The following is a 209608-nucleotide window of genomic DNA, read 5'->3' as shown; positions in this document are numbered from 1 at the left end:
GTTGGATCTGGCCTCTGGGCCAGAGGTTGCTAACGCTGGTCTCAGCTGAAATTATTTCATGGATTATTGTAGAGCCTCCTGTATAACAGAAACCATAATGCATTACAAAGTAATTTCTACATTGAGCCTATGATCTCCAGATGAGTTGCAACATTATTTTAGGAAGAGATCTAGTCTTGATTGAAGGGAAATTTATCACGCTTCTGGAAAAATTGCTGCAACAAGTCTTTAACTTTGATATTAAAAATTGAGCCTGTTTCTAATTTGAATTTGTCAAGATTTCATTTCCCATCACTCTTGCTGCACCTTTTTCCCTAGATTCAAGTTGTTTACTAATGCAAATGTCTTCCCTATTCACATATGTTTAGACCATAATTGAGTCACCTTTTAACTTTCTTTTAGACAAGCTAAATGGCCAAGGCAGAGTTTCCATGCCTCTAATCGTTCTTGTGTCTTTTTTAAAAACTTTTTCTAATTTTTCACTATCCTTTTTGAAGTGTGAATGCCAGAACTGGATCTGGTGTTCCATAGTTGTTTCACTAATGCTATATACAGGGATAGTGACATTTTTGTACTCATACTTGATATTTATCTGCGTTCTTGTCCAAGGATCGTGTTAGCTTTCTTAGCTACTATATCGCACTGAGAGTTCTGGTTATTTACCATTGCCCCTAAGTTACTTAGAAGAGCGCCACTGCATTTTGGGATACTATCTCTAGTCCTGCAAACAAGACATATTCTCCACTCCTGGATATATAATCTTGCATTTGATAGTATTGTTGCTTAAACGAGCCTGCCCCATCAAGTGACCAAGGTCAGCCTGAGCAACTGACTTGCCCTGTCATTTGTCGGACCACCAATTCTTGTTTCACTTGCAAATGTTACCAGTAATGCATATGTCATTTCCTCAGTGTTACTAATTAAAATGTTGCAGAGCACTGGATCAAGAACAGATCCCCACAGGACCCTACTAGTAACACCCGCATCACAGTTACAGTTTGCAATCTGACGCTTCACCAGTTCTTATCAATTTCATATCAGCTTTAATTGACCCCCCTCCCCCCAGTATTGGTACAGCATTTGTGTTTTTCCCCTGTCTTTTGGATGTTCCCTAGTGTTCCAAGATCTGTTTTAAAAAATCATCTTGAATAGTTCTGAGTTCCTTTGCCAATCCTTTTAATATTATTATGTGTACATTTTCTGGTCCTGCAGATTTAAAATGTTTAAATTTTAATAGTTGCTAATGCAATAGCTCCCAAGTTACTAATGGAATAGAAAGTATTTCCTCATCACTTAAGGATATGAATACAGCATCCTGCTTCTTGCCAAATAGAGACCAGGAAGTTATTGAATATTTCTGCCTTTTTTGCAGCATGATCAACATTTTTCTACTTTTATCTATAATTGGACTCTTGTATTACTAATTTTTCATTTTATCCCTCATGCATTTAAAGCAGAGCTGTCCAACTTCTGAGTGGCTGTGGGGGGCAGGCTTCCTGGCCCCACACACTGTAGACCACACACCCTCTATATTGCATGCTGTGCCACGTTGTACACGCCCACCTCCCACACTGGGCACCCCCCTGTGGCCCCATACATGCTATGCCATGTCACATGGGTCCCCCTGTGTCACACTGCCTCACAGACACTCCAATGTACCATGCTGGCACCCTGTGCAGCCCCACATGGGCTCTGGGTCCCCCCAGGCCACCCGGCCACAGGTCCTCTAGGGGTGGGATCAGGCAGCAGAAGCTGGAGAATGGAAGGGGAGCCTGGAGAGTCTGGTGGCAGCAGTTGCTGGAGCAGTGGAGAGAGCAACTCTTGGATCAGGAGCCAGGGGCTGCAAGTTATCCCTTTGGGGGTGCCTGTGGGCTGCTAGTTAGACAGGCCTGTTTGAAAGCATTTAAAGAATTCCATTTTTATTATTCTCATCTCTTTGCTACAGATTTTTCACGACTCCCATTTATTTAAATTTGTTGTGTTCTTAATTGCTACTTTCACTTCTCGTCTTGACCAGGAACATTGATAACCAAAGACGCCACCTGATGTGATTGCACAATTATGTGGGGTTAGTATCTAATAAAGCGTTCTTAAACAGTTCCCAACTGCTGCTCGCATTATGTTAAAACACTTCACACTTGGTTTGGTCCTGGGTTACTTTCAATTTGGTGTGTGAGAGAGAGAGATGCATAAAAATAACAAATTGGAATTGTTGTGTGAAACGTATAGTCATGATCACTTGCACTTAGGCAACCATCAATTTTTAGTTCAGTAATCAGTTCATCCTTTTCTGTCAGAATGAGATCCAACATAGTATTACTCTGCATTGGCTGCAGTACCTGCATGTTGTTTCTCAGCAATTTCACACATGTTTTACTCAGGGCATCCCTACTCCCGCATGGAACAATTCCAGTTGGAACGTTTATTTGTAACATTTGTCAATGCATTAAATTGCACTAACATTTGTTAGTAGCTATTTGGAGCCTCTAAATAATGTGCAAAAACTTTGATCGCTAATTAGTAGCAGGAGATAATTTGGCAGTTATAAAAACCAATTAAAATGTACTCTTTTTGGATTTTATTTTATTATTACTATGCTTTATATCATGACCTGAGATTTGTACAATTAAAGTCCCATTAACCTGACTTCTAAATTGTATGATGACCCTCTCTCCAGCATTCACAGCATTAGGACAGTACTTCATACGTTGGGTGAAAGGCCTTATCCAGCTGGGATGTAAGTACTTAGTACAATGGTGTTAGCATGACCTGCCCTTGAGCAGAATGCCACAAGATCATGTGTGCCTGCAATCTTTCACAGCTTGTCTAAAAAGTTAGCACACTAACCAGTCCTGTGCCATTTTGGAGCATCGATTCATAATTGTAAGGAGCTGGAAGGGACTTTGCAAGATCATTGGGCCCAGCTCCCTGCACCAGGCAGGAAAGACAGCTGGGGTCAGGTCCCCCCAGCAAGGTGACCATCCAGTCTCTGAAGATTTCCAGGGTAGGTGATTGCACCACCTCTGGCAGGAGCCTATTCCACAGTCTGGGCAGCCTGACTGTGAAGAAGTTTTTCCTAGTGTTAAGCTTAAAATGGTCTTCCAGGAGTTTGTGGCCATTACTCCTGATTTTCCCCAAGGGTGCCCTGGTGAACAGTTGTTCACCGAGCCCTTGATGTACTCCCCTGATATAGCAGTAAGCTGCTACCAAGTCTTCTCTCAGCCTTCTCTTTTTTAGGCTGAAGAGACCCAGGTCCCTCAGCCTTTCCTCATATGGCTTGCCTTGCAAGTCTCTGATCATACGGGTGGCTCTTCTCTGGACTATCTCAAGCTTTTCCAGGTCCTTGTTGAAGTGCAGTGTCCAGAACTGGACGCAGTACTCCAGCTGCGGTCTCACCAGAGCTGAGTAAAGTGAAAGAATCACTTTTCTGGTTTTGCTTGAGATGCATCGGTTGATGCATGCCAGAGTATTGTTTGCCCTGCTGGCTACAGCATCGCACCGACAGCTAATGTTCATACTGTGGTTTTTTATTACCCCTAGGTCCCCTTCAGTCGTGCTAGTCAGTTTGGCGCCACCAAGTAAGTAAGTATGTTGTTCATCCCCAGATAGAGCACTTTACACTTCTCAATGTTGAACTTCATCTGGTTCAGTACTGACTCAGAAGGGTTGACATCTACTAACTTGCCAACATCACTTTCTGCTGTGTCAAGGTTATTTGTGGATGGCCTCTTACGTGATATAGGCAGTTCCTGTGCTTTTGTGGTTCTTTAGGGGCATAGTCTGAGAGAGCATGGTTTGTTTCTGCCCTGTGGCAAGGTTGGCTATATGAATGTACCAGTGGAGCCTCAGCTGCCTGGTCTCATTTCCTTTTTTTCCATTAAAAAGGAAAAGGTTCAGTAGCGTGAACCATGTTAAAACGCTTCTGTGAACTCATGGTTTTGACAGGTCTGTTTACTTTAAATTGTATGCGTATAGTTTGCTGCTGGTAACATGTCTAATATCCTTCCCTCCCTTCCTTTCCCCTTTCATATCCCCTTCTGCCAAGCCCTGGTGCAAAAAATATCTTTCATGGCACGGAAGCAAAAAATCAATCAAGTAATTGCAGGGCTGATTCTCTGTAACATTAGGTAATGCGATGGGGTGGAAGTGTCATGCAGCTAGTGAGTCGGTAATGATTCTGCATCAGCTGGTATTATTGCCAAGTTAGTTGTGCAGTTTACTGACTGACGATTGTTTCCTTAGCCTGTATGTAGCCATTTTAATTGACTGGCATTATTTCTCAGGTTGAGTACTTGTACAGCTGCAATCTAAGCATAACTGGGGACTGACCTAGGGATTTTTCCCTTGAAATTCTTTTCCATACATGTGGGAATTGCAAACGGCACCTAAAAGGGAAGCTGACCCTTGGCAGTTTCCAAATTATTCCTTTGGGCATTGTAGATTTGCCTGGGTGGGATATTTAGTTTGTGAGGTTTTAATGCTTTTAAGTCAGACTTTGTAACAAAGATCTTTCCTCTGCAGATTTCCTTTCCTTGCCATTTAACTCTGACTTCCAAACCTCATGGTTGTATCTGATTCTTACAAATCTGTTTACAAATTTGGAAACCGTGTCCCCTGTTCTTACCCCTGTGCCTCACTGGCACGATTTATAAATGCCGTTTCAGCAGATCTATTCAGCTTTAAACAAGTCATTATGAATAATCTCCCTTATTAGTATCTTATGGAAAAATTATTCCTCATAATATACAATGGAAGTTTTTTGATCACATCCTTACTATTTTACTAAGAGAGTTTTAGAAGATACTAATGAGGAGATGCTGACTTAAGTACTATTTCAAACCTAGAGAATGGTGATAATAAATAAGGGTTGTTACCATTTGATGCCTACCCCTGGGTTGTTATAAAATAAAATGGTCTTATATGGATTACATTTGCCTTACTAACAGCATTGACAGAAAAACTAGTAATAGGGAAAGGTGGTCTGGTAGGGAATGCAACTGAGATTTGTTCTGGTTTATTGATTCACTTCTAACAAATGTATGGAGTCTTGCATCTCCTAGGAATATGTGTTTTTATCCTCATTACCACTCTTAACAAAGGGAGTGGGCAGATCTTTGTTTTTTTACAATTTGCATCAGGATAGGAGATGGGACTACAGTGCTAAAGATACATCTGGTCACCTATACACAAAGAGACCAATAGTGTGTGGTAACTTAGTTTCTTTAAAGTTAGCTGTTTCAGTTCCCCACAAATAAACTGTACTAGGTGAAGATTATTTATCATGGTGAGTTTTGTTTTTTTTTTTTTAATTTAGACAGATGATATAGTAGAAAGATGCTGCCACTCTGTGTGCTTGAACAAATTCCTGTCCTGTAAATATGAGTAGACTATTCTGGGTTGGTGACCTGCTCTTCTCCTTCAGTGCAGCAGCTCTTTCATTCTGCCAAGTGCAGGCTCTCCTTGGAGTAAGGGTAGTAAATCTCTAGTCCTTTTTGTTTAGTATTGTTAAGGTTTTCTTCGCAAATAAAACAAATGTGGGGATCCCTTCCTCCATGTGCTGAACCTGAAACCTGAGCTTGTCAGAGCAGTTGCCCCCATACCCTCAGTGAGCGACAGTGTAGGTGCCCGGTGGTAGTTTATGTATTTTGCCAGCAGTGCAGTCATTTAGGACAGGATCTTAATAAAGCTATTGTGAATGGCATCTAATTTTGGTGTCTTGAGTATGGATGATGTTTGAGAAGGATCCCCGCCTATCCGCTGCCAACGGAGCCAAAAACACCGAGGAAAGAGCCCTACTAAGAGGCTGCCAATCCCCTCACCACTGGCCGCTTTAATACTGAAACCAGCCAGTCCTGGTCCTGGGAGAGCAGTGTGGGATAAGGTCTGCTCCACAGGGTGTGGGACCAGGCAACCCATGTGGTTATAGGCTCTGGAGGCTTTCCACAGCCTGAGGCAGACGTGGTGACATTAATTAGACTCTGTTCTCATTTTCAGGCTTTTCTTTGCAATCAGTGGGGCTAGAATTTGTAAAAATGCAAATCCCAAGTTTCTGCTGCTCTCAGAAAGCTGCTCAGGGGCTTCTTCGATGTTTTCCTGAAGTGTAGGGAGGGCCTGTACCTGGTCTGCCCCAGCATGGTCTGAACTCTGCCAAGAGGGAGCCTAGGCTGAGGACCCGAGCGATCAAATGCTGAGCTCCTGCATGTTCTGGAGAGTGTCTTGTTTTCGTATCTCAGGTCCTGGACTTTGACTTGTGGGTAGATCACAGGAAAGTAACGGCTCTTCTTTCCACTTGAGCCCTGGCTCTAAGTGCATTAATTAGGTAAGTGATTTACCAACCCATTTGCACTCAAAGGATGTGTGTTCAGTTGCCCAATTTTAAAAAAGATGTGCATTTTCCTGACAGTGTGTTTTATTCAAATCCATTCTATGGCACTAACAGCCTGGTGCCAGTGCCCTTCATACATATGAATTTATAGGGAAACTAATTACATAATATCCCACAGTGGCAGAAGGAAATTGTGCTTAGAAACAAATTATCATTTGAATTTTTCAAGTAACGATTGAATCTAGTCATGTTCTTAAAATTCAGGATGTCAGAAGGATGTGGGAAGTAGCTGGCATCTAGTGTCTAACGTGCTGGGGCCTCTGCGGAAGCTGTGGGCTGTGAGTGTGATAGGCAAAAGGGAACTGCTCTCACACTGCTGCATTTCAGATAGTTAGGGGCCTTCTGGGTACACAAATGCTGATCCAACTGGAAGAGAAGGTTTTAGCAGTTTTACACATTGGCTGCCTTGTGACTCTTACAGTTGTTCAAAATGGGGAAGGTTATTTATTCTCCCTTCCATTCTGTCCCCCTCCTGTCCTAAGTATTGCATGAAGGCTATGACTTTTTAAAACGCCCAGAGCCTTCAATAACCTAAAAGCCCCAAACTTAATTTTCAAAGTAAGTTGACAGCACATCTTTTTTGGTGAAAAATGCTGCACGTTCAGCTTTTTTGAAGGAGCCAAATGTGATTGAGTTTTCTTCTCCTCTTTTGTTGAAGGAGACTGCATCTTGGGGATTTATATGGCTTATTGCCATCATACCTGAGCACCTCACAGTCTTATCCTCTCAAGACCCCTCAAAGGCAGGAAGCTGCTATTGCCTTATTTTATGAATGGGCAATGGAGCACAGAGAAGTTGTTTCCTCCAGCATCACACAGGAAATTGGTGGTGGACCTAGGCTGTGAACCAGGTTCTAGACTTGTTGCTTAATTGTTGAACCATCCTTCCATTCTAGATACTAATAAGTGCCGTTAAGTGACATTTACTTGATTCACTGAACAGCATCTCAAGCCTGTTTTGTGTGGGGTTAGCCTAGGCACAATAACAGGTTGACTAAATGGGATGTATTTAGAAAGGGACTTGGCAGAAAATATTAGCATAAAGGCAGGTGGTGATTTGAGAACTGGCAGACATTGTTTATAGCCATACTGGGGAGGAGTGCATATGGCTGCATACTACTCCTTTTGCCAGCATAAGTACAAAGACCCACAATTATTGAGGTTGATTACAATTTATTTTACAAGGCAGTAATGCTAATTGTACCTACTAGAGTTCTCTTCCTCCTGGGATGCTGAATGTATTGCCTAGAGCAGTGGTTCTCAGCTTTTTTTTTGGTACCAGGACCACCTATATGTAAACACTGAAGGCAAGTCCCAACCCAGTAAATAGATTAAGTAGAAAACAGCCCCCTGACCCTTCCGGTTCCCTTCACTCCCAACCCACAGCCCTCCTTGCAACTTGGTGCTCCCAGCCCCCCAGTGTGTGGGGGGCACATTCCCCCCCCCTGGTTTGTGTACCCACAGCAGGCACAGGGCTGCCACCTGGCTGGACTGGCATGGTCAGGAGCCTCCTCAGCAGCCCAGTAGGCGGGACAGCACTGGACAGCCAAGAGGGGCAGTGAGACTCATTGCTGCCACTGTCACCAGAACCCCTCACCAGCCACTGCCAGTAGCATGAGGAGTAACAGATGGAGGGGTTTGTGGGGGGACCACGCTGCTCTCATCTTTTCCCACCACCGGCTGCTTATGCACTGGGCTGTGGCTCTACCCCACCACCATGGCCTGGCTGCCACCACCACCACTCCCGTCTGGCCATAGCTCTACCCCAGAGAGGAGGTGGGGTGGCAAGCAGTGTCACCTGTGCCCCCCACCCCCTCTGCTCCATAGACTTACCTGAAAAAGCTGCTCTCCACACTGCCTGGCTGCTATGTGCATACACATGGCACCCCCTGCCTGATCACCTTCCTCCCCCTCCTGCCAGCCCCAAGTAGCCCCTTGCAGGCTAGACCTCTGCCAGCCTGCAAGGGGAAACCTCTGGTGTCCCACATTTTTCTCTTTTTAAAGAAGAATCCATTTTTTAAAGTTTGTTTGTGACCCTTTCATATATTCTTGCAACCCACTTTTGGGCCACAGCCCATGGGTTGAGAAATATTGACCTAGAGACAGTTGGATTGGGTCCAGCTGGATGTCTGAGCTTCTGACATTTAGCCAGCTCGCTCTTATCTGCCTTGTCACCACTGGCCAGGAAGGGGAGACACCTCTATCTACCAGGGCCAGGGGTGTGAGGTGTCTCTGCTCATTTGTAATGAGGGGTTCTGTTTAATACAGCATGAAGCTCTGCATAAAAGGGAAAGGTCTCAAGAGAAACATCAGACTTCCTGCTGTGCTCCTTAGCCTCCTGGGATGCCCTTGTCCCAGGTTCTCAGTCCTGAGGCAGTGCCATAGCTAGCTGTGCACAACCATCTCCCGGCAGCATCAGAAACATCAAGATCTCCCCTTGGTCCTGTGCAGCAGCATGAAGCTCACCTGAAGCTGTGCTTGCACCACTTAGTGAGTAACAAGAACAGAACCACAGGGCATTTTAAATGGGAGGTCTGCTTCTGGTCACCAGAAAAAGTAATTGGTAAAGGGAATGTTGCGTTGTGGAATTGCTGCTAGAGGTGAGCTTATATCAGCCTACAGTTGTGTTTGTACGTGTGTATGTATGTACTGCACTGGCACTGCCAGGAGAATTACAGTGAGGTCCAGTATGGCTGAGGGAAGATTTGTGACTTTCTCAGCAAAAGTGGAGTGATTTTTATCTGGGAGACTCATTTAAACATAGATTTGTGTCTGGCTGTGCCTTTTGAGTTTTCCTGGTAAAAAATGTCTTGTGTAAGTAAAAATGGAGCTGATGTAGGGCATCTCCTCTAAGTTGTCTTCATGCAAGATTGCACTGCCTAGGCCAAATCATTGTATGTTATGGCTGGAATACTTCTAACCATCATGTTCATTATCCCATCCATGGAACCTCGCTAAACCTTCCCTCTTACAACAAAGATAGACAAGGATTCCTGTGAGCCTACATGGGATCCTTGCTCTTGGTCACTTTTTGTTCTCATCCCTTTTACTCCCTCATATATTATAATAAGATATAAAAGTTATAATATATGAGGAAAAATACCTACAGTGAGTTGAGTAGAGCACTTTCCTTAAACACAAGTGGAAAAAGTTTTGCTGAACATCCCTTAGGATCCCACAGATTCAGACACCATAACAGATGTAGTACACTTTAATTTTTAATAACAGTAAAATGAAAGTAGATGAGACAACCTCTTGCATTATAAAGAACAAGATAGGTTGAGTGCACTAGTCTCGTAAAACTCCAAACAGCCCATGTGTGGTCTAAATACAACAGTCAATTCAATGATGTGGCCTTAGGATTGAACCTTTGTTTCTTTCATGGTAACAGCCATAAAGGTTGTGACCGGTGTCCAGAGGGAACCAATTCCACATTTCAGTGTGTTATGCTTAATATTAATTTTGATTCTTACTGTCGTCATACATGGGTGGGAGACGAAAGTGAGGTCATGCCTTGGGAGACTAAATTATAAGGTAAAAGTAATCCCTTTCTATTCTCTCCTGAACAGAACAGCTCCTGCAAAGCAGAAATAAACACTAGTAGTTGCTCCTTAACAGAACACCTGCAAACATGACAGACAAGACCTGCTACTGGATCACTACCGTTGAGCAACAGTGACAGAGACAAATTCATGCATAATTATTTAAGTGCCATTTGCGTGCTCAGTGCTGTGCAATACATAGAAGATGACAGTATCCCTGCTTCATGGAGTTTCCAATCTAATCATCCTGAAGGAGACTGTCCACAATTTTCATATAAAAATGAAAGATGGGAGGGAGGGGGGGCAGCCACCTGCATGCTTGATGTTACAGTCAAACTTGTTTGTGATTAATATAATGGCAATATTTTTTGGCAATAGCTCTCTTGTAAAAATCTAAGCTCACTTGATGCCACGGATGGGAGAGAGCACCATGAAAATGAAATCACTTTTAACTCAAACAGCCAATATCCTAAGGATGAGAAACAAGGAAGGGAATGCATTAAGCATGCATTTTGTGGGGAGTCGGTTTCATGCCTTTTTCTGCTTCTATTTACGTCCTGGCCAGCTTGCTTTCTCCTACTGGTAAGCAAGTTAAAAATCTTCACTGAAGCTTGCAAGGGAGAAAACCAGCTTCATTGACTTGAAATAAGCTGCTTAGCACCAATTTTATTAATAAATAAAATGATATTATCTTCTCTTTGATTATTTAATTGCAGAATGGGCAACCACAGAAGAGGTTGAGAGAGCAAAATTTAGGAATGATGTTCCTGTAAAATATACGGCCATCTTGAATCATGCGTGTCTATCAAATACCATTTAGTCTGGGTCAAATTATCTTTCCATATCTGATTTTAACAGCTGCCAACCACATTCAGTTATAATTTGTTCACAGAAAGTTATAAATCATTGCAAAAGTACATGAAAATTTATACTTGCAATCGACTGAAGTACATGATACTCTGAGCATAGACTTTATCTCTTAAGCTTCAAATATTTCTTCCAGAAATGTGTGAATCATACCCAGAGCAGAGGATAACAGTAACTGCTCTGATCCTATGATTCAGTAGCCTAGTCCCTGGGAGTGTCCCATGTCTGATGACCTGATGGTGATGCTGTACTCCTACTGGAGAAAGGATGTTCAGGTCTGTCAGACAACATCAACACGATCATGCCGTGTTTGTCAGTGTAATGCTGCATCTTAGAAAAGTGCCAGTGCAGTAAAAGCAATGATGCACTGAGGTCTGCATCCTGAATGTCTCTGTGGTGAATATCTCCTCTGCAGGGGAAGTCATTCACCTTTTTAAACACATTTTGTAAATGCCAGAGAGCACTGGGCTGATGGAGGCTAACTTTGTTGTGTGCCCTTGCAAAACTCCTTTGGCTACATACAAGCTGCACTGCTCTAAGCTGGAAGTTAGTCAAAAGGAGGCAAGGGCAGGTTGAAGCCATCCACATTTAATCCCTTCTGGCCTAGATGCAACTGCCCCTTGGGAAGGAAGACAAGGATGGAGGATGGGAGAAAGGCAAAGATGCTATTGTTACCAGGGCAGCCAAACAAAAATGAAATGGAAGCCTCAAATGGAGGGGAGGGAGCAGGAAAGGGCCAGGTATTTTTGTTGAGTCCATTTCCCATTTTCTTTTCCAGCAAGTGCAGGTCCACTGAAGAGATGCCCCATCCTGGGAAGCCTGGAGTCTGAGAAGAGATGGCTCGGGATGCAAACAGCATGGCTGAATGCTCCCCTTGGACTTCCCAGGCAACAGGGGAAGTGTCTCTCGGCCTGTGCACCCAGCTCCCTCTGCCAGGGATTCAGCTCTTAGTTGTGACACAGGGGCAGTCAGGCTCCCAGGTACAAGAGGCTCCCTCATCTCCTGCCCCAGCACCATGGCTGCTGAGGGCAGCCCTTGCACCAGTGCCTGCTGCAGGGTTTGGAGGCATGCGTCTGGGCTCCCTCCCTGTCACCTGCTAGAATGACTTCTCCCCCATGTAGCTGGCTTCCCCCAGACTTCGCAGCCTGCACTGACCCATCAGCCTGTCCTACTTCAAGCAGTGCATAATTTGGGTGGGAATGGGGGGCCCCTTTCTCTTGTGAGGAATTTTCCAGTCCCCAGCCCTTCCCACCATGATCCAGTTCATGGTGCCTGCAGCCCCAGCCTGGTATGGTCCTGTTTGCTTGGCAACCCTGGCTCAGGATGGCAGAGCTCACTTCTCAGCTCTCTCTTCAATCCCCTGATCTCCGAACAGCTCTCAGACTTTTCCTGCTTCTTAGGAGGTAGGAGGTTGTCGCCTAACCTCTGGAGGGTTTGCTTCCTTTCAGGGGTTCACACTTTTGAGAATGATTGGGAGGAGGGCACCAGGATACCATCTTCCTCTGCAGGCTGAGGCCTAACTCAAGCTAAGGCCCCAGGTTTCAGGAATCCCATATTTAAAGCAGTTTTGTCCTCCTGGTGCAATGCTTCTGGGAAATGAGAACTCTGGTAGAGTTGGGTTTGTCAGGCTTCATACAGACCCTGGCAATACTCTGTTGTCTGTCATTCTCCCGCCCTCTGCCTATGATGCAGAAGTGCCCAAAGAGCTTCTCTAAACACAGGTGGACCGACAGCGGTGAGGCTGACCCTCTTGCTGTGGGAAGGCTGCTGCATTTCATAAACATGTACCAAAATCTTAGCTAATCTCGAGATCAGAAAACATCTGTGTTGGTGCCCTGGCTTTCCTTCCCATCCCCCTCCCCTGAAAAAGTCCACATCATTTCCATGTGATTGCATCTAGAGATTGATTCTGGAGCCTAAGAGGCATCCCACCTGCCTTGGATCCACCTGCCCTCAACCAGAGGATCTTCATATCCTACATTCACATGGAGATTCCCCAAAGTGTTTTCTATTCTGTTTACTTGTGGGACTTTCTTTTCTCAGTGGGCTTCAGGAACCCCATGCCTCTTCCTTGACATAGCTAGAGGTCCTTGTTGGTAGTTGGGCAATCTGATACAGTGAGATTTATTCTAGAATTTGAGACATCTTTTGTGCTTGTTGCTCCATGAAACATTTTTCTTTCCCATGGCTCTGTCAACATAATGTGCAATTTATTTTTATCAGTGGCAGCAAGTGTTTTTAGCTACATTGGTTGCAGTGCAGACCTCTGGTTTCTTCAGCTTTTGCAGTGCACTGGATTTCTACCCTATATAGATTTCTGATACCCTTTTTCCTAAAAGTTGCATTAAACAACTGTTGTACTGTAAGGGAGCTACCTTTTTTCATTCAAATCCTGAGGCTCCCTTTGCACTTTTTGGATATGCAGTGCTATAATGAGTAACTCTCAGGTTCACCCTGATAGTCACTATTGTCTCAAATTATCATTTTGAAGGGCTGAACTGTTGGCTACAAATGTCCAACTTGGGATCCTTAAAATTCTGGTTTATTAGGTGGATTGAAACACTGTAATGAAGTTAAATCATAAACCTTGGGGCAGGTCCACACACACACACACACACACACACACACACACACACACACACACACACACACACACACACACACACACACACACACACAGCAAGCTACAAGAGTCAGGTATACCTATCCTACAAGTGCTGGAGTCTGCCGTTGATGGCCAGTCGAGGCTTCTTTCAGCGTGGTGTTATCCTCCAGAAGGGGGTCGTCGGCTGGTCCTTCTGGCTGGACAGGTCGGGTGCTGGTCGAGTTGGAGATCAAGAGGGTGCCACTGAGGGTCACTTTTCACTGCTTTTTATCTATCCTTGACAGACTTTGGTGACTCCCCAGTTTTCAGGTTTGCCCAATCCAGGGGTCATTGATCCTCATGGGACTTCTCTCTCAGTGGCTACTGGATGGCATCTGTCAGCCCCAGGGGTCATCTGCATGTACATGCAGGTTTGGGAGTCTGCTGATGAATTTTGAATAGGGCTCTGGGAGCGGTTGATCTGGAGATATTCAGCCCAAAAGTTGGTCCCTGGCATTGATTAATTCAGGCCAGGGCTTCTAGCCCTTGATCAGTGATGTTTAGAGATGTCCCAGTTGCTACATTGTCTTCTATTGATTTCTTCCTTTGGTTGATCTGCAGTGTCCCAGGTGTTAATTACTACCTGCTACTGTGTTACACATTCAATCACTGATTCACTCACTCTTTCAGGGGCCAGCCTGATACAGGGAAGCAGCAGTTTGACTCCTGCCCTTGTTAACATTGTTACAATGTATAACTTACTTATGAAACTAAACACGTTTAGTTGAAAGTTGAAAGGTGAGGAGTATAAAACATAAGCTACAAAAGTAATGCCATGGCACACAAATAGATAAAAATACCAAAATACAAAGGGGGATACAAAATGCACACACAAATTTTAAAACACAATTCCTTATCTTAAAGTGAAAGAAAGAGGAAGGAAGAAAAGGTAGAAGAGTAAAAACATATCCAAGGAGGGGAGAGCAACTGCAGGCAAGAGGAAAAGGGGGCTTTCTGCTACAGAACTACTTTCAGGAAAGGTGTTATAGTCTAGGTGCAAAGAAAACATTCAAGTTGTATTTGGACACAGCGCTAGATCCTGGTAAAAGAGGTAGGTGCCTGTAAGGGAAGTGCTGCCACATCAAGCTCAGGAGTGTTTAGCCTCCAGAGTGGAATCCAAAACCCAGAATAAGGCACCTAGGCTTTGTGCACAGTGCATGGGAGGAGCGAGGTGCATTAGAAGGATGATCCAGAAGACCCACATGCTATGCCAAGTGGGGTAATGCCTACTTTGGACACAGGAGTCCTACTCCTGGAACTATCTCTAGTTTTTAGCTAATGTCTAATTTGAAATACTGGAACAGTCTTGGAACCAGAGACAAGGACCCAGGACACTCTCTTCCTGGGCAAATGCCTTAACTGCTAAGTAAGAGTCATGCTCCTTGCTAACTCTCTTTTCTGGCTCCATGAATCTTGCCTTTCTTTCTGCACTGTGGTGCAACTGCAAGAGAAGGGGTGCAGGGCACCCTCACTTAGCCTTGGCCATAATCCTGCTGGCTAGGGCACTCTTGGGAGGTGGCATCTGGGCACCTCAAGTGTCCACCTAAGACTTATTTTAGGTGTCTTAATCCTTTCTTTAATGTGACTCTGTGTCTTTCAGAAAACATTGAGAAACTTTGTTTTCATGGTTCAATGAAATAACTGTCAGCCTTAAAAGCCAATTTAGCAGTTGGCTGAAAGTTGGTATAGAAAGCTGACTTAGCAGGCAGGAAACAGCCCCAGGACTTATTGCAAAATGATACCCCAAAAGGGGGTTTCTCCACTCGTTGGCATGGACTTGACTTTGCACCTTCATTAAACCAGTAGAAGATGCAACTTCACTCCTTTGCAGAGATGAGAACTGGGACATAAAAATATTTGGAGCTGCATCTCGAACAAGCCTGCCCCCACACTGTGGATGATACGCGCGCTGGCCATCATCTGGTCTGTACACATGCAGGCAGGGAAAAAGGAGGCACTAATCCAGTCTCCATTACCGGTGAGTAACTTTCCCTTAAGAAAAGATTCAGAACTCCTTGTGTTATAACTTGCTCGCTCCCTTTCCTTCCTAGCTGTACCTGCCTACGTTGTTAGCTGAGTGGGGTTCTCTCTGCATGCATCAGGAAGCTCTGAAGCACAGCAACCAACTTTGAATTCTGTTTAAGATACTCCTTACTCATGCAGTGTTCTTCTCAAACCAACCTATTAAGCTACTACCCTCTCTTCCTTCAGACACCTTTGTAAGACTCACTTCTTCCAAAACATCTAGAGGAAACCAACCAACCTGTGGTGATCACACTGAAGAACTGTTAAAGGAAAATGGACTAGGTTCTAACTGCATTTAAGTTGACTGATTCTCCATTGTAAAAATGTCCTATGCCATTACTTCTCATGTCTCCAGGGGAGAGTTTTGAAAACCTCCAAAGGGATTTAGAAGTACAAATCCCATGGAAATTTACTGGGATTTTTGCTGCTAAAACCTGTATGTGGTTTGGGAAATCTCCTCCAGGGTTTGCAGCAGGATTTTATTTTCCTGCCACGTTTCACTCTGGGTGTCCACTTCATGCCTTTTGCTAATCATAAAATCCATTAGTTTAGGCCAAGTTATAAACAACTGGAAACTGCCATTTCCTGGCCATGTTTTTTCCCTTACAGCTGGTTCCTAGTTTGCTACCAAAAATCCCTCAGCATTTCCCCAGGGCTGTGCATACCCCTCGCTGTTGCAGGAGCGCTAACAGTAATAGCACAAGACCCAAATACTCTTTTTGGTATAGGGGAAAGTACACAAGACCAGGTCTTCCGGGCCTGGCACTTCTACTGGCTGGTGTTCATAAAGCCTCACCTTTCCAAACCCCTTATCACTGACTGCATCTCAGATCTCCTTCAGCTGTTTTATAAACTGGGACTAGAACCCAGATCTCATCCACTTATTCCTCCTGCCTCCAAGCAAATCGCTGAGTTACCAGCACTGCTCAGTACTGGCTGAAATATGGTACTCCTGCATGCATGCCCTTTGATTGCAGTGTTTTCTACCTCTGGACTTGTAACACAGAGGATAATAGACCTTTACAGCTTCCAGTTAAAGGGATGTGTCCTTTAGCTTGAGCAGTAGACGTTCTATTTCTACTCTATGTGACGTCCCTCCCTACCAGCGGAGCAGGGGATTTACTCAGTGGAAAGGGTCATGAAGAGCACAGAATTATTGCCAGCATTTGAAGAAGTAAATCTAGCATTCACTGTCTTCTGGTTCCCAGGTCCCTTCCCGATATGCACCCCAGTGAAGCCTGTGCAGAAGAAACTAATTTTTTAGAGCCCAAGGTCTAGTAGTTGCATCAGAGTAAGATTTAAACTTTTCCCTTTCTTGCCTTAAAGAGCTCATAATTTAGACTTATGTCTGGGCTGGGGAGCTATAGGATGCCTCCTAACAAGTTTTAAAATGTGTCTATTTTATTCTCTCGATCTCCCTCCAAATAAGTCAGAGTAAGGGAATAGGGCCTTATGCGTGGCTGAAGACAGCGTAGATGAAGGAGTGGCATCAGAGTCAGGAACTACAGTACAGAATGAAACTGGGGAAGAGACAAAGGAGGTTTGGATCAGAATTTATATACAAAGGAGTTTATTCCCTTTGTAATGTGAAAATAAGTTTCAGTCCATGATTTAGTTAGTGACTATCTGATACCTTGGGGTAAAATGTTAATAACTTCACTCTCCTTCCCCTCATTCCCTACGGTTACTTAAAGACTAATTTGCCAAATCTGTCATTGTGATAGTGAGCTAAAATTTATGTTTATGCACTATTTCTAATGCCCTCTAACAACTAGATAGCCCCAATCATGAAAGACAAGTCCTGAGAACACCACACTGATTCCACACCTCAGCATTCGATGATTAAAAAGGAGCTCTCCTGAGACTGTTTTAACCTACTTACAATCTTCACAGCAAATAACGTCTGCCATAGTTATCCCAGTGGCCCTGGAGAAGGCACCAGTCTTTTTCTCCTCTTGCTGTACATCTGTGGTCATTCAAGACAAAAAGCTGGTGGAGCCTAATTTATATATATTTTCCTACATACCCTGTATAAAATTATGATTCCCTTCCCTTCTCCCACCCCATCTACAGAGGAGGCTCAAAGTCCCCTCATTTTGTCTCCAGTTCCTGTAGTTAAGGGAAGTTCTCTAGTTACTAGAGACGAAGCAAAGATGTCTGAAGTTCTTGCTCTCAGTTCTGCACCTTTGGTCTATTTACCAGTAATAAGTTAGAAAGGAAATGAAAATTAATTTCCAAGCTCATGTAACTGCTGCTTCTAGCTGCAAAAATAATCTTAGCCTTTGAAAAATATATAAATTCATATATATATATTTTTTTTCTAAAGTGTGATACATTTATACTTCCTCACAAAATACCTCACATCCTTTGCAGGTGGGTTAGTGATTATTTAAGCAAATCCACAAAGAAATGGACCGAGGAATAATAAAAGCGGCAAGGACCAAAAAAATGCTTGGCAAGTGAAGTCTAGTCGAGCTCAAGGGGAGAGGGAGGGAGTAGTGGACAGACCACATTGTTTACCAAAGTCTAAAATGAAAGTTCCTTGTTGGCACCAAGACGGAGAAGCAAAGTCAATTGTTCATAAGTTCTTCCGATTCAGAACCACTCCCTGAGGTTTCGTTTTCTGTTGATTCAAAAATATTCTGGAAGTATGAGGTCGTCTTAGTTAAACTGGCTTTGGATTTATGTTTGTGATATCATCTTGTAGTTCTTCGTGTGGCTGGTCTTTGGATGAGTGAATGGCTGTCACCACTTCCAATCACCTCTGACTTCCATTTTCTGGAAAGTGGTGCTATCACCCAGCCCTGAGGACATTTCCCCAGCTAGAAATTCATCAGCGTGTTTTGTAGCTGGAGCCAAACACAAGTGCCTTCATGCTCTGAAGCGGCCTTTGCTTTGATAAAGCTGCACTACTGCCCCTTTCCTTGGCCTCTCTGGCATGTTACATGGGCATAGGCTACCTTTTTTTTAATCCTTCACAACGGGGATCTCACAGCTCATTTGCCTTTGGCTCCCAGGACCAGTGCTGACTCTTCACACTCCCCAGCTGCTTAAACACACCCTTTCCTAGAGTGCCAGCGTTGCAGGACATAATTTACGCCTTTGGGGGCACAGAACAGTTGATGCAAATAGACGCACAGATTTTTGGAAGGGTTCCAAAAAAGCACCTGTTCTCTGCTCTCAAGAGACATCAAGATGTAGTCGAGAATAAATGCCTAGGCAGATTTTCCTGTCTCATTTCCCTTTCCATAGTTGATTGTTCTTTGGGAATGGGTGACAGTCTAGTAAGGCATCCTGTCAGTCTTGCATTTGATCTCTTCTCTGGAGCACGAGTGTTTCTTTTTCACAGATCTCTGCAGTTATGCTCTTCCTCTGTCTTTTCCATGAACTTTCTATTAAGTTCATTTTGACATTTTCTCAACAATTAAAGGGCCTCCGAAGTCCTAAATTAGAGATGTCACCCCCAGAATCTCTGCCCTGTTGTTCCTGGCCTCAGCAACAACATGTAATGAGCCATAACCTCACAGTGTCTCCTTGCATATTTATGATATAATGGGAACACACAAAAAGCTGCAAATAAAACATAAATAAATAAAGAATGAAAGGAAACGAGGGAGGTGCATACACAAAAGTAGTTTCCTTTCTCATTTCAGCCTTTTCAATGAATGCTGTTTTACAAGATGGCATTGCTTAAAGACCTTATACCTATGCCCTAAATCTTTCACCAGAAATGAAAGGAGGGCTAGCTTGAAACTCAAAACCCTCTTTCCAAGAACAGCTGTTGGAGGCTTGGGCAGCTGCCCTTAATTGTCAGTTCAGCCTGAAGTAATGCTTATGCTATAGCGGGGGAAAAAACCCTCTTCACACCTCTGTATGGATGTCTTGGTCTTTTTCTGACAAGATTGATTAGAAACTCTAAATTATTTTGCAATAGACACATACTTTTGCTTTAGAAACATGGTAAGACATCCTTGTCTACAGTGCTGGAATAAATGTACAGAAAATAAGGATAGAATATATGTTCTCAAGAGAGGAAAACATGTCTTTTGCAATGCATGTGATAGATACTTTATCCACTAGTATGCACAGGAAGCATATGCTGAATTTCAAGCATATTATTTGGGCTACTAAAAGGCTCCTATATTTTTCTGTTAATAAAACGAACATAAGGGGGTTGGACTTGATGAGCTCCTGAGGTCCCTTCCGACCCTAACTTTCTGTGATTCTATAAGCAAGATTTGCCTAGCAATTGGGGATCTCTCCAATCTTTCCACATGTGTTGAGACCCGTTTTGCTACCTCTTAGTTAAAGGCCAGTCCTGTTGCACAGTCCATTTGAAATACCAGAAAATGACGCTGCAGGTTTAAGAATGTCTTGCTTCAGCAGAGCTACCTACTGTTATCTCATGCTTGACAATTACACATTGAAAAAAATGTAGGCATGTACTTGAAACTGATTTAAAAAAAAAAAAAAGATTATTTTCTAGTGAAAGAAATGCCCTACTAGAGATTTTAGAATTACTGCTTTTTCAAGCATCTTATCCACAAGATTTTGTACAAACCAAAATAATTTATAGCTGCAAATTAGCTAGTTGGCTTCTGTTGTTTCATGCCAGAAACAATGGATAGGCAGGGAGTGGGCCTGTTGCTGGAGAACACTTTGCCTCCTTTACTATGTGTCATGAGGCTGAGTGGGATGCTGTGTAAGCCTCACTGTCTGGCCTCACTTATGAGTCCATAATATAAAAGTATAAGGATTCAGAGAGAAGATTCTGCTGGGTTTGATGTTGGTTGAACACATCCATGCATGAAAGGTATGCATCAAGTCTTAGACAGCTTTTGGGTCTGTGACACAGAAAACAAGAGACATCTCTGCAGACCTGCTTACTATAGTGATAGTTTCACTTACAGTCAATAAGGATCCATAAGAACAAAGGCCTGATTGCATGCATCGCTTTGCAGGACTAGACCTTTAGATAGCCAGTTCTTTGGGCAAGTGAATGTTTCTACAGAGTATAGGATAACCTCGATCTGCCTCCAAAAAGCTTATACAGTGTTGTAGACAGGTTTGTTTTCTCTTGTCTGTTGTTAGGGTTAAATTAAAGAAAACATATTCACAGCCTAAGACATTCTCCTCAAGAGGCAAAAGCAGTTGCACTGAAATTGCCCTTCCGCCCAGTGAGATATGAAAATCCCAGTGTCTGTCTAACTTCTGCCAAGGTTGCAGAGCTTTTCCCGTGGGGAGCTAGACCTGAGGCTCTCCAGAAAACACTCACAGTATTACCTTGATATTCCATTTGTGACATGAATATGTAAACCTCAATGACATTTTTCACAGGCAGAGCCTCGCACATTAGTACAGTAGCCATCAACTTGATCATATTGAAATGAATACTTTCTTTGCTATGGTCCCAGAAATGGTCCCATCTAAACAGCTGGTTCCAAGAACTTCCTTAGCCTTGATTTTAAAATAGCCACCAGATCTGCTGCTGATATATTAAGAAAATGGAGATTATAAAAATTCTCCACAAATTCCATTCCTGTTAGGGCTCTTCTTTAATCACACCAAAGAAAAACAAATATTGCACCTGGTTGTAACATCTGCTGGGTGGTAAAATGTTTTTTGCCACCTACTCTTGTACTTGGTGCAAGAAATCCTCTGCTATTATAGTTGCTGAAAGCACTATATAAGTGTAAGTGCATCATGGCCAGAAATTTAGTCAAACAAAATATCAGATCCGGTAAAAACTGTTACAAGAGAATCCAGGCAGTACATTTCCTACCCCCAGGCATAGTCTGATCTTAATAGTGTCTACTCTAAACCCTAGTTCATTTAAGAAACAGCTAGAGTCCAAAGCTTGATAATAGTAACTGGGCCTGGGTTAAACTGCAATTTTTAATTTTTCACGAAAATCATTGGTGATTTTCATGAAAAATGCAATTTTCAATGAAATACCACAATATAGCTGCTAGCTGGGGAGTTCCCCAGCAAGTGGCCATATCATAGCATGTTGTTGCAACAAGATGGCTGCTGCAGGCTGGGGAAAGCAGCAAAAGCCTGGCAGCCCAGGGGAGCGGGGAAAGGATTGCAAAAGGGACAGGGGGAGGAGAGAGCTTAGAGATGGGTAGGAGAGGGGCTGTTTGCTCCTTTGGGCAGGAAAACTGGGGACGGGGGTGCCTGGGCAATGGACAGGGAGGGGCTGTTTGCTCCTCCAGGCAGGAAAACTGGGGCGCCAAGGATTGGGGGAGAGAACATACACGTGAAGGAACAAACGGCCCCTCCCATACCCAATGCCAGGGTCATCTGCCATGGCAGTGCCCAGGCACCCCCTACCCCCCGTGCCCCAGTTTTCCCACCCGGAGGAGCAAACAGCCCCTCCCCTACCCATCCCCAAGCTCTCTCCTTTCTGTCCCTTTTGCAACCCCTTGAGTGAGGACAGGGGGAAGGGGAGCTGTAGGTTTTTCACCAATGATCAGAGACCCTGGGAGCAAGGCCTCTGGCACTGCTAAACTTGGCCCTAAACCTGCCCCCTCAGCCAATTGGGGGTTGTGGGGAAGGAGGTGCCACAATCTGGGCATGAAAATGGAAGCCTCCACCATGATCAGACCATGATATTAGTGCAGGGGCAGGCAAAATACAACCCACGAGTCACATGTAGCCCACTAGGCACTTTCATCTGGCCTGCGGGGCCCACCAATGAACTGTACCCTGCCCAGCTCTTCCGGCCAGAGGGTGGGAGTGAGGTGCCTGCACCTGCCCCCAGCGTACCCTTGTTATGCCTTCCTTCCACCCTTGTGGGCAGAAGGGCCTGGTCCCATCATCGCAAGGTGGCGCTGCTGCAGGCTTCCCACATCCTGCTTCCTCCTGGCAGCAGGTAGGGAAGCGGGGGTGGGAGCAGCAGCAGGTGGGTGGCAGCACGAAGCTCAGCTGGGCAGCGCATGGGTGTGAGGGAGGGTGTGGGGACCCCTCCACACTTTCCCCATGGTGTGCAGCCCTGGTAGGCAGTGGGGGCGGCAGCAGCGGTGGCAGGCAGAGGTGCTCATGCTCAGCGCTGGTGCCTGGATCTGGCCAGGGCTGCACATCCCAGTGAGGGTTGTGCTCACTGGGAAGTGATACACTAGCTCCCACTAGGCTGGCTGTATCACCAGCACTCCCTGCACTCGCGTGGCACAGGAGAGAAGCCCCAGGTGCTGGAGCTGGCTGGGGTGGGGAAGGCAGCTGGCTCTAGTGCCAGGGAGCACTGGCAATAGGGACTGCCCAGCAGGAGCTGCGCTCCTCGCTGCGATGTGCAGGGCTTTCTGGCGCCAGTGCCCCAAGTGCCCCCACCTGCTGCTGCACCATGGGTGAGTGTGGGGGGGTCCTTGCACCACTTCCATCCTCCTTCACACCCCACAAATGCCATACACCCACACTGCAGTGTTGTCTGCGTTGACTGCAGAGCCACATCCCCACACCCCACAACCACCACACAATCCCCAACATACCCTGTGCTCCCCCACACCCTACCACACACACACACCTCACCCTACACACGCACCCCAACCACACAATGTAAAAGACTAAGAATTTATTTCTGAGTTCTTATGCAATCACCTCTATATACAGTATATAAACCATGACACAAATATTTTTTGTAATAAAATGTGTTATAGTAGGTGTTTGACTTTTAGTGTACAATTTGTTTTTGTCTGGTTCTAAAATGGCGGCCCCAAAAGGGAGTATTTCTAGGGGGAGGGGACAAGGGGAGGGACTTCTGGTGGCAAAGGTTAGGGGTTAGAGCAGGATTTCAGATCCCAAGATGGTGACCAGGGGGTAGGGCAACTGTCAAGGGGCAGGGCTACCCATGGGGCCCTTGAAAGCTCACCAAACCTCATTAAGCAGCCCTCCACCCAAAATAATTGCTTGCCCTTGTATTAGTGTAACCCTTCTGCTGGGCACCGTGTTCAAAAATTTGGGGTACTAAATATATTTTGCCTTGGCTTGAGCCCTCGCCCAGAAATCTGGGAGCACTAAATTAATTACTAGGGTGTCCTGCATAAACAAAAAAACTCCCCTCGCAAGCAGTGTAACCAAAACAATAAGTTTAATACAAAAAACAGAAGAAAACAACAAATGCAATGTGAAACACTAGTAACCATATGATGTAGTCTATAGGTTGCACTGCCCCAGGGGAAGCTGCTGGAGAGCACAGGTCCTTTGGCGGTGCAAGGGACCCCTTGGTGCTCTCAGAGAGAGAGTGGTGTGACCATCTTTGCTGCCACGGAGGAGCTGCATGTGTATGGGAGGGAGTGACTGCAGCTCCAGACAGCATGCACGCACCCCACACTTCTGGGCTGGATTATATGGCCTGCTGAAATGAAAACTGCAGAAAAACTCCAGAGGAAACAGGTTGATTAATGGCTACAGCTGGCCCACCCACAGAGCTGACTAAAGCAAATGACTATCAAAAGGAGCAAGGGGAAAGACCAGGCCTACCCTCTAGGCCTGGACTGCAGGTGATTTGAGTCTGGGCTCCACTGGGAGCAGAAAGTGGCAAGCCTCAGCCCTGGCCCCAAACTCACAGGGTTAGAAACTCCCAGGTTCCAGCCCTATTTAAGCTGCCAGGCCTAAATCCTGGCCGGCAAACCCAAGGAACCAATACTTTTTCTCCCAGGATTTATCCCTTAAAACTTCAAAAAAGAAATAGGGGAAGAAAAGGAGCAGACAGGAGTTCCTCGACACTGAGACAATTTTCTCTCTTTCTCTCTATCTGAGCTTCCCTGTTTACTATCTGCAACTCCTTTTCCCTTGGAGGAGACTTGACTCTTCAGTGGCCCCTGGCAGCTTCTCTCCCCCAGCCAGTCTAGCTCCCCTTATATCCCTTTGCATGACATCACCCTGGCCTTGTCCAGGCAGGGAGTGCCGCACTCCAGTTCTCCCAACCAATCGGCCTGAGGAATCCTCTGCTTCCCCTAGCCGGTGAGGCCACAGGGTTTTACATATTTTACCGATATAGACTCCAGCTTGCTATGTGCTGAGCACACGGCCAAAACACAGGGGTCATCTTGCCTACAAAAAAAAAAGAACACACACAAACACCACAATATATAACCCCTCTGTTATATTAGTGAGACTGACCCATGATTTAAACCAGGCCCTTGGAGCAAGGTATTCCGTATAACAGCATGTCTCACTGAATTCATAGGGGTTATCTGGTTCATATGCACTTGTCTACTGTTGCTCTGACACAGTATTTTAAGTTAATAGGCACGTTGTGATGCCATGGTTTGTGCTGTTTCTTTTTCATAACAAATGCAGTTATAATTAGGTGCCTAGTTAAAGTCCAAGACTTTGTCAGGTGGAGAGGCCTAATGGTAGCATCAGACAATGAAATGCAGCTGATGTAGGTTGGCTTCCTGGGCCAGTAGAAATCCTGGTCCCTGGCCAGGGGGAATTCTTTGAATATTGAAGAACCACACTGGTGAGTAAGGAGTCCAGTCCTACTTGAAGTGGTTTCAAGGACTGGAGGAGGTGCAGTTTAAATGGAGAGATCCTTTAAGCAGAGAATTCCTCTTGGTTGACAAAATATAGGGTTATGTTTAAGGAAAAAGTGGTCTGACAAAAACTTGACGCAGATTTAAAATTTTTCTAGACTGGAGGGATGAGATATAGAAGGGGAGAAAAGTCTGTTTCATCTGCAACCCAAGAAACATAGCTGGAAACTGTTTAAAACAATCTATTTAACTTTAGCAGGCATTTGCCTGGCTAAGTCTCCCATTCCAAGGTATGGGGTGTAGGTGTGCAACAGGTGTACGTTTGATGTCATGGCTGTGATAGGTGTGTGAGCAAGGAAGGACAGAGGGAGTTAGCTACATTCTGAGGCAAGAAAGAGTCTCTCGTATCTTGACCACCAGTCAGCTTCTCCCCCTTCTCTCAAATTTATATTCAAAACATTTCTGCAAGCCATTCCTATATTTATGCTATCAGTTATTTTTGCATCACATCCCTCATTGCTTAGCTAGATGATTGTCCCCGATTTTGCTTTGAAAGTGTCTGACCACAAGCTCTTCATGGCAGGGAATGTGATCCTCCCATGTTTTAAAACATGCTGAATACTTTTACATCATTTCCCAAATTCTTGATAGCCATATATATATTTCATTAGGCCAGGGGTGACCAAGATATGGCTTGTGGAGCTACAGTTTCCATCTCAAGGCTCCAGAAATTTGGAAGTGTGGCAAACCATGGAAGTGTTAATTATCATGCCTGCCAGAGCCCCATGGCCAGATCCAGAGCATGGAGCTGCATCACTTGGTCTGTGAGGTTCCTCCAAAGGCTGGAAATTTGGTGATGAGAGGAGCAGCAGCAGCTGCTGCAGCTTGGGATTGACAGCAATTAATGCTGTTGCCATCAAATTCCAGCCCTGTGGGCCAGATAATGCAGCTTTACACTCCAGCTCCAAGGCTGCAGACTGGTTGTGTGCTCCAGATCCAGATTGTGGACCAACCCGTGCCATTTACGTGGCCTGCGGAAACAGGTGTGTTGGACACCACTGCACAAGGCTTGGATAGAAAGTGGGGGCTTATCATCCCACTGCACAATAAAAGTAATTCTAAAAGCAGTGCAGTATTCATGATGTGGCACTTGACAGCTTGGTGTGGCATTCTCTATAACTGTGACCAGTTTCTTCCTCTTGCTCCTAATTGCAGATATTTGCATACTTGCATGCATTTCATTCAGGATCCATATAGAGATTCATTCTAGGATCCACTTGTAAATTTTCCTCCTTGTTCTTATGCTAACCGTGGCCTATTTAGCCAACACTGTCTCTTTCCAGCCCCACACTATCTAACACCAGCCTTCCTCTCTCTCATCTTGCAGGCTTTATTATTAGTGTTGATGTGAGAGCCTGCTACTTCCTGGAGCTCCTGCTACCATCTTCTGCTTCATCAGGGCCATTTCTTGGTTCAAATCCCAGAAAACATTTCTTCTTCCCTTGTCAGTATTGTTGTTGTGAGTGCTTAAAGAGCTGGCAGTCATGATTTTTTCTAACCTTAATTCATGATAACACAGCATTAGTGTGGTGGCTGAGGAGCATTGATAGACTGACTCTCTATACTGGGTGATGAGAAGATGGGAAGTGAGGCAGAAACAGCTCTGTTCCAGCACAAAGGAGAGGGGAGGAAGCACTAGCTCCAGCTGGTGAGGGGCCAGGTTATTTTTCTGCACGTGAGAAGGTTGCTGTTCACTCAGAGACAGGGAATGGAGACACAGCAGTCAATGAAGTGGGAATTTCCCTGTAGATCACGGAGTTTCCTTGTGGAGTTAGAGCAGGGTAGAGAGAACTATGTTACACAAGGAAAATTAGACACTTGGCAAGTGTGCTGTGTGCTTGGCACTGGACAAGACCTCATCGCTTCTCTCTATTTTTATCATGTAATTGGTGCTTTGCTCTGTAAAGCATTCTGTGACATAGTGCTACATGTAATCTGTTTATATATATATATATATATATATATATAACTACTATGCAAAATAAAGTTGCGTTCTACTGCATTGGATAAATATGTGATAAACACACAAAAAGAATGGCTTTAAACTAGATATCTAGTCATTGCACCTCAGGCACTAGCTTACTCTGATAGTCCAACTGGCCATTATTTCCTGCATCTTTGTGAACTCTTGCGGGCAAAAAGCTTTCCTGCACAGTACCTCAGGCATTCGGGAGTTATCAATAAGATTCTTCTGGGTGAGAGAAACAATGAAGACTATAACCATACATCTGTTATCATTCAGAGACTGTCTCCGTTGCCTCTCATCTCTCTTTGGTATAATAATAGTGATTTGCTTCTCTATAGCTCCTTTCAGCCAAGGGTTCCAAGTGAACACCATTTAAGCAAGCTTCATTTCTGAGCGGTTGGCAGAGTTTCTATTCCTATCACTCCACATGCAAGAGAAACACGGTCCCTTCTGGGAGGGACTGTGGCCATAGTGTAACAGCACACAGCTGCAGTGCACAGCATCCATGGGGAGGAAAGGCAGAAGTAGCACATTGAGCTAAATTAGAGGTGGTCTCTGGGCAAACTAATTACACACGCTGGAGCAAGTCCAGGATACTAAGGCAAATGCCTCAAGACCAAGATCTTCCGTGGCAGAGAGAGCCTCAGCAGCATGTGCCCCTTGCCACCTGATGCTCTGTGCTTCCCAGCAGAGCACTGAAGGTGCAGCCCAGCTGGAGAAGGGAGCCATCAATTGCTCTGGCATGAATCAGAGCAGCTCTGGGGCTTCTCTGACTTCAGGCAGCCTGGCCTAGACTGCTGCTTTTCAGCTCCCCAGTGCGCCCAGCGAATCTCCCCCATTCTTCCCAGGAACCCCCTGATACTGGGAGCTGCATGCCTCGGACCAACTCTTCACCTCTCCTGCGGGAATCTCCCCCTGCAGTGGCTCTTCCCCAGTTATACCATGAAGTTAGTATGATGGGGCCGTAGTGGGGGGTGGGGGGGGCATTCATTCATTAGACACAAAAATAGGAGTGCGCTCAGTGACTCACCCGCACCACTTCCTGCAGCACTTACGTGTTCCTTGGAGCTCTCCCAAGCAAGCCCAGCCCTGCTCAGTTTGTGAGAACTAGCAGGATCGCAGCACCACACTGTATGGCTTCAGGCTGTTCCCATTATTATAAAATTCAAACGAATCTAAATTAAATCATATTGCACACGTTATTAACCTGTAACCCTGCTGCTTTGCCTTGTCCACGCCCAGTCCAACCTCCCATCTCATCCATTCCTCTCTAGGGGCTGCTTGGCTTCTCTTTCAAGCTTGTTTTTCTCCTTTCACCTCATGTGGATGGAAGAGACCTCGCTGGCTGTCTTAGACCTTGCCACCACATGTCGGTGAGGAGGTGCGTGCACTTCCCCCGCTAATTTTTTTCTGAGGAGGTTGATCTTCAGCCTACGTTGGAAAATAAAGTGTTGTTCAGCAGTCGAACTGTCAGTTGGCTTTGATCAGTCCTCAGCAGCCAGCAGCAATAGCGCTGGGTGCCAGAACGATGCTGGTAGCAGGACTAGCAACTGGAAGCTCTGCGAGAGCCTAGCTCTGGTAGTAATAGCTGTGATGGAGAAAATGTGGTCAAAGCATAGGAGTTGCCTGATTGTCTGTAATCTCCTAACACCGCCTTATGCATGTTTTATACAAATAGGTCAACATTTGAATTCCATCGATAGGAACACAACACAGCTTCCTGAAAGACAGGGTGTCGTATCAAACCTCCTCTGATAGGACTTCCCACGCCTGTGCGAGAATCTCCGCTCGCTCCAGCAGGATCTACACCTGTCACAATCGTCCGGAGCTGAGTTAGCCTTTCACTGCTCTACAATGAAGAACTGAAGGGTTTGTAGTCAGGGGGATTATTAGATGAAAACAGGAAAAATTACAGAATTGCTCAAATCGGACGTCCAGGCAGGCCTGAAGCATATTATTCTCCCAGCCCAATGCATGTAACAGTGAAGTGGAGAATGACCTGTGACATAATGAAGAGCAGCGAGGGAAAGAGAAATTGTCTACCAATACTGCTCTTCTGGAAAAACCTGGCAGGCTTCTCAACTACACAACCTGCCAGGCCCCCAGCTGTGAACTTCCGCCCTGAAAGGTGCTTGCACAGGGCCGGTGCTTGGAGCGCGGTGTACTGTCCCAAGCTGATAGTGTGTACGTGTACTAATGCCTCCTGTCAGACTCTGTGTGATAGGACTCCCGTGGCTAACAGCAGCTTTCCAGTCGCTGTGCTTTTGGAGCAGGACAGAGCTAATAATATTACCTCCACTATTGTTGTGATATGCCAAGTACCCACGGCGTGCAGCATGGCAGTAACTGTCAAGTGCCAGGTTGTCCGCAAACTTTTTACTAGTGACTGGGAATTTGAACTCCTAGAAAGAAATCCTTACCGCTCCAAAGTGAACATTGGCACCTGACATGGAAATGGGAACCAAAATGTTCTTTTCTCCACTGTATCTAGCTTTACTTCTAAATATAATGAGGCCCCAATCTCTGGTAGATTTATGGCTAGCATGGGCTATAGGAAATTAAATGGTGTCAGCTAAGTAGATAAGCATCTAGGATATGATCTAGTTCCCATTTGGAGCCAATGGCAATGTTCCCAATGACTTGAGTGGGAGGAACAGGCCCCTAATCTCCGGGGATGAACAAGAGCCAAAACTGGCTAGGTCTGGACAAAGTTGCACTTTTCTTTTGTTTCTCTGCAAATTGTTCCAGGGAAGAACACATTTATAAAAGGTCTTTGTACCTTACAAAGGATTGTTCCACTTTAAACTAATGCCAATGAGATCAACAAGTGCCCTTGCACTGTCCCACAGTGCTATGAACAGAGTCTGGCAAACTTCTCTGGAAAGAAAGGTGCTCTCTATTCAGATACAGCAGTAACATCAGGAAGGCTGGCAACTGTTTTAAGTACTATTCATCAATATATTTTTCATAATGTTTTAAATTATTTTTCCTTTATGTTGTGTCTAAGAGGTGTTTTGAAATCTGAAGATCAGATGCACATCTTTATTAATAGATGCCTGCCCCCTTCTGCCAGTATTTACACACTGGTTCATTGTTGTAGGGACTACTCAGAAATATTGGACCTTAGGGGTTGATTTTCATTTTAAACAGATTTTTTACGATAATGTGTTCATTCTGAAATGAAGCCCAAGCTAACTTTGCAAACAGACATTATGGAAAGATAGCAAATGGGTCAACGCTTGGAACTACCTACCCCACCTTGTGAAAGTGCTTCTAGGAGAAGCAGTATTAAAAAAAAAAAAAGGCTTATTTTTAAAGGGACTGTCAAGGCCACACATCCACAGTACTGCTGAAGTTATGCTGGGAACAGCTGTGTTTAAACCCAGTTGTTCTAGCATGATATCCCTGAGCAGTCTAGAGAGCGATTCTTTTTCTCAAAAAATGTACTTTTCACCTATGCTTTTGAAGCCTTTGCTTGTCATAGGGGTATCAAAGCAATGTTGTACAGCCTCAAGAGTGGGAATAAAAAAAAAAAATCCATGATTTTTGAGGATGGTAGGCTTCTTGGTCTCAGGAGATGCCAGTCCTGATGCACTCACTTTCTTCCTGCATTTCTAACCTTCCTGTTGTCCTGGATCCAGCAGTGGGCAGGTTGGGTATGTCGGATTAGATGATCAGGCCTGGGATGAGGAAGATGTGGTACTGGAGGAGAGTGCAGAGAGGTGGACAGAAAAACAGGTGGACAGAAAAATGAGGTGACATATAATGGTCTCTAACATCATGGAGTCCTGGACTAACACTTAGGCTCCTAGATACTATAAAAATACAAATAATGAGGCCATTGGCTTGCTAGCAGGGAATGTATTCCAGTACTTACCAAGGGCGCGTTCCTGCAAATATTTATACCTGTGTTTAACTTGACTGCCATGAGCGATATGGGTGTGTTAAAAAAATAAGCATGTATAAGTGTTTGCAGGCTCACGGCCTGCAAACCTAATCCCAAGCCCACTGGTGTCAGAAAGTATCTGTACCCTGACTTCAGCCAGTAGGGCAGTAGGAAGGTCATAGTCCTGCTGCGACAGGCATATGAGTTGCTTATCTCCCATCTCAGTGAGGATCCCTAAGAAGCACCCATTCAGCTCTAGTGCTGCATGGATAAAATTGTTCCATTCATTTCTGTTCCCTGCCCCCCTTCACCTCTGTTTGCATACTCTGTGATCTTAGACAGTGTAGGGACACTAAACCATTTAAACAAACATTGGCAAACGCTCAGAACGTCTTAGCAGAGGAGAGGCCAGTCCCAGCTACCCAAATTCCAGCGCCCTGTGACTTCGCTTCTGAACAAATGGCAGATCTTGCCTGTCCTCAGTTAGTGTGCTTCAGACCAGGCCGTGAATGTGTGATATATTTATGGTCACAAATAGAACATATGCCTTAATATATTCTCAGTGAGAGTCTGTGCATCTGCTTTAAATCTCTCTAAATTATAGTGGAGGGGTCAGTCCCAGCTGAATAGGATCAGAGGTGAGAGCAAAGAAGTGATGCTTAAAATTCAAAGCAGCCCAACCTGCCCCGTGGTGACTTAATCATATGACTGACTTGCTGGCAACAAGCCAGCAGCCTAATTCCAAGGAGAGATGCATTTAAACAGCTTCAGCTGGTAATTTAAATGATAGGCATATGGGGGGAAAGCAAGCAGTGTTTAGCTGAACTGCTGTGTATGTATATATATTTTTAAGGTAAACAAGATAGATTGGAAGAATATTTATTTCTGCCCCCATTGCTGTAAAGCAAACTTTCCCACACAGCTTGACAGAGATAATCTGCTTTTTAACCAGCCTGGCGAATTTGTAGTGACAAGTTTTCATTTTGAATGTTTAGAAATTTCCTGATTGGTTCTCATGCAATTATTTTGATTAACAATGAGGTTTTCAGAACAAGATGAAAGGCTCTTGGAGGTACTAACTGGGCACAACAGGTTTGTGTTACTCTTCTCTCCGCTGGGTTTATGTCCACAGCATTTTCAGCATTTGGACCAAGTTCTTGGGAGGCTATAAAAGTGCACATTAGGGAGAGAAATATTTCACATCTCCGTTCCCTTGGAGCCTGATTCCCAGAACTATTGGAGGTAACAAGGATTAGAAATGTTTATTCTAATGTAGAAAACAAAAAAATCAGATCACAGATTTGTCCTGGTGTCCAGTAAGAATATACAAAGCTTTTTAATTTTTTTTTTAAATAATAAAAGTAGAACTTTTAATGAGAACAACACTTTGGATAGTCCTTTTGGTTAACTGTAAAACATTGAAAATGCGGGCTGAGAAATATTCTATTCATTTCTAGGAACAAAAAGTAATGAAATATGACCTCAAATTGAGATCATTCTAAAAGTAGGAGATATCTCAGATTTAACCAGGAAAATGATCAGTTATTTGATCACAGCTTATTTTGCTGTTGTTTGTTCCACAGTTTTACTTCATTGTATTATTAATATTTGGGGTGCCTCTTTTTAAAAATTGGAGCAATCTCACCATGCTTACCTAGTCATGTACAGCATCTCTGCTCCTGTGCTCCAATAGCATATGATGCCTTCCTACCAGAATGGAACATGGGTTTACCTTACAACACAAAGAATTGTTCTCAAGATCACCCACCTCTTTCTGCAATGGGATGCCTGCTAGTTGGAGCTAGTGGCACCTGAAAGTTTGGTAAGGAGAAAGTGACCTATAAAGTGGTTCCTGGAGCCATTTCATGCTGGATCATGAGCTGCCCAAAAAGGTCAGGGCCTGTTGTCCCTTGAGAGCCTCTACTGCATCCTCCATATCTCTACAGGCCATGCTAATCTGGATCTTTACATCAGAAAATCAGGGTGCCTATAAACGTGCTTCAATGTGCTCTAATTAGAATGCTCAAGCATTGCTGCAGTAGCATGTGTATAAGCCCCTGTGTGTTTAAAAATGGCTGCTGGGGCACTTTAACTAAAGCTTGTTGAATGAATGAATACTGCCCTATTCACACAGGCCCAGTTATTATATGGATTGTAACATGTGGTCTCATAGCACTCGCAGCTGGGAGTGCATGGCACATTAACCTGCTTGCAAGAGCGTGCTGGTCTCCGGCATTCTGTCTTGCACTTGCAACTTGTTATCCTAAGGTATTCTGCTGATAATAGTTCGAGTGTGTTTATGATAGGGATATAATCATTTTCAGCTTGTTAACCACACTGGTCAGGTGATAACAATAGTGAATTAGATTCAAGTGCACTTTGCCAAACGAGACTTTGATAATTGGCTCTATGTACATGATACACAAGGGAGTCATGTGTAAGCAGAAGTTTGTCCAGAGCTTTTCCTGCTAGAATAATTTCCTGATGGATCCTTGATGGAATAATTTCTCTCTAACATCCAGAAAGGTCATCAACGATGTTGATGGCTGATATAGCAACACAACAAACTTTTTTACACAACTGCACACATCCTTATCAACATCAGGCCCACTTCCTAGACCTGCCAGCAGATGTGGATATTGAATTAACGCTTTCCAAGTAGTGTGACCACTGAACTGGCTGTTGGTGTCACAATCAATGACACTGGAAACCAATCAGAGATGCACAGACTGCCTCAGGCAATTTTGATACAGCATCATGAACTGGAATGAAACTTGCTTGGTTGCTTCTCTATCGAAAGGCAGAAGATAATGTCGTAGAAGAACTAATACATCTGTGTTACTGCAGGAGAATACTAGACCAATTGAACGTTTGCCATGTAAAAGCATTCTTGTGTCTACCTCTTCTTGCTGTGAATGCAGTTGCAAAACTCACATGAGCCAGAGTGCTCTGTTTTTCCATCAGTGAAACCACTGACAATGAGCACTCATTCACCTCGGAAACATCGGCACAACTCCTTGAGAAGCGCCTCACTTACAAAATTTATTAGGTATTCTTTGTTTGCTGGTAAGGATACAAAACTACTCCATGATGCTGATAATGGAAGAGATCTGCTGCTAATGATTCTACAGATCTGCCTAGTAGTTTGAGTCCTTAATATTCTTGTGCCTGCTTTTGTGGATGGTAATATATATCAATCAAAGACAGTGTTGACTCTATCTCACGTGTTGGAATAGTTGGCAAACACTTGTTGCACAAAGGAATCAGCCACACCTCCAAATGTCTGTGCCGTTTTTGGCTTTCCTATCCTCGGTGTAAGAGCCATGCCATTGATAATAACAGCTTATTTCTTGGAAGTAGCATCTAGCAGAACAGTTACTGCTTTATCTACAATCAAGATCTGTAAGAAGGCTGCTTTGTCAGCCACGTTGAGTGATTTGTCGAGTTTAAAAAGCAAGGGAAGGTATCCAGACAGCTCGTGCTGTAGGAGAGAGTGCACATCAAACTTTTTACATGCCGCAACTGCTACACGTAGCCTTTGCTGGATCTCTTTGCATATTGCATCTGTTTCATTTTGCTGCGCTATCCCATAGTTGAATTTACATCCTTGAGGGTTTTCAGTTTTGATTTGGGTAAGTTTGCATAGAAGCTCTCCATAGCATCTGCTATAAGAAGTTTCTGGATAATGGTGTTCATGATTTCTCTTCCTTTGTCACATACATTCAGAATGATGTTCTGCCACAACATCTCCCACGGACATACATAGCAGCTCATCGTTGGAAACCTTAAACAAATGGAACCTTTCAAACTGTTCTTGTAGTAACTTGACATCATTGTGATCTTGTTTGAGTCATGTCCTTTGTCTTGCATTAGGACTGAAAGATATTGTTGAATTGATCCCAAACATTTGATTTACCATTTCAGTTAGGTAACCCCTTTATTGTAGTTCAGCTCCCATCATTCTCTAGTCGATTTATTGCGTGTGCCACCGGCAAGTTTCCTAACCTTGTTAACATGCTCTATTGCCCAGTCAGCTGAAATGTTTACAAATGGCAGATTGGTTGCTTTGAACCTGAATCATCCACAAACTCAACATATACTATAGGAGCAAAATGTGCTAAATTCTTCATATGTTCAAGATATACTGGGCCCCATCTCATGTAATTGGTGTGATCATGCACAGCTATCAGCAGAAGCATTTCTTTAAAGGCATGTAAATACTCATGCCAGTTTCTTTCACATTCAGTCCTGATGAAAGCACAAGAAAGTATTGACTGCTTCCACATAGTTCATCCAGTACTCAAATGTACCTTGCTGGGAGTGTTCTTCCACAAATTCTTGAAGCAGAATGACAGTCACTGGCAGATGCACTGATAGTTCTCTCACCACATTCCTTCCTGCTTTGCAGTCACGTTTTCTGAATGCAAAGCTGTGCTACTGGAAAGTTGGTCAATAACATCATCATTTAATCCTTTACTTGAACTGGACAACCACATCATGAATTAATTTATCAAAATATGCCATATTGCTTTGAACATTATCTTGCATGCTCTGATAGCATAGTTGTACAATTTTCCTTTCATTATGTTGGTGGTGTTGTCTGAAAATAATCTGCTTTCTGTCCAACAATCTTCATGTCCTGACACAGCAGAATGCTGACCAATTGCTGTTAGGTAAACCGTGATAATATGGAAGCTTCCCAGTCGAATGATTACTCCTTCAGTTCCTTCTGGCTGAGGCCACGCAAGTTCATTCGCTTTGCAATAGAATGCCTGATCACATGCTATGACTACGTGCTTTTGCCCAGGTGTCCTACAATTGTTTTACGTTGCATGATGAGTCCAAATGGTGTTGTACTCAGATGCTGGTACAAGCAGTATAGGACAAAAATCCAACAATCTGGTGGTGAAGTGTCATCAGAAAGAAGCTGGTTAAATGCTGCCCACTCTGGTATGGCAATGTTTTCCTGATTGTCGGCTGGTAGTCTACCCAGTATGCATGACATCTGTTGAACAGCTGTGTTGTTGAGCTTTTCATTCATGTTACTAGGCATACTATGGATGGGTGATTTGAATGACTTTTTATGGTTCACGATCGCCGGAATTACTTTGTTAAATTCAGGAGGTACATCTTTCATTGCTCTTTTCCTCCCTAGTATGTTGGTGCTTTCTTCAATATCAACTGGTTTTGACGGTTCTTTTTGAAATGCTACAATTTGCATTGCCTGAAATGCTTGGTTTCCTTCCATTATCTCCTCTAAGACCTTATCTGATGAAAACTAAACAAAACAACTGGGAATGAGATTCCTTGGGATAACAACTCCATTTATAAATTCCTTAAAATTTTTCTCAGCAATGGGAGTCTTGATGTGACAAACTGTCATATAGTATGCTGCAGTGGCAACGTGTAGCAGGTACACAGGGATGCACGTACACCCCCTGAGAGTGCTGGTGCACCCCCGACAGCCAGTGTTCCTGGGCCGGGGGGGTAGGTGAGAGCGCTGCCCCCCCTGCCCCCCCGAGAGTGCTGGCCGGGGAGTGGGGGCGCCAGGAGAAGCAGTCCACACCATGGCCAATTGCGCTCACCCAGAAGTGGCACACCGCTGCCACTTGTGGGTCAGCGGGATCTTCTCCCCCCTGCCCCACCCTGGTCAGCAGGATTAAAACATAAAAAGTCATTCAACTTCTTAGATCTAGTTGTGTGATGTATCAGCAAGCTTAACCCAACATGTTTTGGCGTTAGTTTTTTGCCCCCTGACTGCAGGTAAGCCAAATCCTGACATAGATTCTGTACCCCTCTATATTCTTATCTTGTGCACAACTTTCAACATTTAAGTCATCATTGTCATCTTCCAAAATCAAACGCATCAATGTATAAAGGCTATCTGTAGGAACCTACCAAATTCATGACAGGAGTGGGCTGTGCAGGAACTCCTTTAATTTTGAAGGCTCCCCTGTGTGCCTCCCTACCATTGATTGGTGGAGGGGCCCTGCTGCTTGCCACTTGCTCCTGATGGGTGGGAAGGCAAAAACCACAGTTTTAAATATGGTGCCATTTTTGCTGCTCACTGCTGATTGGCTGAGGGGCCCTGGCAGCCATGCTGTTGCTGACCAGCCAAGAGGCAAAAACAGCACTATATTTAAAACTGTGGTTTTCACCTCCCCGCTGATCAGGAGTGAGCAGCAAGCGGTGGCAGGGGGCACACGGGGAAATCTGCAAAATTGGTGGGAATGGGGTGCGCAGTGGCTGCTTTGATTTTGCAGGTTCCTCCACATGTATGCCACCTCCCCCCGCGCTGCTCGCCGCTCACTCCTGATCAGCGGGGAGGCAAAAACCACGGATTAAATATAGTGCTGTTTTTGCTTCCTGGCTGGTCAGCAACATACAGCAGGGCTGCCAGGGCCCCTCGGCCAGTCAGTGGTGAGTGGCAAAAATAGTGCCATATTTAAAACTTTGCCTCCCCACCCATCAGGAGCAAGCAGTGGGGCCCTGCCACCAGTTAATGGTGGGGCTACACAGGGGAACCTTCAAAATTAAAAGGCGCCACTGCATAGTCTACTCCCACTGTGAATTTGTTAGGTCCCTAGCTATCAGGAACACATTTTTGGGCTTGCTCTTCATTCAAGTTGCTTTATCTTCTTGTGCAATCTCCACATATGAATGAGAATGAAAGCCTTGGTGCTTCTGTTGATCCTCCCACTTTCATTCAAGATGGTAACGTGCCTTAGCAGCTATTAGATCTTCAACATCAATTCAGCAACGCAATACGTCATTCCTCTCGCCAGCTTGTGTATTGCATTGGCCGATTCAAATGACAACACTTGACTCAGTCTCTTCTTCTTAGAATGTTTCTGGCAGAATATGCACATCCTCCAATGAACTGCTGGATCAGCTTGATGTTCTAGTGTGTTCATCATCTGATGTTGTTGGTAGGGTTTCCCTTTCACCTCCTACTTAGCACGACTTTCTTAACAGTCTTTCAATATATCCTTTGTGTGTAAAAGAACCGTAGCAAGAACGGTGCCAACTGAGGCTTTTGGAATGTTGTCGCACAGGATCAACTTGAAGTGATAGCCTGTCAAGAATACTGCCATAACAAGTGTTGAATTCAGCAACTGTCCTACATTTAATGAGTGCCTTCTTTATTCATGCAATTCCAGCAGGTGTTCTTTGGCTAATCGTTGACTGCAAACCTACCTCAAGACATATGATGCATTTTGTAGATTCTGAGTTGTATCTCCTGCACTTTGCTGGACTCAGTGATGCTATCAGCTCCATTGTAACATTTGCTTAAGAGTGGTAAGGGTGAGTCTCTTGTTGACAATCTCCATTAGAGGTTTTCATGTCAAGATCTTCTGAAACAGAACAGAGTTGATGTAGCAATTTTGCAAGCCTTTTGGGTATCTAATAATGAACAAAACTGTAAATTCATAGCAGCCATTTTCCATGATGGAAATGTTATGATTGATCTCCTTGGTTCATACAATGTTGGTTTCATCACTGGAATTAATTTTCTACCCCAGAGTGGGCTGAAATATGGACCAAAACATGAATTCATGGCAGCCATCTTGGATTCCAATATGTCACTTACAAACACTACTTGCCTTATTGGCGACATGACTTTTCTGAGACAGGTAGGTCACCTGTACCTGAAACACACTGTTCTTGCTTGTGTCAATGAATTGCCTACAGGGCGACACCTTTACCCTTTTTTTTTTTTACATTTCTAACACTAAGGCCTTTGTTGGGCCACATTTATATATGATGTTGGTGTTGGAACTAGCATTTATTTATTTTAAACCCTTCCCCCACCTTTTTCAAGCTATAAGAATTAGTCATGTTTGGGGACCACTGTGCAGTCTTAATGGGGAACACCTTGTCTTATAATAACCCATTGTGTCTTTGGGTAGATTCATTTCTCCAACTCCAGCTGCTCAAATTAGGCTTTAAAGTCATGCATCTTCCTGGCTGGCATGCAAAAGACCCTATGAAGATTGTCACAGGGTGGGGTACCTAGGGGTGGCCATGTTACCCCCAGGTCCTTAACCGTGCCAGTCTTGCCCTACACGCACCCTCATTCTCTCCTGCCATGTCTTGTTGGTATGATGAATATAGGGAGGCTGCCCTTGAGCTTTAGTTTTGGACACGGTCGAGCTAGATCCTATTAACCCTGTTGTTCCTAACCCCTTTGATGTCCCGCTTCACTGTGGATGGTTCCTGAGTCTCTCAGTCTTATGGGCCGTATGCATGGCTCCAACCACCCCTTTACCATGCTCCAAGCCTTGCAGATGATACTGGTGTTGTCTTGCCTAGGCCTCATATTAATTCAGCCCCTTGTCCCCACCAGGCTCTCCGCAGCCCTGTCTCTGTGCCCTCTCTGGCACTGGGCTCTGTTCCCCCCAGATGCTGCACCCTCTCTGGCTCTGGTGTCCCCATGCTGCAGTGGGCCCCAATGTGGCCTCCTCCTTCCCCAAATAGTCTCACCCAAACCACTGATGTTATCAGACAGCAAACCAACCACAGCCAACCACCATGAGTCCCTGAGCTGTAACATAATGCAGAACTCACATCATGCTCTGCCCCTTTAAAAGAGTAAAACTCCCTCTCTGAGGCTCGGTGCCTAGTAGGTAAGAATACCTTATGGGCTCCTGGTGTCCCCTTTGTTCTAAGGGTAGTGTATCTGCTGGCTAACACATCTCTGGGTCCTTCCTTCCTGGAGGCTCCTTCCCCTTCAGCTGCTGATAGGGAACTAACTCCCTGATCCCAGCCCTGGGGCATATATGGGCCTAGGCCCTGCCTCCTCCTGCCAGCTGACCAGGTGCAGGTGTGGCCAATACCCTCATTAACCGGTTGTTATGGCAACCTGCACCTGGGTTCTTATTTCTGCTCTAAGAGGAGCAGGGACCTTAGTGCCCTGCGACACAGATCCTAGTGTCACTTCTGAAAAGAGCATCATCTCCTGGACATGCTGAGTACCTGTTTGAGTCTATATACCACATGATAAAATGGTGAGGTGATTGTCTCTGGGTTGTTGCATCCCACCCTTTCTTCTTCAGTGACCAGAGGTGGAGACCATATTAATGTTTTGCAAAATTTAAAAGGTCAAAATTACAAGGCTTCATGCCTCAAGGAAATTTCTAGTGTAGAAATGTGGAAGGAATAGTTAGGCCCTTGAAATATCACAGAAAACAGTGTCTCGAGAACTTGAAATGATGTGAAATGAGTTGGCAAAGGTACTGTGCAAATTCTTGCCAAAAATTATCAATTTTTGCTACTGCTAGCACTCATTACAGAACAAGAGAATTGTTTAAATAATTGTAGGACTATATAAAAAAGATATCTAGTTGATATTGTCAACTGGAAACAATCCACAGTATGCAATATAACATTTCTGAAAGCTGGTACTTAAAAGACTTGCCAAGTCCTTGGATACCACATTGGTTAGACTACGGGTGGGCAAAATATGGCCTGTGGGCTGGATTTGGCCTGCCAGGCTATTCTATCCAACCCAAGCAGCCCCTGAAAAATTTAGAAAATTAATTATTATCTGCCTGTGGCTTCCTGTCAAAGATGACAAGGCACCAGTGGCAGCAGGACCCAGGAGGAGGGGGTGGCAGGGCCCAGTGACCGAGCAGCAAGGCCTGCCTGGCCCAACCCCAACCCCAACCGGAAGCCTCTGTAGCTTCTGGCCTGGTGACCCTTTGGCTGTTCCTCACTCTCTCTCTGTCCAAGTGAAAAGTCAGATAAGATCAGTCAGAGGGAGGAGGGGAAACCACTATGATCAGCCCATGCTGCAGGACCTGGGCCACACTGGATCCATGCCATGCATGGAGTCAGCAGCCGGCCAAGAGGGAGGGGGGGAGCAGAAACCACAGTGATACACCCATGCTGCAGGTCCCACACCAGGCTAGGTTGGTTCCGTGCCACACAGTGGGGCCCTGGTCATGCAGCTGGGAACTGCGTGGTGCTGGCTAGAGTGGGCTGGAGCCAGAGCGGTGGTGGGGAGGGTAGGAAGCAGCAGCACATGGGGGGAGCAGGATGGTGGTGGGAAGTGGCGGCAGGCAGGGGGAGCTGTGGGCCAGGGGGTGGTGGGAAGTGGTGGGCGGGCAGGTGGGTAGCAGGAAATGGTGGGGGGGGCAGTGGGAAGCCATGGCAGATGGGGGGAATGGCAGCAGCAGCTGGAAAGCAGCGGCAGCAATGGAGGATAGGCATGCAGAAAGGAAAGTAGGAAAGCATCAGGGAACTGGTGGAGGTGGGCAGGAATACAGAACCTGTACTGGTGCACCGGGGACAGCAGGGACCCAAGGTGGGGTGGCAGGATCACAGAGCCTGGGTGCAGGGTCTGCCTGGCTGCATTGTGTCAGGCTCACATGCAGTCTGCAAAAGCCTCATGCAATGGAGCCAGCAGCCCAGCCCCATCTCTCTCTCTCTCTCACCACACTCACCATAACCCCATACCCACACAGCCCCCATCCCAACCACATACCCCACACCCATCCACATCCACCCACCATACCCACACCCTCCCACACCCCACCACACACACAGACCCACTGGCCAACCACATCCCTCCCCACATACACCCCCTTATCACCCACACATGCTATACAAGAGTAGGACTGTATTTTGAGCTATTATGCAGTTGCCTCTAGATACACTCTGTAAGTACATGTAAATCAGGACAAAAATATTTTTAAATAAAATTAAAATACATTATAGTAGATGCTTTATTTTTTAGTATATGATTTGAGGGTTTTTTTTGGTTTCAAGATAGCAGCACCCTCCCTCCCGAAAGGCATACTTCTGAGGCAGAGGTGGGACTTCTGATCCCAAGATGGTGACCAGGGGCGGGGCTCCCATCAAGGGACGGGGCTAATCTTGTGGCCCTAGACAGCTCACCAAAACTCATTAAGCAGCCCTCTAGCTGGAATAATTGCCCACCCCTGGGTTAGACTAATTTGTTGTCACATAATATTTATATAAGTGTCCATTAACCACTAAAATGAAGGCATTTTATGAAAACATCCTCATTATCGTATAATGCTGAAAACTTGGGTTTGCTAAAGAAAACACTAATTTTAACAGAATTGTCTGAGTGTATAACAAATGTGCCATTAAAGCCTTCACATTTAGCCAGCTAAAGAGTATTTTTTACACCCTGCATATGACAAAAATATAAGTTGTGTTTCACATGCTCTCAGTACACCTGAGTTTGAAAAACTGGCGTAATTTTTTAAAACATCATTACTTTTTACCTATAGACTGTTAAAAGTATGTTACTGTTGCTTAGATTGTGTGCATATATTTTAAAAGTAATTTCCCAAAATACTAATAAAGCATTCTAATGGAGTTTTGTTCTTTAAGCAGTTTTAACCCCTGTCTTGCCTATTGAATAGCATTTGTGCCCCTAAGGCAATACATTTAAAAAAATGCTGGCTAAGTAACACCAGACTCAGGAAAGACTGCTGGCCACCAGGGAGTTCCCAAATGAGAAGCCCTTTCAGACTGAAATACAAATATGTTTTGTAATGAAAGCAGAAACCTCCTTTTATTTTAGCACACAAGCAAGACCTATGAAATGCAGAGAGGTTTTGAATACGAGAAGTGAGGGGATTCTTGCATTCCCCCTCTAGCAAGAGTCACAATCATCTTTAATTACTTTTTTTTCATATTTGAAAGAAAAAGCCCAGTAGCCATCCTGCCAGAACAAGGTTGGAAAAATTATATTAACTATTGGCATTTAAGTCAAGTCAAATGAGCGCAGCTGATCTGGAGTATCAGATCAAAAGCTGATCTAGCCTTCAGAAATGTATCTGCTGTGGGATTTTGCTTCAAAATGTTGCTATTCTTTCAGTGGTCAAATCAGGGGAAATGCCAGATGTCATCTAGAATTAATGATCTGGGGCTGGATCCTCTTGCACTCTGCTACACACATGGTCTGGAACATGGAGGCATGAAATGGACTCTTTCCTCTCTCTCTCACGTCTTTCATAGATGCTCCCAATAGCAAGGGCAAATTTTTGCCTTAAATGTAACCTACCAGGCCTATATATTGCAAGGAGGTGAAAGACAATATAATCTGTATGCCACAAAGCTTAGTCTGACAGTGTCTGCTTGTAGCCCTACAGTTCTATAACTACTACCTATTTTCAATTTCAGAATATGAAGTGCCCTTGTTTGTATTTATTGGGGAAGGATTTTTTTGCTATGATTATTCAATGTATATAAGGGCCTTAAGTGGCTGGAGGGGAGAAGGACCATGGTGGGTGCCTGGTGGGGGGGCACTGAGCATTTTGATTAGCAGACCAATGGGCTGGTGCAAGACTACTGGTCAGGGGATTACTGTGAGAGAGTCCATGAAAGACTAGGAGGCAGGTAGTGCTGACAGGGGTCCCAGTGCATTGAAGTAGGGCTGACAGGGGGACTGAAAGGCTGTGTTGAGGGCAAGTAAGGGTGGCCAAAATCTGGAATGGGCTTCCAAAGGGCGGCGGTGCTCTCTTCTACCTTGGGGGTCTTTAAGAGAAGGCTGGATAGGCATCTGGCTGGAGTCATCTGACCCCAGCACTCTTTCCTGCCCAGGGCAGAGGCTTGGGCTCAATGATCTGTTGAAGTCCCTTCCGACCCTAACATCTGTCAATCTAAGCCTAGTAGATGGAGCCGAGGAGCAAGCAAACTCTATGGACTGAGCAGAGCTAGCAACAGGGCCAGAATAACGGCTGTCTGATAAAAGGGCTACACACAAGGCCCCAGGGAGACTGGGTCCGTGGTACTGATTGCAGACCCAGAGGGAACCAGTTGGGGCAGCAGAGAAAGAGCAGACCCTAAAAGGAAGGGCAAGCCCCCAGAACAGAGACACATAGGGTGAGGTGGAGTGAGGCCAAGGACACAGAGAAATGCCTTGCACCCGGAGCCGAATGCATCAGAACAGACCAAGGCAGCGCAGTGAACCGCAGGGCAGAGTGAAGCACCTGAGGCCGACTCTGCTATTCTGAGGGCAGCCTCCCAAATTAACTTCAGTTTCTACACCAAGGCATTGGCAGGCGAGGTGACAGGGCAGAGCCCTGGGGAAGCTCGAGTGTGAGAACAGCTCTTGTGCAGCCACCCGGGGGACGCCACAGCCTTCCTCAGGCCTGTCCTGTTGCACTGCCTACACGTTAAGGGCTTCCATATTTGACATGCCCTTCTGGTATTGGGGAAAGCAGCAAATGTGCATCCCCTCTGAAAAAATCAGGCTCTAACACCTTCATCCAGCATGAAGGCATCCCAGGGAATGGAACAGGCTGCAGAGAGAGCCCGAAGGATTCCCAGTGTACTGCTGTGTCCCAGGCTAAAGGGTGGCCTGTTTTGGCCGTCTTTTCCCCCCGTCTCCATCCGGTGGAACATGCTGTTCTCTCAGGACAAGCTGCTGTGGTTTCCTAACCTCCTCTGTGGGTTTTTCAGCAGGGGACAAGGGAGGGATAGGCCAGCCCCAAGCAACTGCCGTAAGCTGTGTTTGGCTGGTCGCCTTCAGAGGGTGATATTGTGTCAACAGCAGATAGCAAATATTCTCACATTAAAATCGAGCTCCCTTGGCTATTAATAACATCAAACTGTCTGCAAGCTCAGGCCTCCTGCAGCGACTTTATCTTATATGCATGAGCCAAAAATATTTCCTTTTCTCAGCTCCAGGCTGGCTGCATGGGAGACATTTGATACCTTCAGTACAAATGGAGAGGGGGAAACTTCCATCAGGGAAAAGGCGCCCAGCAGAATGACTGCCCCTGGCAGGAGGAGGCACTTAGAGGGATGAGAATTTGTCAGGGAAAGCAAAACCCTTCCCATGTCTGGCCCCTGGCAAAGGGGAAGGCATGGCAGTCACAGCTACAACACCGCTTTGCATTTCTGTGAAACACTGAGCTCCCCTAGGACGTACCTCGGTCCCCTCCATGCTTCACGACCAGCGCAGTCAGATTCTAGAGACCCGTGAAGCCCAGATGGGCTGTCCTCGGTTTACGGATGGGGAAATGAAAGCACAGAGCTTGTGGGTTATGTTGTGAGTGGCAGGAGGTCAAGGACACAACAAACAACTTTTTTTTCATTATGCCAAGAATAAGCAGCTGACTTCCTGGTGCCCAGCTCTTTGCTTGTCCTACAAAACTACCTGCTCTTAGAATCACAGTAGTTTTTCTACCACGGACAGGCCAATAAGAAGACTAAGTCCCCGATGTGACAAGCTCACAGACTAACAAACTGCCCTCTCACTGCTTGAGCCATATCCTGGAGACCCTTTTGCTCAGCTTTCATTCAAGCAAACTTCCACTGAGCTGTACCATGATGCCTTAATCGGTATGCAGACAGCCCTGTCCTGGATTAAGGTGTACTGGGGCCCTGGGCAAGCACGAAATTGGAGGCCCCCTCCCTCCATGAGAGCTGGGCTGTAGGGGGGAGAGGGGCCCCTTCCCTTCCTAGTGCTGACAGGGGAGGCTGGGTGGACCCTGCCAGGCTGGGGGGCACATGCCCGCCTCTTCTCCCTGCTCCCCGCCCCTGCTATGGCCGAGTGTACACACCTATTCACACACACAGGCGCACAGACACAGGTGTGCGCACTCTACTCTCACTCTCTGTACATGGACATAGACAGACAGACAGATACACACACATATCCTCGATCACACGGAGAAAGCTCTCCGCATCCTGCTCCCCCATGTGAGCCTCCTGCGGCTCAGTCTCACTCCCTACCCGGCCCCTGTTACACTTACCTGCAGGGAGCTGCTGCCCGGCTGTCCCGTGCAGCCACACCAATACAGAAGGCCAGGCTGGGCTGGGCTGAGCTAGGACGCTGCACTGTGTCTCTGTAGGTGGCTGGCAGCACTGGGAGGGGTGGCCGTGGGGGGGCTAAGATGAATTTTGGGGGGCTATAGCCCCCAAGTCCTTCCCAGCACTGCCACCTGCAAAGGTGCAGCGTGGCGTGGCACTCCTGGCCCGGCTGGTCCGGCCCTAACCACCCCCCTGCCAGGTGCGGTACAGCTCTCCCAGCCCGGCTCAGCCCCCTCCTTCCCAGACGCAACACCACCCAACCTGTCCCCCTCCACCCAGCTATCCCTGCCTGACCCCAGCCCTGCCCACTCTTCCCCCCAGCCCCATTGGTGGAGGGGCCCTGCTTTCAGCTCCCAGGGAAGCAAATGTGAAAGCCGTAGTTTTAAACTTGGCACCAAAAAAGGGCGCCGAGTTTAAAACTGTGGCTTTCACTTCCCTGCTGTTAAGGATCTCAGGGCCCCGAATGGGTAGAGCCCCTTGGGCTCATGCCCAGCTTGCCCGTTCATTAATTTGCCTATGTCTGCAGCCCCATTTCTATGGATGCCGCTCTGACGTGAGCATAACAATCTAGAAAGCCAAGAGCATGAAGTGGTGTCATCATGGCACACAGCCTTGGCTACAGTGGAGACACAAGCCTTCAGTGTCAATCCCTCATTAGCTTCAGCACGTACACAAATCCTTGGGTTTGCTCCTGGGAGTGAATCCCACCCTTCCCAGAACCTCTGTTCCCCAAGGGAAGGAAATTCTGGAAGGGAAACAGAGAAGAATTGCCCTCTCCAGGGCCTCTTCCTCAGCCTTTTTCCAGAGAAGGTCACAATATACCCACTGCCTTCAATGGGGATTTGTTTGTGAAAGGATTGTGTGGAATAGCACAACGCTTTGAGGATTTGGCTCCCTAGTAAAATTGCCCATAGCAAAGTATATGCCTATTGGCTTTGGTGTGGTTCATCCAGCTTTACACCCAAGTAATTGCAGAATTGCGCCCCAAGTCTAAAAATAATGTCCCGGCTTTCACCAGGTGAGCTGTTTCTGTTCTTCTAAACTTTACTGCTGTAAAAAATGCAAGACCTACCCCTCCCTTCTAACATAAGGGGTGGGGCACAGATTTAACTCAAACCAGGTATTCTCAGAGGTTGGGCTTCAGAGAGATTTGGAAGACATGAAAGAGTTAATTTTCTTCCTTTTTTTCAGCTGGAAAATGAATTGAAGATCAAACCAGCAGTCTGGTGACCTCCTGCTGCTCAGACAACAGTAATTCAGCAGCTAAACATCAGCACTTTCATCAGATCCCTTTCCAGGAACGCACGAGACCGGACAGTACAAAGGAATCTGTAACGCGGCAACTGAGCTTGGAGGAGTAGGACAGTCAGAGCTGAGACTGCCTTGGGATTCAGCAGGGGCTCTGGGCTGTTTCTCTTTATTTCTCAGCCAGGTAAGTGGAAGGGGGAAGTATTCTAACTGGGGCTTTGCACATAAGCTTACTCTTCTGCTAGGAACTCCCAATTCTTTCCCTCCCATATAGTTTTCTGTGCTCACCTTCAGAAAGCAGAATGTGGGGTGTGGTAGTCCGACGCTCAGAGCAGCTCAGCTTTAGTAGATCTACAATGTGCTTAGAGAGAGCTCACAATTTGGGGGGGCAAAGTAAAACCTTGTTAAGAGTTTCCCTTGGTGGGTAAGAAAGTCTGAAGATGAATCTGGAGATTAACACAAACTGCACAATGCATGGCTTTTTTGGCGAGTGCAGTCTGTTATGAGGTCTCGAGAAAAGCGTTGTTTAGGGCAACAATTCCTGGTATGCAACAACTGGAGGATGCTGCGTTTTTACAAAGTCACGTCAGGCATAATCCATTCTATCAAGTCTGTGTTGCCTGTCCTGCTATCTGGGTTTGTTAAGAAAAAGCAAATATATTTTTAAATGTAAGGCATTCATGTATCCCAGTGAAATGAGACACATTGTTTCAAGTAGCATGGAATGCCAGCATATGATTGCACAAGATAATAATTTTAGCATTGATTCACTTTATTTGATTATCATTTGTGATGTTACCGAAATCATAGGAAGATAATACCTTCTTTTGGTAATCAAGACTAAATTGATCAGAGAAGAATTTAATACATATCCTTATTTAAATAGTCACATCTCTTAATTCAATCTAGAACACCATCTAATTAAGCTTCAGTCTGGGTAATACGTATCTCCACAACAATGTACTGGATTCGTTGCTTTTCTTTCATTACCCAATTCAAATGAGGAAGCCTATTCAGGCTATTTCAGTCTCTCCATACCTTTGCGATGTACTGGATTTTGTATAATTTTTTACTGACGTAATCTAGTAATGATATCTGAAAATGAAGATAGTCAGCCCAGGTTAAGGGTAAGATGGTAAGCTCTGACAAATGTGACTGGAACTGCAAACATGGTTCAGACTTTTGTCAGAATAAACTTAAAGTTGCTGTTTTATTGACCTCTCTGCTGCTAGAATTGGATTCAAAGAACCTGCTTACTGACTACAGCTGGATCTCTTAATTAGAGAAAGGTAGGATCTCCAGGCAGCATGTGTTTGCTTTATTTTGGTGTGTTACCAGAAAAATGCTCATCACTGTTTTTGTGAAGTGTGAACACTTGCAGTTTGGAAGGGTGGGAAGAGAAAAGCCTGAGATCGTTAATCTCCTCTTTATATTAACCCATGAAAATGTGCTTCACAATAGAAGCAGCCCATAAGTTTTTGCTGACTTAAGTCAAATGGCTTTTTGTAGTTGGTTATGCTGCCTTGGGGCTTAAGAAATGGAAAATAGACAAGGAAAGAGAAATAAACAGGGTAACTGTCTATGGAACAAAAAAGCGCACTGCTGGATACATACATTAAAAAGGAGCTAAAGTAGAGCTGAAATGCAGTGAAGTATTGGATTCCCACCAGTGCCTCAGGGACAGTCCTAGGGTCTCTGTGCAAAAGTCAGATGTGCAGGACTCCAGGGAAACATTGATACATTCCACAGGAAATGAGTCTGCAGGGTTCCCAGCCTCCTAAACATCAGCAGGGCTTGCCAAAGATGATAGGGAAGCAGTTTATTATTATTTATTTGGAGCCATAGTCTTGGACCAGGACATCATCGTGCTGGGCTGCATACAAATGAAACAACAGCCCTTGCCCAAAGAGCCTCCTGCCAAAGTGCCCCCTGCTCATTCTGCCATGTTGAGGTGGCTCGATCAGTCTGTGATGATGGGCTTGGTTGAAAGGTGCCCTCCAGATTTTCTCCCATTTTTCTCTTTTGGTTCCTTTCCCATCTTCTAATTCTCCTTTTTGAAGAGGTTTTGCTGTCTTGCTTCAGGGAGGGATTGGACCCCTCACTGCTTCTGCCTTCAGCAGGTGCCCGATAAAGGCAGAAGTGGTGAGGGCCCTGATCCCTATTTTTTTTTTTTTTTTGGTGGAGCCTGCCTGCCTCTCCCACAACTGGGGGTGAGCCGCTTGGCCCCTGAGCTGTGGAGGGCCCCGGTCCTTCCCTCCATGGTGGTGGCACCACGCAGAGCTGCCTGGGTGGGCTGCTGGTGGGCCGGGTGCTGCCCCTGCTCGGGGTCAGGGAACAGTTGGATGGGGCTAGGTGCTGCCTCCAAGCTGGGGCAGCATCCGGCCTGCTAGTAGCCTGCCTGGGCGTCCCTCGGGGAGCACCGCCACTGTGGAGGGAAGGACCAGGGCCCCCCACAGCTCATGGGGTGCTTGGCCCACTGGCAGCTCGCCCCCTGGCCACAGGAGAGGCAGGTAGGCTCCACCAAAGAGAAGGATTGTGCCCCTCACTGCTTCTGCTTTCAGCAGAAGCCTGAAGGTAGAGGGGCCGATCTTTTTTTTTTCAGTGGAGCCTGCCCATGGCTGTGGGGGGGCACGCTGCCGGCATGAGCTGTGGGGGGCCCTGGGCCTTCCCTCTGTAGTGGCGGTGCCCCCTGGGGTTGCTTGGGCAGGCTGCTAACGGGCTGGGTGCTGTCCCAGCTTGGAGGCAGCACCCAGCTCGATCCAACTCTTCCCTGAGCCCGCTCACTGGGAGCCTGCCCGCTGGAAGCCCGCCGGGCGCTGCTCCCTGGGGGGCTCAGGGAAGAGTTGGATTGGGCTGGGTGCTGCCTCTGAGCTGGGGCAGCACCTGGCCCACTAGCAGCCCATCTGGATGGGCCCAGGGGGCACCACTGCTGTAGTGGGAAGGACCAAGGCCTCCTGCAGTTCAGGGGCTGCTTGGCTCTGGCTCTGACACCACCAAAAAAAACAACCCAAAAAAGGATCGGGCCCCTCACTGTAACATGATGGAAAAATTGAAATGGTTTACAGATTCACAGAAGTTTAAGGCTGAAAGGGACCTTGTGAGATCATCAGATCCAGCCCCCCGGGCAGGAAAGACTGCTGGGGTCAAATAACCCCAGCAACGTACACGTCTAGTCTCCTTTTGAAGATCTCCAGGGTAGCTGCCTGCACCATCCCCACTGGGAGTCCACTCCAGTCTGGTCACATGAACCATGAAGAAGTTTTTCCTTATATCCAGTCTGAAACCTTTTCTAGGAGGGTTGCTCCTGTGTTTTCCCCTGGGGCGCTTTGGTGAATAGTTGTTCACCTAGCCCCTGATGCTCTTCCCTGATATATTTGTAAGCTGCCACCAAATCCCCCTGAAATCTTCTCTTTTCTAGGCTGAACAGCCCCATATCTGTAAGCCTTTTCTTGAATGGCTTTCTCTTCAGGACTTTAATCATATGACTGTTTTGACATAGTCCACAGGGTTTTATTCTATGCTCCACCATTTCAATTTAGGGGCATAGAATAAAGGCTTGGGGATTAGACCCCTGTCACAGGTACAAGTGCCCTAAGATTTTACCCAGTAGATTTGTAAATGCTATATTTGCTATAAACTGAAATGCCTCCATCTCTGGGGTGCAAATGGACACATTTGCAAATGCTTCACAGCACACAGCAGCCCCAGGTACCAGATTAGTACTGAAAATAACCAATTTTGTCTCTAATTGATTTTATAGAGAGATTGTTACATAGGCGGATTATAATTAGTTAAATCCCACCTGAACTCAGATAAGGCAATGAGTCTTACTCATAAAGGAGTTAATTTTGCCACCATTCAAATCAATGGGAAAACTCCCATTGATGGTCTTTTAGTACATGCTACTACTTTTCCTGAAGTTTAGGTTTAAAACGTGTATACTCATTGTGTGTGCGGCACTATAGTGCAAAGGATTTTGCTATTTCCTGTTTTTGCAAAGAGCTTTTCCTCTTAGAAGTAGTAGTGAAAACAAACATGACGGGAAAACAATGGGGAAAATTCTGTCTGCTTCCCTCAAGAATATATATGCTTTATCTACAGTAAAGAGAAGCCTTTTTTTTTAAAGAGCAGGTTACCACAAAGGAATACTTAATAAACTTATTAGGAAAATAAATGAAAAGTGAATATGAAATTGCATACACAAAGGCCATTTGCCTTCCTGATTCAGCTGTTTGTTTTTTGCAGTTGAAAGTCTATTCATTTAATGAAGCCTGAAAACACAGCATTGATAAAAGAGCCAACGCCTAAAGTCATAAATCTGTTATCAGTAATGAAAGAAGGGCCAGCTTTGCACTGCAAAAAAACCAAATGCAAGCTGTCCTGGGAATTGTTCAACCCTCCTTAGTCATCATTTCAGCCTGAAACAAATTTTATACTGGAGGGGGAAAAATATCCTTCCTTTAGCACTAAAGGTTTCTCTCTATTTAGCTATTTTACCTCTAAAATAGTTTGCAAGAAATATAGATAGGAGGAAATAATTCCTTTAATTGCCGCAGTGGAAAAAGTAGATACGATAATCTAATTTTTATTCCTAACAGGAGTAATATGTTACAAGTCTTGTAATATGTAGGGCAGGTATATCGTGCACTAGAATTGATCAATTATGTCAGCAAAGGGGGGAACCTCGTGATCATCTAGCCTGACCTCCTGCATAACTTCAGCCATAGGGCTTCCCCAAATTCATTCCTGTCTGAAGTAGAATAGATCTTTTAAAAAAACATCTAGTTAGTGATGGACCACAACCTAGGAATGGGTTCCAATGCAGGAGGACCCTGACGTTAAAAATTGCATTTCATTCTAGATTCTAAGTTTGACTAACCGCAGCTGCCAGCCACCAGGTAGTGCCGTACGTTGCCTAGACAGAGAATTGTCTCCATTGACTGTTCATTGTATGGCTACATATAGACTGTGACCAATTCCCCCTTAACCTTCTCTTTCACTAAAAGGAGCTTGAGACTTTCTCTTTAAGACATGGTTTCCCTCCTTCAGTCATTCTTGTGCTTTCTCCAGCTTTTTCAACACCCTTTTATATTGTGGACCACAGTGTTGCTTACTGGATTCCAGCAGTGGTTGTACCAGCAACAGGTCTTTGACCATCACGTTTACATGAAGAGATATTTTTTTTGCCTCTAAAAGCCTTCTGTGCATATTTTCTAATATGAGGAACTTAATATAGAACCTGCACAAAATTCATCCATACTATGTAACCTCTTTTCTTGAGACCACTTCCAAGTTTTCTCAAATATAAGAGCACAGCTTTGCTTCCATTCCATTAGAGGCCTTCTTTGGTAAGCAGCTGAACCATGTTTTTCTGTTCATGGGTTACCACTTAAAAATTAATGCATGTTCCTCTATTTATGTGTCTACAAAGCACACTTTAGGTTCTAAGCTGAACTTTTGTGACTAATGAGAGACTAATGATTAATGAAACATCATTAATAAGAAGAATGAGTCAGAGAAACATTGATGAAACCAGATTCCATTTAAATATTAAAATCTGTTGAAATCAAAATGCCTCCTGAAACTAGAATGGCTACATTTTTTTGCAGGGGGAAAGGGAATCCTAGAAAAACATGTTGATAATGTTGAAATGTTTTGCCCAGCATTTGTTAAACATTGTGATTTTTGTTCTGAAACAGCTTTTAATTACAACATTTGGGTTTTTTTCAATGTATTACCAAATATAATAGCTCTCTTAGTAAGAAAGATTAATATTGACTATGTATCCATCAAACAAAGTACATTGTCTAGTTTCAACTTAGTTGATGATACTTAGCTACTTAGTCTAACGAGTGTTATTGTTTCCAGGTGACTTGCAAGACTTATGTGTTCATTCTGTATAGGACCTGAACCGGCACAGAAAGATACATATCAAATAAGAAAGAGACATGCAAGTTTACAAAGATAGATGGACTATGTCTGTTCAGGTGTTTGTTCCCCTTGTAGGGCTTAGAAAGCAAAGTAGTTTCCCTAGATCAAGTTGTGAGGTGTGGGAAATTCTCTTGGATGCTGGGGTGCTGCATGACACCTTCACCCCTCGTGTAGCTACTTGGGTTGAGAGAAGGCAAACCCCACCCTGCCAGTGAGGCAGCTGTTGTTATCCCATGGGGAGGTTTACCAAGGTTGCCCTGCAACTTCTGGCAAAATTCAGACAAAGCTTCAGGGAGAGGCAAAACTGAAAGACCAGCAAAAGAGCGGAGAACCTGATAATCTGGTATTAAACATAAAGGGCAAATAAAATACTGGAAAACGTGTGCCAGAACCTCTGGGCTTCAAAGCAGTAGCTGCCCTCCCCCTCAGCCAGGCATGCAATGGTTTGAAACAGGGTTGATGTTTGTTCAGTAGGGCTGGGATTTCATTTGTGCAAAGTATGTGATCCCCTATTATCTGGTCCTGGACTGCTGCATCCTGACCCATCCTTGCCACCCACTCATCGCCTAGGTTTGTGTATGACTGAGGAGGGAGCACTCATGGGCTGGGACACTCCCTGTCTGAGACAGAGCTAATCTGATGACTATCATCCTCCCCGAGAAGGGGGTTTCTCTGTCTCGCTGGCAACAACGCAGACGTTCCATTAACTCTGCTGGAGGGAGCAAGGTCACGGGGAGAGGAGGATGGGCTGCTATTACTCAGGCAAAAGGGTGGGGGTAGGGGCGGGTGACTGCACGTAGGGTGTGCAAAGGGTCCCAAATTGCCCTCATCCAACCCTGCCTAAGCATGCTGCAGTAGCAGTCTGCATGTGGATCACAAATATTGTAGGGGAGGCCACAGGAAGATGGACAGAGACAGGGGCCACAGGATCCATGCCAATATGGCTTGAGTTATTGAGGTATAACGTGTCCCACAGGCTGGAACAGTAGCTCTGGGGGAGCTGCCTTGTAGCCCCAAGCCCGTGCACTGCTTGGGAAGGTGGATCCTGACCATCGATCATGATGAGTTCCCTGATGGACTCCCATTAGTCAGGCGTGGGAGGGTGTCAGTCTCAGCCTCGGTGAGCACAACAGTTCATGCAGCTTGGCTGTAAGATTTTGTGCTTGGGGGGGTGTGTGTGTTTTCATTCTCCCTCCTCTCACCGAGGAATTTTTCTACATGTAATTTATCAGCATTCCCAATTCCCACGACTGCCACAAATCCCAGTATAGCTGGGAGTGGGAGCCCTGGCCCTGTAGAGAGACATCAAACGTCTCACTCCCAAAAGAAAGAGGGTTGGCTGTCTGCTTTTATTCCTAGTTCCCTGCTAGCAGCCAGCATCCCAGCCCAAATCAGGGAGACTGCTGTTGCTCTAACAGCAGCAAGGAGTGATGAAGAAAGTAGCAGCAGTTGCTAGTTATAAAAAAAGGCAAGAGAGTTACAGCTATAGAGCAGAAACAGCAAACTCACCAGCCCCATCCAACCCTTGAGATCTGAGGAACCAGCTTCCACAGTCACAGCAAGTCCCAGAGCCATAACTGGTTCTCAGAGATGCCCCAGGAACATTTTTTTTTCACCTGGGATCCATGATGGACACCACTGATTTTCTGTGAAATGCTAGAAGCACTCAGCAAATTCAGCCACCCCCAGAGGCATGATCAAGGTGTTGAGGAAAGGGTGCGCAGCACTCAACCATGCATAATGCTAGACATGGAGAAGGTTAGTCACAGCAACAAGTTTAAACAAAGAAGTCAGCCTGCCGCTTCCTCCCAGCACACAAATCCATTCCTGCTGAAGCATATCCTGTTTTTTGCCTGAATAAAAGAATCCACTTCCTCTGATGATCTGAAGATAAACGTCTGGTCTGCATAATCAACCAGTAAATAAGCCAGGTATGAGAGCACTGGCGAAAGCCTCATTTCCCAAAGCCTTTTACAAGTGGGAAAATGTTTTTCTTCTTCACAGGCAAGGTTATTTTATTGGGGTAAAGCAAACTTAGGTTCCCAGTCACTCTCACTGCCTTGAGCTTAAAGGTCTAGCCATTGCAATTTCCATACCCTAGATACAGAAATTGCAATGGCTGGGCCTTTAAGCTCCATGCTCAAGGCAGTGAAAGTGACTCTGAAGCTAGGTTTGCTTTAAAGAGTAAAGCAAACTCCTTTATGGGAGAAAAGGGATCCCAAGAGACTGGCAGAGGGAGGACAACAGCACCTTACGTCAGAGAAGGGGAGCTCTAGATTTCGGATGAAGGCTCCGGGAGCCCCCCCTGCATGCTCTCCTGCCGGCTCCCTTCTGCATGGCTGTAGAGACAAGCACCATGGAGCAGAGCTTTCCCATAAGGGGTGAGGTGCCTTTGGCTATAATTATTTTGCAAAATGCTGCTTTTCCCTGTATGAAGCATTGAAGTATATTCCAGAACCATGAGCTGATACTAGATCTGAACCTACAGATGCTGACTTCTGATTCCCAAATGATGCCAATAGTGATCAATCCTTTCTCCATCCACAATCTATCTTTTTTACAACACATTTTAACATTACTATTCCTAAAAATAAATACCACAGTGCACCCATCCCAGTGTATATAACAATAGTTACATATGCTACGGGGCTTCCTAATACTTTTATAAATGCCTTAAGAGTAAAGGACTTGCTCTCTTAAAATGTGATTTCCCTCTGACTACATCTTAACAGTAAAAACTACTGATAACTTTGAGATCCAGTGAGAGCAAATGCTTTACCCAGCAAGGAGTCAGTAGCATGTCCTCAGCTGGAGATACTGAACTGTAATGGGAAGGCAGGAGATGACAGCTGCCACAGGAGAGGGGGCCAGTTGACTATTAGGCTTAGCACAGCAGTGGTTAGGATAATATTTTTTTGATTACAAGTAGACATCTGCAGTGGCCTCTCATGTTTGGCTCCTAGCCCCACCCAATGATTGTATAAAAAAACTCAATTCAATTGCAATCCAGAATTCATTAGCCAAAAGCCAAATGGCGATGGTATCACATTCTCTTTTCATTTCTGTGTGGGCGCTATGCCCTTGTTCTAACATGCCTGGCCACAGCTGATTCTGATTGCAGCATGTTTTATTGTTTACTTATGACTTGCTATAGGGTTTAGTTTGTCTTATTTATGAGCCACCATGAAGATATGAGATTTCATACACTGAGTGATGACTCATTCATTGGGTTGGACTTTTTAAGCCCTAATGCATGACATATTTTGGACTAGCTGATGAAAAGCGTTTATTTAAAAAAGCTCTAAATGAAACGAGGTGCATGGAATTAGTTAGCTATGTGTTTTGAAAATCATGATCCTAGTTGGGTTTTTCTGGCTTGACAGTGATTGATTTTTCTGTTTCCTTCCAGTGACATGCCTGTGTGCAGCATTTCCAGTTGCACACAATAGGTGCGGAGCTGATGAGCAACGTTTATAGTGTCTTATGTCTAAACATGTCAGGTGTAACTAGTCTCAGTTCTTCCTTTTGAAGAGCACATTTGGTATTCAGGAACTTTCAGTGCTTTATATGAACTCATAACAAATATAAGATTTGTTCTCTGAGATAGGAAATCACCATTTTAAAAACAAAGCATTTCAATCACATATGAACAGTACTTAATTCTCTTCCTGTGATGATAAAGTTCCTTTGTTAGAAATAAAAATAATAGCGTGAAGTGCCAGCTTTTGACAGATCACATCAAAACATAGTGTGGTCGGTTGGCAGGGACAGAGTGCAGGTGGTACCCTATCCAGTGAAGTCCTTGCATTCGTGTGACAGATCACAGCGATTAGAGAGCTTTTCTAAATTTTACCCTAAAGCCAATAACAGGTCTTACCAAGGGAGCAGGTATCTGTACCCTTCATTCCAGGTCATGAGAAATGTAACTTCAGCCTCAATAGCCTATTGTTATGCTGTGTAGATTTTCCCATTTATGAGTCCTATCAGCAAAACTTTATGCCTTAACTTCAGCTGTAACAATACGTCCCTCTATTTATGGAGAACATTGTTGTGCTTTCTCATTTCAGAATGGCTATGAGGCAATTGCAGGGTGTGTGGGTTACTTAGCATGACATAATTGCATTCCTGTAGCATTAGAAGATATTCCCCAATCTGCAGCAGCAGAAGCACATCCCCTTTCCTGCCTTAGATTAAAGTAGATTATGTCTATCATCACATTTTTTTCAATTTCTACCAAGGGGAGGAAGCAAGCTCTTTACCTTGTATTGGTTTCAAGTGATGTATTTTCTGAAATCAATCTTAGCAAGAGGGAGCGTGCATCCAACTCGCAGGGTAGCTGGCTTTGCGGTGGACTAGCTCCATTGTCTTCTGTGGAGTGGCTCCCAACTGACACGAAGGTAGGCACAATCAGAATTGTGTGCTTGGGTAATTAGGAGTTGACTGTCTTGAAACTAGAAAGATGGTGAGTTTACGAAGTCTGCATTCCCTCTTGTTAAGCTCTGTGCTGTAATTCTGTCAAAATGTTGTACTTGTGTATAACAGTGTTGTAAGGGTGTGGTTCCCCATTGTTTTGCACTCTGGACAGTCAGTCTGATCTGTGCAAAGTAACTGTAAAAGCAAACGAATGGTAGAATTTTGTAACTATTCTGTATGGATGCAAATAACTACATAGGCACAAAGCAGTGGAGCATCAAGACAGGACCTGACACTCCAGGAGTCTATAGCCTACTCTGAAGAATGCCCTTGTTGGTCTTACCTATTGGCAGTAGGTGGCAGCATTGTAAAATACTTCCCTCTTAAATTTAGTTGAGAACCTTAGGTGAGAACCTTAGGTAAATATGGGTGGCTGCTTGCAGAAGTGGACGTTAGTTGTGGTGTGCAATTGTAACCTTCCATTGAGGAAGTTGTGGAGGTCTCATTGACTTGAGTGGAAGCTGAGGTAGGTCCTGAGGCAGACAGTTCTTTTTCCTGTTTACCCAAGCATGAGTAGGTTGGTATTTTTGCCTCTTGGGCTAAGTACAGACAGTCAAAAAGCCTGAGGCTGAATCAATTCAATCTTCTCAGGCTAGTCTAAGCTGTGTAGAACAAACTGATAAACAAGTGAACAGACATTCACTTTTCTTTCTGGACATGCAGCCACATGCCTGCAGTGGCTCTGCCCAGAAACTGGTGGGCACTAAGGCATGCCTCCCTGGTGGGCTGGAGCAAAGAGTTTGGGCCAAAGATAGCCCATCCATGCTGGGGGGCTTGTGGGGGAGGTGCAAAGCGTCCTGGGATGCTGGAGGACTGTGAGTTAATTTGAATCTGGAGGGGATCTGGGACAGAAGTTCAATAAACCAATGTAACTTTAAATTGATTAAGTCTATATCCATCCAGGTGTATCTTAAACTGATTTTGGCCATTTTGAAAGCAGTTTATGTGCACTGAACTTCTTCTGTGTTACAGATTTGAACCAGTTTTTGAGCATTTATACTGGTTTATGTGTAACTTCTGTCCCTAGCCCTGGAGTTTGGAGTGGGGAGGCTTGACTTTTTCTTCACAGCTGTCTGTCTTGCTGGGGGAATGCCTCCGCTGTCCTAACCAAGCAAGACTAATGACTTGTTGCAACTTAGAGAGAAAAGGTTCTTTGGGTAAATCCAATATTTTTTATTAGACCAACTCAAATAGATGGAAAAATTCTTCTTAGCAAGCTTTTGGGCACAAACACCCTTTGTCAGGCTGAAGAAACATCTGCAGATGGTCTGTGCTCTTCCTGGATGAAGTGGTAAAGCAGGCAGAGGCCAGTATGTATGCAAGAATGCCAGTCAATGAAATTGTAAATTGAGGTGGTCAGTAGGTGAGAGACAGGTTGTTGCAACTTATGGTTTTTACATAAGTTCATGCACTGGCTATGCATGGGACACACAGTTACTCATTCAGAAAACATCAAGCTTTATTTTTGTCCCACAGACATTTGGAGGTCATTGCTTTTGTCCTTCTGAAGTGGCAGATGATGTCCTATATAAATGGCAGAGGTAGCAAACAGTGTGCACTGACTAAAAATATCAGGAGGGGTGATTTTCTTAAATGGATGCCTTTGTTCTTTAACGTATGTGCAGACATTACACTTAGATCAATCTAACTAGGGTTAAGCCAATGTAAGTGCGAATCTATTTGGGGAGGTTAGATCTGTCAAAAATGGTCGGCGTGATCTAAACTAATTCACCTGAGGAGAGGAACTAAGCTTGATCAGGAACAGGTTAGGCCAATCCACTGAACATCTACACACATTCAGAGTGCAACCCCCGGCTGGGAAAGGCCAGCTGCTCACCCCAGCCCCAGGGCTATGCGCACACCCTGACTAGGCTACCTTTGGCCTTCTTCCCCCTCTCCCCAAGACAGACAGCCTCTGCCAATGTTTATTCCCCATCTAGTGTTTCGGGCCTGGAAGAGGATAAGAGGCTTCCTTGGAATGTAGCCAGCCCATTAAATGCAGTGTCACCCTCCAGGAGCACCAATGACAACGCCACTCAATGTATTTTGCGGTTGCATTTTATCAGTTTGCAAACACTCATGCATCATATTCTCCTGCTGAACTTGCCACAGTCTAGTGGCACATACCAGCCCATTGATATTAGCCTAACCTCACTAGTACAGGTAGCAACAGCAGATGCACACACTATCAGTCAGGTACATACTAGAGTCCCTGAAGGATTTATACTCAGCTACCACACATGAAAGCTTGTGCCACTGTCTTCACTGCTACTGTTAGGCATGGTAGCTTAATTATGTTAGCGCAGGTGTGCTGGTACATCTGACAGTCGCACCTTCATTTGCTTCCAGACTGTAAGGCACAGTCATCTCAGTAGTCACAGTGGGGACAAAAGAGGAAGCAGCTCCAAGAAAATATTTTTTGCTTCAAAAAGCAAGAGAATAAATAAGCTTGTGCCACAGCTGGAGAACAACTCAGGGAGACCTTCATAGTCACTCCCCGTCAAACAGACTTCCCTTTCCGAAAGGAATCCCTCATTCCCCCAATCCACCCTCATCTCTTAATCCTTTAAACCCAGCTTCCCTTAGGGATATATATGTCTGTGGTCAAAACAGCTGCCTCTGAGGCTTGCCTGTTCCCTTTTCGTCTTGTTCCCTCTTGGCGATTGATGACATCTGGAGGGCCTTGTCTGTAGGCTGACACTTGTGGCAGGTGTTGTGCACCGGGAGTGTTTTCTGTTCCTGTCAGGGGACAGGTTATTACCTCTTTCCTTCTCTGGTTCAATGTATGGTTTGTTCAGCTTAGACATGTCTGCACAAGGTGGCATGTCACTGTAGTGACAAGCTATGGTGACGTAGTGTTGGCAAGCATGAACTGTGAGGCCGACACTACTGCGCAGTAGGGTCGGAAATGACCCGTGTGCCACTGGGACTATGCAGTAATGGTGGTTACTGTGCAGTTGCTTAGTGCTTGCTAAAGCAAGTACTAAATGACTGTGCAGTAACAACCACGCAGATGGGTGCATGTGTAGACGAACTCACTCTCACATCTGGGTCATAGGACAAAGACAGTGTAATCTAGAGCTGAATGTACTCCTTTCTGTATGTTCCTGCCCCTTACTAAGCATCATCAAATTGGTTTCAACATCCTGGTGTTTGCTGGGCAACTGCACAAAACATTACATGGCCTGAACTTGGCAATCTTGTGGCTGTCACACCACACACATCCTGGTAGACTGAGAGGAATATCTCATGCCATCTGTGAGTCTAGAGAGGTAAGATAAAGAGGATGTAGCAGGGAAAGAAGTGAGTGTCTAATTTTCATGCCTACATGCATGCCAATCTCCCATAACCCTGGAGATGCTCTGCAAATAAAAGGTGTAACTTATTTCAGCTTCAAAGGAGAGGTGGAGGGGGACTAGTACAGACATGTGGGAGAGAGCCGTATGAGAGACAGATGGAGAGCCAGCAGGGTCCAGTCAAAAAGACCGCTTAGTGTGAGATTGTCGCTGTCTCCCTGACAGAACAGGAGCAGTCTCTCTTGTTCATGAGGGTGAATGCTGGAGAGGAGCCCTAAACCTGAGGCTGCATGTGGCATCAGGGCATATTCTTATGCTTTGCAAGGCCTCTGTCTATGGCTGACACTTGGAAGAGTTGGTGGCCTGTTTTCTAGTGCAAGTGCAGTCGTTCTCAACCTTTTTTGTACCACAACCCATTTGTAAACATTGATGGCCAGTCTTGACCTGTTGCCTCTCACTCTCAACCCATTGCTCCCTGCCCCCAGGCCCTAGCCCCTCCACCATGTGGGGCAGGGGGTACGTGTAGGGCATGGGGCCCTAAGCAGCCCCTTGCGGGCTGGAATTCTGACAGCCTGCAAGGGCAAAGCCATAGTTTCTGATGCTTTTCTTCTTTAAAGGAGAATCCATTTTTAAAGTTTGTTCACGACCCTTTCATATATTCTTGTGACACACTTTTGGGTCACAACCCATAGGTTGAGAAACACTGCTCTTGCAGCATCTGCACACACCCAACTTGCAGCTGCCCTGCAGAGCCCTGAATCTCCGTGGAGTCCTCTATCTGGAACTTGGCAGAAGACACTGCTGGTTCACCTAATGCAGACTATCTATTCACTGCTAGTTCAGGAGTGGGTCCCAACCTCCTCGGGTAATTGTAGCAATACATTAGCACATCAGACCCAAGGGGGTCCACAACTTCCGCTCCATTGTGTACAGCAGTGGTTCCCAATCTGTGGTACAGGTACCACCAGTGGTATGCAGACAACCTGGTAGTGGTACGCATTAACAGATTTATTATAATTACTTTATATAACACAAATTTGCTGGCGGTACTTAAAGTTGTGTTGTTTTAAATTGGTGGTGCACAACCTGTCAGAGTTTGGGAACCACTGGTGTGTACAGCATGCTAACCATCCAGGGAGCTTGAGCAGCTCCAAACTGCTGTCCTGACTGCACTGTTGAGTATGAGGTGGGAAGCACTGGGTAGGACTTGATGTTGAAACTTAGAATCATAGAAAGTTAGGGTTGGCAAGGACCTCAGAGGGTCACATCTAATCCAACCCCCTGCTCAAAGCAGGATCATCCCCAACTAGATCATCCTAGCTGAAGCTTTGTTGAGCCAGGTTTTGAAAACCTCCAAGGATGGAGCTTTCACCACCTCTCTGGGTAACTTGTTCCAGTGCTTTACTAACTTACGAGTAAGAAAATTCTTCCTAATATCTAAAACTTACTAGAACATGGAGAGGAATCCCAGTGCAAAGCAAAGCACTGTGTGTCTCAGCACCAGCCATGAGAGAACCACTTGTATAATGAGATCAAAGCATCTATATATCTTAACAGCTGTAGTATTTTAGTAAACACACAGCCCCCCACCACGCTAGTTAATGAACAAACACATAAAATATAGTCCCTGCGATGAAGAGCTTATAATCTAAAGAGAAAAGGCACCCAAAGTATGAGTATTAGCCCTGTCCCTTCTCAGGACCTCACTGACTGTAGTTCCATGGGCCTCAGCCCTTTACTTTTATGGGGCTGAAATTCTGTTGTTGAGGCCTTAGACCAGGGCCTGGCTTACAGCCCCAGATACCAACCACAACTTCTTTAGCAGGTCCAGCTCATGTTGGGACCCCATGGGAGTTTCCCTTTCAGAGCCTGTGATCACTTATGTTTGCAATGACACAGAACCAGCATCTTCAGAGCAAAGTGTTATTTATTTTCCTTACGATTACACAGCATTTAGAGAATAAAACCAGCAAGGGGCTTATATTGTATAAAAGAATGTTATTTTTACCTTGGCCCTTGGCCCATCTAATTCCATCTCTTGCAGGGAGAAGCAGCCTGTTTTGCTCACTTCCTCCTATGTCTGTGCAGCAGTCAGACTGGCAGGTTTTCATTAACACCTTCAACAGCTTCTGGTAGTTCACCTCAGCTAGTCCCTTTTTTAGGGTCTTTGTGGTTTTGCTCCCAAGCTTGAAAGGAACCATTCAAGGAGCTTCTCCACACCCCTGAACCCCTTAATGGTTCAGATCTTGTTAGAATTGCTGTTTGAAGGCACAGTCCTCCTGTATCATCCCTCTCCCACTCAGCTTTTTACCAGACCTGTTATTGCCTCCTTTGAAGCAATTCTGTGTGCTCCAGCCAGCAGCAGTATAAAAATAACCAGGGAAATGGAGTCATCCATAATACCTGTAATGACAATGCAGACGGCTCCCGCATCACAGAGGATTCTCCATTGCGGGGGAGGGGAATCGTTCCATTTGAGAATCTGAACAAGCGTGCAAGCTCAGGATCAGGCCCAGTCTGTTTGGTTTGATGTGCCAAGAGCATCACCTTGGAAGGGGCAACCATGGATACACACCTCTGAGCCACCCCGAGGCTGGCAATGTGATTACCATTGTGTGCCTTCGCTTTGTTCCTCTTGGTATTCCAGGCTTTGCTTTCAGAGTGAAACTAATCCTTGCTTGAAGGGCTTGCTGAAAACGTAAGCCTTTCTGAAGCTTTCTAAATATGATCTCAGGTAGGGCATAGGCCTTCTGTTGAGGCTGTACTTTGCTTCTAGTGACCCTAGATTATAAGGGCTGTGAGTTTTTGGGGCTAGTTTTCTTCTTGTCACAGCACAGCCCCTGTGCCATTACTTTTTACCACCAGGCAAATATAATGTATATGATTTATTAAGACAGCATTGCTAGCTGGGAGCACTGTACCAGATGTCAAGCGTGCAATTCCATGCCAGTTAAGCCAGGCTTGCTGAGCTGATTCAGTTTGAATTGGAACATTTCTAGACTGAAAAGGAATTATTTTTAATTTTTTGGCCAATGTGAATCAGGCAGCATGTGACAGGGTGACAGGGCTTTTTCTCTGTTATATCTAGCCAGGTTCAGCTTTCTTGAGGGATGTACACAGAACCAGACAAACCTAGTATCTGCCTTTCAGCTAACCTCACCAGTAATGTCTTTGCTAGCTCCCTCCTTGTGTCAGCATGCTGCATACTGTCTCTTCTGCTTGTAGATTTTGGAGCTCTTCACAAAGGTAGGTAGGTAAGCATTATTGCTCTCTCCTATTTCATTGATGGGGAAGAAGCAGCTCAAGGAAGTTAAGTCATTTTCCTGGCATCACTGTGAGACGGAGACAGTGACAGTGGAAGGACTAGAACAGAGGTCTCCTGACTTCCAGCTCACTAGCTCAGTGTTACCCCTTCTTCACTCATGGGGGCTCCTCTCGCTTGTCAACAGATTAATCTCTGAAGATTAATCTCTTCAGGGCCTTACTCTGCTGTCTGTATACAACCAGATCTCCCACTTACTACATATAGACTGTAGTGCTGGGCTCTCAATACTTGATCCTGTAAGATACTGAATGTTTTAGCCCCAGTCAAACAAAACACAAGCAGATGTTTAGCTTGAAGCGTGTAAGTAGTCCCATTGATTTACAGGGAGACTAGAGGTTTCTGTAGGTTGATGATCACATTGCACATCTCAATACATCCCTCTGTCCCACTCCTCCCCACCCCACCAGCTCCCTGTGTGCCATCCTCCCATCCTCTTTTGCTTCAAGGACTTTCCAGAACCATCCTCACCTGCTTCCTTTGGCCAGGGCCTCTATGTGCAACCCTATTCCCTTATGCTTCCCATTCCCTCCCTCTGACCCAGTCCTATTCTCTTTTCTTTCTTTTTCAGTTAACACTTTTAAATTGTATTGGGAGAATGGGCAGGGCTAAGCCAAGGTGCACTGTTATGCTGGCATGCATTAATGGCTCAGCAGTTACAGAGATGTGGATGGCTCAGCTAAGTAGGTCCAAGAGGCACCAATACCTCCATGGCATCCTCCTGGTGTTGGTCAGATATTCACTGAAAATCAGCAGGGGACTGCCCGCTGATGCCTAACACGTTCTCCAACATGTTTGGGACTGATTAGGTGTGGCATTATAAAGTTTATAGTGTTACATGCAAGCAGAGAAAAGACATCCCATTGAATACAAGCCCTACATGCAATTTAACTCAGATGCTCAGTTGTGTACAATTAATTGCTCAGCTGGAGCAAGACAAGAGTGCCCAGCACCTTTCAGGAGGCAGCACTGGGACAGTATTTGAGAACTGTGTTTTTGATGGTGCAGTGAAGGCTTCTTAGCCATTCCAGAGGGCCAGAAAAGAGCTTTAAAAATCAGCTATTGGACTTACAATTCTCAGGCACATTTTCAGTCTGGTAGTAATATGTTTTGTGAGAACTTAAAAAAATTAAAGGGAGATCTGGGCCTTTTAGAGTTACAAAGGGCAACAGCATTTGGGTGGTTGTTTTTTTTTCATAATTTTTTTATTCATCATGAGAAGAACAGAATGGAAGTGATAGTTATGAATAGTCAGCTGTGTTCTGCCATTCTTACTAAATACCATGAATACTCATGCATTCAGCCATTCCCTCCATCTGCATTCCCATCATAACTGACCCTGCCTCCTAAAGCATGAACTGCCAAGATAACCTAATAAGCTAGTAACCTTTCCCTTTGGTTACAGATAGGTCAGCAATGTTGTTTATTTCACATAAAAGCAGCCTTCTGACTTGTTTAAAAATATATAAACTGTTCCTGTGGAAGACATTCCTTTGTATGGTTCATCCAGCTGTCCAGACGAGGAGCTTGGCCAGTCGTCTGTGCTCAAGCATGTCAGTTTTGTCCTAGAGTAAAAACGAAAAAAACCATCAACAGCAGTAAATAGGGAAGGGCTTTCAGCCAGATTTCTTGAGATCTGCACAGCTTGAAAGAAGCAGTGCATTTTGTTTTGGAGATGTTTAAACCCAGACAGATGCTTCTGAGGGACTGAATTTTGCTACCTAGAGAAGCCCAAGGACATAGGCAACAATGTGTGCCCAACTGTATTCTTAATGGATTAGCAGTCATTTATGACTTGGAAGGCATGTGCAAGTGGCCCCTCAAGCTGTCTAATGAACTCGGTGTAGTGTACATATTTTTGGAGATATTGCATGAGCTCTGGCTTGACCCTCAGTCTTTGAAGTGAAACCCTGATCTTTTCACTTAATTTAAAATGTAATTATTGACATTAAATGTCATTTAACTACTCATTGCCATAGTTCTGGAGTGGGCATTTTTGTAATCAGAGTTCTTGGTGGGAGTTTGGATGGGAAAAGATGATGGGACCAATCCAACTATATTCTAGTACAGTGATTTTCAAACTTTTTTCATTTGTGGACCCCTAAACAATTTCAAATGGAGGTGTGAACCCCTTTAAAAATTTTGAATGGAAGTGTAGACCTGTTTGAATTGTAAGTGTGGGTATTGATATACTTTTGATTGATCACAGTTATCTTTTACGGACGCCTTAGACATAGTCTGAGGATCCCCAGGGGTCCACGGACCACAGTTTGAAAACCACTGTTTTAGTACATGGAAATGAGCATGCATTTATTTATTTCTATATCTCAGCCCAAAAGGTGCCTGTCCAATGTTGTGAGCTATCTCCCATCACATAGGAAGCTACACTGCACAATTAAGCAACAGTTATGTTAACCCTATTTCTCCTGAGACTCTATTGAATTTTGTCTATATTTCCTCCTATACTTCCCAAAAGACCCAGGAAAATAGCTGACCCTTACAGAAGGTCCTGAAGAGGAACAAGTCAGGCTATTTTGGACCAAGAAGTAGAGGGAATTCCAAAATCCAGAGGCTGTCCCAGGGAAATCCCTGCCATATGCTCCTCCCATGCCTGTTAAGGTGGTAAGGTAGAATGGCAGAGGGAGTAGGCGTGTCTTAGGTCATTTACAGCTTTGAAGGTCAAAATCAGCACTTTAAATTTGAACTGAAGGACAATCTGCAGACAGCACAGATCCCAAAGCAATGGTAGCATGAAATACTCTCAGCATGAAACTGCTCACTAAATAGGCAGCTTCATTCTTCACTGGTTTCAGCTCCTAGATGTACATAAAATACAGTATCACTCAGTGCGGGAGCATAAGCTCGAAATGGTAAAAGCATACATGGGAAGTGTAAGATCTGTCCATACAAAAGAGAAGGTGGTAACACTTCTGGCCAAGAATTGAAGAAAATATCACCCTAGCTGTTAGCTGCTACTTGATTCTCTAAAGCAATTGCTGGCATAAATAGACTACCAAGTTACAGGCTTAAGAGCAAATGGTCACTATCATCTTCACTATAGACATCTCCACTGGATTGCATTCAACCAGCTTGTTCTCACCAATGTTCCTGTCTGGGTGCAGGGTAAGAATATGGAAGGCAAGGAGAGTTAGAATAACCAGAGTGCCCACAGCTCAAAACAAACTGATCGAATTTTTACAGATGCTATTGTAGAGGCTAGGAACTTTTCCCCTTCCCAGACAGCCACTGAATAAGACTTCCAAAAATATCTTTAGGATGCAACCCATCAAATCAGTGCTAAGCCTTAATGAATTGTCTTCCCTTTTCCTTCTGCTGGCATAGGTCACCTTGAACCAAGGTGGCCTGTGAGGTCAGAGCTGTGGAAAAGGACGCTGAAGGGCTATTTCATTGATAAAATGAGAAAAATGTTAGGCTCCCTTTTAAAGCTGGGAGTGGAATGGCAAGAAGAATATTTCTGCTCTGTACTGGGGAAACTTGGCTGCTTGTATGAGCCACGGAGGTTTAATTCTGTTTAGTTTTCCCTAAATTGAAATGGTGGGTTTTTTAAAACACTGCTTCAATTTAGGGAGAAGTAAACTGAACTAAACCCCCTTGGTGTGTACACAAGGATGGGGGCCCAATCATTAACTGCATCTTTGGTGGTGGGGCGGGTGGGTGCGAATGGCCAGCAGGCCAAGCGGTCCCTGAGTTGCACAGGGGGCCCCCCAGGTGGCACCTGCCTGCTGGCACCTGGCCTGGGCAGTCCTGAGGGGCACTGCAGCCACAGAGAGAAGCATTGCCGCCCCCCGCGGCCACAGAGGGAAGCACCGCCCTTTCCCCCTCTCCCCCCCAGCCACAGGAGGAAGCACCAGGCCCCCACACGGCTCAGGCAGGTAGGCAGGCTCCGGGGAGAGGAAAAAAAAGATCAGGCTTGCTGCTTTTTTTTTTCTTCCCTTCAGTGGATCCTGCCTGCATAGGCTGCCACCGGGTCCCACAGCCCCTGAGCTGCCTGGGGCCCATCAAGCCCTGAGCACGTCGGCTTCCAGTGCCCCGTGCACTGTTGCACTTTGTTAGGTAGCAAACTAAAACACCTCGGAGGTGTTTTATCTTGCTACGTACCAAAGTAATTTAAAGTGGAATATGCTGCGGAGAGTGCGAACAGCAACACCATTAAAGTGGTGCAAAAGGGCATTTAAGCTTCTTTAAAGACCGATTTTGACACTTGAGATGCAGTGCTGGTTAGGAGCACAAAATGGTGACACAGGAACTCCTACTAATCATGTGACTGTACGCAAGTCATTTAGGGAGTGTTTTTTTTCAGAGGTACAAACCATCAGGAGCCCCTGCTGAAATCAAATTAAGTTTGACACCTCCAAAAACAGCCTCTTAATGTCTCAATGTGCCTCAGTTTCCCCATGTTTAACATGATTGGAATAATACTTCTCTTGCATGGGTATTGGGAGGATTAGTTAGCAGTTGTCCAGTGCCTTGAATGTGCTAAGTACTAGGTTTTACTTTGTAGCACTTTTTGTACATGTGCTTTTGTTGAAACAGACAATGCCACACTGTGTTTGCTTAAGACTATTACATGCTGAAGACCTATAAATGTTTTAAATTGACTGCTAACTTTCCAAAAATGTCTGGGTGCTGCAATCCTTGTCCTGGCATCCATTGCCCTGACAACTCCCAAGTCTCAGGAACCCTTATGGGTAGGTTTGACAAAGGGCTTTAGAAAGGATATGGGCATATTACTGTTTTTTCAAAAGGTATTGCTGCTGAGATGGGATGCAGCTATAAAGCAGTGTGTGTCTTTTAGCTATACTGTGGGTACTTCTGTTGAGATCAGTTATTTGCTCATGTATTAGGGCTATAGATATATTTTAAGTGTACTGTTCCCAACTGGAAAAGCGGAGAACAGTAGATGAGGGTATTGCAAAAATAGAGGGAAAAACAGTGCCAGAAACAGAGCAAGTTTTCGTACCTCCAAAATCTAAGTCCAAAATCTTTATTTACTAGGAATTTCTCTCTCTCCAAATGTTGCAGAAGTTAGATTAGCATTCGATATTACTTCTGCTTCTTTTTCCTCTGTAGAACAAGAGAAGTTGTCGCTAAAGAATACAAAAGCTTTTTGATTCTGATATGCCTGGTATCCTAGATGTCTGGGCTCTCTTTCATAAGCAGTAGCTGATCTTGAGTGATCCAAGAGCACATCATCACATGAGACTGTGATAAAGTTGGTTATTATGAAGCAAACCTCAGGCTCCATGAGTCAGCTACTATCATGTGCTGTCAGCTTACTAATTTAGTGAATTCCAGTAATGGCATCTCCCCCACACCCTCCTGTTGTAAGTAAAGTGTTAAAAGACCACCCTTTCCTGAAATAGCAAGAGTTCAGAGCTGCTATTCCCTACTACTATCACTAGTCTTCCAAAAAACTATACACTAACATGATGTCCTTTTGCAGAGGTTTGCCTGGAAAAACATTTCTTGAGAACATACAGCTTTTAATTAGGGGGTAAGATGAGAAGGGTTTGGAGGGCTAAGAAGGACTTCACTTGATCTCCCAGATCGCTCATTTGACTCCAGCTGTGCACAACAGATATGTCCAAGATGTACTTTTACAACCAGAACTCTTCAGGGGCATTTCATGTTGGTATCTAGATGCTTTTGTCATTAGTGACAAACTGGGTTGCAGAAGCGAATACGCCACGCTCATTCTGGGTGTATGCATTATGGTATTTTCAGCCTAACTGATTTGGGAGAGTGATTTTCACAGTTGTCACTTTCCTGTACACCAGACACACCCAAACCACAAGGGAGCATTACAGACAGTACTCAGTTCCTCTCGTTCTAAGAGCCCTCCCCTTCCCCTGAAGCAAAAAAGAGAATTTCCTTCAAATATTAGTAATACAGGGCTTATGACACCCATTTCAGTACTTTTGATTCCATCAGCGAAATGGCAGTGGCATAAGTATTACCTGGTGAAGTGCGATGTGGACACAGAAGGACGTGTCATTCTTGTCACATGGTTTTAGCACCGTGCTGTATGTATAACAATGAAGTTTTTTTCCCAACAAAGGACTTCAAGCAAGAATCCTACTGACTTTAGTAGGACCCCCTGCCAAGGCTGGCACTTTTAACTTATCTTTGTCTCTTTTTCTTATTCTCAGTTGCACTGTAATCAGTGTACTACTGTGTACCTATTCTTTCATAGCAATATTTTCATAGGTTTTTTTTTTTTTTAGTAGAGGAGGATTCTTCAGGTTCAGTTTTCCATTGAACTAGTATGAAAAAACAGTGAGTAACAGCATTTTCAAAATGGTGGGAAAACATCATTCTTTCAGTTGCTGAAGGTGAAATTAATAATGACAATGTTCATCCCTCTACGTACACATTTCATTGAGCGGTAGAGGAGCTGGCGAAGAAAGATGGTTGCCATCTAGAACAAATAAAAGAAACCGGATCTGCTTTTGAATGCAGTGTTGAAAAATCGCTCTCTGTACATACACACATTTACTTGTGCAAATATACATGCAAGGTATTTCTCTCAGGCATACATTAGTACACATGTAATAATATACAGTGCCAGGAAGGTGTTTCAGTAAGTGTGGATGTTTGGGTTAGCTCGTGTTTTTGTTCCACTGTCTCCTGATGAAAGTTCAAAACGTTCATTTTTGTTGAAATGGCTTCAAGTTTAGTTTATAAGTAAATCAATTTTGGGGGCTAAATATGGCCCTGGGCACAGTCCTGGTACCTGGGCACTACACTGGCAAGCTCTTGGCAGCCTTGGAGGGAAAGTGATAGGAAGCAAGTCAGAGTCACAACTACAACCGCAGGGTGACAGCTGTGGCTGAAGTTCCTGCACATTGCACAAGAATCCTACTGATCTATGGTTGGCTTTCAGGTGGCTGCACAGCTCCTATTCCCGTGGAGCTCCTTCCACCATTGCCTTCAGAAGACATCTTTTTGTCCCTGGTCAGGGCAGCTGCTGCTGGAAACCTGCTTCTGCTCCAAGTTGGATCGGTCTCTTGGTGCATCATATCTCATTGGTAGACAGCAAAGACAAGCGAGCTAGATTCAGTTCAGGGCCTGAGCCTCAGACTGCCCATAGCACTTAGGAGTCATCAGGGATCCAAGTTTTCTGTTTCCCATGGAAAAAATGGAAAACCTCACAGATTTCCCTTTTCATGGAGAGAAATGCAGATTTTTTCATTTTAATGGAGATACCCATGGATTTTCCACTTGTGCAAAGAGCTCTGCAGCCTGGCAGAGCTCCACCCAGCCTGCAAGAGGTTGTTGCAGAAAGGGTGGCAAAGCCAAAGCCCTGTCCGGAGGGGGAGGGAAAGGGAAGGGGTGGGGCTGGAGACTCTTGACTCAGCCAGGGCTTGGCTCAGGCTCACTTTCCCTCTTGGAGCCTTTGGGGTAAGTGGGGCATCCAGGGGGCTGGAGGCCAGCTGGAGGCCCCCTCTGGCAGGGGACTGTCAGTCAGGAATGAGGGGTGCCAGAGTGGGGGGGGGCTGTGGGCCAGGTGTGGGTGCAGGTGACTGCCAGGGCTGAGGGTGGGGTTAGGGGCTGCAGAGGGAGTCAGTGGGGTGGGTGGGGGGCAGGGCAGGGGATGTGGGTGGGGGCAGGGGAAGCGGGAAAGTGTCTGCGGGTGCTCTTAGGCCAGCGTGGCACAGCCCAGGTATCATCCCTGCGCCTCGACCGGGATGGGCAGGCAGGCAGGGTTTTTTGCCTGTGTGCCTGGTAGTGGTGGGGAGCCAGGGCACCTGCCCTGCCTCTCGCTCCAACAGGGAGGGGGCCGTGGCCATGGCCACGGCCATGGCACCTTCTCCACCTCCTACACGCTACAACTGCATAGTATTAAGCAAGCTGTGGAAATGGGCATTTGGAACTAGGTGACCTTAAGTGGTTGTAAGAATAAGAGTCCACTAAGAAAGCAGTATTATTTATTTACAGTTGTTTACCTGCCAACCTGTTCTGGACTACAGAACTTAAGCCTTAGCATTTAAAAGTGCTTTAAGCTGTACTTTGTTTTTCTTTCCCCTTTGTCCTATAATAAACCTGGCTTTTGCTGGTATGTTGCAAGGGAGAAGTATGTTCATTCAGGACACCCCAGTTTAAATCTAGTTGTCCCAGGTTTCTGGGTGGGGGCTGGAGCCAAAGCTAAACTTATCTGAGACCACCCAAAACTTGAACCCAGCCCTTATTGCTGCAACAGGTGCAGGGAGCAGAACAGCAAGGGCCAGCACTGCTTAGAGCCACAAAGCAGCACAGGGGACAACTGCAGCTGGACCCGTGTCCTGGTGCAGGGGGAAGCTGCTGCTGGAAGGGAGCAAGTGGGGGATAAGTAGGGGCTGCAGGTCTGGAGTGAGGGGCACTGGCAGGGCTGGGGGGTCTGTGGCTTAGGAGCAAGGGGCAATGGCATGGGCAGGGTCAGGGCACTGGCATGTCAAGGCTTCTCAGCACCATAAAGTAGCAGGGTGTGGCAGGGATAGCTGCAGTTGGACTCGGGTCATGGTGCAGGGGGGCGCTGCTGTCAGGAGGGAGGGAGTGAGGGGTACCAGCAGGGTTGGGGGGGGCACTGTGGCTTGGGAGTGAGGGGCAACATCATATCAGGGGTGCTCAGCACCGCATTGCAGTATGGTGGGGGCAACCACAGCTGGATCCGCATCCTGGTGAGTGAGGGCAGCAGCAGGAACTCTGATTTTCCGTGATGAAAATGCCAAAATCTAATGCTAAAATATATAGGTATTTAGACTTTATTTTATTATAGTGATTGGAGCACTGGTAGGCTTCCAAATTGCTTTATAACTTTAAATATATCAATGAAACATTGTGTGCAGCTGATACCTATATATAGTGGCCTTTCATTTTTATCACAGATTTTGTGATTTTTTTATCAGGGAATTTGCGATTTTTTTATCAGGGAAAACCAGGATTCCCGATGGATAGTCACATGAGGAAAAAGATTCTTGCAAAATTATTTATTTGTGGCTGTGTGCACAATTCTCTCCGGTTCGAACTGGCTTGCGGTGAGGGAAAGAGAGAGCAGTGAGAAGATGAATAAGAAGCAAACTTGCTCTGAGTCTTTTCTGAATTTTCTATATGGGGCTGGTGCCAAAGGTGAACTCCTTTAGAGAGGTTGAGCAGACCTCTTTTTACCATATTTAAATTGTTGGAGAAAGTAAAAAATTAAACATTTCTTAAATATTATTTTTTTTTGGCTCTACTTCCTTGGAACAGGCAACAGCAAAAATGGCTGTGGTCAAAACTTGGCCTTCAGCGTGGGTACTGTTCTTCATAAGGAATGTGTGCTTTGGTGGGTGTGGAGTGGGTGGGAGCTGGAATTAAAAAGTTATAAACAATTGATAGATCTTGATGTTAAAAGGCTGGTACGTGGAATGGGGTTAACCTCCCCCACTGCACACACTAGCCAGAAGGATCTACAAAAATATAAGATGAAGGGTGAGGTGTAGAATAGCATCTGAAACAATCCTACTTTATGGTTTCTGTCCTGGGTGGCACTGAGCTGTACCAACTTGTGCCTAGGGAGAACATGCAGCCTGTTTTATCTTTGGCACCGTTATCTCATTGGCAAGGCCTTTCTCATGTACAGCACTACATCCACGACAGCAGTAGGCTAGGTTCTGATGTCCTTACTTAGCTCTTACTCAGCATTTGATCCAATAATGAAGGACAAAAGGAGATCCCTTAGACCATAAAATGTGGCTCAGTGAGTTTGCTTCAGTGTCATATGTACAGTGCACCAATGGCCTGAACGCTAGTTTTTTCTAAAGCAGGAGATCGTGTTTCTTAGTGGCACAAAGCATTTCACTCTGTCTGCAGTTGAGGCTTGGGTTCAATTCTTGATGTACCTCACTTTCACCTTTGTTTCTGGGGTCTCATCCTATTTCCTAGCAGGGACCTTTATGCCATCACAACCACATTGTTTTGAAAAATGCCTTCTTGCAGTTTACTCTGAGCACAGAATAAAAGCTTTTAAAGGACATAACTGGAATTCAGCATTCTAATTTGGATGTAGAGTGTCCAGATAGCTTTGCAAAATGTACATTTTATTTATAATGATGTAATCAATGTTTCCCTTGATGGACTTTTTAGCATCCTCAGAGTCAGTCACAGAACAGGCAAGGAAATAAGGTGCTGATATATTTGTAAGGCCTATGAACATTGACTCTGATGTAGCAAATGTACATATGTACTTACCTTGTAATCCATGGAAGTACTTCTGTGGGAAAGGTTGAGTAGGTATGTGAGCCTGGGCAGAAATCAGGGCTGCTGTCCAGTACCCTTTACTGATCATATATTTAGCACCAAAATCTCACCAAAGCAGAGAAAATAATATGACCCCACCAAATAAGGCAGTTCTATTAGTTCTTCCCTGCCATGAGTCAGTAGTCAATCACAAAGTTTACTTGTGTTGGTAGGGAGTGGCGTGCCAATAAATGTCAGATATGTAAAAGGTAAGAGTTGACACTTTACTCAATGATTCTGTTTAAAAGAAAGTCTCCTTTTGATTGTTGTTTTAAAAAATGTTTACTGGTAGTAGATCATTAGCACTTAAAAGCAAGTATTGGGGCCCCAGTGTGCTAGATGCTGTACAGACTCCCTGGCTGGTTGCAGATGTCTGAAACCCCCCCCAAAAAGTGTTGCTTTAAACCCGGTGTGCTCCCACACTGAGCCCAGCAGGTGCCCAGAAGAGGCAGTGACTTAGACCCAGCTTGCCCGATGTCTGTATAGATTGGGCACTTTAGTGAGGCTTTTCTGGTGCTTTTATCTAATTGCTGATTAAATCAGTGATTAGATAAAAGTGCCAAAAAAAACCCCACTTAATCACCCAAACTATACAGATGCTGTGGAGCTGGGTCGAATTAATGCACTGCTTCTTCCTGTAAACTTCAGGGGTTTTTTGGTTTTCTTTTTAAACATCTGCAAGCAGCCCGTTTCTATCCTCCACAGCCCTGTGTTGAACCAGCAGATGCCTGTGGAACACAGGCCCTTACGCTTATCCAACCTGTTGTATGTTTGGGATGGTTCTCTCTGCCTACTACCTTTTTAACTTCCAGCACTAAGAAACTGTATCATCAGGCTCCTCTGAAGAGCTGGCAGGCCAAATAGACGAGAGAGCTGAATGCGTTATCTCTATTGTACAACGAGGAAGCAGAGGAAAGAGATGGTAGGGCCCCATCTTGCTTATCTTTAATGACTTGTATGCCTGTTAGCGTGAGCCAGGGCTAGATGAATTGCTCATAGTCCAGCAGGATGTCTGTGGCAGATGAAGGAACTCAGCCTTAAGGCATGGCTATATGGCACAGTGTATTGCTACTCAGCCAAGCTCAGGTGCTAGACGCAGGATAGCTACATTAAAACAGCAATCTTCCTAGGCTAACAGCTTCTCACCAGAGCAAATTAGCTGAGGCGGTGCCCTTTGCTAACTTGGCTATAATACTTGTTGGTATCCAAACTAGATTCTTTAGCTCAGGTACCTGCATATAGCACTAGCATTGTGCCGTGTAGATAGCCCCTTAGTTTCTAAAAGCTGTGCGGTACATTAACCACAAGGCCATTGGTTTTCTCAGTTTCTTTTAATAGGCAATTGAAAGTTTATTGTATTTATGTTTTTTTACGGTTAGATTTGCCTCTGTCCAGTTTGAATGTTTAAATTAAGGTTCCAGGTTTGATTATTACAGCTGCTAAACTTTTACCTTAGTAGGCAGATTTCTGCCTCTAGTGCAGGCTGGGCCCTAGATTTCACTGATGAAGGCTGTAACAAGTCATTTGGGAGTAGACAGAGCACTGCCATCCTTGGGGAAGAACAGGAGGTATTTATGGACTACATTTATTAGAGTAGCCACAAAAGGCTGCAGCTGAGATTGAGACATAGATAAAATGTGTGTGCCCCCCCCCGCCAATTTGAGTTATAAGTCCCATCATTTTAACAACATGATTGCTTGGCATAGAAAATATGCCCCTGCTCTAAGACTTCGGGTGCTTTGGGGATGTGCCCGGATCCCATGCCCTGGTGCATAACCACTAGCACCGCTGGATTGATACGAAATCCTGCTGTAGGCAGCCAAAGCTACTGTTTGGCCCCTATGGAGCTGACCCAGGTGTGGGACAGGAGCAAACTGAGCTGTTGAAAATGAGGGTTTAGAGCCTTTCAACACCAGGGGTTTTATACCGAGGCAGCTGTCTGGGGGAACAGCTGGAATTGAGGTGAATCTCCAGGGCAGGCGAGGTCTGGAGCCCTGATCCCACCAGATCTAAAGCCGGGGATAGGAAGGCAACACCCAGAGGCCTCAAACCTATGATGCCAGCCACCATAGGCAGATCTAGGATGTTGAAGAGGGGAGCGCAGATGGTGAGGTGCATCATCCCATATGAAAACACTTCTTTTTCTCCAGTTAAAAAATAAACCAGAAGCTTTACTAGGACGCTAGGGGCCTAGGGCTGCATTATTCTGTTAAGATCCAAGCAAAAACCAGTGTAAGTTGGCATGAGTTCAAAACAACCTGCAGGGCTGGGAAACAGGAATATCCTTACAGCAAGCAGCTCAGGGGCAGCAGCGCTGCAAAACAAAGGCTTGCTTGAGTAGTGGGACACTGACTGAGCCTTTGAGAAGAGGGGGGTAAACCAAAGGCTCGCTTGACTAGTGGGACACTGAGACATTGAGGAGAAGAGCAGTGTAAACCCCTGGGGCACGAAGAGCTTAGTAGGGATCGGTAGGTGACAGCTCCCCCCTGCCCTGCCCAAGCGCAGCCTTCCCCCAAGCAGGTCCCTCGGGCAGAGAACAGCAACCCCCCCCCGCAACCCAGAGGGAGCGATGAGCAACGCGGGGAAAGGGCCATTCTGCTGCCGGCGAGTCACGACTCTGAGCGCAGGGGCTTTGAGGCCTCGGTGTTTTTGGAGCAAAACCAAACCAAACCAAACGGCCTTGTGCAAGCCGGCCAGGTCAGGCCTGGCGCCCCTGGGCTGGTTTGGGACCGAGCTTCGGTCAGCGGGGTCGTGCTGATGCCAGGAGGGGCAATGGTCTCGAGCTGAAGGAGGGAAACGTAGGGCAGAGAAACCTCCCGGGCAGCGGGATGAGGACTGGGCGGGGCGGGGCGGGGCGGGGGTGCGGTGTGTCCGCGGCGCTCACGCCCTTGTGCTGTCCGTCCCCGCAGCGCACGCGGCAGGCGGCGGCAGAGCGCAGGTGAGCGAGCGAGCGGCCGGCCGGGCGGGCGGAGCGCAGCGGCGGGAGCGGCGCTACATCAGGAGGCGGAGCCATGAGCACGCAGGCGCGCGGCCAGGGCGCGGGCAAGCGGAGGGACGCGACCAGCAGCAGCAGCAGCAGCAGCCGGCGGCCGTCCGAGCCGCAGCCGGATCCCGCCATGCCGGTGACGGAGAAGGACCTGGCGGAGGACGCGCCGTGGAAGCGGATCCAGCAGAACACGTTCACGCGCTGGTGCAACGAGCACCTGCGCTGCGTCAACAAGCGCATCGGCAACCTGCAGCACGACCTGAGCGACGGGCTGCGCCTCATCGCGCTGCTCGAGGTGCTGAGCCAGAAGCGCATGTACCGCAAGTACCACGCGCGGCCCACCTTCCGCCAGATGCAGCTCGAGAACGTCTCCGTGGCCCTCGAGTTCCTCGACCGCGAGAGCATCAAGCTCGTCTCCATCGGTGAGTCCCGGCCCGGACCCCCCTTCCCCTTCCCCTTCCCCTTCCCCATCCCCATCCAGGGTGCCTGGGGGGCCGCCTCCCCGCCGCCTTCCGCCCCCGGCCCGGGACGGGCCCCGCTGGCCTCAGGCACCCGGGAGGGTCTGTGCCCTCCCCAGAAAACTCCTGGTTTTAATCTGCCCCCTTTGCTTTGGATGCTGCTGGGATCTCGGTGTGGTGGGGGGAGCTCTGCCCTATGGGTAGAGGGACTCGCAGGAGCGTAGGGCTGGGAGGGACTCGGGCAGGGAGGACTGCCGGGGTCAACTAACGCCAGCGACGTGTGCATCCAGGGTGGCGGAGATGGTTACCGCTCCCAGCAGCGCTGCCCTTTGCTCTGTTGAATGCTGTCTGACTTTTTTTTTTTGTACTTGGTGACTCTTCATCTGACTGTATTTCCAGAAGACGGGGCGTATAGCCATTCAGTACTGCCACTGGTTCCTGTGCTGCAGTTGCCTTGCAGGCTTGCTAAAATATTACACTACCAGGCGACACTGGGAAATACTTATAAATGTGTTAACCTGAAGAATGCTGCAAAGTTCAATGTAACCTGAAGTCTTGGTCTTGGGCTGTGGGCTAGATGGTGTTAGCCCTGCACCCCACCAGGGCTGACAGGCTAACAACACTGCTGTCCTGCTTCTTGTACCTTTAGAGAGGCAAAAAGAAATGCAAAACTCTAAAACTTTAGAGAGGAGAGGATTTCTGTGGACAGAAATCCTCATTCATCCAGAACTTGCAGGTAAGCATGGTCATATCCCATGGAGTGAAATAGGGCTGCTGGTTATTTGCCTAAAATTAGGCAAATGGCCATATCCCATGGAGTAAAATTAGGCAAGAAAAATCCCCCTCTTTTTTAAGAGGCATTGTGGGAGTTGGTGCAAATCAGAATTCCTCTGGTGTGGAAGTGACTTGGCTTCTGACTAGAAGAATGTATAAATTCTTCTTCTACTTGAGTGGTCTCTCTTATGCTTGTCGAAGTCTGTCCCAAACATGCAGCTGGTCCAAAAAAAGGCAGAAGAAATCCTGCTTCTCGCGTATTGCCTGGACCAGGGCTACAATGTCACTTTTAGTACCGTAGCTAGCTGAAGTATGTGTACAGCACTACATTGTGCAGTATAGACATAGTTCTAGCATTGTGTCATTCTTCTAATTCTACCCAGTAGCATTTGTTAACTGTTAACTCTTAACTACAGGAGTATTTATTGCTGCCTGGGGAAAGTGTCTGTGGAAATCTGAAAAGCCTTAACTTTTTAGTTGCTCTCAGTTCTAACTGGACAAGACACTTGACCACTCCTACTGATCAGTAAGGTCCTAAGTTCACTTAAAAAAAAAAACAACAAAAAACAAGAGACAGAAATGTATAAAAGTCCACCAGAATATGGATCCTTCTCAAAGCCTTGTGAGCTTAGTGTAAGTGGAGGTGTCTGCTTTGTGACAACTGCCTTGAATACAGAGTTGAACAGTAAAAGGAAAGGGACCTAAAAGCATTGCTGTTTGCTAGAAATTGAACCCTAAAATGAACGGCCAGGAAATGTTCTTAAGAAATGTTGGTGAAACCTACTGGTCATGCTGCCCTAATCCTAGAGTTTAATTAAGGAGATGCTTGGTAACTTTGGCTGGGATAAAATCTATATGTTTCAGTCCTGGACCACCACTACCTTAATTATGTTATAAGGTCAAACACAGGGGTCCTAGCTAAAGTGTGCCTTGCAGCTGTAGGTTCAGCCAGCAACATTTAAAAGGTGTTATGGTATAAGAACTGAGGTGTGTTAACTAGGGGAAACATGTTAATGTGAGCTAAAATTCTAGTAAGGCCTGTGCTGTTTGTACCTAGAACTTCTGACTTGTGTTAGTTAAGCTGCTTTAAATCTCTTCCCTCTTGAACATAAGGCCTCAGTGTCTGAGCACTCTCGGGTTCATTATGCACTTGAAAAGTAATCAGACCAGAAATCTAAAGTCTGATACCATTACCAATGTCAACTGGAACCCATGAACTTGATTCAACTTTTGGAGCTTAGTGACTGTCATCAATTGAATTAGTATGGGATAATTCTCTTTATCTTAAGAGGCTCAGGAAAATTGGAAGACTTGCAGAACATAAGGCAAGCAGATGATTCCAAAAGTTCAGAATAAGAGTGATTCACAAGGTGGTAAATAGAATGAGACTGGTTACATAGAAGTGAGCATATGTGCATCTGTGTCAGAGTAAACTAATACAGCTTTTGATATTCACGCTTGAGTCAGTATATTATAAAGAGCCAGTTTATTGTCTAATCACTAAATAACTGCCAGTCTGTTTAGGGTGCTGCAACTTGTTGTTTAGCTCATATCACAAGTAATGCTTCAGGCAAGTTTTGCCTGTTCCTGAAGAGCAACTTCTGGATGTGGAAAATGGCTTGGCCATAACGCAAGTCTGAAAAGCAGCAACTTGAAGTGACTAAGGGGATTGCTCTGACAGAGCATTACTATGTGTTGTTCCCTTCTTTCCCCCCTCCCTCACCAAGAAAGTTACTTTTTACAATATTAAGCAAGGGTCAGTGTGGGTGTGGGGGCATCTAAACTACTCAGTGACCTTGCATTAGCGAGTTCTGGATGAAGTATGGTAAGTATGCCCATATCTCCGATGAGTAAAATTAGGCATCTGGACCAAGAAGAAAAATCCCCTTTAGAGGCATTGTGAGAATCAGAATTCCTCAGGTATGGAAATTCCTGAGTAGAAGAGCATGTGCTAATTCTCAGGAAGCTCCTCTTGCACTTTAAGTAGTGTCTGGGTGCAGTTTTGTTGAGCTATTTGCTCCTTGGAGATGGGAAGCAGCCCATAAACCTACAAAATGTTTGACAAAGTTAGAGGCAGTTTCCAATCCAAATGGCTGAATAGTGTTGCTTTACAGAGAAATATTGGTCATGTGCTTAACTGGAAACATAAGTGATTATAGCTTTTTAGTACCATAGTTCTCATATGCTACGGGGATGCATTTCCCATACCCAGGTGGCTGTGATCCAAGAATTCATTTTTTTTCTCCCCCTCTCTTAACTGTGGGTAACTGCAAATATCAGTTGTTAGATATAATTGGTTCACTATACTTTCTAGTGACTGAGGATTAAACATGTTTTACTGTGAAGGCTGACTTGCATAGCTGGCAACCTTTAAAATGAAGCAAGTTGCTACCCTTCTGTTCTGCACTTAGTCTCTGCCCTGACAAGGTGGCACAAAGCATAAGTAGACTAGCAGTGATGTCTCAACGGAAGCTCCTGGTACAAAAACCGCAGCATTGGTGCTAAATGCCTCTACTTCTGAAGGAAGCACAGTGTGGTGCAGCAACACAGTCCAAACTATAAGAGTCTTATGTTGAGACCTAACTGCAGGATGCAGAGAGACCTTGAAGTCCTGAGGGCTGTCGAGCTGTTTTACAGATGACTGTTCAGTAGTATACATGTTGTAGCCAACGTAAAGACGCACACATGCAGTTCCTGAGAATGGACGACAGTTGTGGAAGTGGCTTTTAATGCCTTTTACCTGAGCTATATAGCAGACTCTGAAGTTGTGTGTTCATAGCCAAGATCTTGCTGTGCTCCTGGAACAGGAGCCAAGCAGTAGCATAGAAATTTGCAGTGCGTCTTCAAGAGCTTTTGTGTGTTTAAATAAAACCCAAAACCAGGTTGGGGGCACGGGAGAAAAATCTTTGCTTGCCCTTTCAAGAAAAATGGTCAGTCAGTGAGCTTTGCAAAATTTATTCAAACTGAGCTGCCCAAAAACACATGGTAGGTAACATGCCTATTTCTGCCCAAGTCCATTCAACTTGTTTGTTGGACTTGTTTTACACCTTCCATAAATTTAAAAAAACCCAACACTTTCTACCTTCCCTCTAATTGTATTTAGGCTGAAATTAGACCATTACAATGATAGCTGCTGGTTCCAAATTGAAGTTCGTTTCTACCTTTTAAAGTCTATTAACCTAAGGAAAATCTAGCAGGAGTGCTCTATCTTGGTTTGTAGGACCTTGAAACAGGGATTTTGAGACTGAGGCAAACATTGGTCCCCATCATAGGTGGTCTTTGCTGGGAATGCTTCCTTTGACCTGGTTTCAGTTTTTTGCTAGGTTCTGCAACTAGTGTGGTTCTCTATTGTTTCAGCAGTAATTGTACCATACTAAAAGGTTCCAGTAGTTGTCTAGGGGTGTCTGTAGATGGCATGGGGGTTTAAATTGAAGCGGTGTTTTTCTTAAAACTCGCTAAAGTTTTAGTGAGTGTCATCAGTTGACCTGCTGCAGGGTAGTGGTCTTTATTCACCTGAGAGAGAAGGCAGTTCTTCTCATGTTCCTTTGTTTTCCCAGTGCAGAATCCCAGCTAGCAAGACATTGGGAAACAAATGGTTAACCTTCCTATAAGAAGTACAAGGAGCATGTTTTGGAAGTGGGTATGCTACCCTACTCAAATTCTGGCTGTTGAAAGCACCCCTCTTCAGCAGCGAAGCCCAAACCGCAGTGAACCTAGGCCATAGGCTAAACAATGCAGTCTTTGAGTACTTCAGCTACTAGTGGCCATGCCTGTCCTATAAGATTTTGCAGCAGAGGTTTCCCACCTCTTTCTGGCATGCCTGCTAATGCTGCATAGCTTCATATTTCTTTGAGCAGAAAAAATGACTGGACTAAAGGCGTTTACTATAAGAAAAAGTGCTGAGGCCACAACTTACCTTGCTTAGGCTGCCACAGCCGTATTGGACACCTAAACAGATTTTGAGCTTGAGAAGTGAGATATCTTGCAAGCTCTCTTCTTGGTTTCTTTTTTGTACTTGTCCAGTCTAATTCTTGGAACTAATTGCTTAAAAAAATAACAAAAAAAGCCATTTCAGCAAGTATAAATCTTGGTGCTCTCTACTTCTCACCTTAGGTGCTATTAACACATCATAAGAAGGCAGTCAAAATACATTTGCTTTCTGTCTGCTACTAACCTGTAATTTCCTGGAGGGCTGCTCACAGGGAAAATATCCAATAAACCTTAAAAGCAAGTTACTACTCCTTAGAAAGGTGATGTGTAGTTCTTTTCCTCTCTAGAATTATTCTTGAAGACCTGAAAATGGGTCTCCCTATGGTGGATTGAGGGTGTCCCCATTTTAGTGGAGCAGGTAGTTTTATTGGAACTTGGACAGCATCGACTGAAGTGCAAAAGGGAAAAATGGCTCTGCAGGCAGCCTCTAGAAGAAGGGGACAAACTGACACTGGAGCAAGCTCCAAACATTGCAAGGGTGGGAACATCCTACTGGTAAGCTGGAGTGCTTAGTCAAAGTTTTCAGTTGGACTACAGCAAAAACAAAACTAGCTCCTTAATACTAAGTGGGTTGTTTTTTTTTTAACTACTTACTTTTGACTAGAATTGTCTTGGTATAAGCTCATGTAGAATTTCAAAATATGAAACACAATGTGAGATTAACAATAGTTATGATGGCAAGCCTTTGAAAACAGGCGACTGTTCTGTAAACCTCCTCAAATAACAGGCAGTGAAATCTAACCAGCCCATGCTCTAATGTTGCTTTTGGACTGGCTTCTTAGACTTCTTCTGTGCTTGACTGAATCACAGGTACGATAGCGCTTGTCTTGCCAGAAACTCGTGCACCTAGTGATAATCAAATGGTATGATCAGGTTAACAACTCGGTGTGCAACCTGTTTTCAGTGGCTTGCAAGATTTGTCTACTTATTGCTGTTAGTTGACAAAGTTTTCTTTTTAAAAATCCTTCCAGCTTCCAGGGAAGCTATAGCAGCATGCTACACGTGATTTCATTCTGCTTTGGAAAGAACTCCACTATGCTAGGATACAGGGAGGGAGGAATTTTAATTCCAATAATAGCATAAGAACTTTGTAACTACCTACCCCCACAAATGCATGAAGCAGACCCTAGCTATGAAGAGAAGTAGCAGAAGAACTTACTAGTTATGGGTACATTTTATTTCAGTGAAGCCCAATGAAATGTCTTCTGGCACAACCACTAGCCTTACTTACTGTCCACATGAAGCATACACAATAAACATGTAAAGTCTTTTTGCCTCCTGTTTATCTTTGTAGATTACCTTGCTTTACCCATTGCATTGACAATAGGCCTCTTAAACATAATATCAGTTTAAGATAGTCTTGCCAAGTTCTCTTTGCGCTTGAAGAACAGCAGAAACTAGATGCAAGCCTTGGGCTCTGTTTCTAGAGGATAGTGCTAGTAGGAAAATGTCATAGGGGTGGTGATGGTCAAGTGTCAGTTCCTTGGATTGCTGGTAGTGTAGCACAGATTTGAATAAATGAACTTCCAGACCTCTTTGGGGGGTATGACATGCCAGGTAACCCTTCAGCTTTTCTTCCTGGTGATATGCCATCACGGACCTGAGCGATGGGATACAGAAGGGAAAAATGACGGTTGCTAGCTTGGATGTTAACAGAGTTAGCCAAAGTATGCATGGCCATGCATAAAGATAGGGAGGGAGGCATCCCTCTAAACAAAAGTGCCTCCACCCCCGCAGAAGGGTGTTTGTGCCTGATATCTTGCAAAGAACAATTTTTCCAACTATTTAGTTGGTCTAATAAAAGGTATCACAATCCCAAAGAACCTTGTCCACCCCCATCCCCCCAGTTAATTTCTGTTGATGCTAAATCCAATATCATCCATTTCTATGGCACTTTTAATGGCTCTTATGGAAGAAGCTGTATCCAGGCTCCAAGATAAGAGCAAGGGACTGCTTTTTGTCTTGCAGAACAGGAGGGAAGAGCTCCCTTTTAGTAGCTGCTTGTGATGCTGGAGGACTGGATTCCTTTCTTGGGTGTAGGACCCTCAGGTTGAAAGCTGTGGCAAAGCCTTGATTGCAGGCAAGTTTCAGACCTCCAATCTTAAATGGAGCAATAGTGCTTAAAATGTGAAAACAGAATTGTTTCCCTTTTAAGCTTTGGTTCTGTATTTTCAGTTGGGTTCAGTGGGCCAAGACACAAACTGTTTCCTGGCCACGGTGTGGATTGTTAATGTTTATCACTTTGGTAAAACAAAGTGTAGTAGTTTTTCTTCTCTTGGGTTCAGAGGTTGAATTGCAGATAATTTTCTAGGCTTCTAGTGACTTTGTCAAAAGCAAAACATACATTTTTAGAGGCTTTTGGTCCTGGCTCAATATTTTGAGCCTAGGTGTAGAAACAGGACTTCCCACATAAAATATAAAGCTAGACCTGGTTATTCATTAACCAGCCAAAATTTAGACAGAACCTCTCCTAGCTTGTAAGAAGCTAGGCACATCAAATATAATCTATTTTCTACCAACTTAAGTTTGTTTTCATTTTTTGTTTTGCTTTGTTTTGTTTTAAATGCTTGGCTGTGACTTAAAGGTCTTTACTGTAGTTCATATTAGTGGCTGACTGACTGGTGGGTAGCTTAATGGGTATCCAGACATTAATGCTAGTGAGATGCATCATGACATTACTCCTGAACAACACTTCCCTGCTCTTCCCTCGGTGAACTCCTAGCTTAGAAGACGCGCTGCATTCTACAGAGTAGGGAAAATGGTTCCTACGATCCATCTAGTTGGGTAGGTGTGTACACTAGAAACTGTTAACACGCTTGGAATAGAAGTACCTGGAAGACCAACGCTTTTGTAACTGAGTCAGATGTGTGGACTAGCAGTTATGACCAGCTCAGTGCTAATTGACAGTAGTGTGTGCATGTATGCATGCACGCATGTGCGCGTGTGCGTTAAACCTTAGCTTAGATGGTAATACAAAAGTACTGCAGTTCAGGAAATGTGTGGGGAGGTGGAGGCCCTAAAATGGGTCATGAGGTGAAGGTTGACACCATGTTGCTCTGGAGTCTATTGACTTGTTTTTGGAGCAGAATACTGAGGTTTGAAATATCTGTTAAGATGGGGCTTAGCAAGGTTTTTGTGGGCCTCTAGACAATAAGCTAAGATGCACTCGCAACTAGAACTGTTGTAACCATATGTGCAAGTGGCTCTTTGGCTGTATAACCTAGTTACTAAGCAAATGTTCCTTGGTCTCCAAAAAGTTCTAAAGGAAAAAATTGGATAACTGGTTTAGACTGAATTTTACAAAAGGGTCCAAAATCTCATGATGAGAAGGAACAGATGCCAGTATAGGATATCTGTCTTCAAAGACAGCTGGTGAGTAGAAACAGGATCAGCTAACATTCAGAGCTTGAAGAACCAACCTTGCTTTCCCTCAATGGACTACAAAGCTAAGACAACGCATGCTGTGGAAGCCTGTGGGGTTGGGCTGGCAAACCTTTACAGCAGTCATTCCCAAAGTGATCTTGTGAGGCTGCCGTCTGCCAGGCCCTGCAGCTCTGCAGTGTTTTCAGTTTAGTTTGATTTTGCAAATTCCTGGTGGCCCTTCACAGGGGAGGCAGGACTGAGGGATGATAATCTCGGCCCCAAAAGTTTGGGAAACGCTGCTTTTAAGGAGCTTCTGTGAAATCGTTGAGCTCCTACGATGAGGTGGTGGCGATCTGTAGTAGTAGGTTGGCTCTCGGTGAACTGGAGCAGTGTGTAAAGTAAAAATCCTGTAATAAGGAGCCAGCCTTCCTTCTTGCCTGATAGCTTCTCTTTGGAAAGGGAGCACTAGGGGAGCAAACCTAGCTGGTCCTCAGCACTGGGCTTCTGGGGTCCTTGCCTTGCTCAACCTAGAGCAGCTCCATCATCTTTATGCTGATTGTAGGTGTTGCATTATGAGTGCAATGCAATCTTTCTTCAGTAACAGAGGGAGTAGAAGGGCCTGAGTAAACTCTTTCTGCCATAGAGGAGAGTTAGAAATCTTGGTTTCTGACAAAGGGCTGCTATGCTGCGGTAAAGTAGGTGAGAAGACCTAACCACAACGGGTGATTTACTCTTGAAACCACTTCCTGTTGCACCCGCCCTCAGCGGCTGAGTCAGTCCAAGAATCTACTGATAATGGCGTTGTAGGATACGCCTGCTGTAAGCAAATAGAAGGGATTGGGTTATGCCTGTAAGAAAAGCGGCTACAAAACGTAGCTGAGCGTAACGTGAAACAGTTGTGCTCTGTGGCACGCTGCAGAGAACTGCACGTGCAAGGGTGGGACGTGGTAGTAAACAGCCTTAAGGCCATCTGCAACTTCAGTTCTCATTTTTCAGTTCAATAAACCAAGCTGTGCTGTTAAACGTGGGTGGGGTGGGAACGCTTTCAACACTTGCCTGGCTTCTGGGCTTTTGTATCATTGCTGTAGACAAAAGCGGTACGGGGTAGGAATGAAGCCACCCTCTTTGAATTGTGACAGGTTAACACCCACTCTATATGTAGATAGCAGTTAAAATAACTACTCTTGTGATCAGCCAGATCAGATCGGATCTAACTGCTTATGTCAGTCACTTCTAAGATTATTCTTTTCACTGTAGTTTACTGTAGCTAGACGGGGTAAGGAGTGAGATTAGCAACTTGGAGGCTTGTATTTTAAGGATAAATTTACTGGCAGCCTGTTCTTATACAGAGACATACCATGGTTGGGTTCAGGGGATTAAGTTTGCTACTTGTTCTGCAGCAATCCAAGGCAAACAACTTTTGCATTAAACAGCAGTTCTACACTTGTCTGTTGTCTTGCTTGGCATATAACTGTTGTGGCAAGAAAACATAACCCCTTTTCTTTGATCTCTTCAGCCCATCTTTGCTTTTTAGCAGTTCCCATTCCTTTCCCTGTTCTTCGTATTTAAATTTACTTCTTCCTACTGAAAGTTCGTGCTTCTCTGAATGAGTTAGGGCAGTCTAGCACCTCATAGACTGTCTTTTGCAAAGCTTGTTTTATTTAGGTAGTGTTAAAATGGTGGAGAGCCCTAACTTAAGCTAACAGTACCTAGAGGAAATTAAATCGGACTCTCTTGTTTTGTTTTTATAAGACTTAAATTAATCCCCATCATTGAGGCATCTGGAAATGCAAAGCACCAGCATGCTATTCTTCATCGTCCACTAAAATATTAGTGAAGGAAGCTTACAATTGATCTGTATCGTGCTTATGTACTCTCAGGCGGTGTTTCCCACATTTTGTAAAAATTCAAATAGGTGGTGGCTGGCCAGAGTAATAGACGTCTGAAGCTAGCTTGGCCTTGCCATTCCCAGCGCGAGTCGGGGGTTGTTGAACTGCACACCAGGGTGCTTCTACAGTAGGGTGTGTCTAGACTGCATTGGGAAAGGCAGTTGCTATGAAATGATTGTTGCTATGAAAATGAGCAAGCACCTCACCCACTTGTCCCCATTCTGTGCTGCATGCCAGAAATGTCAGGTATCTGCTGCTGGAACACCTGGAGGTGCACACCAAATGATCTCTACAAGGTAGTTGGTGTGAGAAGAGCCTGTCTTCATGCTGGTGCTAGGGAGCATCATTTGAGATGGGCGAGATTTGCCTGTAGTTCTGTTCTGGACTCTTTAATGTGCTTCTTGAACTAACATTTCCACCAAAATTACAGTGAACAATCGTTAGTGGCATGTAGATGCTGACAAGCCTGTCTGAACAGGGAAGTCATCTAACTTTGTGTTGGGGGGGGGCCTCGGGAGAAGAGGCAGGCCATGTTATAGCCAGATAGATTGTTATAGCAGTCTATAACAAAAGCTATAGATTGCAGGAAGACTTAGACTAGTGTCCAAGTGCTTCAGTTTCGTGCTGCTTGTGGTCAGCAGTGTAGCTAGAAATGAACCAGTCTTCAGAAAGTGCTATTGCTGTTATCTAAACACATTTACTCTATGTAGGAACCTGACGCCTAAAGTTATTTAAAGTATTGCTATTCTGGGAGAGTTACCACATACCCAACTATCAGTTTGTGCAAATGAAGACCTTGGTTCACAATAGTGGTTAACAGGCTGACAAAAACTAGGGTTACTATGCGAGAGTACCATCTGGTGGGGGGAGAAGTGATCATAACGCCTGAAGCACACTATTGCCATTAGAGCCAAGTACAACTAGCCTGATGACAGAATATTTCGATGGCTTGTTCCCATCCATATACATTGTGCACCTTGGTCAGAGTAAGCTGCATCTATGTTAGCTGAATGAATGCCTGTAAAGATATATGGTATATGGCTAATGTGAACCTGGCTTTGCTTGAGCAAAGGAATAAAAATGATCAGTTTTGAACTAGAATAGTGTATGTTATCAATTTCTTCATGGATCAAAATGAAGAGCAACTGCATGGCTCTGAGTGTGGCTTATAAATCAGGTTGCTTCTGTGTAGAAACCTTTCCTTGTTCAAACCCTACTTGAAGCTGTAGGCAACAGTAATACAGTTTCTGATGGTGTGGGGAAGCACTGTGGAAGGACTCCAAAATTTAAAAAGAAAGTTCTTGTAAGAAGGGATTAGTCATGTTAATGGCATGAAGGGTGAGTCCTTGTGGGCTTCAGGAGTGAGATAACTGGTAGAATGCAGTATTATCTCTAGAAATCGGTGAAGTCTTCCCTTTTGGCTGTCAGCATTCCTGACCTTCCAAAGCATATCTTGGGAGATCCTCATGAATGGTTTTACTATTGAAAAAGTAGAAAGCTAATTAGTGATGCATGCCTTGTCTGAGTTTCAAAGCTTATCCAATGGAGGAATCGCAGCTAGTTGGGCTTTAGTGTCATTCGACATAACGAACAGTAGCTAAACCTTCACAGCTTGATGAGCTGTGCCTTACTCCTATGTTTGCTTTAGCCCAACTCTTACGGTTTGCAGATGCTTCAGTTTTGAGACCTGGAATATTTTGCACTTTGCTTAAACCTTTTCCTTTTTAAAGCTCAAGTCCTCTTAGGCCATACAAATGTGGACGTGGTCCACAACTGAGTCAGTGCCTGCTGGGGAAACCGACTCTCAGTGCTTTTTTGTAGCCAGGCCTCCCTACTCAGCATAGGAGAAAGCACTGACTTAAACTCTCATTCTGTTCATTACCAATCTATTCTAAATCTTGGAAGACACAGCCCTGACCTTGGTGCTGTCATAGTTACGTGATTGGTGGCTGGTAAGTGAGCATTACTAAGCAAGCTAATGACTTGCAGACATCTGCAGCTCTACAGATGGGAGCACGTGTGCATATGTAAAGGCCTAGTGATGGAGAGAATTAACTCTGTCACCACCAGATCCTGCCTTTATTGACTCTCTGAAAGGGTGCTCCAGTACCACTAGTGCTGTGGCTGTTGAAGAGAAGATAAATTGAGATTAGGATGAGATTTGGGTTAAGGATGCTTGTACTGTACTAAAAATAGCGTAGTGTCATAGAAGTTGTTTTATTCAATTTAAGTGTTCATCTTTACAGTGATAGGAATAAAATGACCAGCTCTTAGAGGAGGGATTCTGTCCTAAACTGTGGATGGGAGCAGGTCTCTTCTGGAAAGGAGAGTTTGGGAGAACTAGTAGGACTCCTGACCACTCCTGCCTTTTTGAGGGAGAGGTTCAAACCTATCAAAGGCGACTCCATAGACGGTGGAGTCTGGCATGCGCTGCTGCTGCCAGCTTGCTTTTTGGTCTTAAACTGTGGTGCAAATGATTAGTATGTACCAGTAATTTGTAGCTTTGAATTTGCCCTCTGCACAAAGGCGAAATAAAGTATGCCTAATCCAGTAGGCACTATAGATAAGCAAGTTGATTTCTATCAGATGGCATAACTTGTCATATAGTAGCTATTGTGACCGAAGCAACTAGACCAGGGGTGTGCAAAAATACAACCCGTGTGCCAGATCTGGCCTGCCAACTGATTGTATCTGGCCTGCGGGCAGGCAGCCTTGAACTCACAGAATTTGGCCCATGGGCAGCCAGCAGCTTTGGCTCTGGCTGCTGTGTGGCGCTGGACAAGCAGGGCTGTCTCTTCTGCACTGGGTGGGTAAGTGGGACGGTCTCTCCCTAGCACTGCTGTGATGGCATCTGCTGTGGACCTGGGTGGATGCCCTGATCCCTACCCTGCCTGGAAGCTGCCAGCTGCATCCATGGCTGATGGATGCTCACCCAGGGCTGCTTCTGCTGCACTGAATGGGTGCTGGCATAAGCTGTGGACATGGCTGGCAGGTTCTGGGCGGGGTGGGGATTGGGACATGCTGCAGCTCTAGGTGGGGGGAAAGCACCCTGATCCTCACCTGGAACCTGCTGGCCACGTCTGCAGCTGATGCCGGTGCCTGCCCAGGGCTGCTTCTGCCATGCCAAATGGGTTCTGGCTTAAGCTGTGGATGTGGCTGGCGGGTTCCAGGTGGGGATCGGGGTGTGCTGCAGCTCCAGGCTGCATGGGGATTGGGCTGGGGTGTAGGGGGTAGGGATGGCCCTTGAGGATGTCAAAACTTTATTAAGTGGCCCTCCAGCCAAATAATTGTCCACCCCTGAACTAGATGAACCATGCATGGTAGAAAGTGTATAACAACAGCTTTGGGTGACTGTCAGACTTCTCGGTGCTTATTAAATAACATTGATGCTACCTCCTTCAAGCCGACTTGGACCAGGACATGGAGAACAGACACCAGTTGAAAACTGCCTGCAAAAATTAAGTTTTGGATCTACTTGTCATACAAGCGGACTAGTCATCTAATTGGCAGCCTTGTAGACTGACCCCCTGTCTAAACCTGCAGGTCGGATTTTCCACATTTCCAGCTTTTTTTATGCAAAATAATCTTCCCCTCTGGCAATACTTGTTCAATATCGGTTCATGATAACTCACTTGCCATGGATTTTCTTATCCCTTCTGTGGGATAAGCAGCAATTGGAACTCGGCTTGATTTGCTAGTGCTGTGGAACTGGGGAGCAGTTGAAAGAGGAGGCTGGCAGGTGGATCTGCCATGTGAGCCTGAAGTAAGAAGATGCAGTTGTGTCCTCTCTGCGTTTTCAGTCACCATTGAACTTCCCAAATCTGTATGTTCTTGTACACTAACATAACTCTGCTTACAGCTGTAGCAGTACAAAGGGCGGTATAGAATGCTGCATGAGTGAAGCAATTACAAATGTTGTGTGCAGTATAACCGTGCACTTAACATTTGAAATGGAAGGAATAGGCTGTTTTCCAGTATAGAAAGGGTGCACAACTGAGCCTGAAGCACTTGAACTATTTAAAAAGGCTTTAATTGCACAGGGGCAGAAGGGTAAGGAAAGAAACTCCTTAGGGCAGAGGAAGTCTACTTATCTGACTTGTAATTAACCAGTTTATTGTCTAAATACAGGCTTCATAAAAGTGCACTGCAGTTTGTTAATTTTTCTATTTATGCTATATAAAAGCTCCCAAACATAAGATTGGACAATGAAAGTTTTAAAACTGAAACATGCATCCAAGGTTTAAGTAGGACTGTCCAGCCTGCAAGCTAAAGGAGACTTGCATTGCATGTTGGTGAGGCCTCCAGTTAGTTGAAGTCTTTTATATGCAACCAATAGTTGCCAAACACATGGAAATACCTAATCCCCTGGGGCAAGCAGCTTGCCTTGTTAACTTGGGTGGGGGGGAGGAGTCTGTTAAGTACCTTGCAACCACATAATGGTATAGTTGCAGGTTTCTACTGTGCGTGTCCAAAAGATCATCCAGCCTGTGCTGGCTATAGGTAGTCTTGTAGGTTTGTGGACAAAAAGAAATTATGCTGGAATATGTATTTTAACTTTTCAGCAGACTCTCAAATGTTCTAGAGAGCAATATTTCATGCTAACTGCTGCACTGATAGCTGAACTGTTTGGTTGTGTACCAGATACCTGCACATGTGAAAACTTAAATTCTGCTTTGAGATCCAATTTAAGGATACAGACTTTCTCACTGTGTGGGCTACATGGGTGTCAGACCATCTCTTTGCTCATCACAGTTACCGATTGTCTCTAACCTAGCTAGTTCTCTGCAGACTATTTAACTATCTAATCTGCAAACTTCTGTGAAGCAGATGAATATTTTTCAGTTAGTGAATCTACCACGAAGTAGATTGCACATGCTCTCCAAGTGTGTGAATTAGTTCTGCAGCAGGCGTTCCTGTGTGAGATGCTTACTTCCTAAGGTAACAGTTCACAGGAGCCTAGCCTCTAAAAAGTGTTCAAATGGTATGAAATCCTTGTTGGTCTAATAATAATATCAAATTCACCCAAGGAACCTTGCCTGCCTTGTGCTAAATAAAACATATTGGCAGCTTCCAAACTGAACTCATCTGTGTAGGTACCATAGGTGCAGAGTATGTGGGGGCCTGAGGGTCCTGGCCCCCCTTGGGAAGAGGCAGTCCCAAAATGGGTGTATCAAGTTCTGGTCCTGGGCTGCATGGCTCTGGGACAGCATTTGTCTCAGATTCCCAGTATCATACAGGGATCTGGGCTTTCCATCACCATGGGAAATAGAAGGCTTCCCCTTGCAGGTGCCCTGGCAGGGAGCTGGATGCAGGGGGAGGGGTGTGTGTGTGTGTGTGTGTGTGTGTGTGTGTGTGTGTGTGTGTGTGTACATGCATGTGACCACGAATACAGCCCTAGGCAGCAGTGGAGAGCTGCTTTCCCCAGCTGCCTGTAGGTAAGTGGCGGGGGGGGGGGGGCGGAGGCAGATTGAGGCCCCCATAGTGAGGGAGGGAATAGGACTAGGACTGGGCCTGGGGACACTGCCCAGCTACAGTGGTGCCTGGGGCCAGGGTGGGGAGTGGGACAGAGCCACTAATTTGTCCAAGCAGTGGGAGAGCCAGGGCAGCTCCCCGCTGCTGCATGCCTTCCCAGGGAGGGAACTGATGGGGGGACATGCACGTGTCTCCCAATCTTGTGTGCAGGGCAAGGGCGGATGTAGGCTTTCTACTGTGGCCTTGGGGTGAGGACAGCAGGGTGGGGAGCCCTGAGCAGGCATCCCACAGTTGCTCTTGCCCCCCCGCCCCCCCCCGGCTCTGCTCAGCTCTGTTCCTTTATTTTCAAAGTCTTGCCTATATCAAAAAATGAAGTAATTCAACAGAAATGCCCTGAAGACCACTTGCTCTGCATTTGGATATTGCCTGAATTGGTAGCAGAAGTAAGTTAACTATAGCAAAGCTTTTTTCAAAGTAAAGAATGACTGACTGTAGCTGAAATCTAGCATGACAGGTATCTCTGAATTACTGGCTGTGGTAGACTGCAGCTGTGTCTGTTAGTAAATACTTTCACCCTCTTCAAAAAGGAGGAAGGGGACAGGGTAAGTACTGAATATATTAGATGACCTTTAATACTTTTAATCTCCAATTCTGTCTGCTTGAGAAGAGAGCTAAACTTTGTAAAGGTGGATTAAGTTGAAATGGTCACTGTTAAGAGGCTCTTTTATCTCCTTGCCCTAACTTCTGAAGTTGGCCTTTCTAAGTAGCATCCTCTTAGGCACACTTCAGTGTCCTGCAGAGCGTTTGAACTCTCCTACGCTTATCTCAAGAAAATAAAAAAAGTTCCCCAACCAATGTAAAATATAACTGTCCATTAAATGGTACAAGCCACCCCCTGCACTGCAGAAAATGAACCCAGTGGAGCTGAGTGGAAACAAAACTGACAAACTAGCTTGATGCAGCTAAAATTGTCTAGAAAACTGACAAGCCTCAGGGATTTTCTTTTCTTTTTGAAAGGCTTGTTGATGCTCTGATGGAAACTGTTAAAGCTTAGTGGATGATGAATCAGAAGCTCTTCCCTCTGGCTATAGAGAATCCTAAAAGCAATATGAATCTCTCTAGTTTGAATACCAGAGAGTTGTATTCTGTAGCCATTCATCTGCACTGAAGGAGCATTAAACAGCTGTGGCTAATATGTGCTAAAGCTATATTAATCCCATATGGCTCTTGTTGAGGTGCTTTGAGACCACCCATGCAGAATGCGCTTCATGCAGATTCATCGCTGCTATCCTTGTTTGGGAAGCTGTTCTCAAAGGGGGATTGTCTGACAATGGCCACCAAGATGTGTTGTTTGGGCTATAAGCCAACGTTTTGCTATTTACATTAGCAACTTCTAGCTGAAATTACACAAACCCAGCACTGTCCTTTGCAGACTGTTTAAATGTAAAGGTCTTAAATATTCACTTTGTAATGGAGAATGCCAGTATTTAACTTCATGGATAGGTGACGGTACAGCTGTCTCCATGTTCTGGGATATAATGTAAAACGAGAACCTGAGACTTTGGGGAGACTCTTTCCTCCTAGTAACTAGCCTCAGGACACTTGCCTTCTAGGCTTGGACTTCCTTGTCCTTTTGGAAGTGGTGGTCTTGATCCCCGAGGCTTTCACTGGGGTGGGCAGTTACAAAAGAACTGAATTTATGCAGGGACAGAACTCAGGATGTTCAAATAGTCGCAGCAAAAATACACAGCAGAACACTCTTTTGGGGACTTCTTAAAAATCCCTCTTCCATCCTTCCTGTCCTGTCTCTTTGGTCTGTTCTCTGTAGACTTGTGACCTTGTGGGTTTAATTTGCCAAATGTATAAATGATCTGACTTGGATGCAAGTAGGATTCATGTAACAGGCTTCTAGCTAGCCTGCTCTTGCAGTGCAGTGTAATTGTCTTTAATTTCCTTGCTTGAAGAAGAGTTCTGTCAGGAAAAGTGCCTTGCTTTGGGTAAACTTAAGATCTCTTTCTGATTTTGCAGTTCACTGAACAGTGGTGTAGTGGTGACTAGCCTCTAAGGGCACCTACACATTTACATTGAGGCTGCTCCACATTGTAATGGCTTGATTTAATCGTCTGCTGGAGCGTGGTAATTACTGTGCTCCAGCAGACTTCAGTGTCACATGTATTGGCATCCCCACGCTGAAAAATGGCAGCAGGAGCACTTTGACTAAAGCTTGAACAAGCCTTAGTGAAAGCACCCCCACTGTCATTATTCAGCACCAGGGATGCTGATGCACGTGACGCTCTGAGCACTCGAATTAGAGCCGCTCTTAGAGCGGTTCTAATTAAAGCACCTCCCTGCACCCGCAACCTCCCAGAGCATGTATATAAATGCCCTAAGCTCCTAATGTAGCACTGAGTTCAAGGTCACTTGCAGCACCTTTCAAGGACTTTGGAGCACAACCTTATAGGACTACAAACCAGTAATGCCTTTATTGCCAGTAGACTGTTAAGCATTACTGGCTTCAAGCTGCTAGTGGAGTACAAGCCATGGGGCTTGTTTTGCTAACCAAATAAGCATATCTGGAAACTGAATTTTTATCTTTATAGAGTAGATATTGAGATGCAGCTGGCATTAGGCAACTTGCTTTCCTTTTCTCTCTGCACAGGGGAATGATAGTATCAGGGCAGCAGACTGTTGTCAACAGTAATACTGGCATTGGCAGATTGCAAACAACCTCGGGGTAGCTGTGTGGCAAGGCTTTTACTAAACAACTGACAACTTGTTAGCATGATTCCAAAAGACACCTACTGAAGAACTTGTTGCCATGAAATGAGATGATCAGTCTACCAGTCATGCAATACAAGCATGTTTAGAATAAATGCAAATAATTTGAAGTGGAAAAATTGCGCAGCCCTTAAAATGAAGGGAAGGGAGGGGCACAAACTTTTCCCATGCCTTTCTAAAAAGGCTTGGACTGCAAGATGTAGGTACAGCTGTGGTAACTAGCTCTGTAAATTCCCTGATTTTTTTGTTATAAGCTGATGAATGCTAAATTAATGTTGAGCCCTCACCTTGTTTTCCACCATTATAGTATATAGCAAAGCCTGGCTGAACTGTTCAGGGCTGTATGAATGGGGATTTCCTTCTACCAATCCTGTGTTTTAGTGCAGGGACTTTGGATGGTTCCAAATGGAAAAACTGAATCAAAGTGTACATTGTAGCCAAGGATTTCCCCAAACAGTAATCACTTCTGATTATTTCCAAAGTGTTGGTTTTGGCTTCAAAAATTCCATCCACTGTGGCTTTAATGCTTGGCGTCTGCTGCACAGAAGACATTACTGAGCCATATCTGAATAGGCTCATTTATCTCTGCAGTCTTCTACTCACTGCCACTTAACAACTATCTTGACCTACACCCAGTGTGAGTAAACTTGCTCTTTGAGAAATATAGGGGTCAACCTGGTGTCTCCAAACCTTTTTATATTGCTTGTACAGTTTGACTTTAAACTTAGACATCATATACTGCAGCACAAAGTGCTGAGAGGAAACGACTAGCCATCAGTGAGTTACCCTTTTGCTTTCAAGTGGGAAAACAAGAGAACAGGGAATGGCAAATTTACTCTGTACTCGACTTTTCCCCTAAGGCAGTTGTGAAATGACTATTTCCTGTACTGACTCAATGTGCTTGGTAGGGACTAGCCCAAGGGAAGTGCTAAGGATGGATTCCCATCCTAGGCTATTTGTCCGAGTCCTATACTCTGTTACCTGCCCGTATTCTTAGGCTCTTGTTTTTGTCCCATTATAATTGACTTCTGGTTCTAGGAGGAAGGAGAATCCCTGCAATAAGGCCTGTTTAAAAATGGCTGAATTGGGGGATCAACTGCTATCTCTAGTTGATCTTTAAGCCTCTTGTCAGCATCCTCCTATGTGGAGATACAGGGAGAAGATTGAGGAAATTTACTAAATTACTGGCACTTAAGGAACTAGCTCTGCCATCAAGCTAGGGAGTCATCAGTTTAATCAGCAGTGACATTGATCTGAAGCCTGAATTCTGGTGAATCTCAGTATGGGCAGTTCTCTACTTTAGCTTTGGCTACAGATGGACATATTCAGAACAAGCATGTTATAAGCTTAAAAAAACACTGTTATTATTATTATTATTGTTTTTGTATCCAATAAGATTATGATGCGAGTTCTGGACCTCTATTTCTTGTTTGAAGACAGCTGTATATTCCATTGAAGTCTTAATGCTTCTTCTAAAAATAGAACTTGCTTCATGCAGGTGAACTGGATTGAAATGTTGCTGACTTGAGTACATTAAGTTAGTCTTACAGCACTGTAATTCGGCAAGATTTGACTTTGCAGTTACTGACCTGTCATTTCACATTTGCCACAGTCCCAGTATTGTGGGTCAAGACAAGCAGCTTGCTTTTCTCTACCAGGCTGTCCTCTAGTTCTGAAACTTCAGGCCAGGTTCTTGCCAATGACCTTGTAAATCAATGGCACATGGCAAGGACCAGATGGGCTTTCTTTAAAAGCAAGCAGCAAGTTAAATATCCATGAAATTGGAAGTAGACTATGAAAGTTTTCCTACAAGTGCCTTATAGGACTTGAGGCTGCTGCATAGTGTCCTAATGGCCTTGGAATCAGAAAAAAGCTTCTGGTGGATGATGGAAAAAACAAGATCAGCAGACATGCAGTGCCTGGAGCAGATAGTTTAGAGCTGTGCCTGGACCATAAACTTACTGTCTCAGGCAGTGCAGCTGTGAGGGGGCTTCTTCCTGCCTAGGAAGTAGTCGAGCACTGTGAAGGGGCATCTAGGAGTGGGTTAACTTTAAGACTACTTAGGCACAGAGCTAGTTGGCTAGTTCTGTCCTGCTGCCAGTTTGGGAGGCAGCTTATTCAGAGCTGTACAAGGTGCTGGGACATTATTGCTGAGGACAGCAAGCTGTCGCACGGATCTAGTCTGCTGAAGTGAAGAGTCTAGTCAAGCACTAACGCATGTTGGAATCTGTAAGTCAGAGGGAGTTAAGGAAATGGACCTCAGATGTCAAAGGGTGCTTTAAATCTTAGATGCAGGTTTTTTCCCTTTTTATACAAAGCTGTCGAGCTCACCTACTCAACCTGGAGAAATCAGTGGGGTAGTGTTGATGTTTTTGGCTGCCTCTGCTGCAGCACAGACGTACCCAGACAGACTGCTAGTTCATCCCTGCATGTGCCTGAGACCTGGTTATTCGTAGCAGAGTTAAGCAGTGTAGCTTATGAACCCTGGGCTGCTGCAGCAGAGCGTTAACTAGGATCCCAGCCATCAGGCTCGGGCAGTCAATCTGAAAGTCCCCGATTGCTGCAGTGCTACAGTTTCCAGTACCCCAAGCTACATTCAAATGTGTGACCGCAGCGTACCCGCAAGCCCTTGCGCTCTAATTGGAGAATCCTTTTTTCTAACTGTGAGCTAGTGAGGAGTAGTTGCAATGCTAGTAGCTCAGTATTTGGTATTATCTGCTTGTTTCTCTATGGGCCTTTTTTTACACATGTGCAGCATTGGGAACAGGTGCATCAGTAGTACAGTGCATGTCAGTGCTGAGAAAATGGTGGTGGTGTGCTCTGACCTAAAGTACATGGAACACATTTTAGTTCAGAGCACACCACCTCCATTTTCTCAATGCTGACATGCTGATACACATGATGTGGGAGGCTGCCAGCGCGCGTCAATCTGTGTACTCTGGATTTCCAAAGCATTGGAGCAGATTCCCCGCATGTGTGTAAGTGCCCTAGTGCTTTAGCCCATTCAGGTTAAACAAGACACTTGCAACTGAAGTAGAAGCACCATTTCACAAAAGACGTAGAGTCCTTCTTTCTACAGTGAACCATAAAGGAAGTAGGAATCAAATGCATCTCTCCCAGGTAGCTCTTCTTGCTGCAGTCTGGGCACAGCTTCACAATAATAAGTGCTTTAACTCTACAATACAGCTATTAAAGATCTCAGGCAGGCATTGGGTGGTATGGAACAGCACTACAGATGTAGTAGGAATAGATTTTAGGAAAGCTACCTGTGTACTAGCTTATTAGAGATGAGCAAAACTGCCTAGGGAGCCTCCCTAGAATATAAACGAGCCCTACACTGCCTTGTGGCCATAGCGTCTAAAGCAGCATTTCAGTTGGGCCTGTCGCATATAGAAAGCAAGCTGTGATCTCATCAGCCACTTCTGGGGGCTCTAGCACAGGAGCGAGAGGTGACCTCACTAAGGAGGAATGTGCTTTGTTAAGTATAAGAGGGGCCTGTGCTCATGGGGCCTATTGTCAGAGCAGTGTTTGTCAATGATGTCATTTCTGCGAGGCGTGCTGCAGCAGGCCTCAAGGACGCAGGAAGCGGGGTTGAGAGCTAGTTTCTCAATCGGCAATAAATGGGAGCAGAGTTCCACAGGTGGGGTGTGGAGGAATTTATTGGAACAGGAAGTATTACTGTGCCTCCTGTTTCATACCATAACTGCCAGACGAACAGCCAGAGGTTTCCAATACAAAATGTGGTGGTGGCTAACTTAGTAGTGTTGGCAGACTGCCTTGGAGAACTGGCAAGGGACAAGCTAACTGCTAACAAAGCAGCACTTATGAAAGCTTGCTGGTATATAAAGATTGAACATTCAGACTGTCCCTTTTAAAAGGGATCACAGATGCACACAGAAAATACTGTACTTGTGACTTAACTCAATTGGCAGCTGGACACTTTGCCTTCCTGGTAGTACAGCTGCAAGAGGATCCATCTGGCAGTGAACGAATGATTCTTAAATGGTGAACATGAACGGTTGCCCTCATTCAGCTTTTTGTACAGCATTGCCGCTTCCTGGGCATGTTGGTGAAAATGGATTAATGATACCCAGGCAGTATTTAAAACTGCTTAACCTCTCTGAAAGAGAGGCTTGACACAAAGCTACTTTTGGAAACAAAGTGGGCCGAGGAGCCCAAAGCATAATCTTCTTGTGATTAACTCGTCTGTCTTTACCGCAGAACTGCTAAACTCAGACATTCATCCAGCCTTGCCCTCTTCTCGGAAGAAGGCAGGGCTTTGTGTCAAAGATGACTCCCTCAGATGCTTATGATATAGAGTATCATCAGTTTTTGCCTTTGTCTCAGATACCAGAACCTGGCCACATTATGCACATTTAGCATATGGCTCCTCTAGTTTATAAAATGGTACCAAAGAACTCAGTACTGTGCCTATCTAGAAATCTTTTTTTTGGAGAAGTCCTATTTCTTTACTAGTGTGGATAGCCTTTCGTAATGACTTTGCACTTACAGGAGGGAAAAGAGGGGATCCAAGTGCCCAGGTGCCCCTTTTTAGAGCAGCCATTTTTGGCCTTTTTTGGTCTTGCTTTTGCAGGAAAACCTCCTTGACTTCCTTCAAACATGATAAGGCTTCAGTGATATTCTCTGGGGAGGGAGGAGGAAAACTTTAAAATAGTATCTTCCCTCTGCCTATCCAGCACAGTGGATGTGAGAACTTCTGCCATTTGAGGCCTGTAATAGAAACCACTGTCCCTTGGCGCGTGGCTGGGAAGGTGTTGTGAAGAGCCCTGTTGATAAAGCTGCATGCCTCAAAAAGGACAAAAATCACATAAGCGGCAGAAATGAGGTGCGGTTTGAAGGCCCAATAAAAAACGAAAGGCTCCAAGGTTGCAAGATAGTAGTTGACATTTATCACAAGAAATGCCCCAGCCCCCTATCCACTTCCATTGCCCTCCGCTGGACTCTCCAGTTTGTGCACATCATATCTGTAGTGGGGGGCCCCTAACTGGACATTTTGGGTGTTACCATGGGTGAGCTAAATAGTGTGGGGGAGAGCTACCTAGCACTGTCACTTGGTGAAGTGGCAACCTGTTTCCCAAGTAATGAGTAGTTTCTACAGCCCTGAAATCTTTAGGTGGCCCTATAATAAGGGGTTATGGAAGGAAGTGGTGGAAACATGTCCTGAAAGCACAAAGAAACCCATGTGACTGACATTTTTCCCCATGGAGGATGTTGCTAATGGCTTTAACAGACACCATAATTTGTGGAATGAATGCATACAACACACTGCAGCGAACTTCCTTTATCAAATTGCTCACTTCTAAAGTGAATCTCATGTACAAACTTCCATGTGCATGTGCCAAACAGTGGAAAATACTTAAAACAGCAGCTCCATTCATGAAGTGCTTCCTGACTGAACGGAGATATGATACCATCCGAAAAGACTTGGTGTAGGTGGCGCACGTACAATGGTGATTCTAGTATCAATAGAGTCATTGCAAAAAACACAGATATTTCAATGCATCTCTTCCAATAGTGGATGTTGCACTAGCAAGTTGGCCTTCTGATAGGTAACAGTAGTTTCTAATAGCAATACCTTATATGAGTTTTTGATAAAAGTCAAAGTGGCCTCACTGCCTGCTAATTAAGGGCTATACATTCCCAATCATGCTCTATGTAGGGAAGTTTGCCTTTCCTAAAAATTATATTAACACTGCTCTGAAGTACAGGATGATTTTTGCCTCTAATATAGGTGATGTGGTTTCTCTCTCTCTCTCTCTGTCTCAAAAAACCAAAACCAAACTTAACAGAACTGAAAATAACACTATCTAGTAGAGCAGAATTGCAAGTTTTGAGAGTGTTTAACTTTCTCAGATCTTTGCAGTGTTCATAAGACTTTTTTTATGTTTGTTCTTGCAAGCTGCCCAAGAGCCCAAAAAATTGAATCTGCTCAATTTTTAGGTGTTGTTTATGTCTCTTCTTTAAGCTGGTGAACAGAACTTTTATGTATACAGGTTCTGTTGATGAAGGAAACTATGTAATAGTTGCAGTAGCTTATCTTGTTTCCACTTATTGTCTACTAGAAAATGACTTGTAGTTCTCTACAGTCGGGTAAAGTTCAAGGAGCATTGATTAAACTTGCCTAATATTTGTCCTGCTCTCTGTTTAGTCTTTATCTGAAGACATTTTTTAATAGGAGGAAAAGGTAGAAATTATTTGGATGTCTCTAAATTGTGATGCTGGCTTTTGGGGATTACTCCTCCCTCCCCAGATCATCATTTCACTGAATATTTTGCCTCTAGACAAAAATGAGGTTAGTTGTGTATCTTTTTTAAAATATGCAGTAAAGGTTGTGCTATGTACAAAGGGAGTAAATGCAGTGTTTTGCTTCAGCTATCCCAATCTGGGTTTCAGAATGTTGCTATTAAAATGCGGGGTTTTAGTGCCCTCATGTCCCCGTTCCTTTTAAATCCAGTGGCCATAGAAACTTGAGTTTCCAGGCTTAATGGGAGCAGAGAAGCCTTGCAAGTGTGACTTGTGTACACCCTGCAAGCTTAAACCAGAAAACCTGATGCTTGCTTAATCGGGTATTTCATGACTTCTTTGGCCCTAATATGGCTTTTCTGAAGTACTGCCAGCCCTGAGTGTCCAATGTTCCCATGTTGTTTTATGCAGCAGCTGTATGATCCTTAGTTCTGGCATACGTATCAAGAGTGGAGTAGATAAAAACTTGCACTCAAATCTTGAGGAGGGTGGCTTTTAGGTTCCTGGCATTCAACACTGGGCTTGGTAGAAGGTACACATATAAAGTACTGTACCTTGCACAGAGTTGGCAACTTTCCACCTGGCTTGGTGGGATCTGATGTGTATTGCCACAAGTAGTAAACTGGCTTTAAATGTCTTCATGGCGAGGCACTCAAATTAGTCATTAATTTGATCCACAGCGTTGGCTCAGAACTAAAATGTAAGTATATGAAGTTAACTGGCTCTGCCAGGATTGTCTGTGTGGGGTGCTACCTGTCTTGCATTGATGCTGAATCTAAAGAAAAAATTATACATCAGTTTATAGTTTAAGCTTTGGTTACTATGCTCAAGTAGTAGCATATCTTGCATGCCTTGGACTGTATAATTATGTGGGCATGCTGCCACTTAGTTAATGGGATAATAAAAGCATAAGAATTACAATATAGGATCTCTGTGGTGTGATGGGAGATCCAAGACTGATTTTTGGTTTTTCTTCCTGTCTTGCTACCAAATAACTGCTTAAGTGCTGAATATTAATTAATAAAAACAAGTTACTTAAAGTGCTAGCTTATAAACATAGTTACCAAAATGGGCTTTTCCATGTTTGCTAGTGTTGTGTGAGCTCTTGTTGGCAGAGAGAAGGTAATCTGGTAGTGTCTTTGTGGAGTTAGCATGAAGTTGTACTAGAAGGTTGAGTTACTGTGGCAGCCTAACGCTCGGCTTGGCTGCATGCTGGCGGATTAGTGAATCCATTCCTGGTGGTAACTTTTCTGAGCTAACCAAGTTAAAACTACCCCAAGGGGAAGGTTTTAATTTTTTTTGATTTTTTTTTTTCTTTCAATTTGCCTGATTGGTCTTGCTGGTTAATGAAGTAAAGGTACAAACTAAACAATATAATTGGGAAGCCAGGGTTGCTACTAAGGTTTAACATGAACTTTAAATGCTTTCTGCTCATACTGTATTTTGCTTGGGTTGGGCAGTGTCTAGCTATTCCAACTGCATTAGGCCATTGGTTAGTTGATCACTGAATCATAATTGGAACCAGGGCTAGAAGCAATCCAGAGAGGTCATCTGCTCCAACCCTCTGCTCAGGGTAGGATCGCTTCAGTCTAAATCATCCTACACAAGTATGTCCAACGTGCTGTTAAAGGTTCATTTCTCTGTTAGCCTGGACTTGATTGGAAAGAGTCTGCCAGAATTTCTCTCTCTTCTGTTCAATGACCTCTTCTTTACCCTTTCTGGTGTTCCTCCTCTATTCTCGTTGAGGCTCATGCCTTATTTTTGGCATGTGTTATAGGAACAGCATAGAAGTTAAGCTGACAAGGTCTCCACATTTTTCATTGCTAGGCCCTTGCTGTTCAGGGTAACTTAGTCCTTCCTCTTCCCAGTAATAGTCTAAGTAAGGAGGCTGAAGGCTCGAAAAGTACTTTAGCAAGGCTTCCATGTCTTGTGCTTGGCCAGCTGGCTGAGCACAGTGGACTCTTGATTTGGCAGTCTCTAAATGATGGATTAGATGAAGCCTGGTTCTGCTGACATAACATAATACTGCTTTGTGGGTATGCCTAAGAGAATCTCAAACAGCAACCAACCCCTTATCCTCTCTGAAACTTTTAAATCTTCTCTGTGCAGCTTCTCAAGCCTCAGCGCACAACCAGAAGTATGCCACTTGTGCTGGCATATCCAGAGCCAACTGTCAGCAAGCTGAACAAAAAGAATTCTGTTTAATTATCTGCCACTAAAGGGAATACGTGTTAAAGAGCTGCAGTAGAGTTGCATGATTGTATGGAAGCAAAGGCCAGTGTCTGACACTAGGGAACGTAAGGCTTTGTAAAAAGGAATCAGTCAGATGGAGGCATAACATTTGTATACTAATGTCAAGCCATATAGTGATGTGTGAACAGGGCAAATAAAACATATGTTCTTCCTAGGTGATGCCTCCAAATGTTTCAACCTCAGCTTCTTGCTTTTGGAAAGCTGTGGTAGTGTTGTCCACCTCCACATGGGAGAAGTGGGGGTGGGAGGGTGGGGAGTGACTTCAGGCAAGAATCCACTAACAAACCACTTGACTACCTTGATTTATGTAGTCTGATCACTAATTAAGTTGTCCCAGAAACTGATACTTGTGGTGATTGGACTCTCCTTTTCTACCTGCACAGCAGGATTTCATCTGACTGCTCCTCCTATGTACAGTATAGTTACAAGCAGACACTTGCTCATCTTGTTGGTATTTGTGTTGCAAGCAGTAACTGGAGAACTGGTAATCAGATGCATTTTCATAAGGTTTTAAAAATTGATTGAGAAATCAGCACTGCATTCCCTCTTTTTAAGCTTGTTCTGCAAATACACAGAGCTCTTTATCCAACTGTCTTAGAAAATATGCCCACTAAAAATAGAAGTCTCTTTTCAGTTGGTTCCATTTTTAAAATACTGTTGGCATACAAGGTAGGCACAAGCGTAAGATTCAAGCAAAAAAACCCTTTAAACTTGGAGTGTCCAGCACTTTTGAGAGCTTGGTCAGTGAGACTGGCTTTTACTGTATGATGATGTCACCTTGTCCAAGCAGGGATATCCACTTTTGAAGACTCTTTAAATGGAGGCAAGTTAGAAATTTGTCATTCTTTCCAGAAACGTTACTCTTGAATGGCTGCTTGCAGCCATGTGGTAGTTGGCATCCCATCCTTTTTCTGTAAATGACCCAGAAATGGGGCAAATGGTCACCTTTGGAGTAAACCAGAAAATCTTGACTATGGTCTCTTCTCCCTATTTCTCCCCCACCCCAGGTATGGTCAAGTTCAGAAATACTGTATATGGTGGTTTGCTGTAGTTGCCACTTGTTGAACATGCATCCATAACCTCAACTTGCTAATGTAGCTGTTGCACTGAAGAGTAACTCCGTATGGAGTGGCTTTCATGGGTTCAGGGGCTCTTCAAACTGACTTTTTTCCTCTTTTTTTGGAATAAGAAATCACAGCTACAAGGGTATCTGTCTAAATTGTATCTTGTAATTTAAGTGTATCCTTCCCAACCCTTTTCTCCACCCCTATCCACTATCACCAAAAGCTGAGCAATGTTTTGGAACAGACTCCCAATGGGGAGGAGGTGGTGCAGGAGTATACGAGTTTAAGTTAGTTGAGATGAACTTGACAAGAGCCTGAACTGGAAAGGATGATGTAGTTTGCAATAGGAAGATTCTGGACTAGATGATGCACCTGGGAGCAACTCCCAAGTCATGCATTTTTGGAGGGGTTTTCAAGCCCAGGCTAGCTTACTAGCTGGGCAGCAGACTACAGTCTAGGTTTTGATTATGCTTGGGCTGGGAACAGGCTTCTTCATTGAGGAAACGGGCCAAATGAGCATAGCTGCTAGTCCATCATCAAGAATTCATGCTCCTCTCTCTCTGTCCCTCCTTCTCTGCTGGAAGGACAATATCTTCCGCGCTGGTCTGGGGAAGAATCCCAAAATGTCAGGGCATAAAAACCCAGAGTGATACCCCAGACATGTAGACAGTGCAGAAGCTGTGCACTGTTGAGGTCCATGTTCACCCCACTGTAGGTGTAAATAGGGTGCACCCCTTAGTGATGAAATGCTGTTGGGAAAGTCATAGCTACCTTTTTCTAGGGCAGGCTTCCTTGAGCCTTATCTTCCCATTCAGATGGGCTGCAAGCGTACCTGTTGCTGGGTCTGATCTCATTAAAGTAATCCCTGAAACTGGGAACTAATACTGCTACTTCTGCTTTGCTCTTATCAAGGGCTCCTGCTGAGGCACACCTAGCATGGGGCGTGGGGACACGGCGGTGGCGGCATTGCAGCATATGAATCAGACCGCCAAGCCACAGGGTAGATTGATTTTTAAATCGAGCTGCTTTAAATTGGCAAGGCAAAAGCCTGATTTTAAGTAATTTTTTTTTTTGTTTTTTTAAATCAACTTTCCCATTTGTTTTTGTTTTTAATCAACTTTCCCCCCTTTTTTTGTTTTTTAAAGAAAGATGTATTTGCATTGGTTGATTATAATAAAACAAGTTGATTTACAACTAAATACAGTTTTTATAATATATTTGGTACATATGGTTCCTAGGTACCCCAGCTACGTGTGTGTGTGTGTCTCATTATAGCTTTTAAATAAATATAGCTTAACATATTTGGATATAGCATAATAAAATGTAGTATTTGTCTATAAAAATGAAATGCATATTTCTTATTCACTAGATGATTCAGCTTTTTTTTTCTCCTTTTCCTACACTGTCTTCAGCTTAGTGTTAGTCCTTCCTGTTGCATACTCTGCTCCCTCTCCCTCCTCTACACAAACTAACAGACCCTCCCTTCCAACAATCCACGATTTTCTTCTATTATAACTCATTGGCCTGCTGTGCTGCAGTACTTTAATTACCTTCAAGTGCTCTGTTTCTCTTGCTTTGCATCTTTGTACATATGCAAAGGAACCCAAAATGGCCATTTAACTAAAGTATCCACAACTTCCCAGAAGCAGGGATTGGTAATTACTGAACAGATGGTTGTTTTTTATGAGCTGGAAGATAAGCTTCCATAAATATTTGTAGCTTGAGAGGTGAGTGAGTCAGATCCAGTAGGGAGACCAAACTCTGATTTTACCACCATCCAGGTGGGCTCTGGATAATCCTGATCAGCAGACATCATGTGTACTCTTCAGAGTCAGAAGCCGGGTTCCAACACCTGTGATGACTTCAATCTTTTGCATCCAGCAGTCTAGACCCTGCATCCCTTGCAGGGTCAAGCCCCTACTACCTTAACAATATGGCATACAGTTTCAAGTTTGACCTCAAAAGTTAATGGCCAGACTCCTATCGCTCAAAGGCAAAACACCATTCAAAGCCTTAACGTTACAATGCCGTTGTCTGTGGAGCATTATGAAATGCTAAAATGCTATTATGAAATTCTGTAAATATTAACTACCTCTTTTGTGTATTGACTCCAAAAAAAACATTCTTGTACAGGGCTCATCGTCTGCAGTCAGCAGCTTTTTCAACTTGCCCATCTCAGAAAAGGGAGAGCCAAAATTTAAGCCTCATTACGATGGTAACATGTTGTCTTTTATCTAGATAAAATGGATCATAGTAGTGAAAGAGGACATGCCTACCAGATGCTGGGCAAGGAGAAGCAAACCTAAAACACTTCAGTTGTAAAATGTCCTGGGATTATTTTTAAGATGTGTGTGTTCTGAGGGACTGGTCTGCCATTTTAAGGTCATCTAATGAAGATGCTAATAGCAACATGACTGAGGCAAAACTACTTGACTTTTTTAAGCTCCCATATCTGATCGGCTAGTTGGATAGCAGCACAGTGGTCTCTTGAACACTGCCACCTCCCAGCTCAAAATAAGCATCTGCCTCTTATTTCCTTTCCTTTCTACTGTAGACTTTTCTGGATTTTAGGAGTTTTTCCAGTTATGCAGAAGGAGAGCTGTCACTTAGATGGATGCATTCTTTGCACGCTTGTGCCTCATCCAAAAAGCCAGAACATTTATTTGCCAAAGATGCTGTTGCATGGCAGTTGCAGTCACTTAAAGGTAGTCAACTAGGGGACAGACGGATATAACATTTGAAGCGTTTCCAATGTAGCTGTATTTTGAAACTCTTCAGCCGTAGGCTTCTTGCTGCATGTTGGAGCTGAAGCTCCATGTGCCACTCCAGCTGCTGCCACAGGGCAGGGGGAGCGGAGCAGACTCAGTGAGCAGTTTCCAGTGCTCTCCACCTCCTTGTTCTGGGTCTCCTGGCTCTGAGAGTGGAAGCAAAGCCCATAGGGTGCTTGCTCATGGTCTGCCCTGCTCTCTCCTCCTCTCTTCCATGGTTCAAAAATACTACATCTGTCCATGGTCCTCATCTCCCTGACATTCTCTCTAACCAAAGTTTACTGCAAAGGAATTCACTCTATCCAATTGAAGAGGTCACTAGTTTGGGCTGCAGTATGTCACCTTTGTGTTATATCACAGATGTCACCAACTTACTTTCTTAAACTGAATGGCTCCATATGAGTGGTGTCTGGCTCTTGATGCAGTGTAATCCCACAGCATGGCTGATGGGCAAAAGTGAGGATTTATCTTCTGTCATCACGGTTGGAAACACTAGCAATTTTAAAACGGGAATGCCTGGTCCTGCAAGCAAGCCCTGGCTTCAAAAGATGCCTGAGGTTTTTCATTCTTAACTTTCCTATGTGGAAGCAAGCAGGTCTGGGGGAGGGGAAACAAAACTTAAACTGCCTTTCGAAACATAATTGCATAATGTGTGTGTAGTTTGTTTTTTTGTTTGTTTGTTTGTTTGTTTTTGTTTTTCTTCTTCCCCCCCCCCCCCCCCAACCTGCTGCTCTAGTTGATGCTCAATACCTTTCCTTCCCTACCCCCACCATCTTGGCTGAGCCCAATTTCAGATATTGGACCTACTAGTGTTGGCCATCTGTAAGACTTCCCGACTGACCTTGTGAACTCATCTAAACTGTTGCTGTTCTGTCTCAGAAACCCCCCTGTGACTGCTCCGTGCTTGCCGCAGTTGCCGAGAGCCCGACATACTTGCATAGTTGCACTCTGTAGGCCTTGTGGATGCAGGTGACCGCACAGCCTGTCCCTGGCTATACCAAGTACAGCAGAGAGTGCTCCAGGACCCTGCTCTAGTTTTTTCCTGTTTATGGTCTGGGCTTGGAGTAGGGCCTTTGAATTTGGTCCTGGATATAAAACCCAGTGCCAGGTGTTCTCTTGCCTTTTCTGGTCCCTTGTACATAATAGCAGGATAAGTAAGCTGCTTTGCAGTCAGCTTGGTGGGAGGAGGGAAGGGAAGTAAGTACTTTTTGTATGTAGAGTAGCAAACCGTTGCTTTAGGTCCCCTCTGGCACATCTTCCACTTGCTTCTCAGACACTTCCCTTGTGAAATCTGTCATTACGTCTCATTTAAGGCTTGTTTGATAAACACAGATACTTCTTGAAGACAGACGGATGGCAGCTGTGTGCAAAAGATTGCAGTGATAATCATCCTTGCTTTGGGAGTATAACTGACACCTGCCCCATGGGCAGGGAGCAGTCTCCCTTCTGGAGCACTGTTAACAGAAGCGACCCTGCAGGACAGGGTGACCCTTTCCTCCCCTTCCACCAGTGAAGTGCCTGTACATAAATTGTTAATGCACTTAAACAAGGTTACAAGAGACACTAAATGAAGCTGAGGGGCTGCTAGCTTTAAAGTGAGGAAAAACGTTCTGAAGTGTTGCGTAATAGCCCTGTAGTACTCATGAATTGCAGAGTTACCTATTTATGTGAGATCTCTGACTACATCAAAGTGTGTTGTAAGCCTTCTACAAAATGACCCTATAGAGCAGTGTTTCTCAATCCGTGGTATGCGTACCCCCAGGGGCATGCAAGATCTGGGCAGGGGGTATGTGGGTGCCACGTTTTGAGTTTGGCCCACCTCCCTGCTTGGCGGGTTGCAGGTGTCTTTGCCTGTTTTGGGCCAGAAGTTGTGGCTGCTGCCTCTCCCGCTGTGTCCAGTGCACTGGGGCGTTCACTCACTGGCGTCGGTGTGCCAGGGGACAGGGAGGAGGGCCCTGTGCAGGCTGCTTTGCCCCAGGCTGTGGTCTGCGAGGAAGAAGTGGGATTCTGCTCGTGGCGGCAAAACCAGAAATGCTACGGTGGGACTTCTGGTTTTGCTTTTGCTGTGTCTATTCGCAAGTGGTACATAAGGTACCAAAGGCTGTAGAGCGCTTTCTGGAATTTTTTTCTGACTTGCTAGGTCTTAGACCAGGGGTGGGTAAAATATGGCCTGCGGGCCAGATCCAGCCCACATCGGGTCCCTCGGTTGCACCCAGCCCAGGCTGTGGCACGTGTGGCCAGACTTGCTTCCCGGCTGCTGCTGCTGCTGAACCCAGCCCCGCTGCCCAGGTACCCCAGCAAGTCCTCGCCACGCTTGCTGCCATGAGTGAGACCGATGCAGACAGGTGGGACCAAGATCACGGGGCAGTGGCAGTGCAGGGCTGGGGCGGGCCAGAGCCACGATCCATTGCCCACATGGCCCAGTGATGGACACCATGGGCAGGGGTGTGCAGGGAGTGGATCACAGCTCGGTCCCAGCCCCATGCTATCATAGCCCCTCAATCCCAGCCTGGCTGAGTGGGGAGCAGAGCCACTTAAGGAGTTTTGATGAGTTGTTGCACAAGGGGGGGGTGTTGTGGGGGAGGGTGGGGGTTGCAGCTGCTCACCAAAAATTCCTTGTGGTCTGCGGGCCCAAATAATTTCCCACCCATGACTTAGACACTGGATCAGATGAGAAACTGAGTTGCATGAATAGGCCTGAAAGATCCTAGGCCTGGCTTGTAGTATCTGAAGTGGTGCACTACACTTGTCTCCTTAGATGACTGTTTTAGATTGAGGACTGACTAGTTTGCCTCTATCTTGCAGATAGCAAAGCCATTGTGGATGGAAACTTAAAGTTGATCCTTGGCCTAATATGGACCCTCATCCTCCATTATTCCATCTCCATGCCCGTATGGGAAGATGAAGGTGATGATGATGCCAAGAAACAGACCCCTAAACAGCGATTGCTGGGATGGATCCAGAACAAGATTCCATACTTGCCCATCACAAACTTCAATCAAAACTGGCAGGATGGCAAAGCACTGGGTGCCCTTGTTGACAGTTGTGCTCCAGGTAAGGCTTCTGTTTGTCTCCTTGCCCTTCTGTTTCCTAGGGTGGTTTTTGAGGTTTGTCTTTAGCACTGCAAGGTCAGTTGTATCTAAACTTTAGATGAGACTAGTTTATGAAAGGGCAGCGGAGTTCAAGCCAGTAGCTGTAGATCAGGGGTGGGCAAAATGCGGCCTGCGCGCCAGATGTGGCCCGCCAGGCCATTCTATCCGGCTCATGGGGCCCCTAAAGAATTGAGAATGAACATTTATTTGCCCCTGGCTGCCTGTCATGCGACCCTCGATGGCTTGCCAAACCTCAGTAAGTGGCCCTCTGCCCAAAATAACTGCCTGCCCCTGCTGTAGATGGAGGGGAGCTGTAAATGACATGGCAAAAAGTTAATAAATAAATAAATAAATCGGTTTAAAAAACTCAACTGGTAGCACAAGCTGTCCACTAGAGGTGCCATCTCTGCTGGTCTTTTAACTTCTGGTGCTAGTAGGTGGTTGTGTAGTAGGGCTTCTGAGAGGGGCTGCACAGATTGCAATCATAGGTTATATACCCAAACCTCTTCTGCACTAAACATCCAGTGACTCTGCCTGCATCATGCAGAGTAAATTATGTAATGTGATTTCAGGGGCAGAGGCTGGGGTAAAGTTCCCTATTTATGTGCAATATTTGTCTCACTGATGTAACTACTTTGTGCTAACCTAATGAAGTTTTGTGTGGACCTCACTAGTAAAAACGTATGAATGCAGTGGTGAAAGATGGGTTATTGTGACGCTGTTCTATACAGCGTGAAGAGGCGGCTCTTTCCACTCCCTCTTCCTTCCCCTCTTAGTGTAAGTTTTTAAAACATTTCAGTCTGATGCAAATGCTCAAAGCTAAACAAGCTAGTTGTGAATTGGAGTCTTTCCAGATGAACTACTTGGCTCCCAGGATAGCTGAGAAGTCCCTAGAGTCTTCAAAAGGCTTCACCCAGCAGCATACCCACCTCTGGGTGGTTGTCACAAATGAAAACTTCATTTCCCCTACCTTGGGAGGCTGGTGGCTGTGAGGAGCTGGAATGAGTAAGGTTCTTGAGGAAACAGGGTTTCTAATATCAATGTAGAGTGAGCATCCCTGGTAGGCCTTAATGGAAACTCCTTTCCTGACAGCTATTTGCTTTAGACGGTAAAAGCAGCCTTCTATCTATTCAGATCAGGCAGTGTTGGATAGGTGTATCTTTTTTCCTAAAGAAGCTTATTGATGTTTTTGACATAATGGTTTTAACTTTAACTTTTTTAGGTCTCTGCCCTGATTGGGAGGCCTGGGACCCTAAGAAACCAGTTGACAATGCTCGGGAAGCTATGCAGCAAGCGGATGACTGGCTGGGTGTGCCACAAGTAAGAACAATAGCTGTTTTAAAAAAAAAAAAAAAGAAAGAAAGAAAGAAAAGGAGGCATGGAAATGAGGATACCTATTGAATGGGCAGGAGCACTGGCTTTAGAATTGCTGCTCATGTTAAACAAAGTATTTGGCTTGAGAGTTTCGTGGTCCAAAAGAAATGGTTATTCTGAATTTTCTAGTGTGTACAGTTTATTTGCAGTTATCAATTACCTGAATTGTTTCAGAATGCCCAGTGTAGCTTTATATGAGAGGAAAAACAAGTTCAGAAATTAGCAGGGCACCAAATAATGGAGCTTGGGGTGAAATGGATTCTTGAACCAAATTGGAACTTCAAACTAGACGTTGGGCTAGCTGGAAACACTGCAGCAAGGTTTTTTGCTGCACTAACTTTGAATGCAAACTACTTTTTAGTTGTGGTCAATTGCCCAGCTTGTGTCTTGGTAGGAAGAGAAGCAATCCAAATAATTCAAAGAAGTTTTTATTTGGAGGCAGCACCTGGAAACTTAAGTCTTAATAGTAGATGGGACTTGCACATTAATTGTAAGAGCACATGAAAAGAAATATTCCAAAAGAAACTTGGGGCAAGATGGGACAAACCTAGACACCCTCTCTTCCCCCCCACCCCCCCCCCCCACCCCAAAAAAAAAAAAAGAGATGATTGAGAACTGCAGTCTATAGTTCACAGAAATGTTCTCCCTTAAACCAAGCGGCGTGCTTTTGTGAGCAGGGTCCTTAGTGTTAATATTTGTTCTGAATGCTGCATAAAGGTGAAACAGTTGTTTCCTGCAAGGATTGTTCTTTTGAATGAGCAGTGAGAGCCAGGGTACTATCAAACTGCATTGTCTTCCTGCTTATAGTATATTGGGACAGAACTACTTAAAGCTGTGCAGTGGGTGCACTCCTGGAAATTAAGCTGAAATATTAATATCTTTATGGCTGTGACCAGTCTCTGCTGTAACATAGGTGGCACGACACATTACCATGTAGAGATACCCAAGCTAGCATGCTTATAGCATAGTGCAGAGCAGACTGCCAAATGTGGTGATAGCTGGCAGCAAGATCTAAAAACCACACAACTTTACAAGCCTCTTAAGCATTCCAACGTTATGTTCCCAGGAGCTCGGTTGCAATGGTCTTGGCTTGTATTAAATGGTGTTATGTTTTTTTCAGCATCTCATTAAGGGAAACAAAGGTAGCAACATCAGCCTTTTTCCTAAAACTAGATAAGTAGAGGTTATCACTGCACATGCTTCCCACTCTTTGCTACTAAATTAACCAATGATATGGCATTAATTACTGTAGTTGGAAATGTTAATCTTTTGTCTAACACTGCCAAATTTCACTGTTGAAAGGAGGTAGTCCAATATGTAACCTCCTTTTCATGTGCATGTATGTAATATGAATAAGTACTGTATGTTTCAGCAGGCTTCATGTTCATCTAACATGGGGTGGGAAAAACATGGCCCGCGGGCCAGCTCTGGCCCGTGGAGGGACTCTGTCTAGCCCACAGCGGGTACCTTGATCCCACCTGGCCCAGGCAGCATTCATCTCATGGGGCGTCCTGTTTCTTCCTGGGCATGAAGTGAGGTTGGGGTGGCTCCACAGCTGAACTGCCTTTCTAGGCAGCTGTGGTGGCAGTGGCTCCTTCCAGCTGCTGCTGCCACTGACTCCAGCCCCGCAGTACTGTCACGGACCCATGTGCACAGCCCCGAGCCCAGCCCGTTGCGCACCTGCTCTGGACTCGGCCCAGCGGAGAAGACCAGCTCCGGACCAGCCAGAACTAGCACACAGCTCTGACCCGGCAGCAGTGACAGTGGCAGAGAGGAGTGGCGGGGGCAACCTGGGTGTGAGATCTGGGTAGCTGCAGCAAATACGCCTGGCAGCAGTGAGAGAGAGGGGCTGCTTTTCCCCTGCACTGAACTGCAGCTTCTGCCCGGCCACTGCTGCTGCTGAACATGGGTGGGCAGTCTGGAGCAGGGGCAGGCTGGGGTCAGGGCTATGCACTGGTTCCTGCTGGTCCGCTCCACTGGGCCAAGTCCGCAGTGGGCCGGGGTCTGGGCTGTGCATGTGGGTCCCTGCCAGTACTGTGGGGCTGGGGCCAGTGGTGGTGGCAGCCAGAAGGAGCTGCTGCTGCTGCCTAGAAAGGTGGGGTGGCCTGGGGGCTGTGCGCTGTTGGTGGTGGCACATGGGATCTGGGCTATTGCATGAGGAGGGGGATGATGGCAGGGGTGCTGACTGGCCCCTGGCAGCTTGACAGAACTGCCTGTGTGGCCCATGGGCAAAAATAATTGCCTGCCTCTGACCTAACAGGAGATGAATTAAGTATTGTATACTCTAACCTGTATATCTTCCAGGTCATTACCCCTGAAGAAATTATTCACCCAGATGTGGATGAGCACTCTGTAATGACTTACTTATCACAGTTTCCCAAAGCAAAACTCAAACCAGGTGCTCCGCTGAAGCCTAAGCTGAATCCAAAGAAAGCAAGAGCTTATGGGAAAGGTAACAACTAATGTTTGCAAGTAGAGGCACTGTAGGATATTTACTTGACTTATCTTTGTTCTTCAAAGAATTTCTGGACTTTTTGCATGTGTTAAACTTCCAAGTTTCACTTAGTACCTAGTTTCAGAAAAAACATGGATATAGTCCAAAAGACACTCCTCGTTCTTGCAAACTTCCCCAAACCCTCTGAACCTGTTTTTGCAAACTGCCTGTCTGGCAATTGAAATATTGGTTTCTGCAATTCACTGCTGTGGAAAGTTGGATGACACGAGTAAAAAGCACCATTTAATGATGCTTAAAATGCCAGTGCTGCCGCAAGCAATCCTCCAAACAGGGTGCTTGCTACTTTGTATAAAGTGCTTTTTAAAGCGGTAAAATAAAAGCACAGTCAAAGTGGGTATTCTTAAAATTGTAGGAAGTATACTTGGAGGCAGTTTTATCTGGACATACAGTGATAAGTTGACTTTAGAATTGCTTTTTTAATTTTTATTCCAATTCTAATTATGGTAAATGAGCAGGCAAAGATATGGGTTTAATGTGGTGTGTGTGGGTTTTTTTGGTTTTTTGTTCGTTTGTTTCCCTTTTGACAATAAAGGCAACTGAAAGTCCTCAGTTAGAGGAGAGGTGATGCTCCATAGCCTGCCATGAGAACATTAATGATGCCTAGTGAATCAGTGTCAAAGTGTTTTTGTACAAAACTAGCGAGCCTTTTATTATAACTTAGTGACCTGATCAGAGATGAAGCAATGCTGTCTGTCCCAAGGTGACCTAGTCTGGAGGACCAAGCCTGGGATTATTAGTTGGGACACTTGGGCCACACACATCCTCATAAGCATGGGCATTTAGTTCCCCAGGGACAAGTAGCGGTGGTACACCTTGTGCACCTGGGGAATGCCTGTTCCATGTGCCCTTTGCCTACCTGCCCAGTACACTTCAGGTGGGGTAAGAAAGGCTAGGGCCAGGGCTAGGCTGGCCCCAGTAGCCTTACCCAGGGTCCTGGGGGCCTCCTGGTGCCGCAGCAGCACCTACGCTGGTGCTTGGAGCCTGATCGGCAGCCAGAGTGTGGCTCTGTCCAGCCAGGCTCCAGTTTTGAGCAGTGCACACTGTCCCCACTGCACCACTCCACTCCACTTCTTTTTTTTTTTTTTTTTTCTTTGCGCAGGTTGTTTTTGACCCCTGGATATCCAGGGGTCAGTTGTCCGTTCCCCCCGTGTCCCCCTCCCGCCATACTGTGTCGCATACTGCATAGCTGCGCTCATTTAGACACGGCCTCAGGTCTAATATCCATTTTGTTACCCTGCTCCTCTAAGGAAAGTCAGTGTCCACTCCCTGCCTATAAAATGGGGGCAAGGTACTGAGGCTGAGCCTGTAAAATACATAGTAAGTGTTTCAGTCTAGAAATAGCTTTGGTAGTCTGAAAGAATGAATATGCAAACTGTTAATACCTTATCAGTACATTCATTTTTCCTATTGAAAGCCTACATCTTCCTCCCATTGCTCCTATGTTATTGTTTTCTAAAGATAAACAGGTTCAGGAACTCAGTTGCTTACAACCACTTCCTTTTATAATCCATTGGATGTTGCACTTTCCACTAATTGTGCTGTAGTGTAAAGAAAAAGCTTTATTAAAGTTTAGAGCCACTCCAAATAGTAAGTGCTTGGACATGAGAGATGAATGTGTTTGGACTAACCTGGAACTAGCAAGTTTGGGAAGTTTTTTTCCACGCCCTCAGTCTGATAACAGCATGACAGGTGTAATGGCTAAGGGCAAAGCATAAAGAGATGATGAAACTTTTTTAGTTTTTTGTGAACACATGCTGAGACAGGTCCTGTGCTAGGATAGCAAAGAACCATAGGGCCACTCAGTTTGAGTAAAACTTCCCTAATAATATTAAACTGAAATGCTCCAGAGTTTTGCAGTACACTTCAGATCCTGGGTAAAGATCGTCCTTATTTGTGTTGGTGTAACCTTAGCTCTGGCAACATTAAAATCACTTGCATTGGGGAATGTTTGTAGAAGCAGGTAGACAAACCAACACTTCTACTGTCAGCTGTATGATTTGAAAGTAGAATGATACTTTTTAGATGTACTTTCAAACTTGTGTTCTCTGAAATATGGCCTTATGGAGTAACCCAGAACTTCTGTACCACTTCTCCAATTTCTTAAACTTCAGCATAGTTTGTGGCTCAAGCAATTCAACAGAACATTTTATACCTGTTCTATGAAACAAATTGCCCTACCAAAACAGTTCTTTCAAGCAGTAACTGAAGCTTCCCTGTTTTTACCATACCAATGCTCTACACAATATATCTTCTGAATATTTTTCCTGCAGTTTTGAATCATTGCTTCAAAGCCAAATGATAAAAGTTCTGGCTTGTGCTAGAACAGTGAGCTCTGCTATGAGCTTGGTGTTACAGCCTGAAGAGTTATTTTAAAATGTTTTTTGTAGCTGCACTACTTCCTATGAAGCTCATGATTGGTTAAATGGTAAAGTAGGAGGCAGTGGTTATGGGGAAACTAGTGTCAGAGTAGCATTGTCTCAAAAATATCTCTTGCATAATTGTTGTAGCACTAAGTGTACTCTTCTGTTGTGTCCTCAGGAATTGAGCCACATGGAAACATGGTAAAGCAACCCGCCAACTTTACTGTAGACACTATCAGTGCTGGGCAGGGAGATGTGATGGTCTTTGTAGAAGATCCAGAAGGCAACAGGGAAGAGGTGTGTCTGGTAAACCTATTTCATCAAGAAAATTGTTTCTGACTAGAGAAGAAACCACCTTCATTGACCATATATTGTGAGCAGTTGGTCACAGCAGTTGATTATCAAACTGCGTGCAGTACCTTTTTAGAGAAAGGTTCATCTTGCTCAGGTTAGCATGTCTGTTCATGGCCTCTCATTTGAAGCCCCCAAAGGGCCTTGAGTATCGAGACAGTGAGGATAGATATACGTATTTGAAGAAGAGCTTACCAAAAGAAAAAAAAAAAAAGATTTTCATTGAGGGACATCTTTTAAAGCAATTCCTGAAGTGTGTGCACAACCCAGCAGTCCTGTAGTACTCGGCTCTGCCTCCTACCACAGGTGGAAGCGGGGGGGGCCGAGATTGCCACTAAGTGCTCAGCTGTCTTCAGGACCCTCCAGAGGCTGGAGGCTGAGGCATGCAGGGGTTCCTTAGTTTGAGAACAGTGCCACTGCTTGCTTACCTTCACAGCCATTTTGAAGGTTGGAGTGGGGGTGGGTGTGGAGGAGAGGTATGTCTGCACGATCCTGATGCATGCTGACTTTTGAAGCACTCTATGAACTTTAACTCTGTATAGGCGCCTCGCTTGTTCCGTGTGCTTCACAGTATCTACCGAGTAAAAGCCTCTTGTTTACAGGTGGTCTTTTTGATCACAGCTAACTCTTTCAGTTGAAGAGCAGGCAGTGAGCCTTGCATGATTCGTTACATTTAGCATAGTCAAATTGTTAAATATCTCGCAGTGAATACTTGAAGTACATTTGACCAACCAAAGTGTCCAAAAAACCAAACCCAAAATACCATATATTTAAGATAACCAGCATTAATTCATTACTTGCTCATTTATCCTCTTAGGATGCTGGCTAAACCTGCAAAGTATAACACCTGTTGCTAATTACTTGGCACTCATTGGGCACCATGTAAGACCTTTGTGATTGTAGATGCTGATTCTAGTGTTAAGTTCTTTTGCAACATAGAGTTGTTGAATTATAAGAAAATTTGGGATGCCATAACGTTACTTTCATCCACATTTTTAGAAGTCATTGTGGCATTTTTATAAACTAGCTTTGGAGAGTTGAGGTAGCAATATAATTGCTGTCCTGGCAACTTCTGCCACAGATGTAAGTAGCAAAATTTGATGCTGAAAAATGCTCAATCTAAGCTTTAACTTCTGAAATGTTCCCCATTTCTTAGGCAAAGGTAACACCTGACAATGACAAGAACAAAACTTACTCTGTACAGTATGTGCCAAAAGTTACTGGACCTCACAAGGTGAGTGAGCTGGAAGATTTTGGGTGTTCAGGATTAGTATGCAATTTTAAATGTTTATTACACTACACCCTTTAAGAGACCCTATTTACTACTGAGAATAGTTAACCAGTACATCTTTGGTTACATGTAACTTGTATTCCATTTTCTGGCAACATCCACAGTCTGGCACTAATAGAATATTCTGTCTTTCTTCTAAGACTTGAGGGGGTTGGGAGGGAGGTTCTCACTGATCCTTTCTGGATGGGTGGAACATGATTTTGTAGCCAGCAGTGCATTTAACTCCTAGCTGCTGCTGCCTGCCTCCCCTGTCCAGGTAATGTACTTGGTTAGTGCCCCAGGGCTTTACTACTCGGCTGCTGAACTCCTTTGTGGTGCAGGAGGGTTAGGGGCTGGTTCCTGGGCATAAATGGAGTGCTCTGGCTTATAGGCTTATAGCACTGGGATATGGGCATGCAATTTGATCTAGCTCTAATCAGTTGCCATGCCAATACATGTTATCACAGAAAGAAAATGGCAAAAAAGTCTCAAGACAGCTGCATTATTTCAGCTGTTCTCCTAGCATCAGTACTGCAGTGTTTTTTCATTTGTGATCTTCTGTGAGTGAGCTGGATGGAAGTTGGTGGAATGCATGCCACTTTTCCAGTGCCCTTTCATTCGCAGCACCACAGCACTCCAAGCTGGCAGGTGCCAAGTTCTTCCCTCGTTTCTTGACTGGACTCTGAGAGTGTCAACCTCCAGACTGGGGTGCAGTGAGGAAAAGATTGCCCTATGTGAAATTGAACACAGTCTTCATGACCACAGCCAAAAGTCTCTTGAACTTTTTTTTTTTTTAACATTCGATCTCTGTTAGCAAAATCTGTGCTGCATGGCTATGATCTGCTATTTTCCAGGTCTGTGATGTTCAGCTTTTTGGCCTGTGGGTGAGATAAGTGGCGCACAGCCTATCTGAGGGGTAGCATGCCAGATCCAGGGCACAGAGCCCAGGACTCCCCATGGGTCCAGGAATTTTGGTGGTAGGGGAGTGATGCCACAGCTTTCCTACTGCTGAATTTCTGGCCCCATGGTGGGTATCTGGGGTCTGAATGACAGGTCTGTGGGCTGAAAGTTGAGCACCCCGGTCTAGGTCACAATGGGACTGGCAGTGGTTTCAAACAGTAACAGTGAAATGCTGGAATTCTCTTCAGACAATGGGATTTCAACTGAACTGAGCCAGTTTCCCAATCCTTTCTAAAAAGTGGTAAACATCTGAAGTACCTTCAGTGTCAAGGGCCACCATGCAGCTGATGTGAACTTCCTCACTTCCAGTGCATAAAGGTTGCCATAAGACCATTGGGCTTAACTTCTGACCGCAAGAGTTCAAGCACTCAATATTATCACTCAGTAGTGCAGTAAACTTTTTTGCTCTGGTGATAGCCTAGACTTGCCTTAATCATAACTCCCATGGTACTGACTCTGTCCTGTCTGTCTCTAGGTTTCAGTTTTGTTTGCTGGGCAGCATATTTCAAAGAGTCCATTTGAAGTAAATGTGGACAAAGCCCAGGGAGATGCTAGCAAAGTAACAGCAAAAGGGCCAGGCTTGGAGGCAGCAGGGAACATTGCCAACAAACCCACCTACTTTGATCTCTACACAGCAGGTAAGCATGCTTAAATGAGCTATAGAGAGCTTTAAGTTGCACAACAAATGCTTTAGAATAGGGCTCTGAACTTTCCTAAGTTGTCTGGGCTGCAATATTTTTGTAGCTTTTTGTCATCTGGTATGACTTCAAACTGGTAAAAGGAGATAGCACCCACTTGTTTTACAGAAATCTGTGTTATTTGTGAGGCTGAAAAATGAAAGTTAACTTGAATTTCTGCCAGTAGTATTAGGTACTACAGAACTGAAGGAATAGTTGTAACGCTCCTAGTCAGTTGCCACCTATAAAATAGTTGGTGTAATTGGAATGAGGGAAACCAAAGATAAAGATATGCAGCAAACTGAAACTGTCATGAACTTGCTGTAGTGTGCAGAGCAGGATACCGGCTTGTCTCCTCGCCTCCTATTTTAAGTGAGGATGTGATGATACACCTGCTTTTGGTGGTGGTTGGAGACCTATTTCTATGGTTTTCTGTAAATAAGCTCCATAAATGGCTAACCTGGTATGCACTCAGCCTCATTAAAAGAACTCTTGTAGCTTAATGCTTGAAGATGTCTGGCTTGATTGAACCAGTGTGTCTTGCACGCTTTCTGAGAGAAGCCTATGAAGTTGCTAGTTTCCTTCCATAATCCCACTATTTAGCCTGGCTTCTTCCCTGCTATTACGGAATACTGTGCACGAATAAGGCAGTATGAATGCTGAACCACTAACAATAGTTGGAGCAATGTGAAATTTAAAAGAGCAGTTTGAGTATTTAGACGTTTAATATATTAACTGCTTTCTGCCTGAGGCTTTTAAATAAAAAATAAATAAATAACCCCCTAGCCCCTCCCAAAAAGCCCTATTACAGCTGTGTAGTCTAGAAGTGCCACATGACTTCCTCTCCCAATTAAAAACCAAATGGTTTGGCAGAATACTGTGCCCCTTAGACTTGTTTGGACTCACAAGGCATTAATGTTGGAAAAACACCTTAGTGGCTTGTTCATTGATACAGGATGGTAGAATAACAGATGCCTGATGTGAATAACAGGGAAACATTTAATTGGGGGGAAGGCATCATACTTAGGAAAAGGTTGTTGGTTTAACAGCTCTTAAGCCCAACCCCAAAGAAATAAAGGTTCAATGACTATAAAATGGCAGGCTGTAAACACTAAGAGGAAAGATCAGTCCTAGTTGGTCAGACTTTGCTCTGAGGAATGACTGACTTGGAAATGATGTGAACTGCTAATAAAAAGTTTGGGAGAACTGTGGATTATTTTAAACTCTGCATATAAGCCATGGAATGGGTGGAGTTGGGAGTGTGTGTGGTCACATGTACCAGTATGTTTTAAGCATGGGTACCTGTAGACACTCACGTCGCCTTGCATGGTAAAGAATTTTGGTACTATCCTGCTGGAGGAGATAGTGGGGTTTTCTCTAGTTGCTCTTGGTAATTGGATATAGCTACAATTTGTAGCTTAGCAAATGGGATTGTAAAGTGGTGCAAGGGAGTGGGGATGGGACAGGAGAGAGAATGCTGGAATTGTAACTGAAGAGGCAGGTGGGTGCAAGTAGCTGCCCAGGTCAGAAATAAACCTTGTATTAAAACCAGAAACTTCTCTCTCTCCTTCTGACTTCTGTATTTCATTCCCTACTTCACCACATGATGCTTTCTAGACACAGCAGTTTACTTGGCTGCTGTGGCTTGAAACCTTTGTGGCTGACTGCTCTGTGAGAACAGGGATTCCAAGAGGAAGGAAATTGGTCAAGTCAAAACTGAATCTTTTTTTCCAGGAAACTAACAAAGGGACTTTGCATTCAAGGCTAAGCTCACGCTGTTTGTTTACCTGCAGGTGCTGGTGTGGGGGATATTAATGCGGAAGTAGAGGATCCTCAAGGAAAAAATACACTGGAAGTTACAATTGAAGACAAAGGGAACCAAACCTATCGTTGCATCTACAAACCTACTCAAGCTGGTCCTCACTCTGTCAGAGTGACATTTGCTGGAGAGCCTATTCCAAGAAGTCCCTTTGCTGTCTTTGTTGGTGAAGGTATGTCCAGAAGGGCACTCTGATCCTTTTCTAAGTTTTAGATTTAGCTTCTGCCCACAGTCGATTTGATCACAGGATATTCATGAACACTTCTCATGCTACAGGACACTGAAGGATTTAATAATTATGTGCAGGTGAACAAATGATTCATCTTGTTCATTCATGTAGTTCAATTATACACTCTCTCTTTTTTTTTTTTTTTTTTAAGTAATATGGTGTAATGGAGCCAGAGGCTCCTTTTTTACAAAACAAAAGCAGATGCTTGGTAATTGCTGTGGGGCAAGCAAACAAGCAGGTGAGATGAGATGTAGCAGAAAACTGCTCATTAGTTCTTTAATTAGGACTATCACCTGGGAGGCAGGGAGTAATTCCCCACAGGTGATAGTGGGGAGACTTAAGATAAGGGTGTGCTTGGAAGGGGGGGCAGTAGAATGTCAAAACGGTGGTGCACAGCTGTGAGATGGATAGCACCGAGGAACCCCATTTGGGGATTAGATTTGGAGAGCTAGGCATTGAGAAGCCCATGGTTGGGTTGCTTGGATGGTCTTCACTTGCCTTAATAGACTGACAAGTTCTGCTGTTGGCTGAGGACTGCCTGACCCAGGGCTAGATGAGTTGGAAACGGAATACTTTTTTGGCCCTGACGCTGGATGCTTTTTGTTAAGGCAGGAGCCAGACCTTCAGTTTTGTTTTCTAACCTATGGTTTAGGTTTGGGACTCTTGAGGATTGGCAGGGGTCCCAATAGTACCAGAGGGGGCCCAGGACATGGAGTGAGCTTTGGCACTAAAGCAGGGTCATTGCCTAAGAGAGGATGGAGACCAGGTCAGGGGCCTGGGCAGGCGGGGCCAGAGCAGGTTATTTTCCTAGAGCAGGATAAGGATTGGGCCACAAGACCCGAGAAGGGCAAAGACCAGGGTCAGGAGGGGCAGTTGCCCAGAGTGAGGGGCACCCAAATTAGTGGGCCAGGCCTGGAGGCTTGCAGCCTGAGAAAAGGACCAAGGCCCTGACAAGGGAGTAATTGTGATATCTGAGAGGCATGGGCATGGTGTAAGGCAGGGGTGGGTAAAACGCGGGCTGGATGCAGCCTGCCAGGCCATTCTATCCGGCCTGCGGAGACCCTAAAAAATTTAGAAAATTAATATTTATTTGCCCCTGGCTGCCTGTCATGCAGCCCTTGATGGCTTGCCAAAACTCAATAAGTGGCCCTCTGCCCGAAATAATTGCCTGCCCCTGGTGTGAGGGCTGGTTGTAGCCATGTAATAAGCTCTTAAAGCAGTGCGTAGTGAAACCAGAGCTCCAGAGATCTCGCTCGGGGATCCCAAAAGCAGTTTTCTAAATACTTACTTCACGGTGTGGCAGGAAAGGAGAAGGGGAGACCTGCTTAAAAGACTGAAGGCACAATAGGGTCATGGTGGCCATGAAGGGGCGTTCTGGCCACTCATGGGTTCTTACGCTGTTACATGTGTCTTGAGCTGCTAGTCTCCTCCTTTAACTTGAAACTGCCGTCTTATTTATTTATTTTTTTTTTAGAAGAGAGAGTTTATTTTTATTTAATTATTTATTTTTATTCAGCTATTCAGGTGTTTCACTATTCTCCAGCTCTGCCTCTTAATTGACTATTTACTTTGTCTCAATTTCCTCCTTAACTGACACCTAACTCGCTTTCTGTTCCATCCTCACCTGCTCCTATGCTTTTAGATCTCTGCTCATCTCTCCTGAGCTACCCTCCATTTGTGGAATTTTGGACTTCACTGCTAGTCGCCTCATAATTGAGCGAGCTCTGTCGGTAAGAGGTGTGCAGGGTGATTTCTTCCTTCATGTTTGCTGTCTTCAAGCTTCTAGCCTGCAGCTTGTGGGGTTTTTTTGTTTTGTTTTTTTGATCCAACAGTTTCTTTTGCTTCTGTTTTCTTGGAATGAAAGTTGTGAGCAAAATATGAAGTATTGAGTAAAGTCATAACGAGATTCCTGTCTTGCAAGTCAAGTGAAATTTTGCTTAACCACAAACTAACTGCCAAACCCAATTGTGCAAGGGCTATGCGATTTCTGCCTTGACCTTGTTAATACAGATTAAGTTAGGAAGTCTGCTTCTCTGAGATAATACTAATGGATATAACTGTTCAGGGATTAGGGTAGAAATCATCTGTTTGATGTGCAAAAGGTAGGATGAACTGCTTGGTGAGTCCTCTCTGCTCCTGTTATAAGCACAATAGATGTAACAGGAAAGGGGGTGGGGATAAAATCCATGCTTACAGTAGACCACCATGAAGCCATGGTCACACCTCTATCCTTTTTTTTTTAAATCTAGATCTTTTGGAACACTCCTGGCTTGAAGACCTCCTGGTAGTTGGAATGGCATAATGTCATGCCCAAGTTATTCATAATTTTCAACTATCTTTATTTTTTGTAGAGTCTGCTTCCACTTTAACTCTGTCCAGGGCTGGGAAAAATAATTTGCATAAACATAAGGGATTAACATAAACTAAAACTGAAAAAAAACCCTACCATCCTGCTTGTCTTCCCTTATTAGGGACTATTCTCCACATGTGAAGGGTTCTAGTAGCATGGCAAGCCTTCTGTTGTTGATAGGATCCTGCAGTAAAGTAAGAGCTTAAACTTTCGTGTCTTCCAAGGAGCCTAGTGTATGGGGAAGTCACTTGTGCAAATCAGAGTGCAGTTTTTGCCCTTTTCCTCAGCCCATAGGACTTCTTGTAGGGGGTGCTTCTGCGCTGAGCCACCCACGTCACTGCACCTGACCACCTTCCAGGCTCCGAGTGCCTCCCTGGGGGCACCTCATGCCTGGCTGGCCCCCTTCCTGGAGTGCACCCGCAAGCTTGGGGTACTGCTGCCACCACCCAGAGGTGCAGACTGTTTCTAGGCCCTGTGCCCCCTGGGATACATAGGCCTTGTAGCCTTTGAGGGTACTTAACCCACTGCAAGAACTTGGGGTGCTTCCCTTAGTCTGAAGCACAAATAGTGGTCTCCCTTAGTCAGCTGGACCAAGGGGACCCCAAGGCATAATCTAGACCCTCTGCCAATAAGTCTTCCACACTAGGTACAGGGGAGAACTTTTATTGATTACAAGGAGTAGGTTTGGAGTAGGGTACAGGATAGAGCAATATCAGAAAAATACCTTGGAGCAAACAGAGTGTCTGGGTAGCCTTTAATTACACATCTGAATTACTGCAAGCTATACACCTAGTTGGATCTCAAGTTCTTACTCACAAGCATCATCCAGAGGCTGATAGAGCTTTCCTTTGGAGGCAGGCTGTTCGTAGTGTGTCCATGTGGTTTCGAGAGAGAGAGCTGCTGAGGTTCAGCTATTTTGTCTTCATCATGGCTGCCACCCCTTCCTCCTGGGCAGTCTTGGCTTTATATTGACTGTCTGACATCTACCTGATCCAATAAGGACCAGTAGATTTTGGCTGCCAGCCAACCAATTTGAAATGCATCACTGATTACTGGGCAGAGGGACAGTGGCTCTGCCTCCCTTCCCAGTCAGGAGGGCATTCCTAAGAGGATGGGGAACTAAAGCCCCCACCCTGTTACCTGCCTTCCATCACAGCCCAGTTTGATTCGCAGATGAGGAGACAATGGCAAAGAAAGAAAGGGGGGAAAAAAAGCCCTGCTTAAGAGGTTTGAGTGGAGGAGGCCCACAAGGACTCCTCCACACTTCTCACTACAATATACCCCTTCAGTGAAATTTCATATACTGCTTTTTGACCTTCATATAAAATTCAGAAAGAGATGCAAGGGAAACAAAGCTTCAGTTTTATTAATATGGTAACAAATGTTCTAATATTGCTGGAACTTGCATGGCAACAATTTGGTCCCAAACATGTGCAAGCTAGGTATCATTGCTTGGTGGCTCTTTTTTTTGGCTTTCTGTCCTTAAAAATGTGACTTGTGTAACTTGAGCCATTGCCCCAGTGTTCCAAACACTGTGGTTCAAAAGCCTCAAGGACCTATGTAATAGCTAGAACAATTCTGTGTTGGTTCACTCCAGGGGTATAGAATGGCATTAAGACTTCCCATAGTAGGAAACTAATCTTCAGTTGCCCTGAGTCAACTCTTAGTTAAATGCTGTTCCAAGCTGTCTTGGCTACATTTTATTTGTAGAATCAAAGAGTGTATTCATGTCTGAAATTCACTTGCAGCTTGCAATCCAAATGCTTGTCGTACCAGTGGTCGAGGCCTGCAACCTAAAGGAGTACGGATTAGAGAAACTGCAGACTTCAAGGTTGACACTAAAGCAGCTGGGAGTGGAGAGATCAGTGTGACCATAAAAGGACCAAGTAAGTGTGTGAAATCTTGTAGTTGTCTCTCTCTTTTGTTGTTGTTTTTGTTTGGGGTATTGTGGAGAAGAGAAAAGAGCCCAAAATGGAGTGGCACACCCAAATGTGGGTCCATCCCTGTTGTTAGTCGTCTGCATGCCAGAAAGATCTTCATTTCTAGAACATTTATGCATTCATGGGATATGAGTTACAAAACGGGTGACTAGGTGCCTTCATACATCAACATGCTTTATTTTACTTAGGCTTTGTATTGGAGTGACTTTTAGTGCTGCTGCTGCCACTGTGGTGGAAAGTATCTAGTCTTCCACGAAACATCTCTCTTGACACCTCTTAGCAGAGTTGCCACACTTCGTACTGAAGCAGAGGATCGTAGTTGCTGGCTGAGTGATATTAAGCAGATACCTTATCCTTATTTATGGCCTGGTCTCTAATAGCAAGGATTCTAAGGGAGTTTCTGATGCCTGGTGTCTATCATAAGCTCCACTTAAGTGATTGGCCTGGATAAATTTGTTTTGCTGCAGAACCAGCCTGAATGCCTAATAATAGAGACTTAAAATCTTGCTAATTAAGTGCTTGAGAATTTGAAGTCCTCAGTTCTCCAGTCATCTGTTGCAGTGACTCATTAGACATTGGTTCACGTACCATCTTAAATAGTTGATGGCTCAAGCTCACATCATGAGCTCCTGTGACAGGATGGCAGCTGTTCTGCTACCATAGAACTAGATTTTCTGTGACGTCTTTGAGAAGTACTGACACTCTAAATGCTGAGTTGTTGAAGTCCTAGATATTGCAAATGCAGTACACTTTGGATGAAGGGAAACTTTCATCTTAAGGCTCTCACTAAATTCCCCAGGATCATTCTAGTTCCTTGACTCTGTTTCCAGCTGGACCATGCATCATGCCTGGTATCTTTGCAAGCAAGTGGCTTATGGTTTTTTGTGCCTTTTTGATTTGATTTTTGTGCCCCCCATTGCAGACTTTGACTCACTTTGGTCTGTACTTGAAGTTCAACTGCTTAATTTCAGTAAATTTCTGAGCAAATCCCCTAGTTTTGGATTAGATGCATCTGGTATCCCCTTTAATGATGAGGGAAGTGATAGTTTAAGTGACTGCATGGTTTAATGTGGTTGGGGAAAAAGGTAACAGATGTACCAATATAAATTTCAGGATATTAAGCTTTTCTCGCAAGATTCTTCATCTCGAGGAAAACTAAAAGTAGGCATACCCTAAATATTTGTGGTCACAAAAATCTGACAAATGTTGAGCTTTTTTGTTTTAACATATGATATGCATCATGCTGCAGACTAAGAGAAAATAAAACATAGGGGAGCCTATTAAGTTTGGAAACTTAAAACACTTTCTCTCATCTGTTTCTTCTGGAAACATTTGCCATCTCTGCCCTTTTGAGGGCAACTGGAACTAACTTCCCCTTTTACCAGACTTTCTGGTGAAAGCATCTTTATTCTCACAAAATTAAAGTAAATACTAGAAAACACGAACTTGCCTGAGTAGCCAGAGCGCTGCCAGCTGACATCTTAAATCTAACTTTGAATTGCTTTTCCTGCAGAGGGGTTGGAGGAGCTTGTGAAACAAAAAGACTTTGTGGATGGGGTACATGCCTTTGAGTATTATCCAGCCAGCCCGGGGAAATATGTTGTCACTATTTTATGGGGTGGACACAATGTCCCCAAGAGGTGAGTTGGAAAATTTCTTTTTAATCCTTCAATATCATGCAAGCAAATACCAAAAAAACCCCCAAACAAAACAACAAAAACCTACTGTGGTCAAGCTTGTCTTCCAAGAAGCTCTAGCAAGAAGTATTTTGCAAATAAATAGTTGCTTGGATTTGTAGGGTTATTTTTATTCCAGAGACAACAGAGCTTGCACTGTAAAGATATTCAAAGGTGATTAGATTTTTGTAGAGGCCTATGCAGATTTTCAGTACTCAGGTTTGCATTAAACCAGGGGCGGGCAATTATTTTGGGCAAAGGGCCGCTTACTGAGTTTTGGCGAGCCATTGAGGGCTGCATGACAGGCAGCCTAGGGCAGATAAATATGAATTTTCTAAATTTTTTAGGGGCCCCGCAGGCCAGATAGAATGGCATGGCAGGCCGCGTCCAGCCCCGGGGCCACATGTTGCCCACCCCTGCATTAAACTCATGGGCTGTCCAAAGCAACTTTGTTTGTTTGTTTTACTGCAAGCTATCTGTAGGATTTTGGCCAGACAAGCCCTCAGTGTAGAGGAATCAAGCAAACAGTCTAAATATATGGCTTGCAGTATTGACCCAGTGATGGAAAAGATCTAAAATACGTTTTCCTTGCAGCTGTGGGGTGGGTGGTGGGGGGAAGGTTTGGATTTATCTTTTGCATTTTTCTAATTATGAGCTTTGTCCTGCCTGTCTTCTAGCCCCTTTGAAGTTCAAGTAGGTCCTGAAGCAGGTCCTCAGAAAGTAAGAGCCTGGGGACCAGGACTTCATGAAGGGATTGTTGGTAAATCTGCTGATTTTGTGGTAGAATCCATTGGCACAGAAGTTGGCTCTCTTGGTAAGTTGTACTGGTCATCTTGGCAAAGGTGGTTTTAAATGCAGGTTAACTGCCCAATAATTGGTCTAAAATGGTAACAGTGAGGTCTCTTGGTCACTGCTAGCTAACTACTAGCTGTGAATACATCTGATGATTATAGTTGCAGAGGAGGAACATTTCCTATTGTCTTTAATACTTGCTGGATTTTAGGGGGACATGTCAACAATGGAGGCATTTGTGTTCTGTTGGGTAGGCATTATGCCTAGAAAGGAACAGGACCTACCAATAAGAAAGGCATCACAGAGCAGTGAGTGAGGAGAAGATGGACAAATTGTGGGAACACTTAAGAAAAGTTATGTGATTAGTGTTGAGCCTAGATTTGTGACCACTAGCTCATCTTTGGAGGCCCAGACTATATATGACTAAACAAGTGTTTCCTTTAGGCTTTGCAATTGAAGGCCCATCTCAAGCTAAAATAGAATGTGATGACAAGAATGATGGCTCATGTGATGTGAAGTACTGGCCTAAAGAGCCTGGTGAATATGCTGTTCATGTTATGTGCGATGATGAAGACATAAAAGACAGTCCTTACATGGCTTTCATCCGACCAGCTTCAGGAGACTTCAACCCAGATAAGGTAAGACGAAGGCTCTTGTACAAAATTTGAATTTTATTTGGTAGAGCTGTGGTTTTTGGAAGAGGTGGCTCCAAAGCCTACAAATTAAATTGGCTATCTGACTTGACTCCTGTATTTATTACTGTTGAAGTAGACAAAATCCTAACTTCTCTAGTCTTGTCTTGTTTTCTTTGTGAATCTTGTGCCTGGGTACTCCCAGAAGTGTAAGAAACTGCTGGGGTCCTGCTTTCTATTTTAAATTGCTTGATTTACCTTGGATGGTAAAACTTGCTTTCCTTTTTCCCCCTGCAAACTTCTTAGGTGAAGGCTTATGGTCCAGGATTGGAGAGAACTGGCTGCATTGTAAACAATCCTGCTGAGTTTACAGTTGAAACAAAGGAAGCCGGGAAAGCTCCATTGAAGATTTATGCACAGGTAAAAAGCAAAACCAGTTCTGTGGAACTTGTCACCAATAGTAAAGGACTTTCTAGCGTACACTGACACAAGTATTTACAGCAGGTTTATAGAATGGCAACATGCCCAGTACCTACTGTGCAAATCTGACTTGTCTGTCCCTTGCTGTTGAATGGCATGTTCTTTGACATAAGCTTAATTCAGAACAAGATGGCACCTCTCTTGAGTACTGAATAGCTAGCTTTGTTCAGCTTTGTTCAGTGCAAACTACAACGTGTCTCAGGTGTAGGGTTGCAACATGCCTTGCTCAGTGCTTCCTATTTCTGGCAATAAGGCTTAGTCTCTTTTGTGGGGATGTCTACATGTGGTCCCATTTGACAGAGTCTGTTAGAATCCACGTCTAGACATGAGGAAAGTTTAACAGTTCAAATATCTGGGGGGACTTGGAGTTAACTGTATAAGTCTTTTTCATTATTGCTGGTGGCCTTGTTTGTCGGCTGCCACTAGCAGAGCTGTAGCTATTGAGATAAGCTTGTTAAAGTTGCGTATTCCTTCTGTTTGCACACGATTGTCTAGTCACTGTATCTAATGTAGCTTCTCCATTTCAGGATGGTGAAGGATGTCCTATTGACATACAAATGAAGAGCAAACCGGATGGAACTTATGCCTGCTCTTACCTTCCAGTTAAACCAATCAAACATACCATTGCTGTGATCTGGGGAGGAGCCAATGTACCTAATAGCCCATTTAGGGTAAGCACAAAAGCTGTGGTACTTCTTAAGTGGAAGCAATTGGTACAACTTCTAAAATGTGCAGGCACTCAACGCTGGGCTCCACCTCCTTTATGCATGTTGATGATCACTTGTTGGTAGAACACCACCCTTCTTTAAGATTTTTTTTAAGAAGTTGTCACTTTTAGCTATCTGTTTAAAGCATCTGACTAGCTAAAAAGTGCCATACTTCTTTCAGCAAGTTAGCGTGTCTTTTTATGTTTTGTTGCTATCAGAACATTGACTAGGGACGTGTTTTTACAGGCTGTGGAAAAGCAGTAGCTAGTCTAGCATTTAAGTGTTCAGACTCTACTAGTTTGGCATGTGATTTGAGTATGGGGTAATTCCTATCTATTCCATCCAGGTCCTGATAGGCCAAGGCAGTCATCCTCAGAAAGTGAAAGTGGTCGGCCCTGGTGTTGAGAGAACTGGTCTGAAAGCCAATGAGCCTACTCACTTCACAGTTGACTGCACAGATGCAGGAGAAGGTACACATAGTCTGGCTATTTCTGCCTTTGTAGCAAAACTATTTAACTCCTTCAGATGCTCCTTCTTGTATATCTGTGATTTCCTGCACAAACAAACTTCAGCAGAGAAACCTGCTCTCTCATCCTTGATAAAAAGGGAAACAAGCAGAAGATGGGTTAAACTTTATCATATGGATTTTTATGCAGGTGCTCAATTAGCCATTATGTCTGTCCAGTGGCTTGAAGTCAAAACGACGTTCAGTTGTATAGCCAGCTGGCTGTTAAACAGTACCTTCTGAACAACTTTTTACTGCTGTCTCTTAGGTGATGTCAGCGTTGGCATTAAGTGTGATGCTCGTGTGATAAGTGACGAGGAAGAAGACATAGACTTTGACATCATACACAATGCTAATGACACATTTACAGTGAAGTACATGCCACCAGCTGCTGGGCGGTACACTATCAAAGTGCTTTTTGCAGGAGAGGTTTGTACTTTACATTTGTATTGCAGAGAGTCCCTGGAGAATGTCAGGCTTTACCTTTTTCTTCTCATCTTTTGATCTCTGGCTGAGCTCCTGCTGCTTAGTGCTTCTGAACGTGGTTGGCTTTGATGCTGGCTCAATTTATGCTGCTTGGCAGCATAAAGATAGCTGATTACAAATCATAGTTCAAATGTGCTCTGTCTAGTCACTGCTTTCAAGAGCCCTTTTGTAGGCCTGCTTGAAGAATAGCAAATCTGATCAGGGTGGGTTGTGGACTAAAACTTTAACCATGTGCTGTGCAGAGCTGGCATAGTGAAAGCATGCATTTGGGTCACTTGACCTCTGGCCTCAGCAGGTCTACTGAAGGTAATTGGTTTCCAAAATAGCTTCCCCTTCTCCTCCTTTCCCCTCTCTCTCTCTCTCTCTCTCTCTCCCTCCTCCCTCCATGCAGAAGACTTAACAGATCTCAATGCATAAGCCAGTAAGAACTAATGTTATTAAAAAAAGAAAGAAAAACTATCTAGATTTCAGGTTCTCTGCATTGTAAGTAAAAGCTTTCATTTATTTGCTTTATTTACTGGTCACTTACTTCAGTAAAAACTTTCAAACTTATACATTTGCCCAAATTCATTAAGGAAGAAGTAACTTTTATCACTCTGGACTTGGGAACTGATGGCACTTCAGTATTTTCCTATTGTACTAGCACCAAAAATGCTGCAACTTCTTCCGAAGTTGTTTTGGGTTGCCTCCTTGTCCAAGCTGAGAAACATAAGACTAAAATGGCCCCACTGCTTTTGAGCATCTAACCTTTTTGGCAGGCATGCCACAACTAACTCCACACCCTATCGGTGCTGCTCTGATCCCCGTCCCATGCCTGATCTGCTCCCTACTCTGTCTGCCACTGTTGCCTACCCCCCTCCTTAATCTTGATTTACTCAAGTTTTTTTTTTTTGGGGGGGGGGTTGCCTTGCCTCTGGACTGTGGAACAGTTGGGGTAGAAAAACATACAAACAACATGTTAGTAGTTTACTGAGTAAAGCTGGGGGGCCATCTTGGAGATGATTCACAGAAACTTGTATAGCAGACTAAAGCTTCCAATGAAGTAGAGTTATTTTTGTCCAGTCACTTTTTTCTGTTCTCTTTGAACAGAAATATTGCTGCTAGAAGGCAGGTACCTTTTACCTTCAGAGCTACCCATTTCAAAAACTGCTGAAATGTTATAATATAACATTTTTGTATACCAGGAAATTCCTGCCAGTCCTTTCAGAGTTAAAGTGGATCCATCACATGACGCCAGCAAGGTGAAAGCTGAAGGACCTGGACTAAACAAAAGTGGTGAGATATTTTCATTTAAACACTGGTGGATGACACGAGCATGGCTCAATTATGTGAATGAGCAGTAATGAATCGATGTTAAGAATTGCGTCACAGCTTTCTCCAGATGGGGTTCTGGGATGGGATCATGTTATACCCAAATCTAAGTTAGTGTTTGAAACCAGTTTTAAATTCAGCTTGATTCTACTTAACAATGAAGACAGCACTTGTAACCTCTTGCTTGATCATTATGGGCTATATAAATTTATACATAATATTTGGTCTATACTAGCTATACTTGGAGTTTCAGCACCTGCAACATGTTAAATCTCTTCCCCTTAAGGTGTGGAAAATGGCAAACCAACACACTTCACAGTATTCACTAAGGGTGCTGGGAAAGCACCACTGGATGTGCAGTTCAGCGGACCTGTGCCAGGAGAGGCTGTGATGGACATGGATGTCATTGACAACTATGATTATTCTCATACCGTCAAGTATACCCCAATACAGCAGGTAGGCCTGCCGTTCTCAAAGGAAAGTGGTGCACCTGCAGTACAAGTATCTATATGTAAATGAATTGGTTGCTTGAGTTCCCTAATTTTGCTAAGAAGCAAAACCATCATTAACATAAAACTGTAAATATGATCATGTTTGGCACTTTCTGTCCAATTAGCATATTGCTATAAAAAGTTTGTAGAACAGTTATGGTTGAAGAAATGGGTGATTAGAAATATGTTGCCAATAGTTATCTTGATTTCTGGAAATTATTTGGTTACCAAAACCATTCCACTTGGATCATGCTGTAATAGCAAACTGATGCTTCCAGAAGATAGCAAATCAGAATAAGAAATGGAAATGGGCCATTTGCTTATTACCTGCATTCATACAAAATCTGATATGATCTTACATACTGCACTTCAGAAAGTGAAACTTCCCTGCAGTCAAATGAGCTCCAATTTTTTGTACAGGTCAAGTTCTAGCTAAGTACACTCAGCTCAAGGGAGAGCGTGGATTTCATGCTGCTATAACTCTTAAGCTATCTTGTTTTAAGCTTAACTAGTTGATTATCAGCCCCAAAGACGTTTCAAATTTAGATCCATTTGGCATGATGGCATGCAGTTTCAAGTTTTGGCCCTAGAAGAAAACAGTTCTTGTCACAATTCACTAGACTGGTAGTGGATTCTACATTTTTGGCTTCATTTGCTTTTTTCGTGGTGTAACTGGCTGCAAATTTTATATCTGTCTGTCCTTCTGGTGTGCTTGTACAAAAAGAACTCTGTTCGTAAACACTGTGTGCAAGTTTGCATCCTGAAGCAAAGGGTAATAGGATGAGAGAGAACAGAACAGTAATGACTGACTGAGAGATGTAGGTTAAATAATTGCTGTGGGATTCCTGGTTACACTTGGCTTACACTACCTCTTGCAGTCATGGCTAATTGTAATGCTGAGTTCCATAAGCATAACTGAATGGTTTGGCAAACGAGTTGTGGTGGTAAGAAGCTCTCATGCTGGTATAAAATAACTTTCATAGAATCATAGAAAATTGGGTTTGGAAGGGACCTCAGGAGGTCCATCTAGTCCAGCATTTCTCAACCTGTGGGTTGTGACCCAAAAGCAGTTTGCAGCAATATATGGAAGAGTTGTGAACAAAACTTTTAAAAAATGGTTCAACAAACTTTAAAAATGGATTCTCCTTTAAAAGAGAAAAACCTGGGAAACCACAGGTTTCCCCTTGCAGGCTGCCAGAGCTCCCGCTTGCAAGGGCCTGTTTGGGGCTGGGGGGAGTGGGAGGAGGGCAGTCAGGCAGGGGGTGCCATGTGCATATGCATGTACACATGCACGTGACAGCCAGGCAGTGTGGAGAGCAGCTCCCTGCAAGTAAGTCTATGCAGGGGAGGGAGGAGCATAGATGACATGTCAGGAGGATGGGGGGTGGGGCGCACAGGTGACACTGTCTGCCACCCCACCTCCTCTCTGGGGTAGAGCTGTGGTCTGAGGGGAGTGGCAGCAGCAGCTGCCAGGCCATGGTGGCAGGGCAGAGCCACAACCTGATGTATGAGTGGCTGGTGGTGGGAGAAGGTGAGGGTAGCATGTCTCCCTGCCACACGCACACTACTGGCAGTGTGGCTAGTGCGGGGGTTCTGGTGGCAGTGACAGCAATGAGTCTCGCTGCCCTGCTTTGCCCTCCCATGTTGAGTCCTGCCCACTGGGCTGTGGAGGTAGATCCTGTCCTTGCTGGTCTGGCCAGGCTGCAGCTCTGTGCCTGCTGTGGGTGCACAAATCTGGGGGGGCAAATGTGTTGTCCATCATCCCCCCCACTAGGAGACAGGACCTGGGGGCAGCAAGTCAGGAGGGTCACCACCAGGTCTGGGGTTGGTGGCTGCATTGGAAGTGAGGGGCACTGGCACTTTAAACTATTTACTGGGTTGGGATTGGCCATCAGTGTTCACAAATGGATCCTGGTACAAAACAAGCTGAGAACCACTGATCCTAGTCTAACCTCTAGCTTTGATTAACTATAAAATTGATGTTCCCTTCTGTACAATCATTTTGACCAAGCAAAGGCTCTAGTAATACGTTCATGGTACAGCATAAATTTCCTCTACTAATATTTGGTGCAGCTGTGGTTTGTCTCTTTTGATATGCTCAAAAGAGCAATTTAAAAATGTGAACAAAGCAGTTAATAGGAGCTTTGCAACACTTGTATTTGAATAGTGCAAATAATGCATCATTGTTTGCAATGTATGGGCAAACTACTGATCACTGGAAGTGAATCGGACCAGACAACAGCTCTTGAATTCAGGATAAAGCAATATCTGATTTTATTTCAGAAGACCAGCGTTGCCCTCTTAAACTGGGTTTGCCAAACTATAGGCAAAGCATTGTCTTCAATCATTGCCTGCTGTTTTCAAGACACTTTTCTGGCAGTTGTTGCTAATTGCTGGAGGTAGGGCAGGGGGAAGAGGAGGGAGGAAGAGGGAAGGAATTATTTCATTAGTAAAAGAGTTTGGATTTTATTAAGCTGTAAGGAGAGTTGGCCTATCTTCAAATCTTTTCCAGATATACAATAGAATAGTTGCTACTGCTGGCACGTCTAACCACTCTTTTATAGGGCTATAGCTGTTCCTTGGCCTGCAGTTTCTAGTTAGCAAAGCTGAATTATTTAGCAAGGCTAAAAGAGCAGGCAGTCTGCCAGCTTTCTGTCAGACCCACAAATTACAGTGGGTGGTGTAATGCTTGGGAAATAATACCCTGGTTGCAGAGAACAGCTCGTATATGTGTGCTTTTTAGAGGTGGGGTAGCAAGATTAGGAGGGAATGAAGGGATAGTTGTGAAACTTCTGTGTAGAAGAGTGAATAAACCTTGCAGGAGAAACTGGTGTAAATCTGTACATACTGCTGTGTTTTATGCTGCTTATCAAATATTAAATAACTTCTAACTCTCTGAAAGTACAACTCATTCTTGTGCTTTTATCTGAAGGCTTACATGGAGCTAAACAGCATTCTCCTTAGTCACAGGGAACTGTATGTATACAGCTGAACACTTGGTATTTGGAGCTTAACTAAATGGCTCGAGCAATGTATTCATCCTACATCCAGGCTTACTATTTCTAGGATTTCATGTCTACTCCAGAGGTGGAACACAGGAAGCCTAGAGACTTGTACCCATTCTGCAGCTCTGAGCTGCTTGTTAGAATTCAGTCTTAAGGTTGTAGATACACTTAATAGCGCTCATAGCATTTCATGCTGCAGCTGGGATAATACTGGGAGTACAGAAAGCCATGAAACAGCAAGTCTAGCTTACCAGATCTTGGTAGTAGGGAAGCAGTATATGATAGGAGGGGAGAAAACTTGGCTGTCTGGAGAAAAAGGAAAAGACATCTCTATATGGTTACTAGGCAAAGATGCAAGCAGATTTCACCTAAATCTGAACTCCATTTTACTTCAGGTTTGTAGGAATCCTGCACCAAGACAAGCTGTGCCCTTAACAGGGTGTAGACCATGAATTTGTGGGTGGGAGGAATTGCTAGGCAGTTAGCTTCTAAACAGCATCAGCAGTTGGGGAGGGAGGGAGAAGGTCTTGGCTTAATGCTATTTACTCAACTCTATCTACTTCCCTTGGGGTGTTGCTGCAGCTACCCATTTGTATGTTTGATTGAAAATAATCATGGAAGCTATTCACAGGCTTGTATGAAACATTCATGATTTCACTTGGGACCTGAACCAGCCAAAAATGTAAAGTAAGCAAACAGTGACTATAGCAAAAATATGGACTGTGGTAGGAGAGAATAAAAGCAGCACACATCTTCGGCTGAAACTTGCCATGACTATGTGGCATTCCAGCCAAAGTACACAGGAGCATTAATCTCTCTGTTTTCTGAGTTGTACAGCTTAAAACCTTGGTATTTCAAATGCTATAATAATAAAAGTCTCTGCAGGGCTGGATTTGGCATGCTCACTCCATACTATGGAATGAGATATCTGGTCTTTAGTGCTGGGTCATTCATTCAGCTGTCATGCCTGAGCTTGGGAGGGTGGGAACAGATTGGGGCCTGAATTTTTGCCAAGTGATTCAAATGGTCTTCTATAGACCAAAAGGAGAGAGAGCTTTTCCCTTTGCTGCTTTGAACTAAAAAGACTTAATGCTCTAGAAGCTGGGGGTTAACAGGGCTGTTGGAGTCTGTCCACTGTCTGCCTAAACACGTTGAAGAATAAAGAAAATGTAGTTCCTGAATAGTAAAGCATCTACGCACAATGGTTGAAAGCCTAATCTGCTACATCACTTTTCTTGTTAGGGTCCAATGAAGATTTCAGTAACCTATGGTGGTGATCCTGTCCCCAAGAGCCCTTTCACTGTGGGTGTTGCTGCACCACTAGACATGAGCAAAATTAAAGTTAATGGACTTGAAAACAGTAAGTACACCTGCAGTGTTGAATTGTACACAACCTAGTCTGGCCTTCTTAAATCATACAAATCTTCCTATCACTGAACAAAGCTATTCTCTTTGAAAGCTTGCTTCAATCAAAACTTAGGAACCATGTGGGTTTGTAATGCTAGATATGTGCAGGACTGCCTTGTAAAATTACTGCTACAGTCTAAAATGAAAGGTGCCAAGTACTTCTGCATAAACGGCTTTGCCTAAATAGCTCCTGGCTCTAGCTAGGAGATGCTTTGCTTCATGTAGGCCTAGTTTTTAAATCTATTCTGTTTCCAAGTTTTAAAGCCAAATCTAATTTGAAGTTTGATCTAGTAGTGGTAATAGTAGCGGTAGTGGCAAGTAAGGTCCATAAAATTGTAGATATCTACTTCTAGATGCTTGGTAACACTTCATAGTGTTGACTTTTTTTTTTTTTAAACTGCGCCAAACTTTTGTCTTAATTGTTTAAGTTGCAAGAAGGGTACCTGGAGATAAACCTCAGACCTTAGACTTTAATTCTCCCTCGTTCAGAGAGAATTGGACTTGGCTGCTTGCTGAATCATTTTGCACTTGTAGTGAAAGACTATTTAAAAAAAAGAAAAAAAAAAAAAAAGAGCCCAGTGTCCAAAAGATCCAAGGCATGAATTAACTAGACTTCTTTTGTAGACTTTAAACCTCAGTGGCCTTTCTCTAGGATCAGTCTTCAATCTCTGTTGGTACAGCAGTAGGTACTACTATTTTGCAAGCACTGCTTTCTGATAGTTAGAAGCTCTGGTAAACTATTATCTGAGAGAAGCCTAATTATAAGTAATCTGGTCTCAACTAATCTTTTTTCCAAAGGGTTTAGGAGCCCATCTGCTGTTTTAGTTTCTTAACTCTGATAGGTTGTTTTTTTTTTTTTTTTCTTCAGTCGGAGATAAATCAAACAAACAGCTAAATACCCCTGGAATCAGACTACTAGAACAAACAATTCAGTCGTATCAACAAGCGCATTGCTTTTCAACCTAACATTGCAAACTTGGGTTTAGATAGATATGCCTTGTTACAAAGGGGCTGTGTTCTTTTTGAAGTGGCTGAGGATCTTACTTCAGCTGGAGTCTTTCTAAAAGCCTCTTGAAGACTGGCAGAATTCTCTTTTGCGCTGGCAATAATATGGAGCCAAGTAATTTGGGTCAGGCTTACCATTTTGCTCCAAATAGCAGTCTTGCAGTAATTTTGCCTTAATTGGTAAAGTGAGAGAACCCAAATTCCATGTTGAATCTTGGAACACTCCTCAGTAAGCATCTTTAGTTCAGATGTGTTCAGGATACGTTTTTCCTTTGCTCTTCTGCTTTTAGAAAATCTTTTTGAAATAGGAACATGTTGGCTGAAGAAATATTTGTCTTTCAGTTCTCTGTGTAAGAGAGGTATTTCTAGAGTTTGAAATGACCAGGACGTAGGCTGTTTTTAAACCCATGTAATCCTGCATTATTAATATGGGTTTTCTCCCTCTTTAAGGGGTAGAGGTAGGGAAGGATCAAGAATTCATAATCGATACAAAAGGAGCTGGTGGACAGGGTAAACTGGATGTTAATATTGCCAGTCCTGTGAGGAAATCTGTGCCATGTTTAGTGGAGCCAGTTCTAGGCAAAGAGTGCAGCACTGCAAAGTATATCCCCAGAGAAGAAGGACTTTACAAGGTGGATGTGAGTTACGATGGCCATCCGGTTCCAGGAAGTCCCTTCACAGTGGAAGCTGCTCTGCCTCCAGATCCTACCAAGGTAAATGAATAGCCATTGCTTTTAGCATTTTACGGATTGGTTTTTCCCCATCTAACTTATAAACAACTAATCCTTCTCGGAGACTTCTAGGTCTCATTTGACCACCGCAGCTTGTGCTTGTGGAGAATGTGATAGGTGGGTCTTCAACAAGAGTTTTAAAACCAAGTTGCTATGTGAGAACATGAGTCTGTAAAAGCTTGGTCCTATTTAAATATTTGAAAGATGATTTGCCCTGTTAGCCAAAAGTTGAGTAAGGCAGTATCCAGCAATGTTTCTCCCAATATAATACTGATTAGACCAGGTAAGTCAAACTTAACTGGCCCCACAGGTTGGATAAAGGGCAATGGGCCTGGTCTGTAGGCTGGATTGGGATCCTTGATCAGCCCCACGCTCCGGATCCAGCATGTGGGTCTTCTCCATTATAGGTGTGACATGTGATGCCCATGCCAGCCTGGCCCTGCATGCAAATACAGCATCTGCACCTCTGGCACGGACATAACATGCAGCATGCAGTACAGGCCTCTGACGGGCTCTGTTGCATGCAGGGCTGGGACCAGCACATGCTGCACATGGCAGGTAGTATTGTGGGCTGGAAGATGGTGCTGGCCTGGATCTGGCCCACAGACTCTTTACATTTGATACCTCTGGGTTAGACTACTGAATTTTATTCAAGTCATGCCATGGTACTTCTGCAAAAATGTCTCCCCTTCACCTTGCTGCTTCTGTTTGGCTGTACAAATGCCAGTCTCACTTAGGCTTGACAAGGAAAATGCCTGCTCTTCCATACCTTATGGAAACAGAATGCATAGAAAATTTTCCATTTTAATATAATTTGGACACCTGCTCCCATGAAAGGGAAGCAGAGAACTTTATTTGTTGCTAATCAAGTCATAAATAACAGATTTACCAGATTGAAGTAATGTGTTGTGCTGCTGCCAGAGCAGAATTGCTACAGAAATGCAATGACACATTGCTGAATATTTTATCCTAGGTAAAAGCTCATGGTCCAGGACTTCGAGGAGGCCTTGTTGGAAAACCAGCTGAATTCACTATAGATACTAAAGGTGCAGGAACTGGAGGTCTGGGTTTGACAGTAGAAGGCCCCTGTGAAGCTAAAATTGAATGCTCGGACAATGGGGATGGAACATGCTCAGTCTCCTATCTTCCAACTAAACCTGGAGAGTATTTTGTAAACATTCTCTTTGAAGAAGTGCACATCCCTGGTTCTCCATTTAAAGCAGACATCGAGATGCCCTTTGATGTCTCCAAAGTAATTGCTACGGGCCCAGGTCTTCAACATGGGAAAGTGGGCGAACCAGGACTACTGAATGTTGACTGCACAGAAGCTGGGCCTGGGGACTTGGGTGTGGAAGCAGTGTCAGATTCTGGATCTAGAGCAGATGTCCAAGTTCAGGACAATAAGGATGGAACTTACACCGTCACATATGTGCCACTGACTGCTGGATTGTACACGATAAAGATGAAATATGGAGGAGAACAAGTGCCAAAGTTCCCTGCCCATGTCAGAGTTGACCCAGCTGTGGACACGAGCAAAGTCAAAGTGTTCGGACCAGGAGTTGAAGGGAAAGGTAGGTAGGAAGCTTTGAAACATGATGATCTGGGTGCACCTATATTTGTTACTGTGAGGTGAAAGGGAGTGGGGAAATACCACAGGAGTTTGTGGTAAATAATACCCTAAGTTGTGGGACTTTCTGGTTCTATGCAGAATAGTTAGACCAATAACATGAAAGCAGATGTACCCCTCCCTGTGGTATTGCAGCTCTTGACTCAGACTCTGCGTGGGAACTTAATTTTGTATCTTTTAGAGTTAAGCATGGCTTTTTTTAATCTTATTCCGCAGATGTCTTCAGAGAAGCTACCACAGATTTCACAGTAGATGCCACACCCCTAACAAAGACTGGAGGAGACCATGTCAAAGCACAAATTACAAATCCTTCTGGAGCGCCTACAGACTGCCTGGTCAAAGACAATGCTGATGGAACCTATGCAGTAGCATTTACGCCCTTTGAGAAAGGTAGCTTATTTCTAATTGCACTAAGGGAGAGTAGATGTCAGTCTGAAAATAGCTGCTTTTTTATTTATTTATTTTAATGGATTTGTCAAACTGCCAGCAAATTCAAGTTGTTCATGTTTATAAAATCCATTTAGCTCTGCCACCAGATTTTACTTTTGCAGGGAGTCAGTGGAATGGAGTTACATGTACTGTAACTCATCCATTCAAGTGTATAATCGTAGAAGAACATGCTATTAAGAAACATAAAATGTAAAGCACAATACACAGAGGTAATGCTAAACAGTCAGTTTCTGATGTTGAAGGAAGAGTGATGCCTCTTCCTTATTAACTTAGAACAACAAGTCTTGAATGAACAGGTTCTCAAAGGCTGTCGTTGAGCACTTAAACCACTGGGTTTTTATTTTCCTCTGACAGGCCCACACAGAGTTGAAGTGACTTACGATGATGTACCTGTTCCAAACAGTCCGTTTAAAGTGGATGTGACTGAAGGCTGCCATCCTTCACGTGTGCAGGCCGAAGGACCTGGACTCCAAGAGGCTTTCACAAATAAGCCAAATGCATTTACTGTTGTCACCAGGTAAACATTGCTGGTTGTGTAGAGGGAGTGGTAGCCGGCAAGCAGTGCCATGCCTCTTTGATGCAACACTGTATCCTGTATTACTACTACAAATTCTGAACTTCAGATTACTTTTGATCTGTCCATGGAGGTACTGTCCATGTGAGGCCAGCCCATTAAGTGCACTTGTTAGCTCCTAGAACTACTATGAATAGAAGTCCTCAGTGAGACAAGGCAGAAATGAAATTATGCTGACCCTAGAACCTTCCATGCCAAATCATGCACAACAACTTCTATATCTTAACAGGGCTTTTTAACTCATGAGTTTAAATGCAAAACATCTAGGGTAAAATGCAGTCAACCTGTAGTTACTTGATGCAATGACTACTAGATATGCTGGATATAGTAATTTTGCAGATATGAAAGAATAAAAATGTTGTTTTTGCAGAGGGGCAGGGATTGGTGGACTTGGAATAACTGTTGAAGGTCCTTCAGAATCAAAAATAAGCTGCAAAGATAACAAAGATGGTAGTTGCAGTGCTGAATATATCCCTTATGCTCCAGGAGATTATGACGTGAATATCACATATGGAGGAGAACACATACCTGGTAAGAGCTCTTCAGATCTGTAGGTACCCTTAACCCAACAGTGAGCTAAATGGAAAGGTCTGCCTAGACATGATGGTACAACTGGCCTTCATATTTGAAACACTGGAGTCAAGTCTTGGCTCTGAAACTTCATGGCATGCAGTGGTTTGAGCCAAGATTTATAGATATGCTTTAAGAAAAAGCTCTTTGCTGATCTTGCATGTCTTACTGGTAGATGCCAGTTCTGCTGCTGGGTTGGCTGTTTTGTTCTATTGCTTCTGTTTGGAGCACTGAGCAGGCTTTTGAAATTTGTGCTTCCCTTGGGATTTTTAGTAATCTACTTAGAAATATGCCCTGTTTTTAAAGATCACTTGCAAAATTAATTGAAGCCAGACCACTCTGTTTTTAGCTACTATTGTGAGCTAGCATAAAGGTATGGACAGGTGCCCAAAGCAATAAAATAAGAAAGCACTTTGTGTACCCGTGCTACATGTACTTCTGATCATTTGAAAGAATGGCTCTTCAGTCTTGGTATCATGGTGTCCCAAATCTGAACTTAATGTGACTTCACCCTCCCGTCTGGTTAGCCCTTTTAGAATGGAATTATTGGGTCAGCATGTAGACTATCGCAGTGTGGGACCTCTCAGTCTAGAAGTGCTCTCTGTTTCGTTCTGGCAATCAATGTTGAAACAAGCAGTAGCTTGCTAACACTCGACAGGGTGAGGCTAAGCAATCAGCCTCTCAAGTGAGCAAATTACTACAAATCCATCTTAAAAAAAGTTAATTGATGTGAAGGCGATGCTCTACTTTGGGATTCTGTCCCTGCAAAAAGCAGACACGCTTTCCATTTGAAGTGCCCAAACAAGCACTTGCCTGCTTGTTTTACCTGGAAGGAGCACTAGATCTCAAGTGGAAATGCTGCAGTAGGAAATGACCACAACTTTCCAAGTGCCATTTGGCTGCATCAGTTCATGCTTGAACTCATGGTGGCTTTTGCATAATGTCAAAAATTTAAACACAAAAGGCAGATAAATTGTTAACTTAATTTCTACTGAAATATTTCTGGACAATTAACCTTGACCCGTTGTGTATTGAAGAATAATGCACATTCTTACTTGGAACATCAGGTGGAACAGACTCCACCCTGCCAATCCCACTAATTTGTAACCTGGAAAATTCCAAGGGATGGATGTCTGCAGGCCTCTTCATACTCCTGGCTTGTCTTACGTCTGCTCTCCATTCTTGAATGTGAAAAGCAAATGATTTGCAGCTGGGCACTCTACAAGAGCAGGGCAGAGTCGGGTCACCAGAAAAATAAGTTCATCAGTGAAACCTCAGTTGTGGCCAGCACTCTGGGTCCAGAAAACTGTGGCACGTAGCCCAGGTATTTCCAATGGTAGGCTTCAGGCACTTCAGATGTTTCTCTGGTTCTTTCTCCTCATCTCTTTAAGCTGAAGGCTTTACTTTCTGCAGTGAAGTCTCTTCTTTGCTATAGCCCTCTATATTGGTGAGGTGCTTCTTGGAGCCACACTTCCGATACTTGCTTCTGAATGCTGTAATCTTGCTAACAAATGGTCACTCTCAAACAAACATGAAATGTCAAGGCTAAGGCCAATTGGCAGTCTAACTCCTGCTGTCTGACTACTTCAGGTGATGTGTTTGTACAGAGGTGGACACACAATGGCCTACAAACTTGAGCTGTTTATGGGCAGAATAGTTTACAAGAACTTTGTGAACAATTGTGCTAGCAAATGTTAACTGAGCCAAGTCCATGACAATTAAGTTACAGCAAGTTGGGCTTTAGCCTGTGGCAGAGAAACCATACCTGAATAGTAGAATTAGTAGGGTTGGCCTGCTTGATAAGTGGTGTGCCTCAGTCCAGAGATATTAATGTCACCAAAAAACCCCTTACTTCCCATACTGTAGCCAGTGATGGTCCAAGAAACATCACTCCAGTCCTGCAGTAGCCACTGGCCATTGAAACTCAGCACTGCTTCAAGTACTTGATGCAGATGACTGCTGTGAAATCAAGTTATATCATTTATTTGGTCCATCCCAAACTAGACCTCTTTAAACCATTTCTGAAGTGTAGGGCAGTGCTAGTGTGTGCGTCTTCCATGACACTGACACAGGCATAAACAAGGCATAGACACAGTATAGATCTGAACAGTGGTAGCTCTAGAATCTGATGCAGTTTACCCTGGGAAATACCAAGGTTCAAGTTACAGGTGTAGGTTTTTGTCTGCTTCTATCTTGGGTTAACTTTTTTTCTTTTGCTCAGTATGAACAGGATATAAGTTAGCTTGTTTCAGAAGCTGCCCCTGGAGTTGATCGTTTTTGCTCCAGACCCCAGTGTAACATGCATCAGTTCAACTTATACTGATGATTTGCCCTGATGGTACTATGTGGCGAGGCCCTAGATTTTAATACACTTCATAGGAAAACAGATGCATTTATCCTTTAATATTGAAAGAGAACATGCAGAAGACTATAAAAACAGGGGGATATGGTGAACATCTACTTCATAAACAGATGAAGCTGCCAATGGCCGAAAAATATGTCCATTAGTACTTTTGCATCGTTTAACTTGTATTGTATTCTCTTGGTAGGAAGCCCCTTCAAGGTTCCTGTGAAAGATGTCATTGATCCCTGCAAGGTAAAGGTTGTGGGACCAGGCTTAGGAACAGGTGTGAGAGCCAAAACGCCGCAGTCCTTTACTGTAGATGCAAGTAAGGCTGGAATAGCACCTCTTGAGGTTGTCGTGGCTGGACTTAGAGGTAAGGACCTACCCATTCTGAAATATTCCAATAACTTGACTATTTTGAAGGTAACTATCCCCTTCTTTATTAGTGGAGGCTATTTATGATGATCAAATAGGCTGTACCCTTGGATTCTACTCCTATGGCAAAGCCAGCCCCATTGATAACTTTGTTCTCTTGAAAAGAGCTGGGTACCCAGTGCAGTACTTGTCACTCTTGGTATCTTCATCTAAAGTTATGGAGGAAGGAGAGAGGTTACAATGGGCTTAAAGTTTTCTGAGAAGTATACATCTCAGTAGGTAAGCATTAAGGGTTGTTTCTAAGATGCAGTGAAGCAAGGTGTCTGGCTTTGTTTTCTGAAAGATGTGATGGACATTACTCAGGCTGGAGAACCTGATGAGAACCAAAAATTACTGGATAAAAAGCAAATTGCCTTTTTCTGCTTAGAAGTTGGAAATCCTGTTCTGCAGAAGTTCTTGTATAGCTTTACTAGTAGGCAGTTGCAAGTCATGCCCATATTCTAAACTTATTGATATGATAGTTTCAGCAATTTTTCTGTGCTTTTTAATAGCACTCCTCTTGTTGTTTCTCTGTACAGGAATTATGGTGCAAGGCCAAGCTAATAAACTAAGTGCTATAAGAATTCGTAGCCAGGAGAGGTTAGCCTGTTGATCAGCTCAGAAGAACTTGAATAGATGAAATGGTCTAGCCTAATCCTTTCTTGTGAGGAGAGGGGGGAAAAAAGCACTAAAATCCTTGAAATAGGGATTGAAAAAGTTTGATTTCTGTTGCTATCTTAACTAGAGCATACTTCTTAGAGAATAACTTGTTCCTTTTAAACTTCTGTTTTAATGGGAGTTAAAAAAAAATGATTATGAAAACACCATTTTGAAATAGTCTTCAGGCACAGCTGACTAATGTCTTTATGCTTACCTAGATCAGTCATGATGGTGATCCACCATTTACTGAATGCCTATGTTTAATTGCCATTTTCTGCATGATACATTTTTTAAGCTATTGATATCTGTACAGCAGATGAACTTAAGTGACTTAGTAAGGAGACTTGGCATCTATACCAATGCCCTGCAAGAAGAAAACCAAATATGTGGCCCTAACAGTGCTTTCTATCTATAGATGTGTAAGTAATTCAAAGGCAATCAAGTAACATTTATCACTGGATGGGGGGAAAATTGAGGCATAGAGGAAGCAGCTTTTCTTGAGGGAGTTGTAGTAGACTAGTGGTAACAAAACTAGACTTCCTGACTAACAGGCCAGTACTAGGCCATGTGGGGTATGTTTTATGCTCTTTTGTCCACGAGGAAATGCAGGCGAGCACTCAAGGGGAAGTGGCGAGATCCAACAAAGTTTTCTTTTAAAGAATAAGTGGTGTCTCTGCAATGAAGTAACTGGACCAGTGCTCATCACCAAGACAAGAGTTGGCTTTCGTTTCATGAAAAGGTCCCACTTGAGGGCTTGGCTTAACTAGAAAAATTTAAGTTATGCAAACACGTTTGGACTTTAAGCAATGGTGTATAATGTGTGACATACAGCTGCCAATGTTTTAGAACTAAAACCAGTGTCTCGTTTTCTGTCAGAAGTGTTGGTCTGTGCCTGTGTAAAACATGAGTGCCCTTTAAGTAATGGTTCTTTAATTCTAGCTGATGAGACGGATTCCCAGTCATGGCGCTCTCCATTGAAAGCGATTTCAGAGTTCTTTAAGGGTGACCCAAAGGGTGAATCTAACGAGACAGGTTTGAATTTTCACTAACTGCTGATAACAATTGCTGCACATAACAAATCCATGTGGAAAGAGCCAAGAATCAACTGTATAAGGCTGCTTTGATTTATAAGCTTTGCATAGCAACTGCATAAACTTCCTTTTATAACTGCTGCATTGCCAGTTTTGCTTGGCTTTTAAAGCCAAAGTTACTACACTTGTTAATATATGGCTTACGTTGAAATGTTGTCTGGATCTACTTTCTCGCTGCATGCCAAATCTAGCTCAAAACTTGCTGTGGAATAGCTTCTTATAAAATCAGGTAATTGGTGCCATTTTTCTTAGGATGCTTTTAACTTTATAATTGTAGTCTTCTGTTAACCTGTTGTCTTTCGGATTGAGTTGGTGGAAGAGTCTCTGCCTATCTGCAGATATTAATTTGTATACAATGAGCTGCAAAAAGGGGTCATGAGACTAAAATCACTAAATGCTATATACTAACCAGCTTTAGAGCCCAACTCTGGTGCATTCCAGTAACTGTCTGCAGTCTCATAAATGACAGTTCAGGGAACTATAACCTTTCCCTCTTTTTGTAAAGTTCTTCAGATGCACTTGAGTAATTGCCTTTAACCTGAACTATTTTGAAGGGCACGCTTTCTCTTGCAGTGTTCTGTTGGCTTAATTGTACAGCTGGTGCCATTTAATCATCAAAAAGTCTAACGGGTTGCTAGTGATGGATGCTAGGCATATCTCAAATTGGCGGCTCCTGAATATAAAACTGACTTCTGATACATGCCCACTGCTCATTGGCAGAGGCTTGGATCAAAGATGTCACTTACCATAGAGCTTTAAATCAGCAGATCTCCTTAAAGCTTGAAGCAACAAGACTGCTAATGCAATTCTGCAGTGCCAAAACCGGGATTTGACTAGAGTTGTTCACAAAGAGGCCTGTTTTTCTATTTTAGGAGTGGTGGAGCCTGTTAATGTAGTTGACAATGGAGATGGCACTCACACGGTAACATATACACCTATGCAAGAGGGCCCATACACAGTCTCAGTTAAATATGCTGGTGAAGAGATTCCCCGCAGGTAAGTCAATGAAAGTCTGAATTTTGCCAAAATACCTCCTGCTTAAATAAAACATTCAGGACATCAGGGCTTGGGTGAATTGTCTTGAAATTCTTAGATTCTCTGCTTGACTGACTGAGAGCAGGTTCTGGATATGTGTGTGGGGTGTGCCAGTATATCAAGGCATTTTTAAATTGAGTAAATGCCATGTGCTTCCAGGACTATAATGCAGCAAGTGTGTGTAAGTTAGCCTCTGGTTTGTTTAATCTTGTTCTGCTGGAATTCAGTCTGTATGCACTTGTTTGAGTCTGGCATCTCCATTAAATGTCTGTCTTCCTTTAAACTAAACTAGTCTTCTCCAATATCCTTCTGGTGGAAAGGGTGGGAGTGGAGGATTCTGGGGTGTGCGAATGCCATTCAGGAAAGCTTCTTGGGGCTAATAGACGCTAAGCACAGCACCCAAACAAAAAGTGCTTTTGTTAGAGGCATTAGGTTTGCTTACTATAGGATACCACATATGTAATCAGTGTTCAGTTTTCATGGATTGGTGAAAATCACTTTTTTTCTTTAAGTCCTTTCAAGGTAAAGGTGCTTCCTACATATGATGCCAGTAAGGTGACTGCAAGTGGGCCAGGTCTCAGTTCGTATGGCATACCAGCCAGCCTACCAGCAGAGTTTGCTGTTGATGCTAAAGATGCAGGGGAAGGGCTTCTCTCTGTGCAGATAACTGTAAGTAATGGTCCTCGTGCTCGTTGGTCAGTAGTGGCTGTTCTTGATGGGTGTGGGGTGGCTGACACAGCCTGTCTTGGCTCTGAAGGGCCATGGCCTGAAATATCTGGTGTTAAAATGGTTGTGCACTGACTAAAACTGAAGCTTTGGTTCAGACAGTCTTGCCTGAGAGTTTAGCGTCCAGTGACAGACCACAAAACTGCCTTCAGAGTGAAACTCCTTACTGTGAACCTGATCTCACCTGGGTCCCAAATCAGTCTTGTGGCTGCAGTGATTCTCTTAAGGCTGCTGTACCTAGTGTGATACTGTGTCACAAAGCAGCTCCATTGTGCACTATATCTCTGACTAGCACCAATGCCTGTCAGAACCTCCTACTTTGCAGTAGCTAAAGAAAGTTTCAGAAAAACCCAAAGGCCATGTTGGCAGCATATCTGCTATCTTGCAGGGGGTAGTTGGGCACTGTGTTCTATTCCTTGTAATTCAAAGTCCTAAGACTTGATAATAGGGCCAAGCCTCTATTCATTTGACCAGTAGGGTCTCGGTGTTTGGAGGTTGGTGATAAAGCACAGGCATGTTTGATTTGAATTTTATACCAGAAGTTGCAATTTAGCCATGAAATATGCTTCATAATTGGTTAGGCTGGAAACTTAATCCAAAGCTGCTTTGTTAGAAACAGTGCTTGTGTAGAGTTGATGCTTGCTTTTTTAGAGGAGCTTTTTCTAGTGAAGCTGAGGCATGCGCTACTCCCACAAAGTCCATGCAGATCCTTAATTGTTGTAAACACTTCTATTATTCCTTGTAGTAACATTTGAATGTCCATTGTAGTGACAGTCAAAGGTTAATGGGGACTCCATATAACATGCTGAACTCATAAAATGGTACAAGACACTGCTACCAGGGAAGCTTAAGAGTAGGCCAATAATGCTTTTGCCTGTCTCTAATCTTTCAGGAAGCAGCTGGCTGCAAAGCTTTTATTAATGCTCGTTATATTCTCCTGGAAGCCTTGTTCTGACTTCAGCCCTTGAAGTCGGGTTACATTAGCCATTGTCATATGGCTAGATACTGGAAATGAGTAGTACTTCCTAAAATCTGTGTCTGAATAATGAGCAATTAATTGTAAGATGATTGCAGAAGTCTCTTATCTACAGTCTGCATACAAACAAATTGTGTTTAGATGCAGGACAACTTTTAGTTGTCATGCCTTGGCAGATTTACAAAGGTCTCTTAAAAAATCGCACTAGGAACAGGCTCTTTTTAAGTTTTTAAACTGCTTTTAAGAGACCTTTGGGGCACGCTTCAAGGTATGGTTCTGACAGGATTTATTGTTCTGCTAAAATAGATGCATCGTTTAGGTCTGTGAAATGTGTGGTCTGAAGACTTGGATTTTCTTTCTTAGTCAGTACTTCACTTGTGCCCCCCCAGGATCAAGAAGGCAAACCGAAGAGAGTTGATGTTCATGATAACAAAGATGGCACTTACACAGTAACTTATGTCCCAGACAAGACGGGCCGCTATACAATTGGTGTTAAATATGGTGGAGATGAGATCCCATCTTCTCCTTACCGAATCCGTGCATCGCCAGCTGGGGATGCCAGCAAGTGTTCAGCAACAGGTAGGATTCAGGTCTTGTCTGTCCAAATGACTTGGTGTGAACTTAACTACTGGAATAGCATTTTCATTTCTTCGGTCAGCACACCAAAAAATATTACAGAGAAGCTCGTGGGCTGGGGGTGGAGTTTGCCAAGGAAATAAAAATCTGAAGGAAATAAGCATGGAATCTAAGTAGCTGTTTTCTGTAGCAGGCACCAAGAACTTATGTAATTTGTGTCCCAAAGTGGTTTTTTTAAAGCCATTTTCAACAGGATTGGTCATCCCCAAAGCCATGTTTGTGGGGAGAAGGCTTGCTGCTTTCACCTTGGCAAGAAAATGTCCTTGAGCAAAACCCTTTAGCGGCCTGTTAGATGTCTTTGGGCTGCATCTGTAGCATGAGCTTGACATGGAGTTTTGCTGAGAACTTGTGGATGGGGGCTGTGATTGAAGTAGTTGTTATGAGTTTAAGTTGACAACACTTATATTAACAAGCAAAGGACTTTGCGCTAGGCACTGTACAGAGACGAAGCTCTCTGTTTGAAGTTGCCGTCCGTAAGGCTTGAATCTAAAGATCTGAAGCTTCTAAACTGCCGGGTGTAGAATCCCGCCTGTACGAGCCCCGGGGCAGGAGGCGCTGCTTCCCGCCGGGGCAGGTAAGGTCCAGATTCTGGGCTTTCCCTTTGGGTCTTTCTTGGTAAGTAAAGGGAACTGCCTTTCATTTGTGAATTTAAAAGGTAAAGAGGCACAGTGCTGTGAAGAGTCTCCTAGCAAGATTGACTTGAGTGTTAGTAAAACCTTTCCAGCTCAGACTAGTGCAAGCTGGCATCCAGAATCTGGGGAGGGAGGTTTTTACGAGCTCTGACACTTGCAAGCTTTTAAAATAGCCGAGTTGGGTTTTTGTCACGGCTGAAGCAGATGTACAGCAGGTATCATGTTCAGAATTGAGGTAAAAGCATGAGTTTCTTGAGCCACGCTGCTGCTTGATTTTGGTGATTTACGCAGCATGGCTGAGAACAGCAGTGAAGTTGTATCAACAGGTTTTTTCAGATGTTGGCTTAAATGTAGCATTTCTTTTTGAAATACTTCTGACTTCAAAGATGAAAATGTAGGATCTTTCTGGATAAGCCTTAATGTGGTCTCCAGAGAAGAAATGCTGAAATATATTACATGAAACTAACCAAAAGCTAACTGTTTTGAATAGGCTGAAGTCGGCAACAAATGTCAGCCTTTTGTGCTTTAAAAGCGGGTATCCTAAATGTACTGCAAATCTGAGATGTGAGATTTGTATCGTGCCCTGGTTCACAAACCATAACCTCCTTTTAAAACCTGAATTTGACAGGAGCATGGTGGTGGTGGACTCCTTAAGTATGCCAGAAAGGACCTCAGAATATAATGACTTCAAATGTGGGTACTTGGTAGAGCAGTAAAGACCCTCCACAATTAACCTAGAAGGTAACATGGTCATCTGTTGTGAATGTGTCCCAGTTCTTATTTACAGTCTAAGGTAGTCTAGGGTAGCATTTTTATTTTATTTCATTGAGCCATCATGAAGCCCAAGGCTTAAGCAATAAAAGGCAAAGTGCTACTTGGCTCGGTGTGGAGTGTTCTCTAAGGTTTTATTAAGAGCTTTAGGTTATATGGTAAAAGCAAATTTGGTGGCTTTTCCACCAAAGTTTATTCCAATGTTTCCTTGCCCTGTCTACTTTACTGAGCTGTAGAAGACTAGGCTTTAAAGTTGGACTTTGTATCAGAGATGGTTTTTTGGAATACACGAGTGGTGTAAAAAAGTAAAGCATGCTTCCTGGAACTATAGCTTTTTATAAAGAGCACTGCAGCTCATAACACTACAGAACTGGCCTTGTGACCACATTACCGTGTCACTTTTAGCTAGCACATTTTCATTGTTTAGCACTTGTTTCTCTAATAGAGTATTGACCTCTGTGTTATACCTACTAGAAGAACCTGACTGAGGGAGCAACTCCAAACACTTCCTGTAATCCAAATTGCCTTCCAGGTCCTGGCATTGCATCCACCGTGAAGACTGGTGAGGAAGTTGGTTTTGTAGTAGATGCTAAATCTGCAGGGAAGGGGAAAGTAACTTGCACAGTTTTGACACCTGATGGTACAGAAGCTGAAGCAGATGTTATTGAAAATGAGGATGGGACTTACGATATCTTTTACACTGCTGCTAAGCCAGGAACCTATGTGATTTATGTCCGTTTTGGTGGAGTGGATATTCCTAACAGCCCGTTTACTGTAATGGTAAGAAATTTTTGTAAAGTTACTATCCATGGTTTTGGTACTTTTTTTGCTTTGTATCCATATTACCCATCTGACTTGTCAAGCAAAAACAGTATTTATAATTTTTCTAATTAAGAACAGCTAGTTACCTAATCTGTTGAACATGCTATACTTGCCCAATCATCTTTTTATAAATACTTTGTGCAACTGCCAACTAAAGGTCACTTAGAGGTCTGTTTTTAAAGGGGTCTCCATATGATGCACTAAGATGGAGGCTTTGACATTTCTCCTTCATTCGTAGAAGCCATTGGAGAGAGACCCTCAAAAGCTAAGCCTCATGCTCAGTGTTAACACAACCTCAAAAGATGTTTGTGAAACTAACTGTTTTGTCAGCACACTGAACCTCAAGACAAGGTTAAGTGTAGGATGACTTTGGAAAGGAGAACAAACTTAGTCAAAATACTGGTGGTTTCTCCAAGGCAAAACAGCATGTCTCAGCGTTTCTTCTTAGTGTTATGAAAAACAAGGCTTTAGCCTTGTACTAACAACCTAGGCTGCCTCAAGCATACTTGCTTTTTTCTGTAGTTGCCCTATCATGTAGTGTGCTGAAAGTCGTAGATTTGATTTGATACTAAGGGGTAAAAGTGGCTGGTTGTTATAGATGCAATAAATGGCATTGTCCTGCTAATCTTGATTTCAAGGCTTGATATGCTAGTGCTGTCCTTCAAACCCAGACGCACGTTGGTTATTTATACTAGTTAACTTGGCAGATTGCTGCTAGCATCCCTGAGGACTCTTTCAAGTGAAACATGATTCCTTGCGCAACTGCTCGGCATTCCACAGGAAATGCCTCTCGAGGTCAATGATCCTATTCCCAGGCCGGTCGAACTTGCCACTTCCTAACTTACTAAGCCATTATGTATTTACCATGAGTGTTTTACTTGATTAACTAGTGAAACAGCAATCACTTTGTTTTTATAGGCCCTAGCTCAGTATAAAATCCCAGTGAGCTGCTTCACTTCAGGGATTTGCAGTGGCATGAACTGGCAAAGCAAGAAAAGGCTTAACTCCATCTGAAGTGGAGTGACCTAATGTTGATTTTGTCTGAATTTCTGTGGTGTGCTCAAGCAGGAGAGACTAATGTTCAGGTCATTCTGTTGGCATGTGTGTGGGAAGGGAGACTGCATTGCGGCAAGAACCATATTCTTCCGATTCGTGGACTCGGTAGCTGTCACTTTAGTTGGGGATTGTTTAGTTCCTCTGGGGAATCAAGGGGCTCCTATAGACGTGCAGGGAACTGGCTCTGATGCACTGGAAATCCAGTCTTAATAGAGTCGCCTGGAACATGGAGATAAATGCACTCGAGCAGACACTGGTGTCAAGTAGATCGGCATCCCCATGCTGAAAAATGGTGGCGGGGCACTTTGAGCTTTAGTTCAAAGTGCCCCGCCACCATTTTTTGGCATGTGGGATCCTGACGCATGTGATGCTCGGGTGCTCCTAATTTAACGTGGCTTGCTGATTTAAAGCACGCTCCCCCTCAGCTCCTGGAGCATGTGTAAAAATGCCCAAAACGTCCTGGGAGATGACACCAAAGGACTGACAGGGCCATTCATATATTGTCAAGCATTATGTAGTCTCTAAAAGTGTTAATTCCTTCAGCACTTGGTATCAAATTAACCTCCGTTTGCCACTAACCAGGCTAAAGATGCAGATGAAGTTGCAGCATTGTCACAGGAGCCAGTAAGCGCATGCCCCCCTGGATTTCAACCTTGGGTACACAATTTCTTATTTTTCATCCTACATTCCATTTCAGATGTGACAGCCTGCTTCTTGGAACTGCTTGAATCTGTCTTGGTCTTCTGTGGTCACTTATTCATTGCTTTCCAGTTGATCAACTAGTTTTTGGGCTTTGTGCTTCATTCAAATCTGTTTCCTGTCACTGCTTTAAAGGGATTCCTCCAATTATTGTAACATTCCAAACATGAAGAGGACCAGAGCACTTCTGCCATTTGTGTAATTCAGCCTTGCAGTACACATTGGAAACCTTCCCAGTAGAATGGCAAGCAGTGGCTAGAATCTAAAACTGCAGCGTGAAACTTGTATTTCATCAGTCATGTTTGCTGCTTGACGTTATAATCACTCTGCCGCTCAAATCACCTTCTCTTCTAGGCCCTGAGTAACTAAACCCTTTGAGATGCAGCAATTTTTGGGTCTTGTCCATACTACGTTGTCTTCCATGTTTTCTGCCGTTTTCTGGTGTGCCTTCCATGTTCATGTCTACTTTTTCCATTTGGATCTATGCTAACTTAATTGTTATGGGTGGCTTTACTGGGCAGCTGTTCCAGTTAAGCAAAATCCAACAGTTGATTAATTGCTCTGCCGTAATTATCGCAAACTCTAATTCCATGTCATCTTGATACAAAGATTAAATGTTGATCTGTTTGTTTTTTTAAAAAGAGATTTGTTTTCGTTCTATTACACTAACAAAGCTTGACTTTTCTTTAGGTCACAGAAGAAGCTTACGTTCCTGTTGGTGACATGAATGGCATGGGATTTAAGCCCTTTGATATGGTTATTCCATTTGCTGTAAGGAAAGGAGAAATAACAGGTAAACACTTCATTTCCATTACAGCAAGCTAAGTAGAATCCTGCTTTTCACAGCACACTTCACCGTTTACGGCTACAGAATATATGCTGGGAAAGTCGCTTTGAACATATTAACCTACTTTTTTTTTCTTCTTGACTGATTGTGCACTTGAAACATATGGCTGCATGTGGTGTAAGCTAAAGGGCAACAACACTAAGCGCTTGAGGCATAATTAAATTTTTAAATGGGGGAAAAGGAAGTCTGAGATGATGCCGAGAATTGCTGTACGCTGATATCAGTTGTTCCTCTAGAGGAGAGCTCTTACTGTACCTGGAATACTTGCTTAACTCTCAGACTTTGTCTCTGAGAAAAATCTCCAGCACAGATGATGGCTGACCGTGATCTACCGATGGCCATGTAGCATCTCTTCTGATGCTTCTGAAAGTACCGGGCTTTCTTAACAGACTGCCTACGTCAGTTAACAAGTCGGCTAGACTTCCAGTCTAGCTCTCGGAACACTGCACCTAAGATTGCTGCAAACTATTGCTGTAAAAGGCTTTTTACTGGTTCTCTACACTCCTCGTGGCTGATGCCAAATCCAGTAATGTGCCCACTTGTTCTTCAGCACAGAATGTGTTGCGATTTGTGGCTGTTGATCTAATGAGATTGCTTTAGGATGCTCAAATCTCTCTCCCTTTTCCAAATAGCTGCAGGCAAGCACTTTGCAAAAGCCAATTGAGTAAGATGTGCATTATGTATATCCCTTTAAACTTTCTATGTGCAAAACTGGTTATGCTAGATCATTAGGCTATTCACCATATACATTGCCTCTACATTGCATTTATTTAGCTAAGGTAGAAAATGTTTGATATTCCCACCAGTCTATACCTGAACTGGCAGGCAAGTCGCTTTTAATTGTTTTAAATATTTGTATGTAATATTACCTAGTGCTCCTTTTAATCTGTCTCTTTTGTGGGGAGTGCGTGGGAATCTGTTCTAGCTTCTTTTAGTGCAAATTCCTTCTCTCTCCTAGGGGAAGTGCATATGCCTTCTGGAAAGACTGCTACACCAGAGATTGTGGATAACAAGGATGGCACAGTAACAGTCAGATATGCTCCTACTGAGTTTGGGCTGCATGAAATGCACATAAAATATATGGGAAACCATATTCCAGGTGAGTACCTGACAGCAACTGCTTTAGTGGGATCCAGGTAGAAGTGTTTGTGCCATTCTCCTCTTACAGGCTGGGCACAACTGAGTGTGCTGTTGACTTGTCAGTGTTACTCTTCAGGCTTCCTGGAAGCTCATACAAGTACAGTTTTATTTCTGAATAGATGCTCTGAGCATCCCACAGGGGAACGGAAGTGGTAGAGCAAGTGGAGGGAGGGGAGCTTTTAGTGTGGTTTCGCAGTACAAGCCAGACCTAAAATGGATTTGGCTTTTGGGAACCAGCTCTAGTGGCATTTACTGTGAAGTTGAAACATATAATTTTCTAGCTACACTTTTTGTTTTTAGTGAAATGTACTGTTCTTGGAGGTATACAAAAGCAGTACTTAGTACATGTGTAAACTAAAGACTGTCGTAGCATAAACATTAGAAACTGTGGTAAGGACCCAGTTGCTGAAACTAATACAAAAAGAAAAAAGCAAGTTCTTTTTCCTGTTGCAATAAAACTAGAAGACCACATCTATACTACATTCATCTTTCATACTCCAGGATTGTATGAATTCCGCCTTACACCCCCTCTGCCCACCTTAAATCAGCATCTTCCTCTAAAGTCTCCAGTTATTATCCTGGAACTCCTAGTCTGGTTTCATAAATTGGGTGATGTGTATCAGTTGCCCTATGCACACTTCTGTTCAAGCTAACTCTGCCTACTTCATCAGAACCATGGGAAACAAGATGCAAAATTCCAAAACTTGCAGCTCATTTAAAAGGGGTTATAAATAAGTCTTCTTTTAACACTTTATTAATTGAGCTGTTCTTTTGTACATAACATCATGAGTTATAGACTAAACTTGTGCAACAGCTCACTTAAACTGAACAGAGAGTTTCGTGCCATCTATACTTGGTATCGCCTGCATCCTGTGGGCTTTGCATGATGAGTAGAAAGCCTGAGTGTTGAGCAATACTTCTGTTCTGGGTAGGGGTAGGAAACTGATGTGCAATGATGTTGATTTGCTTAAGTTCACATGGGAGGCTTGTGGACAACATGAATAAGCCTCCTGATTATTTTGTTTGTTTGTTTCAGCTGTAAAACCTTGCATTTGATCTGTGGCTAATAAACTTCCTGAAACTCTTGCCTTAGTATGTAACTTTAGTATTCAAAATCTGCCAACTACTATAGCTTGAATTCTCAAGCACTAGCTAGTAATTGAACTAGCTACTGTATTGTCTTACGCTGTTTTGCAAGTTATAAAGGAGTGCACCATAGTGCCATGACTCGGCTACTTTAGAACAAGCGATATTCGATCAGTGTTGTAATTCATTATTTTGAGTAATTTTAAGAATTATATGTGAGGTGAGTTTGCAGAAAAGTAAACTAGTCTGCATCCAAGGGAGTGTAGACCTGGAAGTAGACCAGAAGTACTTCCAGTCCACTTCTGGGTCCACCGCTAAACACATGGAGGTGTCCCCCGCACTCCTGTGGCACACTCAATCCGCCCCAGCATTGCAACATTCATGAGCCGTCTGGTACCTTGAGGTATGTAGAAAAAACATTTTAAACTGTATCTGTGCCCAAATCACTGATTCTCCGAATTGGCATCGAATCTTCAGATTTTGATTCGGCCAAATCGAGTTGGGACAGTGATCTGAATCAATTAATCGAATCGCTGTTCCAGATTCAGGCCAAATCCGAATCGAATATGGCCCATTTCACACACCCCTGTTTTGTAAACCATTATAGTGGTCTAGCAGACTTTCCGATATATATTTACTGATAAAAAATAAGGTTCTCCAGAAGTACTGGTATCAAATGATCTTAGGAAGGTTAGGATCTTGTCAAGCTGTGGATTTATTCAGTGGCTTAAACCCTTTGTTTTGTTTGGAGAATTTTAATGCAGTTCAACGAAGGCCTTTTCAATCCTAAAAATGTGATTATTCTTTTGTGCTTGCTTTTTCTTCCTAGAGAGCCCATTACAGTTCTATGTGAACTATCCGAACAGTGGAAATGTGTCTGCTTATGGTCCTGGCCTCATTTATGGTGTAGCAAATAAACCAGCAACTTTTACTATTGTCACAGAAGATGCTGGAGAAGGTAAGATGACACTTCTTTCCTTGCCTAGGTTCAAACACACAGATATAGTCAGTAAACCCTCGTGTACATAGTACATCCCTCAAAGTGAATACTGAAGTTGGGGGGGGGGGGGTGTGTACACATCTTTTTCATTAGCCTATAAAGATGCATATCTACCCTGCCTGCTGAAGTTAAGCAGTAGACCATTTGATAAATTTTTTTTGTAATGGAAAATTGAAGACTCAACATACGTAAACTTGTTCCAGCCAAACCTTATTTTGCTGGATCATAACTTCTATACAGCAGAGCAAAGACAGGGGTCTGAAATTATTTGTTCAGGTAGTGATGTGAAGATGAAATGTCTAGCTAAAAGAATCTTCAGGTATAGAAACTTAATTCCCTAGGTAACAAACTGTCTTTTTAAAGTAAATTCTGTTTCTTTCATTAGGCAAATGGAGTGGATTAAATGAAGCCCTGCTATGGTTTCTAGTTGGCTGTAGCCGAATATATTGCTAATGGTTTTGGGGGTTTTGTTTTTTTTCTGGAAGGGTAAAAGTTGCAGTTTGCAGCTTCATTACTTATTGGGTGAATACATCCTATCTCTGCCACTGATCCCTCTTCCTATAAAGAGAGCCTCCTTCCAAGTGTGTTTAAACTTGAATCAGGTGATGGCATTAACAATTATTCTTGTACTAGGTGGACTGGACTTGGCCATTGAAGGACCTTCAAAAGCAGAGATTAGCTGCATTGATAACAAGGATGGCACTTGCACGGTTACTTACTTGCCCACCCTACCTGGAGATTACAGCATAATAGTCAAATACAATGACAAGCATATCCCAGGCAGTCCTTTCACTGCCAAAATCACAGGTATGAAGGACACAGTGTAACAAATTCCTAACTGCCTCAGAAGGAGCTACAGATGGTTGGTTTTCAGTACAATAACATTGCAATAGAGAGAGTCCCACTTAAGGAGTTTCGCTTCAAGACATCAGGCCAATCCAATGTTCAGAGACATAGGTTCAGCAAATTCTTGGAGTTCGTTGGGAATAGCTTTCTTATGTATGGTAGATGGGCTGGATGGCATGCACCCTAGGGTACTGAAGTAATTGGTAGAGGTAATTTCAGAGTCATGAGCTGTCCTCTTGAAGTCATGGAGGTTGGGTGGAGTCCTGGATGATCAGAAAGGGCTAATATAGTGCCCATCTTTTAAGTAAGGGAAATGAAGAAAGAGCCCCAGGGGATTATAAACTAGTCAGCATAAAAAGATACCTGGAAAGATCATGGAGCAAGTCATTAAAGAATCCATTTTAAAGCACCTAGAGGAGAACAGCCAGCATGGGTTACCAAGAGTAAGTCATACCTGACCAACCTGATTTCCTTCTATGATAAGTTGACACAGGCTCTGTTGGATGCAGGGAGAGCAGGGGACTTCAGCTAGGCTTTTGGTGTAATCTTCCCACAACGTTCTCGTTAACAAACTAAGGAAATGGATTAGATGGAAGTACTGTGACATGGTTACATAATGAGTGAATCATTGTGCTCAGTGAGTAGTCATCAGTGGCTCACTGTCTAGTTGGGAGGAGCTACTAAGTGTGGTTCCCCAGGGGTCTCTTTGTTCTGGTATTACTCAGTATCATCATTAATTATCTGGATGATTGGATCGAGTGCAGACTGAGAATTTTGTGGATGACACCTAGTTAGGTGGAATTCCAGACACTGCAAGGCAGGGCTAGGGTGCAGACACAGACCATCTGCAGCAAAATGCCGCCCAGCAGAATAATTGCATGCACAAATGCTGGCTGAGGATGACCAGCTAGGTTGCACTATTACAGAGAAGGACCTGTTGGTTTTGGTAGACCATAAGCTGTATATGAGCCTAGGAAGCAAGGTTTATGAGGAAAGGCTGAAAGAATTAGGGTTATTTGGTCTAAAGAAGACTAGATTGGGGATTTGAAGCATGTTATCAAATACCTGAAGGGCAATGAGAGTACAGTGATGGATTTTTCTCTCTGGCTGTAGGGGATGGGACTGGGAGCCATGGCCTCCAGCTGCAATGTAGGAAGCTTTAGGTTGGCAATTAGGAGGATCTTTCAGACCTGTGAAGGTGGTCAAGCATTGGAACAGGCTACCCAGAGGAGCTGTTGAATCTCTATCCTTGGCAAGTTTTAGGAGCAGGTTGGACAGATGATTGGCTGGGATGGTTTAGTTGGGGATGATCCTTCCCTGAACAGGCCTGACTAGATCTTGTGTGGTCCCTTCCAGCCCTACCTGCTTATGATCCTAAGCCTGTACCTAAGGCTAGTAACTTGATCTCATTCAGTGTTTGGTACCAAACATACTGGAATTTCAATTCCACATTGGTTAATGTGTTAAAAAGGATGAAGGGAGGCCTCTAGATCAGGCTGCCAGGTCCTACATTTGCTCAGAAGCTGAGTATATAGGTGCTCTGAGCTTAAAGCTCTGCATCTTTGCACAACAACTATGTAACGTTAATTGGCTCCTTCAAGCGTTGCCAGGCTGAACAGAAAAAATCCTTTGGTTATTTTGTAGTTATACAAGTTCTGTTACTACTTAGGAGGCTGGAATTCCATCCTTTCTTTGGGGAAAAAATAGATATATTGTAACTTATTTAGGAAGCAAATAGGATGGAGGTTCTTCTGTACTTGTTACTTATCTAGAGACTAAGTCAATTTTAGGCAGTTTGTACTAACTTATGTCCGGTTTGAAAGTACTTCTCAATGAGTGTGAGCTCTCAAATGATAAAACAGAACAAAGCCAGGTGAACTGTGTGCTTAAATACATTTAGTCTGGCAGACTGCTGGCCTGTTTTTGTTTTGGTTTGGTTTTGGGGGGGGGGGAGGGGTTGTGTTTTTTAAATCTAGTAATACATCATGCTCACAAGAATTTTCTGTTCTTTCCATAGATGACAACAGGAGACGGTCCCAAGTTAAACTTGGTTCTGCTGCTGACTTCTTGCTGGACATTAATGAGACAGATCTGAGTCTCTTAACAGCTAGTATTAAAGCTCCGTCTGGTCGTGATGAGCCTTGCCTTCTGAAAAGGCTACCCAATAACCACATTGGTAATGTTGCAGTCTGTGCATTTCACATGGGTTTTCCACACCCCCCCCACCCCTGCACCTACTCCCCCATACCATGCAAAATAATAGCTTTTTCCAGTTACTGCTGACTTACCACCATACCAAATATGCAGGTCTCAAATGTCAGTTGTCATTTGTTTGGCTGCTGCAGCAGCCAGGGACAGAATGGCCAGGGAGGCTGGCCTTCTGGCTCACTATTTACATGGTGTGCTAAATTGTGGTTGAGGCACAAGTACTACCATTGGCATGGTGGCACCACCAGTAAATCCATCCTCTTGGATGCATGGAATCCTCCCCATTGGCCCTGTGACTAAGAGTCCTTAAGAATAAAGGCTAATTTACATTCCAACTGCAAGGCTGCTTGATCTGTCAGGTAACTCTGTGACACTTTAAGACAATTAATCACCTTGCCTTATTTGTACTCTCATGCTGTCCCACAGGCATCTCATTCATTCCACGGGAAGTAGGAGAACACCTTGTCAGTATTAAGAAGAATGGTAGCCATGTGGCAAACAGCCCTGTAACCATCATGGTGGTCCAGTCTGAGATAGGAGATGCCAGCAGAGCAAGAGTTTCGGGACGTGGCTTGACAGAAGGACGCACGTTTGAGATGTGTGACTTCATTGTAGATACAAGGGATGCAGGTTAGTACCATGTGGAGGATCTGTTTTGTAATGGTGCTTCAGAACATTTTCCTGAGAAGGAAAATGAACCGTTTTGGTCAATGCCATATCTCAGTTCTCAATTTCCCACAATTTTTATGCAATAATTGGGATTAGCTAGACCAAAAGCATTCTGGTGCCTCCCTTCTCCCCTCCTCAGGATCACTGGGACTCTTGTCCTAAAGCAACAAACACTGAGTTGTTTAACTGCAAAATGTGAATTGGGTGTAGATTCTCGCATGCTTGAATAGTTAGTACCATTAATTTAAAAATTTTACCTTTTGTATGAAGAGACTGCATTCTAGTATACTAGAAGCCAGCTCTAAAGCTAACTTCTCTAGAAGTTGAGACTTTTTTTTCCCATAAACTGCTAGTTACTTCCCAAGATCCAAATACACCTGAAACTACTTCCACTCAACATCATGGCATTTTAATGCTTATTTATCTCTCCATTCTTAGAGTAATCACAGTAGGGTCATATGTGTCTGGGTCACACGTGCCTAGAACCATCCTTAAAGTTTTGTGACTATTACATCCTGTGCTGAAATGCTGCATCAGTTGCTGTGAAAATCGGCTTCCAAGGTTTTGAATGTTTTAATCTTGTCTCACTGTGAAGCTTTGTTCCAAACTCAGTTGGAACGTACCTGGGACTAAGCTAACTAATACATTGCAGGTTATGGTGGAATCTCATTGGCAGTTGAAGGACCTAGCAAGGTAGATATTCAAACAGAAGATCTTGAAGATGGAACCTGCAAAGTGTCATATTTTCCAACTGTACCTGGTGTGTACATAGTATCTACTAAATTTGCAGATGAGCACATTCCAGGTAAGAGAACGTAACAGAGCCCGTCACATACTTTCCCTATGCTATAAATCGGAGGGACGTCTAGACCTTCCTGTTTTGAGACGGGCCATTATTAAGTAACACCTTGAAGGGAAAAAGTGCTCTGCATCTCTGGTTACATTGACTAATCCATTGCAACCTTTAGTGTCACAGTGATGATAAGGGGATTAAAATCTTGGCTGAGACTATAGGGGGCGAGTGTAATTAATACGTGGGTCCTGGCTTGACTCGGGCCCAAATTCCTGCTTCAACCAGGACACGGCCAGTATGTCCAAGACTCTTCCTCAAGCCTAATGGCAGCAAAATAAAGGGAAAATATGCTTGGGACTTTACTCCCCTGGATTAAATTCCTTTGAATTCAAGCTGCGTACTAGTAAAAATGTAATCCTGATGGAGCCAGTACTTTGAGACAGTGCTCAGTTAAGAGGCTAGTCAGTCTTCTACAGACTGCTTCAGAGCTTGGCGGGGCTTGATGAAAGAAACTTGAATATGTGAGAGTAATAGCTTCCTCCCTAAGACTAGGGTTTGCGTGCATGCACTTTTTTTCCCCTTTGTCCCTGAAAAAAACTAGGGTGGTCCTTCTTGGAGAGCATCCAAAAAGCATTACTATTAATTTTGTTATATCTTCAATACTATATGGGGTTTTTAGCAAGTGGTACCAATATAATATGGAAAAGTGAACTCTTTTTTTAGATGCTTTACTGTTCAATATGAGGAGTAAAGGGCCAAAACTTAGCAATGCAGGTTATATGCATTTATCATGTTTACTTTGGCTACCTATCAGCTAAATGTCTCCTGAATGTCAAATATGTTATGCTAACTAAAAGTATAAGGAAACTTTTGTTTCAGTCCTACCCTTAGGTTTACAATCTGTCAAATATTTACCCAAGAAGAAATTACTTGCTGTGCTTCTTACAGGTAGTCCATTTACTGTGAAAATAAGTGGTGAAGGAAGAGTGAAAGAGAGTATCACACGTACAAGACAGGCTCCCTCTGTAGCAACTGTTGGAAGCATATGTGATCTTAACTTAAAAATACCAGGTAAACTAGGTCACTCACTATATGAGCCTACTTAAGTGTAGGCTTTCTCATCTTCTGTGGTTAGGGCTTCACTTTGTCCAAGCCCAGTAGGTATAATGTAGTGGGAAGAAATTTAATCTCAAATGTTGACTTATTGGACATGTTGTTAGGGGTGAAAACAACTTATCTTAATGATGCAACTGAAATACATTACAGGTATGAAAAAGTAATATTGTTAATGTTTTCCAAATGAAGGAATAAGCAGTTTCATGGGTAAAATCAAGCCATCAAGCACAGTATACAATGAGCTGGGAGGCAGCTCTGTACAAATTTGAGTTCTTGCTTTACCCACTAGCAAATGTGAGGGTAGTGTAGACTGTCAAAACTGACTAGGTGTGACCAATCTTTGCATCCTTTTTATCACTTCCTTGGTATTTGCAAAAACGTGGTATGGGAAAATGATCAGTGAGGTTCCTCATTGAGCAAATGGCATTTAAATGCTCATTTTATACTAACAAGGTTGGGTGTTTTAAAGGTTGGGCTTGGTTACTGTAGCAGTACTGCATGCTTGCTTAAATTTACCACTTCTACTACAAAAACTTTTTAAAACCGCTGTATTCTGACTTCCTTAACTCCTTTCATGTCTTTTTTTCTCTTTCTTCCCCCCTTCCCACTTTATTTCCTTATTGCCTTTTCTTAGTTGCTTGGTTCCAATTGGCTACATCTCTGGAGAAACTTTCTCACTTCTGTTACCAGTCAAATTCCACTCTTATGTTTGCTGAGCTGAAGAATAATCATCAGACTCAATTGAGAGGACCTTGGTGTCCTGTTGTCATGGATGGACCAATTGGTGTCAGGAGCTGTATTTGCCCATCAGTTTGTCTTTTGGGTCCAGAGCAGCTTGATTTGTACAATGCAGGTTCTGTAAGGATGGAGGGTGTGTTTTAGCACTGGGCATGTGGAGTCAGAGGTTGGCAATGTGCTCATTTTTTAACTACCTGGTATGCCTTGCATAAATTCCTTTAACAGTTGCCATGTTAAAAAGAAAATGTTCAATAAGCAGAAGCTTAATGTAGGATACTTCCAGAGATTTTAGTAAAAGCTAACTGTGCAAACAAATTTCACTCTAATCAGGAAAAGGACTGCAAGGCCATTAATGATTAATCATAACACAGCCCTGTTTTTAAAGTGTATCAACACTGTTTACTTAAATTTTGAAAGTAAGAAATAACTCTTCTTATGGTGAACTAATGCATTATTTTAGATGGTTTAGGTTAAACAATGTTCTAAACTTGTTCCAACAATATTGATTGCTTGGTTTGATAAAATTAATACTGCAAAATGCTGCTTTGAATCTTATATGCTTTGATTAATCATGCATGGCTTTTGCAGTGCAGTAGCATTTGAATAATAATTTCCTGCTTCTCCCCCTGCCCCGAAAGAATAACTGTTTAGATGCTGTTAAATGACTTGCTGGTTAAAACTGTAGAAGCCTTGTAAATTTAACTCTTCAAAAATCAGCTGTCCTGATCAGCCATTTTTAAAGAGCTGTCTACAATCATGAGTAGAGTTCATAATGCCTTATTCCCCACTTTTTTTTTCTAGACCAAGTGTTTTTGTTCTGCTGAACAAGCAAGGCCACAGATAACTTTCTGCTCTAGGTCTAGGCTGTCAGGCAGGACATCAGATGTGAAAGTTCAGTTTTAGTATTTCCTATACTGGTAAGCCAACAACGATGGAAGAAGTGCATCCTGAACCCCGGTCAGGGAGACTGGGATCACTTGGGCTTCTGGCAGACATTACACATATGCCATGATTAACTAGTTATTTAGCTTGTAGTAACCCGGCCATGTGTTCATTCCATTTAACAGTACACTAAACCAGGGAATAACCCAGAAAACTGTTTTACAAAATGTAATAACTCTTGTAGCTGGTTCCCATAAATTGAACGTGGAGCCCATGATAATCAGTGCTCCAGGCCACAGGAGCACTAAGCACCTGGCTTGATACATGTTAGTGCAGGATCCTGGGCTCCCCCTGCACTGAAAACATGGTGCGACTAGGATCTGATCCCCAGTCCCACAATTCTGTCTCCTGCCATGCATGTGTGGTGTATGGCACAGCTGTTGTGATCATGGATTTGATCCCATTGTGCCTTTTTAATTGAATGTCTGTTTTTGGCCTTAGTGATATCAGTTTGATACCACTGGTGGTTTTGATAAATGATAGTCATGCTTGCATAGCAGCATGAGCTCTCTAGATGAGGAGTAGATTATTGGTATGTGGGTCTGCATGGCCTTGGTAAAACTGAGCATGGATGCACAGACCCACTTGAATGCCAAGTATTATCTGTGTGTTTTGTTTTATTCAAATCTTCAGTAGTAGGTTTGCTTGCATTTTGGGCAACTGAAAACCCATCCAGCGAGGAGTGAGACTGAACTTCCATTGGCTTTCATATTTTGCTTTTAATATTCAGCTTGGCTGCTTTAGTGACTTGCTAATCTCTGGCTTTCTGTTTAGAAATTGATAGTGGTGATATGACAGCCCAGGTAATGAGCCCCTCTGGAAGAACTTCTAATGCAGAAATAGTTGAAGTTGATAAAAACACATACTGTGTCCGCTTCGTACCACAAGAAATGGGGGTCCACACTGTCGATGTCAGATACAGAGGTCAGCCAGTGCCTGGCAGTCCCTTCCAGTTCACTGTTGGGCCACTCGGTGAAGGAGGAGCTCATAAAGTCCGAGCTGGGGGTCCAGGACTTGAGAGAGGAGAAGCAGGTATCCCAGGTAAGAATTCCAGAGTTCTCTTCCCTCTCAGGAGCAGAGACGCTGAGTACGTTGCTCTGTAACAATGCGCTGGGTAATGCTGACACTGCAGAAACTGACTCTTCAAATTCCTGTGTAGTTCAGTGGCTCAATTAGAGCTAAAATTGTGATGTTGCTGCATTGTTTTATGTTCTTGTGGTATTCAGCTGAGAAATGCAAGCTAAGGAAAATAACACAGCTGTATTTCATGTGTGGACAAGGCTGGTTTTATTTTAAATCTTCAGCTTTAAAATTCAGTCTTCCAAAAACATGCCATGAGTAATATAGGTTTATTGTGGACCTTTTTAGGCTGGGGAAATGGATAGGCATGCTACACTGGTACAAATGCCTAATACAGGCAGCCAGTGGTGAAAAATGGGTTATGCTTGCACAACTTTAGTGGTTCTACTCAGTTTATCACCCATATAGCAAATCTGTACTAAAGAATGCACACAGTTTCCAAAGGATGTCACTATCACAGCTTAACAAATGTAGATGGAAACAAGGAACTTAAAAAAAATAAAAAATAAAAAATGTCTGTGTGTTAAACACTAGGCTAGAATAAACTTTAAGGTTGGGCTTCAGCTGGAAAAATGTGATGAGCATCACTAAAGCTGGTCTCCTGATAATTAGCTGTGATGCTTATACATCCTTTATTAATCTTGATGAAGAATCTTTACTGTTCATCCTGTCAGTATCTTAACCCATACTGTATGTAAGCAATATTTCCCTGATACCTACATATACTCTACCATGCCACTGTGTAGGAACGGTGTACTCCAAGTTGTCATGTAACTTTTTTTCAAATAAGAACTCTTGTATGATTCAACAGCCGAGTTCAGCATATGGACAAGAGAAGCTGGAGCTGGAGGACTCTCTATTGCTGTAGAAGGTCCGAGTAAAGCGGATATTGCATTTGAGGATCATAAAGATGGATCCTGTGGCGTATCATACGTAGTTCAAGAACCTGGTATGTACCAAAACTAAATTCTACTGAAATTGCGTCTGAATTTCCTTAGCTACATTCTGGGGCTCATCTTAAATACTGTCCTGTTTTCTTCCAGGTAACTATGAGGTGTCCATAAAGTTCAATGATGACCATATTCCAGAAAGCCCCTACCTCGTTCCTGTCATCGCTCCTTCAGATGATGCTCGCAGACTCACTGTCACCAGCCTTCAGGTGAGACATAAGGAAACATCTTCATAATTTACCACAGGCTGACTGATTTTCGTCCTTGTTCTCAGAGGCTAAAATGGTCCTACTATTTAATTTATTAGGTGATAATCCCTACTTTGAAATTTGTAGCTAGAAATGGCTTGCAACCCTTGAACTGTCCTGTTTTGAAGGAACATATAGCTAGAAATCTCCTTTGGACAGTTGGTTTCAAGTGTAAGTGGTGCATGCTTATGCTTCAGTTCCTAACATTTGGGTAATCCCCAGAAATCTCACTAAAAGGGAAGCAGTGACTCTGCAATGGAGTCATCTCTGATTCCCAAGATGGTTTACTCATGAGCCTTTGTAGCCTCTTACTGTCTTATAAATGGGTGATTAGCCATTCTGTTCATGGGGTGGGGGAGTAGATTTGTAGGCAAATATGTCTAAAAGCTGTGACTAAACAGGCAAGACAGAGCAGATGAACTTAATCAGGCCTCTACTTAAGAGTTGTTCTAAGGATTCATGTGGGCAAATTGATGGGGCCCCAGAGTGACTTCAAGGTAGTAATTCATTCATGTGCCGACGTCATAAAACCACAAACTTGCAGCTCAAATCGTTCAAAAACAGCAGCAAATCTCCAAGAGTGAATTCCAGCTTTGTAGTCATTCTGGGCTCATCTGTTATACTTACCAACTTATGCATTTTTTTTGTGGTTATGTGTATTTTTAATACACATAACATTAAAGATCTGACTTAAACCTAAAAAATCAGGCAAGCTAAAAACGAGACTGAGAACCCAGGCTTTAACATGCTATACCACTGTACTAGTAGTCAGCAAGTGTCTGTTGCATCCAGGAGTTCATGTTATAGCTCTGTTTACCCAGTTAAGTTAGGGCAGTGGTTCTCAATGTTTTTGGACTTGAGGCAGCCTTTCATAATGCTTGTGAACTGAGTGCCACCCAATTTCAAAAAATGGTTTATAGATTAGTGCTAACTTCCTTGCAGTGGGGACAGGCCTAAGCCTGTGCTCATCTCGCACCTCAAGGCACCCTTCAAAAGGTCTGGTGGCCTGGCACTTCAGTTGAGAATCACTTTATTTAGAGGGTCTTTGGTGTGGGAGGGACTTGAGCCTTCTTTCTTCCTTGGTTTAATTAGGTTTTGGTTAGACTTCAGAATTTTAATTATCATTTTACATAGCAAAAACGCTGACACCTAATGTGCTAGTAATAGTTCTTTAGCATTTGCTATTCAAGGAGTTACAAGGGCGTTAATTAGTCACTTTGGTATGGATGTTTTTCTTGTGTTTCATTTAAAGACTTTTGGCAGGAATGCTCTTGTCAATTAATGAAGACCTGAAGAGGGAGATAAAGCTGAATGTTTGGCACAAGCTGTTCAAAGAACAGTATCGGGGTGTATTAGCCTTCTCATGGGTACACAACCTAACTTAAATTGTATTTTAAATGCTGTTCAGTTGCATTTATTCCCCTCTTCAGGATCTCTAAACAAGAACAGGTACAGTATGCTCTTTGCATGAACACATTTCCTGCTGTATTATAACAACTATGAAGCATGCATAGTTGAGATTTGGCTTTCAGGCTTCTAACATTGGTCTGGCCTGGAATAATGTCGGTTCAATGTTTTAAATATTGTCATCTAAGACTGGTACACTAAATATAGCATCTTGCAGTACATGTAAAGAGAAAAACCGTGTACTTTTATAACTGGATTGAGTCTTTCCTGAACTAATCTTGAAATAACAGTCAAAATAGAGGTATAGTTTAAGTCATCTTGTCTTGCACACCACAGAATGGAAATACCACTTGGTATATCAATGCATGATTCCTTTGGAAAAGGATTAACGGTCACTTCATACCAGGACACTAGGTGTACAAAACTAAGGACAGTTATGAGTATAAAGAAAACTGTTGGATAGGTTTTTCTAGAAAGCATAACTGGGCTTCTCAAGACATCCTTATCTAACGGGCCTGGGGGAGCATCAGTTCACCAAGGCCCCCCAGGGGAGGACAAGAAACAATGGGCATAAACTGATTGAAGATTGCTTCGGGCTAGACATGAGGAAAAACTTCTTTACAAGTTGAGTGCTGAGGGTTTGGAAAAGGCTCCCCCAGAGGAGGTAGTCACCCACCCTGGCGATCTTCAAAAAGCATCTTGACATCCACCTTGCTGGGGTCATTGGATCGCAGCAGTCTTTCCTGCCAAGTGCAGGGGGGCTGGATCCAGAGATCTGTAAGGTCCCTTCTGGCCCCTAACATCTATGAAACGCTAGATAAATTAGTTTCAGTTACTAGTTCTTAAAACGTTACCAGCTTGCTTACACTTGTGAGCCGTACGTATTTGTTTTGACTGCCAAATGACTGATTATGCCTTTTGATTCTTAGTGCTCTATTTTTAAATCAAGAGCTGTTTTTGTCTGTAAGGAGTCTAACAATGGTCTGCCTCAACTGAAAATGAAATTTGGTAATCAGAACCTTGCATTCTCAGGAGTCTGGATTAAAAGTTAATCAGCCAGCATCCTTTGCTATAAGGCTCAATGGAGCGAAGGGCAAGATTGATGCCAAAGTCCATAGCCCTTCTGGAGCTGTAGAAGAATGTCATGTTTCTGAACTGGAGCCAGGTAAGAACTTGTATGAATGAAACCTCAGTGCATTGCAACACCAGGACAAACTTCCGCATATCAGTGCATAATCGATGATAACCCAAAGGAACAGTCCAGTTTCCTTATTCACCCGAGCTGACCTTTATCTTTGCGTAACAATGTAGCTGGTTAGCAGAATGGCTCTGATTTACTATGTTGAAAAAAGATACAAAAGTTACTTGATGACAAATGATGAGAGAGCCTACTTCCTGGCATTGTAACAATAAGGAGCTTTAAAATCAGGGTTGTGTGGGTTCTTGCCTCATCAATTTAATTCAAGCAATATAAAAATGAAGTTGGCAGTGTGCTTCCAGGGAAAGGGATTTTACTGCAGGTCTTCAACACGCATTGAATACCAGTGCTACGTTTTAGTGATAAAATAAATTTCATACTGTTACTCGAAAATTTGGTTTGGACAAATGAGTTGAATCTGATTTAAAGAAACAGATTATTTATAAAGGGCAAATAACTTCTTATAGCTCTAAAGAAAGCTTTATTTTTAATCTGTTGTCCATTGGCTAATGTTTTATAGATTTCTGTATAGAGATGTTCTTCAAAGTTCAGTGTCACATCCACTTAATTGATTTAAGTTTTTCCTTATGCAGTAGTTGGGCTCATATCTTTAATGACTACAGGAAAGACATGATGTTAGATTTACAGAGTAATTGGTAGTGTTGGCATGTTTAATAATATTGGCACTGGAGAAGCTGCTTGTGTTTATATAATTTCTCATCTACAATGCCCAGAGATTTGAATGTGGTCCTGAATTCAGTTCAGTGGGACCCCTTCCAAAGTACAGGTAAAATCCTAGTGCCAATGAAAAGCCAAGTAGTTTCTCTCTGGGGTTAATGTGAAAATAAAACAAATGCTATTTAAGTGACTATCAAATGTGAAATTCCAAGATGTAAACTTTTCGATGTCTAAAGTTACACAACAGAGTAAATTTTAGTCAAAGAATTCTGCTTCCCATTTCCAGGTGTAAAATGGATCCCAAGTTTTTGAGCTTTTAAGTCCTGTTAGTTCTTCTATTTTCAGGCATATATTTGTGGGTCCATGTATCCAAGTGCTAAGTCAAAATTCAATTTATGCATGAAGTAGAGGACTGAAGAAATGTACACGTGTGGGGGGGTGTTTGTACAGTGCACTGCAACTGGCAGTTAAGATCCCTCACTAAGTAAACGAGATAAGGGAAATTATGCTTAACAGCCTCGCTGTCCTAACCGGGAATGTTGAAGTCGTACCTTAATGCAAAAGAAGAATAACTAGTGTAACTGAACCGGACTGTCATGGGGCCAAAGCTTACTGAAATGTTATAAAGCTGTATTTGCATTGCAATGCATCCTTATGTGTTAATATTCTTACTGGCATCATTCCTGGATCAATTACGCAATTTTTTTTGTTGTAGACAAATATGCTGTTCGCTTCATCCCCCATGAAAACGGTATTCACTCGATTGATGTGAAATTTAATGGCAGCCATGTTGTGGGTAGTCCTTTTAAAGTCAGAGTTGGGGAGCCCGGACAAGCAGGCAATCCAGCCCTTGTTACTGCATATGGGCCAGGCCTGGAGAGTGGCATCACAGGTAACTTTTTTTCCCTCTCTCCTAAGGTTCTTTAACCTTTTAATTTCTTGTATAGTGCTTACCTGAATAATTCTCTCCTAGCTCTTTCAGGGAGCTACATCTTGTAATTTGTTTTAATCCCAAGCCTTAAAATGTTGTTCCACCCTGTCTGGGCAGCTAAACTAACTGTGTCTCTTGTTTTACCTTTGTTGGCCTGGTCATAAGACCCAAGAGGTAGGAGGATGCAGCTAGCAATTTGCAAGACTACAAAGATATTGTATTTTAATACGTTTTGGGAAATTGGTTACTGCAGCACAAATTCATGGGAGTAGGTTAGCAACTCCATGAAGGATCTGTGCCAATTTAACTTAGCTCAGTTCAACCTAGGTGGTCCCTCGGAGCTCTGGAAATGCTTTGGCTTCGTTCCCACATGTGAAGCTCATACACATGAGGTATGCAGAACTCTAGAGAAGACGAAGGGGTCTTTTAAAAAGGCATTTAAAACTCTGTTCAAGTCTTTTAGAGGATACATGGATAGTCACTCACTGATTTTATTTATTTATTTATTTATTTATTTATTTATTTTTAATCCTGCACTAGGGATAGGCATCTATTCCTGTTAGTAAAAAAAAATAAATAAAATAAACCTTTTTTAGGCCAGTTCATCCTATAACCATCAGACTTCAAAACTTTAACTTTAGCCAGTTTATAGGTAGGATAATGAGCCTGTAAAAAGGAAAACTTGGGTCTCCAGAAACTTCTCTTAACTGTACTGAATGCAAATATTCAATTGGCTGTCTGCTTAGATTTGGTCATCCACCCAGTCTCATTAAGCTACTTCTCAAATTATTTTGGTGGAGAACCACCTACAAGCATCCGTTCACATTTGTGCAGCCTTCTAACATTAAGCTTAAAATTTTTAAATGTCTGCCTTTATACTGTAGAAAGAGTTGGAGGGAGACCTGACATTCCTAGCTTGTGCATAGTATATTAGGAAAGATAGAGAGTGGTTGCATAAAATTTTGCATAACTATTCCTTTTTAATAAAAGTCTGGCATTTCAGTGTTTCTGTTCTTGCCTTGCCTTCCCATCTATCCAGATATTGTCAGTTTCTTTTAAACAGTCGTTCAAATGAAAAAGGTGTCTGTACCTTTTTGGAATTCAGCTTCTTACCTTACCCTTCTTAACCAAATACAAATGTTGGAGTATCTTTCTATTTTGATTTATATTTGGTTGCTTGTTTAAACTGTCCATATATGCTGGTAGGTAGCCAAGTAAAACTAGTTTTTCATTTTGATATGCAGAGCGATGTCACTACTGCTAGCCCCCTTCTCTCTCTCTCTACCCCTGCTGCGGATTCTCTACAGTAACTTGTTGCTGGAAAAGTATAATGCAGATAGCAGCAATTGCCTGCTAATGCTGTTCTTGGCAATCTTACCAGTGAGGCATAAAGTCATGCTATATATGTGGGTTGGCTCAACACATGGAAATAAAACAGCCTACCTTGATGCTAGCTGCTGACAGACCAGGTTGGATTTTTCTGCATCCATAAAGGTGTTTTTTGTGATTTGAAATATATCAGTTGGCTCTGGAGAATTGAGATCAAATGGCCCTTTATCAAACTGTGGCTATTCCAAACTGTTCATATTGGCCTGGAAACTCCAGGAACAAGTCTGGCAGGATTTTTGTACAATAATGTTGCTTTTGAAGTACTTCTGATTAACTAGGAGGCATGAACCGCAAATTCTTCACTAGTCCCTTTTTTATATAGCAATCACTTCCTATACCATGCTTCATGTGAATAAGGAAATGTTACTTTTACCTGGAATTTGCTGGTTTTTGCAGAACAGTGGGATGCTGGGGGACAGTTAGTGGTGTAACACTCAGATGTGCAAGCAGAGAAAGAAAAATGAATTCTTTTGCTGGTGGGTGTAAATTCTTTACTTCAAGGTAAGGAAGATAAGGTCCCAGGAAAAGTGTTCCCGGGAATGAAGAGACACTGACTGACCGGTGGTGATACTTGTTTGCTGTAGAAAGCAAGAAGTTTTATTTAATGTACAGTTCTGTAGGTGTTCAACATGTCTGCCATTAATATCCAGGCATTTTCCCCACATAGGAATTACACTGAGTGCCTGGAGAAGGTTGGTTGATTCCATCTGTGTCTTCCTGATGGCATGTGTGAGAGATGCTCTGTAATCCAATATTTGAATTGGGTTGGAGTAGTCAGGGGCTCCTTTCTAGGAGAATCCAGTACTAGTTGCTGCATACCAGATTAAAATGGGCTTCGTGGTTTTCACAGAAACTTGGACTTTCTGCGTTCTGCCAGTCGCTGGGAGAGACGTTCAGCTGACCATGTTTGCTTTCTACTGGAGGAGAATGGGGATTAGAAACTTTCTCCACCATTTATTGCCAAGCTTTTATAGCAGTCCCTATAGCTTCACTCGCTAGTCACTCTTCATAGTCTGTTAGTTGCCTTTTTAACATTCCTGTTTCTGTGAATGTTTTAAACAACTTTTTTTTATGGTTAGCTCTGCCATAACTGCTTCAAGATGGTAATTACTGAAAAATACAAAGGTGACAGTAGTCTACTGAAAGACTGAAAGCCTTCTTTGAAGAAAGCTTTCTACATTACCTTGATAGTGGCATTGTACTATTGCCGCTAACACAAATTATATACTATTTTGAACTCAAGGTACAATTAAATCAAGTTTGTTTCCACTATGGCAGACTGTCTGAACAACCCTGCCATTTTGTAAGAGCCGTTTCCAAATGTTTATCCTGATCATGTATGATTCACTTATCCCATCAACTCCTTCCCCCCTGCCCCACTTCTCCCTCCCAACCACCTTTAGCTCTTTCACTAATAAGTTTACAGTTAAAATCTCACTGCATGATTAGAAAAGTTATGCTTATCTAGCACTGAAGCAAAGCCACCTCAGCATAGGCTACAAGTAGGAATGCAAACATTGTAAATACAAAACTTCTAATGCTGACGGGCTAGGTAAAGGAAAAAAAACCCAAAATTATTTTCCATTGAAGCTCTCAAATAGCTGCCTTGCTTCTTGCTCACATGAAAATGGGCAAAGGAAGAATTGGAAGTGGCAACAGCAACTTCTTATTATAAAGTCTGGAGCAGTCGTTCTGAAAACAACATGCATTCAGTGGGCAGAGTGCTGCTTGTGGTGGTATAAAGCTGGAATGAATGTTAATTTTCATTGTGAACCTGGAGGGACAGTAGTGTCTGGGCCCCAGGATCCTTGCCTCCTGTCTCTAGTCTATTTTATGTTCAAGATAACTGGAAGTTCAGAAAGAAGACTTCAGTATGCCAATTGGAAGATGGGACTGGGCTTGCCTTTTGGTATCATAAATTCCTGGTTTATGCCTGTTTATAATTGTACCAATATTGTAGCATTCAAATAGAACATGAGAAATGATTGGTTTTTTGTGCTGAACTGCCTTTCAGGATTACAGTCAGAGTTTTTCATAAACACAACCAGAGCTGGTCCAGGTACCCTCTCTGTTACAATTGAAGGACCATCAAAAGTCAAAATGGACTGCCAGGAAACTCCAGAGGGTTACCAAGTGATGTATACACCCATGGCACCAGGAAACTATCTTATTGGAATTAAATATGGAGGGCCTAACCACATAGTGGGCAGCCCTTTCAAGGCCAAAGTTACAGGTAAAATTACTAACTATAGTATTGTCGGTACTCCTAACTAGCTTTCCTTGATTGCCGTGGAGATTTCTACCTTATCAATCTTGTTTTTGGAATCTAGTGTTGACCATGAGGGACGAAGCATTTTTCCTACTAGTGTTCTAGATGAGAGATCTTATCCCAAAGCAGGTTAAATATTTGGACAGTACATGTGCACCTACTTTTATAGCTTGTCCTTCACTGAATGACAAACTGCAAATGGGGAAAGAATTAGAAATGAGACAGGAGGTGGGAGTAAAATGTACTGTAGTTTTTAGAAATACATTGTTTACTGGACCTTGCTCTGAAAGTATAACTTGTTTTTGTTGATGGTTCTTATATAAGACACCTATATTTGATGGTAGCTCACATTGATTTAATTATACCTTGAGTTCAATTAACTAAAGAGAATAACTTGAGGAAAAGTGAGCACTACATAGAATGTTACTCTAAAGCTGTTAATTTAATACTGTAAAACTGTGTGCCTGCATTGTCTGCTTGAAATTAGTTTAATGCAGAAGGCAAGATTATATTTCTGATGTTGCCAGTGATTTGGCTGACCCATCTGTAAAGCTGCCATGTTCAAGACAACACGGCTTGAGACAAGTGCGCATTCTTTACCCTGCTGTAGACTTGGGCACCTTTTTGCTTTCCAAGTGAGTTGCTCCAAATGTGCACCCATTCTTCTGTTGACTCGAGTCAAAGGCATTTAGTGACGTGAGCACAACAATGCTTTCCCTTAAGCTGTCAACTAAACTTCATGAAATCTGAACTCTATTAACCCTTAAACTGAAATATCATGTGTTTGCTTAAGCACTGGGTTGCTATTGCTTTCACAGTGCATGGCAGATGTTAGTTAGTATATAGAGTTCAGCAGACGGGTGGCTCCTAGGCTGTGTATATATCCTGAATAAGTCTATTTTTTCCTATTATAATAGTGCTTTATGTATCATATAATTATAAATAGCTTGCAAGTATAACTAGCACCCAGTCTGCAAATCAAAATAAAGTTTGCAGAGAATAGGAGTCTAATTTTCTTGAACCGTCACTTTTGCAGTGTGCATAGAACTGCTAGATACCTGTATACTTAAGAGCTTTCAGTTGGCTGCCTCCTACTGTGGAAGAAGCCTGAAAGAAGAGTGGGATGAGTGCTCAGACTGTCCTGTCACTGCCTTTTGGTTTTTATCATGATCCTAGTAAAGGTTTTTTTTCTTTCCGTTTAAGAACATGGGCACCACATTTAGTCTCATTCACTGTTGGCTTAATTTAAATTCTGGGGTATACTAGAGACCACACACTAATCCAGTGAATTCCTGTTCCTAATTGGAACCTTTTAGAAGTTGATGGTGCAATGCAAATGAAATGTCTTTTTGATGCGACTGTTGATATAAGAACTTTTCACTCTTTCAAAACTTCCTTCTACATGCCCTAACAAAGTAGATGCTTGCAACTTTCCAATTTTTCTTTTAGGCCAGCGACTGGTTAGCTCGGGCAGCGCAAACGAAACTAGTTCAATCATGGTGGAATCTGTGACAAGGTCATCAACAGAAACATGCTATAGTGCCATTCCCAAATCTTCATCTGATGCCAGCAAAGTGATCTCCAGGGGAGCAGGGCTCTCAAAGGCTTTTGTGGGTCAAAAAAGCACTTTTTCTGTGGATTGCAGCAAAGCAGGTATGGATGCAAGAATGTCATCTCAAGGCTGTTGCATGTTTGCAATACAGTTCAGAGTCCAGCATGAGTCTGAATGGCAGACTTGCAATTTATCGGCCAAGAATTAATTTCTAGCTAATCATAAATCTTTCTCTAGAGGGTAAGACTAACAAGTCCTTTTCTGTTAGCTGGACAGAAGTTAAAACTCCTTGAAATGAACCTTGAATTTTTTTAGAGTAGTGTGGAATACAAGCTGTGGGGATAATTTGGTTTCAAAATGTACAAATGTAACTTTAGCATTCAGGTATCCATTACAGCTACATGGTGACCACCAAACGGGGCCAGATTAGGTAATTAGTTGGTTTAGACAGGGTCTTGTGTCTGATAGGCACTCTATGAATCCCCAAAGGGAGCGGGGCTACAGCATTGATATGAAGTTTTTTTGTTTGTTTTTTTTTGTTAAAGCTGCATGCTTACGTTTTGTTTTTGTGGGTTGCATTTTATGCATCTTGTGAAGGATGTGTACAGCAGCACAGGTGAAACTTGGTCTTTACTGTATAGAAAATGTGCGTCACTAAGCACGTTCGTAAACCTGATTAGTGACCTGATTCCAGAAAGGAAGCTTTTACCATGGAAATAGTAGGACAGCCTTAGTTGCAAGTGTGTATAACAGCTTGAAATATGTTTTTAAAGCGAAACTTTAATGCCTATAAAATCTATGAAACCTCCTGGCTCTCCCACCATCTTGTCATCACTTGGATACAAGTTGCGCAGTGACAGTATCATAGCCACTGAGGTTAATCCGAGGCATGATTATTGCTAATTGAAACTGCCCTTGTTGAGCCAACATTTATTGTGTTGTCTGGTGGTGTGAGATGCATCAGACACCATAGTTGGGTTTGGTCCAAAAGTTTCAATAAGGAGCTGTTGTATGTTGAACATGGCAGAGGCAAGCTTCAGAGACTCTTGATTTCATACACAGCTAAACCAAACTAAGCCCCTTTGGTTGGTGATCCTGTTGTTCTGGAGCAGTCGCTACTATCCAGTAACATTATGTTATTGCACCACAGGTTCGAATATGTTGTTAGTTGGTGTCCATGGACCCACCATACCATGTGAAGAAGTATCAGTGAAGCATTTGGGCAACCACCAATACAACGTAACGTATGTCGTCAAGGAAAAGGGTGACTACATTCTGGCGGTGAAGTGGGGTGAAGAACACATTCCTGGAAGTCCATTCCATGTCACTGTTCCCTAAGCACTTCTAGCATTAATCTTTTTGTATTACATTTGTGATGGCAGTTTAGAATAATGCTGTGTGCAGGCCTATTGCAAAACTACAATATCCCAATATGCAGCTCACACTTCAGTGCATCCAAAAGTAAATTCTAGAGTTTTATTTTTAGAAGCATTTCAACTCTATCTTTAAATATCAATACATATATAATGTAAATCTATTTAATATTCTTCTAAATTGTACCTTTCTGTGCTGTCTATGGGTAACTCAACATTTTTGAGAATCATGTGGATAACGAGACACTAATTTCCCTTGTGGATGTTAAAGACTAGATATTTGAAAACTGGAAATTGTCTATGGAATTGGGTATCTTAAACTACTGATTAGTTTTTGTTTTTTGGGGGGTTTTTTGACTGGAGACTTTACATTTAGTTATGGAATATGACTTGGGCTGTCCCCAGTTCAAATTCTTTTTCTGTATAGAAATGAGGTAAAACTGGTACTTTAATATGTGCCTTTGTATACTTGATCCGTTTTTAATGCTTAACAGAATGAAGAGCTGCAATAAGTTGCTTTACTACTCAAACTAAAATATTTTACCAAAAAATAAATGCTTTCCTAAGTTCACGTTTTAGGAAGTTGCTTGGTTTTTGGTTTTGTTTTTTTTTTCCCAGCAGACCTAAAGCTGACTGAATTACTTCCTGGAAGCTTTCAGTCCCCCAGCATTAATGCTGTGTAAAACTCCACAGCTAACTTTCCCCCATGATGCTTGTAACAGTGTTTTTAATTTGCTTGGGCTTCTGGTGAAACTTCTTAAAGACAATTGCTCCACAGGTTGCCAAAGTGACGTGCAGTCATGACTGGATCTCAAACTCCCCAAAAGTCTTTGCTTCTAGGCACAAACTCCAGTCGGGTGGATTAAGTAGAATCACCGCATCAATCCTGGCTATAATGAGGTCTTTGGAGGTCTCAGTTCATAGTTTAAAGGGTTATCAGCGCATGGGAAAGGACCAAAGGGTGCGCTTTTAATAACATTGGGTGTGGGGAAGAAAAAGCAAGTGATGAGAAGCTATAGTCATGACTTAAAAAAAAAAAAAAAAGCTCTATAGAAGAGCATCTAAAACAATAGTACTGCTGTGAAACAACAGAGTAACTGTTGTAGGTGCAAGCCACTTTGATCACCTTGCAATCTGAGGACTTCATTATAGCACACATCTCATCCTGAAATCCCCCTCATGCGACAGACTACTAAAAAGCAAAAGGTTCATCCTTTTTTCCTTAGCACTAAGGAATGAACACCTGCATGTTGTAGCTTTCATGTTTCTTGTAAAAGGCCAAGAAAAATAGAAAAAAATGTATTCCAAATGCATAGCTGAGCATTACCGCCAACTACTGTGGTGTTAGTAAGATTCCCCAAATGAGGCTTTTTAAATTTTGTATGATTAGGGAAGACTGGCTTCACTGATTTTGTTGATGCTTTACCTCCTGTCTGTAGTAAGAGGCTTCCACTTATGGCTCTCTCTCTTGTAGGATTTGTACATTGGTGCACTATCCTTGAGCACAGTCTTTTTGCGGGAAGTTGAGGAATAGGTTTTTACTGTGCTTTGTGCCTTAATGTGAAATGCTCACTGCATTGTAAACTAGGAAGCAAAAATTAAATAAACTGGAAATAAAGTGCTGGATTGTAAAATTGTATCTTAACTTATTAAATACAGATGTTGGCTTCATTAAACATGCATGTTAAAAACCACCTTGATATTTTTTTGTCACTTCATATTTGTACTATGTTAACCAACTTAAAGCTACAGCATTGTTCACCTATGTAGACTCCTGGCTGACTTCCAACTGCACATGGAAAACATCCCAATTCTTCTGTTTCCTTAAAATTAGGCCTCAGTGAGGCAAATCCTTCCAGTAGCCAATTCTGCTTAAGGTCCTGCACCATATTTGTTTTCAATTAAAAAAAACAAACAAAAAAACTATTGAAGAACCAATTTAAGACCATGTTTAAATTTTCCCACCCACCTGGGTCCTGAGTTGGGAGAGGAGGAGCAGGGCATGATGTTTAAAATAAAAGCAGAAATAATTCTTAAAATGCCAGTCTTTGACATGACTGTCAGCTGGTATCCGTAGGCAGTCTGCTTGGATCATTTTAATAAATGCAGAAGGAAACTGGCTTATGGATACATCTGGGCAGAAATTAACTTGGTGTAAATGGTCATGTGCTGTGTAGCTGTAACTTGTGCTTTAAGCTGGTTGTTCTGAACATTGCTAGCTTTTAAGTTCATTTTGTCTAGCTACCGGCTTCCCTTGAATTACACATGTAGGCTGATGGTGTGAATGTGGAATTTGGCCCAGACGATGAGCTAACCGGTTATGTAATCAAGTGGTAGATGGACTTGCCGATGCATGTAAAACATGGAGCCTGTAACCCTAAGGTCACAAACCACAATGCATCTTGGGTCTAGTGAGATGTATTGCTTCCCATATGACCCTGTTCAGTAGGTTTTAAGTGAGTTGGTGGCTTCAATCTAGTTCCTAGCAGACACTACACATCTGGTTCCGGCAACCTTGCTTAGCAGCCGTGGCCAGGACTGCACATGAAAAATAATCCTCCCTCTTCAAGGTGGTTCAGTGCTGATAGTCCAGGGACTTATCTCTGGTAACTTTAGAGACTGGTGTTGGCCACAGAAAGTGGTTTCCAACTTCTTATTGCACCTTTGTCTCGGTAGGTTTAGCATGGCAATACGTTGCTATAGCAATTAGCAGATGTTTCTCAAACAACTCTTCAACTACAAGTTTCTAGGAAACGTGAGAAGTGGTGAGCAAGCTGCTGCTGCTGCCAAGGACTTTCCCATCTTGCATTTTATCTGAATATTTCCTATTTATGGTTAACTAGGTTTGATTAGTTTTCTGCTAGGTCAGCTTGAACCTCTGCTCAGTGGGGGCTGGGAAATACTGTTTGCATTTGTCCAAGTTGAGTAAACAAGAGTGACTTTCCTTCTAGTGCTCCTACAACTTGAGCTACCAAAACTAAAATTGCAGACTACACTGGCAGGAGTCTTTGCTGTAACCCCTTACCTGCTCAGCTTGGTCCTCACTAGGTGAAGTTTTTAATGCGAGTCATCAGTGAAACTGGGTCTTGTTTATCATCTGGACCAAAACTGCTTTATGCTAAAGTATAAACACAGATTAACGTCCTGTTTGGGAAGACAAGCAATTCTTTTTGAATGCCCAATATAGGCTTGGATGTGACCATATAGTCACATTAAGGCTAGGAACAGACATTCAAAAAGCCTGAGGCTGAATTGATTCAATCTTTTCAGGTTAGTCTAACCTGGCTAGGCTGAACTGGTTTGTAACCATACAGACATCACCTCTGGACTGAAGAAATGCAGACACACGCCTGCAGTGGCTCAGACTGGAAGCCAGGGGGAGGGGGGGCACTAGAACAGCCTTCCCTTCCCTTCCAGAGTGCTGAGCTGAGGGGGTATGTGACCAGGCCCTGGCAGGATGCTCTGATTAGTGAGGGACTCCCCCTCTCCCCCCACTTGCTGTTCCTGACCAGCCCAGCACAGAGTTGATATAACACCGTGTTTAGCAGCCCATTAAGAAAACAAAAGCCTCTCTCATTTGTTTACAAAGAACTTGAACTACTTTTTCCAAGGAAGGAACGAAGGGACACTACCAGCTACCTGTTGCTTACCAGCCTTTGTCCTGCCAGCTGTACACAGACACCTCTCAGCATTAGCTAGCATACCACATGCTTGCTATGGTGGGTGCTGTTTTGGGGGGAATCCCTGCTTGAGCAAGGAGAGTGTGTGGGGGTGGGCAGGAGGAAGCCAGGCAGATATCACTGTGCCTGCTATCTCTGCCAAAGCTGCAGCCAGGGAGCAGAGGGGAGGGGACAGCCCAGCTCTGGAACAGAGCCCTGCCCAGTGCTACAAAGCATCTGGGATGCTGGGGGGACTCTTGTTTAAGTTAAACCAGGAAGGGGAAGGGGTCTGGGACAGACATTGCATAAATCGGTTTGACCCAAATCAGTTAAGTCTGATACTACATTCAACCTGGCTTGTGTCAAACTGGTTTTAGCCATTTTCAAACTGGTTTATGTGCACTGAACATCTGTTGTGTTATAGGTTTAAACTAGTTTCTGATCACTTAAACCAGTTTATGTTTAAGGTCTGTCCCTAGCCTAAATGCTTTATTCTCACTTGCTAAACTTTGTTTGCAAATGGGCTATTTATACCAGTTAAATTTAGCTTCATTTTTATGCAACTCCTGTCACATTGGTGGCAAGATCGCTTCTTCCTCCCTTGGCTTTAGGAGCAAATTTCAGTCCACTGTGAAGTTACAGCTTTATTTATTAAAATGTCAAATTTTGCACTTCTACTTACAAGTCTGAATTGCCAACTCTATGTGCAGCCAAGAAGGGAGCACTAACATGTGATGATGATTTCCAGTAACAGTGGTGGTATTGCCTCTTTGTGTATCTTGGAAGATGATGGCCATTTGGATTTTTGCAAGTTTAAACTTTTTGTGACATGACAGATGATATAACAGGACTGTGTTTAACTTCCCCAAAATCCTTTCAGCAGGAAGAAGCTGCTTCATCAGTTTGAGCTGGGGCAGTGTGAAAGATGAGAACAAAGGAGTGGAGTGTCTTTTTTTTCTTACAGAGTTGAAATAAATTAAAGTTGAGTGATTCCTAAAAGAGCTAGCTGTTTCTTTTTGAAGGCAGCCTGGAAGGGTATATTGAAGCTGGCAAGGAAAGAAGAAGCTTTTATTCAAAGCATAAGCTTTTACCAGCTGCTACTCCAAGCTGTCTATCTTTTATCTGGCTGCCCATCTTCATAAAAATTGGAATTAAAGACACCTTCAGCACTACTGAACTTCTCCTTACCTTTTGCTCTCCCAGGTGCTTGCAGCAGGGAACAGAAGCAGCTGAGTGAGAACCAACATGGAAGCTCAGCTGGCAGTCATCTGCCCAGACTACATGGGCCTGTTTGCCTCCGATGCCACTTGCAGCTGACCGTCCTTCACAATACTACTGGCTTTGGGAGGACAAATGGAGAAACCGGGGAGTTGAGGGGAGGGAAGGAGATGGAAAGAATCTTTCCTCTTCCGAAAGTTTTATACCGCTTTATAGGCAGCTTCTTCTATGCTGAGCAGTTTCCACGAGTATCTGGCATTAATGTTTCATCACAAATTTTAGCCTTATGGGGAAGAGTAGCAGTTCTTAAGTTGTTGAATTCAGCTGGTTCTTATAGAATAACCTGCTCTGAAACCAATTTTCTTTTAACTTCTGGGGGCACCTAGAGCTTTAGGACTCTTGTTTGGAGCTAACCTCTCAGTAATAGAGCAGTTCTCTGATGCAGATGTGTGTTTGGTGAGAAATTCCCTGAGAGAGAAAATAAGCCTGTGAATAGAGTCCTTGCTCTTGAAGAAGCACTGACCCCTTGAGCACCTTCCAGCAAAATGTCTTGGGACAGGGTAGGGCAGAAAAACAGAGTTTGGGGGAGGAGAAGGCATATGTTTCAGATTCCAGTATTGATTTGCTTACCTATTTTGTAAGCAGGGGACCTACATTTACATAGCAATTCATAATATACTGATCATAATGCCGCCAGTGTCTGAGACCAGTATTCCAAGCAAAAAATTCGTTTGTAGCAAATTTCTCTTCTTTATCCTTGGGAAAGAGTCCCTTGTTGTTTGAGGTTTCAGTGCTCAGCCCTGCCCTTTGGCTACCACTTTCTTTACCTCCAGGAGCAGAACAACTTGGTCCTGTTTCTTCTGACTTATTCTTCCTATGCAGCAGCAATTTTTTTCCTATATACCTTTCTTGCCCTCTGCATGAGGTGGCATTTACAGATTAACCCTTGCACTGCCATGGCATGGACCAGATGCAGCTCCAAGGAGTTTGCCCAGAAAGGTGTTTTATCAAGTTAGCTCAGAGAAGTCCCACAACAGAGCAGGGCTAGAGAAGATCTAAAGATCACCAAGCCAGAGGACCCACTTTTGTGTCCTGGAGGAAGGAGTTGGGTTCTTTGTACATTTCCCACTTTGAATTGGGTATCCTGCAACTGCTGAAGGTAGGTCGAGGAATCGCTCCCTGAGCTTTCTCAAGAGGCAAATGTAAGCATCCTTTCACTAGGTACAGTCTTCAGACTTGCGATGCAATTGGTTCCTGAAAACTAGGTCTTGCAATGTTTCAATTTAACTCGGAACCAATTTTCCCATATGAAACAATGTTATAAATGGGGGATATGATGCCCTATTTTCACCAGAAATAACCCAGAATTTTGTACTCAATTATAGACTAGTACATAGCTACGCTAATGTATATTGTAAGTAGCAATCACATTGATCTGGAAGGACTTCTTTGAGATGACTTTGCTAGACTTTTTGAAGGGCTCTTAACTAGAGTCTTCTCAGGAGTCGTGGCTGCAGGTTTTTCTGGAGTATTGTCTGCTTTCTTAAAGGAAGTGTCCAAGGAAGTTTGGACAGATATTCTCCAGGGAGATGGGCGACACATCAAACTTGTTCGCTGGCGTGGCTTCGGATCAAGTGTTGTAAACTCAAAACTGACATCAGAAAGTTGAAACGGTGTCAGTTTATAAACATTGTAAATGCAAAACGTAACTTGAAACGTTGTAAGTCGATGACTGCCTGTACTCGATTCTAAGATGAGATTGCATTGGAGCAGATCAAGGGAAGTGATGATTCCCCTCTATTCGGCACTGGTGAGGCCACATGTGGAGTACTGTGTCCAGCTTTGGGGCTCCCGCTACAGGAAGAATGTGGATAAACGAGAGAGTCCAGTGGAGGGCAACAAATATAGGGGGCTGGGGCACATGACTTCTGATTAAATAGCAGTCTTCAACTACCTGAAGGGGGGTTCCAAAGAGGATGGGGCTGGACTGTTCTCAGTGGTGACAGATGACAGAACAAGAAGCAATGGTCTCAAGTTGCAGCAAGGGAAGTTTAGGTGAGATATTAGGAACAACTTTCTCACTAGGAGGGCAGTAAAACATTGGAACAGGTTACCCAGAGAGATGGTGGAATCTCCATCCTTGGACGTTTTTAAGACCTGGGTAGACAAAGCCGTGGCTCTTATGATATAGTTGGGAGTTGACCTGCTTTGAGCCGGGGTTTGGACTAGATAACCTCCTTGAGGTCCTTTCCAACCCTCATTTTCTATGATTCTATAATGTTTTTTCCCCATTCATCATGGGGAAAACTGTCTCAGAATCATAGAAGTAGGGTTGGAAGGGACCTTGTAAATCTTCAAGTCTGACCCCCTGCCCTGGGCAGGAGGGAAACTGGGCTCAAGTGACCCCAGCCATGGAGGCATCGAGCCACTTCTTAAAGACCCCCAGGGTAGGAGCCAGCACCACTTCCCTTGGAAGTCGGTTCCAGATCCTAGCCGCCCTGGCTGAAGTAGTTCTTACGGATGTCTAACCTAAACCTACTCTCCAACAACTTGTGGCCATTATTCCTTGTTATCCCAGGGGGCGCTAGGGGAAACAAGGTCCTCCCCAAACCCTTCTGGTCCCCCCTAGTGAGTTTATAGACGGTCACAAGGTCCCCCCTCAGCCTCCTCTTGTGAAGGCTGAACAGGTTCAGCTCCCGTAGCCTCTCATTGTAGGGTCTGCCCTGCTGTCCCCGGATCATGCGGGTGACCTTCCTCTGGACCCTCTCAATGTTGTCCACATCCCTCTTCAAGTGGGGCACCCAGAACTGGACACAGTACTCCAGCTGTGGCCTGACCAGTGTTGCATAGGGGGGGAGGATCACCTCCTTGGCCCTACTTGAGATGCACCTGTGGATGCACGATAGGGTCCGGTTAGCCCTGCCGACCATGACCTCGCTTTGTCAGCCCATGTTCATCTTGGAGTCAATGATGACTCCAAGATCCCTTTCTGCCTCCATGCTCTCAAGAAGGGCGTTTCCCATCTTATAAATGTGCTGCCGGTTACTACTGCCCAAGTGCAGCACCCTGCACTTGTCCGTATTGAAACGCATCCTGTTTTTGTTAGCCCACCCTTACAACCTATCCAGGTCTTTCTGCAGTCTTTTCCTTCCTACTAGCGTGCCCACCTCACCCCAAATTTTGGTATCATTAGCAAATTTGAACAGGTTGTTTTTCACCCCATCGTCCAAATTGCTGATAAAGAAATTGAACAGTGCAGGCCCAAGGACCGAGCCCTGGGGGACTCTGCTGCCCACTTCCCCCCAGGTCGAATATGACCTGTCCACCACCACCCTCTGAGTACGACCCTTCAGCCAATTAGCAATCCATTGTCTTAGAGTCACATATCACAACCGGGAGCTGTGAGAAACAGCTGTGCAGACGACCCAGCTAGGGCAGGGACAGTAGCAGCAGCTCTGCTCCCTGTCCAGATTCCCTCCCGCCTCTTCTCTCCTCTTCCTTACTGGCAGGGAGCCAGACAGGGAAGGAGGAGTCTGTACCTGCTGCTGCTGCTGTTTTGGCCTCCAGCCTGCCCCTGGTGCAGGAAGCAGCTGTGCTGGGAACCCCACTCATTACCCCACTGATTTTTCTTTTCCTGACCTGCTTCCTTCCCTTCTCCCCCTTCTGTCCCCCAGCAAATGGGGAGGGAGAAAGGGAGCAGGGCTGGGAAGGAGAGGTCTACGGAGTGCCAAGCCAGGTGCCCAGCACAGCTCCTTCCTGCAGCGTGGGGCAAGAGCAGCTCTGGGGCTCCACCTGTGCTTGGATCACAGGGGAAAGCAGCAGGAGGAGTAGGTAAATGGTAGCATGATAGTCACCAGGGGGGCAACGGATATGGGGTAGGTTGCCTGCTCCCTTGCCTTGGCTTTCTCCCCACCTGCCCCCTTGGTTTTGCTTTTCCCATTGTCTGCTTCCCTGCTACTGTCTTCCTGCTGCAGCGGTGGGGTGGCAACTTTTAAGAGACCCCCCCCAAAATTAGATTCCAGATGCAGAAAATTTATAACAAATGTATAGTTTTCCATGTCTAGAATCTAATTATTGGGGGGTAACCTTAAATTTGAAGGCATCTTAGACTAGAGTAAATGCTGCACTATTAATGAGCAGGTTGGCTGAAGTTTCTTTGCTGATCTGCCCTCCTGTGGGAGGCTGTCTGTGGGGTTTTCCGCCTGCACAGTTCCTCAAGGCTCTGTAGGAGGCCCTTCCCCCAATCTCCCGCATGTCTGGGCTTGAAGAGAAGCCTCTGGAGTGAAGCCCTGCTTCATGCAGGATTTTAACAGGAATTGTGTGTGTTTGGTTCTTAGTCCAAGAGCCACCCCTGCCTGGAAAAGGGGCTTTATCTCCAGGACGGGAAGCAGCCTCTCTCCTTGCTCTGTAAGCTATTCAAGCGTTTAAAAAAAAATGCTCTGGACATTCTGTCCAGATTGGAGGCATGTGAGAATCGATTCTCCACTAAACTGCCCCATAATAGAGGTCAGGGTGACAGCCCCACCTTCCCGGTGTTCAGACTGCTCCTGGCTGATTGTACCAAGCTCGGCAGAGTAGGGCCCAAGCTCCACCATCTAATCGGGGTGCCCATGATCTCTACTGCATTCATTTCTGCAGCCTGGTTTCCTGGACAATCAACAGCACAAGAGAAACATGGATGCTCGTGCTTCAGGAAGAGACATGCTGGACTTGCCTTCCAAATCTCAGTGGGTACCAACATTTAATTCAAATGGCTTATTGGATAAGCCTGTGATGGCCTTGGACGTTGTCATTACTTCCGAGTTTGTTTTTTTGTTTAAACAAGCCCCCCTCTTAATCCAAGAAATGATCAGAAACCTCAACGTGTTCTTGTGGGGCGGCGAGGCAGCCATCTCCTAGCTCGTTCTGTGCGTTCTCCTTTGTTCGGCAGCAAGGAGCGCCAGCGTGTGAGCACGGCCCCCTGGTTGCTGAACTCCGTGAGCAGCAATGTCTGACCAGACCATGCCTGTACCTCTTTCCTCACGCTCCCTCTATTTTTCTTGCTCCTTTTGTCAGTGAGGAGGAACAACTATAGTGCAGATAAAGTAGGAATCAATTAAATTAATTTTTCCTTCTCCCATACTTCCTTTCCTTTCCCTTTTTTCAGGAATGATTCTCATACCACAAAAAAAGGCCTTGTTGCTTCATCTTTCCCTCTTTCTGCTGATTCTTAGGGTAGTCTCTACGACTGTGAGGCAGCCATGATCATTATACTGCCTCTGACAAGCTTAACCTACTTATGAAGTCCAAAATGTCCTAATTAGCCATTTTCTGATCCATTTCCTGACTGTTTTGGATTTAATATTGCAGTAGCACAGCAGATATTCCATCTTTCCTAGACCCAGTCACTGCCCCTGACTGGCTGTCAACAAGCTATGTACCATGGGTAGAGACCACTCCTGTAGACTTAAGCAGGAGAACCTGGACTAGGAGGAGATGCTCTCAGCGAAATAGATTCTCAGTGTGAGAACCTGAAACAGCCTGGACCTGGCCTACACCCTCTACTTGAAGGATCTCAGCTACTTGTTACATTTAAAACCAATGCACTTTTCACTCGGTTAGTGGACCACCTTGAATCAATCTCTGCTTTCCACCCACCTAGGTCAGTGGCTTTCAACCTTTTTTCATTTGCAGACCCCTAAAAAATTTTGAATGGAGGTGCAGACCCCATTTGGATGGTAAGTGTGAGTATTTGCATACTTTTGATTGCTCATAGTCATATTTCAAAAGTCTTTGGACCTCCAGGGGTCTGTGGACCACAGATTGAAAATCACTGACTTAGATTGCCCTGTTTTGTTCTTCCACACCATAGTACTGGAATGTCTCAGAAGTCTGCAGCGTGGTTAGTTAGTTGTACTAGTCAGTTAATCTACTTCTCTTTGGGATGTCAGTTTTATCCTCCTGATGCACCTGGGATGTACAAACCACTCTTTGAATGTTTGCTAGCTACAGGTAGAGGGGATCCCTACTAGCACACACTCAAGAAGAAAGTAGTTATGTACCCTGCAGGAAGAGTGGCTTTTGAGACACTGTAGTCAGTCTGGATCTTGCTCTCTGCTTTCCCTGTCCATTTAACGGAGTCCTCCACTGCCAGTGGTTTTGCACTGCAAGGGAACTGAAGGTGGTGGTGGTGGTGAGCTACTAGATTTGTGCTTTGTCCTTCTGTGGGAACTGGAGGGGGGTGGGTAGGCACAGGGCATATGCTCATCCTTTATGGACTCGAGCATGGGGCATGTGCTTCTACAGTGGGTTTCACACTTCTTTATCTACTGAGAGTTAAAGACTTTGCTTGTAAACCATTTACCACTACTTTAAAATTTGGAAGGATAGAAAAATGGATTTAAAATGAAACACAGCTAAAAATAGTACTTAGGTTGCTATTCCATTGGACATTTCACAGAACAATGGTAATACTAGCACTGTACAGACAGTACCTTACCTTGTACAGCAGTCTTATTTACAGGACAAACCAATTAAAGCAAAGTGCCCTTGCTTAATTTAAACCACCAGGGGGAAAGAACAAATACAGTCTTCTAAATGAATAGGCTAGTAAGTGATAAATACATAATTAGCCAGACCCCCACCTTGACATTTGATATGCGGGTAATCCCTGTGTCCCTTAAGAAAGTAATGAAGTCCAATTTAGGCATAGAAGTCTGCCAACAGTCAATTGCGGAGGTGAGTCTTAAAATGAATAATCATTTTAAAGTAATACTAATGATTGTTGCTGTACAACTGTTTCCTTTGACACTGGCTGTTACTTTAAGTATGTATCAACCTTGTTATACTGATTAAAACTGGCAGTCTCTCTTGTAGTCAAGTGACTCAAATTAGCAAATTTCACTGAAAACTGATGCACCTATTTCTGGGCCGGCAAAACAGATTGAACTGCAAAACTTAAGTGTTTAAAGCAAGGATTTAAAGTCTGCTTGATTGGGTGCTGTTGACTATAAATCTAAAAGGCATTTCACATTTTATTCACATCCGTCTTTCAACGTTTATCTTTGCGGGAGTTCAACCATTGCAAACATTTGAAAAAATATACAAAAGGCTAGTTTAAAAAATCTTGGCCTTTTGCAACTGTGAAAGCATTTATTCATCTACTGAATTATCCTCCTCAGAAGCAAGATCTTGGTGGTCCGTGTTGGGGAGAGACGAGGCAATTTTTATGGGAGAGTCTGCATATGCTGTATATTTTAAATTGATGACAGCACTGCCCAACAAAAACAAACGGACATTTTTTTTCTCTTGTTTTATTGTATAGGAACTAATGGATGTGGAAACAGTCTCATGTTGGTTGTAGGAGGTAGCTGGTTAAAGGTCTAACTATAAAGTGTTTTCTTATAAGATGCAAAGGTCCAACATTTGTGGTGGGTGTTTCTTTTATGCTGCATACAAAAGCAGTATTATACTCTCTGCTGTGCTTTTAGGCAAAACAGTTTCAAAAGACACAATTCAGTGTTTCATGAATTTGTTATTTAAGACTCCCCTCCTTTTTAATTCTAGTTTACTATGAAATTCTTGAAACTGGGGAGGAGATTTGGAATTTGAAACTTAATTTGTGGCTGAATTCCAGGGGCCCAAATTTTCCTTTTCGTTGTGCGTGTGGCTGCTGCCTCGCAATACTTTATATACAAAAAGAGAAACGTTCCTCCTCCACGAGTTCCACTGTTTTATTTTTCCATCCATTCTCCCTCCTCTTTTTGACGCTGTTGACCTGTGTTGCAGGAGCTCTTAATTTTGCAATACGGTTTTACTGGAGCCTGCTTTCCGTATCCAGGTTGTCTTTTGTCAGAAACGATTTTAAAAATAAAAGACATAGCCAGAGTGTTGCGTAGTACTGTCTTTGACAAGGAAAATATTAGTTGGTTGTCAAGGATGTCTCCTTTACTGGTCTTCCCCTTGGGCCTGAGCCAGGCCTGTGGCAGTTACTGTAACCAATGTATCCTGCTCTAGTACTTCAGCTGCTTGAAACTATGACAAAACCAGAATCAGTCAAAACTTGCCCTCATTTTGTTAGCAGAACACAACTAACACCCAGTGCAGCTTTGAAGGGCCCGATCATGTACTTGCCAGGAAATTGGGGGTGGGAGGGAAACCTAGTTGACTTCTGCTCAGAGCATCTGGACTGGTTCCAACTGAGAACAAATTTAAAAGCAAAGAAATCAGCTTTTTCACTCAGCCTTTGAGAGCTTGTATGCACTTAGGCAAAGCTGGCACTACTGTTGAAATCAAAGGCAATTTTGCTGGTGAGGTCAGTAGGGCCAGAGTCTTTCCCTTTGTGTTTCCATACCTAAAGTACAAGTTACTAATATCTTCCGAGTTATCCTATACCTAAACTCCAGTCCCTTCAAATAAGTTGGGTTATAAGGGAGAGGGAAGTTGACTATTGCTGCAGCTATGGAGATTTGCAAGTCCTGCAATCACAGGCAGCCGGTTACAGGGTAACTAGGTCCACCTGTTGGCTGGCTTCAGATTGCAGCTCTTCTCAGAGGGATTTTGTGCTTTTGGGAAGCACTAAATGGCCTGCTTCTTCAAATGCAAAACTCCAGAGCTCTTGGTGCTGAGATGATCCCTGTTATGAGACCAACCAGAAATCGCGCAAAAAAAAAATAAAAAAATCTTTTTCGGCAAGCTTTGGGGCACGCACGCTTTTTCCCTTCTTCAGGCTCGGGGAAAATTTAAAGATGGTAAAAGGTCTCCATAGGTAGAAAATAAACTTGTAAATGGTATTTAAAGAAGCATTTAAACAACAGGCTGGAGGGGTGTGCGTGCGCTTGGGAGAGATGAAGATGCATGTCTGCAGGGGAGACTCTTGTGTGGACCCTTCTCTGTTTCCTCTGTGAAGTGTCTGTAACTTGAGCACAGGCTCCCCTGACCCCTTTGTGCCTCTGTTTCCTTGGACACCAGAGGCAGGAAATAACTAGTACCAAACACAACACACTGCAGCCGGACTCCAGCCTCCTGCTCCAGGGCCAGGGCCCTCTGCCTGGGATCATGAAGGATCTACTGACCACACGAGACCAGGATCGCTGGAAGGAGTTGATTGAGAAGGAGTTATTCAGTAGAGTCGGCTGGAACACCAAATACGGGCACAAATTTCCCAGGCTCCAGCCCTGCAGTGGTCCCAAGAGGAAATGCTTTCTGCCGACTATCTTCTCCCCCAGGGAGCAGGAGGAAGGGACCAGTCCCTTCAGGAATCAGGGGGAGGGAACTGGTTTCAAGAAAAATGGGATAAGCTATCAAGAGAGGCAGCCAAAGGATGTTGGCCTTCCCAGGAAGCAGGAAGAGAGGGTTCAGGAGCCCCTTCTTCCAGAGATGAGACCTGCATCCCCAGGAACAATGCGTCTGCTGTACCAGGGCATATCCCGGGAGGGCAAAGGCAGGCACCTGTATCTGCAGGAGAGAAAGCAGAAGAGCCCAGAGGATAAATTCTCTTATCCAATGCTGTCATCCTGGGAGTATGGCTGGCGCTTAGGTAAGGTGGAGAGTTGCTTGTAGAATAATAGTGTTGGATGGGAATCCAACCAGGAGTAATGTTGTTCAGTTTCTTTCTCCTCTTTCCTACCCTGCTGGTTTAGTGCCCCCTGATTACAGCCATAAAAGTAAAAGGGTTAACCCTTACTTTGTTTCCCTGGAGTTATTAGTGCATCTCTATGGCTCCAGTTTTACTAGTGTCAATGCATGGGCTTAACTTCTGGTCTCGTGAACAGGCCTGTTGGTGTCTTCGGGATAACTTAGTTGAATAGTGTATGTTTATAGTGCCAGGGCATAATTATTACGTATGGCCTATTTAATTTGCCCGGTGCCTAGCCTGCTTTTTGTGGGGGGAGTGGCAGGAGAGGGTGGGGGGGCGTGTGTCTTTACAGGCAGTCCTTGGACTTACGACACAATTGGTTCCTGAAAACCGCTTCTTAAGTTGAAACATTGCAACTCAGAACCAATTTTCTCACAAGAAAAAATGTTATACATGAGGGATTGGTTCCTGAACCAAGGCCCGATACCCTACTTTCTCCAAAAATACCCCAGAATTTTGTACTCAATCAATTATAGATGAGTAATATAGCTACATTAATGTATTTATATTGTAAATAGTGATCATTGATTTGGAAGGACTTCTTTGAAGTGACTTTGCTGGACTTTTTGAAGGGCTCTTGGTTGGAGTCTTCTCAGGAGTTGTGGCTGCAGGTTTTTGTGGAGCCGTGTCCGCTTTCTTAAAGAAAGTGTCCAAGGAAGTTTGGACAGATGTTCTGCAGGGAGATGGTGACAAAGCAGACTTGTTTGCTGGCGTGGTGTCACATTGGATCAAGCGTTGTAAAGTCGAAACTGACATCAAAGTTGAAACAAGGTGTCAATTTATATAGTTGTAAGTGCGAAACGTTGTAACTCAGAATGTTGTAAGTCGAGGACTGCCTGTAGTTAAAAAAAATAAATAAGTTGTTCAATTTTGCTGAAAAATGTAGCAAAATAGCAGTTATTTCAGGGTGTGCCTGGGATCCAAAAAAAGACTAATGTGCCTTTAGGAAAGGGTACTGGGTGTGGGCCTCTTCCTCTTCCTGGCTAGGATCCCAGCCAATAAAGGGAGGAGGAGGCAATCTACCTAGGGCTGCAGTGCAGTATGGTGTTTTCTCCTGCAGGCTGAATTCTCCATGCTTTCCTGCTACATTAAAAAAACAAACAACCCCAGGTAGCAAGTACCTCTCTGGAAGCTCACAAAAGTCAGGATATCCAGAAGCACATATCTCACTTTTACCTAATTAATATTCCAGATTGTGAGTGTCACAAGCTGGGGGAATCAACTAATGTGTAACCTGCTCTGTACAAAATAGGCAAGGCGGGTGCTGAGCACAGATTTTGAGGTGCTGGTTTCATGAGAGTGAACGATATTCAGCTTTATGATGTAGGGTTAGGCCTGGTATGCAGAGACAAATTTATGTCATCAGTGTGACTATCAGACTGTTTAATGTATTAAGATAATCACATACTCTTATTTTTCAGGAGGTGTCATTACAGAAGGCAAGGCTCCAGCGCATGCCAAGTCTAGAATTGTAAGGGATACTTTCTACATCAAGAATGGAATCTTCCACCATCCATCAAAAAGTGACAAGTTATCGTGAGCTTTGATGTTTGCTGTGTGTATTAGTAATGCAGAACTGTGGGCTTGTTGCCTAGCAGGGCTGTTTGTTTTTAAGTCAAGTTATGCAAACTCAGTAACGATTTCCCTCTTTAATTGCCCATTCTATGGGAAAGAAGTTTTAAGGTTTCTTACTCAGACCCTCCTCTACTTACTACATAATTTAACTTTCAAACTTATTTTAAATGCACTTTTTGGACTTACTTGCATGTGCCAGATAAACTGTCTCTTGGTTTGATACGAAACCATAGGTTTTCCTGTGCTGCTTTGTTTTTATTTGTCCTTTTTAAAGACTCTACAAATTAATGAGTCTAGAGGTTACTTGTGTGGAGCTAAACAACAGGCACCGAGTCGAACAACACTCATTCAGGGAAAGACGTAATACATTTGTAGGTAGTAAAATGTATAAAAATGGTACTTCTAAACTAAATATTCTGTCATTTTATATAGTATCTAATAACCTCAGGCTTTCACTGCAATTTGGTAGTCACTTGAAGTCTCCTTTAATGTCTTTCCAGGGCTATAAATTACTAGAGAACCTAACTATTATGGGGTCTCCAAAGATCAGTAGCTTCTAAAACAACACCATATTTTACCCTTAAATGACTCGGATGTAAACATGGGAGTCTGAAACCATGAGTTTTCATCTCTTTCTGGTACTTACTAGCTCAAAATTGGAAAGAAATTTACTTAACTGTTATATCTGTGTTTGTGAAAGCACTTGAGGAATGAAACATGGTTAACTCTTTTTAACACAGCATCTGATGAAGTAAACCTACAAAAGCTTATGGTGTATATCTCTGATTTAATTGGTCTGTAATGTGCCAATCTACTCTGCCTTGTGCCCAGCTCTTTTTTGTCATTAAAATCAGTCTCCCTCAGAAGCCTTCATTTTTTTTTTTTTAAATCAATGCCTTTCAACAGTTCATGAAATTTCTTTTACCTTTTTCACCTTTTCTTCGGCTTCTTTCGTGATTCCAGCCTTCATATAGCCATCTTATCCTGTGCTCTTCCCTGCACAAGAAGAGGGGCCAGAGAGCTCCCAGGGTGGCGCAAAAAATGATACAGAGGAGAGGGCCCAAGTCATAGCGAAGGCTACTTTGGGTTGCGTTAGCTCTACACTGGTTTTGTGCTTAGCATGTTTGAAGTCAGCCAAGGGTATTGTACAAGGCCACTCATTTCTTGCCCCATACCTAGGTCTTCCCACACCTCCTCATACTCCTCGTGCTCCTTATACCTTCTGGGTGCCACCGGAGGAGGAGGGTATGCTGATGCTATAAAATTGGCATCCTCAGCCCTTTCCTTGCCTACACTCCTTCTATATCCACCCCAGTCAGATTTACTAGGCCTGGATCACTTTGTCACTGTCTTGGGCAGTCAGCCCTCAAGTTATTTCAATCCTTGTTTATTGGTGATATAGACTTATGATTTAGAAGTGATGATTGGTGATATAGACTTATGTACTCGGTAAGAATCAATCTGCTGCTACAGACCAACCGTTGATGGTCTTCATCTATCTCTGCATCTTTGTTTCCTCAGGAAACCACTGCATGTTGTGTTAACCCTCAAATGATACAGCTGAAGCACGAACAGTAAAACTGTGCCTCAAGCACAAAAGCAGCTAAGGAATCTCTGTGGGGTCCAGTAATTAGGGGAAGGAAGAACAGCAAATAATACTCTGCAAGAAATAGCTTGGAAAAGTTCTTATGCGGAGCTCTGTAGTGTGAATGGTATTCTGTACCTACCCCAGATGTGTCTGCGCCATTGGAAAAAATTCTCTGGTACAAATGCCTGTCTGGAAAGGTCAAACTTCCTGGTTCATATTAGTGAATGTTTATTTTAAAATTAACTTTCCCCATATGATGGTAACTCAAACATATGAAAACATCTTAACTAAACATTTATTAATATGTGCTGTGAAGCCTGCTATTTCAAGGGAAATGTATGAATCTCCCAAAGTTTCCCTGCACTGTGCACCCCAGCATGAAGAGGGAAAATGACTACCCAGCATTCTTTCTGTCGTTCCGTGAAGCGCCACAGGTCAATACCAAGGCCTCCCTCAGAGCCCAACCGGAAATAGCCTGATCTACCAAAGCAATTTGTCATTAAAAGTCTACAATTGTAATTAATAATCAATAGGTGGATTCTTTTGAAAGGTTATCAAAATAGTTCTGTTGGAGTAAAAAATCTGTTTCTTGCCAAATATTCGTTTTAAGTTGATACTTTACAAAGACCCTTTGGGAACAGGTCTTTATGGTATACTTTAGAATTGTCAGACTTTTATGTTTCACATTCATAACTGTGCATACATCTGCGTGTTTTGAATGGTATAGGGTTATACAAAGTTATTGCTGTCACCAAGTCTATCAACTTTCCTAGGATTTATACCTTGCTTAACTCTCAATTCATTTTAGGAGGATAACATTCAGGTTTTTTATAACATAAAGAAAAGGCAAATCTATCTGATATTACTTCATTAAAAAAGGGTGGGAGAGTATATAGAAGAGGAGGCATATGAACAGATATTTGGCAGTTCTTTAGCATTCTTTAACTGTTTAAGGTCCCAGTACTGCAAATGCTGACACATGTGATTAATTTAAAGCATGCGTGCAGTCCCATTAACAGCGCTGGCGTTCAGTATGAAAAACTGTCTGACAAAATGATGCCCTTTTTCTTAATCACTATATCATACTTAAATAGAGGTTTCTGGTTCCATTGCCAGTATGTAAATTCCTATTTCTGAATTGCTATTCTTGTTGACCTATAAAATACAATGCAGGCATTAACATCTGAGAATATGAAAATACTCCATTTACAATTATATTTTATGTGTAAGCCCTCAGTGGTGGTGGTTTTTATTTAATAACAAGTAAACCAAGCCTGTGTATGGAAAGAAAAGAAATAGTTTTATGATAAATAATAATGAAAGGTTTGTTTTAATTAACCTTTTAGGCTAAGTACAGACAGTCAAAAAGCCTAAGGCTGAATCGATTCAGTCTTTGCAGGTCAGTCTAAGTTGTAGAGGTTAAACTGAGAAACAACTGGACAGACATTCAGTTTTGATTCAGGAATTGCAGCCCCATGCCTGAAGTAGCTCAGGGCAGAAGCTGGGGGGCACTACAGCATGGCTCTCTGGCACGTAACCAACATGAGCTGTATGTTTGCTTCCTCTTCCTGCTGCCCCCAAGCTCTATGGGATTTGCAGTCCAGAATCACAACAGCAGGACTCTGCAGGGTTGCTCATCACTTCCTCTTCCTGCTTCCAGGTGACTCTAGGATTTGTTGCAGCCAGCAGTAAGTTTTTAGCAGGGCAGGGCAACTCTGTATTTGAGGGAAGGGAAGTTTAAACCCCCTCCCTAGCCCCAGACCCCAGCCAGGGTTTGCTGGGGGAGAGGGGGGGCAGTCCCTGCCTCTTCCCCCTCCCCCTCCCAACCCTTCTCTGCTGGAGCAGACAGCACAGCCAAGCCCAGGGCTGGAAAGCATGCTGGGATGTTGAGGGAGTGATTTAACCTGAACCAGGAAGGGGTCTGGGACAGAAGTTTCATAAACCAGTTTGACCCAAATCAGTTAAGTCTGATACTACATTCAACCAACTTTATCTTTAAACCAGTTTCAACCATTTTGAAACTTGTTTATGTACATTGAGCTTCTGTTCTGTTACAGGTTTAAACCAAATTCTGATGACTTAAACTGGTTTATGTGTAACTTCTGTCCCTAGCCTTAAAAACAGAGCTTGATTAGCATGTGTGCAGTAACACATCGGTGTTTCATGTGAAGAACTCCAGATGAAAATCACAAGTTCAGCGAGACTGACAGACATATTTAGTTGTGTTTGAGTAATGTGTGTTGTTAGGGTGTCCCCTTGTGGCACTGTTGAGGGGGATTTTTTTTGCTAGGTGGGTGGGGTGGTTTGATAGGACTTACGTTGCAGCCTAATTGCATCTATTTAAAAGCTAAATAAAGAATCCCTGAGGCACTGGGACTCTCCAGAAAAAAACATGGAGGGGCAGGCAATACCTCAAGATTTTCCTCCCAGAATACTTCTGAATTCTGCTGGCAAGTGTTGCTTCTGGCGAACACTGCTGCTGGTGGAAGCAGGAGACTGTTGTAAAAGCCAGCAGATCCTGTGAGATCTGCATGGAGGTCAGGGGTATCTGAAAGGAGGCCTCGCACCACCACATTGTTTGCAGCTCTCTGCATGGCTCCTATGGAGAGACAGGCCGTGCTTTTTTTGCACCCTGATGCCAAGTTAGCACCTCCTTGAAGTAGCTTTCCCTCTCAGGAGTTAATACAAGCTGCAGAAAGAGGATACCCAGTCTTGATACATGCCTGATGAGACCTCACCAAAGATCTAGGAGAAAAAGGATTCCTAGTACCTGATGTGCACGCTTTTAGGAGTGTGCAAAGCGGTCCATATTCGATTCGGATTCGGCCTAGTTCAGGGGGCAGTGATTTGATTTGCTGGTTCAGATCACTGTCCCAATTCGTTTCGGCCAAATCTGAAGATTCAATTCTGATTTGGAGAATCAGCATTTCGACCATAGACACAGCTTTATATTAGTGTGATGTGAGATTTCAGTGGGTGTTTCATTTTGAAGCTGTTTCCACGCGTTTGGAGCTCGAAACAGCGAAATCGAAATAGCTAAATCGAAATGAAATGAAAGGCTTTGAAACAGCTTTGAAACGAAATGAGGGCACTCAAAATGTTTCAAAAGCTTTGAAACGTTTTGAGTTTTGAAACCCAGGCTTGCTTGCAGCTGAACAGAAACTAGGGAGAGAGGGGGAAGGACTGATCCAATATTTACACGTGTAGCTGGCCAGTGACTGATCCTTCCCTGAGGTCTCTTCCAATCCTGGTGCTCTGGGGGAGGGATGGAAAAACTGCATAAAAAGCATTGTTTGAACTGAGCTTTCTCTGGGCCTTGGGGTCAGCTTACTGAGCTGTGTCTTTCAGCAGCATCAGCACCTATGCACCTATCTCCTTGAAACCCAGCAGGCTTCATGGCTTCAGCAGGGGCTGCCATGCCTGCTGTTTTCACCCCGTTACACCTTAACACACACGCATGACACAAGTTTTGCTTGTCAGCACTTCGAGGTGCAGTTTCCCAGAAACCCTTGCACCTATCTCCTTGAAGCTTGGCAGGCTTCGTGGCCTCAGCAGGGGCTACCATCCCTGATGTTTTCATTCAAATCAGGAAAGAAATGTCAAAGTTATAGGCACTTTCATGATTCCCCATTATAGCCTCTGGGCAAAACGTCAAAATGCATTGAAACGCGAGGAAAAAGCAAAATTGTTTAAATGAAACAAAACTAAACAATGCTTCAAAACAGTGAAATGAAACATTGTCCCTTCAAAATGGCGAAATGGAAGTTGAAATGAAACGGTGCTGTTTCGCACAGCCCTACTTTATATGTTTTTTCTACATACCTTGAGGTAGGTACCAGGCGCGGCTCGTGAACGCTGTGATGGTGGGGCAGATGGAGCATCCCACAGGAGCATGGGATGGCCCCCTGCATGCTTGGTGGTGGGCCCCCCCCACCCCTGCGCCCTCCCAGCTTGGCAATCGGCTTTGGGGGGACCCCGGGTGTCCCCCCAGACCCAGGAGGCACCAGTTGCCAACCTGGGGAATGGGTGAGGTCCCCTGCGTGCTTTGTGGTGGACCTGGAAGTGGACCAGAAGTGCTTCTGTTCCACTTCCAGATCTGCTGCCGAGCACATAGGGGACCCCCTGCGCTCCCATGGGATGCTCTATCCACCCCACCATCTCAGCATTCATGAGCTGTGTCTGGTACCTTGAGGTATGTAGAAAAAACATATAAAGCTGTCTATGGCCAAATCATTGAGTCTTCCCAAATCAATTCGGAGGCTTTTGATTCAATTTGGAGAGATTAATTCCTGATTCGATTTGGATTCAGAGATTCAGCTGCCAGATCAGGCCGAGTCTCCTCCGAATTGAATCAGCGACTGAAGCCTCACACAGCCCTACAAGCTGTGTGCGAGCCTCGAGGTAAATGTCCTCCCTCTTTCTCCCCCTACCCGGTGATGGGCACGTTGCAGTGGTTTAGGTACACAACAGCACAGGGGAAATGTGCATAAAATGTATTTTCATTGAATGACATTTTTCAATACTCCTGTGACCATTTCAGTTAACAAGGTTGAAGCCTTATTTTCACATCCTACATAAGACTAACCTATTTGCTGTCTAGGCTCAAAATGTTGGTGATCAAAATACTGACTCAGGCAGCAATATCTTTCAGCCCGGTGAAAGCATAATGAATGCAAAATTAAGCTTGAATTAAAATTGTTTTTCACAGAGCATTTACAAGGAAAGGTTGAAGCCCAGGGTAACATCTTGGATCTACTGAATCTATGATTTTTGTCCTTGACTTCATTGGAGCCCGGATTTGACCGGAGGTTTTCCTTCAAGGTAATGAGGATTTCTTCCATTGTTCATTGAATGAACAAAAGTGAGTGCTCTGTTGTTCTTATTCAGCTAGTTATGCAGCATGCCAAGACAGATTCTTATCTGATGACATACAGCTGCTCCTCCATTTGCTGTATCCTGCCAGTGCATATTTCTGTGGACTGTTTCCGGTCTCAAATGTGTGAATAGATTTTTAAAATGGTCACTCACAGTATGTTTCCTTGTGAAATACTCTGTGGACAGTAAGCAAATAGGGCTAGAGCCAAAAAATTGTCAGTCTTTGGTTCCAAAATTCATTTATAGCCACTGAGCAGAAAGATGCTTTAGAGGTCAGGTGTACTGCACCAAAATAGACAACCTCTGTGGTTTGTGTAGTTGACTGTATAAAGTGTAATTGGCTGAAGTACGTGCAAAGAAGTATCTGGTGTGACATATGTGCCTGCCAGCTACAGGTGATATTCAAGGTTAACAATAAAAATGTTCCTCTTTTGTGTGGTCAAGTTGCCTGCTGTGCTACTGCCACCTGGAAACAGAGGAAATGTCTGCTGGAGTGAAAAGGCACTAGGGTGTCAATCTGTCCAGAGCAGGCTGTATCGTTAAAAATGTCATTGCAGTTTATCTCACTAAATGCCAAATAGAGATTTGCAACAATGCCACAAGGGGACACCCTAACAACACACATTACTCAAGCACAACTAAATATACCTAGAGATGTGTGGTGTGGGGAAAAAAAGAAAGAAAGAAAGAAAAATGGCATATCCTAAACAGGATGGAGTATTTGCAAACACAGAATGAAAATGCTTGTAACAATTGCCTATGGATTGGGAAGAAGGGAAATTGTAAGGCTGATTTTCAGATTTCTTTTACTTTTTTGAAGTGAGTCCATCTTATGCTTTCCTGTTTCTCAGCATTTTAGTAAACGGCGAAAGCAGCAGTCAGAATGTGCTTCTGGCCCATGTAGTAAATGCCACATTAATGGAAATAGCAAAACAAACTGCTGCTAATCAGCATATATTCTACTATTTCAGTGCAGTATCAGTGTTGCAGAAACTTGCAATATGGCCCACCAACAGCAGCAGGCCCATCAGTTATCCTTTCTTACTGAGGCAACTATTTAAAGCCTTGATTCAACAAGGCTTTTCCTTTTTGGAAACCACAATCAATATCTGAGATGGCAAAATTTAAACCACCATATACAAGAAAGCCCCAGATGAAACATACATATCTATACAGACCCAGTGATCACCCTAAATGCACCAAGAAAGCTATAATTTGCAGCCAAGCTCTCCGATACCACCGAATTTGCAAGGAGCATACCCATAATCGCCACCTCACAAATCTCAAAAGGGCCTTCAGCCAACAAGGACACTCCTCAAAAGAGAGAGATCGCACTTTTGAAAGAGCCACCCAGAGACCATGAGAAGATTTGCTGCAGTACAAAAAGAAAATCCCCACAAATTGCACACCATTAGTTATGACATATCATCCTTCCCTGGAACCTACACGGAAAATCTTCAAACAATTGCAAGCCATGCTAGAAGAAGACCCCATTCTTAAAGAGATCTTCCCAGAACCACCCATCCTAGCTTTTAAACAAGCACCAAACCTCACTAACCTCATCACCAGAAGTAAACTCCCTATGACCCAAACCACAGCTAATGGATCCAGACTGCCAGGACAAAAAAATGCAAAACCTGCCAACATATATCCACCACCCCCACAATTACTACACCCCACAACAGAACCATCACCATTCCTGGATCTTACACCTGCAGCTCCAGAAATATGCTGTATCTCATCCAGTGCACCAAATGCCCTGATGGAAAATATGCAGGAGAAACCAAACAACAACTGCGCACCAGAATGAACGCACACCCAAAAACCAATCAAAGACAGCAATACCCAACTACCTGTTGGTGCCCACTTCTCGCAGGACAATCACTCCCTCTCTGATCTCAGTTCTAACCCTCAAAGGGAACTTACAAAATACCTTTTGTAGATGAGCCTATGAACTTTCTATATATAAAAGGCTTAGTCTGTCTGTGTGTCTGTCTATCTTTAATGCTTTTGGCTATCTGCGCATGTGCCACCAAGAGGGCAAGTGGTGATTGGCTGCGTGGGCCCAAGTTCAAGCTGCTGCTGGGAAAGTTTGTGGCGGCGGTGAACACACCTGGCCTCCCGAGCAGCAGGGCTTCCCAATGCTTCCCTGCCTGAGGGCAAAGGGTGGGGTCATGGAGGTGGCACCCTGCCCCGCTGCCCGTTCCCACCACTCCTGAGAACAGCTGGCAGGGAGGGGGAGGTGGCAGGCAGGGAGGGAGGCAAAAGCGGGGGGGTCACAGTGGAGGGGAGGGGAGCAGGACAGGAGGAGGCAAAGGGAGGGGTCACAGTGGCAGCTGTTGTCGGGGCCGGGCAATGGGGAGGAAGGGGAGTGAGGTAGGAGCCCAGACAACAGCCAGCAGGAAGGGAGGTAGCAGGCAGGAAGGGAGGCTGGCCTGGTTGGGCACAGGGTGGGGGGAGGTGAAGGCGGGGGGTGTTGGGGCTGGGTGGCAGGGAATGAAGGAAGGGAAAGAAGCGGGGAGGGGATGGGGGGTCATGGTGGCGGTGCCCCCCACTGTCTGGCCCCAACAAAAGCCGGCAGGGAGGGGGAGGCAGCAGGGAGGAAAGGAGGGGAGAGGGGAGGGGATCTGGGGGGAAGCCCCACTGAGGTGTAGGTGGGTGGGGGGAAGAAGCCCCTGCACCAAAGGCTGGAGGAGGAGGTGGTGGCAGCGGAGGGAGTCTTTACGTGGCCAACTCCGAAGGGTGAATGGAGAGCAAGGGAGAGGGCGTGTAAACACTCCCTGAAATTCATCTATCTTGATGGGCAAGTAGCTAGTCGTTTCAGAAATCTACTGGATACTAAAACATGGACTCAATATTGACATAGGGTTTATGGCACATTATAACCTGCCTGACATCTGATTTACCGGGTACCTGCCAAATCTGACCTCTTACATTCTCCTCTCCCCTCCCCTCCCCTATTTTTCTGCCCTTTGTCTTCCTAATTTTCAACTATCTCCTTTTTCATAGACAGCTTCTTTTTTACCTTGTATTACTATCACTGGACTGTCTCCCTTTTGCCTTTCCCCCCCTGCTTTTTCTCCCCCTCCCCTTCCCTGTTTTACCTTTTGTCTTTCTAATTTCTACCCATGGGTGACTGGTGCTTCCTAATACTGGGGGGCACCAGTGGCTGATCGCCAACCGAGGGGTTCGGGGTGGAGAGGAAGCGGCATGCTTCCGTGCGTATCCCACCGCTGGGCAGGCTGGGCAGCAAGGCACATGGCACTGCCACACTGCTTCCAAAGGTGCGGAGCAGGCAGAGCCCAGCTTGCCTTGCAGCTGCAGCCCACCCTTGCCCTGTGCAAATATCGTGGAGGGGGGAGTGGGGTCATGTGCCCCCTTGGCTCCCTGGTCCCATGACTTGGCCTGGCCGGGGCTCCATTCACCGGGAACTGGGCTCTGACCAGGCCAGGTCATGGGGCAATCAGAGCCCAGTGGCTCATCCAGGGCCACAGCGCATTGGAGCCAAGGGGTTGGGGGAATGTGCTGCCGCTCCCCTGCAGTGAGTGCAGTGGTGGGAGCCGCCGGGCTCCCCTGCCTCATGACCCGGCCCGACCGGGGTCACATTCCTTGTCATTGGACAACCCCCACAGTACAGCAGGGGCAGGGGTGAATGATTCGGCCCTGCCCCGCTCCCTCCTGCACTGTGGGTGTCTTGATCTCTTCCCCCTCCCACCCCAAACCCAGAAACTAAAGAAAGAAAGCTTACCTACCTGCCTGCTGTGTTGGGCTGGCTGTGAGCCTGAAGCACCCCTCTCCCCTGCTGCAGCAGCCTGTGGCCGGGTTGCCCTGGCGTTTGAAGGGGCTGAGTCCCATTAGCCCCCCCTTTTTTCCCAATGGCTGATCACTGCTGCTGGCACTTCTCTCGGGGTCGGGGGGGCACGGCCAATCTTGGGGGGTTCACATGCAGCCGCGTGCACTCCCTACGCATCGCCAACATTTCTACCTATTTACATTCTCACTGACATCCTGCCACAATTTCAGGTTCTCTCATTCCTTGGAGTCTCAGTACAGCAGAGACTCCCTATGTCTGAAGAAGGGTGTTTGTGCCCAAAAGCTTGCTAAGAACTTTTTTCTGGCTACTTGGTTGGTCTAATAAAAGATACCGCATCTGCTCAAAAAAAAAAACTTGCCTGCCTTGATTTCATTCCATCCAGGAAGAGCACACACCAACTGCTGAAACTGCCTTAGCCTGACAAAGGGTTTTTGAACCCGAAAACTTGCTTAATAACTATTCTCCAACTACTTGGGTTGGTCTAATAAAAGATATCAAATTCACCCAAGGAACCTTGTCTGCCTATGTCCTTAGACCAACACGGCTAAAACCTACAACCTTGATTCAACAAAGCACTTATGTATATATTTAAATGTAGCCATGTGAGCAATCACATCCTTACTCTGCAAAATGCATAAGTGTTTGCTTTATCTCTCTCACCTGCCTGAGAAACTGAAATGTGAAGGAGTTCCTTGTTGAAAACACTGTTGGTGACTTTCTGCTTTTAATTTTTTTTGCCATTGTCTTTAGCTCTGGCATTCAGTGTCACAACAGAGCCACTGTGATCACACCTCTACTTTTGAGTGTGCATGTGGTGATAGAAAACCTGAGCCTGAAGGTTCCATATTCGTCTTGATTCCTATTGATGCCAGTGGGATTTAGATTAGGCTTTTGTTTATGAGGTTTCTTTTTGGTGCTGCTCTTGCACCTCCAGTTTGTGTGTGTCGTGGGGAAGGAGGGTAGAGGGACATTGATAGCTGTGGGATGGCGGGAAGGGAAGTAGAAGAGTAAAGTGATAGCTTTTGAGATTATGCAGACTCTGAATTGTTTAAAATAACTTTTTGCTATAGATAACTCGTCTGAAAATTTAAACAAATACAGAGGCAGATACATCAATGATAGAAGTCAAAGTTTAGAAATTAGCAGAGAATCTCTAAAACCAAAACACTGTCTGTATTGACGTAGCACTTGCTCAGCTGTAAATCACAAAATGCTCCACAAAGATGAGTAAGCCTGTTACACATGGGGTAACTTTGTACACAGAGGGGTATACGGGACCAGTAGTGGCCTTAGTGGAGGGTAAACTGGGCAACCACCCAGGACCCCACACTTTAGGAGCCCCCGAAATTTTGCAACAAATTTTTGGTGGGCTGAAGTTTTTGCAAGGAAGTGGTTCTATTTGCATTTTAACACTTGACTATTTATCAAATTCCCCCAAAGAATATTAAAAAGATCCACGATACATAGGTCATTAAAATTAAGCCTCTAAGGGGCCCCAAATGACTCTCCTGCTGAGGACCCCAACAACCCTAAGGCCATCACTGGTGGGATTTACCTAAGGCCATACCGCTACATTGTGGCATAACTGGGACTAGAATCTAGTTTGCCTGACTCCCACACTCATGCATAGTCCCTTCAATCAGAGGTGGCCCGTGTACATTTAGTCACATCTTTTAGCTCTCCACTGTGTACACCATGCACAATTAAACACTGGTAGGTGCTCAGAACATAGGTCCGGCTAGAGTCCCTGGGGGATCTTGTATCAGTTTTTGTGCGTTACATTCTTTACTCTTTATGAACCAACTATCAGGAGATTATCAGGCTTGAATGCCATCTCCTGATCATGCTCCAGGGAGCATGAATCTTATTGCACCTCCATGCCGTATATTGTATCTATCTATTGCACCATCCCACCATGAGGTACGTGCATAAGCACAATTTTTCCCATATAATTGTTAGATGTCTGATCCTCTGGATTACTGCATCTAAAGAGTGATTTAAGGTAACTGTGTGTCTGGGGCCAAAATAATTACTTCAGTTGTATTTTTTCATATTTAAGATCAGGGCTACAGCTGAAGATTAAACATACAAGACATTTCAGTAAAATACTGTGACATTTTTGTGAGTACCTTAAAAAATCTGCCCATTTTTGTTATCAAAGCGATCCTCATTTCTTTGTACGTTACTTTCCGATAGTTGCCGAAAAGACAGGCAGTGCATATTAAGACACGTGAAGCCTGGAAATAGTGGTTGCTTTGTAAATAAAATATAGCTGGTAGCATTTCTTAAAACTCACAGTGTGGATATTTGCTTTGTATTTGGCTTGGCTTTGTCTTTAGTGCACTATAACCAGGCAAGATGATGAAATTAGGAGCATGTCTGTATGATTGATTTAGTCTTAAAATAGTAGAGTGGGCTGTTGTTATAGCCATGATGATCCAGGAAAAAATGATAGTCAAGGAATTTTGTGGGTGACTTATCAGACCAAATGTACAGCTGGGCTGAACAAGCATCTATGTCCCTCACAACTATACAGTTAGTCCAATAAAAGATATCACCAGGCTTAAAGTGACGTATGAGGAATGCAGCCTCTTTAGTTCTGTGCTGGGCATGTATTGATATCTATGGTACACCTGTTTGCTGGCGCACAGCCAACGTGAATGCTTTATCTGCTTCCAGATGTAGCATGGGTAGAACAAATCCACTGTGTGGGTCCTCTGCCTTATCTGTCATTTTAAAAAAAATTCCTGCAGAACATCTCTTTTCCCACTAACTTTATCCATTATAAAGTTATTTTCTATCTTCAAATCCATTTTCCTTGTGGAATAAGCTTCTGCACAGACGCATATTTCTTATCCTTTTAAACCGAGCATCTTGTTTGCCTTGTCCTTCCTTCTCATATTCTTTACTTCATTGTGTCAGGCATAACGTTTTTATACAAAGCTTGCTTGAGGGCAAGGATCTTTGTAGCATTAAACAAAATTATCCGTTGCAATTTTAAAATGACCTGTTATGGAATTTGCTGCTACAAAGGTTTTCGGGGAAAAATGCAAATAAACTTTGTAAAAGCTAGAAGCAATCAAAGGGTTTTGAAATTACTAGGCTGTATTTGAAATGACAATGTTGCTTTATTAGGAAAGTCCACAGGAGACCTCTCCTGATCTGCAGTCACACCTGAGGCGCGTGGAAGGAAAGATGAATGTAAGCCACAGGAAGAGTGATTGGCTTATGGTGGAGTGAGAACAAACGGGGCATTGTTACTTCCTGGCTACTTTCATGAAGAAAAGGGAAATAGATTTTTAAGATGT

At 43.9% G+C, this 209608-nt stretch overlaps 1 protein-coding gene, 1 non-coding gene and 1 pseudogene across 6 annotated transcripts; all 3 read left to right on the top strand.

The window, feature by feature from the left end:
* The first annotated feature begins 46848 nt into the window (after positions 1-46848).
* FLNB (filamin B) lies at positions 46849-181649 on the top strand. 4 transcript variants are annotated; one of them, XM_006272199.4, is made up of 48 exons: positions 46849-47075; positions 77098-77596; positions 111053-111301; positions 112562-112659; positions 115018-115165; positions 117767-117885; positions 119096-119173; positions 120645-120807; positions 122640-122837; positions 126993-127130; positions 128698-128824; positions 129538-129674; positions 130097-130290; positions 130591-130704; positions 131292-131435; positions 131818-131941; positions 132245-132405; positions 133647-133737; positions 134060-134229; positions 138512-138629; positions 140132-140394; positions 141386-141983; positions 142256-142429; positions 142844-143006; positions 143434-143594; positions 146183-146350; positions 147991-148083; positions 149015-149138; positions 149690-149846; positions 151269-151458; positions 153451-153698; positions 155379-155453; positions 156186-156288; positions 157301-157441; positions 159398-159526; positions 160202-160375; positions 162432-162590; positions 163049-163252; positions 163944-164096; positions 165033-165155; positions 167655-167921; positions 168772-168909; positions 169004-169119; positions 171598-171730; positions 173157-173333; positions 176776-176994; positions 178480-178683; positions 179733-181649. In XM_006272199.4, exons 2-48 carry the CDS (start codon positions 77200-77202, stop codon positions 179918-179920), a joined length of 8010 nt encoding a protein of 2669 aa, XP_006272261.2. In that variant the 5' UTR covers positions 46849-47075; positions 77098-77199; the 3' UTR covers positions 179921-181649. The 4 variants fall into 4 exon arrangements, with proteins under 4 accessions (XP_006272261.2, XP_006272262.2, XP_014452040.2 ...); XM_006272200.4 differs by lacking the exon at positions 147991-148083 and having other exon boundaries at positions 46850-47075; XM_014596554.3 differs by lacking the exon at positions 155379-155453 and having other exon boundaries at positions 46850-47075.
* Positions 179425-179493, top strand: LOC132244569 (U4 spliceosomal RNA; annotated as a pseudogene).
* Positions 181650-193342: 11693 nt separating the features above from the next.
* Positions 193343-204470, top strand: LOC109285101 (uncharacterized). 2 transcript variants are annotated; one of them, XR_009455883.1, is made up of 3 exons: positions 193400-194349; positions 195870-202432; positions 203338-204470. It is a non-coding gene; the product is annotated as an uncharacterized LOC109285101 (transcript). The 2 variants fall into 2 exon arrangements; XR_009455882.1 differs by having other exon boundaries at positions 193343-194349; positions 195870-204470.
* Positions 204471-209608: the final 5138 nt, after the last annotated feature.

The sequence above is a fragment of the Alligator mississippiensis genome, chromosome 12 (assembly GCF_030867095.1).
Source record: "Alligator mississippiensis isolate rAllMis1 chromosome 12, rAllMis1, whole genome shotgun sequence".
NCBI classification, from domain to species: Eukaryota; Metazoa; Chordata; order Crocodylia; family Alligatoridae; genus Alligator; species Alligator mississippiensis.
Note: the sequence above shows the minus strand (reverse complement) of the source record. Positions and strands in the feature narration are given on the sequence as shown.

What these genes read in the sequence shown, in the direction of transcription:
- FLNB (XM_006272199.4), top strand. Translation starts at nt 77,200, where the DNA reads ATGAGCACGCAGGCGCGCGGCCAGGGCGCGGGCAAGCGGAGGGACGCG. An exon ending in CTGCACAGATGCAGGAGAAG is followed by an intron (nt 131,942 to 132,244) that starts GTACACATAGTC and finishes GCTGTCTCTTAG; the next exon opens with GTGATGTCAGCGTTGGCATT. An exon ending in TGCAGATGAGCACATTCCAG is followed by an intron (nt 164,097 to 165,032) that starts GTAAGAGAACGT and finishes TGCTTCTTACAG; the next exon opens with GTAGTCCATTTACTGTGAAA.